Source organism: Hippopotamus amphibius, chromosome 8 (genome assembly GCF_030028045.1).
Source record: "Hippopotamus amphibius kiboko isolate mHipAmp2 chromosome 8, mHipAmp2.hap2, whole genome shotgun sequence".
NCBI lineage: Eukaryota > Metazoa > Chordata > Mammalia > Artiodactyla > Hippopotamidae > Hippopotamus > Hippopotamus amphibius.
Window position 1 is genome coordinate 129,757,250 of NC_080193.1, and position 280,664 is coordinate 130,037,913.

Here is a 280,664-nt window from a genome sequence, read left to right on the forward strand (position 1 = left end):
AGAAAGCCCGTGTGCAGCAACGAAGACACAACACAGCCAATAAACAAACAAATAAATAAATAAATTTTAAAAAAGTGATTAAACAGAGGCACAGAATATTTGAATAGTTTACCACTTTCAAAAATTACTTTTTCTCCACTATCATGGGACAAAAGCACCTCCTGCTTGTAGAAAGAAGAGATGGTCAGTGTTCTAGGTCCTTGCTACTCAAAATGTGGTCCTTGGACCAGCTTCTTAGAAATGTTGAACTTCACAAAATCAACACACAGAAATCTCTTGCATTCCTATACACTAACAATGAAAGATCAGAAAGAGAAATTAAGGAAACAATCCCATTCACTATTGCAACAAAAAGAATAAAATACCTAGGAATAAACCTAACTAAGGAGGTAAAAGACCAGTACTCAGAAAACTATAAGACACTGATTTAAAAAATAAAAGATGACACAAACAGATGGAGAGATATACCATGTTCTTGGACTGGAAGAATCAACATTGTGAAAATGTCTATACTACTCAAAGCAATGTACAGATTCAATGCAATCCCTATCAAATTACCAATGGTATTTTTTACAGAACTAGAATAAAAAATCCTAAAATTTGTATGGAGACACAAAAGACCCTGAATAGCCAAAGCAATCTTGAAGAAAAAAAACGGAGCTGGAGGAATCAGACACCCTGACTTCAGACTATACTACAAAGCAACAGTAATCAAGACAATACGGTACTGGCACAAAAACAGAAATATAGATCAATGGTACAGGATAGAAAGCCCAGAGATAAACTATGGTCAACTAATCTATGACAAAGGAGGCAAGGATATACAATGGAGAAAAGAAAACCTCTTCAATAAGTGGTTCTGGGAAAACTGGACAGCTACATGTAAAAGAATGAAATTAGAACACTCCCTAACACTATACACAAAAATAAATTCAAAATGGACTAAAGACCTAAATGTAAGGCCAGACACTATAAAACTCTTAGAGGAAAACATAGGAAGAACACTCTTTGACATAAATCACAGCAAGATCTTTTTTGACCCACCTCCTAGAGTAATGAAAAAAAAAAAAAAAAAAAGCATGTGGGACCTAATGAAACAAAAGCTTTTGCACAGCCAAAGAAAACTATAAACAAGAGGAAAAGACAACCCACAGAATGGGAGAAAACATTTGCAAACAAATCAACAAAGGATTAATTTCCAAAATATGTAAACAGTTCATGCAGCTCAATATCAAAAAAACAAACAACCAAATCAAAAAATGGGCAGAAGATCTAAATAGACATTCCTCCAAAGAAGACATACAGGGGCTTCCTAGGTGGTGCAGTGGTTAAGAATCCGCCTGCCAATGCAGGGTACACGGGTTTGATTCCTGCTCCAGGAAGATCCCACATGCCGCAGAGCAACTAAGCCTGTGTGCCAAAAAAAAAAAAAAAAAAGAAGAAGACATACAGACGGCCAAGAGGCACAGGAAAAGCTATGCAACATCACTAATTATTAGAGAAAAGCAAATCAAAACTACAATGAGGTATCACTTCACACCAGTTAGAATGGGCATCATCAGAAAATCTACAAATAATAAATGCTGGAGAGGGTGTGGAGAAAAGAGAACCCTCTTGCACTGTTGGTGGGAATATAAATTGATATAGCCACTATGGAGAACAATATGGAGGTTCCTTGAAAAACTAAAAATGGAATTACCATATGACCCAGCAATCCCACTACTGAGCATATACTCATAGAAAACCATAATGAAAAAAAAACATGTACACCAATGTTCATTGCAGCACTATTTACAATAGCCAGGTCATAGAAGCAACCTAAATGTCCATCAACAGATGAATGGATAAAGAAGATGTGGCACATATATACAATGGAATATTACTCAACCATAAAAAGGCACAAAATTGGGACGTTTGTAAAGACGTGGTAGGACCTAGAGACCTGTCATACAGAGTGAAGTAAGTCAGAAAGAGAAAAACAAATATCATATATTAACGCATATATGTGGAATCTAGAAAAGTGGTACAGATCAACCAGTTTGCAAGGCAGAAATAGAGACACAGATGTAGAGAACAAACATATGGACACCAAGGTGGGAAGGTGGGGGCGGGTTGGGTTGGGATGAATTGGGAGATTGGGATTGCCATATACATTACTAATAAGAAAAAAATATCAAATTGTACACTTTATATGCAGTTTATTGTATGTCAACTGTATCACAAAAAAAGTCCTTAGAAAGAAAAAAAAAATGCAGAACTACAGGCTCCTCTGCAGTCTTCCAGAATCATAATCTGCATTTTAATTAGCTTCTCAGGTGGTTAGCAAGAAATTTAAGTTTGAGAAGTGCTATGCTAGGAGAAAAGCACCACCTCAGGAGCTTAACACCTGACAATCACAACCTAATGACCACAGTCTGGCCAGCTGTGACCCTCCCAGATGCTTACCTAGTGCCAGGGACAGGGGTCTGTGTTTTTCCAAGGATCTGTGTCTCAAATCAGTGAGATTTTTGGCAGGATAGAAGCTATCCTGATAGGCTTCTAGAAGCTATCCTGATAGGCTTCCTTTAAGAAGTCTGACAGCATTTCTTGTATAAATGCTATGGCTTTTTAAAATAATTGACTCATGTTGGAAAATGGGGTGAGATTTGGGGTCCTTAAATGGTTTTTTCATCAGATAACCTGGTAAAACTTTGAAGTTCTTAATGAAAACGTACGCACAGGACAACAACCATCACATAGAAGGTAAAGTGGCATTTTACAAGCTGATTATGACCTGACACCTCAAAGCAGAAATCTGGTATGCTGAGCTAAAATCTTGTGAAAGTCTCCTTTTTCCTAAATTAGCCAAAGTATGCTTTGAGCTCTATCTTTCCACATTCATTCAATCAAAACAACCTCTCTCTATAGAAAGATTTAGAGATTCTCTCTCTGTATATCTCTATCTGTATCTATGCATCTATATTTATCTGTCTCTATCTATCTATCTATCTATCTATCTATCTATCTATCTATCTATCTATCTATCTATCTATCTATCATCTATCTATCAAGAAAGAGATGCCAGACACTATGGTAGGTGCTGAGAATATAACAGAGAAAAATTGACAAAGGTCTCTGCCCTTATGGAACTCACAGATGTCTCCAAATACTAAACTTGAATCCTGGACCTGAAATCAGTTCAGATATGAGGAAAAGTAGATCCAGTGCCTGCTTCTAGCAATAGGGGAAAGAAGCCACAGGGTGAGAGAGAATGTGCAAGGGAGATGCTTGGTCATTTCCTCAAGAATTGACCTTTTGGGACTTCCCTGGTGACACAGCGGTTGAGAATCTGCCTGCCAAAGCAGGGTACACAGGTTCGATCCCTGCTCTGGGAAGATCCCACATGCCTCGGAGCAACTAAGCCCTTGTGCCACAACTACTGAGCCTGTGCTATAGAGCCTGCGAGCCACAACTATTGAGCCCATGTGCCACAACTACTGAAGCCTGCAAGCCTAGAGCCCGTGCACCACAACAAGAGAAGCCACCACAATACGAAGGCCACGCACAGTGACAAAGAGTAGTCCCCGCTCGCTGCAACTTAGAGAAAGCCCGCATGCAGCAAGGCAGCCAAACAAAAAAAAAAAAAAAAAAAAAGGAATTGACCTTTTACTGAGCTTTTAAAATCTGCAACCTCTATCCCTAGAAAACTCAGCCCAGTCATTGTCCAGGTTTCTGACTAATCAATCAGCAACTTCTCCTATGGGATGAGATAAAGATGAAGACAGGGAGAAAGCATAGGAGATGTCCTTGTCTAGAAGTGAAAAATAAGAGATTGCTGTGTTGTCTATAAAAGACCAAGCTATATGCTATACAGAAAAAAAATTCAATGTTCTAAGAGTCTATTATGTGCCAGAACCTTGGGACCACATCTGTGAACAACGACAAGAACAACAAAAAGACCAGTGCCCTCTTAAAGCTTACATCCTAGTGAATGGGACTGAGGGAGTGCAGGTTTCCCTTAAGGAGTGAAATATGTTATGTTAGTCTTCAGGTTCCTGCTAAATACATGGAGAGAGGTCAGTCTCTCAGGATGAAAGCCAGGGTTAGAGCTGTAAGGCAGTCCCAAGCAGACAATGTCATATTCAAAGATGCTATATTGGAGTCCAGCTCCCATTTGGCAGGTCACAAGATAGCACCGTCCATGTGGGCGCAGAGTAGAGGCTAGAGAGTGAGGAATGTGGGCTGTGTCCCTAGTGAGTTATACCCATTCTTTTAGGCTTAGGCCTTCTGACAGAATGTGATAGGGACAAGGTTCGTAAACCCAGATGGTACGATAGGTAGGAGCATTATTGTATAAACCTGGGTGATTTTTTTCTTGACTGCTTTCCACAATTTTTTTAAGTTGCACAAGTAATATTTGTTTATTTTGGAAAAAAGAAAAAACCTGGGAAGACAGACTGATTCCAATACAACAGCAGCTCTTCATCCTCTGAATACAAAGCAGATCACCAGCTCACCTCTCTTGCCCTTTAGGTTTCCTGAGCAGCAGTTAGACTCAGTCCTTTGTGGCCTCAAACTCAAGGGGACACAAATCAAGCTCTTTAAGCCCCTCTAATTAGCCTTGAAGTAAAGGGGCAGTTACCCTCCACCTCTACTCCCTGGAAAAGGAAAGAGCAAACTGCACAGCTCTGCCTCACAACTCACTTCCTCACAAAATAGTCTATCTCCACTTTCACAATTGCCGAGATCAGCTTGGCGACTCTGGGAGAATGACGGGTGCCACAAGCTTAAAGAAACACAGACACAGATTTGAGAGAAAGATGGGACCGAGGGACTCAAGACCTCCAGGATCAAGAGCCCCACTGATTCATCCCACGTTGCTTTTATTGAGCTCTCGGCATTCCAGAAGCAAGATAGCCTAAGGTTCTCACACTCCCAGTTCCGTCCCACAATCAAGGTTTTCTTTCAAGTAACCAAATTTCTTTTTGTATATCTTTTTGCACAAAGGGCCTCATGTGATTGGGGGCAGTGGTCTTTTGCAAGAACAGCAGAAGAACCATCAGTGCGTGCACTTGCACAGATCCTTGCTGTGGTGAGAGGGCAGCTGCTATTGGCCAGGTCTCTGTTTGCCTCCTGGGTCCCGATCTGAGCTGCGCGTGGGGAGCAAAGCAGCCATGGGGACAGGAGACCTCCCTCAGAAGGGGTGAGGGTCTGTGCCCCACCTCTGTTGGCCCCTTTGTGACTGTGCCTGTCTTAGGTTGTTCCTTCCCTGAGGAATCTTACCCGTCTCTGGCTAACCAGCCATCCTCTGGGGCCAAACAGGGTGATGTGAAGTGTGCAAGTGAGGGAGGGGCAACGCCCCCAGAGAAGGTCAGTTCTCTGTCTCCTCGGTAGCCTATGCCCCCATGGCCTCCATGCCCAGCACCCTTAGCTCCTCCGCTGCTCAAGCAGGCCATCCTGCACCCAGTTGCTCTGTCCACACACTTTAATTACTTTCAGCCATATTTTCTGTAACATTTTCAAGGCTTCAGAAAGACTTCTGAATGTTTTCCCACATTTCCCCCTTTTTGTTTTTGTAGGAGGAGATAAGCCGTTCGAGCTACTTCTTTTTTCATCAATCCTTGGAGTGTTTTTCTTGAGCATCTGAGAACTAAACATAAGATAATTAAAAAGCAACAAAAGAATATCAAAATGCCTAGGAGACTGCTATTCATGCCTTTTATCCAGTCCAGTGGATGGAATACTTTTAATCCATCGGCTATACTTTGTAAAGTAGCAGTTTGGTGTAGAGATTGCAAAGATGCATGTTGCGTGCCAGTTATTTTAGCTTGTAATTGTTGTATTTCCAGTGTGAGGTTATCTGCTTTATATCCCAGTAGATGTCGCTTTACTTTATCCCAAGATGTGTCACTGGCATTATATTCTTGTGGCATTATGCAAAATGAGGTAACATTCCAGTCGCATTTCAAATGTATTTGTAGCTTTAAATTTTGCATTTCATCCCCTAAAAGAAGTATAGTATTCTCTAAATCTACATGGCGACTGTTTATTTCCTCGTCAATGTGACTTTGACTTCCCCACACTGAACTGGTGTTTCTATGCCATTCTTGCGCAAAAGTAGTTGTCTGTATAGTCTGGTGTAATGCCAATCCAGCAATAGAAGCTGTAGTAGCTATAGCAATGATGCCCATAATGGCTGCTATAAGCAACCCTATAAATAGTTTAGATCTTTTTAAGATAGTGTTTAATACTGAGAACAGGGCATGCATATCTGGAGAAATCTCCCAAGGTCTGGCTTGGTTAACAGGAAGCCAGATTCCCAACCGTCTCCTCAGAATTACATAGGAGTGGTTTTGGTTAAAAATTGTAGAGTTTAAACAGGTATATAACTTACAGTTCATACATGTCAAATTTTTCTCCATATCATTAATAATTATAGTGCCAGCCATCAATACATAAGGATCTCGTACACATGCTTGAATGTAAAATGTCCAATTAGTGGAAGTATTAAAGGATAAATTATAATTAGTTTTATGAGTATAATGGCCATCCCAGATTCGTAATGTTTTTAAACTTAAGGGAAGTTTCCATATTTCTGTTTGAGCTTTGCCATTCTCTAATTGAGGCCAAGGAGGTACCAATCCGGCCCGGTGCCATAAGATGGGATAGGGCTAGTGTGTGGCAATCTTGGTTTAATTATGTCTAGATACATGCCATTGCAATCTTTTATAGGGATTGCAGGAGGAGTTTTGGTGTGAACAATTAGAGACTGCATACCCCTTAGGGGACCAGTCCCATACTGTTCCATAGGAACCATTAAGTAGTATCACACCCTCCGTCCCACGGCAAACATCCCAAAGAATTCGATCTTATCTGTCAGCCCTTATCCGTTTTATTTCATACAAAGGTCTATCAGGGATGGTATAATTAGTAAACTTAGTTTCTTGATATCCAAAGCTCAAACCTGAAAACAAATGTAATTGTGCTTTGGTATGGTTTCTATTTTGAGAATTGACAGACAGCCATGCCTGCATTGTCAAATTCAGACATCCTTTGTCAGCACCTATACGTGTAGGCCGTGTTTCAAAACCCATAGAGCTATTAAATTGGGTTCCTTCTTCGCCTTTGTGTTTAGGCAATCTTTTATCCTCTGGTCCAGGAATCCAAGAGGAATCATTAACATAAACTGGTATAGATCTTTCTCCCTAATTAACAGGTCTTAATAATGGGGGATTAGGCACATAAGCCCAATAGGCATAATTCTTTTCATTTGCTGTGACAAGGGGCATACTCACTGCAATAGTAATCAGAGCAAACATCACCCGTGTTTGTGATAAAGGGCCTGTGATTCTGGTTGTCTTTAAAGTCAGACCCTCAAAGCTCATCACTGGAGGTTCCACGTCCCATTCAAGACGGCGTCTCTTTGGGGCACTCGTGATATGATTTGACTCTCCGAGATGGACTCCACACAGGTTCCAGGCCTGGTCCTGGTGACATACAAGCAAACCCTCTTCCCCATGTAATTAACTTTCCTGATGACCAGATGTTAGTCAATGGGTCCTGCCACTGTATCAGCGGTCGTACATCATTAAAATGAGTCACATTGCTAGACGAGGCTCGAAAATGCCTCTTAGCTGCTGTATCTGCAGCCTGTGCAGATATATTCAAAAAATTAATAGTGAATAAGGCTTTATTTAAAGTTTTTGTTTCCCTTGGGTGATTCCCCCTTTTTGTTTTAGGAGCATATTTTTAAGCAGTTGGTTTGCTCTTTCAACTATTGCTTGCCCTTGGGGGTTGTAAGGAAGTCCTGTAGAATGTGATATGGAACACATATCAAGAAATTGTTGAAATGCTTTACTAAGATATGCAGGACCATTATCTCTTTTAATAGCTTGTGGCAACCGCATGACTGCGAAGCATGCATATAAATGCTTTTGCACATGCTTTGCAGTTTCACCAGACTGGGCAGTAGCCCATATGAATTGAGAAAATGTATCAATGGTTACATGGATATAGGAGAGCTTATCAAAGGATGAGATGTGAGTAACATCTATTTGCCATAAAGAATTAGGGTGCAAGCCCCGTGGGTTTACACCAGGTTCAGGTTGCTGAGGATTATTAATAATTTGGCATGATGGACATGTTCTTAATTTATCTTTGGCTTGATTCCAGGTAATATCAAACTTCATTTTTAAGCCTTTAGCATTTACATGAGTTAATTGGTGGAAATGTTTAGCCTCATCCAATATGGGTGCAACAAGCCGATCAGCAGCTCTGTTACCTGTTGCCAGAGGCCCAGGCAAAGTAGTATGGGCCCGAATGTGGGTAATATAAAAAGGAGCGTTTCTAGAATGAACAACTCGTTGAAGTAATAGAAAAAGATCATAAAGAGGCTGTGGAATAGACTGATTGATAGTAGCAGTTTCTATCATGTTAGTGGCTTGAACCACAGGCAGAATCAGATAAAATATTAATGGCCTGAGATATGTCTTGCAAGACGCAGATAACTGCATATAATTCTGCTTGCTGAGCTGAAAAGTGAGGGACAGGGATTCGTCGTGTTTTAAATCCTATATCTCGCTCGGCCCTTATTAGAGCCATCAGTAAATATTATAGGAGTATCTGGTATAGGATCAGATTTTACTATTAGAAGTAGAATCCATTGAGTTCTTTTAAGAAACTGCAAATTGGGATTTTTTGGATAGTGATTATCAATTTTCCCAATATAATCAGCAAAGGCAATTTGCCAATTTACATAATTTTGGAAACAAGCCTGAATTTCTTTAGTAGTTAAATTAATAATTATATGTGAAGGGTCAGTTCCAATCAAATGCTTACTTCAAGCTCTTCCCTTCAGAACCAATTGAGTTATTAATTCCAAATAAGGTGACAAGGATTTTACCATAGTATTTGCTAAAAACAACCATTCCACAATTCCTTCATTTTGTATTAATATTCCCATAGGTGAATGAGGAGAAGGTAATATGATTAATTGTAATGGCTGATTAATGGTTACTCTCTGTAATTGAGAAGAATGAATTTTATTTTCTACAAGTTTTAGTTCTTTTAAAGCAGCTGACCTTAAAGTCCTTGGGCTATTTAATTTTGAATCCCCTTTCAATGGTGCAAATAGGTTAGACAATGCGTATGTGGGAACCCCTTTGCATGGGTGAAGCCAATTCGTATCTCCTAGGAGTTTTTGCACATCATTAAGAGTTTGGATTTGATCTGTATTTGCATTTTCAAAAGCCATTAATTGTAAAATAGTATCAGCCGCCTCAGCATTAGTAATCTGCCACTTGATAGCCTCCTGTAATCTGGCAATAAATTCAGTATAAGGCTCTTTTGCCCCTTGCATGATTTTTTGAAAAGAGACAGAAGCTTGCCCTTTAGTTTCTATTTTTCCCCAGGCTCTTAGGCAACAACGTCTCACCTGTCCTATGGCCTGATCTTCCATCAGAATCTGATCTTGAACTCTGCCACAATTTCCACTACCTATCAATTGACCCAAGGAGATAGGAATCTGCCTTGCTTGATTATGGTTTGCCATAGTTTCAGCATGATCACACCACCAGGTTTTGAATTGTAAAAATTCTCCTGGGGGTAATACTGCACGAGCCAACATTGCCCAATCAGCTGGAATCAAACGAGAGCCTTCGGCTACTCCTTGTATGATACCTGTGGTGAATGGAGAATTGACTCCATAATTTTGTACTGCTTGCTTTAATTCTTTCAATAATTTGAAAGGTATTGGCCTCATGTACTGCCTCATACATTCCATTGGGATTATTAGGATCCACTCCAGGTACCACCCTTTCATGAAGAGTCACCAGAAACGCCATTTGCATAGCTTCCAGATCTCCCTCTTGTCTAGCCTGCAAAATGCAGGGTGATAAAACTGAGTGTCCTTTAGACACAGGAAAGGCATGAGCTCCCCCAGGTGGCATTAAAGAGGGTGGAGGAGGGGGCAGTATAGGAAGTTCACCCTCCTCCACAAGGGAGGGAGCTGAGGGTCTTAACCCCTCAGCCATTTGCATTCCCTTTTGTCTTCCAGTTCCCTCTGGCAACGCATATGCCCGTCGGTCCTCTGATGGACCGGACCGGCATCTTCATCAAGGCTATCATCTGAGCCTTCAGGAGTCTGTAGAGGCTCTAGTCCTGATTTAATTAGAGACCATGTTGACCAAATGGAAGCAGGTATGGGATCCCCTTTAGAGTGCAGCTTTTTAAGTTCGCGCCCAACCTTATCCCAAGCATGTAAATCCAGTGTTCCCGAAGAAGGAAACCATGTACACTGTTTCTCAATTGTTTGCAGAAGTTCTAATAATCGACCTTCACTTGTTTTTGCTCCACCTGCCCTTAGGAGCTGCCATAACAGGCATACATATGGTCGATATTGATCTGAACTTTCTGTATTTCCCATATTTTACCCCGAAAACAAAATACCCGAGAGATTTACTCACCGGCAGGATTTTTCAGAGGCCTCTTCTTCTCCTTTCGGGGCTTCACGGCACTTCCCAATTTTTTATTTTTATTAATTTCACTTTTTGTGAACCTTCGTCACTCAAGCCCCTCGAGCCCCACGCTGGGCGCCACTTGCCAAGACCAGCTGGGCGACTCGGGGTGAATGATGGGTGCTGCAAGCTTAAAGAAACACAGACACAGATTTGAGAGAAAGATGGGACCGAGGGACTCAAGACCTCCAGGATCAAGAGCCCCACTGATTCATCCCACGTTGCTTTTATTGAGCTCTCGGCATTCCAGAAGCAAGATAGCCTAAGGTTCTCACACTCCCAGTTCCGTCCCACAATCAAGGTTTTCTTTCAAGTAACCAAATTTCTTTTTGTATATCTTTTTGCACAAAGGGCCTCATGTGATTGGGGGCAGTGGTCTTTTGCAAGAACAGCAGAAGAACCATCAGTGCGTGCACTTGCACAGATCCTTGCTGTGGTGAGAGGGCAGCTGCTATTGGCCAGGTCTCTGTTTGCCTCCTGGGTCCCGATCTGAGCTGCGCGTGGGGAGCAAAGCAGCCATGGGGACAGGAGACCTCCCTCAGAAGGGGTGAGGGTCTGTGCCCCACCTCTGTTGGCCCCTTTGTGACTGTGCCTGTCTTAGGTTGTTCCTTCCCTGAGGAATCTTACCCGTCTCTGGCTAACCAGCCATCCTCTGGGGCCAAACAGGGTGATGTGAGGTGTACAAGTGAGGGAGGGGCAACGCCCCCAGAGAAGGTCAGTTCTCTGTCTCCTCGGTAGCCTATGCCCCCATGGCCTCCATGCCCAGCACCCTTAGCTCCTCTGCTGCTCAAGCAGGCCATCCTGCACCCAGTTGCTCTGTCCACACACTTTAATTACTTTTAGCCATATTTTCTGTAACATTTTCAAGGCTTCAGAAAGACTTCTGAATGTTTTCCCACACACAATCCTCCTATATCTTCCTTATGGGCTTTAGAGCTACATTACATGTCCTAGGTCACCTACTTTGATGTTTCTGGCATCACACTTTGGATTTTTCACATTTACTATTTTATGGAGCTGGTATTCATTTCCTACAGCTGCTGCAACAAATTACCACACACTTAGCAGCTTAACCAACACAAATTTATTATATTACAGTTCTGTGGGATAGAAGGCTGACATTGGTCTTGCTAGCCTAAAATCAAAGGGTCACAGGGCTGCATTTCTTTCTGGAGACTCTAAGGGAAGCTCCATTTCCCTGCCGTTTCTAGCTTCTATACGCTTCCCGCATTCCTTGGCTCATGGCCCCTCCTCCATCTTCAAAGCAAGCAATGCATGCATCTCTCTGTGCCTTTCTTCCACCATCACGTCTCTTTCTCTGACCCTCTCCTTCTGCCTCCCTCTTCCACTTTTAAATACCCTTAAATGTCCTACCTGGATAATCCAGAATAATCTCCCAGTTTTAAGGTCAGATGATTATCAACCCTAACTCTATTGGCAACCTCAATTCTCCTTTGCTGTGTTAACATATTCACAGGTTCAGAATATTAGGATGTGAACCACTTTGGGAGGTTGTTAGTCTGCCTACCATAGTGTTTCGATCAAAACTTTGTATTTATACAACCAGATACAATAATAATTGTGTTGTGAACGTGGATTTATGGACATATTCTTTTACATCCTTTGTAACATATTCTAATGTGTGGATATACTATAAATTTTTAACCATTTATGTACTGTTAGGTCATATTCTATTCTTTATCATTATAAATAACACTGCAGTGAAAATCTCTGTAGTTAATTTTTGGCACACATTCTACGGTGACACATTACTGTGTCAAGTAATGTGGACTTCCCAGAACCCCCTTTTCTGCATGGTTCTGAGTTAATGAGAGCCGTACATTTTTTTTTGCATGAAATTTAGATTGTGGAAATGAAGCAGCAGCCACACTTATCCCTGGAAGACTGGTGTAGGGTCAGGCCCTGTCACAGCTCACGCACATTGTTGTGGATCATCTTGTTAGAGGGGCCAGCAGCCTGGCCTGTGGCGACTCCAGCTAGTTCTTCACGGGATAGTACCTGGGCCTAACAGATCCAGCTCCCACCGGGTCTCCTCTTTCAACTTCTCCAGATCTTGGCCCAGGTGCACGTGCAGCCCTGTGGTGACGTGCACTCGATCTTCTAGAAGTATTTCACATCACCGAAGTTGGATGTTTGGAAGCCGTGAGAGGCAGATGCAAGTTCTGGTTCCATCCTTTTGGTTCTAGCTCATCCTGTGGGTTCCAGTTTGACCCCACTCTCTCCCACTTCACATGCATCTTCCCGTCCTAACTGCTGCCCTTCTAACTTCGGGCCTGGCACTGGAAGAAGAGCTGCAGTCTTACACAGACTGCACAACCAGCTCCCATAACTGTGTAAGGTCTAATCCCTATACAAATCCCTCTGTATCAGTCAGAAGTGGTTCTGCTTCTCTGATAAACCCTAATTGACACTCATTCATAACTATTTCTTTAGGCTAAATTCCTAGAAGTGCAAAAGCTGGGTGGAGATAGTTCCTTTTATGTTTCCAAACTATTTCTTTTTTGTTCATGTTTTTTATTTAGTGAAATCTTTTTTGGAAAAACTCTAGCTTCTTTCTACTCTATTAGGAAGACTCAAAATAAGGTATTTTTGTCCATGCTTGCACCTGAACTTTAATGGCAGAATATTGGACCAGTGGGCCACAGTGCCCATGGCAGCAGCAAGAATAAGGAGGAGAAAGGAGGTGGTCAGACCCACTTGCTGAATTACCCCCTGATGACACCCCAAGGTGACAAAACCTTTAAGGCTCTTTTTTCTGTTAAAGACCTGAATATTTCCTTTATGATCTATCTTTTTAGGCTGGAGCCCTGTCTATGAATCCTTAACTGTTGGTAGACTTTGCCTGTTCCACCTGTCTCCATATACCTATTTGGACAACCATTTACTTATTATTCCTCTGCATTCCCAATATCTATGTTTGGTCCACCTGCTAGGACCTACCATTGACATAAATGGCATCATCTCTGTTTGTTCAGTGCACAATCTGAACTACTATATTCACGAGTTTTAAGTTACCCCAGGTTGCATCTTCCTGTTGCTGACTTGATCTTTCTGTTGTTTGTGGCCATAGCTTTCGGATACCATGTTCTTCTGTCTGCTGGCTGGACATCCACCCATGGCCATCATCAGTTAGGTCCATTCACTCAGTGTCTTCCCCAACCAAGAAGGCAGATTAACTCTAGGAATCAGCAACTATAAAAATCAGTGCACCCCAGACCATTGTGGACCAGGCCACTCCATGTCCAACTGCGTTCCAAGCTACAACAAGCTTAGCTTCTAGAAACTCCTCCAAACCCATTTTTAGGTAATACATTTGCATTTGAAGTGTGTCAAGATGATTACTTAAGTCTAAAGTGCTAAAACAAGATTCTAGTTGCCTCCCAGCTCCTCTCCTGTGACATCATAAAGGCTTTCCTTGCTTTTGTACAGAGTCATAAAATCCACTGGTTTGAGGACTTTGATTTGGTTGGCAATCTCCACAATAATAGCAATTTCTGGCAAAGATAATATCTGCCAACTATGAAATGAGTCATGGACTTCTTTTTCATGTTTCTCATGTTTGCTCTGATTCAAATCTTGCCCTTATCTGTCTGTGTGGGAATAGTCTTTATTTGGGGGCATTTAGGTACTAATGATTTTTTTTTAATTTGCATAATTCACCCAGGCTAAATTCATGAGAAGGAATTTTATGGAAATGTATAATGATCTGGAAGTCCAGCCTTAGCTCTCTAGTTTGACATAGACATTAAAACTGAGAAGAGTAACTCCAGGTGCTCTGTCCCTGAATAGTTTTCCAGGATTAAACTTAGACCACTATACATTGATTCTAGACCAGAATTGGGGGGGGTGGGGGGAGAGGCAATTTGTCATCAACCTTAAATTTTTGGTGGGAGCCTTTTAAGTGATGCTTCTCTGTGAGCACTAGAATGATTATTTTAGTTGTTCAGGATGTCCTCTTTACTACTAAAATCCAGCACCAAAGAATGAGGGGTTATTTTCTTTGGATGGTCTCCATCACTGGCATCTTTCATACATTAAAAGTGAGACTTAGAACAGAATGATAACTTTATTAACATCCTAGAAGCAGACTTAGAAAGTTTCGTACATTTGAGCTGCTTTTATCTGTTGGGCAAGCCACAATCTTTCTGTGCCTCACTTTTTATCTAGCATGAAGTAAAGGAATAAACCAGGTATTCTTTGCAATTCCTCCAATCCTAAAATAACTTAATCTTTAAAAAATGGTATTTACCTGTGGCCCAAATGTTTTCTGTTAGTGTTTACAAGGACAAATGCTAAAGAGTACATATGTTGCAAAGTCAATAACTTTAGATTAACTGTCAGATTTTTAAAAATAAATAAATAAATAAATAAATAAATTTATTTATTTATTTATTTATTTATTTAATTGGCTGTGTTGGATCTTTTTTGCTGTGTGCGGGGTTTCTTTTTAGTTGCGGTGAGTGGGGGCTACTCTTCATTGTGGTGCGCAGGCTCCTCTTCGTTGTGGTGTGTAGGCTTTTCATTGCCATGGCTTCTCTTGTTGCAGAAAACAGGCTTTAGGCGCATGGGCTTCAGTAGTTGCAGCACATGGGCTCAATAGTTGTGGCACATGGGCTTAGTTGCTCCAAGGCATGTGGGATCAGGGATCGAACCCGTGTTCCCTGCATTGGCAGGCAGATTCTCAACCACTGCGCCACCTAGGAAGCCCCAAGTTTTCTTACTATAGTGTTAAGACTATATGCTTAGTTTGGATATATTCTACAGGAGAATTGTCAAATGCTTGTGCAATTTAATTAAATATAATTTAATCAGTGGCTCAAACTTATAGGAAGTATAAGAATATATTCTGCTGGTCAAATACACATAAATTATTGAGTCCCCAAAGACACTAAAAGTAATCTTTACTTTGAAGATATTCTGCATTAGATATGCTAGTGTCCTAAATCACAAAACCTGGATGACATGAAAATCCTTTTCCCCTTGTTGGTTTCCAAAGGAATTTACTACCATAATTCTAAAACAAGAACAGAGTTCAGTTTCAATTAACAATGTACTAAGTTAATGATTAGTGTTTATATTCTTAAGGTTCAGCTATATTAAAGTTTATGAATGCTGAAGAAGCTGGGCTAATTTTCTATCATAAAAATGTCATAGGAAAGTGCTATTAGCTTTAAGTGCAGGGGAAATAAGATAATGGAACCTGTTGCCCATTTTAGCTGTGTACCTTCAATTCCATGAAATCTAATCTATTAAAGGACTTCAGATTTGCATACTTATTTGAATTAATTTACAATAAATGATTCAAAAATTAATCGAGTAAATTAAAATTTTGGCAGTAATAAATGTTTGTAAGGCTTGGTTCTTTATAGAGAAAGAAAGACAAGATAGTCTTCCATATGTAAAGAATAACACTTGGGACAGTTGAGACTTGCTTTATGGTACAGCATTGGACCAGTTTTGCTTAATGTTCCAAACCCCACAAAATCTTCTTTTTAATGAGTTCAGTAAAATATCTAAATTGCAACACTGCATCTACACTTTGTCAAAAAACATTGTGGTGTATTTCCTTAAAGTTGCATAAAGCAAATAGTCTATGTACATTTCAGTATTTATAAACAATATTCTTTTGAATAGAAATACAGCAGTAAAGCAACAAGAGCTTGCAAACTTTAGAATTCTTAAAAGCTACCTGGAAAATCCAAAAGAAAAAAACAGCAAAGACTAGGAACATAAGAGTTCCAAGAAAAGGAAACACAAATTTCTTTTAGATGTATAAAAAGACACTCAATCTCACCCACAGTAAAAGACGCAAATTGAAATTATGAGATATTATTTTCAACTATCAGATGGATAAGTATAAAAGTTTTATAATACATTTGGTGAGAATGTGGAAATATAGGCATGCTGGAGTTTAAATTGATACATACTCTATGCTGGGGGTGAGGGGAGGGCACATGGTCTAATAGTTTTATCTCTAGGAATTTATAATGCAGATATACTCAGGTGTGAAATGACGCTGCAATATTGTAATAATAAATAATTGGATAGAACCTAAAGGTCCACCATTGGGGACTGGTTAAATAAATTTCATACAATAGATCATTATGTGGCCTTTTAAAAGAATGAAAATGCTCTATAGGTACTAATCTGGAACAATATGCAGCATATATTATTGAGGACTTCTAAATAGTGTTATGACTGATTAGGTGCACAGAGACAACCTTTTGCTAAGGAATAACTAGAACTTGATTCCATCTAGAGTATTTTTAATTTCAGTTATTTTGTTGTTCATTACTCTTTGTTTGCTCTTTAGTTCTTCTAGGTCTTTGTTAAATTTTTCTTGTATTTTCTCTATTTTGTTTTCGAAATTTTGGATCATCTTTACTATCATTACCCTGAATTCTTTTTCAGGCAATTTGCCTATTTCCTCTTCATTTATTTGGTCTTGTGGGGGCTTATCTTGCTCCTTTGCCTGCAAGATGTTTCTCTGTTTTCTCTTTTTCTCTGATTTACAGTATTTGAGGTCTCCTTTCCCTAGGCTGCCTAATCATAATTCCTCTTGCTTCTGTTCTCTGCCTGCTGTGGTGGGGTTGGTCCAGTGTCTTAAGTAGGCTTCCTGATGGGAGGGGCTGGTGCCTGCATTCTGGTGGGTGGATCTGAGTCTTTTCCTTCTGATGAGAGGGCCGTGTCAGGGGTATCTGTGAGCTTAGTAGGACTTAGCTAGTCTGTGTGCTGATGGATGGGTTTGTGTTCCTGTCTTGTCTGTAGTTTGGTGTGAGGCATCCAGCACTGGCAGCTGCAGGCAGTTGGACAGAGCCGGGTCCTACACTCTGATAGAGGCCTCCATGAGAGCTCTCTGTGATTAATATTCCCTGTGGCCAGGGATACTCTACTGCTCCAGTGTCCTGGACTCAGTGCTCCCACTCCAGAGCCTCAGGCCCATCTTCTGGTCAAGGAATCAAGACCCTGCAGATCACTAGTCCTGGTAATAAAGGGGATTAAAAAAGACTAACCAAACCCCAGACTAATGGTAAAAAGTTAAATCAAACAAATACTGAAACAAGGAAACACACACTCAAGAGAAACAAAAACAGAACTCAATAAAATATAAAGCACTAGAACAACCAGACAAACGAACCCCAGAAAGAAATCAGACAATTAAAAAGAAAACTGACAAAAACTCAAAACCAAAAAAACAAAACCAAAGCAGAGTGCCAACTAAAGACTGATGCAAGGAAACAAAACAAACCAACAAGAATAATTTAAAAAAAAGAAAAGCAAAACAAAGCAAACAAACAAAAGAAACAAAACAAAAAAACCAAAGAGAGAGAGAAAGGGGAAAGAAGACAGAACAATACAGAAATGGAAATATATTTTAAAAAAATTAAAAAGGAAGAGAAAAGAAAAAGGAAAGAAAGGGTGTTGAGGGAAAGAGTAACAAAACCCCAGAGAAATGGTGAAAACAAGGACCAAATAGAAGCAAGGACCAAATATAACAAAGAGCAAGAGAACAACCAGATAGACTGAAAATCCCCAAAACAAAATTGAACAGTTAGAATTAGAACTAAGATAAAGACAAAACCTAAAAACAAAACCCAAAACATGTGTCAACTGAAGAATAAAGCAAGGAAACAGAACAGATGGATAATAATAATTAAAATAAAATAAGATAAAATAAAATAAAATAAAAAGGGATAAAACACAGAACAACAGAAAAGCAAAGTATAAATGGAAATATAAAAAGAAAAAATGTATTAAAGAAAAAGAAAAAAGATAGGGGAAAAGAACTTAGCACAACCAAAAAGCCAACTAGAAATAGAAATATATAAAAAAAATAAAAATAAAAGTAAAAGTAAAAAATAGAATAAAAAATGTTATACAATACTAAGATCACTGCAACTACTGAAGGCCACACGCTTCTCCTGTGCTCCACAACAGGAGAAGCCACCACACTGAGAAGCCCACTCACCACACCAAAGAGTAGCCCCATCTTGCCACAACTAGAGAAAGCCCACACACACCAATGAAGACCCAATGCAGCCAAAAGAAAAACAAAAAACAAAACAAAAAATAAAAAAACCCACAAAGACCCCATAAGAATAAAATGTCAATTAAAAAAAAAAAGTCAGAACCAACAACAGAATGAATCAAAACAACTTAGAATTAATAATAATAATTCTGTTTCTTCGGGGTCTCAGCCTTGTGTCCTTGTACATGCCTTGAACCACAGGCCACTTTCACCTCCCCAAGAGGCCCTCCTCTGCCTCTGGGTTGGACTCTGGACCTGCTGTGAGCCCTGTGGGGCTCACTTAGGTTCTGATCTGGCCCAATTCCTACGTGTGCTTGCTCCCAAAGTCCACAGCTGCCAGAGCTAGACCTTTTTCATTTGTGGGAACATTCATTGTCTATGCAGATATTCCAAAGACACAGGGTCTACCTAGCTGACCATGGGGATTTAATCTGCAGCTTGTACAGCTGATGGAAAGATTTTAGATCCTCTTCCTTAGTCTCCCTGTCCCTGGTGTTCAGCTTTGGTTTTATCCCCACCTCTACATGTGGTCCAACCACAGGAGTCTGGCCCCAAGGCTGCCTTGGAGCTCTTGGGTCTGCCTCAGTGAGGGCTTCCTTTATTGTTCATCTGCAGGCGCTGGCCTGTGGGGATAGAGAGGCTATGATAATGTCTCCTCTCCTTGCGGGTGACTCAGCAGTAGCACCCTGCATGGGTCGCAAGAGCCCTGGTGATGATGCCAAATGCGCAGGGATGCCGGTGGTCATGGGTGTAGGAAATCTGGCCCTAGTGAGGATCTTTACTGGAGTCCGGCGTAAGGCCAGCCCTCAGGGGGCTTTTTGTATTACACTGCAACCAACAGGTGACAGCCAGTCCTAGAGATGGCTTCCTTTATTGTTTGTCATGGGCACCGAGAGAGAGAGGCTACAATAGTTTCTCCTCCCCCTGCATATGACTCAGCAGTAGTGCCCTGCTTCCATGGCAGCGCAGTCTTCCCTGGTAGGCATTCCCCGCTGTGGATTTTTTCCCTCCCATCCCCTCAGTCCACCTCCCTGCAGCCAACAGCGGTTCTCATCCTGGGCCTGTTCTCTGGTCCCCATGCTCCAGCTCCCAGACCCCTTGCACTCCTGTGAACACACGTCTCAGTCCAGGGCATGCAGGGCTGTGGTGTGGAATGTCTGTGTGTTTCTCACTCTTTCCCGTCTGCCACAGATCAGCCGCTTCACCCTCTTTGGACAGCTCCAAATGCCTCCCTTCTGTCCCAGTCGAATTCCCCATCAGAGAAGGGGTTTGTTTCCCCATCAGATAGGAGGGTTTCCCTGAAATCGAGAATCTCTCCTCTGCTTCAGCTCCCCTGCCCTGGGGTGCAGATCCTGTCCCTTTTTTTCTCCTCCTCTTTCTCCTTTCTTTTTTTTGTCCTACCCAGTTATGCAGGGATCTTTATAGTCCTTTCCAGTGTCCAAGTTCTTCTGCTAGTGTTCAGGTAGCAGTTCAATTTTCTGTGACAATTGTTGCATCTATTGATGCCTTCCTGATGCATCCGTGGAGAGAGATGAACTCCACTTCCTTCTACTCCACTGCCATCTTTCTCTCACCCCAGAACAACTAGACCTTGGATAGGACCCATCTTTTTGATGCACTGCTGGTCTCTCAAGAGATAAGGGAGGTCTCTGAAGGCCCTCTCACTCTAAAAATCAAAATAAAACCAGAGTTGTTCTGAGGTAAAAGATGATAGTGGTAACACTGCTATCAGGATACTGAGGCTTTAGTCAATACAAGGTTGGGAAGAATGAATTGAGCCAAGACCCTGAAGTGATCCCAGAATGATGGCTTCTTTGGCTATACAAAATCAATTCCAGGTAGATTAAAGCCTAGATAAGAAAGGCAAAACTATAATGTTCTTAGAAAAGAATGGAGGAGAGTATTTCATAGCCCCAGGGCAGTAAAGAATTTATAAAATAAGATGCAAACAATAACAACTACAAAGACTGATCTATTTAACCACATTAAAATTAAAAACTTCTGTTCCTCAAAAGACTCCATTATTGTTAGGTGTTATTAGAGTGAAAAAAAAAGAAAGAGAGAGAAAAGATAGGAGAAGGTACTTGCAATGCATATAATCAGCAAAGCCTACCTAGTACACATTACTATTACAAACTGATAGCACAGTCAAATAGAAAAATGAGGTAAGACTTTAACAGGAACTATACAAAAGGTGATATCCAAATGATCAATAAACAGCCATTCTGCTTAGTAATTAGGAAAGTACACATTAAAACCACAATGGAATACATATCTATTAGATTGGGAAAAAATTAAAAAGTCAGAGAATATTAAGTGTTGGAGAGAAAAATGGAACAACAGAAACATCCAAACAATGCTGATGAGATTGTAAACTGGTATAATCTTTCTGAAAATATCATGTGGCATCCAATAGAGTTGAACATATATGTACCCCCACCCAAAAATTTAAATCCAAGATCTATACCTTAGAGAAATACATGCGGATATGTATCTGGACGTATGTACAAGAATGTTTACAGTAGTATTGTTACTAATTTGCGCAAACTGGAAATAACCCAAAAGTGTACCAACAGTAGAATGGATAAATAAATTTGGATACAACTGACTATTACACAGTAATAAAAATTGACTGAAATGCAACCAAGTGAACAAACTGGAGATACATAAATGCATCTTATACACCTAATGATGAGTAAAAATCAGGACACAAAACAGTATATACAATGTGATTATATACTTAAAGTTCAAAAAGAGGCAAAAGTAAGCCCTTTAGTTTCAAAATGCACACAGAGATAGTAAATTTATAAAGCGAAATTACTCAAAGTCAGAATAATGGTTACATCCTGGGGGAGAGAGAGAACTGTGATCAGAAAGGCACGCACATGTGGCTTCTTGAGCACTGATAATATTCTATTTCTTGACCTGGATGATGGGTTATGTGGTTGTTTTGTGGTAATTTTTTTGACTTATGTTTTTTTCCATGATGCATGTTATACTTCACAGTTTAATTTTTCAAAAAAGGAAATAAAGGAAATCACCACTAAGATAAACAAGCCACAAGAGAATGCCAGGAATGAACAGGCAAATCCAGGAGAAAGTAGAACTTTTCAAGTATACATGGAAAATTAAGCAAAACTGAGCAAATGCTGGACAACAAAGCAAGTCTCAACAAATTTCAAAGAACTGAAATGATACTGAGCATATTCTCTGACCACAGGGGAATTAAGATATAAATAAATAAAATTATAAGTAGAAAATTCACACATTTGTAAATTAAGAAATACATTTCTAAATAGTCCATCGTTCAAACAAGAAATCACTGAGGATATTAGAAAGTATTTTAAATGGATAAACAAACACTGAAAATACAACCTGTCACAAGTTGTGGGATGCAGTAAAAGCCGTGCTGAGAGGGAAATTTACAGCATATAAAATGTACATGTTAGGAAAAAAGGAAGACGGAAAAACTTATGATCTAAAAATCTGTCTCATGAAATTAGAAAAACAACAGGGGCAGGTGCAGAGCACTGGGTAGTAGGCACACAGTTCTGGTGGGCCAATGGCGGTCAGGTGAGGCCAGGATGCCCCCCGGGTGGTCTTAGCATCGGGTTGCTCCGTGACAGTCCCGCTGATCGGTTCCTTGAGGAGACTTCAACTTGTTTGAAACCTGATGGCCAAAAGAGAGGGAGAAAGTTTCTTCTCTTCTAAAAATGCCAAAAGACTGAGACAAGAGTTGGAGGATTTTGATAAAGTGAGGAAGATGAATGTACAGCTTCTTTCACTAATGATACTTCTACTTTGCAGCAGAAATTGGGATAATTGAGAGTATTCAGCTAAGAAACTTCATGTGTCATTCAATGCTTAGATCCTTTAAATTTGGTTCTAATATCAGCTTTGTTGTTGGCAACAATGGAACTCAGCAGCTATCTCAATAACATTAAGGAACAACGGAGGTGATGCCTATAAAACACATGTATGGTGACTCTATAGCTGTGCGACATCCCATCAACATGGACGGAAGTCGATCTTATAAATTAAAAAGTGAAATGGAAACTGTGGCTTCTACTAGGAAAGAAGAGCTGGTTGCAGTTCCTGGTCATTTTAACACATTGTACAGGTGGATAATCCAGTTTCTGTTTTAATACAAGAGATGAACAACTGTCTAAAATTGAGGGAGACAAATACAAATTCTTCATGAAAGCAACCCAACCTGAACAGATGAAGGAAGATTATTTATACATTATGGAAACAAAAGAAAGAACATAGGAGTAGATAAATCAAGGAAGAGTAATTTATTGAACTAAAGCGCCAGTGTTTAGAGAAAGAAGAACGTTTTCAAAGTATTACTGGTTTAAGTACAATGAAGGCTAATTTAAGATACTTGATATGTGAAATGGCTTGGGCAGTGGTCAGTGAAACTGAAAAAACAACTGAATGCTATCAGAGATAATATAAAAATTAGAGAAAACTGTGCTACTAGACTTGACAGGAAGAACAGTAGGTCAGACTTAATGAAGCAGAAAAAATACAAGGATATTCAAGATAAAATAGAAAAGATTAGTCAAGAGACAAATGCATGAACACCAGAATGCATGGTATTGAAAGCAAATGTTACTCCTAAGAAAAGGGCCTATAATGAAGCTGAAGTTTTATATAACCATTCCCTAAATGTGCATAGAACATTAAAGAAAGATGATGAGAAGCTTTGCAAAAGCACTGAAGAACTAAAAAAAAAAAAAAAAAAAAAAGAGAGAGAGTGCTAATCCATTTTTGGAACTTGAGCAGCTGAAAAGGCAAAAAAATTCTCTTGGTTAAAAAAGAGTGTAACCTAGAGACTGTCATACTGAGTGAAGTAAGTCAGATAGAGAAAGACAAATATCATATGATATCACTTATATGTGAAATCTAAAAAAAAATGGTACAAGTGAACTTATTTACAAAACAGAAACAGAGTCACAGATGTAGAAAACAAACTTATGGTTACTGGGGGGAAAGTGGGGGAGGGATAAATTGGGAGATTGGGATTGGCACAATAAGGACATACTGTATACCACGGGGAACTCTTTCCAATACTCTGTAATGATCTATATGGAAAAATAATCTAAAAAAAAGAGTGGATATATGTATATGTATAACTGAGTCACTTTGCTGTACAGCAGAATGCTAACACATTTTAAATCAACTATACTCAAAAATTATATGTATTAAAAAAGAGAGAGTGTAAAGGCCCTACAGGATCAAGAAAAGTTCAGTTAATCAAGAGATGGAACAATTTTAGCAAGCCATAGAAAAGGACAAAGAATAACATACCAGCATTAAGAGAGAAGAATTAGATGTGAAGCATATGATCAGAGGCAACTGAAGAACTGAAAGACAGTAATACCTATCTACTTAAAGAACTTGGCCCTCATGTTCCAACTCTTCTTGAAGCCAGAGATGATGCTTATAGATGTAGACATTTTACCTATAAACCTATAGGCTCTTCAAGAGCTTGTATTCATCTTTGGGACACTGAGCTTGCTCTGGCTATTGAATCTTGCTTAAAAGGACTTCTGCAAACCTATTGTTGCATAATTATGCTGACGAAAGAATGCTTCAGGCACAGATGAAAAGGTTTTATTCACCAGGGAACTCATAGCCACAGATAATAGTTTCTGAGTTTTGGAATAAGATGTATGATGTTAGACACAGAGCTGCTTATCATTCAGTATGCAACAGTTTTGACAGCTTTAGAAATAAAATGTAGTTGTTGCAAACAGCCTAATTGACATGAGAGGCATAGAGACAGTGCTACTAATCAAAAATAATTGTGTAGTTCGTGCTGTAATGCAGTCCTAAAGCTACCCAAGAATTGTAGCTTTTACTGCTGATGCTGATCAAGCTTTTGCAGGATGTTACTATTTATCTTAAAATACAAGACCTAAGTTTCTAAGCAGAGATGTGGATTTATTTCAAAGTGACCTGGAGAAGGAGCCTGAAAACATGTAAACACAGATATTAAATCTTCAGCAACATTTGTCTATCCTTGAAAAGGATATTAAACACAACAAAAATTTTCTTCGAAGGTGCCAACTACGTTATAAAGAATTAAGATGAAAATTTAAAAAAAAAAGTATTTCTAGAATGTGGGAACTTGAGAATATAGAAGAATCCCAGTCTGTAGATGTTACAACCTTGGAAGACGAAGCTCAAGAAAATAAAATAAAAATGAAAATAGTTGAGAAGAATGTGGAATAATGAAAAGACAACATGGAACATCTTAAAAGTCTGAAAATACAAGCAGAAAACAAATATGAAGCAATTAAACTGAAAATTAATCAGCTCGCAGATCTGCTCCAGGCTGAATCAAACCTGGTTCCGAAGTGGATAACCAGAAATGAGAGAAATGGCATTATGAAGAAAAACAAAAAGAACACTTGGATACTTTAAATAAAAAGAAATAAGAACTACATATGAAAGAAAAAGAACTAGAGGAAAAAAAGTCACAAAAAAGGAAGATAAATCTGCCCAGAGTAGATAGAAGAAAAAATTCTGCATCGATTCTAGACAAAGAAATTAATAGATTAAGACAAAAGAAACAGGCAGAACATGCTAGTTATGGAGATCAAGAGGAAATAATGAGGCAGTACTAAGAAGCAAGAGAAACATCTTGATAATAAACTTTTGAAAGATTTATTAAATTACTGGAAGAAATAGGAGCCCACAGATACAAAACATATCAATAATTTATAAGGTCTTTGACTTTACAATTCAAATTGTACTTTGACAACTTATTATCTCAGCGAGCCTATTTGTGGAAAAATGAATTTTGACCATAGGAATGAAACTGTTACTATATCAGTTCAGTCTGGAGAGGGAAACAAAGGATATCAGAATTTTCGATTAACATCAGCAGACACACAAAGTCTTATTTCATTAATCTGCACGTAACTTCAGTATTCACTGACATGGACATTTCATCACCAGCTGCACTTCCTTGCCTAACACACGTTTCTTCTAGCAGGTATCAATAGCTGTTAACATGCATCTTGTTTTAGTCCTATGTTGTTAAAAGCACAATTAACAATGTTGTTCTTTAAAGACAGGGCACCTAATGAGTTCAATGATCAAACTCATGAGGTAGCCACAAGAGGTTGCTGGGTCCAAATGTTTTAGTCCTTATTAGCAGGCATGTCCCTGCAATGACTTAAAAGCATTCTTAGACATTTCTGTGTAGTCTACTAAATTTGAAATGGGTAACAGGTATTTATCATAGCACATTATCAAAACTCTAAGATATATCCTGGGACATAAAAAGTTAATAATTGCTCAGAAAGTCTACAAGCTTATATCACAGGCACTATTTTGCTGTCACCTATTAGAGCTAATATTTAGAAAACGACAGATATTAATCTCACTGATCACAGCATGTGTATTCACTAACTGTAGGAGCATGTGAAAACCACAGCCACTGCAACTTTGGATAAGTCACTGTACTTAAGATAACCCCTGTCAGTGGGCCTGAACTGACATGTTGGCAGTACCTTTGTGTTTCCCCCACACTTCCTCCAGCTCTGAGTGAGGCTAGTGGCTGGGGCCTGTTTCTCTCACCAGCTCCTCCTGGGAATGGACTCCCAGCAACTTCCCTTCCAGCCTTCATGCTCACCCCTCCCAGAGCAGTCCCCAGTCTTGCATTTGTGAATAAACTTAGAATCAAACTGCCATATGTTTTCCAGGTAATAGAAGGAGGGCTAAAAAAGTAAGTAGGTAGTATTCATATTAAATTCCATGAATTCCAAGATGATAGATTAAACAATCAACTTAAATGTAAGCGCTAACGAAAAACTCTTGGAAGAAAACACGGGAGTAAATTTTCATGACCTTAGATTAGGCAACTGTTTCTTATGACACCAAGAGCACAAGCAACAAAAGAAAAAAATAGATAAATTGGACTTCATCAAAATTAAAAACTTTTATACTTCAAAGGACACCATTAAGAAAGAGAAAAAAACAGAATGAGAGAAAATATTTGCAAGTCACACATCTGATAAGGGACTTATATCCAGAATATATAAAGAACTCTTACAACTCAACTATAAAAAAACAATCCCGGACTTCCCAGGTGGCGCAGTGGTAAAGAATCCGCCTACCAATGCAGGGGACACTGGTTTGAGCCCTGCTCTGGGAAGATTCCACATGCCATGGAGCAACTAAGCCTGTGCGCCACAACTAAAAAAACAAACAAACAAACAAACAAAAAACAATCCCATTAAAATGGGTAAAGGATTTGAGTAGATATGTCTCCAAAGAAGATATAATCAGCACATGAAAAGATGCTCAACGTCATTAGTCATTAGGGAAATAAAAATCAAAGCCACAATGAAACACCAATTCATACCTCCTAGTATTGCTATAATAAAAAATGGAAAATAACAAGGATGTGGAGGAATTGAACCTCTTGTATTCTGCTGTTGAGAATATAAAATGGCTCAGCTGCGGTGGAAAATAGTTTGGCAGTTCCTCAAAAAGTTAAACATAGAGCTACCATATGACCCAGTAATTCTGCTCCTAGGTATTTATCGGGAGAACTGAAAACATATAGCTGTACAAAAACGTGTACATAAATGTGTATAGCAACATTATGGAAAACAGCTAAAAACTGGAATCAACTCATCCACCAACAGATGAATGGATGAACAAAATGTGTTACATTTACACAGTGAAATGTTATTTGGCCAGAAACAGTGATGGAGCGCTGATACATGATACAACATGGATGAAAATTTGAAAACACTATACTGAGTGAAAGAAGCCATATACAAAAGGCCACATTTTGCATGATTCCATTTATATGAAATGTTCAGAACAGGCAAATGCATAGAGACAGAAAGTAGAGTAGTAGTTGCCAGGGACTAGGGGAAAGGGAGAACAGGAATCACTGCAAATGTGTACGTGGCCTCTCTTTGGGGTGATGAAAACATTCTAGAATTACATAGTGATGATGGTTGCACAACTTTGTAAATACACTAAAAATCACTGAATTGCACACTTTCAAAGAATAAATTTTTGGTATGTGAATTACAGCACAATTAATCTGTTATTAAAAGATCAAGGGGAAGAGATTGAAAAAGATGGCGCCGAAGTAGAGAGACGTGGAGTGCATCCCTCTCCACAGATGCATTGGGAATGCACAGAAGGACGCAGTAATTCCCACAGAGAACCAGCAGAACACCAGCAGACGGCCTCCGACACCAGAAAGGACCGCGGGGAGCCCGACATAGCCGGTAGGGAGGCATCTACGACGGCTCAAAGAGGGTGAAGCGGCGGAGCTGTGGCAGACGGGAGGGAGTGTGAAACACACGGAGGGTCCGCAGCGCAGCTCAGCGTTCCCGGACCGAGACATCCATCCGTGGCTGAACGGAGAGTCCAGGAGCGGGAGTGTGGGAACCAGAGAGCTGGTTCAGGGTGAGAAACATTGTTGCCCATAGGGTGACGGACCGAGAGGACAGGAGGGAGGAGGTCCGCGGAGAGGAGCGCCCATCCCTGAGAGCTGCCCGGCCATGATGGCGACTGGAGGCTGCAGGCTCAAGGGCGGGGGGGGGGGGGGAGGAGCCACGCGCATAGCCTCTCTCTCTCTTTCGGCCTCCCTGCGGGCCAACTAAGGCGCTCAGGGATAACAAGCACCCTCAGGCGCTCGGGCGGGGCTAGATTAAAACCCTTTGCAACGCCAGCAGCAGGGAGGCTGCCGAGAGAAAAAAAAAAACAACAACAACAGCAACAACAACAACAAAAAACCCAAGAGAGGCCCAACTCTAAGACTTTCTGTTTACGCCTGAGCCACCAGCGTCCCTCTGCATCAAGCACCTCCAAGCCCGACTGAAACAACAGTGCACCACTGCTCACTCACTCCCAGGAGAAGGAGCCACTATTGTACCCTCTCCCTCCCCACACACCAATGCTTACAGACGAACAATAAAGGAACCTCTGCTGGTCACAGAATAATGCAAAAAAACCCAAGGCAAGGAGAAGGACACTTACAGCTGAGACGCTAAGGAAACAGAAATAGTAGTATCAATACCTATTGAACTGGTCCAGTCTGGGATCAGTTCTGGAGTTTTTTTTTTTTTTTTTCTTTTTCTTTTTCTTTTTCTCTTTCTCTCTCTCTCTCTCTCTTTTTTTTTTTTCATTATTAAATACGATCTTAGCCCTAAGGGATCTACAAGTTTTATAACATAATTTTTTAATGATATTTTTTATTCTTTTTTTTTTTTTTTCCTTTTTATATACTTCTATATCTAGCTAAGTTTTCGGTAGTACGGACAATATATCTCTCATACTTTCCTTTCATCCCTATTTTTTATACATTTCTATTCCTTTCTTTTTATTTGCATATTTCCAACCACATTACGCTCTTCTGTTCCCCTTTCTTCCAGCCATTTTAAGTTTATTTTATCTTAACATACTTATAAGCAACACTATCGGTCTGCTCAGACACCTTGCTCTACTCTCCAGATGACGTACTGCCGTGGTATTTAATATTAGGCTTTTGTCTTTATCTTAGTTCTTAGTACAGCTGTCTAATTACATTCTGAGAATCTCCATTCTCTCTGGTGGTACTCTGGCTCTTTTCTATATTTGATCCTAGCTTACAAAATCTCCCTGGATTAATGTTTGTATGTGTAAGGTGTTATTTGTTTGTTTGTTTGCTTTTGCTTTTGTCTCTGATTTGCTCTGTTTCAGTTGTCAATTTCTGTTGGGTTTCTCTTTGAATATCTGATAGTACACTGGGGTTCTGTCAGGTTTTTCTAGAGCCTTTGTCCTAAAGGATTCAGTAATTGTGTGTCTTATACATGTATGTGTTTCCTAGACTTAATATTCGTTTAATCCAATACTTGGACATTAGTCTGAGGCTTGGACAGTCTTCTATAAACACCTCTATCGCCAGGACAAGCAACCCCAAAAGTTTGGACAACCATGAGGAAACAAAGAAACACCATGCAGGCAAAGGAGCAGGAAGAAAACCCACAAGACCAAATCAATGAGGAGGAAATAGGAAAAATGCCTGAAAAAGAATTTAGAGTAATGATAGTAAAAATGATACAAAATCGCTATAACAAAATAGAGAAAGTACAAGAAACAGTTCATAGGAACTCAGAAAAACAAACAGCAATGGATAACAAAATAACTGAAATTAAAAATACTCTAGATGCTATAACCAGCAGAATGACTGAAGCAGAAGAACGAATAAGTGAGTTGGAAGATAGAATGGGGGAAATAAATGCCACAGAGCAGGAAAAAGAAAAAAGAATAAAAAGATTAGAAGACAGTCTCAGAGACCTCAGTGATAACATTAAGCGTACCAACATTTGAATCATAGGCATCCCAGAAGAAGAAGAAAACAAGAAAAGGTCTGAGAAAATATTTGAAGAGGTTCAAGTGGAAAACTTCCCCAACATGGGAAAGGAAATAATTAACCAAGTCCAAGAAGCACAGAGAGTCCCATACAGAATAAACCCAAGGAGAAATACACCAAGACACATATTAATCAAACTAATGACAATTAAACACAAAGAAAAAATATTAAAAGCAGCAAGAGAAAAGCAACAAACAACATATAAGGGAAAACCCATAAGGATAACAGCTGACCTTTCTACAGAAACTCTGCAGGCCAGAAGGGAATGGCAGGATATACTGAAAGTCCTGAAAGAGAGAAACCTACAGCCAAGAATACTCTACCCAGCAAGAATCTCATTCAGATCCTATGGAGAAATCAAAAGCTTTCCAGACAAGCAAAAGTGAAGAGAATTCAGCACCACCAAACCAGCCTTACAACAAGTGCTAAAGGAACTTCTCTAAGTAGGAAACACAAGAAAAGGAAAACACCTACAAATACAAACCCCAAACAACTAAGAAAATGGTAATTGGAACACACATGTCAATAATCACTTTAAATGTCAATGGATTAAATGCTCCAACCAAAAGACACAGACTGGCTGAATGGATCCAAAAACAAGACCCTTCTATATGCTGCCTACAAGAAACCCACTTCAGACCAAGGGATACATATAGACTGAAAGTAAAGGGATGGAAAAAGATATTCCATGCAAATGGAAGTCAAAAGAAAGCTGGAGTAGCAATACTCATATCAGACAAATTAGACTTTAAAGTAAAGACTATTACAAGAGACAAGGAAGGACACTACATAATGATCAAGGGATCCATTCAAGAAGAACATATCACAATGGTAAATATCTATGCCCCCAATATAGGAGCACCTCAATACATAAGGCAAATGCTAACAGCTATAAAAGGGGACATCGACAGTAACACAATAATAGTGGGAGACTTGAACACCCCACTTACATCAATGGACAGATCATCCAAACAGAAAATAAATAAAGACACACAAGCTTTAAAGGACACATTAGACCATCTCGACTTAATTGATATTTATAGGACATACCATCCAAAAACGATAGACTACACTTTCTTCTCAAGTGCACACGGAACATTTTCCAGGATAGATCACATCTTGCGTCACAAATCAAACCTCGGCAAATTTAAGAAAATTGAAATCATATCAAGCATCTTCTCAGACCACAACGCCAAGAGACTAGATATCAATTACAGGAAAAAAACTGCAAAAAATACAAACACATGGAGGCTAAACAATTCACTCCTAAACAACCAAGGAATCACTAAAGAAATCAAAGAGGAAATCAAAAAATATCTAGAAACAAATGACAATGAAAACACAACAACCCAAAACCTATGGGACGCAGCAAAAGCAGTTCTAAGAGGGAAGTTTATAGCAATACAGTCCTACCTTAAGAAACAAGAAAATGATCGAATAAACAACCTAACCTTACACCTAAAACAACTAGAGAAAGAAGAACAAAGAAACCCCAAAGTGAGCAGAAGGAAAGAAATCATAAAGATCAGAGCAGAAATAAATGAAAAAGAAAGGAAAGAAACCATAAGAAAAATAAATAAAACTAAAAGCTGGTTCTTTGAGAAGATTAACAAAATTGATAAACCATTAGCCAGACTCATCAAGAAAAAAAGGGAGAAGATGCAAATCAACAGAATTAGAAATGAAAAAGGAGAAGTAACAATGGACACCTCAGAAATACAAAACATCATGAGAGACTACTACAAGCAACTATATGCCAATCAACTGGATAACCTGGAAGAAATGGATACATTCTTAGAAAAATACAATCTTCCAAGACTGAACCAGGAAGAAATAGAAACCATGAACAGACCAATCACAAGTACGGAAATTGAGGCAGTGATTAAAAATCTCCCAACACACAAAAGCCCAGGACCAGATGGGTTCATGGGCGAATTCTATCAAACATTTCGAGAAGAGTTAACACCTATCCTTCTCAAACTCTTCCAAAATATTGCAGAAGGCGAAACACTCCCAAACTCATTCTACGAGGCTACCATCACCCTGATACCAAAACCAGGCAAAGATGTCACAAAAAAAGAAAACTACAGACCAATATCACTGATGAATATAGATGCAAAAATCCTCAACAAAATACTAGCTAACAGACTCCAACAGCACATTAAAAAAATCATACACCATGATCGAGTGGGGTTTATCCCTGGGATGCAAGGATTCTTCACTATATACGAATCAATCAACATGATACATCATATCAACAAACTGAAGGATAAAAACCATATGATCATCTCAATAGATGCAGAAAAAGCTTTTGACAAAGTTCAATATCCATTAATGATAAAAGCTCTCCAGAAAATGGGCACAGAAGGAAATTATCTCAACATAATAAAAGCCATATATGAAAAACCAAAAGCCAACATCATTCTCAATGGGGAAAAACTGGAAGAATTCCCTCTAAGAACAGGAACAAGACAAGGGTGTCCACTCTCACCACTATTATTCAACATAGTTTTAGAAGTTTTAGCCACAGCAATCAGAGAAGAAAAAGAAATAAAAGGAATCCAAATTGGAAAAGAAGTAAAATTGTCACTCTTTGCAGATGACATGATATTATATATAGAAAACCCTAAAGACTCTACCAGAAAACTGCTAGCACTCATTGATGAGTTTAGTAAAGTAGCAGAATACAAAATGAATGCACAGAAATCTCTTGCATTCCTATACACTAACAACGGAAGAGCAGAAAGAGAAATTAAAGAAACTCTCCCATTCACCATTGCAACCAAAAGAATAAAATACCTAGGAATAAACCTGCCTAAGGAGGCAAAAGATCTGTATGCAGAAAACTTTAAGACATTGATGAAAGAAATCAAAGACGACACAAACAGATGGAGAGACATACCATGTTCCTGGATTGGAAGAATCAACATTGTGAAAATGACTACCCTACCCAAAGCAATTAACAGATTCAATGCAATCCCGATCAAATTACCAATGGCATTTTTCACAGAACTAGAGCAAGAAATCTTACGATTTGTATGGAAACGCAAAAGACCCCGAATAGCCAAAGCCATCTTGAGAAGGAAAAATGGAGTTGGTGGAATCAGGCTTCCTGACTTCAAACTATACTACAAGGCCATAGTGATCAAGACAGTATGGTACTGGCACAAAAATAGAAAGGAAGATCAATGGAATAGAATAGAGAACTCAGAAGTAAGCCCAAACACATATGGGCAGCTTATCTTTGACAAAGGAGGCATGAGTATACAATGGAAAAAAGACAGCCTCTTCAATAAGTGGTGCTGGGAAAATTGGACAGCAACATGTAAAAGAATGAAATTAGAACACTTCCTAACACCATACACAAAAATAAACTCCAAATGGATTAAAGACCTACATGTAAGGCCAGACACTATAAAACTCCTAGAGGAAAACATAGGCAGAACACTCTATGACATCCATCAAAGCAAGATCCTTTTTGACCCACCTCCTAGAATCAGGGAAATAAAATCAAGAATAAACAAATGGGACCTCATGAAACTTAAAAGCTTTTGCACAGTGAAAGAAACCATAAACAAGACTAAAAGGCAACCCTCAGAATGGGAGAAAATAATTGCCTATGAAACAACGGACAAAGGATTAACCTCCAAAATATACAAGCAGCTCATGCAGCTTCATACCAAAAAAGCAAATAACCCAATCCACAAATGGGCGGAAGACCTAAATAGACATTTCTCCAAAGAAGACATACAGATGGCCAACACACACATGAAAAGATGCTCAACATCACTAATTATCAGAGAAATGCAAGTCAAAGCCACAATGAGGTATCACCTGACACCAGTCAGAAAGGCCATCATCACAAAATCTAGAAACAACAAATGTTGGAGAGGGTGTGGAGAAAAGGGAACTCTCCTGCACTGTTGGTGGGAATGTAAGTTGGTACAGCCACTATGGAAAACAATTTGGAGGTTCCTTAAAAAACTACAAATAGAACTACCATATGATCCAGTCATCCCACTCCTGGGCATATACCCAAAGAAAACCATAATCCCAAAAGAAACTTGTACCATAATGTTTATTGCAGCACTATTTACAATAGCCAGGACATGGAAGCAACCGAAATGCCCATCAACAAATGAATGGATACAGAAGATGTGGCATATATATACAATGGAATATTACTCAGCTATAAAAAGGGATGAGATGGAGCTATATGTAATGAGGTGGATAGAACTACAGTCTGTCATACATAGTGAAGTAAGTCAGAAAGAGAAGGACAAATATTGTATGCTAACTCACATATACGGAATCTAAAAATGGTACTGATGAACTCAGTGACAAGAACAAGGATGCAGATACAGAGAATGGACTGGAGAACTCGAGGTATGGGAGGGGGCAGGGGGTGAAGGGGAAACTGAGATGAAGCGAGAGAGTAGCACAGACATATATATACTACCAACTGTAAAATAGTCAGTGGGAAGTTGTTGTATAACAAAGGGAGTCCAGCTCTAGGATGGAAGATGCCTTGGAGGACTGGGGCAGGGAGGGTGGGGGGGGACTCGAGGGGGGGGGTCGGGGAAGGGAGGGAGTACGGGGATGTGTGTATGGAAACAGATGATTGAACCTGGTGTACCCCCCCAAAAAAAAATTAAAAAATTAAAAAAACAAACAACAACAACAAAAAACAGATGATTGAACCTGGTGTACCCCCAAAAAAATAATAAAAAAAAATAAAATATAATGCCAAGAAAAAATAAATAAATAAATAAATAAAAAATAAAGGAAATGAAAACCAAAAAAAAAAAAAAGATCAAGGGGCTTCCCTGGTGGCGCAGTGGTTAAGAATCCACCTACCAATGCAGGGGACAAGGGTTCGAGCCCTGGGCCAGGAAGATCCCACTTGCTGCGGAGCAACTAAGCCCATGTGCCACAACTACTGAGCTCACACATTGCAACTACTGAAGCCTGTGCGCCTAGAGCCTGTACTTCACAAGAGAAGCCACTGTCACGAGAAACCCGTGCACTGCAATGAAGAGTAGCCTCGACTCGCCACAACTAGAGAAAGCCCGTGTGCAGCAACAAAGACCCAACGCAGCCAAACATTAAATAAATAAATAATAAAATAAATCTTGAAAGAAATCAATATCCCACTGTATAGCATATGGAACTATCTTCAATATCTTGTAATAACCTACAATGGAAAAGAATCTGAAAAAGAATATATATATGTAACTGAATCACTTTGCTGTACACCTGAAACTAACACAACAAAGTTAATCAACTATACTTCAATTTAAAAAAATCAGTATCACCCAACTATTAAAATCAAAGAATTATCCAAAAACTCAATAAGACTTAATCTTTTAGGAAGAATAAATAAGTTCTATCATCTGACATTATTGAGGATGGCTGGTCAGATAATTAAAAAAGTTAATTGAAAATGAAATCATTGTATAAAGATATATACACAACTTGTAAACATTTTAATTCCAACTTAAAACATAAAAGGGTACATTCATGTAACTATCTTTGATATAAGGCTAAGAAGTTTTCCTTAGGTTTGATTTTACTGATTGGTGTTGTCTGCCATCTTTCTGGCACAAACAAACCACACTCACTGGATATCATTTCCAGAACTGGTATTTTTAAAGCAGACCAGAACCCAGAGACACAAGTGAAGACATGAAGAAATCTGAGTCCAGATCCTTCCATTTTTTTCAATTCCCCCTTAAATCAGACACCCTGTACAATATCAGATTCTCTTGGCCTCACCTCCCTTGTTCCAGCCACTGCTACCAACACCATTCTGTGTGGACTCTGAAAATTTCATGCTGGCACAGCCTTCCTAACTACCTCATTCATATCACGTTGCTCTGAGTTCCCCCTTGCTTCCTGCCCATTGATGTCAAGGTGAACTCAGCCTCGTGCGGTCTGGAAATTCAGGGGAATGATGTTCTGGGGGTGAGCTTTGAAGAGTGGCAGATGATAAGAACTGGGGGATAAATTATTCTACATTTTTCCCCATCTTGTCCCTCATATACTGCCCAGGGGCAGTTTATGTGGCTTCTCAGAGGTTGATCCATGAGATTAAGCATTTAGTTGCCCTGAGCCAGCTTGATATTGGGTTTCCTTCTGTATCTGCTTCATGCCTCCTGCCCCTCATTCCTGCAGGGATTTTACTCCTCCTCACAGAAGTGGCACATAAGCTTCGCTTCAGTATCTGTTTTTGAGGGAACCCAAGGCTAAGACATCTTTCAATCTTTCACAGCTATTTTGTCCACTCCTTATTTAACAGCAATTTTTAGTGACCTGATTATAGCAAGTCTTTCTAAAGCATTTAATCTTTTTAATAGTAAAAGCAAACTTTTCAATACTCACATTTCATGGATTAATGCAATAAATTATACGACAGTAACACACATAACTGGCAAAAAGAGGTTTAGAAACACAGTTGGCCCTTGGTAGGCATACCCTTGGGTATGCTGGAAAGCAGTCACGAGTCCGCAGATTAATTTTTTTGGTGTTTGTCCATAGCAATTTACATTTTTAAAAATTGAAGTATAGTTGATTTATGATAGTGTTAGTTTCACATATACAGCAATGTGATTCAGTTATATATACGTATTCTTTTCAGATTATTTTCCATTATAGGTTATTACAAGATTTTGAATATAGTTCCCTGTGTTATACAGTAAATCCTTGTTGTTTATCTATCTTATTTATAGTAGTCTGTATCTGTTAATCCCATACTCCTAATTCCTCCTCCCCTTCCCCTTTCGTAATCTTAAATTTGTTTGTGAGTCTGTATCTGTTTTGTATATAGATTCATTTGTATTATTTTTTAGATTCCACATATTAGCAGTATCACCTAATACTTGTCTTTCTCTTTCGGACTTACTTCACTTAGTCTGATACGCTCTGGGTCCATCCATGCTGCTACAAAAGTTAGTATTTCATTCTTTTCTATGGCTGAATAATATTCCATTGTATATATACTACATTTTCTTAAATCAGTTGTCTGCTGATGGGCATTTAGATTGTTTGCAAGTCTTGGTTATTGTAAATAGTGCTGCTATGAACATTGGGATGCATGTATCTTCTTAAGAGTTTTTGTCTTTTCCAGATACATGCCCAGGAGTGGGATTGCTGGATCATATGGTAGTTCTATTTTTAGATTTTAAGGAACCTCCATATGGTTTTCCAGTGGCTGCACCAATTTACATTCTCTCCAACAGTGTAGAAGGGTTCACTTTTCTTCACACCCTCTCCAGCATTTATTATTGTAGACTTTTGATGATAGCCATTCTGACTGGTGTGAGGTGATACCTCATTGCAGTTTTGATTTGCATTTCTCCAAAGATGTTGAGCATCTTTTCATGTGTTTGTTGGCTATGTGCACGTCTTCTTTGGAGAAATGTCTATTTAGGCCTTCCATCCATTTTTGGATTGGGTTGTTTTTCTGATATTGAGCTGCATGAGCTGCTTATATATTTTGGAAATGAACCCCTTCTCAGTTGTATTGTTTACAAATATTTTCTCCATTCCATAGGTTGTCTTTTCATTTTGTTGATGGTTTCCTTTGCTGTGCAAAAACTTTTTAACTTGATTAGGCTCCATTTAATTTTTTGCTTTTATTTCTAACGCCTTGGGAAACTGATCTAAGAAAATATTGCTATGATTTATGTCCGAGAATGTTTTGCCTACATTCTCTTCTAGGAGTTTTATAGTGTCATGTCTTATATTTAGGTCTCAAAACCATTTTGAGTTTATTTTTGTATATGGTGTGAGGGAGTTTTCTAATTTCACTGATTTACATGTAGCTGTCCAACTTTCCCCACACAACTTGAAGAGACTGTTTTTTCTCCATTGTATAGTCTTGTCTCCTTTGTTGTAGATTAGTTGGCCATAGGTGTGTGGGTTTATTTCTGGGCTCTTATTTTGTCCCATTGATACATGTGTCTGTTTTTGTGTCAATACCATGCTGTTTTGATTACTGTAGCTTTGTAGTATATTCTGAAGTTTAGGAGAATTAGGCCTCCAGCTTTGTTCTTTTTCCTCAGGATCGCTTTCACAATTCTGAGGCTTTTGTGGTTCCACATAAATTTTAGGATTATTTGTTCTATGTGGAAAATGTCCAGGGTATTTTGATAGCAATCACATTAAATCTGTAGAGTGCTCTGAGTAGTATGGCCATTTTAACAATATTAATTCTCCCACGCCAAAAGCATGAGATATCCTTCTATTTCTTTGAATCATCTTAAATTTCTTTTATCAATATTTTATAGTTTTCAGTGTATAGGTCTTTCACCTCCTTGGTTAAGTTTATTCTTACATATTTTTTGATTCAATTTTAAACAGGATTTCTTTTTTAACTTTCTCTTTCTGGTATTTCATTGTTAGTATAAAGAAATGCAACAGATTTCTGTATATTAATCTTGTATCCTGCTACTACCTTCATTTATTAGTTCATTTATTAGTTCTAATAGTTTTTGTGTGGAGTCTTTAGGGTTCTCTATGTAGAGTATCACCATCATGCAGATTAATTTTGTTTGGCCATTTTGGAAAAACAGTTTGGAAGCTTCTTAAAAAGTTAAGCACATACCTAAACATATGACTCAGTCATTCCCTCCTTGGTATTTACCAAACAGAAATAACACATATGCCCATAAAAATCTGCAACTGTTCAAGGTAGCTTTATTTGTAGTAGCCAAAAAATGGAAATAACTCAAATGTACATTAACAGGTAAATGTATTAACAAATTGTGATTATATACATATAATGGAGTGCTACTCAGCAATAAAAATAAATGAACTATTGATACATGCAACACAGATGGATCTCAAAGTAACAATACTGAGTGAAAGAAGCCAGAAAAAAAGTACTTACCATGTGACTTCATTTATCTAAAATGTTAGAAAATTCAAACTAATCTAAAGTGACAGAAACAGATTAGTGGTTGCCTTGGGAAAGGGGAGGGGGAGAGAGAGGCAAGAGGAAGGGATTACAAAGGAGCAAGAGGAAACTTTTTGGGATGATGGATGTATTCATTATCTTGGTTGTGGAGATGGTTTCATGGATGCATACATGTCAAAATTATCAAATTGTACAATTTAAATATGCATAGTTTGTTGTATGTACATTATACCTAAATACATTTGTTAAAAAAATTAAAAATTTACACATGGCAAACAACCACATGAAAATGTGGTTACTATCATTAGTTAATAAGGAAATATAAATTAAAACCACACAGATCTAATATAGTTACTGGGGAAAGGATAAGTTTGTTTAATATGATTTCACATTAGCATCAAAAATTCACCTGATTTAGAAATAACACGAACTCATAATTGTTATAAGGAAAGGTCATATTCTGTTTTATTACAATGTTTTGGTGCCATCCTGTCCAGCTCCAGCAGTGATGTGGAACAGTCTAACATGTTCCTTTAGGAACCCAGGTTTTTTCTCAGATGTTGGTCTCCATTAAAGGCAAAAGGGCTCCTTAGTGAGCAATGTATTCTGTGTTTGAGAAAGAATAACTCAAGCTGAGTTTTGGGTTACCTTAACTATTATCACAAAGAAAGAATGTTTTCAGCAGTTCCTGGTCAGAGGGTGGTGTTAAAAAGGATAAAGGGGTAGATCTGACAAGAGGGCTATTAGGCACAAGTATTGGGTTGGCCAAAAAGGTCGTTCAGGTTTTTCCATACAATCTTATGGAATGAACTTTTTGGCCAACCCAATAGCAACAATCTGAGTATCAACTGGAAATCATTACACACCCATCACAAAAACTAGGCTAAAAAAGACTAACAATCACAAATGTTGGAGAAAACATGGAGTAACTGGAAGTCCCCATTGTTGAAGGCATGTAAAATGGTGCAATCCTTTGGGAAAAAGGTCTGGCAGTATCTTTTTTTATGAAACTAAACGTACACCTACCTTAGAACCCAATGATTCCACGCTTAGATGTTTACTCAAGAGGAATAAAGACGTGTTCACAAAAAAGTTTGTATAAGAATGTTTACAGCAGCTTTATTCATAATAGCAAAAAAAAGAAAAGAAAAAAACAAAAAAAAACCCACCAAACAGCCCAGGTGTCCATCAACAGGAAAATGGAAAAAACAAATTTACATATTCATACAAGAGAATACTCAGAAATACAAAAGAATGAACCACTGATACAGGCAACATGAATTAATCTCAAAAACGTGCTGAGTGAAAGAAGCATTATGCTTTGTATGATTTTAGTTATATAAAGTTTTAGAATAGAAAAGTTTAATCTCTGAGGCAAAATAATTAGAACAGTAATTACATTTGAGATGTGGAGTAGGGAATGACTGGCAAGGGACATGAGGAAACCTTCTGGCACTACTGCAATGTTCTAAATTGTGAAAAGGGTTTGGGTTACACAGGTGTATGGATTTGTGAAAAAACAGCAAATTTATACTTAACATTTATGCATTACATTGCATGTGAATGTACGTTAAAAATTTAAAAAACTAAACCATACTAAACTCTACTTAATGATATGCCTTTTTAAGTATTAGGGGGATATATACTGATGTCTGCAATTTATTTTGAAATGCATCATAAAAATAACATGGATGGGTAAGTAATAAAACATGTAGAATAAAATGTAGAATCCATGTGGTTGGTATTTGGGGATTTACTGTAAAATTCTGCCAATTGTTTGAAAATTTTTACAATAAAATGATTAGGAAAAGCCAGTTGGTCTTATCTTTCTATTATATATCCTTGGCCTGAAATAAATTATTCTTTCTATAGGACAGAGACTCCATAGAAACACAGGGACCAGAAATTAGCCCTGCATAATCCCTGCGATTCTAAAAGGTAAGTCATACATGTAAACATTGTAAGAAAGGTAAGAAAATATAATAATTATTTAAAAGAAAGCCAAGTTCCCTGGTGGCGCAGTGGTTGGGAATCTGCCTGCCAACGCAGGGGACACAGGTTCGAACCCTGGTTGGGGAAGATCCCACATGCCACGCAGCAACTAAGCTCGTGTGCCACGTGTTCCACAACGAGAAGTCACTGCAATGAGAAGCCCACATAGCACAATGAAGACCCAATGCAGCCAATAAATAAATTAATTAAAAAAAATAGAAAGCCAAGTTAATTAAGAGTAATTACTAACACTGGTGTTTATTATCACCACAAACAAGATGAGAGTACCATTTTTTTATACCTTTCTAAAAACTGACTTTTTTCAACCAAGAAGAGCCATCTTTTACGTCAACTTATATACACGAATCGGCCAACTGTGTGTCATCCAAACTTGTCCAAAATTTGGATATATAATCATCATTTAAAAAAAAGACTTTTAAGCATTTTCCTATATACCCAATGCTACTGTTAATATGCTATATATGGGATAAAATAACAAACTTTGCCTTTGGAGAGCTTTAGAGAAAATTTAGCATAAGTTTGTGTCAAACAAATCTGAATGTGTTTCCCATCTCTGCACTTATTAGTTGTAGGCTGTGGGAAGACATTCAGGAACCTTTTTGAAACCTTGAAAATGTTAAAGTATGTGGGCCGAGCGATGGGATTCAGAATGTCCTGCTTGAGCAGTGGAGGAGCTGAGGGTGCAGGGCGTGGAGACTAATATCACCCTGTTTGGCCCTGAAGGATGGCTGGTTAGCCAAAGACAGGTAAGATTCCTCAGAGGAGGAACAACCTAAGACAGGCACAGTCGCAGAGGGGCCAACAGGGGTGGGACACAGACCCCCAATATCTGAGAGAGGTCTCCTGCCCCCAGGGCTGTTTTGCTCTCCAGGCCCAGCTCAAATCCACACCTGCTCAAACCGGACCCAGGAGGCAAACAAAGATAATTGCCTCAGTCATGTGAGGCCTTTGATTGTTTATGAGTGTAACCTGAGAATATTAGCTGAAAAACTCAATAAAAGCAACCTGGGATGAGTCAGCAGGGCTCTTGATCCCAGAGGTCTTGAGCCCCCCGGTCCCACTTTTCTCTTCAGTCTGTGTCTGTGTCTTCTTCAAGCTTGCGGCACCCGTCACTCACCTCGAGTCGCCGAGCTGGTCTCGGCAGTAGGCTCTTGGTAAAATTAACTTCTGAAAGCCTCACTTTCCTCATTTGTAAAATGAGTTAGAAAAATGATAGTTCATACCTCATATGGTTACTTTGAATGCTAAGCGAGACAATTCATTTCATGTGTATCATAGTGATTGGCAGATAGAAAGCACTCAATAAATATGTTATTAAGAAAAAAGTATGTACAGGAAACAAAATATTCAATTGATGGAAGAATGTGGAACAAAACCTTAGTTTTGTTTAAACAGAACAGTATCATCTCCTCACAAAGTAGTTCAAATAGCAGCTACGATAGGATTTGTTTTGTTTTCTCTCTGAGTTGTGAGAAACGTTTAGAAAATCAAAGAACAATCATCTTGCTGCACTGATACCGTGAGAATTCAGACTCTTAGATCAAAGAATGAAATGCAGAAATATATCTCTCATCAGCTTAATATCTGGACCTGCTACAAGATGCTACCCTGCTTCACCCAATCTTGCATTAAACACTCAGAAATGTCACCCATAATGTTTTAGGCCTGTCACTAGCACCTGTTAAGAAGGTGGGCACACAGTTAAAGTCTCTAAAATAGCCAGGCAGAGAGGGGGTTAAGGAGGGGCAGGAGGATATTAACGACCACTTCCCTCTACCCTCAAGGGAACAGCAGTCTCCTGTCTGGCAGGCAGGCAGCGGAATGAGCAGCTGCATACCACTGTGGGGAGCTGGGAAACCACTAATTTCAGGGGAAGCATGCTCTATTGTTTCCTGCTTAGTGTGTTATCTGTGCATTTCCCACATTCTTTGCTATCTTCTTTATCTTTTGACACACTTTTATTAACCTTCCTGTTAACAATCATGCAGTCCACATTCCCACATAGTGTTACAAATGGCTGAAACAAAGCAGTAGCCGCGTGTCCCTTTAGTTGGGGCAAAGCTCTCTTATTTGTTACACGGTCCACAACTCCCTATGGTCTTTCACATTAGGTGCATTTCCTGCCTGGCCCATACAGCATGTGGATCCAGGCCTACTTGGATTTGGACAGCAGTGAGACATTAAGAGTTTCTCAATGGTCAGTTCCCATATCAACTAGAAATATTCCGTCCAGCCCTGCCCTCACCAAAAAAGCAGTCAGGAATATCAGATAGTTCTCAGATGCCTTTTTGAATAGATAAGTTCCCTTCTATCACTTCATCAAAAGAAGGCAATAACTTAGAGAAAGGTAAACTCAACAAACCTGTTTTTTTTAAAAAATCTGATACAACTGAAATCTTAAGACATCCTTTTCTAAAACACTTTTGGAAATGGAGAGCAGGCTTTCTGCTTTTACATAGCACCGCATCTGCTTTGAAACCTACACATACTGGTTTCTTTTCTTTTTCTATTTATCTATTTCCTCTTATTGAACTTGTTTTTCAGGATATAAACTCACTGGGCAGGACTGTGTTGATACAGCTCATGTCTAGTTGGAAATTTGGGGCAATGTCAAGCACATCATAACTACTCAACTATTCATAACCGTGCTTCACAATCACAATCATGTCTCCAAAATACTCTGAAAGCTTCAAATATTATATTAAATAGTACTACTAAATATGCATAAAAGGAGAATGGATTTTTCAACTAGTAGATATAAAAGTATTAGAATTTCACATATGATGGTAGTTTTATCATCTTGCTCATGAGGTAATAACTTTTACTTTCCCAAGTGGTTATTATACGTAAGTGTAGATTCAGAAATATTTATTTTTAGCTAACATATAAATATTTTCCCTTATTCTAAAATGTTAGCAGTCTTCTTTTCTATTGCACAAAAGAGAGTTTTAGGTTTGTTCCCTTTATTTTTTTTTAATTTATGGACTCTGCTACTAATTTCTTGACTTTTGGAATAGCTAACATCTTTCTCTCATCAGCTCTGCTGATCATAATAAGCTTGAAATTTATCTGCAAACTTCAAGGGCAGAACAGGGCAGAATTCACATTGTTCTTAACATGGGATCAAGCCAAAACTGAAGGGAAAACTGGAGGATTTTGATGTAAATCATCCAAGCTAAAATCCCATGTTTTAACTTTAAATATGAATCAGCAATGATTTTTACTGCTGTCTCCTCACCTTATATTTTCACTAGTGATTCTTTTGAGCCCGAATCAGAGAAATGTGCTAAATATGTGGATTGCAAGCAACTGGATTTTTCAAACAGGAAACACAAAGAAACATTTTCTCCCTTTACTTGGTTTGCTTTTATTTAACATTCTGAGGAATGATTATCTGAGTTCAAGGATCATATTCTGATCAGCTCTAATAAAGAATAAAAAAAAAAAATACTCATTTCACAGCTAAGATAGAGCCAAAGCCTTTTTCTAGCTGCCAGTCAGTTTCCAAGCTAGTAAAAACTCCTGGGACTAGATATAGTCTTCCACAAGGAGCAAAGCTGGTACAACCCAGGATACCTTTATCTTATTGCCTAGGTATGAAAACATTGCCTAAGCAGAATTGGAAGACTCACCAAATAAACAGAATAGTGAAATGAATACAACAATCTTAGATCTATGAACAGCTAAAACAGGCTACATATGAGAAAAAAAATTCCACTTAAAGTTTGCTTGAAATCTTTTACATTAGTCTAACAGAAACATAAAAAACCAACAGGAACATGAAACTAAGAGAATAAAACCATGGAAGAAAAGATAATTTGGAATATAGCCAATTCCTGATATTATATACAAATACAAAACATATATAGGTATATCTTTTTTTAAATTGTGATGACACATTTTTGGCTCAAAGTATGTTTTCATATAATAGATCTCATTTTCCATCCTTAAAAAAAGTTTGGGTGAGAGGATACAGGGTTTCTTTCTGTAACTTCTGTATCTTTCTGTCTCTCCCTCCTAGTTTTACCAATCAAAATCCCATGCCACCCTTTAACAACCACTTTAAACACCTCCTCATCAATGACCCTCTCCCAATAATCAGAATTAACCTGTCCTTCTCTGCTCTTCAATATTTTATATTTGTATCACCACCCACCTAAAAACAGAAAAATGCTAGACTTCTTGGGATGTCACTGTAAAAAATCTTTACATAAAATGAAGTCCTTTCCACCTTGGCAAGGGTTTAAAAAAGAAGTCACAGTTATCTGAAGTCAACACAAGACCTTTCCTGGAAAATACTGGAGAATATGCTATGCAGATAATATAAAGGAGGACTGGACATGGCTGGGGTCTTTGGCTAGAAGTCTCATAAGTTACCTCTCAAAATTTAAAATTACTGCAATCTTTTTTACAACTTCTGTTTGTGGTTTCTTCTTCTTCCCCAGGGTCACATACCATCTGGTAAACATAGCAGCTGAAGACCCTGCTGGGTTTCTGTTCTATGTGTAGTACCAAGTCTCTGTCAAAGTAGACTTCATGGCTATACGTCTGTAATGAAAACAAAGGCAAATGGAATCTCTTCTTCACATAACCATATTCACTATTGGGTCATTAAAATGTCACAGTGTCTAAGCTAGGGATTTTCAAATATACACTTGGAGGCAAAATAGTTTATTTTTCATTATTTGTGGATATGCAGACAACTTATGAGAAAAGCATTACACAAAATATTGAGAATGAAAACAGCCCTGGACTTGGGAGTCTGAACACCCTGACTCTATTGTGACCATTGCCACTGTTTTATTTGTGACCATGGGCAAGTTGCTAAATCCGTCAGGTTCTCCATTGATAAAACTATGATTGGATAAAGTAACATCTACTGTTCCTTTTAACTTTTTATAGTCTGTAGTACTTAGAAGAGTAGACAAATGCTTCTCAGAGTGCTTGAAAACCCTACATGCTTAGATTTGTCTCTATTAAGTAACTGTGGGGATTCAATACAGTATATTTTTATTTTTAAAAACATTACCAAAACTTATAAAATGGGAGAAAATCAGACTATGGTAAGGAAACAGACAGCATGTCTCATGAAAAAAGCATAAAGCTTTATCTTTAAAGCCATTGGTAAGAAGGCATCCTCTATTCCCTACAGGAGAAAGGCTAAGGAAGTACTCATTGTGTCCTGCATGTAGGATGATAACCTCTTTCACATGGTCATTGGTATAGGCGAACCTGGACTGACATGAACACAGTAACATCTGTTCCAATAAATGTCACCTATAAAGAAAACTCTTATAACTTTGCATTCCATGGACTCTACTCACCACATCCCATGACTCCACGAGTGGAATGCTTTTAAGTAAAGTTCCAAATTCATTACAGTGGAAATCTAGGTGAGCTTTTCCTTCGGCATCTATTTGAGTAACAGCTACCACAGAAAGCAAATCCAACTCATCTTCATAGTCCACAATTTTGAAAGTCTTGGGGAATAGGTGATCAGGCAAAAGAAAAGGGGACAAAATCCAGTTAGGATTATTTCTACACCATAGAAATAACTATTTATTTCTTAACTATTCTATTACTTATAAAAATAAGTTGAAAGAAAAATGAATGGGTGGGATCATAGATAGAAATGTCTCCACTTATCTGCCTAGTAAAACATCAGTCCCAAGACTTTTAAGACTCAAGCAGTATCCTACAGATTTCGATGAACAGAATCAAGTCTATGTAGATCTCTGCCAAAGCATAACTGAAATTCTCTATTATGACAGCAAGCCAGAGCTTCTCCAAATTCGAAAGAGGGATTCAACTGCTGCTACTGATATGTGTGTTCACTGGTTTCCAGATAGGACTAAACACATGAAGCTCAGTTCTGAAACCTGAAAACTGCCCACTGTGCTCAGAAGGTTCTCATACCAGAAAAACACAAGTCATTTCAAGAAGAACTGATAGCCCATCATATACTATTTATAACCATATTTGCCATCCTTTAAAAAAAAAAAAAAAATCTTTTTTAGGGAATTCCCTGGGGGTTCAGTGGTTAGGACTCCACGCTTTCACTGCTGAAGGTAGCAGTTTGATCTCTGGTCAGGGAACCAAGATCCTGCAAGCCATGCAGCATGGCAAAACAAACATGCTAAAGGAAACAAAATGGTTCCCTAAAGAAAACAAAAATGGCTGCTTATACTCGAGGGAGAATATTAGGAACTGAAATCCAACCCACAGAACAGGACTGGGATAGGAGATGTTAGAAATGATTAATGATGGTAAAGACATTAAGAGAAAAAAATCTAACCCTAGAACTCTGTCTCAAGGAAGAAAACCTGGGACTCCAACAGCCTCATGGAGAAGCAGATCGGTGCCCACCCAGTCCAGGGACAGCCATCCTAACAGGCACAGCAAGTTTCTATTAATCACCAAATACTAACCCTTCACTCACATTTGGTCAAACTGCTTTTTAATCCATTTATATTTTCTGTCTTGTACCACCTATGACATAAAAATTTACATAGATTTATTACCAGTGATTCCTTTTTATTTACTTTTTTGCCTTGATCGTACCTCGGTCAAACTTCAAATGGTGACTTCTTGGCTGATGTCAGTGATTTTATAGATTTTAGTCACAAGCCCTTTCAACTTTTCCTTTACAGGTGAAAAGTTTTTGTTTTCTAGTTTCACAATGTAGAGTATCTTTCTCTTTGCTACTACCTTCTCCCTTAATTATTCTTGCTACCTTTTGGTAATTTGGGTATGTTTTTCTTGAATAGTTTTACACACAGGTTAGGAGGCTTTCTGCTTTGTTCTCAATGGTTCAAAAGAATAAATATATATTTGGCTCAAAATATATATTTTTCTTTTTTGAGAGCAGTCACATATTGTGCCAACTCCAACCTATTTTAAAAGATGTTCAAAAATTATCCTTAGAGGGACACTCAATGTTTCTACCTAGAAATGGTCATACAAACAATATAGTTATAGAGTCTAAATGGATTTAGTATTTATGCAATGGCTATATATTTGAAATATGATCACTTTGAGTTGATTTCATAAGTATTTCCAGTTTTTTTTTTTTTTTTTTTTTAAGAAAAGGATAAAAATGTATTAGGTCAGTGACTGGCAATGTCAAGTTGAGGCCAAAGGCTGAACTGATTTACCACAAACTCACACCCTCCTCCTCTAGCTCATAAACATTAACAAATACATCTATGTCTAGTAAGTGAAAAATAAGGCAAAAGCCATAATCATCAGGATATAACTCAGTACTTTTCTATTAAGAGATTTCCCTAGGAACTATGCACATCAACAAAACAATAAGCTAATAAACGTGTTTTCAAATTATTTCGGTCCTATGAACGCTTCTGCAAACAAAATCTTATGAATAATTCCAACATGAAAAGAGGGGATGCATTGGTTCAAACAGCACACACAATCCTACAGACTAAGGTTGCATGGAGCTCCCCAACCTCTAACGCAGGGCAAGTTCATACTAGTTTGGTTTATTATTTTTGGCTAAAGTAATACCTCTTGTTCTGGGTCGTCATCCAGAAGGTTAAAACTTTTTTTTATCACCCGTCCAGAAGCTGTAACAGTGGGTAAGTTTTCATTCTATCACACAGAGAGAAATAAAAAGACATGACAAGTCCTAATGTGTAGTCAATGGCAAAACTGTGTTAACAAATTTGTTAAAATTAACCAACCCTTCTCTAACATTCACAATTCCTTCCTCAATTGAGAAAATTCTGAATCAGATTTTGGATCCTCCAAATTAATTAAAACACTTTATTAATAAAAATACTTTAATAAATAAGATTAATAAAAATATTTTATCACTTTTAATAAAAATAAAAATTAATAAAAATACTTTATTACAGTAAAGTTTTTAATGGATAAAATACCAAAATAGGCAAAAGGAAATACAAAGGTTTGCTATTTCACTTGCCCTTCTGATTTTTTGCCTTAGTATAGTTCGGCAAATAAAGAGTCCATCTGCTTTTGGAAATTTCCCTCTGTATGATTTTCTTCATGCTCTTAATTTGTATGCTAAAGGAAAAGAACCATTTGGAGTTAAAGAATGGTGTGGAACTTTTTAAAGTTTATATCTAACCCAACTTACCCTAAATTTGCACAATTAATTAAACCCAAAGGTTGATAATTCATCAATAAAAACGTAAAGAGAAACCCAGAAAGCAAATAGAAATAAGCAAAAGATAAAGTCAATATAATCAACTCTCTTTAAATCTCATAGGTATATACATGGGGCTAAGATTAGCTACCCATGCAGACAAAATGAACAGACTTTTATAGGATTGCGCTATTCTTTGCAGCCACATAAAAAGATAAACAATTTGCATATTATATTCTTATACAGAAAGACAGTGACATACAAAGGATTTTAAAGTACTCCTGACTTACTTTGTTCTTCTCCCTGTTGGCCAATATGACAAAATCCTCAGAGATCTGATGCTGGGCAGTATTATTTTCTACTTCACTTAGCTTTAAAACTCTGAAAAGGTAAAGAGGATTCCAAGAAACTAAGACCTCAACACACCATCAAAGTGTCAAAGTTGAACTACTGACAAGAAACTCAACAAATGAAAATTATAGTAACAACACTGAGTTAGTTCTCTTCTCCCCCCGATTAGTCCAAAATATTAATGTCTGATAACTTAGTGGCCATAAATTTCTTCAAATTTAGAGATTTTGTTAAATAGAAAACAGGACATGTGACAACAGGTGCTACTGAAGCAGGTAATGCAGCAGCTTGCTGAGGCTTACACTATCTTCCAAACTGGCTTAATGAAAGTTACTCTAGAGAACCTCCTCTCTGCCATCCTGCAGTGGATCTTCAATGTTTCAGCTTTAACAATGGCATTAGAGTAGATATTTACATTTTTATTTCTGAAGATAGAATAAGGTATCAATGAAGAAAAGTCAGAGTTAAACGCAGTATAGACTGGATTAGCAACTAAGTCTAAACTAAGAGTTTTCATGATAGAGTAATATTTTAAAACTGCAAATGACTTAATACTTTTCTTTTTTCTTAGGATTAAAGATTTGGGTTTTCTGAGCGCAAATGGCCTCACGGATCAAGTTTACTAAGCAAGCAAAAACAAAATAATTTTCTCACCACCCACAAAAATCTGTTCACAGCATTAACAAAGCATCAAAAGCACAATGTCCTCAAAGCTTAAAGTCTTAAATGCAGGCAAAAAGAACAGCAGAGAGAAGCAGCCACTGTGGCCAGAGAGAGCTGGAGGCCTTAGAGTTTGCCAGAGACAAATCAGATTATATTTTAAATTCCTTAATTAGTTACCTTAATTAGTGCCAATATTTAAGAGTGCCTATCTTTTAAAACCTAGCAAAAGGGCACACACTCTTTGTGGATCTTATTTGCTGAAACTCAAACGAATATAAAAGATGTGTGGTAACAAAGGTTAAGAGTGAGATTTACTAAAGCTGAATCATAGTTTTTATGACTTTTTATAAACATTCATAATCTTTTCTCATTAAGCCCATTCATCCTCCTTATAACTGATCCAGATTAGACTAATTATCATGAAGCATACGAAATAGAGAATGCAGACACTGCCCTTCTTATTCAACAAATACTTACTGAGCAGCTACTCTGTACTAAGACCTGTGCTCAGTGCCAGGTGTCAGCAAGACAGACTCTTTACCTGTCACGGAACTCATGATTCCAAAGCTAGATATTTAAACAGATAATCACACAAATAATTAATTTAAATGGCTGTAAGTGCTACAGAAGAAGATTACAGAGTGGATGCAGATATGAAGGGGGAGCTCATCTAATGAAGGGTCTCAGGGAAGGACTCTTTGAAAAGGGGACATTTTAAGGGGACATAAAATATAAACAGAAATTAGGCAGAACAGGTAGGGGAAACAGACTCCGCAGCTTTCTGAAAAGACAGCATGACTTAAGTAAACTGAGTGGGAGGAATCTTTTCCTCCAGCTAAGTATGTTGGTCTTTATCTTAAGTGCAACAGGAAGCCATAAAAAGGTTAAAACAGAATTCACTTGGTTAGGTTTTTGTGTTAATGTTTCTAAAAATCCCTCTAGCTGCTGAGAAGAAAACAGACAAAGAATAAAATGTAGATTCTTGGAGTCCTGTAAGAAGGCATTTATTATAGTCTGGTGATGACAATGGGCTGACCAAGATGGTGACGGTGGCCAAGGGCAGAAAGAGGCAGATTTAAGAAAGGTTTAGTAGCAAAATAAACTGGATTGATGGGATATATGGTGTGTGCATATGCATGTGTGCGTGTGTGTGTGTGAGAGAGAGAGAGACAGAGAGAGAGAGAGAGAGGGAGAGAGAGGGAATGCACGTGGGTGCTTAGGTACATGTATACTGATGAAAGACAAAAAGGTAAGCAAGTGTCAAGAATGATCCCAGATTTATGATATAAGCTTAGATGAGAGAAATTTTAGAGTTTTGGTGTGTACATGGTCTTCAAAGTCAAGGGAGTAAACAGAAGAATCAAGCAGAAAGGGAATGAAGAGTGAGAAGAGAGGGTCTAAGTCCTGAGGACATCTAATAATTAAAGTCTGGGTAGGAGAAGAACGTGAAAGGATACTAAGAAAGACAGATCAGAGAGGGAGGAAGACATTCAGCTGCGCTGCGGTGTCAGGGAAGCCAAATGAAGAGTGTTTCAAGGAAGGAGAGATCAACTGTGTGGAAGATGTGGGTAAACTAAATAAAACAAGATTTACTTCAAACAACCTGCTGCTTCTCCGGCAGTAAAGCTGTCTTTTAGAACAAAGATAAATCGTCTCTCTCATTAATCCTGGAGGATGAATTAAGACCTGATAAGGACGAACCAATCTGTAATCTCCTTTCTCTCACACATCATCTATCATCCATCAAAGAACTTACTCAAATGTAATATTTACAAACAGTAATGATGAAGCTGAAAGAATAAAGTCAGGTTTTCTAGATGCCATTCTCAGAGGAAGCACCCTACAACAAGCTAATTATTTCCACAATAGGCTCAGCAGTTAGCTGGCAAAAAAAAAGAGGCCAATAAACAGCACCAAAAGCTACTTCTAACTTTAAAGTAAGGAAAATACTCACTTGACCTGATTTGGGCCAACATGTATTATTCTACCAGAAGCATCAGGATGGAAATAGATCCAGTCAGATTCTAGAGAACAACACTCCATTTCTTGGATCCCGTTTTTTGCCTGAAGTTGGGGCAAAATATTGAAAATAAAAATTAAGGAAAAATAAAATAATTTTTCAAATCCAGCATCAGTGATAGATCAGTAAGTTAAAGGTAAGGGAAGAGAAAATATTAACCAGCTGAACTGGGATGTGTATTAGGGCTGAATTAGGACACTCAAATGTGAGTGATCTAGAACATTTAAATTCAGAAATTTCATAGATGTACCATGCATCATATATTATATATACCTCACAAATAATAACAGTTACCATATCTCAGGTATCTAATTTGTGTCTGGCACTGCATTAGATGTTTTATACTCATTATTTCTTTTGATCTCTGCAGTACTTGAAGCATACGTTGCTATCCCCATCTTATGGATGAGGAAACTGACGCACAAAGAGGATAAATCATTTGCTTAATGTTCTGTACCTACTAAACTGCAGATCAGACTCCTAAGTCCATGGATTTTCCATTATTTACCTCTGCCATAATTATGTACATGCAGTCCCCCACAACTTCTTTCTCCCTTCCCTATCCTCAACAAATTGTCAATCAGAAGAGCAGACAGCACAAAAATAAACGTGCAACCAAACAGGCCATATAATCTCCTTGCATAAGTCAGATATTAAACTCTAATGCCGAGGAAATGGTCTAACACTGCTTAGCACTTAAGGTAAGTAGAGAGATTTATTTCATTGTAGTATATTTAGACAGTAAAATAAAGAAAAAGATACCTCCATATGTGATCACATATGTAATAAATGTTTTACCTTACACACAGGAGCACTGGGGAATAATACCAGAATGGATACATTAACTTCATTGGCTTTATCCAAGTCATTTAATTGAAGTTCTCCCACGTAAAATGAAATGATAGATTTTCTATTAGATACTCATAAAAGTTTCTGACATATAAAATTATTAATTCCATTCGCATATACTGACAGGACACTATGTTTAAGGTATCACACTAGGCGTTCATACCTGACACACATTAAACATACTCCTTGTCATCAAGAAGCTCATATTCAAGAAGGGAGATAAAAACAGAAACAGAATAAGACAGTGTAGAAAACAAAGTGGTCAAGCCATGCAGAGGCTATTATCAAGCATCCAAACCAGGTAAGCAGAATTTCAGGAGCTTGAACTACGCCTTGAAATGAGAAGAAAGTGGCTAGAAAGAAGAGACAGCAAAATCAAAAGCACAGAAGTGTCCATCCATTTAGCATATATGTGCACAAACACAAGTAGCAGACAAAATTACACTGAAAAGTAGTGTGTCCAGCCAAGAGACTGGAGAGGTAGGCTGGGGATACATCGCAAGTGCTTTGTATGCCATGCCTTTCAAAAAACTGGAATTTAACACATTTTATGTATCAAATTAGCACATGTATTTTAATTTTTCAAGAATAAGTATCCTAACAATTTCTAATAGAAATGGTGGTATTACTGCATTTTACATGTAAGAAAATCAACACAATTAAACATCTTGGTTGCAACCACTGAAACTAATGTATCCATTTTGGCATTAGCTCCAAATGCTCCTTTGCTTGATATAAAACTTTTCTTATGCTGTGTACACACACACAAACCATTTCTTTAGGAGACTATTCTCTTTATTATAATATCTAAATATAACGCACAAATGAAACATTCTCTCTCTTTGTATTAAATACTAGGCAGCATTATATCAGCCTCTGTAGTTTTTATTGTTTGCTCAAATGCCAGTTTAAAGTTCAGTTTAATAGAAAGCTATGAATCATTTTCTGAATTCTTCAGTTTGCCTACATATATGTTTTCGGGTTATCTACTTTTCTGACTGACAGGTGGGGAGGTAAGGCACACATGCATCACTAAGGCAGTATCACTGCAACAAAGTTACCCAGCAAAAGGACTGAAAACTTGCCTGGATTTAGCAATTATTTATGAATATATTGAAATACAGATCTGGCTAAATGTTATCATCAGTAATCCATACGAGGAGAGTACTTGATAGGCATGCTCGATGTGGATGTTGAAGAGCATCTTACACACACATAAAAGAATATGTATTATCAGTTCTCACATAATACGTACTAAATGTCCACAATGTGAACTGTGCAGGGTTTGACCGGATAGAAAAGTTCAGTGAAAAAGAGATGTGACAGGTCCTGGTAGCTGAAGGATGTCCACTACTTGGAGGCGAATAAACAAACCACAGCCTTGTGGGAAACAGTCCCCAGAGAATCCATTGTAAAAGAGGATGTCATTGGGCTGGGCCAAAAAGGAGCTGTCACATGTGATAGGTTAATGAGAAAATGGGAGGGAAGAATGCTCCTACAAACAAACAAACAAAAACAACTAGAGGACACTATACACAGGGTTCCCTGGTGGCCATGACCTCAAGGGAAACAGATAAGTGGACCCAAGAATGAGCAAATCTTCAGTGTAGTGAAAGGTGACCTGTGACTCTCAAAGCCACTGGGTCCAAGAGTGACTGATTGAGGAAGATTTTGGAAGAGGTGTGGAATAAGATGAGCCTGCCTCAGAAAAAGTTCATTTGATGTATCAAGAGGTTCCAGAAATAAAAATAAACTAAGTCAGTAATATAAAACCCCCCTCTTCTGTGCACTCACTCTTTTACACTTATCTCAATCACTGTACTTAATGGACTGCATCTTATTTATCTACACATTTGCTTTCTTTTGAGAGCGTAAGCAACTTGTGGGAAGGGAATGTGTTCCCAGCCATGTATGGCACACAGTAGGCCCTCAATGTCTGTTAAATGATAAATCAATGCCTAAATCATTTTTAAAAAGAAAATTTAAAAAACTAATTCAAGGGGTAAACATTTCTATTGTCTTGCCCTATACCCTTTCTTCCTATTTTGCCATATGTAACTTTAAAATATTCTTGAAAACTCAAAGTGTTTCAGTGCTTATACTGTGACCAACAGAGTTTTATCTGGTTTTAAGCAACAAACCATGAAGAAGCAGAACGAACAACACATCCCACCAGTAATTTCAGAGGCAGCCTGAACACACTCCATCGACGATTCCCACTATGGAGCTTCAGAGATGTTTTACATGGGATCAAGGAGATGGTACGGAAAAAAACTAACAAATTGTTGGTGCCCTAAGAATTTTAAAATGTTAATGTTTTAAATTCTGGGTAGTACACACAAGGTTTGCTATATTCTTTGTACTCTCCTGTACTTTACATTGTTCACAAATTATTAATACAGACAAAAAAGTAATTCTTGGGAATGTGGACCTATTAGAGAAGTAGGGAATAAAGAATTTCTGATATAAATTTACTACTCAAGTCTGCCCACCATGATTTACCAAGGAATTGTCCTTTAGGGCACAAATATGGAAAACGCCTTTCTGTTTCTTCTTATTAGGTGTGATGATGTAGTGCCAAGGATGGCCTCCAATTTGAAAAGCATTCTCCAGGGAGGACACCTCAAAGAGCAGTGGTGGTGTGTCTGCAGAGATGGGCAAAAGGAATTTATTAGCTCCTTTGTTCTGGTAGCCTTGGAACATTCATTAACGGAATTCAACCTTTCTTTGCATGCATTATCTATGAATTCCCACTAATGAAAAATTACTATGTTCAAGGAAATAAAATACAATCAGGAAAGAGGTTTATTGCAAAGAAAAGAAACCACTGGTAGGAAACAGCTGTTACATTATGAGTCAATTTTCTAGACATCCATTTTCAGGATATGTGTGACATGCAGCTGGATGGAGATAAAAAGTGGGCTGAAGGTGCTTATGATGGCAAAAAATGACACAGTACACCTAATAAAAACAGCTGCCATTTAATAAGCGCCTGCTATCTACAAGTCTCAGATATTATTTCCAACTCTCATAACAATCCAACAAGGTATCAGGTCTAATAATTCCTTCAAATGTGAGGAAGAGATCTTTCATATTCTAGACTAAGAGGTTATATCTAGCAAACTTTACAAGAGACGTGTTGCTTAAAGATTTCCACTTTAGACGTGATATTAGTCATAATGAAAGTAACCACTTAGGATGGGTCCTGTCACAGTGGAAGTTCTATCAAAGGACAGCCACCACTATTAGCATCACCATTAGACAAGTTAATTTTAAGGTAGTTTAGATACATCCAGTCAGTCACTGTCTTTTGAAGCTTGACACCAGAAAAGAACTGTTAGTGCTTCCAAGTTTTCTTCTTTGATGACAATTTTATATAGAGTATAACTGACTTACTTTTGGAGACATGCATAAATGGAAGGTACTGTTGCTTTTGAAGACCAAAATTCCTTTGGGGCAGCCCTTATGAAGGACCACGTGACCTATTTGGGAAGGTGGCTAACCTGAGTCCTTTGTTTACCCCTCTAACTTGAGAGTTTAATCTGGTTTATGAGGTCACCACTGTCAGTAAAGGGACTTGTCTGAGGGAGACCATTCACTCAAGAATCACATTTTACATATAGAAGTGTGTGCCTTATCAGGCCTCTCCATAAGGGCAACTTACTACTTAAAGCTACACAAAGGAGAAAAACAAACAAAGTGAGTTCATAAACTGACAATCTTGAGGAGAAAGAAGAGACAAGTATAAACATATCAAGTATATTTAAAATACCTTTTTTTTCAAAAAACCTTTTAAGAAAAGGGTAATATTCTTAATATATAAAGAGGTCTTTTTTTAAGTATTAAGAAAACTATGGAGCCAACAGAAAAATGAGCGAAGGACATCAGTCGGTACATTATGGAAGATACATAAACAACATGTGATAATACGGTGGCTACTAAATGATGGTGGATTAGGAAAAGAATTATAAGAAGAAAAAAATATAATTAGAGTTTGAACTGGGGGTTAAAAATTTAAGCAGGTATGTTGTAGAGAATATAAACTAGGAATTCAAAATGGAAAAAAAAATCAATGCAAAAGGATGTATTTAAAAAGAATTACTTTTCCTAGCAGTTGCTAAAAATGGCCCCAAAGCAGCAGCAGGACTTTGCTCACTACAACCCTGGTGGGTGCCTGTTAGCCCCAAGAGCCCAAATTTTGATCTCTAATACTACTCTCAATTGAAAGGGCCTAGGAGTTCTCAGAGAATGGCTGATTCCATGTATTGTGATTAGGAAATTTTAGGATCATTAATAATTACAGGAATATTCTTGTACTATTTATAATCACAGAAAATTAAAAACAAGCTAAATGTCCAAAGTAAACTAGTTATATAAACTTACAGTTCATGCATATAATGGTACATAAATCAAGTTCTTAAAACCTCAAGGAGTTTAGCGTGTACACAAATATACACAGGACCATTTGGGAAAGGCAACACAAGCACTGCATTCGAAAAATATCAGAAGAAATACAATGAAAACTAAGTTTTCCTTCCATCTGTATCCCTCAGAGGTAACTACTATTTATCAGTTTTGTGTGTATCCTTTCAGATATTTCAAGCAATCCGAAAGGATATGCTGATATATATACTTTTAATATATGCATATGAATACTTAACACAAATGAGGTTTTTTATATACATAGTTTTGCACTCTTTTTTTTTTTTTACTTACTAATATATATTGGAAATTTCTCTATACCAGTGCAAAAAGAATTCCTGTTTCTTTTTAACAATTAAGTTTATGACATAGCCAAATAAAGAATACTAATGTCACCTACTGATGTACACACTGTTTCCAATCTTTTGCTGTTAAAAACAATGTTGTAATTGTACATTTGTCACTTTGTACACACATACATTTGGGATAAACTTCCCCAAATGGAATTGCTCAAGGAATACATGCAATTAAGATTTTGAAACATATTGATAATTGTCCTCCACAAGGGATGCCTAACCATAAATGAAAGCACTTCTATCCTTTCACCAAACCTCTTACCTAACTGTTTGATATTTGAGAATTTGAAAAGAAGTATCTTATGATAGTGTTAACTTGCATTTCTCTTATCAGTGACATTTTGTCCTCCCCTGGTTAAAAATCATTTATATTTCCTCTTCTTTTGAACAATATCCTTTGCTCATTTTGTTGTTGTTATGTTGTCACTTTTTCTTATTGGTCTGTAGAACTCATATATAATGAGGAAATTACCACTTTATAGCATATGTTGCAAATATGTCCCATTTGGTTTTTGATTTTTAAGTTGGTTTGTGTGTGTGCTTTTATTTTTGTTTTTACCATGCAGCACTTTATGTAGCCAAATTTATCAATCCCTTCTTTAATGGCTCTGGGTTTGTGTCAGAAAGGTCTTCTCAATTCTGAGATAAAAAGATTCTCCAAGTTTTCTTAGAGAAAAGAAATACACTTTGTAATATACTAACATTTAAAAGTGGATTAGGCTACAGATATATGCAATAATATGCAATGAATCTCAAAAATAATATGATGAGTGAAACAAGCCAGACAAAACAGTACGTATCATATGCTTCCATTTATACGAAACCCGAGAAAACTAGAGTGAAAGAAAGCTGGTTCATTGATTGCCTAAGGCTGTGGGGATGGGGAGGAACTGACTGGAAAGGGCACAGGGAACATTTTGGAGTGAAGAAAAGATTCTAAATCTTGACTGTAGTAGTGGTTTCATGGATATAAACATTTGGTAAAATTCAAACTGTACAGCTAAAATAGGTGCATTTCACTGCTTATAAATTATACTTCAACAGAGTTGTTTTTTAAAAAATATTTTTTAATTTTAGAATTATTTATTTATTTATTTATTTATTTATTTGGCTGCACCGTTTAGCTTGTGGGATTTTAGTTCCCTGACCAAGGACTGAATCTGGCTCCCAGCAGTGGAAGCACAGAGTCCTAACCACTGGACTGCCAGGGAATTCCCTTTATTTTATTTTATTTATTTAGTATTATTTTTTCCTTAAAAAGCAAATTATGAAAGAATATTCACAGAATGATTGCTTTTTTCGTTTCAGACATATACACATTATAAGATTACCAGAAAAATACACTGAAGTGATAACAGTTAATTCCATGCAGGAGGACTGTGTTTTAAACTTTATTTTGTTTATCATTATTTCTTAATTCTTCTGCAATGAAAACGAATTACTTTTCATTAAAAAGAAGTTATTTAAAGTGAATATTATTTTGTGTAGACCTTAATGACCCCGAAAAACAAAACTGAAGAAATAAGATTTCAGTCAATACAGTTTGAAAAAATACTTAAAGTTTCCAATATAATATGCTACTTTTCTAAGCTAAATGCCCAACAATCGCTGTATTGTTTTACAATGCCATGTGATTTCACAGATAATATTTTCAAATGTTATTACTTTAAAGTTGATAAAAGTGAGGCTCAGAGAGATTAAGTAATCCGCTCACTATCATAACCACCAGTTAGTAGTGGAATTTCACTCTTACTATTAGGCAGACCAAGATTGTGACCCCAAATCCAGTCTTCTCTCTACAAACAGGGACCAAAATGACAGCACAATCAAAGGCTCTATAAGCTTTCTTTATCACCCTGTTATTTGTTTTACTTGCTTATCATCTGCATTTCAATGAGAACAATGCTACCATTTGGAGAAACTCTCTTCAAAATAATACATTGTAGTTACCACTGGAGCCTGCAGTTCTAAAATTCTTAATAGATTCCTGCTAGTGTATTTGTACCAAGTATAGGAGGTATTGCTGAGGCTGAGTTTTCACAAAACTGCCTAATTCAGCTTGTTCAAGGCATCTAAAAACTTGAGTAATTTTTAAAATATTTATTTTGAGTTTCTTGGATAATTGGCTATACTGGGCTCTCTCAGTTTTCAGTTTGTCATTTACTAATAAAAAGAACATCTCTTCCTTAAAAAACTACAAATAGAACTACCATATGATCCAGTAATCCCACTCCTGGGCATATACCCAAAGAAAACCATAATCCCCAAAGAAACTTGTACCATAATGTTTATTGCAGCACTCTTTACAATAGCCAGGACACGGAAGCAACCGAAATGCCCATCAACAAATGAATGGATACAGAAGATGTGTCATATATATACAATGGAATATTACTCAGCTATAAAAAGGGATGAGATGGAGCTATATGTAATGAGGTGGATAGAACTACAATCTGTCATACATAGTGAAGTAAGTCAGAAAGAGAAAGACAAATATTGTATGCTAACTCACATATACGGAATCTAAAAATGGTACTGATGAACTCAGTGACAAGAACAAGGAAGCAGATACAGAGAATGGACTGGAGAACTCGAGGTATGGGAGGGGACGGGGGGTGAAGGGGAAACTGAGAAGAAGCGAGAGAGTAGCACAGACATATATATACTACCAACTGTAAAATAGTCAGTGGGAAGTTGTTGTATAACAAAGGGAGTCCAACTCGAGGATGGAAGATGCCTTAGAGGACTGGGGCAGGGAGGGTGGGGGGGACTCGAGGGGGGGGCGTCAAGGAAGGGAGGGAATATGGGGATATGTGTATAAAAACAGTTGATTGAACCTGGTGTACCCTGCAAAAAAAAAAAAGAACATCTCCTTTCTCACAATTAAATCTTTCATTTGTTTCTTGACCTGTTGATGATGTAATGTTAAATAATGACAGAAAAAAATTAGTTTTATTTTGACCCATATTATTAGAAAAACCTTTGGAGTTTCACCTAAATATGTGATGTTTATTGGTTAGAAGTAAAAGGAAATGTCCTCAAATGACTGAATGCTTCTTAATGAACTAAGAATAAAGATAAATATTAGGATAAAATATATTTTCTTTTTAAATTTATTCATGATTTTTGCATCTATCTGCATTAAATAATCCTTGTATTGCTGAGATGAACTCTGGTCAGTCATGGTTTTTCTAACACACATTGCTCAATTTGAGTAGCAGTTGATTTCTTTTTAATAAACTAAAAGTAACTTGCCAAAGGTCACAGATTTCTGGCCAAGCAAGGTCCAGCATCCCCAGGCCTTTGTTTCAATGAATAACAGATTTTTGTGAATGCCTATTCAAAAGCAAGGAATACTCTGCATAAGAGTAAAATGAGCTGAATTTATAATTAAATTATGAAAAAACATTTGGATGATTACAATTAATAACTATAAATATGACCTCTTAATTTTTAAGGTGAAAAAAGTACTATATAGTAGCCATACCTGTGATTTTAATATTACAAGGAATGCCAAAAGGAGCCTCTCCTACAGTTCCAGTAGTCCCACCCCATCTGCATGCACACCCTAAGTCAAGTTTCTGTTGCATGAACTAAAAACAAAACAAAACAAAACAAAAATGGTGGCTTTAGCACCTACTTATTTGCTGTCTGGAGAGAGAAAAAAATCAAATTCACATGTATATGAGAGGAAATGTCTATTTACTTAAGGGCCTTTCTATTTCTCTTCCCACCCCTCTTTTAAAAGTTACTTTGTCTCTCTGTATTTATACAGTTTTGCAGAGTTGAAATCTACACAAGCACCTCACTTTAAAAACACCTCATTAAAGAAAATCATACCTGAGTCCAAATCTCAAGTTAATTTTAATATGACAAACTTCAGTTTTCTCTACCTGTTCAGTGATGGCTTGGAAGCTATAAAGTCTGACCAGTCCCGAGTTGTACATCACAATCAGTATTCCGTGAGACAAGGTGGCATCTGTAACATTCCCGAAAATCTGAGGGGAAAGGTAGATATCACCTGAGAAAAGACCAGAAGGCCAGTCCTCCAAGTTTTCACAGTGGCTTGTCCATCTGTTTAATATTCAGGTCACCACCACAACACTGCTGCCTAACATTATAACTTAATTATAATGTAGAAACTTGAAGCTAAAGTGTTATTGGGGTGGATGGTAACCCACCGGAGTCTCAGACTGAGGCACTAATGGGAGTATGACACACACCCCTCAAAATAATGCAGCAGCATTCATTTGCTTTGCAGTTTTGTCAACATCTTTTAATAACAAATCCTTTTCCTCACGGACATAGGTGTAAACTGAGTCCGCTTAATTCTACCACGCACGATATGCATGACTGAATAAATACAGGGACCTATTCTTTATAAAACATTATTTATAAAGGGACATTTTTAAGCTAGAGGTAAAATGATTGGGTCTAAGAAAGTAATTTTAATAAAAAATAGCCAACTTGAGAATTTTATCATTACCTTGTTCTTTAAATATCTAATACTGTTAAAACCCAACATGTTCAAGACCAAATACATACAGAGACATTTAGCCTAGTTGACCTTGAGTAAGGCTTTGGCTCACTGTTCCCACTCTGTCTCTGTTCTATGCACTGGACCCTGTCATGGTGCTCCACAGAGCTCTGATAAAGAACTTGATTCTGTGCCTATTTTCATATTTAACAAAAGCCAACCAAAATAGGCAAATACTCATAGCAATGAAAGAACAAGTAGAAATTAAGTGAAAATCTGTTTCTGTTCCTACTCAAGACAAATCACTTAGTGAAGATTTACTACCCCAACAAATAGCTCAAAGTACATTCTGAGCCTGGCCCCTGGGTAGCCTTATTACACATGGTAAGTGAAAGACATACTTCAATTTCAAATAACCATAATCAAAATCAAATCCTTCAAGTAATCATCTTGAACATGTAAGAATAAATAGAAACAATTTACGACTTTGCTAAGTGTTCATTCCTGTCGTAGACTGTAATAAGTATACACAATTACTTAATCCACAAGCACAAAGAGACAATTACATTCATGAGTTGTGCTTTTTTGTCATCTCTTAAAAGGACAATCATGGTTTGCTTTGTTCTTAACTAGCCTATGACTTTTTATTCCCTGATCCTCGTTCCCCATTTAGAAAGGAGGATTTGTGTAATTCAAATGTATTTTCAAATAATGAGTGCTATAATAAAGTAGCCACTCTATTTTAAAATTTGGTTTAATCTCTGGGGTCAAATCTAAGTTCAAGTTCCAGCTTCTCCATTTACTACCTCTAGGATTTTGGTAGCTGCTTAACCTCCTAGTTAAATACTTCATACGTTACACTATTATTATATGTTGTAAAATATTCAAAGTGCCCAGTACAAAACAAACAATTAATAAATAATTAACATCATTCTTTAGGTTTTATGCAGTTTAGTATATTATGCTTATATAAATTTTTAAAAATACATTCATCCTGTTTGCTTATGAGTATTAGTGGACCCTCAGGATCTGGCCTCGATAATACTTCAGGTGCTTAATTAAAGACTAGTAGAATAGAGCAATAAATAACTATTCACCCAGACTAAGTAACAACTTTTTTAAAGGAAACTAGAAAACTATAGATTCTTTTACTCAAAGGAAATATGTCCTTTCTTTCTTCCCATATAACCATCCCACAAATCAAGAATAATGGCAAAAGCAATAAAACCCAACACTGAATGAGCTGAAGAACTTACATATTTAATTATAAGACTTGTTTATATATCATAAAACACGTTTTAGATCTATACTTTGCAATTAAAATGAGGCACTTTGTTGCAGCTTTTCACCTTTCTTTAATGATCATTTTAACAAGCTTTGGAATATTCCCTCTGAAAAAAACCACTTTACTCATTTCATAATTTTATAAAACAGTGCTTTGTTAATGACCATGGGTACTCAACTCTATTCACTTGAGAAGCATAAAAACATGCAGAAAGATGAAGGGATGATTAGACCCTCTTCCCACAACAAATGTTCTCATGTATCTTGATATGAAATAAACTAAATCAGCAAGCTTTGTACAGTCAAGGGAACATTTCCAATCCAAACACCTAATCAACAAATAATTAAACAATGACATTACAGCTTACTGTCAAAAAATTAATATTATAATTAAATCAGAAACGAAGTCTTACCTTTTTGTTGATCTCCAGAATTCCTATGAGTGAAAAAGGTAGAACGTGGAACACTGCAAGGTACAGCAAAACAGGCTGTTGAATGCCTGCCTATAAGGAAAGACTAAAATCACAGGTGGCTCTCAAGAGCATTTTAAAACCACTGTTCTCTTACTGACCACCAGTGGGGCAAGGGAAGCAGGGAGGGACAATACAGCAGTAGGGGATTAAGAGGTACAAATTATTATGTATAAAACAAGCTACAAGAATATACTGTACAACATGGGGAATAAAGCCAATATTTTAATAACTATAAATGAAGTATAACCTTTAAAAATCATGCATCACTATATTGTACACCTATGACATAATATTGTACATCAACTACACTTCTATAAAATTTTTTTAATTAAAAAAATAAAAACATTCTGTTTTCATGAATTGAAAACATCCCTCTATCTACACTGCAGAGTTACTTAAACAGGAAGGCCTGTTTATGTCTGCTAAACCTTTAGCCCTTCAGACGTTACAAAATGCACATACACACAAAAGTATATAAAAGTAACCATAACAGTAAACATTTCTTAACAACAAAATATATTTTACAAAAACATACTTTATATACTGTATAACAAAATATATTTATACACTATATAATAGATTATGTTACAATATAAATATATTATATTATATTATTATACAATATAGTTTATATTATAAATTGGAATTCTAATAATCAAGAGTCTAATCAAAAGACACAGAGTTAGCATGGTCATATCCTTTAGAATAACAAAACAGCATTACACTGACACGTGTAAATGAAATAGAAAAATATCAATGATTAAAACTTGAGTGATTTCCCTGCTTGAAGAAGATGGCTCCTTTACTTTGAAGAATAAAGGTTCAGCCAATTCCTTTCTGCTATGGAATATAAAACAATTTGTTGTACTTCCCCTGGGTGGCTTGAAGGGAATTTCTTAAATTTGTGGTAAACAACTTTTATAGCATGCTTCAGCAATCAAAGATCATTAGTTCTTTCACAACAAATTTTCAGACAAATTCCCCTGGAAACAAATTATTTTACTGAATGTTTAAAGATGTCTACCTGCCGGGCCACTGCTGAGCCTTTGTTCTGGGCTGACTTGACTGCAATGACTTCTTGAGGAGTGTCCCAGCTCAAGTATCTTTTAAAAAAATAAAGAGAAGTTTATTCATTTGGCTCAGTTTACTTATACTTAAGATAAAAATATAATAGATATTTTATAAATGAACAGTTTTCAGTTACTTAAATTATAGAAGTGAAGTAATTTATTTTAGAAACAAATAAATAACTAAAAGAATTCCCTTTAGATCCTTATTCCTATTTTTAAATATACATATATATAATTTTAATCCTTCTAGATTCTCAGTGAATAAAAATTGTGTTTGATCTGTCAGTATTCAAAACTTAGAAAACAAAAAACCATTCCTGATTTAAAATGAAAGTTACAAAAAGCATTGAAAATCTTACATTCACATTTTGCATGCACATATTCATTCCAAAAATTTATATAAAATTTATAAAACCATTAAAAATTAACAGTTCTTAGGTTATATTAGGTAGGTAACTTAACTGCAACAGGCTAGCCTTCAGAAAAATCTACCATAAAATACATCCTACATATAAAATACTATTTGTAAAAAGTAAATTTTTTTTAAAAGGGTATCTGCCAACACCAGAGGTTAGTTACTTATGAGGAATACAAAGATAAATGATTAAGGGTCTCCATCCTCAGATCTTCAAAAGTAGTCATGAGGAGAGAAAAACAGAATAGGTTTATAAACTGAGATCTATGCATATAATGGAAAACTTAAAAAAAAAATCTTGACATATCCTGGGACACAAGTCTCAATTTTTCATAACAAAATTTTAAATAATAGACTCACAGTTAATACCTGAATTTGCAATATGAAGCAAGATATATTTTCTCAAGGACTTTTCCTGTAGTTGCTGATATACGAAGTAGCCAATTATGAGCAGTCAGTGCTATGAGTGAGGATTTATAATCTGATGGATTGGGAAGCATTTCTCCCTTAAAAAAGAAAAGGTGTAAAACTGAAACTGCTTGGTCATAATCAATCTGCAGTAACCCATATCCAAAGAAAATAGCTAAAACACTTAAACAGTCAAATAAGTAAATTAAAAAAGAAAAATTAACGTACAAATAAAGAATCAAGACAAGGAAAGATTAAAATTGTAATTGTTTTCATCATTAATTTATTGAGTTTATTCACATAGAGTGCTTAAATAGTACCTGAAATAATTGATTATTACTGATTATTAATCATTAAGTATTCAACAAATGTTAGCCAATCATCATCATAATAACAACACTAATAGGAGCACCACTAAGGATGCTGCTGTGACAGCAACGATAACAATAACAGTTCTTAAAACCATGTATAATAGCATGAGCGATTACGAGTCATCTGCTAGAATAGATGTTTCTTTATTCCAAGACTTGTTTTCCTTTTGATAGAAGTCAAAATGGCAAAAGAGCAAATTATCCCATTAGTCATTATGGCTCTACTCTAACCTCAAATGCAAGGCTAAAATCCAGAATCAAGACAGCCAAAGAAGAACAGAAACGGAGCTAATTTTAAAGATAACCTGTCTTCAAAGAATTACCCCCAACAAAGGGAGAGAGGATAACTGCTTTGGTGTACCTGCCACTGAGGAGCTGCCACAAGGTGGATGTCTAAGGCAGGAAGAGAAAGAGAAGTCAAGGGTTCTACTTTAATTTGTGGAATAAAAAGGAAATTCTAAGAGGTTAAGTTAAGAACAGGGAAGTTGAAATTAATCTAATATTGCTTAGGCTGAAAAGTGAATAGAAAAGAATGTAGGCGTAGTTATTTTATTTATACTCCTAAGATTTGTCTCCCCTTTCAAATGTTAGGGAAAGAAACAAGGTTTTTTTGTTTGTTTGTTTCTTGGTTGTGTGTGTGTGTGTGTGTGCACACGTTTAAGCTTATTAGCTACTGAAGTCTTACATTAAAATCACAGGCAACGATGTAAATATTTTTATTCTTTGGTGTCTTATGTAAGTATCATCTCATGGAGATTTTAAAGTTTTTAAAAATGTACCACTTACCACTTATTAAAAGTAGCACATATAATAGGTTTGAACTATTTTCCTAAACTAAAGTTGTATTTCACACGTTGTCTCAGAGAAGAAGGATGCTAGTTTAAACGTAGTTTCACAACAGCATGTTAACAACAACATAATACGCTTTGTAGTTCTTCTTAATGGAAAATCTTGCTTCACTTCAGATAAGAAGAACAAAATGTTCAAAGAGAAGTGAGATTAGGAATTAGGTTACTAGAAAGTTTATTTTTGCAGGACTGATGTAAATTTTTGGTGTTCTGCACTGGTGTCTTCAAAATTTTTCTCAATTAAGAAATCTGTCATCCTCTTCCCCTCACCAATGAAAATAGATTAAAAGGCTTTAGATGTTAAGGACACAATAGTTATTTTTAACTTTCAACAAAGAGTTAGAGAAGAAAATGTAGATTAAAGCTTTCTGATTTTTAAAAACAAGACTTCTCTGAAAGAGAGTAACTGTCCAGGGAAAAAGAAAGCAGCAGTTTTAGGAAACTACAATTTTATGTAAAAACAAGTCTTAAAAAAAAAAAAGAATTTTAATAATAAATGTGAAGCACAGTCTCTTAACATTTAAACATAATTTTTGGTCACATATTCTATTTTTCCTAAAAAACAAACATCCAGATTCAGAGACCTGACTAATTTGTTGCAGTATTTCTTAAGTGTATTTCTTAGAATACCGATCCCATAGAAAACTAATATTTAGAAATATATCTCAAAGTAGGAAGTTCTATGATCAAATGAGTTGGGAAAATGGTTTGACAATCACCATACACATTAGTATTATTATAAGTATTAATAGTATTAAAGGCTCTGAGAAGTAACTCTAAATAAATTTGTTTAACCCTTTAAACAACCTAATTCTCCCAACTCCTCTAGCAAGTATAAATGTTAACATATTATGACAACAGTGTTCTCACACACTGGGGCAATGCTGATCTGATGGAATGAGCTTATCTATTATTTTATTTTTTATTTTTATCTTATCTCTTTCCTCAAAAAATTCAGAGGAAACCCATAGGAATCCACTTTTGAAGAGCCATGCAACATAGCTTTTGCCCTAAATAAATATAAATATTTTATTGTCTCAATATATTAAGTAGAATAATCTCTTAAACACTAAGAATAACTATAAACTAGCTTATATTGCTTATAAAACTTTTAATCAGTTCATAACTTTTTCTAGTTTTCAAGATTTACAAATGGTATCAAAAGTTAAAAATATATTAATAGTATCAACATATAATTTAACATAGAAATTACTTCATGAGGAAAAATGATAATCAAAAGATATGCGCTCTTGATTCCTTTCAAGGTTTAAGAATCACTATGATACTTAAGTTTTATTTCTTTACACAATATACAGTATTAACAATAATCAGTTCTTCTAGGCTAAAACTGCTTCAGAAACAAATGCTCTAAAAACAAATCTTACCACTGGACATTCCCATAATAAAGCATCCTCTATTTTTTCTGATTTGGAACATTTTGGCATTTCATAAAGTTTTCTTGGCTCTGATGCAACACTGGGGAAAAAAAAAGATTATTCTTCTTCATAAATGAGATAGTGCTTGCTCAGATTTGAGTGATTTTTTTTTAATTCAGAGATTTGGAATACCCAAAATACAATTTGCTACTCTGCTTTCCTCTTCTTAACTAAATATTAATATTTTTTTCTGATCACAAAATTCATAATACGCATTCATAGAAAAAATCTTATATAATAAATTAAAATAAATTACAATAGTATAAAACTACCTAATATTAATATTTTGGTTCAGTTATTAATATTTTGGTTCATTTCCCTCTAGTTTTTCTTTATATTAATATGCTAAGGGCTCTAATGGAAAAAGTGGACACATGGAGGAACAGATGACTAATTAAGCAGAGATAAAAATCCTAAGAAAAATCAAAAGGAAATGCTAGAATCAAAAACACCATAATACAAATGAAGAATGTCTTTGATGGGCTTATCAGCAGACTGGACACAGTCAAGGAAAGAATCAGTGATCCTGAACACATGTCAAGAGAAACTTCCCAAACTAGCAAGAAAAAAAGAATGAAAAAAGCAGAACAGAACAGCTAAGAACTGTGGGATAATTAGAAAATGTGTAATGTACACATAATAGGAATACCAGAAGGAGACAAAAGGGAACCAAAACAGAAGAAATACTGAAATAATAATGGCTGAGAATTTTCCAAAATTAATGACAGACACTAAACCCCACATATACGAAGCTTACAGAACACCAAGAGTGATAAATACCAAAAAAATCGATACCTAGGCATATCATATTCCAACTGTAGGAAACCAAAAACAAAGAGAACATTTTTTTAAATTAATTAATTTATTTACTGGCTGTATTGGGTCTTTGTTGCTGCACACAGGCTTTCCCTAGCTGTGGTGAGCAGGGGTTACTCTTCATTGTGGTGCACAGCTTCTCACTGTGCTAGCTTCTCCTGATACAGAGCACGGGCTCTAAGTACGTGGGCTTCAGTAGCTGTGGCACGTGGGCTCAACAGCTGTGGCTTGCAGGCTCTAGAGCACAGGCTCAGTAGTTGTGGTGCACAGGCTTAGTTGCTCTGCGGCAGGTGGGATCTTCCCCCACCAGGGCTCAAATCCGTGTCCCCTGCATTGGCAGGCGGATTCTTAACCACTGCGCCACCAGGGAAGTCCCCAAAGAGAACATCTTGAAAGAAGTCAGAGGGGAAAAGAACAACTTACCTATAGAGGAACAGGTTAAGAGTTACACAGGACTTCTCTTTAGAAACCATGCACAAGTAGAGTGGAATGAAATATTTAAAGTGATGAAAAAACACAAATTCCCATCAACCTAGAATTCTGTATCCTGAGAGGTTATCCTTCAAAAGTTGAGAAGAAATAAGACTTTTTCAGACAAACAAAAATTGAGGTAATGTGTTGCCAGTGAACCTGCCTTATGAGAAAGTTCTGTCTTAAGAATGCAAAGAAGTTCTCCAGAGAGAATAAAAATGATATAGGTCTGAAACTCAGATCTACATAAAGAAAAGAAGAACGTTAAAGAAGGAATAAATAAAGATAAAATAAAATCCTTTATTTGTCTTATACTTAATTGACTTAACAGATAAAAATGTGTGTATAATAATAACGGTATTCAGCAACAAGATATTCAGTGATTATAGCCTATGGATAAGTAAAATGACTAACAACAACACTACAAAAGGCACGAGGGAGGAATCAGACACACTCAACAAAGGCAGCTGTACTACCCATGACGAGAGTAGCAGAAAGTGACTCAATGTGACTTATATTAGTTGTAAATGTATACTTCAAGTTCTAAGGCAACCACTAAAAAACTTTAAAAAGAAATATAATTGATATGCTAAAGTGGAGAGAAAATAGAATCATACAGAATGCTCAATTAAAACCAGAGAAGGCAGAAAAAGAATAAAAGACAAAGAAACAAAGAACAAACAAAACGAATAGAAAACAGTTACAAATACAGGAGGTATCAAAACAACTAAATCAATAATCACTTTAAATGTGAATGGTCTGAATCCACTTATGAAAAGACAGTCAGAGTGGATAAAAACAAGGCCCGAATATATGTTATATGCAAGAAATGCACTTTAAATGTAAAGACAGAGATAGATTAAAAGTAAAGGGATGGAGAAAGATACACCATGCAAATGCTAACCAAAAGAAAGCTGGAGTAGCCATATTAATTTAGACAAAGCAGACTTCGACAAGGAAAACCGTTAGGGATAAAGAGTAGCATTACTTAATGTGTATGCATCTAACAAAAGAATGTCAAAATATGTGAGACGAAAACTGATGGAACACAAGGAGAAATAGACAAATCCACTAATATAGTTAGAGACTCCAAAACAACCTCTATCAGTAACTGACAGATCCAACAAGCAGAGTACAGTTGAACTGAACGGTACCATCAATCAACTCGGTTTAACTGACATCTTTAGACTACTTCATCCAACAGCAGAATACACATTCTTCTCAAGCCCACATGAAACATTCACCAAGACAGACCACACTGTGGGCCATAAAATACACTTAAACAAATTTAAAAGACTAGAAACAATACAAAATATGCTCTCAGACCACAATGGAATTAGATTCGAAATCAATAACAGAAAGATAGGTGGAAAATCTCAAATATTTGGAGATTTAAATGACACATTTCTAATTAACACAGGGTTAAAAAGGCTCAAGGGAAATTTTAAAATGAATATACAATGTATCAACATTTGTGGGATGCAGCAAAAACAGGACTTAGAGAAATGTATGGTGTTAAATATACATATATTAGAAAAGGAGAAGTGCTTCCAGGTTGGTGAGCACATGGAGATTCGGGAAGAGTGGCATGCTCAGAGAGCACAGAAGCTCTAGGCTCCTTCCCACATACCTTGTCCTATGCATCTGGCTGTTCCTGAGTTATAAACTTTTATAACAAACCTGCAATCTATTAAGAAGCCGGTCACACAAAAAAAATCACGTATTATGTGATTCGATTTTTTTTAAATGTCCACAATAGGTGAATCTATAGAGACAGAAAGTAGACTAGCAGTTGCATAAGGCTGAGGGTTATGAGGTATCCTGGTGATAGCTAAAGGGTACAGTGTTTCTTTCTGAGGCAATGCAAATGTTCTAAATTAACTGTAGTGATGGTTGCCTGTATGAACCATCAATGGTTCATCAAATTCATTTTCACTGAATATGAATTTCAAGGCAGTAAAAATCACTGAATGGTACACTTTAAATGGGTGAATTATAAAGCTGTTATAAAAGCAAAAGAAAATAACCATTTTTTTTTAGAGAAAAAAACTTAAGTATGGCATGATGTTTGGAATATGCTTTAAAATACTTAGCAAAGGAATAAAGGAAAGGGGGTGGGATAGATAAGGAAGTGTGACAAAATCTTGACCCTTTTTGAATGTAGATAATGAATAGATGGGGTTTCACTGTACTATTCTATACTTGAGCAAGTTTGAAAATTTTCTTTTAAAACAAAGGCAAGTACTTCCAAAACAGAACACAGAAATTCTTCTCTAAAACAGCATCTAATTAGTAGGTACCTGGATCTCCTGACTCTGGTATCTTTTAAGCATAATAAAATACTACATTGTACTCAGCAATCTATCATTCTGCCTGCAATATACATTCGCTTTAAATTGGTATTTACAAAGATGAAAACTCAAACTTTAGATTTAACAGGATTTTAAAATTACATGCATTTTACCCTCTACCCTTATTTTGTACCTATTTTCCTATTCTCCCATTCCACTAAGCACTAATGTAGGTATTTGTTTCTACAAAAATCAGAGTTAAGATCAACAGTCAAATGAATTACAGCAAAAATTTTCGCCAAAAAGATACCTGCTGACACAGCACCGATAATTGTCAAAATATATCCTTCCTCTCTCATAGGCTATAGGTGACTTGGAATGAGTTGTCCAAACATTCCTAAATTTAGTACTTTCCTGAAAGACACAAGGAATTTCGGTTTAGGAAATAACTCATAAGTTTCTACTGTGCACCAACTTTAAGTTGGATAGTTAAATTTACAGTTTTCAAAGTAATTTCACATACGTTCTTAAAAAAAATTATGTTCAACTCTTCCTCACACTGCCCTCACGTTTTGGCTTAAGCGGGGTAACCAATTTTTATAAAAATTGTTTGCAAGAAGATATACGAAGGTTAAAACTAAAAGCACGTGGAGGTTCCGTTCATGGCTATTTATTAACCCCCCCCCCCCCTTCAAGTCCTTGATGACCCGGCCCATCACGTGTGATCTTCTTAAAAGCGGGCAGTATTGCATAAAAACTGCACCCCAGAGGAAGCCCGACACGCCGCTCCCCTCGTCGCCCCGCTGCCCTTGGTCCCGCTCCCGGCCGGCGGCCGGTCACCTGGCACACCAGCGCCCGCAGGATTTCCAGGTTCGTCCTCTGCACCATGCCCGCGTCGCGCGAAAAGAAGCCCAGCGCCCGGAGACTCAGCCGGCGGCACACGTTGGACTTCTTGCTTGGGCCCATGGAGGTGCGGGCCGGGCGCGGAGTTGGCAGGGCGGAAGAGGGACGCGCCGCTCACTCCCGCGCCGGGCAGCGACCGCTACCTCCGAACCTCCCGGCCCCAACCCCCCGCGGGGCCTGGGGAAAGCTGACACCGGGAGCCGGGCCGGGGGCGCACGGCAGTGGGGCGAGAGAGGGCAGAGCCGGCACCGCCCGAGAGTGGAGAATTGGGAAGGGGAAAAAAAAAAACCCTTCCTGGCTGGCCCCTCAAACGCTCTCCGGATCCAGACCCGTCTGCGGACACTCTAACGCCCGTAAAGTGCGGTCTGCCGGAGCCGTTCCCGCACCGGGAAATGCAGCTCCCCGCGCCCTCAGAAACAGCCTGCCGCGTTCCCAGAACTACAATCCCCATCAGGCAGCGGGCAGCGAACACTTGCCCCGGCCCCGCCTCCAACTCGCCGCGGCCCCGCCCTGCCCTGCGCCCTGTGGCCCCACGGAGGCTGCGCCGTAGGACTGGCGCGCCTTTCCGGCTCTGCGCGCGGCGCCGAGGGAGGGCCTCGGGGGCGCTGTGCTGCCGCCTCTCGGTGTGCGTGCCCTGTGCATGCACGCCCTGCTCTCAGGGGTCTGTCCTTTGCCGATCTGGTACCCCACGCCTCTCAGCTCCTGACTTTCGCTCTGGGAGGCCCTGGCCGGGCGCTGTGTCCGGTACAGCTGCCCCTCCCTCCCAGGGCAGCGTCCTGTGCTAAAGAAAGGTACGCCCTCGGCTTTCCCTTCAGTCACACGTTGGACACTGTGGATGAGGTGGACGGTTAAACATTTTGGGTCCGTAAACACTGTGCTTTTGTTATTATGAGTTAGTGGTGAAGATGGCTGGCATTCCCACCACACTAGAGTTGAATGACTGTTTCCCGGAGGCCCGCCCTTCTGAGGCCCGCGGAGACGCAGGCTGGTTTTGCGATAATTGCTGCATTTTCCTTCCTCTCGCCTCCCCCCCCCCCCCCCCAATTAGGAATGAAATATGAAATAGTTACATTGTTATTGGACTGCCCAAGATAGTCCAGGTTGATTTCTCTACGTAAAAGATAACTTTGTGACCAGCGCTGCCTGTAGGGTCAAGTTTTCTGTCATGTTCTCAAGGGCTGGGGCACCGAGGATATGATATTACCACCACACTGAGTTTTCAGTAGTCATGCGCCAGGCGAGTCCCATTGCTTTGCTTGTAAGTCCCTTGAGGGCGGTGCCTTTGCATCTCCCACGTGGCCTCTTGTTCACACGTGGGCTAGGGGGTGATTGCATCTGACTGACAGAGCAAAAAGTACAATACTGGGTGAGTGTGTTCTTTTTAAGTGTTCAGGAAAAATTTGTCGTATCTCTTTTCAACCTTGCTGAATTTCCTTGAGGGCCTGGGCTTTTGCTGATTTTTCATGACTTATTTACAGCATACTGTGGAGTGCTTTGTGTATTTTTAGAGCGCTATAATAGTTAATTTGGTAATTCATGAATGCAGCTGTCACTGAGAAAACTGGGACCCAGAAAAGATAACGGGATCTTCTTTGTCTGAAATGAAATTCAAATCATTGCTGAATTGAATTCATCACCTCTTTTTTCTCCTTCCCCTTCACCCCCACTTGTTTGTCTTCCAGTGGTTTTTATCTCACCACCAAGTCACCCAAGGGACAGTCATCCTACAGCCCTCTTTTCTGTCACCCCCAGCCAAGTACTTTTGATTCCGTTATCCATCTCCACTTCATATCCTCCCTGGAGTAATTTAGGGCCTCACCATTTTATCACATTATTATGTTAAGTAGCCTCATTTCTGCCTTACTTAAATACTTTCAATTCTTACCCTCCACACTGCTGCCAGAGTGATTTTTCTAAAGCAAAATCTGTCATTTTCCTATTAAATCTTTCAGTGGCTCCCGATTACCCAGAGCAGAATTTCTCAAACCTAAGTAGATACCTAGGATTCTCTATTTTGAACTTAAAATATATTCACTATGCAAATATAATACCATATATAAACTGATATATCTTTTGAACAACTATAATGCTCAAACAGTTGTACATTAAATGAAGCAAGACTATAAAACAAATAAATTCTGATGAATGCTTATTCATTGTTACCAATGAGACTGTTTTTGCTGGACCTATCAAGCTCTAAAGTGAACCTTCACTGTCCTCCAGGGCATAAATTCCTTATAGAAAAGCCTGTCTTTTTTGTCCTTGTGTTGAGAGATTACTCAATGACTTCACCTCTTTTCTTTCTTTAAACCACTGTAAAAACCTTCCTTTGTTCAATGTTTCATGATTTCATTTGACCTTCACTTGACAAACATCATTTACATAAAATAGTCTCCATGTCTCTCATTAACCTGTGCCAGTGACAAATGTTACCACTTGTTTGCCAGTGCAGTCCTAAACACAAATGTGTGAACTGGAATCTTGTGACAGTAATCAATTAAAAGGTGGTCATCTAGATGATCCAGAGTATCCTTTGGTTCAAAAAAGATTTTTTTGTTAGATTTTTATCAAATTGAAAATAAAAAGTTTCTTTAGAGAAATCTCATTGCCTTGAGGCTATGTATACGAATCCCTTGAGGTCTGTATTGCTGCCTTATAGGACAAAATCTGAATGCCTTAGTGTAGTATACAGGGCCCTCTGTTATCTGTATCTTCCCCACATTTTCAGCCTCATCTTTGCCCATCCTTCACATTTGCTCTTGTGGTCCTGACATGTTGCCTACTTGCTCAAGCCAGGGTGCCTTTACATTTTAAATTTTCTTTGTCTGGAGCTCCCTTCCTCTCCTCTCATCTGTTTATCTCAACTCATCCCACAGCTCCACTCAGAAACTTTTCCTGACCCCTCTATCTTAGTTATAGCCTTGCCTCTTCTAACATGCTACTCTGTAAACATTGGTTGTGGCACTATATTAGAATTGTTGCTTGCCTATCTTCCCAATGTTTGTGTTTAGAGAAGTCCATTCATTCATTCATTCAACATACATCTGCATTAACCATATTTTAGGCAGTGTACTAAGGATGCACATGTATGTTGAATGAATGGACTATTCTAAAAACAATGTTTGTATAGATTCTACTATCAGCAATTAAGTACTTTTAACACAGAATCAGATTTAGTCTTTATTCTTTAAGTAAGTAGGAAAACACAAGAAGAAACAACTTTTTAAAAACTTTAATCCCTACCAGTTCTACCTATAAAGTAGATATTTTCTTGTTGAAGATAAAATGGCATGAACAGATACCCCCAGCTTCAGATTTGGAAATGACTTCTCTTAATTTGGGGCATTGAACAAACATAGGTGTTTTTGTTTTTGTTTTTTTCATTCTGTGTCTATGTGATGTTTAGAGAATACTTAACCATCCTTGCCATCATATTTTGAAGACAAAGAAGAGGAGATTTGAGTTCAGAAGTTAATAAAATACTTTTTGTCCATATACTTTGTTTAAAGAGGCATAATGTAATAAATATATAAAACACTCCGGTTATTAAACCTGAGCATTTGTTCAGAGATGAAGAAATTTGAACCAAGGCCATAAGAGGTCATTCATTTGACAGGTAATTATTTTCATCTACAGTGTGCTGGGAACTATTTTGGCATAGGGTATAACAGTGAACAGGGAACAAGGTCCTCACATGTGGAAGGAGATAGACAATAAATAGATTTTAAAAATAAGATTTTCAGCTAGTGATAAAGTGCTGTGAAGAAGGTAAAACAGGATGATGTGCTCAACAGTGAGTGGTTGGGAGCCCTGCTGTACCCAGAATGGTCAGCAAAGGCCTCTCTGAAGAGTGGAGTTTTGAACTGAGCTCTGAATGATGAGGATGAGCCACTCTGCACAGAACTAAGGTTAGAGTAGTCCAGGCAGAGGGATGCTCCATTGCAGGGTCCCCAAGGCAATAACAACGTTGGAGTATTCTAAAACTATCAGAAGGCTAGTGTGATTCTTTAGTGTGCGTGAGGGAGGTGAACTTGCAGAGGTAGGCTGGGAACAAGTCACATCAGGTGTAAGGAATCTTGGATTTTTTCTTTTGTGATGGGACGCCATAGGACACTTTGAAGAAGGAGAGTAACATGATCTAATTTGTTATAAGATCATTGTGGCTATAGTGTGGAGAATGTACTGCAGTGGCGCAAGAATGGAAACAAGGAGATGGTGGCTGTTGCATTGGTCCAGATAAGAAATGATAGATGGACTCGAGTGGTAGCAGGAGAGATGGAAAGAAGGAAACAGATTCAGGATATATTTATTTTGAAAGTAGAATTGACAGGGTTCTGATGTAGTGGATATTAAAGATGAAGAAAAGGGTCAAGTGAAATCATAATAAAGCAGAACCACAATTAAACATCCCCAGACTCCCCAGAACAAACGGAAAGCAGGGAAATATCCATGATGTGCTGTCAAGGAAAGATGCCAAGATTTTATTAAATGTACACATTAGCGTTATAGACATTCATGCTGGAGAATGTTAGGATCTATTCTATGGCTGGGGCATGTGGGAAGAGAGGAATAAAATCAAATCCCAGAAGTAGGTAGGGGTCAGATCACGTGGGCCCATGGCAATGTGATGGAAAAATCTCTAGAGTCATATGACGTTCCCTTTAAGAGATAGTTGGGTACAGAATCACGGCAGGAGTGAAGTAGAGAGACCAGTTAACAGGTAATTGTAGTAGTTCAGGTGAGAGTAAGTCACTTTTGGAAATTTATTTTGAAGTTATTGAGACTTTTAAACATAAATTTGGTTTTTTTTAAAATTTTTTCTCTGTATATTTTAATGGTATATTTCTGAACATGTAGTACATTCATTCATATACAAAATCCAGAAAGATTTAGGTTTAAAGGATTGATAGTAAAGTTTGCAAACTATTCCTCTTATTTAAAAATGTATTTTATTTATTCAAAAGAATATGTATAGGTAACATAGCATAATGTATACATAATTATAAAATGAGTACCCAGATAGCTATCATCAACTTTGAAAAAACAGAACATTACCTAAAACTTTGACGTCTCCTCTGTGCCCATCCTGGTTCCTGGATCCCTCTTTCTTCTTTATATAAATAAAACATTAAGTTTTGAATGTTTTTGAACATCATATAAATTGAATCATACCGCATATATGCACTCTTCTACAAGTTGTCTGTTTTTTCTTCAGCATTACACTTGATAAAATACCTGTAGTTCGTTTCGTTTATTTTTACCAATATGTAGTATTTCATTGTGTGAATTTACTACGATTTATTTATCCATTTTCTACTGGCTGGGCTTTTGTTTTTTTGGGGGTTTTTTATTCCTAGAAAAGTACTGCTATAGACCTTCAACTTGTCTTTGGGTACACACATTAAAGGGAGTGTTCATTTTCTATTGCTGTGTAACAAATTACCCCAAACTAAGCACCTTAAACTAACACCCATTTATTGTCCCTCTCTTTTTTTTAATACACCAATAACTATTTGTCCCAGAACCATTTACTGAAGGGGCCCTCATTTCTCCACAGATCTGGAGTGCTAACTCTGCTGTATATCAGGTTTACATTCATAGTCTATTTCTAGGCTCTATTTTCTGGTCTGTTGTTTTATTTTTATATCCTTGGGTTAATGAACACCTGACCACTTTTATAATAAGGCTTTCGAGCTGGTAGAGCAAGTCCTCTACCTTATTCCTTTTCTTCAGAAGGGTCTTATTTCTTTTTGCCATTTGCACTTTCATATACATTTTTAAATCTGCTTAAGTTCTACAGAAACCTTATTGTAATTTTGATTGGGATGACATTAAATCTACCTATCAATATGAAGAGAATAGACATCTTTACCTTATCAGATTACCCTATCTCTAAAGAGAATATCTCTCCATTTATTTAGATCTTTTTAATGAAATTTTATAATCTTTTTTCTCAATGGATTACATATTTTGCAGCTTTCTAAGTACATTATATTTTTGGTCAATGTTGTAAATCGTATATTTTTAAATTAGGTTTTCTAACTATATTTTTGCTAGGATATAAACATGCAATTGTCTTTTTGTATACAGATCTTATATTTAGCAACATTGCTTTTGTATATTGATCTTTTGTTTGCCAGCGTTTATCTTTAATAGCAATAATTGTCATTTGTAAGGTTTGGGTGATTTTCCTACATAAACAGTCATGTCCTCTGGAAACTGACAGTTTTGTTACTTCCTTCTCAATTGTTTTACCTTTTTTCCTCTTTCTTTCCTTACTTTGTTGGCCGAGACCTCCAATGCAGTGTTGAGTAGAACCAGTGATAGTGGACATCCTTGTCTTATTCATGTTTATAAATGGAATACTTCTAATATTTCACCATTAAGGATGACATTGTAGGTTTTTGGTAGCTACCTTTTATCAGGTTAATGAAATTCTCATCCATTCCATATTTGCTGAAAGTCTTGTTTATTTTTAATCATGAATGGGTGTTGAATTTTATCAAAAACTTTCTCTGTAACTGCTGAGGTGATGATATAATTTTTTCTTTTAATCTGATAATGTGGTAATTACATAAATATATTTTCTAATGTTAAACCAAACTTGAGTTTAGATAAGTTTTTGTGATGTGTTTTGTTTTTTAAACACTGTGGAATTTGGGCAACTGCTGGCTTCATTGCTCTCTCAACTCTTCGGACTTTTGCTAGCTTTTGGTCTCCAAGGGTTTCTCTTTCTTGCTGGCTCACTCATGTATTTAACAAGATATATTTTTTAATGTATTTGTCCAGGCTTTTGGGAATATTTTATAGCAGAAGGTTTTGGGGGTATCAGGTTCACCAAATTACCAGTAGAATTCTACTTCCTCATATTTTTAGTGTAAATGCTTCCATTAACGTAAGATATAATCACTTAGCACCATTTCTGTCTTTTCTTCTTCTTGTCTCTGTGCACAACCATGCCCCTCTCTGCTGAAAAGAAGGAAGTAGAGTTGTGTGGTAGCAAGAGCATCACATCAGGAGTCATGAGGCACGAGTTGTAGCACCAGCAGTATCACTTAGTGAAATCTTGACCAAGCCACTTGCTCTCTCTGAATTTCCTTTAGTCATCTGCTAAGTAGAAACAGGATTGAAGTGAGAATCACATTAATTTATAAACATTAACACGTTGTAGAGAGTTTGGGGAGGAGAGGGTTAAGTAGCACAGAGGATTTTTTTTTTTAAGGTAGAGAAATGATTTCATATGATACTGTAATGGTGGATACATAACACTATGTATTTTTTTTTCTTTTCTTTTTTTCCCAGTCGTGCCAGATGACTCACGATGTGGGATCTTAGTTCCTTGACCAGGGATCAAACCTGTGCTGCCTGCAATGGAAGCATGGGGTCTTAACCACTGGACTGCCAGGGAAGTCCCACATTATGTGTTTATTAAAATCCATATAGTTTTACAGCACAAAGAGTAAAACTTAACGTATGCAAAATTTAAAAAACAAGGAGAAGAGGGTGTTCCAGGATGTAATGCAGACGGTGACAAAAGAATCTACCTGTATTACAAATGTGTGCAATAACCTCACTGAAAAGGGGTCAGGGAAAAGGTGCTGACCTAAGTAACTTTGAAAATGAGACTGTAAGACTAAAAGCAGTAGGAACTATACATAAGCACTGCCCTCTAGCTGATAAAAGTTTCCCACTGAGGTATGGGTTAATAATTCTGAAACTACTGCACTTGTATACTGGAATTGAACAGTTAATAGCTACATGGTGGATGATGGCAACCAGGTTTCTTACTGTTGGAGTGGGAGGTTATAGACAACCAAGAGGGGAAGGCTAGAATGATCCCTGTGGTAAAGGATTAGAGTTGGAGACATTAGTATAAACTCTAGTTTACTAGAGATACAGATGGTTACATATGGAAACATTTATAGATATGTGTATATATATACCGTTTAGTATACACACATGTATTTCCTTGCTTTGCCAGTTGAGAGGGCCTGGAATCAAGGACAACCTCATAGCAAAGAGCAAACCCAGCACCCAGACAATACCCCAATGAAAGGAACAAACACTCTAGAAAGAGAAAATTAGAGAAATAGCTGATCCTAGGACTGGGTCAAGGAATACATGAGTCTGCAACATTGTGTAGTGCCAGAAAGTAAGAAAGCGTTCAAAAACACAATGACGGAATGTGTCAAAAGGATATAGGAGCCAGCTGAAAGAGCTCTTAATGACCAAAGCAGGAGTAGTTTGAATAACAAAATAAAATAATACTGGGTTATAACCCAAAGTTTAAAATAAACATCAGTGTCCATACTGATATAAACAAGTGATTGAATAAATAAATGAGGGAGAAAAAAGAAATCTCCCTTACAAAAGAATTCCAAATAATTTATGTAGACACTCCACCCTTAAGAAAGGTGGAGCATAGGAACTTCCCTGGTGGTCCAGTGATTAAGAGTCCGGGCTTCCACTGCAGGGGGCATGGTGGGTTCATCCCTGGTCAGGGAACTAAGATCACGTATGCTGTGGGTCTCAGGCCAAAAAAAAAAAAAAAAGGTGGAGCATAACTCCCCCCTCCTTAAGCCTTGGCTGTGCATAGTGACTTCCTGCCAAAGAATATGGTATGGAAAGGGGGAAGGTACCTTTACAGTAGAAACCTGTCAGTCGCTACCTTAGCCAGTTTATCACGGTTTACATCAGTAGTGGTAAGTCATGTTCATATCATGTACCCTTGATATGATGTGATAAGAATGGCACTTTACCCCTGTGGTTTTCCTCCCTAAAACTCATAACCCCAGTCTAATCATGAGAAAAAACATCTGATGAGTATTTACTGAGAGGCATTCTAAAGATAACGGATCGGTACTCCTCAAAACTGTCAAGGTCTTTAAAAACAAAGTTTGAGAAACTGTTAGAGCCAAAAAGGAGCCTAAGGAGACCTGATGACAAAATGTAATATGGTATCCTGGATGCAATCCTGGAAGAGAGAAAGGACATTAGGGAAAAAGGAAATCTGAATAAAGTATGGGTTTAAGTTTATAATAATGTATTAATATTGGCTTATTAATTATAACATATCCACTATACTAATGTAAGACTTTAATAATAGAGGAAACTGACAGATACATGGGAATTCTTTGTACTATCTGCAACTTTTCTGTAAATCTAAAACCCTTCTAAAATTAAAGTTTACTTTAAAAGTGCAACAGGAATATGGTAGATACCGCTGGATAGAGGCAGCATAGCTTTAGTGGTTAAGAAGTTGAACTCAGGTACCAGCCTGCCTGGGTTCAGATCTCAGCCTCACTACTTACTAGCTGTGTGAACCTGCTGGTTACTGGAATTATTTAACCTCTATGTCTCTATTTACTTATCTGTTAAATGGGTTCTTGGGAGGACTAAATGAGCTAATGCATGTAGAGCACTTAGCGTAATGCCTGGCACATAGCCAGCACTATATAATTGTTTGAGTGTATTTATCATTACTGCTTTGCTTTGCTCTTTAGCTATGGGGAATCTCTGTGATTATAGCTGAATTTCAGTGACTCTTTCTCCTTTAGCATGCTGATATTTAGCTTGGCATTCTGACAACAGTGTTCATAATGTTTTGTTTGTAAGGGGAAAATCATCAAGATTGTAAAGATTCAAGAGAAAGCAGGACCAGAGCTTGAGGATTCCCATCCCTAGTTTCCTGCTGCATATATATAGCCTTGACTGAGTGAATGCAGAAGCCAAGAAACCTGACCGGATCTACTTTTTATGGGCCTAGGACATGCCACACATAGAAATTCTGAAGTTAACTTTATTTGGTTTTCACTAGATTCCTTATTAAAATATCCATTTCATTCATTAAATTGATGTTCTTTTAGGACAAAGCACTGCCTACAGTGCAAACCCCTCAGATTTAGGGTTCAGCACCCAAAATTTTGGTGATACTTGAAACAAAAATGGAGTGAATGTATTATAGATACATGCTTTAGGCCTTTTACTTCTCTGCCTAGAATACATACCAGCTCTTCAGAAAACCGCTTAGAGATCAGTAGCTCAGGTAGAATTTTGTTCTCAGGAGAATGTAGAATTTGGAGTCAGGAGAACTGCTTGGAGTGTGGGTTCTTTGTTTTTTTTTTTTTGTTTTTTTTTAAGAACTTTTATTGAGATACAGTTAACAGACAATAAACAGCATATATTTAGAGTGTGCAATTTGGTATCCCAATCTCCCAATTCATTCCCCCACAACCCTCCCCGCTTTCCCCACTTGGTGTCCATATGTTTGTTCTCTACATCTGTGTCTCTATTTCTGCCTTGCATTTCCTCTTTCATAGTTGTAAGCATTTGCCTTATGTATTGAGGTGCTCTTATATTGGGTGCATATATATTTATAATTGTTATCTCTTCTTGGATTGATCCCTTGATCTTTATGTAATGTCCTTTCTTGTCTCTTGTAACATTTTTTATTTTAAAGTCTATTTTATCTGATATGACTATTGCTACTCCAGCTTTCTTCTGATTTCCATTTGCATGGAATATCTTTTTCCATCCCCTCACTTTCTGTCTGTATGTGTGCCTAGGTCTGAAGTGGGTCTCTTGTAGACAGCATATATACGGGTCTTGTTGTTGTATCCATTCAGCCAGTCTGTGTCTTCTGGTTGGTGCATTTAGTCCATTTACATTCAAGGTCATTATCAATATATATGTTCCTATTACCATTTTCTTAATTGTTTTGTTGTTGTTTTTGTAGGTCCTTTTCTTCTCTTATGTTTCCTGCTTAGAGAAGTTCCTTTAGCATTTGTTGTAGGGCTGGTTTTGTGGTGCTGAATTCTCTTAGCTGTTGCTTGTCTGTAAAGCTTTTGATTTCTCCTTCAAATCTGAATGAGATCCTTGCTGGGTAGAGTATTCTTGGCTGTAGGTTCTTCCCTTTCATCACTTGAAATATATCATGCCATTTGCTTCTGGCTTGCAGAGTTTCTGCTGAGAAATCAGCTGTTAACCTGATGGGTTCCCTTGTATGTTATTTGTTGTTTTTCCCTTGTTGCTTTTAATAACTTTTCTCTGTCTTCAGTTTTTATCAGTTTGACTACTATATGTCTTGGTGTGTTTCTCCTTGGTTTATCCTGCCTGGGACTCTCTGCACTTCCTGGACTTGGGTAGCTATTTCCTTTCCCATGTTAGGGAAGTTTTCAACTAGAATCTCTTCCAATATTTTCTCGGGTCCTTTCTCTCTTCTCCTTCTGGGACCCCTATAATGCGAATGTTGGTGTGTTTAACATTGTCCTAGAGGTCTCTTAGGCTGTCTTCAGTTCTTTTCATTCTTTTTTCCTTATTCTTTTCTGTATCAGTGATTATCACCATTCTGTCTTCCAGGTCACTTATTCACCCTTCTGCCTCTGTTAATCTGCTGTTGGTTCCTTCTGGTGTATGTTTCATTTCAGTTATTGTGTTGCATATCTCTGTTTGTTTGCTCTTTAATTCTTCTAGGTCTTTGGTAAACTTTTCGATCTTTGCATCTAGTCTTTTTTCAAAGTCCTGGATCATCTTCACCATCATTATTCTGAATTCTTTTTCTGTAAGGGTGCCTATCTCCTCTTCATTTAGTTGTTTTTCTGGGGTTTTATCCTGTCCCTTCATCTGGTACAGTCCTCTGCTTTTTCATTTTCTCTATCTTTGTGTGGCTGTGGTTTTCAGTTCCACAAGACGAAATACTGCTGATACTGCTTGATACTGCTATCTACCCTCTTGTGGAGGAAGCTATCTAGGAGGCTCCTGGGTGCTTCCTGATGGGAGGGACTGATGGTGGGTAGGGCTGGGTGGGTGGAGCTCAGTAAGACTTTAATCTGATTTGGTGGGCGGACCTCAGTAAAACTTTAATCTGCTTGTCTGCCAGTGGGTGGGGCTGTGTTCCCACCCAGGTGGTTGTTTGGCCTGAGGCTACCTAGCACTGGAGCCCACAGGCTCTTTAGTGGGGCTAATGGCAGACTCTGGGAGGGCTCATGCCAATGAGCACTTCCCAGAACCCCTGCCCCCAGTGCCCCTGTCTCCTCCATGAGACACAGCTGCCCCCCACCTCTGCAGGCAACCCTCCCAACACCAGCAGGTAGGCTGGTTCAGTCTCCTATGGGGTCACTGCTCCTTCCCCCTGGGTCCTGGTGAGCACCCTTTTTTGTGTGCCCTCCAAGAGTGGAGTCTCTGTTTCCCCCAGTCCTGTGGAGGTCCTGCAATCAAATGCCGCTGGCTTTCAAAGTCTGATTCTCTGGGGATTCCTCCTCCTGTTGCTGGACTCCCAGGTTGGGAAGCCTGACATGGGGCTCAGAACCCTCACTTTAGTGGGTGGACTTTTGTGGTATAACTGTTTTCCAGTTTGTGAGTCACCCACCTAGCATTTATGCGATTTGATTTTAATGTGATTGCGCCCCTCCTGCCATCTCATTGTGGCTTCTCCTTTGTCTCTGGATGTGGGGTGTCTTTTTTGGTGAGTTCCAGTGTCTTTCTGTCGATGATTATTCAGCAGTTGGTTGTAATTCCGGTGCTCTTGCAAGAGGGAGTGAGCGCACGTCCTCCTACTTTGCCATCTTGATCCTATCTGGAGTGTGGGTTCTTGAAGCTGTGTGATCAAGGCAATTCATTAACCCCTTTGAGGTTTAGCTCCCATCTGTAAAATGGTGATAACAGAAATGCTTGTCCTGCCTTCCTCTCTTGCTTATAGAATGTTGTAAGGATTAGGTATGAAAATGAATGTGAGAGCTCTTTGTAAGTCGTAAAACCTACACAAGTATTATCTGTTATAATCCCAGGTTTTCAACCAGAGTAAAATTCTAATGGAGCTTTATAGTCATATCAAGTGTTGCAGTCATCTGCACACTTTATTTATTATGTAATGAACTGAAATAATTTGAATTTAAAATGCTTTAGATGGTATATTTTCTCACAGGACTTTAGTTTTTATGATGTTTTTCTTTGGTGTAACAAAGGAAGGCATTGTTTTAATCTGGAATTGTCTCTTTGAGGCGGTAGTTTGAAGAAATGGTTTCCAAACTCTTCACTGAAATTGGCTATACAAAGAACACAGAGTGTATCCCTGTGATTTAGGAAGTTGTTTCCTACAGACACAGACCCTCTTGTCCTGGTGTGGAGCTGACCAGCAGAGGGTGCACAAGCTTTCCCAGGAGCTGAGCTGGGCAGACCTGACTGGTGCCATCTGTGTTTGCTGCCTGATGATTAACAAGTACTATAAATGAAAAGGTTCTAGCACATCAGAAACACAGTTACCAAATGGAGAGAGCAGCCATAATGTCACACAGCAATGTAGACAGTACCTGTGCTAGTTGGTGAATAGGAAGTTTCTGGATAACTGGAATTTGGCATTCTACTGTGGCTTGTCTGTTTGCCACCTTCTGCTACTTTTTGCCTTTTCCAATTTCTTTCTCTTTCTGGGTTCTTTGCCCCACCTTCTCAGCATCTGCAGTTGTCTGCCTCACCTTGTCTAACAGATTGCAGTCTTTTAAAAGTAGCCTTTCCCTGGACTTCTTTGACCATAAGGTATTTTGGGTCCTGAATCCAGCCAACCTCAGCATCTTGTCTGAGTCCCACTGACCAGGCTCTTATAGACTCCATGGCATCTTTTCTTCCATGGAAATGGGTGACCATCAGAAAATTTTGTAACCTTTAGTGTTATTATCACTACTGCCCATATCAACTTTTTTCCCCTTCCTTCCCAAGCATGGATCCTCTACCCATGAGTAGTATATAGAATGTATATACTGAGTGGTTTTAAAAATATTTTTATGTTTTCTGATTATAAAGGTAATTTGAGTTTTCTTGAAAAGAACATTTTGAGATACATTAAGAAGAAAATGTAAAGATCTCCTTGAGCCTTTCAGTCAGAGGGAACTACTGTAAATGCCTCCAAATTTTTTTCTATGCGTACACATATATGTTGGTATATATATTAATTTTTTAAAATGGGATCTTACCATAGGTACTCTTTCTTACCTTTTTTCCCCTACCTAATAAATCACAGGCTTCTTTCCATATCAACAAATTTAGGTTTCTAGCAACATTTCAAGTAGCTGCATAATTTTCTTTTATATAGGTGTAAAATAATTTAGTCAGTCCTCTAAAGATGAGTATTTGGATTGTTTACAGTTTTTCAGTATAATGCTGTGACAAATCCTTAATATATTCTCCTGATTATATTCTTAGAATATATTTCTAGAAATGGAATTCTCCATCAGATTTCTTCTTTAAAAATGTTCATGTGTGTTGCCAAAGTTCCCTCAGGAAAGGTCTCTTGGTGCAAGTATCCCTGACAGTGTGTGTGGATGCTTGTTCCTGCACACCACTGATCACAACATTTCACCTTTGCTAAAATGACAGAAAGCCATTACACCATTTTTTTTAATTGGTGGACTTCCCACTCTCCATGTTGCCCAGGAAAATTCATCTAAGGCAGTGGTTCTCAAGTTTTTTGGTCTCAGGACCCCTTGACACTCTGAAAAAATTATAGAGGAGCCCCAAGAGCTTTTGTTTATGTGGATTATAGTTATCATTATCTATTGTATTAGAAGTTAAACCTTAGAAAAATTTAAATATTTAAGTCATTTTTAAAAAACAATAAAAAACCTATTGCATATTAGCATGGATACTCTTTTTATTAAAAGTGTTTTCCAAAAGAAAAAATTAGAAGAGTAGCATGGTTTTACATTTTTTGCAGATCTCCTTATTTTATGGCCTAAAAGATGATGACTAGATTCTTATATTTGCTTTTGCATTGTGTGTTATGATATGTTGTTCTGGTTGATATAAAGAAAATCTGATCCCACACAAATCTGTAAGTAGTTAGAAAGGGGAGGAGTACGTTAATAGTTTATTCAGACGAGTGTGAAGAATCTCCTTTGATACTACACTAAATCCCAGTAAGTGGTAATTTCTTAAAGGTTAATTGCAATATAATATTTGAAATCATATTCATGAATTTTTTATACTCGGTTACATTAAAATCCATTGGTCTGCCTTGCACTTGGAGTGGATCTTTTACCCATGCGTCATTTTGTGATATCATATGTTGGCCATCTGGAAGATATTGGTTCACTGAGTTGTGCATGTCTTCCAAATGTTGACACATTTCATTATACAATGTCAAAAACACTTTATTCTCATCAGAACAGTGTTTAAGTGTCAGTAAGCTGTTAAGCTCACAGTGGTGGACACAGGGTTTCCAAAATTCTAATTTTTGCTTGAAAGCTTAAATTTTATCAATGGCAACAAATGCAGTCAGTTATTTTCTTGACAGGTTTATTTTGTTTTTGAGAAAATGCCAAAGTAAAAGTGGTGTTCCATGAAAACAGTCTTTATTGCTTCATCAAAAATATGCTTAAGTGAAATAGGTTTTTTTCTTCAAATGCATGGTTGGTGAAGAAGGCATGACCTCCATTATAGTTTGGTGCCACTGCCTTGATTCAGACCAAGGTGCCAGCAGTTTTATCCACCATTGCCTGTGCATCATCAGTGCAAATGCCACCACAGTAGAAAAGGCAAATAACATGTTGATGGTATTATGAAAATAATCCTGACCTTTTGCCCACACCCTTAAAGTATCATGGGGCCTCTAGGGATCTGTGGACCACACTCCAAGACCCTCTGGTCTAAGATAATCATGGGAACTCGTTCTTTTACCAGAGACTGATTTAGGAATAGTTTGTGACCCAGTTCTGGCCAGTGAAATCTGAGAGCAAGTCTTTTGAGGAGCTTGTGAAAGTTTCCTTAAAACTAAAATGAGACATAAGAAAGAGACGGTCCCTTTCTTCCTCTGGATATTGCCATGTCAGTGCGATGCCTGGAACTGCTGCAGCTATTTTGTAATTGGCAAAGCACATCAGCCTTAGAATGAAGGTGACGCTGTTTAGAGCAAGATGAAGAAATGACATGAACCTGGGTCCTTGATGACATTATAGAACTGAAACCATACCTGGAACTTGCCCAGCCTCTGGACTTACAGTTATGAGAGATAATATTCTCTTATTTGAGCCAGTTTGAATGGTGTCTTCTGTTACTTCCAGTCAAAAGCATCCCCCAGAGGTATTTATTATTAGTGTGATGAACATTTTTAAGTGTTTAGTGGCCATTTGCATTTCTTTTGTGAAAGCTTATTGATGGTATTAGCACATTTTTTACCGAGATCATTTCTAATTATTTTCTAAACATTCCTTATATATTAATCATATTAACCACATTATAATATTTTGCATTTATTTCCATGAGTGTCTTTTTAGTACTCGTATATCATCCTGTACATTCTTGTAAGCAGTCTATGAGTCTTTTTCTTTTTTCTTTTATACTTTATGGCTTTGGTATCTTTTTTTTTTTTTTTAAAGAATAGTAGTTTATTTATTTATTTATTTATTGGCTGCATTGGGTCTTCGTTGCTGTGCGTTGGCTTTCTCTAGTTGTGGCAAGCAGGGGCTACTCTTTGTTGAAATGCGTGGGCTTCTCATTGCTGTGGCTTCTCTTGTTGTGGGCTCTAGGCTTATGGGCTTCAGTAGTTGTGGCACACAGGCTTAGGTGCTCTGTGGCATGTGGGATCTTCCCCGACCAGGGATTGAACCCATGTCCCCTGAATTGGCAGGTGGATTCTTAACCTCTGCGCCACTGTGGAAGTGCCAGTATCATATTTAAAACAGTCTTTTCTACCCCACTTTTTAGTAAGTATTTGCCCATATTTTTTATAGGCCTATTAAAAAGTATTTTTACATTAAAAACTTTAATTCATCTCAAATTTATTTTGGTGTTAAAGTAGGGATATAACTTTAATTTTGCTAAATAGGTAGCCCCTTTTCTTAATACACTTCTTTGAATAGGCCAGCCTTAACCTACTGATTTGAAATACTAACTTTATTACAGATGGAATTCTTATATATATTTTGACTAATTTCTGGACTTTCCATTCTGTTCTAGTTATATTCTGGCACTATAGACATGGCCAGGATGTACTTGCTTTATAGAGTATTATAATGTCTGGAACAGCAGGCACCACCCCCACCCTCCTTAATCCTACCCCACCACAATCAACAACACTCATTTCCCCTCCAGTATATTCCTGGTACTTCCTGCATGTTTATTCTTCCAGATGAACTTTAAAATTATTTGTTCAAGTTCCCCCAAAACATTTTTGGAACTTTGATTGGAATTACTTTAATTTTGATGAGAATTTACATTTTTTACAATACTGAATCTTCAGCTCCAGAAACTGTGTACTGTATTCCTATTTATTAAATTATCTTCTGTGCTCCTCTGTAGAGTTGTATAGTTCTTTATATCAGTCCTGTGCATTTCTGGCTAAATTTATCCCTAGGTATTTAATATAATTTTTTTGTTGCAATCGTAAGAATATATATATTTCCTGTATATTTTCTGTTTTTGTTATCAATATTGAAAAAAAAAACTTAAAAAAATCTAGCTCATATTTCCAGATAGTTTTGGATTCTCGCAACAGAATAAGCACAAAGGATACTATCATTTGTGGTAGTACAGTGTGTACTACATGGACTTGATTTATGAGGTATGACTAAGACCGTTTAAGGAAATAGAACACACCAGAAGCTATATCTCAATGAATATGATCCTTCCAAGCTGGTTATGTTGGGAATCTATACATTTATGGCAACAAGAACAACGTACTCTGAAAACAACAAAGGGTATATATCCTAAAGCAAAAAATTTGGCACCACTAAGGATATGAAAAAGAATCAATTAGCTTGCTATGAGGACATTATGTGAAAATAATGTTTTCAAAGATGCTTTACTGTTATTGGAATCAACAGTAATATCTTAAGGCAGTTTATTTGAAAGGACAACACTTATTTTGATGTAAAGTTGTAATTTTTAGTTAAACAACATAACTTTATAGACACATCTTGTGTTATCAGGTGGCAAAGAGATGGCTGACAGGTTTTATGTGTTTGCTGTTGTTGTTTTAAAAGAATCATTTAATCAGATTGTTTTTATATTAAATAAGATTCAGTTGCCCCAGGCATTATGGATTGGCAGTGTTTCAGCTGTTTGGGAGAATGGAATTTGCCAGTTTTCTAAGATCATTTAAAATAAACAAACAAATTTCCTTTCATCTACATTATGGATTTCAAAAGCATGTGTAGTCTAGCCTGGTATCTTAATCACAAATTAAAATGCTCCTGTAGAAAATGTGGTTCTGAGCTCTTAACAGCAGACTTACAAATGGTCTTAGAAATAAGACCTTGTATAGATTGAAGGTTACTAAGGTTTCTGTACATGTTGTGGTCCTTGGAAGATAAGACTATAATTAACATTCTCAATTACTCTTAAGTAACTTGTTGTGGCATTATTCATGGGCTATTTGTTTTAATCATTCTTAAATGTATTGATTTTTTAGTTTATATAATTTCTTGGAATAAGTTTATTACACGTTAAGTAAAGAATGCTTGTATTTTTTTTTCCTTTGGGCGAGGCCTCTAGCTCTAGGTCAGAATCGTATGTGTGATTTTTCAGGCCTGACTATGAGCAATTATAAGACTTTTCCTGCAAGGCTTCATTGGGAGAAGCTTGCCACCCACACACCAGTACTGGTATACACAACCAATGCACTGCAGTTTTCTGGAGGGATTACAGTCAAGCCTTCCCCCTCGCCCCACTTCTCCCCACTCTGTGTGGCCATGCTTTTTTTTTTTTTTTTTGTGGCCGTGCTTTTATGTATATCTGCATTCTGATAAAGTTAATTCACATGTAAGGACCCAAAAAGTGGATGTTGCCGCAGTGGCCTAGTCAAGGTCATATTTTTAAACCTTAGTCACCCTGCATTATGGGAAACATTTGTCAAGGAAACCTAGCATACTCCAATTGCAATCCTCCAACCTAATTTTTGGTAGTTCACCTTACCCTAGAAAACAGGACCTGCTAGCCTTATAGGGAAACCCCTGACCTCCTAGGCTATCATGCTTTGTTTCCACATTGCCTCTTCTAATGTACTGTAAAACTCTCTCTTGCCAGAATCCCTCTGGAAGAGTGTTCCACAGCTTGTGAGGCGCTGTACTCCCCCAATCCATGGATTATTTTCCCTTGAATAAAAGACATCAAGCTCATTACTAAATTGTTTTAGTTTTTTCATTTGACAATTCCTAGATCAAATACCTGCGTTCAGAGCACTCCTTACAGGGGGCCTCTGCGGAGACACTTTCTTCACTTTGGCTCAGTACCATTCCACTCTTAGCTCTTTCCCTCTTCCTAACCTACCCCCCCCCCACCCCCGCTACTGTCCCCAGGCCCACAAAAAGGCATTAGCCTCTTTTTCAGGGGTCCAGGGCAGTGAGACACTTTCCCCCATCTGTGTTGCATCCACTTGATCCTTGCCTGGTGTCATTCTACAGGGGAAAATGAAACAGTGGGGAGCTGGTGCCTCTTTTTGCCTCTTGCTTTCACTGTTGCAGTAAGTAAAAGGCTTGATTTTTACTTTCAGTTTGCCTTTTTGTCCTAATGGGCCACCTCAATACTTGATTGCTCAATAGTGGGAAGTGGGAATGGTGTTCCTAATTATTTGTTTTGTGATTTTTTTTTTTTTTCTTTTCAAGCTTTAAGGGATGTCCTTTAGAAATCTTTCTGGAATTCGCTGAATAATAATTTGACTTTACATTTGTGAAACACTGTGTCCTTTATAATGTTCTTTGTAAAAACTTTGTGACTTAGGAATTATCTCCATTTTACAAATGAGCCTTAGGCAAAGTAAGTGACTTTCCCAAAAATCATGATTAATGGGTTGGCTGGACCATGACTTAAACTTGAGGCTTATTCTGTTCTCAGTTCAGCACTTTCTGCCAGTTTACCCCTTCATTGGTAAATCAGTCTTTCACTTTCCTGGGCAGTTGGGGCTACTTTAGGGCTGTATAATAAGCATAGTAGAAAGCTTGATGCTGTGGTATTCATGAAGCTTTGTGGAAACTGTAAAGAGAGCCAGGCTAATGGTAACAACAGTAATATCAAGTAAGGTTTATTGAGCACTTGCCATGCACCAGCACTGTGCTACATTATGCTGGATAGATGCTAGATAGATCGTCTCCTATAACCTTCACATGTTTTGCAGTACTCGTATTAGTCACATTTTATTGAGGAAATTTAACAAAGTAAAGCATCATGTCAGAAGTTCTGTAGTAGTGAGTGGCAGAGCCAGGATTCCACTTAATCCAGACTCTTTGCCTCTTCACCTGAAATTGCTTTCCAGGGAGAGTTGAGGTGATTCTGCTCTACTTGGGGTATTTCTCCTGTTGAGGAGGAGTGGGAGGAGAATTCTCTGGGACAGAATCTTCTAATACTGTATGTCTCAATGTTGAAAAATATATAAACCTCCATTTAAAGGGAAAAAATTCTCAGACCCCGGAGCTGATATTTTACTATATTATTAACACAAATCTGGGTATAAACTCCTCACACATAGAGCTCTTATTCAACTATAAAATCAAGCACAAATACAACCACAAAGCCAGTAAAATTAAAATTAACAACATTATAATGTGACTGCTGATGTTTTACCAAAACTAAATTGCAGCTCTCATTGTAAACAAGGTACTGACCACCGCTACACAGGTTCCTTTGACTTCATCCCATCTGTACTGTGTGTGCTATGTGCCTTCTCAATTCCCTCACCACTTTTCTCAATTCAAAATACTGCAGAATCTTTTTACAGTGTGTTGTATACTCAGAGGCATCATTTCTATCTTATATCTGTACTGCTTGTTGCAACAAGATCATAAATGCATATAAAGGCACTGAAATCAAGCAGTAGTTATACATTTGCTCCTATTGATTTTATTTTTAGATTATCATAATAAATACACAATTTAAAAAGTTGTCGTAGGATGTTAGAGGTGTCCATTGGGGGATTGTTCCTGAAGAGCAAAGGATGAAAACCTATTATAATGACCTGCTAAAGATTAAAATGAGATAGTGGATGGGAGTCCATATTTCAGCTTTTTGTCCATGCTAAAAAGTTTCTTTCTCCTAGGTGTTCATGGCCTTGTGATTCTCCCACACTGTCAGAGCCTTTGATTCAAATAAGATTTCCTTCTCCTTGTTATAGTGTTAGTGTTTTTGTTACTAGGTAGCATGGGTTAAACTCAGAAGGCCTAATTACTAACCAGTACCTTCCTGTCTGTCTTTCCTTCCCTTTGTTTCTGTTAAACCCAGACTTCAACCACATCAAGTCCATCAACCTTCCCCCACCCCCAATCTCTCCTTCTCTCTCCTCTTTATGTTTAAATTTCTGGTCATTTGGGGCCTTTATGGTCATCAGTTATATTCTCCCTCAGTTCCACATCCTAAATCACCACTACTTTCTGTACTGCCAGCCTAGACAGGCCTAATCTAGATAAAACCAAATATTTTCTCTCAGGCTGCCTGGTGGTAGAGGAAATCACATAACTGCTGTATTATTTAAGTTACTTTTGGTTGGAGGTAACAGAAAACTCAGACTGGCTTAAACAATTAAGGGAATATATTGGCTTAATAACTGAAAAAGCCAGATGTGGGACTGGCTTCAAATGAAACTTTAACTAATTAACAGTGGGACCTAACTTTATTTTCCCAGTTTTCCTTCAGAGTTGGCTTCATCCTAAACATGTACCATGCCATCATCCTTAGGCCAGATAGCTTCAAGATAGCTTTTGTCATGGACTGAATTGTGTCCCTTCTCCCCAAATTCATATGTTGAAGCCCCAAGCCCCCCATGTGACTGTATTTGGAAACAGGGCCTTTATGCAGGAAATAAAAGTTAAGTGAGGTCATAAGGGGGGAGCCCTAACCCAATAGAACTGTGTCCTTATAGGAAGAGAAAGAGATACCAGAGATCTCTCTCTCCACAAGCATACAAGCTGGAAAGCCACGTGAGGACATAACAAGAAAGCAGTTAGAAGGGCCTCACCAGAAACCAACCCTGGTGCCACCTTGATCTTGGACTTCTAGCTTCCAGAATTGTGAGAAAAAAATTTTCTATTGTTTAAGCCACCTAGTCTATGGTATTTTGTTAAGACTGCCTGGGCTAATACAGCTTTCAACAGCTCCAGGGTTTCATGCTTCCTCTTTCATGTGTAACAGGTATGAGAAATCATCTTTGTCCTAAAATCTCTAGCACTAGACCTAAGAGATGTACTCTGCTGACCAGATTTAGTTTTATGCTCACCTCTGAACCAGTCACGATGCCCACAATGCCCATGTAAAGAATATATGCTATCAACCTGACTTACCATTGTTGGTGTTAACCTTGATCACCTGACTGAGGTGTTTGTCAAGTTTCTCCACTGCAGAGTTACTCCCCCACATCCCATACTGTACTCTTTAGAAGGAAGTAATTATCCGTAGCCCACATTTAAGGAACGAGGAGTTATGTTCCACCTCCTTGAGGGTGGAGTGTCTCCATAAGTTATTTGGAAGTCTTCTGCATGGGAGATTTGTCTCTTCTCCCCCATTCATTCATTCATTTATTTATTCAATCAACCATTTGTATCAGTATAAACACATGGATATTTATTTTATATTTTGGATTATAAGCCAAAATTATTTTGTTGCTCAAAGTATCAGTATTTCAGCTTTGGCCATTGGGAGCACTTTCAGTTGGCCTATGTGTCCCTTTGACATGTCCTTATCATTGTGGGTTGTGTTTTTGTTTTTGTTTGAGCAGTTCTTTACTTTCTGGCCATTTTATATATTCCCTGTCCTAATCCTATCATCAGCTATTTTTCCAAGGAGCCCTGATTCCTTTTGTTAGAAAATAGTATTAGGAAACCAAGATCTGGGTCCCTGGTGTGCTTGTTGCTACAGTGGTATGTTTGCCTCTCAGCTAGCAGAATAAGGAAGTATATGTGTATATGCTAACCCATATATATACACACATCTACAAATAGGTCTGTATGTAATGTCTATATTTATATTAGGCTAAATATTAGTTCATACTGATGACTCCAATTCTAATTCATCACCATATGAATTATTCTAGCCTTCTCCGCTCAGTTTTCTGTAACCTTCCATTCCTGGTGAGAAACCTGGTTCCTACCATCTGTTTATTAATTGTTCAGTTCTAGTATATTTGTACAGTGGCTTCAGAATTGTTAACCCATTATCTATTAAAGTACAGTACTCATTACAATTCTTATTGCCCTTAGTCTTATAGACTACTCATTTCCAAAATTATTTAGCATCTTACTTCAAATTACTTTTGATTCCCTGAATATACCATATGTTTTCACACTTGTTTGTCTTTATTTGTGCTAGTTCCTCTGTCTCAGGTGCCCTGGCTTTTACCCTTATCTCCTGGGAATATTGCCAGTCACTCTTCTAGACCCAGCACAGATGTTGCCTCCACCAGGAAGCTTTCCCTAGCCACAACCAAGAGACTTAATCACTCATTCCTCTGTACTCTAATAGCACTTTATGCCCACCTCTATTACACATGTATCAGGGCTCTGTTTGCATCTCATTCTTCTTCACTTGATGGTAAGGTTCTTGAGGGCAGGAACCAAATAGATTTGTCCCTGGATTCCTAGGACTCAACAGTAGTGGATGTCAGGTTAGAATTCTGTTGGGTGAAAATTACAGGAAACCTAATAGTGGCTAAAATATATAAGGATTTATTTTTCTCATCTAGCAGGAACCAGAGGAAAGTGATAACTATCATTGGTTTACCTGGTCAATGATACCATCAAGAACCAGGGCCTTTCTTTCCTCTGTACACAGCATCACTTTCCTTTGTTCAGGAAGGAGGCAGAAGGAGGGTGCCAGCCAGCTATTCTCCAACCCCTTTCTCTTCTGTATGGAAGCAAAGATTTTTGCCCTTTGACAGACTTCTGTCGTCTATAACATGGTCACACGGCTCCTCCAACTGCAAGAGATGAGATGGTAAATTTTTAGGAAGGCTTATCTTTTTAATAAGAACAAGATGTTGGATTTAAGCTCCAGGTAATCACAAGACCACAGGGAAATCAGGGATCTGTTTCCTATTGGATAAAAGGCCTGAGGGTAGACAGAAGACCAGGCCAAGAAGACTCTTCAAGACAAGAGGAGAAAAGGGTGAGCCCAGTGGGAGCAACAAGTGCACCTAATGAGGAATCTAGTATACTCTGTCCACCCACTCTATAATCCTAGCATTCTGTATTGCTTCCTGGAAACTTTCAACATGTCTGTTTTCATATAGAAATTGTATCATTCTTGTGAATTCCAGAGAATTTTCCATTCTCTGGTGCCTTTTCTGACTGTGTCATGCCTCTTGTGATGTGACAGTAAAAATTTTACCTGATAGGCCATGGTGCAGTTTGCCTTGATTTTTTCAAGTTATAACTAATTGTAGATCTTTAAAATAGAATTTACACAGTGGTATAATCTCTGCTTACCTAAATCCCACATTCTTTTGAAATTATGGAAATACATTCATTTGGACACTTTTATTCACTAATGTTATATTTCAGACTTTTTATATATAATATTCATTTATGACGAGTTCTTTATAATATTCCATTTTGTGCCAGAACAGCCTTATTGATACATTAGTCCAAATCTGACTGGGTAAATCCTGCATACAGGTACAAGCATCTCCTGCCATCTAGTGTACCTAGGTTAGAGACATTTGCAGTGAATTAGAAAGCAGAAATCTCATTAAGTGTAGAACTCCATTAACTTCATCCATGTGAGTTTTTTACAAAAACTTGTAAGGACTGGTAACACATAAAGTATGCATGTAACTTAGTACCTTTTCTCAGCCCACCAAATCTGATTACCAGTTCTAGAAGTTACTATAGTGCACACAAATGTGAAATGCCAGGAGGAGTTAAATAGATTTCATTCTGGTCCAGCATGTTTTTGGAGACAACTTCCAGAGCAATTAGAATAATACACCCTTCAGATATTTAGGATTAAGGCAGCTTTGAGATGGGTTTACATGAAATCCCTCATATAACATGTGAGTCACATTAACCTCTTCGTGTGTGAATGCATGGTGACACCTCTAAGTGGTTGTGGAGAGCAAACACAGCATGAGATTCCCATTTTGAATCTGCAGAGTGACTGACGTCATAGTGTGATCAAAGTGTGCTGCAAATACTTACTGTAATAATTGTTGTTGTTCTGTTCTTGCTAATAACCTTATTTATACTCTGAAATTATAATCATCCATAGGAAGATTAAAACAAGATGTATGAGTTGCCTGAGCTCTTTGCCTCACAGATGGTCACCCTTGGAGTTCTCTGAAGTTGCCAGGGTTAATTGAAGCTTCAGTTTTCACCGTGGTGTAGTTGATAATTAAGTGTTTCTTACCTGTCCGCTTTCGCTATCCAGAACAGTACAACAATAGCACTTTAATTTGCTCTCATTAATGGTAGCCTCTCAGGTAATGTTAGTGCAGCTTTATCTAGATGATGTTTGTTCCTCTGAATGAAACCTTTGTACTAGCTTCCCAGCTAGGAAGAAAAGCTAAACAGTTACAGAGGTAAAAACATGAATGTCTCACTAATTCATTCATTTAAAGGCTGCTCAGAACCCAGGAAACATCGAAAGGAAGTTAAATTTTAAACAAAGGGCAGGCATTTAGTGTATGATTAATGGCAGTTTCTTTCCCTGAGATTTCAGTGAGCTGAGACAACTGGGAATCATTCTTAGGGAGGCAGCTCAGAGCCAGTGAAATGCTCCAAGGATAATCATTACAGATTCACACAAACAGCAGTACTATTTGCTCTAGTTCTTTGGTGCTCTTCCAATAGTATTGAGATGTGAGAAAGCAATCTTGGGCTCAAGCTTAAATAGCAAGGGAAGTAAGTCCTTCTTTGCCTCTACTCCTCAGCTGTAATAAAAATAGAAGACCAGTGAAAAGAACTGGGTGTTAAAATGTTATGTTATGTTATTTGGGTGATGCAAGAGCACTTTGCCTGTATCTTGAGATTCGAGTACTGAAAAGAGAATGACTGTGTTGTTCTACATCAGGGTACTGGTGTCTCCCAGTGGCATTGCTTGCTATTTGATTAAGGCCCAAGAGAAAAAACAGAATTGAGAAAGATGAAGGGACAGAAGAAATTCTAGGCTTCCTTAAATCGAGTACAACAAGTTTGCAACCCTAGTAAAGACAGGAGAATCAGTACTGTGATCCTTTTGGTATGTGTGGTGTATAAAACTAGGACATAAATTGTATGTATATGCATGACAAAGATTTTTTTTTTTTCTTAAAAAAAGGTAGAGCATAGGCTCTCCCATTCAACTGCTTGGGTTCAAATTGAAGCCCCGTTAGGTATTGGTTGGGTAACTTTAAGCTTGTTACTTTACTTCATTCTGTGTGAGGTTTTCCTCTGTAATATGGGTATAAAACCAGGACCCCTAGATAGGGAAATATAGGTTAAATAAGATAATACATGTAAAGTGTTTAGAACAGGGCCTCAAACATGGTAAATACTTAACTTTTTAAAATTAATATTTATATGAAAGATAAATTGGGATTTGTGATTTACTTCCTTAAAGATTTTTTCAAATTGCAAAGTATAGTATGGAGTATCTTTTTACTAAAATTATCTTTTTTATTTAAAAAGTACTTCAAACAATTACTGTATACAAAAATAACATTTGCAACACTTTTTCATGTTTGTAACATGAAACATCCTATATGCATCTTGGCTATTCCAGAAGAATATGATATCGTTTGTTGGTATGGTGGGTTGTGAGTCATTGTGAAAAGGGCTCCATTTTAGTGGAAAGCAAAGCATTTAACCACAATCTGGAGATAAGACAGAGATGTCTTTCCTACAAGTCATCCTTCTACACCAAGGGTGCTGCTTTTGCTGCAAGCATAATGTGGTGTTAATGGTGAGCTCAGAAAACTTGTAAGTATTTAAACCACCTTCTCCTTGGCTTGTCATACGACATATATGGGAACCCCAAGTCATTTTATGCATTCTGAAATGGGTACACACTTACCTATATCTAAGAGGTGGCAGGAAGTCTGTCAGCAGAAAACTTGTAAGTATTTAAACCACCTTCTCCTTGGCTTGTCATACGACATATATGGGAACCCCAAGTCATTTTATGCATTCTGAAATGGGTACACACTTACCTATATCTAAGAGCTGGCAGGAAGTCTGTCAGCTCTTCATGGCGTACGAATGTGGTTAGAGCATAATAAATGCTATTGATAATGAAATTCTGTCACTCTGATACCCATATGAGCTTCAGTTCCTTTCTGGATCTGTTCCTTAGTGATTGCTTCAGCCAATTGGCTATTCATGACTGAGGCTTAGTGTTGAGATCTCAGAGAGCCATGGCCCTAGAGCCATCTCCTTCTTCACTCTGTTTCATTTTGATCTTGACAGGACTTGAGAGGAAGAACCACCATAGGATGGTGAGCTGAAAGTGAGAATCTATAGGCAAAGTAAGTAAAAGAAATACCATTTAATTACATGGACTAGAATTTGATATGGCAGAATTAATTCGAGCTAAGTTAAGTGAAAGGTCAAGACCTTTCAGGTGCTTCCAACAGTAAATAAAAACTCAAACACCTAAGGAGTGTTTGTGGAGATACTTGTTGCCTTTGTATTTTCTCAGCTCTAGACTGTTTTAACTCAAACTAAATATAATTGGTGTGCCTAGCAATTAAAGCACACCAAGACATGCCTAGAAAACTCTTACCAAGCTTCCCCTTTTTGGATATCTGCAAGTTTTATTCCTGACAAACACTTGATAACTTGGAACTATAATGAGAAGCGCTATGTCTGTGGGAAAACTGCATTGTAACAATGTGGCCAATATTCAAACCTTTTTTCATGCAAGTGTACTACTTTTCCACATTATGCTGGCCTCATAAAACAAATTAAGAAGTGTTCTTTTTTGAAAGAGTGTGTAAGATTGGTGTTATTTCTTCCTTAAACGTTTGAAATTCATTAGTGAAGCCATCAGGGCCTCCAGTTTTCTTTGCAGGAAGGTTTTCTTTTTTTTTTTATTGTAGTAAAATATATATAAAATTTACCATTTTAACCATTTTTAGGTGTGCAGTTCAGTGACATTAAATTTATTCACATTGTTGTGCAAATATCACAACTAACCATCTCCAGAACTTTTCATCTTCCCCAACTGAAGCTCTATACCCATTAAACACTTAACTCCCCTTTTTTACCTCTCCCCAGCCGCTGACAACACCATTCTACTTTCTGTCTCTGTGAACTTTTTTGATCACTCTTGGAACTTCATATAAAAGGAATGACGTAAATCTGTCTTTTTTGCAGCTAGTTTATTTCACTTGGCATAATACCTTCAAGGCTTATCCATGTTGTAGCATTTTCCAAAATCCCCTTCATTATAAAGTCTGAATAATATTCTATTTTATGTGTATATCACATTTTGTTTACCCATTCATTTTTGATGGACGTTTGGATTGTTTCCACCTTTTGTATATTGTGAATAATGCTGCTATAAACATGGTGTGCAAATATATCTTTGAGCCCCTGCTTTCACTGCGTTTGGGTATATATCCAGAAGTGAAATTGCTGGATTGTATGCTAATTCCATGCTTAATAATCTGAGGAATCGCCATACTATTTTTCACAGCAGCTGTATCATTTTACATTCCCACCAGCAATGCATAAAGACTCCAATTTCTTCATTGCCTTACCAACACTTATTTTCTGCTTTTTAAAAAAATTATACCCATCCTAATGGATGTGAGGTTTGTTTGCTTTTAAATATAAATTTAATTTACTTAATAAATTTAGGGCTATTTAGATTTTTTTCTGCTGTTTTAGTAAGTTATTATTGGTAAACTGTATTTTTCAAGGCATTTATCCCATCTAATAAATGAAATAAAATTGTTCATAATATCTCCCTATTAGTGTTTTCGAGGTCTGTAGAGTCTATGGTGATGTCTCCTCTTTCATTCCTATTATTAGAAATTTGTAAAAAAAAAAAAAAAAAAAATTTGTATTTTCTAAAACACAAATGTTTGGTATCAGTCTTGCCAGAGGTTTATCAATTTTATTAATATTTTCAAATAACCAGCCTTTGACCTTGTTCTTCCCTATTTTGTACATTTTCTGTTTCATTGATTTCTGCTTTTATTTTTTATTATTTCCTTCTTTCTACTTACTTTACATCAAATTTACTATTTTTCTAGCTTCTTGAGATTGAAGCTGGGATCATTGATTTGAGATCTTTCTTCCTTTCTAATTGAAGCATTTAAAACTATAAATTTTTCTCTCAACATTGCTTTAGCTACATCCCATAAAATTTGATATTTTAAAATTTGATTATTATCCAGTTCAACATACTTTCTAATTTACCTTAAGATTTACTAACTCATGTAAATCTTAGACCTGTAGGTTATTTAGAAGTACATAGCTTAATTTCAGAATATTTGGGAATTTTTCTAGATATCTTGTTATTTTATGTTTGCATAAAAAAACAAGAATCAACAATGTGCTCTTTCTTTTTTAAACGTAAACACAGAAATATGTTTTTTAAAGCTATATACAATACTGCATAAGACAGCTGGTGGGGTTATGTTAATGTTAAACAAAGTAGACCTTAAGAAAATGACTATTACTACAAATAAGAAGGGATATTTATTAATGAGTCAATTCATCAAAAATATTAACATTTAATATTGCTGTTGTGGTCAGGAAACATACTCTGTATGATTTTAATACTTTGGAATTTATTAAGACTTGTCTTATAGCCTAGCATATATGGTCAGCCTTGGCAAATATTCCATGTTCACTTGAAAAGAATGTGTATTCTGCTGTTATTAGGTATATTGCTCTTTCTATAAATGTCATTCAGGTCAAGTTGATAATGTTCAAATCTTCTGTGTCCTTTTTGATTTTTTGATAGTTTGTTTCTGAGTGTGGTTCTGTTTATTACTGAGAGAGAGGTATTAAAATCTCCAATATTGCTGTGAATTTATTAATTTTTCTTTTTAAAAAATTCTATTTTTGCTTCCTGTATTTTAAAGCTCTGTTGTTAGGTACATGCACATTTAGGATTTTTATGTCTTGATGAATTAGCTCATCATTATTAACTGTAATAGTCTTTTTTAAAGTCTACTTTATTATTATACCTCCACCAGTTTTTTTCATTCAGTGTTTGCATGGTATCTCTTTTTTAATTGTAATCTATTTATATCCTTAAAGTGCTTCTCTTATAGACAATACAGGTTTGCCCCGCTTTTTGAAAATTTGCTTTGCCTACGTCACTTTGATGAAAGACCTACATTGATACTTGTTTTCGCTAAATGAAAGAAATCTAAAGAAGATTTTCACTTTTACGAAAAAAGGTGAAAAGCAAAAATAGCTTTCAGTGTTTGTTTTGCAGCTAGCTGTTATAGAGGCAGTGCAAACCCTGAGCATCAAGAGTGGCACCTCCAAGCTCCTCCTCTGGGAACTACATTCAGCATCTCAGCATCAAGCCGCCATAGCTTTGAGCATCTGTTCTTTATCTTGATTTATGTTGTGCATCTATTAGCAAGATGTGTCCTAAGGTAAATGCTTTTTTGCTTTACGCCATTTTGGCTTACAAAAGGTTTCACAGGAGCGCTCCTTTGGATAGTGGGGGAAACCTGTATATGGTTGAGTCTTGCTTTTTCATACAAACTAACAATCTGTGTCTTTTAGCTGGAGTCCATTTACACTTAATGTAATTACTAATATGGTTGGGTTTAAATATGCCATCTTGGTGTTTGTTTTCTAGTTGTCCCATCTGATCTTTAGTTCCTCCTTCTTCCTTTCCTGCCTTCTTTTGGGTGAATGGCATATTTTTAGCTATGCTTCTTTGTGTTATTTCAAATGAAAATACTACTTATCCATACAGTTTCATTATGTGAATAATATCTTAGTTAAACTTGTATTCAAATTAGGATATGCCAAAAGAGAGTTAATAGAGGGTATATAAAGAAAGTGGGACTATCTGGTGGCAGAAACCAACTTTCTCTGTCAGAATTCTTTTGGGAGCTGACTCTGCCCTTCTCTTTTTTCCCATTGCAAAATGGAACCATGACCTAGTAAACATTAAGCTAACATAACATAAAGTCATAACATACAGTCATAACATATCGTCATAACTATATGTTATAACTAAAGCACATATTTATTAATCATTGCAGTGACTATAATTGGATAGCCGCCTGTATAGTGTCACACTCTTCGATCACTTCCTTCTTCCACACTGCAAGGATCTAAGGAGCCTTCTTGGTAAATGTGAAGTAACTTCCTTCCAATTAAGTTTATGTCAGACAAGTACATAATAAGTCAAACAATTCACTAACAGCTTGGTACTGCCCTTAGAAGTTTGCAGTTTAGTTGAGAAAGCATTTATGTAACATTATTATATATTTGTCTATGTTTATTATATACATTACTATATATTTATATAATAAAAAAGATAAAGAGCAATGCAAGGCTGTGTGTGGCTGTTGGAGATAATACATAAATGAAATAGATAAAGATGTTTGTGTGGTTAATGAAATAAACAGCTGCCTAAGCAGGACAAATTGCCACATGTTTAGGCCCTGGCTACATGACGTTTTTACTATGGGTTAGCAGTCTGCAAGGCACACACTTCTCTGACATTTTCCTGAATTGCCTAATATCCAGTCTGGTTACGGCTTTTCGTTTCCAGCTGTCTGTAGAGGTTCTTGGTTATTTATAGTGAGAGAAACTCATATCTTTTTTTCCCCCTCTCTTCCTCTTCTATATATATAGATAGCTATAGATAAGTATTACGTGATTATCTGAAGGATTGAAATTTCATTTTGATTTCACTTTCCTGGGTGGAAAACATTTACATCATTTTATATTTTTGAGCATGAATTGCCTCTTTTTCTAGGTGTAATCCATTTCTACTCTTCAGCATACAGAAGATTTTATGAATAATATTCAGTGCGGAAAGAGAGCTCTGAGAATAATTGTGCTGGTAGGGTTTTGTTAGTCTTATGTGGAACAGTGGCAGGAGAAAAGAACAAAGGCACATCAGAGGAAAAGTAGTGGTAGGCAGAGCACTTGATTTCATTTGCCTCCACCAAAGAGCTTGTATTTAGTGGAGAAGGAAAAACAAATAAGAAACAGGAGATCTGTACTAGCTATTGAATGTTTCATTTCTCATCACTGTTAGTCACATTTGAATGGAATCATTGCAGTCTTTTTGGTGTTTATAACTAAGCCTTTTTTTTTCCCAAAAGGAAAATCTTGAATTTTATGTTTAAAAGCACAATGGAATATTTTTGACATTCCGCAGTTTGTTTTGGAATTCATTGTCTTAAAACCCATTGACTTTCAGTAAGGTGGTAAAGGGTGTACAATACAGGTCATTTTTATGCCTAATAGCATCTTGGATAGTCTCTAATGCATATTATATATACACACCTTTTACCATCTGTTTCTCTCTGACAGCTTACTACAGCGTTAGGCTGAATGTTGTGATGAACAACTGAATGGGGATGAAATGCCAAGCAGTATTACAATGGATTCTTACTGGAAAAAATAAGCTCTTTAGAGCTTATTTTTGATGCTTTTCCATAAAGATTTTAAGCCAACATATACCCCAGAAATAACACACTCTTTAAATGTTTAAGTTATTCTCCAGAAATGGAGATAGATTTGGCTAATCAAATGATGATTCTCCTCTTGAGCTGGGATTTAAGCATGCATTTTGTACAGGGAAATCTATTTTGCAAATGCATTACTATTTTTTAAAATGTATGTATACAGGGTTGTTATAATTAAGGATTAATGGGATCATATCTTAATATAGTATTTACTTATTTATTGTACCAGTATTCATTATTATTCAGCTCAGCCCAGGAAATGAGATTTAATAAGTTTGTTTTCTTATTCTGCTCCTATACTTGGGTTTTTGGTCTAGTGGTCATCAAAAATTCCCTAGAAATATATTTGCATAGAATTCCCAAAACAAAATAATAAAATCACTTAAAAAACTTTTAATATAAAAAAATCCAGATTCTGGGCTTACATGCTTTGGCCATGTGCTAAAAATTATATAAGCAAATACCAAACAAAGCAAAGTTGGTCAAGGTTGTGACTTATAAAGAATGCCAAGTGACGCTGCACACTCCAAATATTCTTTTCCCTTCTCTTGGCCTAAAAATTTCTTCAGGAGAGAAGCTGCCATGCCTATCTTTCATTTAAAAATTTTTAGTTTTCATGTCCTTTCTCAGCTTGTAAACCTTTTAGACCAGTTTTTGGCTCTTAGATAAATAATACCTTATTTAATCCAAAGTAACTAATTAATTGTTTGTAACTTTCCAGGTACTGATTAGGGTGAATGTGATTTGGAGAAATTATATTTTCTATCTAAGGATAAGAAAGGCACCTCACAGATACCAAAGCAGTTATCACCCAGTGGCCCCTCTGGGATCAAGGATTTTAACTGACCCAACTAAAGTTTTTGAACACAACATGTGGTGAGTTATCTTTTTAGGTGTGATATAATGTATGTACATTAAGCATCATCAGTGTTATTATTTTCATTTAGTGCCAGAAAAAGATATTTAAAACTGAACACTTACACTGTTGAAATCTAAAAGCCAGGGTATCTGATCCTAACCTAAGTGTTGCCAATTCTGAATTTCTTTTCAAATAGAATTAGAAAAGGAAAGTTTCCCAAGCACTTTCCACAGCTTTGGGGTCTTGCAAGCCCTCCCTGCTTAGCTCTGATCCTGATTTGGCAGCATGTCACTGAGGGGCTTCTTTTCTAGGTAGAGCCCTCCACTTGCCTCTTTTACAAGTACTCATGAAAGCAAATGTGTGCTTAGTACCTGCTGCTTACTGAGCACCAGGGAGAACACATTCATTTGACTTTAATTCGTGCCTTTAGGAAATCCATCCTCTATTTGTGATGATAGATGGGTATTTACGAGGGTAAGTCCAAAATTATCCACACTCTGGTTATATTAAAACTTCTGTAAATTCTACAGCCAGAGTGCAGATAATTTTTGACTTACCCTCGTGTAAGAAAAACTGATAATTAGGAATACAAGGCAGCAAATTGTAAGGGCTCAGTGTGTTCTTATAAGGCATAGGTCTATGTAAGAACAACTCAGCAATACAAAATCACTTCTGTTTTGGCATAGTCAGAAAGTTGGGTTTTTTTGTTTTTGTTTTTGTCTTTTTTTTTAGTTTCAGCTATATTGAGGTATAATTGACATATAAAGGAGGGAGGTTTAAGTGGGGAACCTAAGATATTTATTCTTTCTCCAGTACCCAGTACAGTGCCTGACACATAAGTGTTTGTGGAATAATGACTTAAATAGGTAAAGCTGGAGTAAGGGCATTCTAGGTGGGTAGAAAGTCATACCCACCTAGGTGACGAAGTATAAGGCATATTTAGGAGAATAGGATAGTTTGCTTAAAATAAAGGCTTTTCTAGGAGATAGGTAAACAATAAGGTTGGAATGATATTAGGCCAGGTGTGGGGGTGGGAGCAAGATTGTGTGTGGTCTTAAATTCACACCTGAAGTGAAAGGTATTACAGAGCCACTGAAGAGAAATGGCATTCATTATACATAATATATTAAGTATAAGTATTTGGACAACAGTATACTGAAGAGATCAGCAGGTAGAACTAGAAGCAGGAAAAGGCCAATGAGAGAGAGATTGTAAGGGAAGAAAAAAAATAGAACTTGGTGCTTTTGTAGAATGAAGGAAAAGGAAACATTTGACTCTAAAGGTTTGATCCTAGATGACTAATAGAAATAGGAAAATCAGGAGATAAGTTGATGTTTAAAAAAATGTAATAGAATAAAAACAGGTGGTTTCTTTTCTTTTTTTAATTTGAGATATAGTTGATGTACAATTTTATATGTTACAGGCGTAAAATATAGTGATTCACAATTTTTAAAGGTTATATTCCATTTATAGTTATAAAATATTGGCTATATTCTCTGTGTTATACAATATATGCTTGTAGCTTATTTTATACATAATAGTTGCACCTCTTAATCCTCTGTCCCTATATTGTCCCTCTCCCTTCTCTCTCTCCTCCTGATAACCACTAGTTTGTCCTCTATATCAAACTGGTGGTTTCTTATAAAGTTAAATATGCACTTGCCATGTGACACAGCAATTCCATCCGCTCCTAGGTATTTAACAGAATAAATGAAAACATGTCCATATAAAGACTTGTATATGAATGCTTATAATAGATATAGGAATTTGTCAGAATAATTCTATACTTAATTCAAAAGCATAAATTTAAAGATAGTAAGGTTTTCCATCAGGATAAATGAAAACATATGTCCATGTAAAGACTAGTATATGGCAGAAATACAGATGACTGAACTTGGTGTACCTCAAAAAAATAAATAAATAAATAAATAAAATGGGGGAAAAAAGACTAGTATATCAATGCTTGTAACAGATGTAGGAATTTGATAAAATAAGAGGTAAATTGATTTTTTATTTTGGAATAAAGATGGTACATTTAGTTTTAGATATTTTGAATAGGTTTTGGAAGTGGGTCATCCTGAGGAAAATGTCCAGAACATAGCCTCCACTGCTAGGAAGAGAGAGATGGGTCAGGTCTGAAGATGTGAGGCTGGGTATAATATATGCAGACAAATTTGTTATTTGACTAGCCTTGAGTGCAGGACCCCTAGGGCTGGGAAAGTAATTCATGGACTTTCTGTGTTTATGTTGCAACAGAGTATCAATTTTAAAAGGAAATAGATTGACTTTTTATTAATTAGTCCTGCACTATACAATATGGTGGCCACTACCTACATATGGTTGCTGAGCATTTGAAATCTGGTTAGCCTGATGTGCTGTAACATTTTGAAGACTTAGTACAAATAAAAGGTAAAATATATCATTAATAATTTTTGTACTTAAATGTTAAAATGGTAATTTTGGATATATTGAATTAAAGTATATTATTAAAATTAATTTCATTTCTTTTTGCTTTTTTTAACATGGCTACTAGAATATTTTAAATTACTTATGTGGTTGACGTTATACTTTCTTGGACAGTTGCTAAATTAAGCCATTTTGACTATTATCACCAATTGGGACAGTTACAATAGGCGATGAGATAATTGCCAAGCAATTAAACCTCTTGAGGAACTTCTGGTCCTAGGCAAGCTCCTCATTTGCCAGGTTTTTTGTTTTGTTTTGTTTTTTTGTCAGTAGACTCTAGTGATTTAGTTGTCTACGTCTCTTTTTCCATTTGCTGTCACCAGCTCTTTTGCCCAAGATTCCTGCCTGCCCATTTAAGTTCTGTTTTGTCATAGGCTCTCAGGGAAGCAAGGGTCCTCTGGTTCCGTGCCTCTCAAACACTGTGGGCTAGCTTAGGGCTGCTGCATAAGAATCCCTTGGGGAGTTATTATTTCACTAGGTCTGGAGGTATGGCCCAGGAATTTGTAATTTGAAAAAGCTGTTTTAGTAATTCTGTTGAGCTACCAGGTTTAGGAATCCTTGATCCAGTCCAGTGGTTTTCAAACTTTTCTTTAGCAGCAGAATATTTTTCCAAGTGAAGTCTTAACATAGAATCCCAATATTTAAAAGGTAAAAACAAACCTACTCTGAGTGAAGTGAAGTGGGCATAGAGGCTTGGGGCATCAACAGCTCCACGTCCCTTTTCCTCTCCTACCCCTCCCTCACTCTAGCAGCCTAGAGGACCTTTAGGGTTCAGTTGACCAAAGTTTGAAAAACCTTGATCTGGTCTCTACAGCCATCCTCCTCCATAGCACGCCCCCAAAGAGGTTATCCTGCCTGTGCCAGGATACCTCTAGTGGACTCTCTCCAAAGGCAGGTACATCCTGTGATAATAAAAAATAATGATAATTTCCTCCAAGGGAAGAGGGAAATGGTTGCTTCACCTCACCTCCCCACCTCCCCCTCCTAACCACCCCCTTTTTTTTGCTTGAAGAGAAAATATGTAAATTAAACTGAAAACCAGAAGACTGGTTTACTTTCTCCTTACTATAAGTTCAAGGTTCTGTCTAAAAGTTCTCACTTCCTTCCTTATTTCCTCCTTTATAGTTAAGAATAATGTTTCCTCATGCTGAATTTTGATTTTTTAAGAAGGTGCTTAACATGTCAGTGTTCTCTCACAGATGTTGATCATAATTGTGTATAGTTCATTTTTCCCTTTAGCCTCGGGTTTAGTCAGTAAGAACTGCTTACTCTATATATAAACCTCTTGTTAAAAGTTTTTTGAGAAAAAATAAAATGCCCTTTTTCTTCAGTTTCTATATCCTGAGTAATATTTGCCCTCCAGACTCTGGATATTTGTATAACTAGTATTTACATCTGCCTATAGGCTCTTAATTCTTAATAATTTAGTTAAGTGACTTTCACATAACATAAAATTAACCATTTTAAGGTGAACAGTTCAGTGGCATTAATTAGATTCACGATTTTGTGCAACCAGCATCTCTATCTAGTTCCAAAACATTTCCATCACTCTGAAGTAAAATCCCTTATCCATTAAGCAGCTTGTACTCATGCCACAGTTCCCAGCACCTGGCAGCCACCAATCTATGTTTTGTCTCTACAGAATTACCTCTTCCAGATATTTCATATAAATAAAATTATACAATATGTGATCTTTGTGTCTGGCTTCTTTCCCTTAGCATAAAGTCTGGGAGGTCCATCCATATTGTAGCATGTATCAGTACTTCATTCCTTTTTATGACAGCGTAATATTCTGTTGTAAGTATATACCACAATTGGCTTATCCATTCATTCACTGAGGGACACTTAAGCTGTTTCCACCTTTCTGCTCTTGTGAATAGAGCTGTGTGAACATGTGTGTACATGTACTTGTTTGAGTCCTTGTTTTCAACTCTTTGAGGTAAATACCTAGGAGTGGAATTGTGGGGTCATGTGGTAATTCTATATTTAATTTTTTGAGGAACTACCGAACATTTCCACAGTGACTTAACCATTTTGTATTCTGCTTACAGTCTTTTAATTACACTTAGTACATTCATCAGTCGGGGGCGGCGGGGAGGGCTCTGACATGAAACTATATTCAGAATGCTTGTGAGACACGGCCCAGACATCTGTCTGTATTGAGCAACTCACACACTTACTTGGAAAAATCATTCCTTATTCCACGCTGTTCCTGGTTTAAGTGCATAGGAACTTTTCAGGGGATCCCTGGAATTTATAAGGAAGCAGTAAGCACTTGTATTATCATATAACTAAATCAGCTAGGCCAGCAACTTTCAAGCTTTCTGGCATGACCCACAGGAAGGAGAACAGTTTACATCATGGTCCAGTACATGTATGTGTAACACACGCACACATATGAAACAGGAACAGAAGTTTCCTCTACAGTTTTACAGTGTAAGACATGCACACATAGTTTCCATTTATTCTTTTCTGCTCCATTTCTGTTTATTTCTCTTTTTAAATGTAGGTACACTAACTAAATTGATTTCATGACTCACTAAAAGTGTCATGACCTTTAGTTTAAAAACACTGAACTAAGCGATTCTCTGTAGATCCAAGGTAGGACATATATCCTGCAACATGACTTTCTATTGTGTAACCCATTTAAATAATTGACTGTTTCTAGAATCCCAGTAGAGTTCAGATATCAAGAATTCTTTCTTTTTATATATTCTGAATTTTCCTTACACAGTAATTTGTCATGAGAGGCAATCTGGATGTTGAAAGAGGCAGTCTACATGTCTAACTTTATGAAGTTAATCTCCCTGTGCCTCAATTTCCTCATCTCTAAAATGGGATAATAATAGTAATATTTACCTCATAGAGTTGTTGTGAAGATTGAGTTAGTATATATGTGTGTATGTATATATGTGTATGTATGTATAAATTGTATATACATGATAAATAAGCAACACATAAGAACTATATTATTATTACCATTTCCTAACATGTACTTTAGTTACTTATATATCTGTTTTATCTTCATCATTAGGTTGTATGACTCTTTAGAGAAGAGCTTAGCTTATGCCTGTTTCATTGCTATAGTCTCTATATTATAGGCACCCAATATGTATGTTTGAATAAGTGAATTGATGTAGAGAAATAGGAGATCCAGTTCATGTCTACTTGAAGTTTACAGCTAGACTCAGTGTTAATACTCTAGCTAAACAAGGGCTTCAGAATCCAAAAAATCTGAATTTAAGTCCTGACTCTACCCCTTCCAGCTATAGGAATTTGAGCGAGTTTTTATAATGAGGTGTTGTGAATATTAAAGGAAATAAATATGTAAAACACTTAGTAGTAGTAAGTGCTTACTAAAAGGCATCGTTCTTGTTACTATTATAAGATGGAGAATTGAGATATATTCCAATGAATAAATAAACAATATAGAGGACTATGCAAGGTCATACAGTGAAGACCATAGGAATAGTCTTCAGAATAGGAAGAGGTTTTTGAGGTGGGGATATAAGAAAAGTCAATAAAACTTCATAGAGTAGGTAGGATTTAACCTGGGCTCTGAAGGATGACGAAGATTTAAATATTGAAAATCCTTTTGTCCTAGACATGAACATGAGCAAAGATCTGCATTGTACACAGGTATATTTCAAAGCAAGCAAATAGACCAGCTCACTTGAAAGAGAGGTTTCACAAATCGGGTAAATCATGTGACCAAAAGAAGTGCTTTGGGAGAATTAATCAGGCTCTGCTGTTCAGAATGTTTAGAGTTGGCCATTATAGAACATGAAGTGATATCTTTTTTTTCCCCAGTATTTTTTTATATTAACATGTACCCATCACTAGGCTAGGTTCTGAGGAGTACTCAAGAGAGGAATAGGAGATGATCACTGCTCTAAAGGAGCTCTAGTCTGTTTCACTAATAAGCCTGAGTCCTCCAGGTAAAGAAGATGGCATGAATCTGAAAAATAAAGTATTCCTCCTCCAACAAAAGGAATAAGGAAAAGTAAAAGCAAGCAAAAATCATACCAACAGCAACAACAAGAGTTCATACTGTTCATAGGTGGACAATTAGTGACCAAGGAAAGAAACTGTAGATTCACGTGTGGCTCAGATTGGCTCCTAACCCTACCTCTGTCCCTCAGAAGCAATACTAGGGAAAGTTCAGCTGACAAATCATTACTAATACTCACAAGGCAGCCCTGGCAAAGGTTGAGAAAGAACCCTTCAAAATAAACATTCTTGCCTATCACAGAAGAATTTGAGGTCTCAGCAGAGTAGGGAAAATCATGGGGCTTACCATTTTCCAGAGTTCCATGCTGAATTTAGGGAACTAGCCAAAGCCCAAGGGAAACCCCCTTAGGAATAGGACACATCCTGACTAGGTAAGTGAAACCTAGCATAGAACTTAATGCATCTTTACAAAAAAAAAAAAAAAAAAAAGGAGACCCAGACCATCATAAAGGCTGCCCCCTACCAGTGGAGTTACCCCTTCTTCCCCAACTCTGACACCCTCAGATTACAGAAAAGTGCAGAAAATACATAATATCCAGCCTTCAGACTGGAGGTTACAGAGAAAGATAAACAGGTCTGAGTAAGGTTGGGTGTCAAGAGAATTTATCTGCTGACAAAACAGAAGGGAAAGAAGGAATGAGGGAGAAAGAACATAGCATGCCTTATGAATTAGTTTGCATTTTCCAATATTTTATGTAAAGGGAATCACAATATATACTCTTTTTTGTCTGGTCTCTTATACTAAGGATAATTATTTTTAGATTTATGCATGTTATTGCGTATTACAATAGTTTGTTCGTTTTTGTGGCTGATAAAAGAGTAAAATCAGAATATATAAAAAGCTCTCAAAATTCAATAAACAACCCCAAAAAATGGGCAAAATATTGGACACTTCACCTAAGAAGATACACAGGTAGCAAACATATGAAAAGATGCTCAAACATCATTAGTCATTAGGGAAGTGCAAATTAAAGTCACAATGAAATACTACCATACATTTATTAGAATATCTAAAATTCAAAATACTGTACCAATACTGTTGGTGAAGATGTAGAATAACTAGAATTTTCATACTCTGCTAGTGGGAGTATAAAATGGTGTAACCACTTTGGAAAACAGCTTGGCAGTTTCTTAAAAAATTAAACATATACCATCTATATGATTCAGCCATTCCATTCCTAGATATTTATCCAAGAGAAAAGAAAGTGTATGTCCATACAAATACTTTTGCATGATTGTTTATAGCAGCTTTACTTGTAATAGCCAAATTTGGAAACAATCCAAGTGTCCGTCAACAAGTAAATGGATAAACAAATTGTGGTATATCTATGAATACTACTAATAAAAAAGGAATGAAAGTATTGATACACACAACAGCATGAATGAATTTCAAGATAATTATGCTGGGTGGAAGAAGCTAGAAATAAAGAATATGTACTTTACTTTTATTGTACTGGAAAATGCAAACTAATCTATAGAGGCAGACGACAGGTTGTTAGTAAAGCAGGAGCGGGGTATGGTGAGAAGGCGAGGTGTGGAAGGGAGGAATTATAAAGGTGCACAAGGAGAATTTTGAGGGTGATAGATATATTCATTGTCTTGCTTGTGATGGTTTCATGACTATTACATTTGCCAAACCTTATCAAATCATACACTTTATGTGCTATAAGTCAATTACACCTCAATAAAGCCATTAAAAAATATGGTTACATCCATACATTGGAATGTAATGTAGCAGTTAATAAAAATAAGAGAGATCCATGTGTATTGATATCACGAGTTGGCTATGATGTGTCATTAAACAAAAAGGGCAAGTTGCAGAAAAGTATCTCTAGTATAGCCTCATTTTTATTAAGGAATTTCTATATGTGTGCTACATGTATATACATATCTTTGTTTTTATATACACAAAAACATCTGAAAAGGTCCACATCATACTGATAATGGTGTTTATCTCGAGGATGGGCATTGGGAAAATAGGGTGGAGATGAAATTTTATATTTTATAAGCATTAGTATTATTTGAATTTTGATTTTTGATTTTTTTAAAAGAATGCCCCCCATATACCTATTCCCATCTTACTGTCTATCTGACAGTCTTTGTTCTTTAATAACCAATTACAGCTCCTCATCTTCTTAACAATTTTTAGTTCTACCAAATCTTCTTCATTTTCCTGTCCCCAATTCACAGCCCAGTGCCTGATAGATATAGGTTGTCAATAAATGTCTAACGAGGGAAGTGAATATTGTTTTTTTTCCAGCAGCTGTGACCTCTATTCTATTGTATGCAGAAGTGAGAAGGCATTGGTTCTTTCTGTGTGTCTTTTGTAAATCATTCATTCCTAAGTAAGAAACTGATTTACTAATAAAAATAATCAACTGAAATATTTATTACAGCCAAAAAGAAAAGTGGAAAGCTGGGAGTCAGAAATATATATTACTGTCAGTAGTAGAAGAGATTTAATAACAACTATGTTTTATCCATCTGAGACATTTTTTTCACTGATTAACATCTCTAAAATCATGGTATTTGTCAAAATTGATGCCATCTTACAATTGTAATTGGAAGTGTTTTTTGCTTTCTTACTGGTACAGAAAATAATGGTATCTTAGGTTTGATGAAATAGGTTGATTGTAATTTCAAAGTCCATAATCTTAATTGTACTCTGTTTTGAGAACTGTTACACTTATTTTACCAACACAAAAACTGAGAGACACAGAAAATGTAAATTGCTTTCCACTGCCATATATCAAGGTTAGCATTTGAGTATTTGTTATATTGTTAGAGAAGCATGAAAACCTTTTGTTATATGGTTAAATAGGCAACAGACATAGAAAACTGACCCAGAAGGAAGAACAGGTGAACATATGGGAAAATATACAACAGTAGAAGAAATAGAAATCAAAACAATTTCGTACCTTTTCAGAGCTACTAAAATGGCACCAAAAAAGAAAGAAAAAGAAAGAGAGAAAGAAATTTAAGATAACATGCAATCCTTGTAGCATTGTAAGTTAATACAGTCTAGTTATACTTCTATTTTTTGTCTCATCTGTTCTTTTATTTTTCTCTACTGGCTTTTTGGCTATACATGTTTTGATTATTTTTTATATGTTATTTTAGAGCAATAGTTTCAAATATTTTGGTCTTAGGACCCCTATACACTGTTAAACCATTCAGAAGCCCAAAGACCTTTTATTTTTGTGGATTATATCTATTGATATGTTCCATATTAGAGATTGAAACTGAGCGTTAAAAATATTTATTAATTCATTTTAAAACAACAATAATAAACTCATTGCACATTAACATAAATTACATATTTTTATGAAAATATCTATTTGCTTCCAAAAAAACGGTGCAAGGAATGGCATTGTTTTAAATGTTTATAAATCGCTTTAATGTCTAGTTTAATGGAAAAAGCTGGATTCTCATATCTGCTTCTTCACTCAATCTATTGTGTTGTATTGTTTAGGTTGAATTATATGAAGAAAATTTGGCCTCACACAGGTATGTAATTGTAAAGGAGAGGAGTTTTACAACAGCCTTTTAAGATAATTTCAGATATTTTTCTTTTTTTTTTTTTTGGCCACGCCCCACATTTTGTGGGATCTTAGTTTCCCAACCCGGGCTTGAACGCAGCCCCAGGCAGTGAAAGTGCGGAGTCCTAGCCACTGGACCATCAAGGAATTCCCAGTATTTTTCTTCATACTACACTAAATCTCAGCAGCAGCAATTTCTTAGTTGCAATATGGAATATGAAACCACATCAATGAACTTCTGGTATTTTGCTATATTATAATCCATCATTACACCTTATACTTTTTTTTAAATAAATTTATTTATTTATTTATTTATTTATTTATTGTCTACGTTAGGTCTTTGTTGCTGTGTGCAGGCTTTCTCTAGTTGTGGTGAGCGGGGGCTACTCTTCATTGCGGTGCGTGGGTTTCTCAGTGTGGCAACTTCTCTTGTTACAGAGCATAGATTCTAGGCACATGGACTTCAGTAGTTGTGGCACGTAGGCTCAGTGGTTGTGGCCTGCATGCTGTAGAGCACAGGCTCAGTAGTTGTGGCTCGCAGACTCTAGAGTACAAGCTCAGTAGTTGTGGCACATGGGTTCAGTTGGTCCTCGACACGTGGATCTTCCTGGACCATGGATTGAACCCGTCCCCTCCATTGGCAGGTGGATTCTCAACCATTGCACCACCAGGGAAGTCCTACAGTTGCTCTTTCAAGTAAAAATAGCTTTCCATGAAAAAAGCACATAATTTAGTTCACAATGCAAATAATCATACAAGTGCTTTTCTACAACTCATTCATCAGACATCGTATGCAGCTTTTTGCATGCCTCCCATTTTGTCACATAGAATATTAAAAATGTGTTTACTCAAGGGTCAGTATTTTATAAAATAATTTTTACTGCTTCATCAGGCACATTCTTCAGTGAATCAAATTTTTTTAAACAAAAATATGCATATTCTTTATTGTCCTCTGGCTGGTGGTGTAGAATTGATGACTGCTAGTACAGAGCTTCCTCTATTTACAGTGGGGTTATGTCCCAATAAACCCATTGTAAGTTGAAAATATTATAAGTCAAAAATGCATTTAGTACACCTAACCTACCAAACATAACTTAGCCTAGCCTACCTCAAACATGCTCCGAACACTTACATTAGCCTACAGTTGGGCAAAATCATCTAATACCATACCTATCTTATAACAGAGGGTTGAATATCTCATGTAATTTATTGAAGACTGTACTGAGAGTGAAAAACAGAAGGTTGTATGCATACAGAATGGTTGTAAGTATATTGGTTGTTTATCCTGTGATCATGTGGCTAACTGGGAGCTGCAGCTCACTGCCAATGCCCAGCATCGTGAGAGAGTATCATACCACATATAACTAGCCCGGGAAAAGATCACCATTCAAATACAGTTGCTGCTCAATGCATATCGCTTTTGCACCATCGTAAAGTCGAAAAATCATTAATTGAACCATCATAAGTCAGAGATCATGTATACATTTTTGTGCCATTGCCTTGTTTCATACTAGGGCAGCTGCAGTTTACCCACCATTGTTCTTACACCATCAGTGCAAATGTCACACAGTGAAAATGGCAAATAACAGTATTATTATGAAAATAGTTTTGACTTAGTGAACCACTTGAAAGGGTGGATGGATCACACTTTGAGAACCACAGTTCTAGAGATTACAATGTGCTTCCTCAACTAATTACAGTCGACTTAGAATTAATATTGTACAACATTATATAAAATGTAAGAACCTTACAACGATGTGATTCCACTTACTCATCCAGTGTTTGCTGTATTGTTGTCATATAGTTTACTTCTATACATATTATAAGCTCTACAATTCATTATTACTTTTGCTGTATATAATTAGTAATTTTTTTAAAGAAATTAAGAAAGAATTTTTAAAAAGGTCTTGTATAGTTAGCCACATATTTATCACTTCTTGTCTCTTTATTCCACCCTGTAGGTCTCAGTCTCTATCTGGTACCATTTTCCTTTAGCCTAAAGAAATTTCTTTAACATTTCTTATAGTGTAGATTCTGATGGTAACAAATTCTCTCAAGTTTTGTTTACCTGAAAATGTCTTCTGTTTTTAGGTTTTGAAAGATATCTTCACTGTATATAGAAATCAAGGTTGACAGATTTTTTTTCTTTCAGCATTTTATTTTATTTCATTTTTCTTTACTTTTTTTTTAAATTTTCATTGGAGTATAGTTGATTTACAATGTTATTAGTTTCAGGTGTACAACAAAGTGAATCAGTTATAGATTATACATATATCCACTCTTTTTTAGATTCTTTTCCCATATAGGTCATTATAGAACATTGAGTAGAGTTCCCTGTGCTATACAGTAGGTCCTTATCAGTTATCTACTTTATATATAGTAGTGTGTATATGTTAATCTAAATCTCCCAATTTATCCCTCCCCTCCCCTTTCCCCTCTGATAACCATAACTTTGTTTTCTACATCTGTGACTCTATTTTGTAAATAAGTTCATTTGTCCCATTTCTTTTAGATTCCACATGTAAGTGATATCATATGATATTTGTCTTTCTCTTTCTGACATACTTCACTCACGGTGACAATCTCTAGGTGCATCCATGTTGCTGCAAATAGCATTATTTTACTCTTTTTTATGGCTAATATTCCACTGTATATATGTACTACATCTTCTTTATCTCTTCATCTGTCGGTGGACATTTAGGTTCCTTCCATGTCTTGGCTATTGTAAATAGTGCTGCAATGAACATTGAGTGCATGTATGTTTTTGAAGTATGGTTTTCTCTAGATATATGCCCAGGAGTAGGATTGCTGGATCATATGGTAGTTTTATATTTAGTTTTTTAAGGAACTTCCATACTGTTCTCTATAATGGTTGTGCCAATTTACATTCCCACCAACAGTGGGAATGTAAATCCCCCTTTTCTCCACACCCTCTCCAAAATTTTTTTTATTGAAGCATAGTTGATTTACAATGTTGTGCCAATCTCGGCTGTACAGCAGAATGACTCAGTTATACACATGTATAAATATACACATTCTTTTAAAAAATATTCTTTTCCATTATGGTTTATCACAGGATATTGAATATAGTTCCCTGTGCTATACAGTAGGACCTTGTTGTTTACCCATTCTAAGTGTAATAGTTTGCATCTACCAACCCCAAACTCCCAGTCATCCCTCTCTCCCTCCCCCCACCCTTGGCAACCACAAGTCTGTTCTCTATGTCTATGAGTCTGTTTCTGTTTTGTAAATAGGTTCATTTGTGTCATATTTTAGATTCCACATATAAGTGATATCACATGGTATTTGTCTTTCTCTTTCTGACTTACTTCACTTAGTATGATCATCTCTAATTGCATCCAAGCATTTATTGTTTGTAGATTTTTTGATGATGGCCATTCTGACCAGTGTGAGGTGATACCTCATTGTAGTTTTGATTTGCATTTCTCTAGTAATTAATGATGTTGAGCGTCTTTTCATGTGCTTTTTGGCCATCTGCATGTCTTCTTTGGCAAAATGTCTATTTAGATCTTCTGCCCAATTTTTGATTGGGTTGTTTGGTTTTGATTTGGTTTTTTTAGATATTGAGCTGCATCAGCTGTTTGTATATTTTGGAGATTAATCCCTCGTCTCTCACCTCATTTGCAAATATTTTCTCCCATTCTGTGGGTTGTCTTTTTGTTTTGTTTGTGGTTTCCTTTGCTGTGCTCTTTCAGCATTTTAAAGATGTCATTTCTTTGTGTTCTTGCCTCCATTTTTTCTAAGTTAGCTGTCATTTGCATTGCTTTTCCCCTGTAAATAATGCTCTTTTAAGATTTCCCTTTATCTTTGGTTTTTAGCAGTTTTCTGTGTATTTACCTTGCCTCATGTTTGCTGTGCTTCCTGGATTTGTTGGTTGTACTTTTTTAAAAACCAAATTTGGAAAATCTTTGGCCAGTATTTCTTCAGTTTTTTTCTCACTCTTTCTCTCTCCTCTATTTTTGGAATTTCAATTTATGTGTTTCTTAAACTAATTTGTATTAGCCCATTGGTTACCAAGACTAGTACTTTTTTTTTTCACTCTTCTTTTTCTCTGTTCTTCAGTTTGTATACACTGTACACCTTTGAGTTCACTGACCCTTTCTTTCTGCAGTGTCTATCAGTTTTTAAGCTGACACAATGAATTTTTATTTCAGATATTATATGTGGGTTAGTTCTAGGATTTCCTTTTAATAGTTTCCATTTCTTTGCTGAGGTGTCCCCATTTATTCATTTATTCTGTCCAACTTTTCCTTTAAATCTTTAAACATATTTTTAAAAACTGTTTTAAAGTCCTTATATACTAATTTCAACATTTGGACTTTCTCACAGTGTATATTTACTGACTGCCTTTTCTCTTGATCAGGGATCACATTTTCCTGCTCCTTCAGATGCTGATAGTTTTGATTATATGGTGGACATTATGGATGATATCTTATGTGGAATCTGGATTATATTGTCTTCCTTTAAAGGTGTTGAGTTTCTTTTTCCTGGCAAGTGGTTAAATCATTGCCAAATCTTCTTGGTCAGGTCAGATTTAATTTTAGGTGCTGTAGGGTGAAATTATTTTGATATTTTTCTGAATCTAGTGTGGTTCTTGTTCCTATAGAGTGGCATTTCTGGGGTCTTAACTGAATACCTGAAATGTTCAGAGAGGTCTCTCCACTCTGGCTTAGCCAAAACTCTAGTCATCTGCAAGCACTGCACTGCACTGCCTATGCAGATTGCACAGGCCCTCCCCTTTGTCCAACCTCCTCTTCTTCAGTATTCTGCTACACAAAGTCTCAGAATCATCTAGGCAGCTGTGACGCCTGATTTCTGCCTTCTTAACTCACAAAACTGCTGCTCAGTGAGATAGCCAGGCTCTGCTTGGCTTCCACCTCTGCACCACAGTCTAGAACAAGTCCCAGACAGAAAGCCAGGGTAAATGTGGGGACTGACCTTTTGTGTTTCTCTTCTTTTAAGGATTACAGTCTGAAGTGCCTAAAAACAGCTGCTTCATATACTATTTTATCCAGTTTTATTGTTGTTTATGGCAGGAGGATAAGCCTATTCCTACATACTCTGTCATGGCCCAAATCACAAGTCCTATACAGCAGTTTTAAGTCATAATTATGAAGATTTTGTAGCTATGTAGAATAGTGTGTGTGTGTGTGTGTGTGTGTGTGTGTGTGTGTGTATCTACAAATACAGGAAGGGAACTTGAAAAATTAAGAACTGTTAATTGATTAGGATATTTAAACAAAAGGTAAGACTTTTTCTCTTTAAATTTTTCTGTTATTATAATTGTAACTAAGTAATAAAAATGACTTTGTTATGGAAAAGGTTATTGAAGTAGCTTTAAGGTGAAAATAATAAACTTTATTTCTTCCTTTTACCTAAGAATATATTTTTAATTCACTAGGCACCTAATACATTTGTTAAATTTGTCTTTACATTTTGTTCTATAATGACACTTTTACATACACGGTAAATGACAAAGACAGAAAAACATTTTATCCATATAGCTTACACTGGATACTTTGCTTTATATCTAATTATTTAAAATTATAATAGAAAGTAGCACCACATTTGGCAGAGTTTTCTGTAAGTAGGACCCTTAAAAACATTAGTACCAGACTTCCTAGGTGGCACAGTGGTTAAGAATCTGCCTGCCAATGCAGGGCGCACGGGTTCGAGCCCTGCTCTGGGAGCATCCCACATGCCACGGAGCAACTAAGCCCGTGCGCCACAACTATTGAGCCTGTGCTCTAGAGCCCGTGAGCCACAGCAACTGAGCCTGTGTGCCGCAACTATTGAAGCCCATGCGCCTAGAGCCCGTGCTCCACAACAGGAGAAGCCACTGCAATGAGGAGCCCATGCACCACAATGAAGAGTAGACCCCGCTCACAGCAACTCGAGAAAGCCCGTGCGCAGCAACGAAGATCCAATGCAGCCATAAATAAATTAAATAAATAAATAAATAAATTTATAAAACAAACAAACAAAACATTAGTACCCAAGCTAAATGATTGGCGAGAGCGTGTATGTGTTTTAACTTTTCGAAACCAAAGCAAATGCATGATTATTTAAACTGTTATTGACATTAACTTAAAGCTAAAGCAAGGAATCATCATTCAATTGCACTATACATATAGAAGGAATACGAAATCACACACACATACACACACATGTGAACTGAAGTCATAGGACTTATGGCCACTCCAAAATTATGACTTAATTCTACTAGCCATGTTATGAAAATTTCTTACTAAAACTATTTTTTTATTTTTAAGATGTTTTTCTTCTCAAATTCAAGTTTTCAGGAAAAATACTCAGTATATGTTATATTTTCTTCTCAGTTCTCTTTTTAAAGAAAACAGATCTTCTTTTTTATTATAAAGATTGATGGGTTTTCTCCCAAGAAGGATAACATAAAGTTTTTGTTGTTGTTGTTTAAAATTTATTTCTGTATTTATTGGCTGCATTGGGTCTTCGCTGACTGCTTGCAGTGGCTTCTCTTGTTGTGGAGCACAGGATCTTGGCACGTGGGTTCAGTAGTTGCAGCTCTCAGGCTCTAGAGCGCAGTCTCAGTAGTTGTGGCGCACAGGCTTAGATGCTTGGTGGCATGTGGGATCTTCTCGGCCCAGGGATCAAACCCATGTCCCCTGCATTGGCAGGCTGATTCTTAACTACTGCGCCACAAGGGAAGTCCCTGGAGGGTAACATAAAATTTTAGTGACCATTGTTAAATGTCTTAAACATACAGTATATATATATTTTATAAATATGGTTTAAAAAAATTATCTAAGTTGAAGCAGCTTAACAATATTAAGGAAATTTTAAGGTAGTTACTTTTTTAATGTTTATTTATTTATTTGGCTGTGCTGGGTCTTAGTTGCAGCACGCGGGATCTTTGTTGCTGCATGCGGCATCTTTTAGTTGTGGCATGCAGAATCTTTAGTTGTGGCATGCAAACTCTTAGTTGTGGCACGTGGGATCTAGTTCCCTGACCAGGGATTGAACCCAGGCCCCCTGCATTGGGAGCACAGAGTCTTAGCCACTGGATCACCAGGGAAGTCCCAAGGCAGTTACTCTTGATTCCACTATTCTACTATAATTGTTTTTATTTCACCCAGTGTGTATATAGTTTTATATAGTTGTGATTATAATTCACATACAGTTTGGGGATCTGCTGTTTTAACCTCATGCTATTTCATATACACTTTTTCCATGTTGTTACATAACCTTCATATCTATCATTTCAAATGTCTGCATAATATTCCTTTGAGTTACCATAATTTTTCCATTATCCTGTCACTGAGGTTGTTTCCAATTTTTTGCTATTATATTTGGTATTTCAGTGAATACTGTTTATGGATACTTCTCTGTACAGAACTTGTCTGTTTTCTTTTCTTTCTTTTTTTTTTTTTTAGTGACTTCGTTACAATAAATTTCCATAAGTATAATTTGCAAGTCAAACAGTATGAACCATTTTCTTCCTTCAGCAGTGGTAGTAGTGGTGGTGGTGGTGGTGGTGGTTGTTAAATACCTGATTATTTTCAGTTTGTTTGTTAGTTAGTTGTCTCTATGCTTAAATTCTATTATAGTTGTATTTATTACTTATGAACCTGAATGATTCTTATTGCTGTCTGTTGGGTTTGGGTATACATGAATCAGACTTTCCTAGTATAAGAACCACCATAAAGCAGCGGGTCTGAAGGAAGTCCCCATAAATACAGTAGAAACATTTTATAGGTTTCTATGGGGATTCTGTAACTATATACCAGAAAATCTGTTCTGTTGGGGCTTAGGGTATAATATTCCCCTCACTTAGGAGTTAAGAAAATGAAGCAACATAAAAAACAGTGTAAGGAAGTTAGAGGAATTTAAGAAATAACTAAATCTATTAAATACTCAGGAAGAAGCAAGTTAAACTAACAGTTTAAAACAAATGCATAAAGATAAAAACCACATACACTGTCTTTGTCTCAGAGCTTGATTTTTTTTACAGGGAAATGGACTGTTCTATTTTCCTTCTTATATTTTTTAGAAATTCATAGATGAGAAACTTGTCCCCAGCCTTAGTAATACTACTTTTTCAATAAATGATTTATTGCCTTTAATGTCATAACTGTCATGTAATAATATTCTCTGTATTTTTAAAGTACAGAATATAAAATGTAGTCACCAGCTCCAAGTTATGTATGTGATTGCTCACATATATTAAAATAAGTCAAAGCAAAAATTTGTTCTAATCTCATTCGTTAAAGCAAGTGATAAAAGCTGTTTAGTGATTATTTGGGTTGTAAATGATTGGATTTTATTTGAAATAACAGTGGTTAAATTTTTATCATATACTTTTCCTGGGAACTTCAATATGCCAGTTTTGATCCTTTTTAAAAGTAATTTCTCACCTTTCAGTGGTGTATTTATAGCCAGGTCACTGGAATATACCCTCTCATATCTGATTGCATAAACATGACTTAAAATAGTACCAAGCTTATCATCATTCCACCCAAAGCAATTCCTTATTCTGTCATTGTTGCCCCTACTTTCCTCAGTACTCAGTTTTAATACCTTGGAATCATTCCTGACTCTTATTCTTCTCCCTTCAGTATCTAGTTAATCTCTAGATCGTAACTATAGTTTTCTTTCGCAGTGTCTCCCCCTCCACTCTGCCTTTCTGTTTTCCATTGCCACCACCTTAGTCTTGGGACTCATTACTCCTAGACCACTGCAACAGACTTGAATTTTGGGTATGTGATTTCTTTATTGTTTAGAAAAATGGTTTATTCCAGGAAACTACATTACTTACTTATAGCCTTACCTATTGCAAAAAAAGAAACAGATTTTGTAAAAACAAAACAAAACAAAATCACTTTTTTTTGTATAAAGATGTTGCTTCTATTCCAAGAAAGGTATTTTGGTGGCAGAAAATAATATTCTCTCATGTAGAGTAAATTCTGAAACTGAAAATACTTATAGAAAGCGCCAGATCTTGGAACGATAACCTTCTCACATGCTATATCAAGTAGTCTATCATTTAAACGTAAATGAATCCATATACAGAAATTAAGGCAGCTAATAAGGAAAGTGTAAAAGGAGTATGAAAAAACTATTAAAGAATGCCCTGTTCATAAATTAACAAAAAGGCAAATAAATTTAGCTTCAGAATGAAACACAGCAAACCATATGAGCACGCAGGTCAACATGCACCATAGTGCTCCTGGGACGGTACTTCAGCAGTCATTTCCAAAAGGTGGCTGGGGCTTGCAACACAACCAAATTTAAACAGAAGAACCATAGGAGTTCCAGGGTTGTGTCAGCATTATCAGAAGGAACATCTGACACAAAATATATTCATTGGACATGGAATTGGTTTGTATCATTTGTCTTTGACTAATCTAGAATGAAAGATATATCCCTTGTCACTCTTTTTCTGCCTTTTTCAATTATAAAGCATGTTTTATAATCTTCATTTTTTGAAAGGGATCACATGCAGTGGTCAAAAGAAGAAGAAGAAACGGCCAGAAAAAAAGTAGAGGAAAACTCAGCTGTGCGAGTCCTTTTGGAAGAGCAAGGTAAGCAGCTACATGTTGTAGCTCCTGGAGCCTGGCTTTTCTGTTTGATCTTCCACTGATTCAGTTCACACCTTAGTCTCTTTTCCTTCTAATGGTGTCACCACTTTAGAGAGTTCTTAGCTTCTGCCTATGCTAATCTACTTGTTCCTTTGGGAGAATTCCCAGTTATTCCAGTGTAGTGGAACCAGAGTTAAAGAAATAAATTATGTATTCACCATGTAAGCACAGTCTCTTTCAATAGTCACGTTATTGCTCTCTCTGGAAGATACATAAGGGCGACATTTCAAGCAAGATATGAAAACATAATTTCAAAATTTTCTTCTTGTTATGCATCTTTTAGTATGCTGTTGTGCATTTCACCTGCTAGGAATATTCAACAAATTCACAAACTTTGAGCAAAGAAGGTAAAGTTATATCAAAATGTTGCCGGTCTTTTAAAATGAACATAAATTTCAATAAGGATTTGAGGTACTTTTCTTGGAGGCCTTTGATATTTAGAGTTTAATTTAGGTAAGGCCTTGCCAACCTTCAAAAATGGCTTCTAAAATATTGGCCTATGCTACAGTCACAAAACCAGAAAATAACAAGTGTGGGTGAAGATGTGTAGAAATGAAATCTTTATGTACTTTTGGTGTAATTATACAGTGGTACAGCCTCTACTGAAAACAGTATGGAAGTTCGTCCAAAAATTAAAAATGGAACTACCATATGATCTAGCAGTCCTACCCCTCTGGATATATGGCCAAAAGAACTGAAAGGGTCTTGAAGAAATACTTGCACACCCATGTTCATAGCAACACAATTCACCATAGGCAAATGCAGAAGCAACCCAGACGCCCAACAGACAAGTTGATAAACAAAATGTGGTCTATTTATATGGAATATTACTCAACCATAAAAAGAAATGGAATCCCTGTCTATGCTATAATCTGGATGAACCTTGAGGACATTATGTTGAGTGAAATAAGCCAGTCACGAAAAAGACAAATACTATATGATTCCACTTATATGAGGTACCTAAAGTAGTCAGATTCATAGAAACAGAAAGTAGAATGGTGGTTAGCAAGGGCCGAGGGGAGGGGGGGAACATGGAGTTGTTGTTTAGTGGGTATAGGGTTTCAGATTTGCATAATGAAAAAATTCTGGACATCTGTTTCACAACAATGTAAATATACTTAACACTGCTATACTGTTCACTTAAAATGGCTAAGATGGTAAATGTTATGTGTTTTTTACCACAAATTTTTTTTTTTAAAGCACACTAAAAATTTTTCTCTCAAAATGGATAAAAGACCTAAATGTAAGGCCAAACACTATAAAACTCCTGGAGGAAAACATAGGAAGAACACTCTTCGACTTAAATAACAGCAAGATCTTTTTTAATCCACCCCCTAGAATAATGGAAATAAAAACAAAAATAAATAAGCGGGACCTAATGAAACTTCAAAGCTTCTGCACAGCAAAGGAAACTATAAGCAAGATGAAAAGACAACCCTCAGAATGGGAAAAAATATTTGCAAATGAATCAACAGACAAAGGATTAATCTCCAAAATATATAAACAGTTCATCCAGCTCAATATCAAAAAAATAAACAACCCAATAAAAAAATGGGCAGAAGACCTAAATAGACATTTCTCCAAAGAAGACATACGGATGGCCAAGAAGCACATGAAAAGCTGCTCAACATCACTAATTATTAGAGAAATGCAAATCAAAACTACAGTGAGGTATCACCTCACACCGGTTAGAATGCGCATCATCAGAAAATCTACAAACAGTAAATGCTGGAGAGGGTGTGGAGAAAAAGGAACGCTCTTGCATTGCTGGTGGGAATGTAAATCGATACAGCCACTATGGAAAACAGTATGGAGGTTCCTTGCAAAACTGAAAATAGAACTACCATATGACCCAGCAATTGCTGGGCATATACCCAGAGAACACCATAATTCAAAAAGACACATGCACGCCAATGTTCATTGCAGCACTATTTACAATAGCCAGGACATGGAAGCAACCTAAATGTCCATCAACAGATGAATGGATAAAGAAGATGTGGTACATACATACAATGGAATATTACTCAGCTGTAAAAAGCAATGAAACTGGGACATTTTTAGAGACATGGATGGACCTAGAGACTGTCATACAGAGTGAAGTGAATCAGAAAGAGAAAAACAAATATTGTATATTAACACATATATGTGGACTATAGAAAAATGGTACAAATCAGCCGGTTTGCAAGGCAGAAACAGGGACACAGATGTAGAGAACAAACATATGGACACCAAAGGGGAAAGCGGGGAGGGTTGGGGGGGGAACGAATTGGGAGACTGGGGTACCAAATTGTACACTCTAAATATATGCAGTTTATTGTAAAAAATAAACAAATAAAAGTTAAAAAAAAAAAAAGCACACTAAAAAAAATTTGAATTCTCTCCTTCTCACAGCTGGGAACCCACAGACAGTTGGCCCAACCCTTACACTCTCTAGAGAGGATTTTCTACCTTATTTTTCTTAAATAATTTCTTTAAAACAGGTTGATTTTTTTTTCTTTAAAAAAAAAACAGTTTATTGAAGTACCAGATACCCACAGAAATTAACACAATTCATAAATGTTTTCATAAAACTCAATGAATTTTCCCAACACCCACATTAAGAAACAGAATATTGGACTTCCTAGGTGGTGCAGTGGGTAAGAATCTGCCTGCCAATGCAGGGGACACGGGTTTGATTCCTGCCCCAGGAAGATACCACATGCTGTGGAACAGCTAAGCCCGTGAGCCACAACTATTGATCCCATGTGCTGCAACTACTGAAACCCACGTGCCTAGAGCCCATGCTCTGCAACAAGAGAGAGCACTGCAATGAGAAGCCCACGCACCACAACAAAGAGTAGCCCCCGCTCGCCACAACTAGAGAAAGACTGTGTGCAGCAATGAAGACCCAACACAGCCAATAAGATAATTAATTAATTAATTAATTAATTAAAAAAAGAAAAAAGAAACAGAATATTACCAGAAATCCAGAAACTTCCTCATTCTCTGTCCCAATTACTTTCCCAAACCCCTAAGACTGCACAAAGAGCAAGCACTATTCTGGCTTCTAATACCATAGATTAGTTTTACCAGAACAGCTTGGTTCTGGCCATCATCATTTCTCAGTCACTCATGTAGCAATATCAGTGTACCTGTTAGATAGAACAAGAGGCAGCAAACTATGGCCGGGGCCAAGTCCAGGCCACTGCCTGTTTTATAAATAAAGTTTTATTGGAACACATACTCATTTGTTAACATTGACCATGGCTGCTTTTAAGCTATATCTACAGAGTTGAATAGTTGCAACAGAGACCTTATGCAGCCCACAGAGACTACTTACTGTCTGGCCCTTTACAGAAAATGTTTGCCAACCCCTGAGATAGAATTTTGCTTCCAGATTGATCAGCTGTTCCTGAAACTCCTCAGGGAAAGATGTTTGCATTCCTCTGTGCAAGCCAAGCATAGTGAAAATCACTAATCCCACTGGTAGTTAACTATTGTTCTGGTGACTTTAGTCTACACTTGAGGCTAAAGTTTGAAGCAAAGGTAGCTGTTGAAACTGAGCTAATGAGACAGCCCTCATTAGGGGCCTTTTACCAGCGAAGGGGGCAGTGTGGCCCTATCTTATCCTCTGGCATCATTTGCTATCCTTCAGAGCTAGTTTTCCTTCCTTACTGTAAGCGTGAGTGTGTCCTGGAGGATGGACAGGATAGAGGAGCACCTGATCCGCAGTGGAAGCATTCTATTTTTATGAACTTCAGCCATGCAGTCCCAGAGTGGGATGCGGCCAGGGAGTGTTGGGGTTGGAATTGAGAGTGCATACCAGTGGCAGTTCTGCTTACAAATCAGCCAACATTGCATTCCTTTGCAGGAACTCTGTCACACTGTTTCTGAGGAAGTATAATTTTGCTCCTTTGCCAGCAGCTGCACAGACATATTTTCCACATTACTCAAGCTTCTGCTAGTGGCCACCTGGATGTGACAGAGAGAGTCAAGTCTAAACAGAATTAAAAGATATCAGTCATCTTAATTCTTTTCCAGGAAGCTAAAAACGATCCACCGTATATTTCCTGAGAATATGAAAAACCAAGGATTTTTTTTTTCATGTGCTTTTAAGTATTTCTGTTGAGAACATAAATAGATGAGCAGTGCTGATAATGTTCCCTTAAAGTGCTCTGTACATGGCTGCCTATTTTGGCCTATTTATGTTAACAATGAACTTGAGTGAAACTAATGAGAAGGTTATTTTCGGGCCTTGGAAACCGCAGTAAAGGAAAATGACAGTTCCCACAGAACCATAATGTGACTGAAATAGAAAGGTGGTGACTGGCCTCTCTCTATAGAAGCAGGAAAAGCAGGCTGAAGAGCACTGATGATACTGCTTTGAAGCATTTGGTTTGCTTATTAGCATGTCCAGTCTCTTTCTGAGCAAGTTTTCTGGCTGCTGTGGAGACACAGAACAAAAGAGTTCATTTTAAAATGACTCAAATTGATCGAGGCTTCTGCTGGGTCCTGTCTGTGTCCCCCCTGTAACACGCTCAGTGCAGTGGTCTTACATGTCAGAGAAATGCTGCAAGGAGAGGAACACACAATGAGGGCGACCGTTACATCCCACTTAAGCTAGGTTGCCCAGAGCAACAACTGAGGTAGCTGTTGAGGGTGACAAAGAAAGAAAACTTATGCCCTGAGGAACTGTGTTGAGTGACAGGACATTACAGTGAGGGTAAATACCTACCCAGCCACCCAGTCCAGTCTCCACCAGGGAGCATTGACCTGCTAGACTGCAGAAGCCCTAGGTGAGCCTTCTAATTGGATATTTAATGTCTCTGGTGAGTATGGGTCAAGGTGAATAGATCCGTTTAAAAACTCTATTCCTAGACGTTGTGAAAACCCAAAGGAAGCTGTGATCCGGTTCTTTTCCCACTTCTGTTAACCACCATCTCTTCTTATCCAGGAGGGTCCTAAGCCTTTGAAAGAGCCATTTTTCTCCCATCACAAAGTATTCCATTTGCAGAATAGTATACAGCATGAGCACTGTTTATGGATTTTATCTTACTTATTTTAATAGCACCGGGAGGAAATACTGGTGGATCTCACACGCTGGCCAGCTCTCTGGCACGTTTCTTTTGGTCTGTGTGTATGTCAGTCTCTCCTGTCACTCCCATTTCCCATTTCTCACCTATTGTCTCAGCTGTTGGTGAGAACTGAAGTCCGGAAACACCCTCACAATTCTGAAAATAAGAACTTATCAATCACAAATAAGAGAGCCTTTTGCTGTACAGTGGTTGACATTTTCATTCCTGTGATTAAAACGTAAAGCATCCAGGCTCTCATTAGCAATATTTCTTTCAATTAGGTGCCCAGATTAATGGTTTTTAATTCTACATTTCATTTGTTAATTTATTTTAAATTTTATAATAGCTCATATTTGTTTTTTAAAGCAGGTTAATTCAGAGAAATGAGAAAGATACGTTTGGCAGTTTTTGAGTTAACATTATTATATTTTATAATTTCCCAAATACATCTCCAGTGTGTTATATCTTAGCTAGTAATTTACCAAATGTAATGGGTTTTTAAAACTTAAAAACAAATGCAGCTGCTATTTTTACTTTAAAATACCCTTGTAAATAACTGTCTACCTAGGAGGAGTTATCTATGTCAAGGAAAATAGTAAGAGAATTCCACTATACCTTCTTTTCTGAATATCTTACCACTTGAGAGCATCCTATGTGAGAAAAAAAATAGAGTAGCTAAAAGTTTTGTGTGCTGATAAATTTAGGGTACTTGTTTGTAGGTCAGCTTTGGTTGTTAATTTCATACAGTGCTCTTAGAAATATACTTTAAATTTCATAACTTTAAGTTTTCTTTTATTAGACAAGTAAGTTTATCAGTGACGTGTGGAAATTTCCAACTTTGAGAGCTCAGGTGTTCGTGTAATTGATGTGCAAAAATAGCTTTAAATTGCCTTTTGTTACATTGCAAAAGAATACATTTTCATAATTCATATTAATCATATATATGTCAGATACGTGAATGGTTTAATTAAATTTCTTAGTGTGATATTCAGTGTGATTTTGGGGTGAATTCTGAATATTTAAGTATGGTTAGTGTATCATATTCCTTCTTCCCCTCAGCAGTATTGAATTTAATAAATGAATAATTGAGACATTGTTTCATCTGGCTGTGGTTAAACAGATCACTACATCCCTTTTACTGCCATTGGCATAGAGCAATTAACTCCGAATTGGCAGCCTAGGAGAGTAAAGGGAAAATTTTCTCCTCTAAGAAAAACTGATCATTAATAGACCTGTTTAGAAAGTCAGTTGGACAAGATGAAGACAGGGCAGATTTCTCCACACTATATTCTTTTATCATTATTGGCCTGAACTTGAGATGAGTGAACAGCAGGTTTAAACAAAATTTTTCACTCAGGGTCAGAAAAGTCTCTCTTCCATTTCCCATGTTATCACAGATACTCTTGCAGTTCAGGAAATTAAATTATTTGCTGGAGGTGTTTACCTTGTCTCATAACCATAATTGTGAGTTTGATTGAGCTTCTGTGAGGTCTCAGAAGCTGCTATACATTACCGGGAACTGTGGAGTTGCCAGCATTGATTGAAGGTACTGCTGAAAGCACAACTTTAAAAGCAAAAAAAAAAGTTCCAGCCCATTAGCCTTTATCCCAGCCCATCCTGTTTTGTTTCAGTTTTGTTGCTGTCCCACAAACCCATCTATTCTCATAGAGCATTTTATGTTCCCATTGCTCATCATAATTTCATCATACAACCTTGCATAGTTTATTTTTTATGTAATTCAAATGGGGTTTAATTAATTCTGTATTTCTGATCTGTCTTTATGTAGGTTCACTCCAATCAGCATTAGTTTTACTCTTCAGTTATACTGATTATAAGTCATACTGAGGTTTTAATTTCAACTTGATGCTTCATAATGAGAGGAAAGTGCAAAATTAGAAAAACAGATTATTTTCAGAGATATTTTGGAGGGAGTTGATCTTGATTTTGTGTTAGGAAGGCAATGTAATATAATGGTTAAGAGCATAAAGTCTGATAGACTTGGCTCAGGTCCTGGCTCTGCTGGCTGACCGTGGGCTATTTTTTTTTATCCCCTCTGACCTTGAACTTCTTTGTCTGTAAATCAGAATAATAATATGTCTACCTGAGAGATATTGTTAGGATTAAATGAGAAAAGAAATCCAAGTAAAGCATTTGACATAGTGCCTGGCACAAAATAAGTACTTGGTATGTACTATTGTTATTTTTAATGCTGCTGTTATTGGTACAATGATTTATGTGATTGTTTGGTTTTTTTCCTCCTAATTCCTGAGTGGGAAATACTTGAAAAGGCTTGACAGTGTATATATTAGCAGACCTTGACCATCTCTTTTAATAGTAATCAGATCCTTTTTAAAGATTGGATAAGCTAGGGTTGAATTTAGGTGCTTAATATATTTGGTATCTGAACTAGATTCTAGTCACCTCACTGCAGATTCATTTTCTTTATAAACTGTAGAAATTAAACAGTAGTACAGGCTCATATTAATGACAGCAATCTGATCCTAGATTTTGCAGTTTGTAAAACTGATAATATTTAATGTTCTCCATAAATTTATGGGATTCAGTAGGAAAGTACATAAACTTTTTAGAGCTTGAACAGAGATACTCTAATTCAACCCCTCATCAAATGATGAAACTCTAGGCAAGTAGAATGAAGAATTCAACCAAGATTCTTTACCTTTGTGTAAGATGTAGACAAAACTTTGCAAAAGAAAGAACTAATGATCGTTAAATTGTTACCATCACTCCAAATTTCCATCTGATGGATATAAATGAATATAAAATAAGTTTTAGAGCTGCAGTCAGTGTGTAGGCCATTTTGTATGAATGTTTTCTCTTAATATTATCATCCTTTAAATTTTAATTGCTACATAAGATTACTTTGTTTTGACATTCATGGTTTGCTTGGTCCTTCCTATGTTGTTGGCTGTTTGATTTATTTCCCACTTTTTCTTATTATAAATAGAACTGCTATGAACATCTTTTCTTTCAAGTTACTCCCCTGCTGTCTATCTCTTCCCCTGCCAGTTAATTCTGAGGAGGATATTCCCACAAATTAATCATTTATAGTATTACATTCTAGTTACTGATAGGTTCAAACTCCCTTCACAAGTAGCTTGGTATTAGAAACTCAGATACTAGAGACCTGACTAAATATAGATCTTCTTAGGTGGGTCACTTTTTATTAAGCAGAAAAATCTTTTACCAGCACAAAGTGAGTTACAAAGAGAGTTTTTAAGATAAAAGGAAGAAGAGAACGTATGAGAAGATCCTGCGGAAATTTGACAGTTTCCTAATTCCTCCTGAGTCTGATTTTCAGAATGTTGTTTTGTTTTCTTACACGGTTTATCAGGTACACTCCAGTTTTTAAAAGTAGAGATAGAACTATTTTAAAGATATACACATTTTTAGATTAACCATAAATAGGCTTCCTCCCATTAGTGCAGATGTGAGCATGTTTTGGACTTCAACATCACATAATTCTTTTGTTACAGAAATCTACTTTCATTTCTCAAACCTTAAATACAGATGGGAGTTTCTGTCTTCCTAGCAGTCCTGCTGCCAGATACAGTTCAGCCCTGATGGGAAAGAAGTCTTGTGGCCAGATGGGTGGAGATCCATGGTACAAGGCCATAAAGATAAAAGTGGAAAGAAAAGGAAAACTATAAGGGCTTCAGGACAGGGTTTGGTAACAAAGACGAACATGGCTATAGGCAATTGCTTGTTCTGAGGGTAGGCTTCTTTAAAATTTTGAAAGAAATTAGTCTGTTGTTGTTAGTCTTAGTTTAAATTTTTTTGGAATAGATAGTCATTTCACATGGATCGAAATTCAAATGAAAATTCTTCCTCAAACCCTGGTCCCCAGCCACTCAGTTCCACTCTTTAGAGGCAACCAACCAGTACTACTAATTATGTGATTATCCTTCCAGACTATTTTGTCCATCTAGCAGTAAATATGTGTATACACATACATGACTGTTTTTCTGTGTATGTATACACATTTTTTTCCTTTTTTTTCTAACAAACAATTGCGTCATATACATACTGTTCTACATTTTGCTTTCTTACCTAGCAGTAAGTCTTGGAAGTTATTGTATATCAATGGAAGGGTTTTGTTTGTTTGTTTTTAAAGGCACTTTAAAAATGTCATGTGTCTACGCTGGGTGAAAGTAATTCTTAACCCAGGGATTAGGTCTGGTAGGTAATAGTATCCAAATGTTTCTTGAATGAGTGAGAAAGTGAGTGAATTAATGATTATATTCATTTAAGCTCCAGATAGAAAGAGGCAGAAAGCTAAAGAATTGCCTGAAGGTCTGAGACTGTTGACCTAACCCTGATGCTGGGACCCAGAGTAATCTAAGGGATGACATCACAAAATGCATATCTCTTTTTAAATTGCATCAGAGGGACTTCCCTGGTGGCACAGTGGTTAAGAATCCACCTGCCAATGCAGGGGACAAGGGTTCGATCCCTGGTCTGGGAAGATCCCACATGCCGAGGAGCAACTAAGCCCGTGTGCCACAGCTACTGAGCCTGTGCTCTAGAGTCTGCGAGCTGAACTATTGAGCCCATGCGCCTAGAGCCCGCAAGCCACAACTGTTGAGCCCATGCGTCTAGAGCCCGTGCTCCAACAAGAGAAGCCACCACAATGAGAAGCCTGCACACCACAATGAAGAGTAGCCCACACTTACTGCAACTAGAGAAAGCCCATGCAGCAACGAAGACCCAATTCAGCCAATAAATAAATAATTTTTAAGAAATAAATAAATTGTATCAGAAATTCTCTTTAAGGCTTCATATTAGGAGATGTCAATAAGAAGAGATAACTCTGGAGGTGGGTGAAGAATGGAGTTGTGGGATGGCCCCTAGACTCCAGGAGTCAGGACATGTGGTCCTGGTTCTGCTGTGACAGGGCTCTGGGACCTGAACAAGTGGGTTCATCTCTCTGTGTGTCCTTTCTTCAAACATAAAACAAGGGGGTTGGAGTTGATTATTTCAATGGGCCATTCTAGCTCTAAGATTATGTCATTTATTACTCCACAGTTTCTTGTTTGATTACCAGTTTGCACAGACATTTGTCAGATTGAAACTGCATTTACAGAGACATAAAAAATGAGGTATCATTTCTCTTAGGTAATAAAGAGCCTTATGGGTTATTGGTAAAAATGTGATTATTAAGATTTTAAGATTAGACTGTAGAAAGTAGTTTGCAATGATTATATTCCTCACAAAAATGTATTGGCTAAACTATTGAGACAAAAGCAGATTTACCAGGGTAAGCACAAATACCGCACACATTGACACATTTGAGAGGATTAATAGTCTATAGTTTTAACCTCTAAGAGGTTAAAAAAAAATCAGATAAATAAAAATTATTATAATGTTAAAGTTATTCAATAGTAAATATAATTTGTAAATGGAGTGTGTAATGTATTTAACAGTATTTATTAAATATATTTAGTTATTAAAATAGTAACTAATCATAAATATAATTCATAGTAAAATAAATCTTTTCTTTTCTCTTTATTTTAGTTAAGTATGAGAGTGAAGCTAGTAAATATTGGGACACATTTTACAAGATTCATAAGGATAAGTTTTTCAAAGATCGTAATTGGCTCTTGAGGGAATTTCCTGAAATTCTTCCAGTTGGTCAAAAAACTGGAGAGAAGGTAGAAGAATTATCATGGAATCACATAAAAATTAATGCTGCAAATTGTTTCTCAAGAATGTACTGCCCTACTATGCCTGAAGAAAAAAATCATTATAAAGAAAGTTCTGGCTCATCAGATGGTCAAAGCAAAGTAGGACCTGATTTTTCCAATGTAGACTGTAAAGAACACAGAAAAGAATCTCTGAAGACTGAATCATTTCCTGGTAGCAATGCTACTTTCAGAATCCTAGAGGTACGCTACTGTGGGGCAAAAAATTTTTAATGTACATTCCATATTACTTTATTAATGATCCAGAATTTTTTAGGGGAAAATGATCAAATCTAGCTAAATAAGTGTTCGTATACTTTTGTGCATAAAAATTATTTAAGGGACTCATATCTTTAATCAGTCAGGTTTTAAGTTTGTGATTAAAGATTTTTTTTTAATTTGTCTGCTTTAATTTCTAACTTGAAGGCAGTTTTAAATACCAATAAAGTTTTAGCCTGAATTTCTATCTCTTTCTGTTATTACCCACTTTAGGTGAAATAGAAGTAAGTAAAGTATGTATGTAATTTGCTATAATCTGGTGTAGACCTTGATTTTCTATTTAAAAAAAATAAAACTTTTCCTTTTGATTATAAAGATAGTATATACTGATTACATAGAATTTGCTAAAGAGAAAGAATAATCTACAATCCCATACACAAGGGATTTAACCACTGTTAACATTTAACTGACTTCTTTCTCCTTTTGTTTATACTGTTTTATATAGTTGAGATATACTGTACCTGCATTTTGGGGTTTTGCTTTGTTTGTATTTAACATTACAACATAAGCAGCTTTCCCTATCTTTAAAAATTCTCTATAAACGTTTTCTTGGCTGCAAAATACTATGTGGAATACTATGATTCTACTTATCTGTTTTCACTTGACTGGGCATTTTAATTGTTTTCAGGTTTTTCTACAGCAAGCATCCTGGGGTATAGACTTTTCTGCATTTTCTTTTATTATTTGGGTTCAATTTACTAGTTCATAATTTATCAAAATTTTTAATATTGTTAAAATATATTGTCAAATTGCGTTCTAAGAAGTTGTGCTAATACCAATTCATAGCAGTGTAGGTCTGTTTCATCACACCCTCATTGATTGGAATATTATTTTAGTGCTTCTGCTTTGTTAGACAAAAATTATACCATATTTTCATTTGCATTCCTTAGATTGTTAAATAGGTGATATGGTTCTTCAAACGTTTAAAAGCCATTTGTACTTCTTTTGTCTTCTATTTATTTCCTTTATCCGTTGTTTTTTTTTTTTAAATGAGCTCTGCCCTTTATCATATTTAATGCAAATTTTTTTTCACAGTGTATTTTTCACCTTTTAATTTGGTTTATTTGGGGATTTGGTATGTAAAAGTTTTAAATGTTTCCATGATCAAATTTCTCAGTACATATTATTATTATGATTTATTTCATTGCTTTTGAGTTTAGAAAATTCTCCTATACCCAGAGATCCAGTAAATTTCTTTTAGTTTAGTTTTTTTTTTTAATAAAAAAATCTGACATTGGTGAGGAAAATTTAACTTTATTTTCACGATATTTGTTTATTCTTTAATTTTAGGTTGGCTGTGGTGCTGGGAATAGTGTTTTTCCAATTCTGAACACTTTGCAGTAAGTTTCTTAGAGTTTTTTCCTACAAAATTCTACATATGTATGGGATGTTGAGAAATTCTGGAAAAATGTTGTCATATATATGCCAGTACTGTTCTTGTTCCCATATAAACAAAGACTAAAGCAAATTTCAAAAGAAGTGTCTTGGTCTTAGTGTCTAATTTCATGTGAACTGAGAATTACTCTGAAAATAATGTTTCACAGGCATGGGTTGTCCACCATGAGTTGAAGTAATTTTTTAAGCTTGTGTTTATGTGGATGAGGAAATAAGAGCAAGAGATTTGATCCTTCTGCTAAGCTGGGAATTGCTGAACTTCAGATTTATTTGCTTCTCCAGGATACTTAGGTGTCATTTTACACATAGAGAATTGAGTTTAAAGCTTACACAAAATAAAGTGTAAGCTTTAAACTCACTTTATTTTGTCATCACTTCTGGAGCCACACCCAGTATAAAACCTACCTATATCAAACGACTGTCTCTAGACTTAAGTGTTTGGAGTTATAGCACCTAATCCTAAGATTCAAAAGGGCAGAAGTAGGCAATAGGAGCAGAGATGTTGTCCTGACCTTCCCTTCCTGTTCACCACCTCACCTGTGCATCTTAGTAGGTGATGAAGAAGAGAAGCCTTACAAAACTTTAACATTTTTTACCTGTGGCTGGTCTTTCAAGTCTCTATTTTTTTTTAAGTTTACACAATAGCCTTCCCATTGTTTTCCATTGTAAAATCAACATAAGCACACTGTAGAACGTTCCCATTAAAGGAAAAGGGGATGGGGGGAGGCGGGGAATAACCCATTATTCCCACCGTCATGACACAGCTGCTGACAGAATTTTTGTTATAATTCCTTTCAGTCTTTTCACTATGAATATTTTTAAATTTAAGAACGTCTTTTTTTTTTTTTAACTTTCCATTGTGAAAATGTAAAAGCATTCAGAAAAACTGAGTAATACAATGAATTCTCATATACCCACCACCTTGTTTCAACATTTACTGACATAAGGCCAACATCATGACACTTTATTTTTAAGTACTTATGATGGATTTGCAAAAAGCAGGACATTCTTCATTACTATTATAAACCTAACATAATAAAAAGTAAGTAATTCCCTAATATCATCAAATTACCCATTAGTGTCCAGCCAGAAGTGATGCTGGCCAACTTGCAGTTCTGAATGGCCTTTCTCTTTCAGGATTTATTTTCTTTGTTTTCCCTCTTCCAATATCTGGGCCAGAATCTCCTGTTCTTTTATACCACATAGCCAGATTCCTTCACCCCAGTGATCTCTGAACTTGTAGTACACATAACTCTACTACACTGGCAGTTGATTATGTGTTACTTTATGACTCATCTCAAGTTATTATTTAGCATATTGTTTCTTTATTTCTTCTTTCTTCAACTACTATTTATTTATTCCTTGAGGTAGAGAGCATATTTTACTCTAATCTGATTTTCCCAGTAGCCTAACAATACAATATAGATAGTTAGAGCTCGGTACATACTGACTGATTAATATCTCTGATTTCCCACTTTTTAGTTGTATTTTTCCCTCTTTTACTTCTTTCCAGCTAATAACTGCAAGCTCTTGCCTCCTCACTCCTTGACTCTTTCTTTGTGGCTGTGTCTTTTTTTGCCTCATATTCATATTTTAGAAATCACCGTAGCTCAATAACCTGAGATAATTAATTCATCTTTAAAAGGCAACCAGTGATTAGCCTTCCAAAAGGAGTATTAGACTTTTTTTTCCCCACCAAAGAAATTATGTTTTTTTGCTTTTGGAGGGTATAGGATTAATGTTTTACATTTTCAGAATATTTTACCATAATTAGACCTCTGGAGTTGAGAGGTCATGTCATTCTCTAAGGATCATTTAATTCTTAAACCCCCTGCCAAGAGAGTGCTTGGTGTTGTGGTGGTAGTAGTGATATTTACACCTGTTTGCTGGGAGAAGGGCCAAGAGAGTCAGCTGATTTTACAGAAAAGCTCTGGAAAGTCACTGAGTGGTCACAAGACCAACTTGGGTGGCTGATGCAGTGGGAATTCCGTCTCAGAGGTCATGCTGCTGTCTGGTAGGACACATGGCAAATGGCACATGCTTTCCTTTAGCTGCTAGACTGTTCTGTAGTTTGTAGGTGTTTAATAACTACTGCCCAAAGGTGGACTGCATACCTTTCATAACGAGCTAGATTTGCCAGTGTCCAGAGAAGTATTTTGAGCTATATGGAAGTTTTCACAGAACGATATTAAGTTCTTAAGTTTTTAAGTTCCTGGAAGGCAGAGGCAGATCTTCGTTTGATGATGATGATGATGGTGGTGATGATAGCAACATTTACTAGGTGCTTACTCTGTCAGGCACCTTTCTAGAAGCTTTACCAAATGAGTCCATTCAACCCTCACATACCACCTTAGATGCCATATTTATCTCTATTAGGAATTTGGGATTGATATATATACACTACTATATTTAAAATATAACTAACAAGGACCTACCTACTGTACAGCACAAGGAATTCTGCTCAATACTCTGTAACAACCTAAATGGGAAAAGAATTTGAAAAAGAATAGATACGTGTATATGTAAAACTGAATCACCTTGCACTACACCTAAAACTAACACAACATTGTTAATCAACTATACTCCAATTATAAAATAAAATTTTTTAAATTAATTAATTAATGAAAAAAATAAAGATGAGGTAACCAATTACAGATTAGTTAACTCTTCCATGGTCACCCAACTAAGTGGTAGAGCCAGGATTCAACCCTAGGCAGTCTGGTTTCAGAGCGCTTACCCTTAGCCATCATACCACATAGTACTATATGTATCTGAGTGTTTATTGAGACATGTCAAACATGTGTGACCACCCAACAAATTATGAGTCACAGATAGATATATGGATTTCATAGGAAACAATAAGGGTATATGCTGCAATAAAGCGCTGTTTTTATATGGGATGGATGAGAAAAGACAAGCAGCACAAAGTTTTAACTTCGATTCAGTACCAGTTAACTTTTCATAACTAAATCCTATTCATCACACATTAATTTGTTTGGACAGATCTTAATTTGAATGCAAATCCCTAGTGCCACAGAATGGCACTATATATGAATACTCTATATGAATGTAAATAGTGTTCATCAGTGAGTAGCATTTAAGAGGGTAATGTGAGCCTGGGTGAGATTTTGCTAAATGCCTATTTGTGCTTGTATTCCATATTTATTTAGGAGTCCTCCTTGCTTGAAATGCCTCCTGAATCAAATTAGAAGGTCTAATTATGTACTTCAAAGCCCATATATCCTGCCGCATACTGGGCTCTCGGGATCAACTCTGCTTCTCATCCCTGGCATGTGACTCCCACCTCTAAACCCTTTCCCCTTCTTCACACTTAGCAATGCCATCCCCCCCCTTCAAAATTCTTAAGATTTTCACCTGAGGGCACCTGCCTTATCCACACTTCTATAGAAATTGTATATGTCCCCAACTAGGCTATAAAATCTACAAGGACCATACCTATAATTACTGTTTAAGGACATACTGATCTCTTTCTGTGATTCAGATACAGTACTCAGCAAGATGATGCAAGGATTCTTTGATAATAGCATACAAGATATGATCAGGAAGGGTACTGAACCACAAAATTAAATGTACAGTTTACCCTTGAACAATGTGGGGGGTTAATCCACGAATAATTTATAGTCGACCCTTAGTATTTGTGGTTCCTCCCTACCTGCAGATTCCACCAACCATGAAACATATAGTACTTAGTATTTACTATTGAAAAATATCCATGTGTAAGTGAACATGCAAAGTTCAAACCTGTGTTGTTCAAGGAACAGCAGAATGTGCTTGCCCATTAGAAACCGTGGCTCAGCCACTGTTACTGAATTTCAGGTAGAGGCCAAATAGAACTTGTCTGAGTTCAGTGGAGGCCAATTAAAATTAGTTAAGATTTTCATATGGGTAAACTCCACCTCCCGCCCCCCCAAAAAACCCCTAAATTTATATATTATACATAAAGCAACTGAGTCTCTGAGAAGTTAAGTCAAATTCAATGTTAATAAGTGGCAAATCCAGGATTTAAATATAGGTGTAATTGGCTCCCAAATTCCATACTCCTACTATTTTATTAGACAGTTTCATTTACTACTTTGTATTCTAATGCTTGGTCCATATATGAGGCTCAATAAAAGTTTCAAAATCACTTGAAAAGATAAGCATTAATATATTGGTGTTTTATTATTTTTTAGAAGTTGTATTTACATGCTGTTTATATAAACATATTAATATATTTAATAGCACATAAATACAACTTATAAAATATATATATATGTTTTTTATATACATATACACCATCATCATTGCATCAGAGCCTCTGTGAGAGGCCCGGGAGCCAATGAGTTGTACACACAGGAAGAGGAATGAAGCATCAAAGAACACAGTGGGTTGAGGTCCTTAGAGAAGGTAGAACTTAGCTACGCTAAGAGGAGCTACAGGCTATGCTGGCTGGAGGCAGACAAGAAGGAGTGCCGGTGGGGGGTAGGAGGAAGATTGAGCAATGCTGATGGATGACTTTGGAGGTTTCCCATGTGAGAGAATGATGGGATATAGGACAGGTAGGCCCAAGTAATGGAGAGCCTTAAAACCAGGGCAGGAATTTGAAAATTTGAAAATTACTCCGTAATTGACAAGTGTTTGAGATAATGTTGGTTCTGAAACAAATTGAAGGTACCCACATACCACTGCAGAGAACAGTATCTACAAAGAAGAAACAACAAGCTAAATGTCATCCAAAATTCTTTTAAAGAAATACTTAATAACAAGTTCAAACCTACAATTTCCTTTCTTCTATAGCTTCAGCATATCTGGACTCCAGATTTAAATATTTCTTCCATTTTCATAGGAATGCTCCAGAATCCTTTCTTTATTGTTGTGATTTTGCTTCTGGAGCTGTGGAACTAGTAAAGGTATGCCTTATATTTGCTTTAAAATAGCATCTTTATTAAGCTATATAAAAAATCTAATTTATTTGCTGTTGAAGTGATTTTTTTAATGTAACTGCATCAAACATAACCTGTGACCATTTTTAACTGAGCTTTTACTATTTTGTGACTCATATCATCAACTGATGCCTGAGAAATTACCCTAAAACAATGGAAGTTGTTTGGGATTTTAACATAGAATTCAAGGGAGTGTTTCCTACAAGGTGATATTTATATTTATGTCCCTAGAGCTTTACACACAGCTTGGCACATAGTAGGCACTCATTAAATTAAAAATTTTGAAGGAAAAAAAAAAGATCTGAGAAAGCATACATTGCAAATCTAAAATGTCATTGATTGTGAGGAAAACAGTGGTGGGAATCTGTCCTTATTTGACAAATTCCCAAATGCTAGTAAGCATTATCATAGCAAAAAGGAGTAATTTTAGAAAATGGAAAGGGAATGGAAATTCTATTAATAAAAATATATAGTAAACACATGGAGCATAATTTCTGCTAATAACAGTTAATAGCTTTTCATTGTAGACATTTTCTAAAATACTGAAGAGTCTAAAGGGGAAAATAAAATTTACCTGTAATCATGCTTTCTAGAGTTCTAGAGTGAATCAGTGTTAGTATTTTGGTATATATCCTTCTAGTGTTGTTTTTATAGGCAAATTGTGTGTGTGTGTACTCTAATGCAGTTAAAATAGCCTCTTTATTGAGATATAGTTCACATACTATAAATTTCACCATTTTAAAGTATACAATCCTATGATTTTTAGTATATTTAGAGTTGTATAACCATCACCATTACCTAATGTCGATTATGTACTATAGGATATTTATGTATTAAGCCCAAGCAGTGAGAGAGAGAGCTGAGGACCATCTCAGTGCCTCTGAAGTAACACAAGGTGGGCTTCCAATAATGCTGCCTACTGACTCAGAAAGACTGCCCTGCTCCGCTTTTAAAGCTAAACAGGGATTGCAAAAGAATGTTATCAAGTCCAAGTGCTAGACTTAATTTTTTATGACAGCTCGAAATAAGCTCACAGAATACCTAATCAAAAAATCAAATTTATACAAGAAAGGCACTTGGGAGAAGTTAAGTTGACCTTTTTAATTTGAGAAAAATACTAGAAGTCTGCTGACAACTTTTTTTGTCTTTTCATCCCTTTATCATGACAGTCGCACACATCATACAGAGCAGCCCAGTGCTGTGCCTTTGTTCATGACGTTTGTGACGATGGCTTACCCTACCCTTTTCCAGATGGGATCCTGGATGTCATTCTCCTTGTCTTTGTGCTCTCTTCTATTCATCCCGACAGGTAAATGACGACGAAAGGGCAGAGTAAATGTGTACAGCCCCTTTATCAGGAGTGGCTTTCAGAACTATCAAAGCAAAAATGACAATTCTTGAATTTATTATTTAGCGAACTACATTATGTATAATGTGCAGCCTTTTAAATGCAGTTTTTCCTTTCTTCAGACTTTTAGAAAGAAACTGGTCAAACTACTTCATTAGTGAGCTTACTGTCACTGTCAGAATGACGTGAGCATCTTCTGGCAAGACACATACCTATTAAAGGTGACAGTGCTTCAAGGAAATTACAAATTCAGAACAGCCTAATAGACTCCCAAGAGGAATAGTACTTGGTGATCAGAAACAAACATCTTTGATTTAGCATCTTGCTGAATGTTTGTGAAGAGGTGAGCTGTGAGTCTCTTTGGCTTCACACAGATCTGTTGATGGGCTTTAAAATATTTGTTTTAAAGAAGCCCACTAGGGAATTAGGGGTTATCAAGATTTGCCAGATTAACCTCGGGCCTTTATAATCTAAGGTTGGCCTAGTGCCATCATTTAAATATTCATGACTTAAATATTTTTGTTCACATAATGTTTTGAAATAATAAATACAGCTTTTCTCCAAAGAGGAAGCACAAAGAGATATTACCAGCAATTAAAATGATCACTTTTCTTAAAATTTTGCCACCCTGTGTGTAAGACACATGTGTGGTAAATGTCAGAGGTTGTGCCTTCATAAGGTTTCTTAAAATTGGGTTTTTGTGATCTTCTGGTAGTAGATACAGACTTGGTCTCAACCACTTTTTGTTTGGTGAGTGTGACTCTTCCCCAAAGCAATCAAATACTGTGTGCTTCTTTCTCTGCTATTATAAGATCACTAGGATGCTTTACAGTCCTTTCCCTTCTCATTCAGAGATGTACACTTTGATTACTTGTGGAAAAACAAATTAGATTTCCAAATAATGAATGAAATATATAATTGCACCTGGTGAGATATATCAAGTTCCATGAAGTTACTTCCTCCCAGTTTCTATAACCTGTTTCTTTCTGCTAATCTGGTACTGTTACTGGTAGAAAGATGTCATTCATTTATGTATTTTGTTTCACAGTTAAAAGGATGAATAGTTAAAAGGATAGAATAGGTGGATAGTGAACAAGATTTTCTATCTGACACCTAAAATAGGAAATGTTTAAATTCAAAAAAAGACTATTTGAGTTAGTTTAGGTAATGTATTTTTTCATGGTTTGAATTGAATGTTAAAGAGAAGGGGAAGCAGATGCCTTGGGAAGATTATTTTTATGGTATATGTCTTCACTTATTTATTTATCATAAAATAAGTTCAGATGTATCATGTCAGTAGCCACTTTCCTACCTATGTGGAAATGATCTAAAAATGAGGTGACTGAGTAGAAATTCGGTAGTAGTAAGTAAAAAGTAAGGCAGTATATTTAGGGTCATCTAGGACTGTGGTAGCAGATTCAGCCCCAGGAAAATTCTAGAAAAGTGACTTCTTGCCAGCTTGAAAAAGCAATGCAGCTAGACCTTGAGTCTGGGAGTCCCAGCTTAAATGGGAATAAACCATAGAAGGCTACAAAAGAAGAGGTAACTGTCCTTCTTGTTATTGAAATAAAAGTATAGTATGTTTTTCTAAAGATCTAAGCATAGGATAGTCAATAAACACATTTTTTTTTTAATCTCTTCTTTTCCTTCTCCTCTCCCTCCATCCAGAGTTAGGTGAGGATAGCAGGGTTGGCCCAAGTCAGATAAAAAAAGAAAAGGGGCTTTCCCCCATTCTTGTCTTGTCCATCTCACCCCCAGACCACACCCACCTGCATGTCTCAGGAACTGGCTCTGGAACTGCATTATGAGCCAAGATGGGCTGATACGAGAGGCAGCTCCCCGCCCCTTGCCTTTACCTACAGTGCAGACTTTAAAGGATAGTTGGGAGGAAAGGATTTGCAGAAGGAGGCTACATTTTGACGTATTTGGCTCTTTGTTTTTCTGTGTTTTTCATTTCATGCTTGTTTTGCTAATAATTGCAGAAAGATTTTTTTTTCTCTGTACAAAAAATGTTTATCCTGAAAGTGAATATTTTAAGGTTTAGGTATGGTTTTCTTTAATTGCCAAATCCTAAGGATATAAGCACAGTATGAGAATAACCTGTAACAAAATAAACAAGGAAAAATACTTTTTTCTCTTTCATGTATTTATGTTCCATTTTTTTTTTAAAGAGCTCTTTTTCTAATCATGGCATCTTTTTCTGTCATTTCTCTCTTGTTTTCATAGTTACTTTCATTTTCTCACTACTTCCTTCCTTCATAACCTGACATACTCTTTATTCAACTTGAATTGTGTTTTAATTGGAAGAAAGTTACAGATTATCTGATCCAAACCCCTCATTTTCAAAATAAGAAATGCTCAGAAGCTTTAAGTAGCTTGGATAAAGCAGAGACAGCAACACCTTAGTACATAGGCTGCCATTTACCATTCTCTGCCCAGGATAGACATTGATAACTGATTTTGTAGATTGTCATTCCCTGTGAGTCTTAAGAGTCCTTCTCAATAGAGCTCTGTTGGCAGCCAATGTCAGTCACTTGGCTTGATATAAGATCTGAAATGTTTGCCATCTCTGTACAGTAATCACATATAAGGGCTTGAATGCTTAACCAAAAACATTAAATCAAGAGCAGTCACAAGGGGTCATGTTTGATTTGGAGTCAGATGAGTAGAATAAACAGTAAAAGAAAGTAAAGGCTTCCCAGTATTGAGCTGGAGCTTAGAATATGAATAGAATTTAAATAAAGAGTAAGGAGGAGAGAATTCTTTGAGGGGAACTACGTGAGCAAAGGCATGGACTGCTCAGAGCCAAGCACATAACAGTTTGGCTAAAGATGCTTCAGGTTAGGAAGTAGTGGGAATGATGTTGGAAAGATTAATTGAGGCCAGCTGTAAGTGATCTTAAGGGCTCAAATAAGAAATTAAGATTTTATCCTATGGATTAAAGTCATGAAAATTTGAGCAAAGGGATGATTTAACAAAACCATCATTTTAAGCAGACTAATTCATCAATAATATACAAGAAGAATTGGCAGGGAGAATAATAACGCCTGTTAGGAAGCAATTCTGTTTCCAGCCTGAGGATGTTGGAGTTTGTATACTAAGAGAGTACCACTGGGAAACAAGAGAGAGAGCGAAAATATCAAATATGTAATTTAAAAAAAAAAGACATACAATTTGATGACCAAATGGTTGTGGAGAGGATAGTGGAAGAAGAGCAAAATAAAAGCAGTCAAAGATTTCTCTGAGGTGTTACATTTTGGTAAATTTAGTAGCTTTGAACTAAATAAAGAAGGCAGGAGGAAAAGCAGCTAGTTTTGAAGGAAAGGCAGTCCCTGTTTAGGTATGTCCGAATTTGGGACAGCTCTGGCATATTTTTTATCTTGCAAGGAAAATGAAACAACTTCAGTTTTTTCTGCCTTGGAACTACCTTAATTTGCTATAAATATCAGGAATGTCTATATGGTTTTGCAGTTCAGCTTTAACATCACACATCAAGCTCTGTGAAGTTACCACTATGGTCATTTGGGTGATTTCTTCATATTCTATGCTTTTGTAATCTGATTACTTAGCAAGTTGGTGTCCTTTTTTCTTTCTATACAAAATATTTTTGTTTTTGTTGCCCTTATACTTGTGGCTTACATTTCTTTGGCCTTATTGAGCTGCACTTATTTTATCATTAAGAAGGTTAAATGTGGCATATAAAACAAGACTTCCACAAACAGAGTCTCTTGCTTTATTTTCAAAGGATGCAAGGTGTTGTAAACCGACTGTCCCAGTTACTGAAACCTGGGGGGATGCTGTTATTTCGGGACTATGGAAGATATGATAAGACTCAGCTTCGTTTTAAAAGGGGTAATGGTATATTCAGTTTGGAGTTATTTTCATCTGTTTTAAAGAATGCCATGTTTACATTTCATGTCAATTTTATTGGTGGTGGTGGTGGTGGTTTTTTTAAGGAATACTAAGTTTTTCTTGTCACTTTTTTTTTTTAGGGCATTGTTTATCTGAAAACTTTTATGTTCGAGGAGATGGTACCAGAGCATATTTCTTTACAAAAGGTATGCTTCTCTATAAGAGGAAATAATTATCTGTAAAAACTTTCCTTGGATATTATTTGCAGGGAGAAACTCAAAAGCTCTAAAACTGGGGCTTCAAGAGTTGATTAAACATTAGATGTCTTTACACTTTAGTGATTGTAACTGTTCTGTATAAAAGCTTGAAAATGGCCTTTTTGCCTTTTAATCTTTTTCCAATTGAAAATGCTGTAAAGAATCACTTATTCCATCCTCATACCCTAATGCTAATGAAGTTTCCGTTTTGGAGGTACCGTTAGCCCGGGTATGAAAAAATTGATAACATGCCACAGCCAAAAGAGGGAATTTGATTTTAAGAGTCCATAAAAAATTACTTATCTCTTGTCAATTTCTCATTTTAAAAAAGCATTTAAAATGAATCCTGCATTCAAGGACTTACCCCAAACTTATGTGAGTACTTTTATAATTTGGGGTCGCTGCAAACCAACAAAGACTCAGACCTGGGGCACCTTTCAAAATATTAAAAGCTGCAACCAATAGTTATATATCTGTTTACACCTACTGTGTTCAACTGTTTATACTTGGTGTTTGTGTGGAGTAGAAGAAACCCACTTAGTGTCACAGGTTTCCTTCACCAATCTGTACTAGAGAATGTTTCTTGGTATAAATGAAATTCAGATGGTCAGTCATTCCATTAATGTTCCGTTGTTCCTGACTGCCCCTCCCCCCAAGTCACATATCATACATTTGATTGCCATTTTTGTCTCACAGGGGAAGTCCACGATATGTTCTGCAAGGCTGGGTTAGATGAGAAGCAAAATCTGGTTGATCGTCGCTTACAAGTTAATAGGAAAAAAAAAGTGAAAATGCACCGAGTGTGGGTTCAAGGCAAATTCCAGAAACCATTACACGACTCAAAAAAACTCCACATTGGTATTTTCACTCCTGTCTCATGGCTGAACCATGTATCATGTTAAGGTACAAACCAGAGGATTACACTATTCAAAGTCTTCTGTAAATCTTTCATTTTTGAAAAGACGGTCAGAAGAAGAGAATTTGTATATCCTCCTGTTTACCATGAGTAGGCTCTTTTGTGCATTTTAAGCACATGTAAATGATTTGGAAGAGAGCACAATATTCTGTGTTTTCAAAACTTAATATGCTCAAGCTTGTTTGGATTTATTACGTCTTAACCATTTTGTTTGTTCTTTGAGTTTTATAAGCATTCGATTAAATTACTGATATAAGTCAGATGATTCTGAGAAACTAAAACCTGCCATTTTTTAGAAGTGAAAAAAAACCACCTACTTTATTTATATATCACTTGAACACTGTTGAACTCTCCTGCATTGTTAACTGATAGCCGAGAGGCAGCTTGCCTTGTTTCCAAGGAAGGTCACAAGACCAAGACAAAGGTATATATTTGTTTTGTTTTGTCATTGTCTGTTGTCTGTCCCAAAACTTTTTTTTTTCATTCAGAGACTAATGTCTGAAACAGAATTTTAGTTTCTCTTTCCTTTTCTAAAATTGGGGAAGTATGACCAATGCTAACGTTATTTTCAGGCTTTTCTTAGGTGTACATATTGGAAACCTTCTTTAAGACAATTGTTATACCCAAGAAAATTCTTAAATTGTAGCAATTAAAAATTTATTTACCATCTTGCCTCAAAAAAGACATAAGTTGGCTTGGTAAAAATGGAGTTTCTAAGACTGTTCTTTCATTCATTATACAACATATACTGAGTACTTACATTGTGCTGAATTATATGGAATGATACAAGAAGTAAAGACCCGGCCCTGTCTTTTGAGAGCATACATAGGCTCTTGCTGGCAAAGCAAAATTTGTGCATCCCAAGCCTCTAAATCCTGAGCTAAGATAATATGTGAGCAAGTAATCAAATAGGGAACTTATCAACCAACAGACTTTGATAGCCACAGGAATCTGGAAGACATGGACAATCTCTTGAAAGGACCACCATCAGAATGATCAGTTCCAACTATTTTTCCTTTTTGTACTTACTTTAAATTCAGCTTCTTGGAAGAAAGTGATTTGTCTGATTTGGATCATGGATTCATCTCTTGACAGACTAGGGCGGGGCAGGTTACTTGGTGGTACCACCAGACTATATGGAATGGAGGAAAGTTCCTCAAAGGAAAATCAAGACACTGTTATCAAAAAGAGGGGAGAGAGATGCTTCTCAGTCACAGACATTGTGTAGTGGTAGCAGTAATAATAATAGTTCTGAAGGGAGAGAAAGATCAGCTGTGGGATGTAAGGGAAAGAATCAGGGTTCTGGGAGGAGATAGGTCTCAGGCCAGTCCTAGAACATATCTCAGAAGATGGGGAGAAGACATATGTTTGGTGGGGATATTCATGATTCAGAATAGTGGAGAAAAGATGAGGAGGGCGTCAGCTTATAGATGGCCTTGAATAGAGGGTGCATTGGGTTCTAGTCTCTGGACTGGAGCCATCTGAGGTTAGTTTCTGTTTTATCCTAGCCATGGCGTGTTATAAATATGTTCAGAGAGATTGACTGGGGAGTCATCAGTAGAATGGAATGCAGAGAGGTCAGAGATCGGGGCAAGGAAAACCACAGAAGGTTTTTGCATCCATTTGTCTTGGTAGCAAGTCCTCAGAAGTACAGTATCAAGGTTTGTGTTTAAACATGCAGTAAATGTAAAAGTCAAAATTTGTCTGAGACTCTTAGCTCAGTTGTTTTTCCTAATTAAAGCGTATATTTAAAAGCCAAACTAGTAGAGAAAGTATTACATACAACAAGGGCAGTTAGATAAGTGAATGTTGCTATGGGAACCCCAGCAGATCTTCTTGTGTCTCAATTTAAAAATCATGGCCCAAGGTGGTTTTAAAAACAACAGAAGGTAAAATTATTCCCTCATTCTCACACATGTAAATTGTACTGTCTCTCTCAGTCCTAAATAGCAGATTCAAGCCAGCTTCTTGACTGGCACAGTAAAATTCTACTTCGTGTCTTTCTATAATGTATTACAGAATGTAGTTAACCTTTAGAAACTTCAAAAATACATCAACCAAATTTGGACTGTGAGACACAAACTGGGCTCTCTTGCGCTCTGTCTAGCATAGACCTCCTATTCCACATGGCTGCTCATCGGGCCATTGCTATCAGTGTCTTCTGCGTGTCTGATCAGTCTTTCTCTCCCTTAGCCTACCTGAATTAATCCCCAACTTAGAGTTTGCTGCCAGACAAAATGTAGATTTTTGGCAGATGAAAAAAAAAAAGAGAGAGAAAGACTTGATTTGGAATATTTCCTATAGATATTAAGAAGTCATGAAATGTTGCAAGTGTATCAGTTTGGGTATTAGTTTAAAATATTTGATAACTGCATGAAGTTCTCATTTTTTCCTCATATCTGTGGAGCTAGGAATAGTTAGTCAGGCAGAGTTTGGTATTTAAAAATTCACCTGAGGGAGCTGAATTTCAGAAGGACCATTTTCTTTCTAACAGAAAAAGATGTGTTCCTTCATTTTATAATACAGAAACAATGAAATGTGCTGTATTAAAAATGCACCCTCCATTTTCCTCCATTTCTAAAAATTCACTTTTGAGCATTTTCCAAAAGTAAAAATTCTCACACACATGAGGTACTGTTTCAGAAGGTTGTGAGAAAGCCAAGGTAACAGTTTCTATTATTAAAAGTTTTGCATTTCGGTATGACACATTTGTCGTATTGAAACACCCAGTTAATGTTGACTTCTGAGAACTTATTTGCTTTGCTTGTCTCAGTTCCATATGCTTTGACTCTAAATTATGAACACAGCGAGGTTTCTACCATCATGCAGTCTAAATTGTTGTTATACTCATGTGTACGTGAAAATTATTCACCCATATGCAAAGAGCTGCCCTCCTGGGCATCTGAACCATTTAAACCGTTAAACTTCAGGTAACGTAAATTCTTGCCCTGAAACTTCTGTGCCATATTCTTCTGGTTTTCCAACTCATCAAAGCCAAGTTCTGAAGCCAGAATATATCACGCCTTGTTACTTCTAATTGGTTTTAATGTTTATTATGCTCCTCACAAGTGCAGATAACTTCACTTGTGCATTAATAGACCTCTTTCTGAGCCTCTGCTCCTTCTGCTTCCTGCCTCTATTAGTCATCAGTAGACATGTTGGCGTGGGTATTCACCTCCCCTCCTTGTGAAAGTGCATTGTAAAATCTAAAGCACTGAATATACGAGATATTGTTATTAATAACAGCATTTACAGTCTACAAGGCAGCATATAGAGCACTCCAGCAACAGAAACTTTTTCAATGGCTTTATGAGACCTTGTGAGAAAGACAGTAAAATGCGTGGAAAAGTATTGCCTGCGAGTCAGACAGGAAGCATGGGTCCTAGTTCCTATTGAACCACTTAGCTGCTCTTAATTTAGCTCTCAGTGCTAAGTCTTTTATATACTACACTTTTATATACCACATTATTCCTGCATTTAATCCTCAGACTCCTACAAATTAATTTTCATTGTAACCATTTAACAGATGAGACTGGGGCTCTGAGGTATTGGGTAATTTGCCTAGGATATCACCGTGAGTCCGTGGCAGAAACACAGTTTGGACCCAGAACTGTCTGATTCCAAAGCCTCTACTCTCATCATTACACTTTTAATTGATAGACTCAAAAGCTGTTTGGGAAAGCTGCTGGAGAAGAAAAAGAGCTCCTAAATCAAGCAGAGAATTATAGCAATGGGCTGGGGGGGCGGGGGGGGGTTGGATCAAATGCTCTTCAAGGAGACAGCTCATTCTAGATCCAGTGATTCTATGAAATAGGTAGGTAGCATTTATCCACAGTTACAAACTGGGAAGGAAGAGAAGGAAAGGAAGGGAGAGGAATGACAAAGCAAAAGCTTGCAGTCAGCTCTTTTCAGCATTCTGCATGTGTTTACTTCTGCTCTTGCTCCACCCCCTTCGGGCTTCAGCCTTCCACTTGGCTCCCCTCTGAGCACGCTGAGCACCCATCACTTGCATACGCCTCGCTTAAGAAAAAAAATCAGTCTGTACTGCAAGGGGGGGGGAACCCCTTAAAGTGTCCTCAAAGGGATCAGCTCCAGCCGAATCTAAAATATGTGATCAGGGAGTGTCAATAATAAAATATGAGTGAAAACATCTTTATTTAAGACATTGTATGTACATTAATGCCACATTAATGCCAATTCAAGCATGAAATGTTGAGCATTTCTTGGAATATGGTTTGGGATTTGAGAAGCACAAAGGTACCTGCAAGATGGCTTTGGTGTAATTATAAATATAAATAGAGGTAAAATAACAGTTGCATCTTCATTTATAATGAATATATACTGTGGCCTCAAAGCTGCAGAGGAGAGTGGATGCCAAAATCTGTCTTTCATTAACATATGCCTTAAATGACAGGGAAGAGGTGTTAAGACAAAATTACTTTTTCCTCTGCGTATGAATCAGCAACATGCAGTAACAAGCAAGTAATAATAGTTCTGTGTGTGAGTGCCTACAGAGGGTAAGAAAAACAACATCAAATTCAAAATGCAAGTTCACCTGCCGGAGGGGCCCAGGTGGCGGTGGAGCACAGCTCCCTTGAGCACCATCCGGAAGTGTCTCAGGGCACAATGACCCCAACTCTGGCACACCAGGTTGGCATGAGCTGCATGGAGCACATTAAAACCTCCAGATGGTCAAAGACAGCACACCCTCAGCTGATCTCAGAGCTCATCAAAAGCAAGCTACAAGGCACCACCCCTGTCCAAGAGTATAAAACAGCTGCTTTGGATTCTATGGTGCACATGGTTTCACAACCGCTAAACCTTTAGCCAGGAACAGCTAGAGGCAGGTGAGTGGATAAATACATGTTAACATTACATGAGGGAAAAACAATAACATTTAGGAGCACATAGACTTCAGATAGTCACAAATATTGTTTACTTAGCTGTGTCCTTGGCATCCCAGTGATTTGTGTCTTTATCTTTGATTTTCTCTAGCAGATAGGCGCAAGCAGAGCCCAGATTCCAGAAAATATATGCTTTTCTATCAGGTGTTACCTGTCAAATTAGGTGAGCTGTTGATTGCTACCAAAAAAGCCCCAAACATCACTCCTACTTGGGCTGGTGGGGTTTAGTCCAGGAAAACTATGAGTTTTGTTATCCTTACACAGATTCTTTGGCAGCGTTTTCAACCCGTTGCTCCTTTATGTGACACTTCCTAGTTCATTGCGGAAAAAGCAGAAATCAGTTTTTTTCTTACTTAATCTCTATATATCAATTGTTGGTTGTTTAAAAAAATTTTAGGGAAAGGCAGTCAGCCTTCAAGTCTTTAAGCCTTTCTCATTGGGAAAGAGCTCTAAAACTAGGTAACTTCCTAAAATTAATGATGCGATGCTGTTGAGTCTCTTGCATTAGTTTGTTGTTGGGTTTTGGGTTTTGTTTTTTTAATGCTGTGTGCTGAACACAAGCAAGACTATGGAACTGCTGCCTCATTTCTCTCAGCTCCTGCCTGGCGAGAGTAACTTGGCTTCCTCCTGAGGCTGTCCTGCTGAGCAGACCATGATAGCGCTCCACACATCTTCAGTTACCCCCACCCCCACCCCCAAAACTCAGGTGAGCTGAGACTGTCCCCTTAAGCAGCATTTGAAACCTGCACTGAAAATCGCCTGAAAGAGAATGGCTGAAATTGCCAGTGTCACATGCTGCACTGAAGCAAAGAAATGTCTGCCTCCACCGATAATAGCTTTTCTCCTTGCTCATATGTCTTCCTTCACAGCCCTCATTTATTTTAATGTATATATTCCACTTTGACTCTCTGGAAGATATTTTTAAAGGTTTTTTAAAACTCCAAATGAAAGATGAAATTCAGGATCCAGAAAAGCATTTATTCTATTTATCCTCTCCATGAATGTATTCTTAATCAACCAGTCTTTTTGAGCGTCTCTTCATTTGCTGCTTTGTTTCGTAATAGAACACTTGGGCTCTGGAGATTAGTGAGACAAAGCTTCATTATAACCATCCTTGTTGTACTTCCTTGTCTTATAGGCTTTCTCTTCCTAACTCACTCTCCAGGTGCTTCTTTCTCTTGCCAAATAGCTCAAGGAAATACTTTTGCAGATCTTTTGTTTACTTCAGAAAAAAAAACACTGATCCAGGCTTTCCCATTCCGGAGTGCTGCTCATTTCCTGACCGGCCTTTAAAGTTTGGCTCAGTAGCAACTTGGGGATTTGTTTTCTACCCAAAGTGAAAGGAGTTGGGTGCCCAGCAGCCCCATGCCGGAATAAGAATTAAATTCTACTCATTCCCTGGATAAGCAAGCTGATGCTTTCCTGATGGGTTTTTTTTTTTTTTTTCCATTCCTCAAAGTTTTAATGTTTAGTCATTTAGCTTTGGCTTTTTAAAAGACATTTTAATAGGGTTGCCTCTCCTCCAAGTGCATGCAGAGGCTGATCATGGGCACACGGAGACTCTCAAGAATAAAGAATTCCCTGTTTGCTGTTTTTTACCTACAATGAAAATGATGTACAACACATGCAGTGCCTACCCCTACGGCAGATCCGTTGCCAATTGCCTGGCCTAGGACAGGAGGAACTGTAACACCCGAGGAATTTGGCTTGAGCTACCTAACTTTCTAAGTCCTCAAGGCTGCCGAGTTAATGAAGCTTTGGTTATTACTCAGTTGAACATTTTATTATTTCATGTAGGCTTTGTAAATCTTGTGCTTTCTTCTCTTTGGCACATTTACATTAAGTTTTATTCTAGTTATGTAACTTGCATCTATACTATAGTTATGTTATATATGAATATGTTACTCTTGGTTCATCCTACCTTGGGGAATTTATTCATAGTCTGTTATGAAGTGTCAGTAACTTTCCAAAGAGAGTGGCTTTCTAAATATGGAGTTTATGTTTTTATATATTAACGCCTTTTTACATTAAAAGATGTTTAAACTGGGATAGTTGAATGATAAAAGTAGAAAACCTTGGCTGTCAAAGGTCTTAACTACATCGGGGTAGGCGTTATCTTTGAGGACTTAATCTGTAATATAAAATAATATGGCAAATAAAATACCATATTGGGGGTGAGTTACACACAAAGTTATTGGCATAGACAAGGTCCAGTTGAGGAAGTGTACCATGTCAATATGATGACAAGGAATCTGGGGTCAGTCATTCCTCTAAAGCTCAGCCAGGCGCATACAGTCACCACTAGGAAAGGCTACCAGCAGGAGCAGCCGGCACTTTAGCCCAGAGAAAGTAGGCAGTGTTCACAGGCAGGATAGCCAAATACTGTTCCAGTGACCCAAAGAAAAATGCAAGGTCAGAGAAGATTGTAGCAAGAGTGACTTGTAACTGAACCTCAGAGAACTAGACTAAGCTTAAATGCTCTCTACCCTGGCTCAGGAAGAACCAAAGAAAGAGGCTCCACTGAGCCTTGGGAAGAGAAAGCCTGCAGAGGCCATGAGCTCTTTCTGTTTACCTGAATTATATCACAGAAATGGCCATTAAGACATTTTGTTCTTGGTACTTTTTTGTTTTGATACTTTTTAGAAGAGGAAAGACTTGCCTTTATCTGATTCTTACTTTTGATTCCAGAGCCTTTGTGTTTGTTTTCTACCATGACATGTCACAAAGTATGAGTTTATTGATGTTCATAAACCTGGCAAGATGGGGTGCAGCTTTGGGATAAACACACCCAGAGAGGTGCAGGCAGAAGGAGACATTGGCCAAGCCAGAAGATGGTCCTCATTCCCCAGTGTGACAGAGGAAGGTCTAGTTCCTGCTTTGCAAAAGGGAACAGATTAGGTATCAATATAATAGAGTCACCAAGTGATTAAGATCTGCTGACCCTCTGCAAGGAAATAAATGGAGGACAAGTGAAGAATACAGGCCAGAATAGCATATGAAACAATACCATGATATGCAGTCACCACCATCTGGTGAGGTTTGAGAGGCCCCCAAAGTATCCCTGTGTTCCCTGCCCACATTTGAAACCATCTGAGAGACTGAGGTGCCAGCAGATGAAGATTAAAACATGAACTTAACTGATAATGAAGCTGATACTGGGGAGAATGGCTCAGGGTGCATGGAAACAGTTGCCCCCCTAGTACTGAACCCCAGAATCAAGACCCACAGGTGGACAGCCAGGAGACTCTACCCATTGGGGTCTGCCCCCGCAGAGCCTTTTACAGAGTAGCTGGCTTCCAAGAGAGAGTGAAAAGGGACTAGGTTAAACATGCCTAATTCATTTCCCATATTAACTTTTTAGCTAAGTCACTTCACCTCTCCGAGGAATGAGGAAGACAGGACTGAAGAGACCAGTTGCTGTCCCTCCACATGGCGAGAAACAGCAGGAGTAGGAATTACCTGGTTTTGTAAGTGCTAGGTAAAGCATACCCCACATCTACTGAGACTAGAGCAATGTGGAGTGGACTCTACTTTGTCCTTTTGTCACTTGCTGAGGCATATGCTCAGCATTTACCTGTAAGCCTGTGGCAGCTTACCTGGTGTGTAAGCATCTGCCTTAGTGATGGGTGGAATCCCCAGGGTATGCACTGGCACTTGTACATAGTTAGAGTGCCAATGACTGCAAAGAAAACGAATTTCCAAAGTTATAACCAGTGACTTGTTCCGGGAACCCTACTACACTTAAACCTTTACTAGATTGCTAAATACATGGCCAGGAGGTCTGGCAACTCTGCCAAGCGCCACTTCTGCCTTGACTCACTGTACACCAGCACTTCACAAACTATACAAGTGAAGGACCAGTGGTTGCTTTTTGTTTTGTTTTGCCCATTTCCAACCTATCACACATCAATACTTTTGTAAAACACAGTGAAGATGAATTAGTAAGAAAACAAAGATATACTCCAGTTCCTGGCATTGCTCCCTGGTCTCTGCCCTCTCCCCACAATCTCTCCTTATTACCTCCTCCTCAGCCAGTGTGTACCAGCTACATGTCAGGCATTGCTCTAGGTCTGGGGAATGAAGGGATGAACAGGAAAAAGTAAGGATAGACAAGCCCAAGATTTTTACTAGATTTATCAGTTATAAACCTACTCAGTCTCTCTACTCACCCTGTCATAGGGTGGGAATGAAACAGTGCACAGACCAGCACCCAGTCACAACCCACCCCTTGAGCTGCTCTGCTGTAAACCACAGGAAGACTAGTGGACAGTACCAGGACCTGGGCTCTTGCCCCTGGAAATGTTTGGTCCCGGTGCACAGTGCTTTTCGCTGCTATCATTTTCACGCAACTCTCTGTGTTAAGCACACAGAACCACACCTCACCACCCAGCTCTCACCAGGGTTCCTGGTGGTTATTGTTCCTTTTATTTATTCACCTTTTAAAATTTTGACTTTTTGTGAATATGTGAATCGGTGCAAAATAGTTTCTATGCCGATGTAATATGGAAAGGGAGACGATTCAGTTCTTTAGTTGAAGTCAAAACTTGTGATTTTTCCCCCACTCAATAGTATTTAAATGCTGGATTGATGCCAAACTCAAAGAACATGGAGAACTTGGGCAAAAGCCAGAGACAGATAAAAGATTATTAATAGTTTGTTTATAAGGGCCATGATTAGAGGCTGAAGAAAATACGTTTATTAACCCTAGAGAAGAGCATGCTGAAGATGAGAAGGACAGCTCCCAGATAGAACCAGGTAAAAAGAGTTCTCAGAGAAGAAACATGGGGACCATTGGGATATAAATCCTAGCTTCACTCCTGCTGGTTGTATAACTTTAAACAAAACACTTAACTTCTCTGAGCGTCAGTAATTGGAGATGATACTGCATACCTGAAGATTGTTTCAAGGACTAAATAATAATGCACATGCAAGGCATGATGCCTGAAGATAATTGGTGCTTAGTAAGTGGTAATTAATAGATTTTTTTAACAAAGGATGGTGATCAAGTCTGTCTTTCTTGAAGGGAGAAGAAATGCACTCTTCCTATAATAAAAATAACTTAAATTAGCCATAAGAAACTTTTCCTAACTATGAAGAGTTAAGTTTTCTTATTTCAAATTATTGCTGTTTCCTTGACTGTCAATTCAGTTCAGACATATATTAAGCATCCGTCCGCTGTGTGCCAGAAATTGCCAGACACAGAATGCTGGAATGAATAAGACTTGGCCCTTGCTCTTTAGATGCCCACAACTTAGCATGGATGCCCATTTGTCTGAGATGTGGGAAGTATCTCCTACTTAAATCTCTTGGCTTCAGCTGGCCACCACCATTTGACCACCATAGTCTATCCAACCCCAGCATAGTAACTTGCATCCTAATTTTCAAGACCCTTTTCAAAGCTCTCCATGAATAAATCTAGTCATGTGCTACCCAGCAAAAGCCAAATAAATCATGTGAAACAAGTCCTCAAGGTATAGCCCCTGTGTCACATACCCTCTGGTGTCTAAGGTCGCTTTTAATAGTGTTGCCCATACCTCTATACATATCACCTCCTGCCACAGCTTTTAGGGCTTCCACTTACAACACCTCTCAGTAGCATTCTGCATTACCACAACCCATCCAACCTGTCACAACTGAGATGAGGTTTGGGATGCCTTCAAGGGAGCTGCAGAACCCCCTATTAGTGCTACAAAGCCCCACCCCACATACCATTCACCTGAGTTCATCATCCAAGCAAGAAGCCTGAGCTGGCTCATCTCTTGCCACAGTCATCACCTGATCACATGAATTCAAAGACTAGCCCCTGTGGAACCGAGAAATAGACCCTTACATACATGCTGAAATGATTTTTGCAAAGGGTGCCAAGACCATTCGATGGGGAAAGGACAGTCTTTCCAACAAATTGTGTTGGGAAAACTGAATTTCCACATGCAAAAGAATTAAGTTGGAACTTAACTTTATACCACATAGAAAAATTAATTCAAAATGGATAAAAACCCAAATGTAAGAGCTAAAACTATAAAATTCTTAGAAGAAAACATAAGGGAAAAGCTTCATGACATTGGATTTAGCAATGATTTCTTGAAATATGATACCAGAAGCACAGGCAAAAACGACAAAAAGATCAATTGGAGTACATCAAAATGTAAAACTTGTACACTAAAAGACAATCAGCAGGGGACTTCCCTGGTGGCACAGTGGTTACGAATCTGCCTGCCAATGCAGGGGACATGGGTTCGATCCCTGGTCCAGGAAGATCCCACATGCTGTGGAGCAACTAAGCCCATGCACCACAACTACCGAGCCCTTGTGCCGCAACTGCTGAAGCCCATGCACCTAGAGCCCACGCTCTACAACAAGGGAGGCCACCACAATGAGAACCCCGAGCACCACGATGAAGAGTAGCCCCTGCTCGCTGCAACTAGAGAAAACCCACGTGCAGCAATGAAGACCCAAGGCAGCCAAAAATAAAATAAATATTAAAACAAAAAATCAGAGTGAAAAGGCAACCCACAGAACAGGAGAAAATATCTGCAAATCATATATTTGATAAGGGGTTAATGTCCAGAATATATAAAGAACTCCTACAGCTCAACAACAACAAAAATCAATTAAAAAATGAGCCAAGGACTTAAATAGAATTTTCTCCAAAGAAGATATTACGAATGGCCAGTAAGCATAAGAAAAGATGTTCAGCATCACTAATCAAAACCACAATGGCATAGCACTTCACACCCATTAGAATGGCACTATCAAAAACCAGAAAATACACACTGGCAAGAATGTGGAGAAGTTGGAACCCTTGTGCCCCATTGGTGAGACTGTAAAATGGTGCAGCGCCTACGGAAAGCAGTATGGTAGTTCCTCAGAAAATTAAAAGTAGAATTACCATGTAATCCAACAATCCCCCTTCTTTCTATATATCCAAAAGAATTAAAAGCGGGGACCGGAACAGGTATTTATACATATACATTTATAGCAGTACTATTCATAATAACCAAAAGGTGGAAGCAACCCAAGTGTTCATCAGCAGTTGAATGGGTAAACAAAACATGGTACATACATACAAAGTGATATTCAGTCTTTAAAACGAAGGAAATTCTGACACATGCTATAACGTAGATGAACCTTGAGAACATTATGCTAGTTGAAACATGCCAGTCACAAAAGGACAAGGTATGATTCCACTTACAGGTACATGTAATTCATAGGGACATAAAAGCTTCATGACATTGAATTTAGCAGTGATTTCTTGGAATATGACGCCATATTCAAATTCAAGAGACAGAAAGTAGGGGTTGCCAAGGTTTTAGTTTTGCAAGATGAAAAGCGTTGTGTGGATGAATGGTGGTGATGGTAACACAGTGTGAATGTACTTAATGCCACTGAGCTGTACACTAAAAATGGTTAAGATGGTAAATTTTGTCATGTGTATTTTTACCACAGTTAAAAACAAACAAAAACTAGCTCTTGTGTTCAGCCCGGCCTTCCCAAATCGTGAACTTGCTGCCTTCTATCTCTAGCTGTCTGCCCTTTCATCCACTTTCCATACTCACCACCCTGTCTCCCACCAGTGTTCACTATGCCCAGCCCACTTGGACTCAGCCTGGCACTTTGCGTACACGCTCATCGCTCACTCCCAGGAGAGAGGGCTTAAGTACAAGAGATCCTGGGCTCCCACCACCACAGTACCTTCTCATAACACCCACCACTAAGAATGGATCATCAAACCCTTCATCAAGCAGACCTGGAAAAGTTTCAGACCTTCCACCAACCCTTGTGGTTGGGGGTGATGGGTAAATGCAGAGGCCCTAAAGCAAAGGTGGTACATTTGATTCTCCCAGCACAGCGTGCTGGAGCAACAGAAAAGAATCACCCTAGCATTTGTTGAGGATCTTAGTTGGAATTCTAGGCACTGCATTTACTCCAGCTCTCTACCTCCTGCCTTTGGACAAAAATGTTCATTTCCCTTTTTCTGATTTTACATCTCCCTTCAGAATACATGCTCATCTTCTTACCTATTACCCTGGTTTCCCTGCTATTTCAATCCAAATATCCCTTCCAACTGTACTCCCTGAAGCTTGGTCCCAAGGAGTGTCACAAATATGACACACTTGGCAAACCTGGGAGGTAGGAGGCAATATAGAAAGGTCCATGCCATCAATTTCAGTATTTCCTTGACTTTAAAGAATATCTAGATCAGGTGACCGAGTTAAAACTTTTGGTCATATAAAATGAGACCACACACACTTTCTGTTTTGCCCTTTTTTATTTAAAAAGTTTATTATTTTGTTATTGCTTATCTCTGCCCACTCTAGTCTGGAATTAACCACCTAGGATCCTTTCTGTACTCAAAGGTGGCTTGCAGCATCAGCGCCCCGGGGAGGTTGTTAGAAACTCAGAATCTCAGTCCGCACCCCAGATGTCTTTAATCAAGATCTGCAGTTCAGCAAGCTCCTCAAGTAATTCATATGCATATTAAAACTAGAATTGTTCTAGAAAGCTTCTAACTGCTCCCATTAGAGCAATGGATCACGACCTTGGCTGTTCATTAGAAGCACGTGGGAAGCTCTTAAAACGTACTGATGCTTCTGTCCCACCACCTAATTCTGATTTTATCTCTCCACGGGGGCCCTGGGAATTGGGTGTTTGTTTTTAATTCTCTCAGAGATTTTGATACTTAGCCAGGATGAGGAACCATTGAGAGTATGACAAACATTTCAAAGAGAATTCCATGGATTTTGAATTGATTTGGAGTTGTAAAAAAAAAGTAGAGTCAGATTGTTAAATCTAAATAGGTTTTGAATCTAAGTATATGAATATTAGCTTGAAACTACAGATTGCATACTCAGGAAGGGTTTTCTTAGTGTATCAGATCTCAACTTCCTGGGACAAAAAAGGAAATGTAGTGAGGGGAGAGAGATCCAAAGAGAGGGGGAGAGAGCGAGTGAGCAAGAAAGATTAGTAAAATCCTACATATCAGAAAAAGAACCCCAAAACCCCCTACAGAATGTATGTATAAGTGATTTCTACTTAAAAGTCTTCCTTTCTTATTCCTTATTTGTCTCTTATTGTCCTTTTCCTCAGTCTTTAGAGTGTCTCAGTGGCTCTCTTCTATTAAATGGCGCCCAGGGCTTTCCACCAAGTCCATGCTCCTGTCCCGTTGCCCAGAGCTGGTGCTGCTTCCTGCTGGGGCCCAGGGCTCAGGTACAGGGTACTGGTGGGAGCAGCCATTACTATCACTTTGGCTGCTGGTGCTATTTGGTTGATGGCCCCAGAAATTCACTGCACTGATGCACTTTGCCCAGACATGCTGGAATCCCAGAAAGTTATCCTTATACACACGTATCGCACATCAGCCATGGGGGCGTGACATAACAGCCCCAGCACACATACACTAGAACAACTTTAGTATCTCCACATCAATCTGCAACTTCCAAAATTTCTTTAGTCTCTTCCCATGTTTTTTATTTTTCATTTGTCCTTTCAGAGGAGCCCAGCCAGAATCGATCATAATCTAAATGGTTTTATGAGTAGAGAACGTCACCTGCCAGGTGAGTCTTACTTTTCCTGAAGACATGCTTTTCTTTTGTGGTCACGGGTGAGTAGATGGGGGCCTCTTTGCAAGGCCTGTGTAAATATTTATATATTCACCCATATTCTTCATTTCTATCCCAGTAATTAGTTTTGAAGAGGTTTAAATAGATGTTTTTAGTGTGTTAGAAAATAATTTTTAAATGCTTTAAAGTGAAATTCAATTTAATTGATTTATCAAATCTTAATTGAATTCCTGCTGTTACCATCAGAGGAAAATGACTAGCAGCTTCCCCATTGTTATTGAAATACTCATCTTCTTGATAAATATTTTGACATTCTTTGAAATGCCAAAAGTATGCATGATGTGTACCATACAGTCAAGAATTAGAGCTCTTGCTTTGGCATAAAGCTTATTTCAGGTGGGGAAAGGAGGCAGTTGCTAATACAGATAAGAAAGTAGAATTAGTTATTTTATATTTCAAGATAGGATCCTAACAACTTAATTTCTCTGCAACAAATGTACCCTAAATGATTGTGAGTAATTTTGGGGCTGTAATTTCTAGCTTCTAATTAAATATGAGCAATTGAGCAAGTCAATCTCTTTTTGCCTCAGAATATTCATTTGTAAGATCAGGAGTTGAAAGAAGAGTCGGATAAGGTCTCTTTCAGCTCTAAAAGTCAATGATTCTATAAATTCTCAGCTAAATTATATATTATCAAAAGTCAAAGACAGCATCTTCTGTTCTTTCTCAACTCCTGGTTTTGCCATCATATGGGAAATGACAGAAATAAAGGCAATTAAAAATAGGGGAAAAAAATTCTGCCATCCTAACATTTTCAAGTATTTTCATTTTATGTTCCATTCTGGTCCCTGAGCATTTGTTTGCATAATTTTATTTAATTGCAAGCAGGTAAAATTTTATATTTGACTTACCTTGCTTGACATTATCTAACATTTTTATATTATCATTATCACTCATAATTATTTAGTTTAAATGGCCACATAATATTCCATTTCATTGATGTACCATAGTTTACTTAAGTATTTCTATAATTATAAATTTAGATTGCTTTTATATAAAAATGCTGCAGCAAATTTTATTCATGTGAGTCTTCTTTTGAATAACTTTCTAAGAATAAATTCTAGGGATGTGATTACTGAGTTCAAGAGAGTCCCTTTACAGTTGTTTATAAGTACTGACAAATGGTTTTCCTAAAAACTTACAGTGATTTATGTTGTTTTCACCATATCTGAGAGTGACAGTTTAACCACAGCCTCACCAAAGTTATGGTATGAAGTGATACTTAATGTCTATGTACATTCTTTGATCACTGGCGATCTTGAACGTTTTTCCATTTGTGATTGCATTTTATCTTCTGTGAATTGTCTCGTGCCTTTTTCCATTTATCTGGCTGTGCATCTGCGGGTGAGTCACTTAACCTCTCTGTGGCTCTGTTTTCTCATTTGTAAACAGACCTGTCTATAGTTATTGTTGGATTAAATGAATTTCTAAATGTAAAGCATATAGAATAGTACCTGAAAAATGGAGGACCTTCAAAAAAAAAAAGTTAGAATTAGAGCTAGTAGTAGCATTGGTATTAGTTATCTAATAAGATATTAGTGATTTTCTTTATAATTTATATGATTTCTTCTAGTCCTTGTATAAATGCATACCAATCTTTGATTAACTTATAGGAGACCTCTTTTTTTTTTAAGCTCTTTATTGGAATATAACTGCTTTACACTGTTGTGCCAGTTTTTGCTGTACAACAAAATGAATCAGCTGTATTTATACATATATCCCCATATCCCCTCCCTCCCATGACTCCCTCGCACCCTCCCTATCCCAGCCCTCTAAGTCATCACCCATCATCAAGTTGATTTCCCTGTGTTATGCAGCAGCTTCCCACTAGCTATCTATTTTACAGTTGGTAGTGTATATATGTCAATGCTACTCTCTCACTTCGTCCCAGCCTCCCCTTTGCCCCCCACCCCCATGTCCTCAAGTCTGTTCTCTACAGCTGCATTTTTATTCTTCCCCTGTCACTGGGTTCATCAGTACCATTTTTTTAGATTCCATATATGTGTTAGCATATGGCGTTTGTTTTTCTCTTTCTGGCTTACTTTACTCTGTATGACAGACTCTAGGTCCATCCACCTCACTACAAATAACTCAGTTTCAGTCCTTTTTATGGCTGGGTAACATTCCATTGTATATATGTGCCACATCTTCTTTATCCATTCATCTGTTGACGGGCATTTAGGTTGCTTCCATGTCCTGACTATTGTACACAGTGCTGCAATGAACATTGTGGTACATGTTTCTTTTTGGATTATGGTTTTTTCAGGGTATAAGCTCAGGAGTGGGATTGCTGGGTCATATGGTAGTTCTATTTTTAGTTTTTTAAGGAAACTCCATACTGTTTTCCACAGTGGCTGTACCAATTTACATTCCCACCAGCAGTGCAGGAGGGTTCCCTTTTCTCCACACCCTCTCTAGCATTTATTATTTTTAGATTTTCTGATGATGGCCATTCTGACTGGTGTGAGGTGATACCTCATTGTGGCTTTGACTTGCATTTCTCTGATGATTAGTGATGTGGAGCATCTTTTCATGTGTTTGTTAGCCATCTGCGTGTCTTCTTTGGAGAAATGTCTATTTAGGTCTTCCCCCCATTTTTGGATTGGGTTATTTGCTTTTTTGATATTGAGCTGCATGAGCTGCTTGTATATTTTGGAGATTAATCCTATGTCAGTTGCTTCATAGGCAAATATTTTCTCCCATTCTGAGGGTTGTCTTCTTGTCTTGTTTATGGTTTCTTTTGCTGTGCAAAAGCTTTTAAGTTTCATTAGGTCCCATTTGTTTATTTTTTATTTTATCCATTATTCTAGGAAGTGGGTCAAAATGATCTTGCTTTGATGTATGTCCTAGAGTGTTCTGCCTATGTTTTCCTCTAGGAGTTTTATAGTGTCTGGCCTTACATTTAGCTCTTTAATCCATTTTGAGTTTATTTTTCTGTATGGTGTTAGGAGTTGTTCTAATTTCATTCTTTTACATGTAGCTGTCCAATTTTCATAGCTCCACTTATTGAAGAGGCTTTTCTCCATTGTATATGGGCTCTCTATTCTGTTCCATTGATCTATATTTTTGTTTTTGTGCCAGTACCATACCGTCTTGATCACTGTAGCCTTGTAGTGTAGGTTGAAGTCAGGGAGCCTGATTCCTCCAGCTCCATCTTTCCTTCTCAAGATTGCTTTGGCTATTCGGGGTCTTTTGTGTTTCCATACAAATTGTAAAATTTCTTGTCCTAGTTCTGTGAAAAGGCCATTGGTAATTTGATAGGGATTGCGTTGCATCTGTAAATTGCTTTAGGTAGTAGTCATTTTCACAATGTTGATTCTTCCAATCCAAGAACATGGTATGTCACTCCATTTGTTTGTATCATCTTTGATTTCTTCATCAGTGTCTTATAGTTTTCTACATACAGGTCTTTTGCCTCCTTGGGCAGGTTTATGCCTACTTATTTTATTCTTTTTGTTGCAATGGTAAATGGGATTGTTTAGGAGACCTCTTTATATAATATAGATGTAAGTCCTTTGATCTGCTGGGTTTGGTAAAGTAGTTTTCTGTTTCTTGTTTTAAGTTCTGTATTAGTTTTGCATGTGTATGTCTACACACTTACACACAAGTGTATGAGTACATACTTTCTCACAAATCCAGAAACACAGTGTCTATGCAAAAGGGGCAGCTCATAAAAATGTTGATTGCAAACAGTGCTTAGAATGGCACGCCCAGCTCAGTTGAAGAACTGTTCAACCAAGTCATTTAGAAAAAAAACAAAACCAGAAGCAAAATCAAACCACATACATACACTCACTTATGAAACCAAAACCAAAAACAAACCATGTAAATACATGCACATTACAAATAAATAAGTGTGGAGGTTTTAAGCCAGAGAGATTAAAGATGGCCAGGTGTAAGCCATGGAAATTTCTCTTTAAGAGTTATTGATTCTTTGTGTGCAATCATTACCTGATTCCTTAGCACACTGAGATCTGACTTAGACCACTCAGAGGAAAAACAAAAAGGTGGCATCAATAAATAAATTGCCTCTGGGAGTAAGAGAACTCAGAGTCCACAACAGTATGGGTGGAAGAAATCTTTAGGGAGGGAATTCAGAAGGGATGTAGGGGCAAGGGATGTACAAGAGCAAAGTTAGCTATATTCAAGACCCAAGTTAATTATCTATACAGTGAATGAATTGAAAGAAAAAGATAAAGAGAAATTAAAAAATAGTAATATGAGTAGTGGGAGGAACTGAAAAAGCCCACTGCTCAGATGAGGATTGGAAACTATTTAAACTGGATAATACAGTATGTGTTTTGGCTCTGAGAAAACAGAAGTTGAACTTTTAAGCAGTAATCAAGGACTTGGTCTCAAAGTATTTGCAAATAGTGCTAGTATGAAGAACAGATGCTGACATTATTGCCAATGGAAATCGCAACGTGATAGTTTGAGTGTGAGACCGAAAGAAACCACAGGGAATTTTTGTGGAAAGCTCGGCATTGAAAATTATTTATGGTCGATTTAAGAAGGAGACAAGGAAAATAAGGCTACAGTGTATATGCCATCTGACTGCTGCAGACAAAGGATGTAAACAGCCATAGCTCTCCAACCTCTTGGAAATCGGAGCTCTGCTCATACAGAAAGGCGCCAGAATGTTTGTCTGAGTTAAGTGCATACTTCTTTTTTAGTATCTAAGAATAGTTATCCTCCTTTCCTCTCTCATTAGTGTTTGGGTATCCTTAAAAATCCTCACCAGCCATTAAGCACTGTGAAATTACCCAAAGAGATCTGCAGGGTACTTTATTACTTCCTAAACAGGATCAGAGGAACCTCACATGAGGCCCTAGGCTTGAGAAGTGAACAGCTCTATTTTGTTATTGTTATATGTGTTAAGTAGTTTTATGCTGGAAAGTAAGTTGGGGATTCAGGAGAGTCAAGTGAGTCTTCCAGAAATATCTGATGAAGTATGCTGAGAAGGTAAGTTGAGGCAGGAAAGATGTAACCACTCCTTACTGTCACGTAAGTTGAATATCCTCTCTTCAAAGGGCGGAGGACCAGTAGCACCACTCAGAATAGGAAATAAGAACTTTTTGAGCCATATAGGGAGTCTGTGTTTTGAACTGGGAAAAGAGGTTTATTTGGCTAAAGGCAGTACGATTTTCATGTGAGACACAGACTTTGGGGATGGTGATGTTGGGCCTGAAGTCCTCAGAACCACTGAAGAAATGAGGCTCATATAAAGACAATAAATGAACAACAACAAAAGAAGTATCTCCAAAAGATAGGAACAATGAGTTTTAATATCTGTCCAGTAACAAGTTATAAAATAGCAAAGGAAACAGATAAGAAAAGGAAAATAAAACTGGGCTCTGTGCCCAGGAACCTGAACCAACTAAGCCAAGCAGTGGCCAGATTTACGTTACCTTGGGAAATGGATCCAGATTCTCTCAATGTGTCTGTTTATAGGCATTCTCTTCACACACATATCTCACCAGCACCCTCCCCATCATTGCCTAGTTGAGTTTCCTTTGAAAGCTTTTCATCCCAGAGCCTAAGACTGCAGAGATCCATCCAAATCTGTACCAGAATAACTAGAGAGATTCAAGTGTACCCTAGGTGGTCAGGATGTCCATTTCAGGTGTAGTCCAAAAAGACCTGATATAGCTAGGGCAGATGGAAACGTGAGAACTCTATGTGCTTGCATTGCTCTCTCCACTCTCCTTTCCTTGGCGGAATCTTAATCAGCGTTCAGGATCCACTCAAGTGTTCCCTATTATCTTTTCTCTCTAAACCCCACTGTAGAGAGAGCTGTGCTTTCATAGCATCTTATGCATAGCACTGATTATGCATTTACTACATTGTTTTGTAATACTTTGCTTGTTCATCTTTCTTACTGGACCATCCACGCTGTGATGGGAGGGATAAGATCTTTCCTGTCTGTATCTCCACCCCCAACACAGTATCTAGAACTGCACTATCCAGTACGGTAGGCACATGTGGCTACTGAGCATTAGAGATGTGGCTAGTTCAAGCTGAGACATGTAAAATACACATCAGGTTTTGACATATGAATGAGAGAGTGTAAAATATCTCATAAGTTTTTATTTTGATTACACATTAAAATGATAATATTTTAGCTATGAGTTAAAATATATTAAAATTAATTTTTTCTGTTTCTTTTTACTATTAAAATTTTTTAAATTATATTTCAATTGGACAGGACTGCTCTAGAACATAGCAGAGGCTTGTTCACGTCAGAGTCTTAGCAGGAAAAAGAAGATATATTCAGTCTGGATTCTGAAAAGATGTTAATGAAGGGACGATTTACAGACGTGTGGGCAGGTTAAAGTCCACAAAGGAGGCTGAAGCACCAAGAGACCCGCACCAGAGGGGAGCAGTTAACAGCCTGAAGAAGAAGGGGAGGAAATGAGCACTAGAGGTGCTGTAGAGGATCACCTAGCAGCAGCTCTAGTTACAGAAGGACCCAGTCACTGCCAGAACCAGGAACCAAGCAGGGAGAGAACTCACCTTTGATCTCCTGCTCCGCTCCCAGCAGCTGTAGGGAACCAAAAAGCCTAAGGACAAGGGACCCTGAGTGATGCACCTCCCAGGGCCTTGAGCAGTACAGAGAAAAGTAGAGAATAAATAGATTAGAGCAGGAAGGGGGCAGAGGTTGAAGAATACCCAGCACAGAGCTCAATAGATGTGTTAAATGAATGAATGACATAAAAGTAGCCAATGGGGCGAGACTGGAAGACAGTGGTAAATTAATTTTTTCCCACCTGGGATATTTTTGCAACAGTAGTTTTCAAACGATTCTGTGACCCTAAGAGTTTAGTGAAATTAGGGGTTCCACAGACATTTCTTCCTTTGTTTTAAATATATATGAAATATAAATATATATTTCCTAACTATTTAAAAGTGCTAAAACACAACAGGTACACACACATGTTACATATCAAAATTGTGAACACACTGGAAGCAAGTCATCATCAGCTTCTGCTGCCCAGTAAATTTGTTTTTGCGCAAGCCTGGAAATGAGACTCCTCCTGCCTCTTCTGTAGTTTTATTTGAATGTCTTAAATGATCATTAAGTAGGAAGGCTTAAGTCTGCATCAGTCTTTTATAAAAATTCACATCTACACATGTTCTCTTATATAAAATGGTGCACTTTGGTAGACCACTGTCACACACATGGGTAGCTCAAGGAAGTACCCAGCAAGGTTCAGGCATGTGTATTTGACACATGTTCTCACATCTTATCATATTATATCATTTTATATAATGCTTCTGATGTAAACATGATATATTTATGTTCAGGAATGTTACGATTGCAAATATTCTTAGGAATTCTATTTGAAATGTACTTCTGGCCATTGCTTCTTCTGTTCCCTGTCCCTAAGAGGTTTTCCTTTAGTTCTTGGCAAGGCTGAGATTGGAATGTCCCTTAATTCTTTTCTCCTTTAACTCTCAGCTCAAATGTTTACTCCTCAGGAAAGGCTTTCCTGACCATCTGATGCCTTAATTAGGTGTCCCTCCCCATTCTCTATTTCAGCCTTATTTTATTGCCTTCATAGCGCTTATCACGATTTGTGACTTATGTTTGTCTCTTTATTGGTTTTTGTCTGTTTCCTTAACAAAAGTTTAAATCTCATCATTGCAGGGACTGGCTATGTAGTATGGGAAGGGCACTATTGTAAGAGCTTTGCCTATATTCATCTACTCAGCATAACCTTGTGAGGGTCTTTCTGACCCCATTTTTAGAAATGAGGACACTGAGACACCGGTTAAGTAATCTAATAAAGGTCACATAGCTATGACACGGGAGAGCAGGGATTCAAACTCAGGAAGGTTGGCTCCAGTTTTTTTTTTACTGGGGGCCCAGGAGTACAGCAGCATACTTGATTTTAAAAGCTTCAGACTCCAGGCCCCAAAGTGCTAACAATAATACTAACATTTATTGAAAGCTTCCTGTGGTGCTGTGTTTTATGTGATTATTATTATTATTACAATAACCTTATGGGATAGTTACTATTATTATCCCCATTTTACAAAGGAAGAAATGGAAACCTAGAGAAATTAGCACCTTTCCCAGATCATACAGCCAGAAACATGGTAAAATAGGAATTTGAACCTAAGCTCCCAACCGTGATGCTCAATGGCCTGCCCAGAATCCTGATTCTGCTATGTGCCATGCCTTTCCGTGTCTGGGATCATGTGTGATTGGACATATATTTCATCTGTATTTTGGAAGAATATGCGCTTGCATAGAACATCTGTGTTCTCTGGGTGGAGAGCTGGAGGGCAGGTTTATGTAGATGAGTTCATCCTGAGCAGAGGTTACCAGGAAACCTTGTGCTTATTCTAATCTGTACACTCATGTTCTCTCCAAATGGTGTTCTCCTTGGGCCTCCCAAACTGAGGCAGTTTACAGTATCATTTTCCTGTGGTAAATCTGAGATTTCTCACACATATGTGGAAATTAAACAATATGCACCTGTGTAATTAGTGGGTCAAAGAAGAAATCAGAAACTACTTTGAGATGGATGAAAATGAAGATAAAACATTCTAAAACTTATGGGATGCAGCAAAAGCCTCCTGTGCACAGAATTTATATGCATGTTGTACTTGACTCTCTTTTTCACTTGATTCATTTTCTTACCTATTTGACCAGCACTTACTGAAGGCCAACTCTGGGCCAGGCACTGTGCTGAGGTTTGGAGATAGGATGACCAGCACGTGGTCACAGGCCCCTGTGGATTAGCTAGGCAGATGGAGCACAGAAACTGATTACACCAATTGGTTAAGTGCTTACACCAGGATTCTAGTCAGCAAGGCTGGAAGAAGGGTGCTATTCTTTTGGTCTGTTAATATCTGACTTTATCTTTTATTTTACTCTCCTCCAGCTTGCCTTTTCTCTTGAGGACTTCCTTTCCTGGCTACCTCACATCCCCTTTCTTTGCCTACTTTTAATTATTTGTACAGCCAATTCCAGATGATATCTTTTGTGGGTTTTGTACAATTGATGTTTGAAACCCGACTACTGGAGTCTGGATTTAATCTTCACCACCAACCACCCCCCAACTTGGCCCCCAGCTGATGAATGCTCAGGGAACGGGGACTAGTTACAACATTAGCCTAAGGAAAGTTGAATTAGACAGTCATTAGTTCTTCACCACTCCCTGTTTCCCTGCTTTCCACAAAATGTAGGATCTCTTCCAAAGCCACATAGGAATGATTTTTTTTTTTTAATAGTCTGAATTCTCTGCTCCACCTCCATTGGCACCGTATTACAAATAGATGTCTTCTGACTTCTTGTCTGCTGTCCCTAGAATTGTGGAATGTTGTTTTGAAATTCTTCTTTGGATTTTTGTATCCAAATTTGTATCCCCAATTCCTAGCATACTGCCTGCCACGTAATAGGTGTCCAATAAATACATATGAAAATAAATCCAAAACGAAGAGAGGAAAAAATCAGTAGATCATTTTTGCATGCACAATGTTGCTATATTTATATTTAGGAAGTTATGTGTCAGTTTCATCCCTGAATTATGTGGTCCTCAAGGTCAGGGGCTACTCTTCAGTCTTCTTCATCCTCCCCTACCCTGTGCCTAACATAGTACCTAGTGCAGAACAGAATCTTAATCCATATTTGTTGAATAAAAAATGAATAAATACCATTAAATAAATATCAGTAAATATCAGTGGTTGATTTGGGTGAGGATTTATATCAATAATGTTACCTTAAATATTTTCTGAAAGAAGGTAGAAATAACTTAGGTACATAAACTATAAATAGCGTTAGAAGAATGTCTATGGAGAAGAAGGGACTACACTGGTGTAAGTCCTGCTCTGGGAACCCACCCCTTAAAATGGGTGTGTCTACTTTTGTCTCATTCCCCTCGAGAAAAACTGGAGCCAGATTTTGGAGATGGCTTTGCACATGAAATGGAAGTACAAGAGTGTGAACATGTGGCTGTGGGATTTTTGTTAATGTGGTCATTTCTTTCCAAACACTTGAAAAATATTTTTCTTTTATATTTTCCATTCTATTGCCGTTGCCTCTCTGCTTTCTCCTCATTTCACATTTAAATTCTATAAACCGTCCAGTTAATGTGGACATGCATAATAAGTGGGCCCAGATCTTATTCTAAACGGAAGCCAAAGCCAATGTCCAGACACTAGGAAAGCATAATTACCCCGAGAACAGAGTTGTGTTTCTGCAAGGGCTTTTATCAGCGTCTGTGAAGCCCCAGATGTATGTTTCTGCGTTAGACAAGGAAAAAGATTTATGAAACACATATCTCCTCTTTCCTGGGGAAAAAAAATCTTTTCTTTTGCAAAAAGACTTAGTGTGTGAGTACATCCCAGCCCTTAAGGGAAAGAAAGAAAACTATATCAGAAATCTATGCATGCTAAAATAATATTCACCCAAAATGGGGAATGATTGATTCTTTCCATATGTTCTTATCCTATTTCAAATTAAATTAATTTTGCAGGAGTCATTAACCATCTCCACAAAATTTGTTGGGTTTGCTCCTAACGCTGGCTTTGGCACACCTGCAGTCAATGCATGTCTTTATAGTTAATCTGTAGGAACCAAAATTAATTTCAGTAAAACAGCCAAATGGTCCTCAGGAGCCCTTACTCATATGTCTGGTTATCTTTCACCAGGGGCAGAAAACACAGTCTGAGAAGGGTGATAGAAACATTTCAAAGGATCTTTTCTAAGTTCTCTCACTATCTTTTTTTTTTTAATTTGCAGGTGCAAAAATTCCATTTGTAATTCTTTAATTCCATGGGCAATGGGTGTCTTGGGGGTCTCAGAATTCAGGACAGGTGGCCATCAGGGACGTGATATTATGCTTGCGAGTCATGGAAGGTGCAGAAGGATGGCAAACAGTTAAAAGTTTGGCCCGCACCCCTTTCCTCGCTTTTTGTGCTTCCTTTTGCTCTTCTAGACAAGTGTACGATTACGCGAGCTGAATTAGTTATCTCCCAAAGCTGTGCTGTTGTACATCCAGGAAAAGGAGTTGATTACTCAACGCATGTTTCCAGGAGCCCTATTTGGGTTCTTTTGTGCCGCAGAAGCAAAAGTGCTGAGTGCATCCTCTATTTGTTTTGCAATCTGCCTGCTGGGCGCATTACTTGCTATCACTCTGGTTTCAAGAGATGATCTTTCCACTGAGGTTCTATATTTAGAAAAGAATAAAAGATGTATAAGATGGAAAAATGAGGGGAGGGCAAAAGTGCACTGAGGAGGAGAGAGAAGAGCAAGAGACAATCACGGACACCTTCCTGTGACAGCAGTCGTTCCTGGCTTCCAGGCTTGATTTCCTTGTTACCTTGCCAAGGATTTCACTGTACAATGTGGAGTTACTAAGTGCGGAGATGAGGGAAGGGACAATAGCCAAGGAAAACATGGCTCCAGTGCTCCACGGTGTCCTCAGAGTGAGCTTTGCCAGGGCGTACAGCAGACACAGTGTGAGAATCCAGGGACTGATGTGTCAGCTGCAAAGGGCATATCTATGTGGCCATTATGACCCGTGTGTAATCTCCTTTGTTGGGGCTTTGTCAGCACATGAGCTGCTAGTAGGTCGATGACTTCTTTCCCCACTGGGAGTAGTTTGTGTGGCTATTCTGCAAGCTGGTGCCAGATACTTAGGTTTGGGGATTCCTGAGGTGGATGTAACCAGAAGAGGCTCTGGCTTGTTTCCACTGATTTTGATGCTTTGAAAAGAATAACAGACAAAATCCTCTGAAGGTTTTTTTTTAATGAAAAAGAAAGAGGAAGGATAGCCTGAAAGCAAAAAAGGAATGACAGTTGAGATGGGCTAGTCCCTTGACCTATATAGCTATAAATAGGTCATTGTCCATTACATCAGATAATAATAGGTTTATTTGATTGTCTGTGGGTTTGGTATAAGTTTACCTATTTTTACATGGCCTCTTTAATGCTGTATAGAGTATTGTAAACTTTTACCTATTTATGTATATATTTACTTACTTTTCTTACACTATACCTAGCATAGAGACATACCCAGTTGGGTATTTAACAAATCGATATAGGAGTTGCCATAGCTACTGACTTATAACTGTAGGATATACATAGACATTTTCTTTGGTATTAAAAATAAAATGAAAAAAGAAGAAAAAAGTCTTTGGCAAAAAAAAAAACCCATATATGTATATATATATATAAAACATATGTATATATATAAAATGTCTGTATAACTTTAAGGTGTTTAATTGAATACATATCTCTTCCTTGAAAAATTAAAGGCCCATGACCACATTTGAAGTAATATGATTAGGACTCAAAAACAATTGTGTGATGAAGTTGCTTGTGTCAGGTTCCCGCTGCCTGGTTAGACATCACCACAAGACTAGCCCTATCTCAAAACATCAAATTCTGGTGTAATAAGAAAGTAATACCCAGGACTTCCCTGGTGGTCCACTGGTTAAGACTCTGTGCTTACAGTGCAGGGGGCACAGGTTCGATCCCTGATTGGGGAACTAAGATCCTGCATCCCACATGCCACATGGCGTGGCCAAAACAAAACGAAACAGAAAGTAACACCCAAATGTCCACTAATCTATTAGGGGATATAATTTTCTTCCAGCATCAGGTTGCCTTTTGGTTTCTAGGCAGAAAGTCTTGAATGTAACTTTTTTTTTTTTAAATTGAAGTATAGTTGATTTACAAGATTGTGTTAGTTTCAGGTGTACAGCAAAGTAATATATATGATATATAGATAGATACACACACATATATATTTCCAATTCTTTTCCATTATAAATTATTACAAGACATTGAATATAATTCCCTGTGCCATGCAGTAAATCCTTGTTGTTTATTTTATATATGTTAGTGTGTATCTGTTAATCCCATACTCCTAATTTATCCTTCCCCCACCTTAACTCTTTCTTAACTGTTTCTCTTCAGGCCAGGCTCTGTGGATTTTCTTGGGGAAAGAAAGTGGGCTATAGCTTGTCTCTGCCTCCTGGCCTCCATGCAGACTAGCTAACAAAAAATACTGCTAGGAGTCTAGAACCTTGAGTTCCAATCCTGGCCCAGCTATCCTTGTTAGCTATAGGCAAATTAACTTCATTCCCAAGAACCTCAGTTCCTCATGGGTGTAAAGAGGGTACTACTTCTGGATGCTTCAAAAGACCATTTTACAGAGTAGCAGGTGACATTACAGAAAGAGCTAAGGCTTTGGAGTCAGCCAACAAGGTTAATTCTTCAGCAAATATTTATTTAGCATCTACTGTATGCCAGGTACTATTCTAGGTGCTAGAGATGCTGCCCTCATGAACCTCACGTTTTAATGGTGGTGGGGAGAAGGTAATCAATATTGGTCTGTGGCCTTGGGCAAATCATTTAACCTGTCTAAGCTTGTTTTTTCCAACTATAAAATGAGCACGGTCATAACATTCAAGACTCGTTGTCAGGATTAGATACAATAGTATTTAAATCACCTATTATACAGTAAGGGTTCAATTAATGCTATGTAACTAATACTATATAACATGTGGGGGAAATACTTTTACAATTGTGTAATGCTATCCAGATATGTGAATTATTATTTTTTCATCTCTCCTCTGTGCTGTTTGCCTTTAAAGCCACAGACCATCACAAAATTACACTGTAGAGTTCATCACTTTCCTTCTCTTTATCTCCTTAAAGGGGACTTTATTAAAGAAACACTTTTTGAGTACCTATGAGGCTGGCATGGGGATATGGAAATAAATGAGGTTTTTCAGACCTTATTCACGATCAAAGCAGTTAACACTTGGATTTCATCAGGGTTCTCAATTTGGAGGGCTTATCCTTCCATAGTTTATATTGGTTGTTAACTGTTTAGAAAGAAAGAAAGAAAAACTGCCCTCTCCTTGGCAAGTGGGTTAAGTTAAGTTGAGTTTTACCAGCAAGAAAGATTGAAAGCTTTGTCTGTAAGACCCATGGCAATCTCACTTATTCAAGATGAAACAGACAATAGAAAATATATTTCCTATAGCTGCCCCAGAAGTAAATATTCAGTCTATCAATATCCTTTGCGAGAAGAGAAAGTCAGTCATGTCCTGTGCCCAGTGTTGTGATCACTATTGTTGCAGATGTTTCAGAGGATATAAATAAAAAGAAGATATTCCAGGAGATATAGATCAGTATAAGATGTGATGCCTGCCCTCGGGGCAGGAGGTGGAATGCACTTGTTAATTTACTTATTCATTTATTCAAGAAAACTATGTTTAATAACCATGGCCTTAAAGGAATTGCTCTAAGTACTGGGTTTACAAGTGAGAGAACCAACAAAGTGGGAGAACATTATTGAACACCTACTATCTACTAGGCACTGTCTATCACTTTACTTACATCATCTCAATTTATTCTCCCATCAACCTTAAAAAAAAAGTTATAGTCTTTGACCTCAAAATGTTAATTGGAGTTGTGACAGGACGGAGAACAACAATATACAGTGTGAGAAGCACTGTTGTGAAGGAACAGGCCCAGAACTGGTGAGCTCAGTAGGGAGGAAATGATTAGCTGTCCCCAGAGAGTAGGGGCAGGCCTCACGGAAGTGATGGCATTCTATTTTTTAAGCAGGAACAAAACATGTGAAAGAGATCTCTACTAGGTAGGCAGAGATACAGACAACAGACAACAGACAGGGATTGATCGCACAGACTGTAAGCACTGCAGGAGCCAGGGAAACTCCAGGCACTCAGAGCACCAAGCTACCCCTCCCTTCCTGAGCAGTCACCTAGAGTTGTTGCCTCAACTGAGATTGATTTCCCTGAGATAATGACACTGGGACACAGATTTCTAGCCCAATTCATGGTGCACATGGGGCCTCTTTTATAACTCACTCTCTGTTTTATGAAGAAAGTAGGTCCCTTCTGCCCTATGCTCTATTTTAGAGTCAGGAGCTGATCTTTGCACGAATGTCATGCTAGATCTTGACTGGTTTTATGTTGATGACATTTAAGAATGAGAAGTGGGAAACAACCTGATCCTCTCCATGTCCCACTGTTGGGTCGTGGATAAAGTGGCCTTGGCCTTCCTGAAGCTGTTCGTCTTGCAGTTGGATGGTACTATAGGATATAAATTAAACAGTAACACATGGAGCCAGATAGACATAAGTCCAGATCCCAAATCTGCCCCTTATTAGCTGGGTAATCTTGGGCATGGAATCTCTTCACTCAAATTTGGGTCATGGGAGTGAACCAAACTCTGAGAGGTGGAGATACAGCTCTAAATTTAGAGCCCACCAAAGAAAAATTCAGAGAGGGCTCCTTTATCCTTCTGCTCTTTGAATAAACAGATATAACTCGGTGATCCCACCTGGAGCATTAAAGCCATAGAGAAAGAGGAAAAGCAGCCACAGCTGCTCTCTAGCGAGTTTGCTCTCTGTTGCCTAATTCAACAGCTAAATACCTGATCCTCAAGGAAATTGTTACTTTTTTTTTGCAGTAAATATTGTATGCAGTCCCTTTGGTCTTGGAGGTCTGTGATTATATGCATAAAATAGCCTTGATTGAAATAGCTAAACTTGTAAATAGGTAACAGCCTGGAACTTTCAACCTACAATAATAATAATAGTAATAACAGATTAATTGGGGAGTGCTTACTGCCAGGCATTATGTTAAGTACTTTATCATGAATTAACTCATTTAATCTTACAGCCACCCGATTATGTAGGTGCTATCATTATCTATTTTAAGATAAGGAAACTGAGACACAGAAAGGGACAGTGGCTTGCTGGCCTGGCCACACCTGAATTTACACCGAGGCTGTCTGCTTCAGTGCCACAAACCACTCTCTATTCTATAATCCAACTTCTTTAAAAATAATCGTAATAATAATATTGTGTGTGTTCTAATTATAAAAGTAAGTCATGGTAGGAATTTTTGAAAATAGCAAAAGGGGCCCAAATTATTCATATTTTTATCACCCAGGGATAATGTTTATTAATATTTGGGTCTATTTCCTTTTGGAAATTAAATTACACATATAATTCTCTTTTGAAATAGCATAACACTACATATAACTTTTTAGATTTAAAGTTAAAATTTGAGCATTTCCCCATGTTATTAAATATTCTTATAAACCATAGATTTTAATGGCTGCAAATATTCCAATTATCTGGAGGTACCATAATTTACTTTTAAAATCTCATTATGTTTGGACCATGAGGTTGTTTGCAATATCCCTGAGGTTTCTGTGTGGGTTTCTTGAGCCCTGTTCTTTTAAGACCTGCCAGAGCTGTTGGAAGAGCAGCTTATCTCCCATTGAAGGGAATGTGCCCACATCCCTCTCCACAGGTAAAAACACCTCTGAGCCATTGAAGTCAGGTGAGAATTTTGAAAAGTCTCCCGAGTGTCCAGATTCTTAATGAGAATACAGAATTCATTCAATCTAAAAAATACTTGTATAATTTTCTCCTACTTTTGTAAAAAGAAAATATATATGCCTCTTGTAAAGAAAGTAGAACATACAAATGAGCAAACAAGAAAAAAAAAAGATCACACCACTCAGCTTGGTAAATATCTTGCCACACACTATACACCATCTTATTACCTACTTGTTTTACTCAGTGTCCTTTTACAATGCACACACATTTCAAATCATCACAATGTACATTTTGCTTACCATTTTACTTGTCAATTATACCTCAACAAAGCTGAAAAATACCCAAACAGGTACCAAATGGTAACTGATTTCTTCCCAACCCCCCTCCAACCTACAGGCCTGATCCCTACAATCAATTTTTTTTTTTTTTGGCCACGCCTCACAGCTGTGGGATCTTAAATTCCCAGCCAGGGATCAAACCCAGGTTCCGGCAGCGAAAGTGGCAAGTCCCGGCAACTGGACTGCCAGGGAATTCCCCTCATTCACTTTGTAACTCATTTGTGTTTACATAAATATAAAGCATTTTTCCTCCTTATTAATTTTGCCACACCTACTGTGCACTAGTTGCTATACTTTCAGAGGCCAAAGTGGGGTCCTTACCATCAAAGAATCTGCTCTTTATATGGGGAAGCAAGACCCATATTCTTGGGAAAAATGACAAAGAGCATAAGGCTGTAAAAAAGTGACCCAGCATGGTGCTTCCAACAAGGGCATATGTGAGAATAAGGAAATATCCAGACCATTTTACTAACCCAAACCCTCTATCCCATCTTCAGCCCAGCCTACTGTGTCAACTTTTTTCCTCTGTCTCTTCCTCTATTTTGTTGAGAAAGGGCATAGAGTTAACTATGCCATGCATGATCAAATGTCTGCTTCTAACTTTTAAGCAGATACTTCTACCTTACCAAAAGGAGTGTCCCATCAAGTTGTAACAGAAGCTAAGCCTAAGTCTATTTTAAATGACTATGTTTGAAATCAGTAAAGACAGGACTCTGAGCCCCTCAGTCCTCCATCCAGACTTTATTAAAAATGGAGTCTTACTCCCAGAGGAATTGTGAGCCTAGGTATCACTATACTAAGGTTACAACAGGTGGTAAAAAGATCAGATGAAGCATAATCATTTTGCTTGGTGATCAAACTAATGCTAAAGGGGTGAAACAAAAATGGTTTATAAGCTCTCTGAGGAAATAAGCAGTTTTAGTTAAAGTTCCTGCAGCTCTCCCTACTTTATAGCTGTAGTTTATTCCCATAGCATCACTCTGAACTTATTATAGTTACTAACTGTAACCCCACAACCACAATATATTATTATTTTTACTTTAAAAAATCAATTACATTTTATTTACTTTTTTATTGAAGTATAATTGATTTATAATACCATATTAGTTTAAGGTGTACAACATAACGATTCAATATTTTTATAGATTATACTCCATTTAAAGTTATTACAAAACAATGGCTGTATTTCCCTGTGCTATACAATGTATCCTTGTTGCTTCTCTGTTTTACACATAGTAGTTTGTATCTCTTAATCCCAACAATCAATTATATTTTAAAGAGATGTTTAAAAATAACAACCAAAAAAAAAGTCTTTTATCTGCCCTCATAGTTACCATTTCTGGTGCTCTTCTTTACTTTGTGTAATCCAGATTTCCATCTAGCATCAATTTCCTTGTGCCTGAAGGATTTTTTTAAAAACATTTCTTGTAGTGCAGATCTGTCAGCAAAAAGCTTTCCAATGTTTCTGTGTCTGAAGAAGTCTTTATTTGGACATTCACCTTGAAAGATGCTTTGGCTGGGGTATGAAATTCTAGGATGACAGGGTTTTTTGGGTTTTTTTGTGTGTTAGCACGCTAAAGGTGTTGCTTCACTGGCATCTGGCTTGCATTTTTTCTGATAAGAGTTTGCTGGTTTATTGTCATTCTTATTTTTGTTTACTCTGTACGTATCTTTTTTTTTTTCCTGAATGATTCTAAGATTTTTCTCTTTTCACTGGTTTTGAACAATTTGATTATGACATGTTTTGGTGTAGTTCTCTTCTTGTTTCTTGTGCTTGGGTTTGTTGAGCTTCTTGGATCTGTAGGTTTAGAGTTTTCATCAAGTTTGGAAAGTTTTCAGCCATTATTTCTACAAAAAAATTTTTTGGTCCTCCTATCTCTTTCTTCTCTTTTATGGGCTGAATTGTGTCTCCTTCCTCCCCCAAAATTTATATGTTGACGCTCTAACCCTCTAAGTGACTGTATTTGGAGATACGGTCTTTAGGATGGTAATTAAGGTTAAATGAGGTCATATGGTTGGGGCTCTGATCCAACCGCATGGTGTCCTTATAAGAAGAGCAAGAGACACCAGAGATCAGTCTCTTTCCACGCCCCACACAGAGGAAAAGCCAAGTGAGGACACAGAGAGAAGGCAGCTGTCTACAAGCCAGGAAGAGCGATCGCACAAGAAACCAGCCCTGACGGCACCTTGATCTTGGACTTCTCACCTTCAGAACTGTGAGAAAATTAATCTCTATGGTTTAAGCCACCAGATCTGTGGTATTTTGTTAGGACAGCTGTAGAAGAGTAATACAGTGGTAGAGAGAGTTCCTTTATTACCCACCCCACTCACCCCCTACTCCACATCCCGTTTCCTCTATTATATAAACATCTTACATTAGTATGGTATATTTATTACAATTAATGAATCAATATTGCTATTTATTATTAGCTAAGGTTTTTCATTTATTCAGATTTCTTTAGTTTTTTTTTTTTCCCCTGGTATCACTTTTCTGTTTCAGGATCCCATCCAGTACACTAAATTACATTTAGTTGTCATGTCAGCCTCCTCTTGGCTGTGAGCGTCTCTCAGATTTTCCTTGTTTTTGATGATCCTGAAAGTTTTCAAGAGTATTGATTAGGTATATTGTAGGATGTTCCTCTGTTGGATTTTATCTGATGTCTTTTCATGATTAGACCAGGGAGATGGGTTTGGCTATACCAAAACAATACATTTCTGAGCACTCTTCCTTTAATTTTTTTTTTAATGTGGACTGTTTTTAAAGTCTTTATTGAATTTGTTACAATATTGCTTCTGTTTTATGTTTTGGTTTTTTGGCTGTGAGGTATGTGAGATCTTAGCTCCCCAACCAGTGATCGATCCCGCACCCCCTGCATTGGAAGGCGAAGTCTTAACCACTGGACCACCAGGGAAGTCCCATGAGTACTCTTCCTGATGATCAGTGTAGCACAAAATTTTCCACTCTGGTTTCTGGGAACATGAATTATTCCTGGCCCTGGACGAGGTCTGAAGATTGTATATCTGCCCCTTTCCTGTGGGTCTTTGCCCCTATTGGATAGGTTCCTCATGCACATATCTGGTTAGTTCTCAACTGAAGACTCAAAAGGAGCCCTCACTTTGTCTCTGTGTAGCTCTGTCCTCTCTGACACGCTACCCTGTGAGTTCTCTCAACCATATATCCTCCTCATTCTCAACTCTGGCTATGTAACTCAGGGAAACTGCTAGGCCCCGATTGGGTTTTTCCACCCTGTGCTGTAGCCTGGAACTCTCTAGGCAATAAACTAGGGCAATCAAAAGGCTCACCTCATTTATTTCTTTTCTCTGAAGGATTACTGTCCTAGGTGTTATGTTGCCAATGTTTGAAAACCATTGCTTCATATATGATCTTGTTTTTCAATTTAAAGTGGGCAGGGGAGGGGGTAATAACAGTTTCTCAGTATCATAGCTGCATACTGAAGCCAAAATTACTTTCGTTTTATTGTGATAAAATAAAGGTAATGTAAAACTTTTAACCATTTCAAGTGTACAGTTCAGTGACATTAAGTATATTCACATGGTTGTGCAACCATCACCACCATCTATCTCCACAACTTTTTCATCATTCCAAACTGAAACCCTTAACCCATTAAATAATAACTCCCCATTTCCCCTTCCTCCCAGCCTCTGAAAACCACCATTCTACTTTCTGTCCCCATGAATTTGACTATTTTAGATATCTTAAATAAGGGATCACATACAATTTGTCCTTCTGTATCTAGCTCATTTCATTTTATTTAGCATAATATCCTCAAAGCTCACTTATGTTGTCGCATGGGTCACAATTTCCTTCCTTTTTAAGGCTAATATTCCATTGTGGGTATATATCACATTTTGATTTTCCATTCATCTGTCTATGGACATTAAGGTTTTTTCCATCTTTTGGCTATTGTGACTAATGCAGTTATGAACATTGGTGTATGTTATGGACTGAATTCTGTCCCCCTCAAATTCATATGTTAAAGTCCTAGCCCCCAGGACTTCCTTGGCAGTCTAGTGGCTAAGACTCGTATGCTTCCACTGCAGGGCACATGGGTTCAGTCCCTGGTCAGGGAGCTAAGATCATGCATGCCACGGGGCATGGCCAAAAAAAAGAAAAAAGAAAAAAAAAGTCCTAGCTCCCATGTGACTATATTTGGAGATTGGGCCTTTAGGGAGGTAATTAAGATTACATGAAGTCATAAGGGTGGGACCCTAATCCAGTAAGACTAGTGTCATTAAAAAAAGAGGAAGAGACACCAGAGATTACTCTGCACATACAGAAAAGAGTCCATTTTAGGACAGAGCAGGAAGGGTATATTGTAGGATACCCCTCTACTGGATTTTATCTGATGTTTTTTCATGATTAGACTATGGTCATGGGTTTGTGCATACCAGAGCAATACCTCTATGAGCACTCTTCCTGATGATCAGTGTACAAGCCAGGAAGAGAGATCTCACTAACCCAAATGGCACCTTGATCTTGGACTTCTCACCTCCAGAACTGTGACAAAAAAAATTTCTGTTTAAGTCATTCAGTCTGCAGCATTTTGTTATGGCAGCCCAAGCTGACAAATACAATGTACAAATATCTGTTCAAATTCCTGCTTTCAATCCCAGAAGTAAAATTGCTGGTGGTTCTATGTTAAATTTTTTGAGGAACCACAATACTATTTTCCACCATGTATAATTACTTTTTAATCATCTATTTCTCTGCTAGAAAGTAAGCTTTGGGGGTAAGGGGACAGGGAATTTTCTCTTGTACAACATAGTGCATCATAAATGTGCAATAAATATAGGTTAACTCAAAGAACAAATACATGAACTTTTACATCTGAGAATTAATTATTAGTAGTAATAAAATTTGAGGCAGCAGTATATTGTAGGAAAAAAGCATGAAACGAGAATTTTAGTCATATGTTTCCTACCAACTCACTGTGTGACCTTGGGTAAAATATTAAATCTCCTGGGGCCTCAGTGTCCTCATCTGAAGATGAGCAAGTTGTACTGAATGATCTCAAAGTCCTTTCAGCACTAATATGTCTTGGTTCTCTAATTGTAGATGTTGGGATACCTGGTATCACTAGCTATGAAGGCTTGAAAATACTACTGCTTGTCAAGTTGCCTGCTGATAGAACTGAGGCAAAGCAGGGTACCAAGTTAAGGTCCCTTAACTTGTTTCCCAGAATGACCAAAGGTAGAGGACACATCAAAGATCAGAATAATAAGAACAATATCAGTTATCAAAACAAAGGGCAAGCGCTTTAGGTATGAGCCAAGGGTACCAGGAAGAGGTCAGAAAGTGGGCTGCAAAGCTAGACTGCAAAGCTGAATGGTGATGGGCTGCATTATGATGGCCACAGGCAGTACTGGGTCCCCAGAGTTCTGTGACAGGATTCTCTGTGTGTCGGTCTCCCAGGCTATAAAATGGGAGTGTTGAGTGCTGCTTTTTTCTGCCACTTAGGCTAGAGATAAGTGGGAATAAAAACTTCACAAAGAACCGGGCCTTTTAGTTTTTATCTGAAATAAAAAAATTAGATGTAAAATTTATTTAAGTTGAAGCAAAATGAAAAATTGGTGAATTTCGGTAAGAGTATTTGGGAATTCTTTGTGTTATTGCAGTTTTTCTTTGTAAGTTTGAGATTATATCAGAATAAAAAGTTACCAAGAAGAAAGGGAAAAACTGATTTTAAGAAGAGTAAGACAGAAACCAGTAGAGGACACACAGGACCTTGCCTACATAAATGTCCCTTATCTACTCCTATTCCTAGAGAACACTCTACTCCTCTAAGCCTTAGAATTGCCATAATTTAAATTCATCCCCATTGTGAGGGAGAGGGATATTTACTTCACTCTGGAAGCAGTTTATATGAGAAATTTACCCATAGCTCCTTTAGAATAGCTTTTGTATGCATAGATGAACTGCTCCTAGGGCAAAACATCCAAACCATCTTATTATAGAGGTCTTTTGACATTGTCCTTGAGGCTACATCAAAGCATCAATGTATTAATATCAATAACTCTAATTTGACATTAGAAAATCAAGCAGTCACACTTTTGGATTTGTCAGCTCATCAGAAGTCCTATGATTTTTAGTTAAATTAAGTCATTGTTTTGAAAGAAAATATTTTCAAAACGCATATCTGATAAAGGCTTATATTCAGAATAAAGAACTCAAACCTCAATAATAAGAAGATAACCTAATTTTTTCAGTCTAACGCTCTCCTAAGTGAGCTATTTCTGTAGCCTATAACCTGATTTTTAAAAATAGGCAAAAGATTGGAATAGACATCTCACCAAAGAAGAATATAGCAAATAAGTGCATGAAAAAATGTTGATACCATTAATCATTAGGGAAACACAAATTAAAATGGCAATGAAATACCACTACACCAGCACTAAAATGGCTAAAATAAAAAAGACTGACAATACCAAGTGTTGATAAGGATGTGGAATAACCACAATCTTTGTACACTGCTGGTGAGAATGCAAAATGGTACATCTACTTTGGAAAACTGGCCATTTCTTATGAAATTAAACATGCACTTACTATCGGACCCAGCAATCCCACTCCTAGATATTCACCCAAGAGAAATGAAAACATATTTCACCCAGACTTGTACTTGAATATTCCTAACAACTTTATTCATAATCAAAAACTGGAAACACCCAAATGTTCATAACTCATGAATGAGTTGGCAATGTGTGCTACATCTAAATGATGGAGTACTACTCAGCAATAAAAAACAACATACTGTTGATACACACAACAACATGGGTGAGTCCCAAAAGCATTATGCTAAGCAAAAGGAGACAGACATGAAGGACCACATGCTGTGTGATTCCATTTATGTAATATTCTAGAAAAGTCAAAACTAGAGTTACTGAAAGCAGGTCAGTATCTGCCAAAGATAGGAAAAGAGTTACAGAGGGGCAAAAGGTAACCTTTTGGGTTGATGGAAATGTTCTATGCCATAATTGTGAGGGCAGTTAAACAAATATAAGCACTTAAGAGAATTCATTGATTATTCGCTTAAATTTTGTAAATTTTATTGATGTCAATTAAACCTCAATAATATCATTTTTTAAAAACCTTTAAAATTAAGTCATTCTTTTTTCTGCCCCAGTATTTTTCTCCCAGTGGATATCTAGTGTTAGAACCACAGTAACTGCTATTGGACATTAATAATAAATAGCATCAATTGATAAATGTTTAACATGGGGCACTTAGAATGACCTAAACTGCCAACTTCACTTTTCTCAGGATAAATTAAAAATAAGAGAGAGGATTTTGCTTTGACAGAAGGCTGCTTCGGTGTTTTATTTGGTCTGAAATGGAAAGGTGACAAATATGGGGATCATTTTAGTTCAGATGTATCAAATCTCCTTATTATTCTAGAGCACATATTAGTGGGTTGAATGAATCTCAAGCTGTAGACATTTCTCAGGTCTATTTTTAAACTCAAACTGGCTCTTTCCCAGAAAGAAGAGAAACAAAAATTTACTGGCAGTAAAGCCTTTACCTTTTTTCATTGAATTTTCTGAGGAGATTAAAAAAAAAAAAAGCCTCTGAAAAATCAGAACAGATGGAACATTATGAAAAGCATTGCAGAAACAGAATACTTTTCTGAGTACTTAGAAGAAAATAAAGTGCTCAAAGAGACCTTGTCTTTTTAAAACATCAGTTGACCAGAGACAAAGTATCAGATGTAGTAAATATTTGCCCTTCTTTGAAGGAACTAAAAACAATAAAAGCCCAGTACCATTAAATTGTTCTCAAGGTTGGTCTGGTAAGACACCAGGCCAAAGGATTTCCATCTGAAAGGAGTTTGTAGAATTCTTCTTAATAATAAGGTAGTTGAGTGGTTTGGGTAAAGCTTGAGACAATTGATTAAAATGTTGCTCATTAACATTCACTCTTTCTTTTTCCTAACCAGAAAACTGTCCTTTAGATATCAGAAAAGTTAAATTTTAATTTTATTTATTTATTTATTTATTATTTATTTTTATTTTTTTATTGGCTGTGTTGGGTCTTCATTGCTGCGAATGGGCATCCTGTAGTTGAGGGGAGTGGGGGCTATTCTTCACTGCAGTGCACAGGCTTCTTAATGCAGTGGCTTCTTTTTTTGTGGAGCACAGGCTCTAGGTGCACGGCGTCAGTAGTTGTGGCTCTCGGGCTCTAGAGTGTAGGCTCAGTAGTTGTGACACACAGGCTTAGTTGCTCCACGGCATGTGGAATCTTCCCGGCCCAGGGATCGCACCTGCGTCCCCTGCATTGGCAGGTGGATTTTTAACCACTGAGCCACCAGGAAAGCCCCCAAAAGTTAAATTTTAAACAGTGCAAACTCTCCACGGAGAAACGGATAGCTGAGAAAATCCCAGATACGGCAGCCATGTTTTGCACTCACCAAGATTTCACAATTTCTCACTGAGATTTCTACAGTCTCATCTTGTAGACAGATGAATAGGTATTAGAGTAAGCTACCTGGCTCTTGGCAACAGGGAAAGGATGTGAGGTGGCCTGTACAGGGTTGAGGGAGAGTGTGGAGGGCTCCAAGTGTTAGCTCTGGTTTCCAGTTCACCATGACTCATTCGTCACACAGACTTGCTACCAAGCCGTTGGGGATGAGACAGTGGAAGGAAACAGCAGCCAGTGAAATGGACCAAAAACCTGTCAGTCCCGGGAAAAGTACTGGAGGGAAGCGTCACAAATGCAGCAGTGAATCTTTGCCAAACAGATACAGTTGGTTTGTTGGTTTTTTTTTTCTTTTAAACGTCACACTTGACAAATCCTTCCTGAGTTTCAAAGGGAAGAGACAAATAAGCTTCCATTTTGTTATCAATAAAGGTAGCAGGTATCAAAGGGCTTACATATCATCTTAAGAATAAAATATAGAGGGAATATGGCAAGCTATCATAAGAAAAAAAAATGAAGAAAAATAAGCGCAGTAAAAACAACAAAAGCAAAATCTTCCTTGAAGGGAAGCTGGGAGTACATTTTCTTGGCTGAAGATCTAGTGTGAATAAAAGGGAAAAAAATAACATCTCGAAAAGGCCAAATGAAATGGTAAACCAACCTTCAGTACTAATGAGATTGTCAAGAGGCCTTTAGATGCATGATTTGGAGTGCTGGTCTTTTGACACCTGAGGCTGTTTACTAAGCTTAGAGAAATTGGCAAAAGTCTCAAACATGCTTTCAAAAATCACTTCATTGTGATTCTTTTTAATTCAGGAAAATCAAATAGATACCTATAGCTCTTAGGGGGCTAAAAGCATAAATGTAGTGTTGTAACAAATCCAAAGTGTTTGGAAACCATTGTGTCTGTGTCTTTGAATGTTTGGAATTGCACAATGTTTCCAGAGATGATCTAAAAGTGGATGGGCAAGCCTGGCTGCAGATGGCTGCCTGGATAAAAATGGGGATCCTAGGAAACCCAACACAGACCTCTCTGAGCTCCAGAAACAAGTGTGGTTTAATGAGTTCACCTCCTCTAAGAGATACAGGTGATGTATTGTTTTGATCATTTGAAAGGCATGACTTCTCCAGGAACAGAGTGATCCAAGAAGCCAGGTCCATTCCAGGATCTGGATCTAATATCCAGAACCTCCAGAAGTCTGGGAATTGGACCTTGGCTCTCATGGGGGAGGACTTCTTAAGGGAATTATTTTTTCTTCCTGGCTAAAGAGGCACCGAGGAAGAAAAATCTCTTCTTTTGTGCCACTGGATTAATACATCTATCTATCTATCTATCTATCTATCTATCTATCTATCATCATCATCATCATCATCATCATCATCATCATTATTATTATTATTATCTATCTATCTTCTATCTATCATCTATTAGAGTAAGTTACCTGGCTCTTTGCAACAGGGAAAGGATGTGTGGTGGCCTATACAGGGTTGAGGGAAAGTGTGGAGAGCTCCAAGTGTTAGCTCTGGTTTCCAGTTCACCATGACTCATGTATCAGATTCCTGGCCTATTAAGAGCTGAAGTGAGCCATAGAAAAGAATGAAATGATGCCATTTGCAGCAACATGAGGGACCTAGAGATTATCATACTAAGTAACGTAAATCAGGCAGAGAAAGACAAATATGATATCACTCCTGTGTGGAATCTAAAAAAAATGATACAAATGAACTTATTTACAAAACAGAAATAGAGTCACAGACATTGCAGACAAACTTATGGTTACCAAACAGGAAGGGGGGGAGGATAAATTAGGCGCATGGGATTAACAGATACACACTAATAAATGTAAAATAGATAAACAACAAGGACCTACTGTATAGCACAGGGAACTATATTCAATATTTTGTAATAACCTGTAATGGAGAAGAATCTGAGAAAGAATATATATACATATATATGTATATTCTATATATGTATGTATCATATATATAATACATATATAATTGAATCACTTTGCTGTACACCTGAAATTAACACAGCATTATAAATCAACTATACTTCAATTTAAAAAAAAAAGATTTGAAGTGGTTTGTCCCATAGCTATAGTAACTGGATCACTGGGAGAGGGGAGAAATTAAGAGAAGCCAATGAAAATTGAGGGCATTCCAGTGAATCACACAGAGATAGCAAGTAGTTAGTTGGATGTATGAATGTGAGCAGACAACTGGGCTGGAGATATGCCATTGGCAAACAGCATGTGGGTCCTGTTTAATTTCACGGGACCAGGTGAGTTCACCTAGGGCAGGAGATTGGATAAAGAAGAGAAGCTAGTTCAAGACCTCACTCTGAGGAAGTCCAGTGTTTAGAGGAGGAAGAGCCAGAAAGGGAACTGAGACAGAGTGCCCAGTGAGGCAAGGAAAAACCTGAGAGAATGGTTTGTCACAAAAGCTGAGAGAAAAAAGTATTCCCAGAGCAAAGGGAGCGGTCAACCTGGTAGAAAACTATCCAGAGTCTGAAAAAGATAAGAGAAAAAATGGTCGTTAGATTCAGCAGCAGAGAGATCACTTGTGATCTTGAGAAAGAGCAATTTCAGTGGGAGTGGATGGGGCAGAAACATAATGGGGGTTTTGATCTCTGAGAGAATGAAAAACAGTATATTATTTCAGAAAAAGTTGGATCAGTTATGCTGTATGCAGCTAGCTTAAGTGCTACTGACATGGCACAATTTACCTGCTTCAAGGAACAGGATAATGTAGTAAACAGCATAGATTTTTGGCATTAGAACTGGGTTGAAAGAGCTGTGGGCAAACTAAACTCACTGAACTTCAGTTTCTTCATCTGTAACATAAGGATGAGACTACTTCTTCATAGGGTTGTTATAAGCACAAGATAACATTTTAGTATGGTACTAGGCATATAGAAGTCTGCTCAATGCTCATTCATTGAAAACACACTTATTGAGTACCTACTGTGTGCCAGGCCCTGTGCTGGGTACCTAGGATCCGAGGATGGGAAGTTTCAGCCTGTGATCTCCAGAAAGTTATAGGCTAGTGAGGAGATAAGCCTACAAGCAGTTGCATTAGTGTGAGATCATTGCATCAATGGGACTGTGACAAAGGAGAAGAAAACCTGAAGTGTGTCTGAGGGAGTGAAAGAAAGCTTTGTAGGAGGACCAGCATTTCATCTGTGACTTGAAGGCACAGGCTGGGTTTGCCAGGTGGACAAGCTGGGGAGAGTATTCCAAGCAGAGAGAACATCATGTGGAAAGGCTCAGGAATCGGACTGAGCATAGGATGCTCTGTAACTGTAGGTGGCTGAGTGTTCCTGGAGTATAACCTGTATGGAACAGGCAGAGGTAGTTGAAGGAAGGTACTGCCATGAGGCCAGGCGAGAAGGTATAGGAGGATGAAGAGCCTCATTTGTCACGAGGAGAAGTTGAGACTTTGTCCTGAAGGGATAAGGAGCCATGGAAGTGCTTGGCATAGACAGTGACAAAACCATTCTTATGCATGGAAGAGTTTCCTTAGCTTTGTAAAATGCCCTGACATTTACTCTTAAAAAATGGTACCTCCGACCAATGCTCAGTAGGACAAGTGCTATCACTTGTTTTTGTAGCTGTGATGCTGGACTATTCTCATTCTCTTGTAGGGAGGAACTCATGGGCCAGTTGGACAGAATAGGGAACCCAGAAAGAGACTATGCTAGGGGAAAGACTGAATTAGCTTTCTGTGCTTTCTGTGGAGGATGATGTCAATGTCATGTGAAGATCAAAGAGTAAGTAGCAAAAAAAAAAAAAAAGAGGTAGGGGAAAGTATAAGAGATATAAAGTTAATAGTGATATGATGATGATATTTGTGGTATTTGTAGTTTTATCAATTTGTGATTTGATGTTTTCTTTCTCATTCTAAATTCATTTTTGTACCTACTTCTATATCAATGATTTTGCATCCTTTTTCTTAAAGAAGGTTTTAAAAATTGGATATGCTTTAGAACACCACAAAACCTGGGTGAACCACTGAGTATTGCATTATCCTTATTGTTCCCCTAAACCTGCCTGCAACTTTTTTTTTTTTTATAAATTTATTTATTTATTTTATTGGCTGTGTTGGGTCTTTTTTGCTGTGCGCGGGCTTTCTTTTTAGTTACGGTGAGTGGGGGCTACTCTTCGTTGTGGTGCACGGGCTTCTCATTGCCGTGGCTTCTCTTGTTGCAGAGCACAGGCTCTAGGCGCGTGGGCTTCAGTAGGTGCAGCACATGGGCTCAATAGTTGTGGCTCACGGGCTCTAAAGCGCAGGCTCAGTAGTTGTGGCACACGGGCTTAGTTGCTCCGCGGCATGTGGGATCTTCCTGGAGCAGGGATCGAACCTGTGTCCCCTGCATTGGCAGGTGGATTCTCAACCACTGCGCCACCTAGGAAGCCCAACTTTTTTTTAAATTTTTTAATATTTTTTTTTTACAATAAACTGCATATGTTTAGAGTGTACAACTTGGTATCCCAATCTCCCAATCTGCCTGCAACTTTGAAAATAATTTATTCAACTCTTCTCAATTTCCCAGTATGAGCATGCCATCTGTTTCTAGGACCATGACTGATACAATAATGTTCTGTTAGTCATAATTTTTGTCCATCACTTATACATTATAGTCTTTTGTATATATGCAGAAATCACAACCTAAAAAAGAATACATGAGATATTTATATCTGTCTACTTATCAATCCATCTATTCTGCATGTATGTGTTTTAATATATATAACGTAGGCATGTATGTCAATACCATGTATAAATTACATATAGATTAATTCTTAACAGTGCTCCTTGGAGGAGAACAAGGGGCAGAGATTAGATGAGGAATTACTTTCATTGTATTCCCCTTTTTTGTTGTTGAATTTTTTCGTGTTTATGTATTTATTTTTCAAATTAAATTTTGGTTTCATTTTTGTTCAAACTAATTCACTAGGCACTTTTTGAGAGGGGACAAAGCATAGAGTTGGGTTTCATTCAAGGTTAGTCAATATGGTTTATTGTAATGTTCTATCTCCACACAAAATTTTCCTAAACTCAGAAGATTTCTGGGACTGGTGACCGGTCCCTAAAGGATAGGGTAGCCTAACATTGCCCATCAAGTAATGGGGATAAAAGTAACACTTTTCATTTTATTCAGATCATACCTTTGTTAGAAAATATTCTCTGAGGTCCTATGAGGAGAGATTACATTACCAGATTACATTACCAATTGTAAAAAATTACAATTTTTATGCATTTTTGAGTCTCTCCCTAGAGTTCCATAGTAATTTTCAGGCGTAAGGTGAAATGCCCACACTATTTTTCACACATCTCCCCAGCCATACAGCTGACCCCCAGTTTCATACTCTCATGAAGCAGGAAGGCATATCCCAGGAACCTGGATATGCAAAATACATTTCAGCCCCATCCAGCTGATTGAGGCCAAAGCACCATTCCTTGGCAGTGAAATTTGCCAGAAGTAGGGAAGTATTGACCTTAAACTAAAATAGCCAGTTATTTTACCAGCAGAATGGGTTCATTCAGGAATGGCAGAAAACTGCAGTTCAGGTAAGCACACTGCAGCAAAATCTATGGGCAAGTCTGGAGAAACAGAGAGGAACATTCTTTTATAGAGAAAAAGGGGAAGTTGGGCTGTTATAAAGAAGGAGTCCATTGGAAGAAACTGGGAGTTCAAAGTATAGTGGCTTTTCATTGGCTGAGTTGTGACAGTCTTTCATTGGCTGGGCTGTTGCCTTCCTCCTGCTGCAGCAGTAAGGTAGTAACCGTCTTCCTGTTGGAGATGTAAGCTAGTCTAGTTCTATTTGGGGTCTGCAGATACCACGGACTGGTAGGGCATAGGGGCTCCCCCTTCTGGCCTTCCTGACTCCAATTTAAATGAAGTTTCCTTTTCCATTTTCGCTTAAGTAATTCCCCTGTGAGGATTCCCCTCACACACTCCAAGTATGCTGAAAACTAGAAAGATGTCTAGAATCATGCTAAAGGAAGGGAAGTTTGTTGAGTGGAAGCCCTTTGGACACCCATGCATCACACTGCAGAGCAGCCTGCCTCTTGGCCTGCTGAGTTAGAAGCCCTGGAGCCAGGGAGGCACATGAGGTCAGGAAGTTCTGCTGGGGAAGGGAGCCTCTTGCTATGCAAACATATCCCCACAAACCCAGAAAAGAAAGAATGGAGAACTGTGGACTTCAAAGTTGAGTTTGTTTGCTTTTTATTTTAGTCTTTACTTTCTTTTGCCATCAGTTTGTGTGCTCCAGTCACTGAATGCCTTGGGGAAGCTACCGATTTCTGGAATATGGTAGCTGACAGTACTTTACTTTGGATGTTTCTTCCCTACACAATTGATTTCATCATGGCTAGAGAAGTATGCAACCATGTGACTTCACCCGGCACCAACCAAAAACTTTCCATCCTCCTCATGCCTCAAATTCTTTTAATAAAACAAAGCCTTTTATTCCACCATTAGAGATAAGGCATATTACCCTAGGAGGTGGAGCATGTTGGCTTAAATACATGGCAAGGTTGTGAAGGGATCCCCTCAGGAAGATCCCCTTCATGGGGCCTGAAGACCCTCTGACACCTCATTATACAAATTCTTTCTTCCCACGGGAAGCAATTGGAATTAACAGGCTGTGATTTTAGTCTGTTGTTCTTGAGCAAGGCACATATGAATCTCTTTGTCCTTTCTCAGAAGATAGGACATCTGAGGGAAAAATGTCCTATATCTGCATTAAGGGACAAGAACATCTGCAAATCCTACTTTGTTTAGGAATCATGCTCACTCTTTATGTTTCTATAAAATAAAACAAAAAAACCTACCTACCGGTGACTCAAATGAGATAAAAGCATTGTGATTAGAAGACCACAAAGGCCTTTGATTTCTACCTTGAAGAAAGAAATATTTACAAAAGCTTAACACTATGGCTCCCTCCCCTTCCTGTCACCTTGGATGGCTTGCAAAGACTTGGCTGTAAGAGCACACACCAAACCCCACAAAAGAACTACCTGTTTCTGGGCCAGAACCATTACAGTGGCTGAAGAAACACAGAATGGATAATGCCCAAACTTGATTTTTTAAAATAACTGACTTTTTTTTTTAAGGTAAAATTGACATATGACAACGTATGGTTGAAATGTACAATTTGATAAGTTTTGATGTATGTATACACCCATGAAATCATCACCACCATCGAAAATATCCATTACCTCTAAAAGTTTCCCTCTGCCTTTTATGACCCCTTCCTCTGTACCTCTCCATTTCCTCATCCACCGGGATACTGCTAATCTGTTTTTTATCGCTATACATTAGTTTAAATTTTCTAGAAAGTTATATAAATAAATTCATACAATACATACTCTTTTTCTTCTGGCTTCTTTTGCTCAGTATAATGATTTAGAGATTCATCCGAGTTGTTGGGTGTGTCAATAGTTCATTCCTTTTTATTGCTGGGTAGTATTCCTTTGGATGCATATACCACAGTTTGTTACCCATTCACCCATAGATGGCCATTTGGGTTGTTTCCAGTTTGGGGCTATTACAGATGAAGGTGCTATGAACATTGAAGCACAAGTCTGTGTAGATGTATGCTTTCTTTCTTTTCTCTTGGGTAAATACCTAAGAATGAATGTATGGATCATACAGTAGGTGTATATTTAACTTTCTAAGGAACCCACAAACTGTTTTCAAAAGTGGTTGTGCCATTCTATGTTCCCACAGCAGTATATATGGATTCAAGTTCCTCTTCCTTCTTGCCAACACATGGTATGGTCAGTTATTTTAATTTTAGCCCTCAGTGGGTATATAGTGGTATTTCATTGTGGTGTTAATTTGCATTTTCCTAATGACTAATGATGCTGAGCATCTTTTCAGATGCTTCATATGCTTATTTGCCATCCATGTCTGTTCAAATCTCTTGCATATTTTTTTTAATCGGGGCGCTTGTTTTCTTATTGTTGAGTTTTGAGAGTTTTTTTGATATATTCTGGGTGCAAGTCCTTTATCAGATATAAGCTTTGGAAATCCCATTTGCAAGTAGGGATAATCAACTATCTTTTGGTGTCATCAATTTCTTCTGTTGACTTTGTTTACTATTACATTGATTTCCACTCTGATCTTTATTATTTCTTTTTTTCTGCCTACTTTGAGTTTTATTGCTCTTCTTTTCCTAGTTCCTTAAGGTGGAAAATAGAGTCACTAATTTGGGTCCTTTCTTCTCTTCTATATAGGCAATTAGAGCCATAAATGATCTTCTAAGTACTTCTTTTGCAGCATTATACAAATTTTGATGTGTTGTATTTTCCTTTAAGTCAAAATGCTTTCTATTTCTTTTGACTCCTTTCTCTTTTTTTTTTTCTGATCCATGGGTTATGTAGAAGTATGTTATTTAATAGCCAAATATTTGGGGACTTTTTGATATCTAATATAATTCCATTGTAGTCAGAGAAAATATATTTATTAAATCTATTGAGATGTTATATAGACCTTTATACCAAGGTCTTTCTTGGTATAAAGGTAAATATTTCTTGGTAAATATTCTGTATACAATTAAAAAGCATATTATTTTGCTGATGTTTATTGATGCCAATTAAGTCAACTTGGCTGCTAGTATTGTTCAGGTCTTCTATATTTGCTATCAGTTGTCATACCAATTACTGAAAGAGTAGGATTGAACTCTTTGGGTATAATTGCAGATTTGTCTATTCTCCTTGCAGCTCATCATTTTGTCCTATTGATGAATAGACACCTTTATCATTATGAAATGATTTGCTTTTCCTTGGTAATATTCTTTGTTCTGAAATATAATTTTTCTTTTATTTATATAACCACTCTAGCTTTCTTTGACTAGTGCTAATGTGATTTATATTATATATGTACATATATATATTCTTTTTCATATTCTTTTCCATTATGGTTTATCACAGGATATTGAATATATCAACAGTTCCCTGTGCTATACAGTAGGACCTTGTTTTTTATCTGTTCTATATATAATAGTTTGCATCTGTTAATCCCAAACTCCCAATCCCTCCCTCCCCCACCCACCTCCCCCTTGGCAACCACAAGTCTGTTCTCTATGTCTGTGAATCTGTTTCTGTTTCATAGATAAGTTTGTGTTGTATTTTAGGTTCCACATATAAGTGATATCATATAGTATTTGTCTTTTTCTGACTTACTTCACTTAGTATGGTAATCTCTAGGTCCATCCATGTTGCTGCAGATGGCATTATTTCACTCTTTTTTATGGCTGAGTAGTATTCCATTGCATATATGTACCACATCTTCTTTATCCATTCATCTGTCTGGACATTTACATTGTTTCCATGTCTTGGCTATTGTAAATAGTGCTGCAGTGAACACAGGGGTGCATGTATCTTTTTGAATTAGAGTTTCGTCTGGATATATGTACAGAAATGGGATTGCTGGATCATATGGCAACTCCATTTTTAGTTTTTTGAGGACCCTCCATACTGTTTTCCATGGTGGCTACACCAATTAAAATTCCCATCAACAGTGTAGGAGGGTTCCCTTTTCTCTACAACGCAGTATATATTTTTCCATGCTTTCTCTTTTAACATATTTGTGTCTATTATACTTAAAATGAATTTCTTTTAGGCAGTGTAATGTAGCCTCTTGCTTTTTTATTCAATCTGACAATCTCTGCCTCTTAATTGGGTATTTAGTCTATTTACATTTAATGTGATTATTGCCATGGTTAGGTTTAAATCGATCATCTCACTATTTGTTTTCTATTCAACTTATATATTCTTAATTATCCTATTATTCTTTTTTGGTCTTCTTTTGAACTGAGTATTTTTTATGATTCCCTTTTATCTCCTTTGTTGATTTATTAGCTATAACTTTTCATCTTGTTATTTTAGTGGCTGTTTTAAGGTTGTTACTATATGTTTAATTTATTACAGTGTATGTTCACATGATATTATACTACTTCACATATACTATACAGATTTTATAATGGTATGCCTCCATGTCTCCCTCCCAACACTTAGGCTATTGCTTTCCTATGTTTTACTTATGCATATATTATAATCCCCACAATACATTGTTATTATTTTTGTTTAAACCATCAATTATCTTTTAAAAGATGTTCAAATATTATTTTATGTATTTGGTCATGTAGTTACCATCTTTGTTGCTGTCTATTCTTGTGTATACCCATAAAGGTATACCTCCCTTTATTGTGCTTCACTTTATTGTGCTTCATAGATATTTCAGTTTTGAACAAATTGAAGGTTTGTGGTTACCCTGCATCTGGCACATCTGTTGGCACTGTTTTTCTTTTTTAATTTTTTTCATTTTTATTTTTATTTTTTAAATTTTTTTTAGATTTTTTAAAGATTTTATTTTTGTTGAAGTTTTACTTTCACAGCAATACTAAGAGGAAGGTACAGATATTTCTCACATACATTCTGCCCCAGCACGTGCACAGCCTGCCGGGTTGTCAACACCTCCCACCACAGTGGTACATTTGTTACATTTTGTTACAATTGATGAACCTACACTGACAAGTTGTAATCACCCAAAGTCCATATTTTACCTTGGTGTTTTCTCTTGGTGTTTTACATTCTATGGGCTTTGACAAATGTATAACATCATTTATCCATTATTGGCACCGTTTTTCTGAATGCATTTCCTCACTTCATGTCTCTGTGTCATGTTTTGGTAAATCTCACAATATTTCACACCTTTTCATTATTATATTTATTATGATGATCTGTGATCAGTGATCTTTGATGTTACTACTACAACTCACTGAAGGCTCAGATGATGGTTATTATTTTTTTAGCAATAGAGTATTTTTTAATTAAGGCATGTACATCGTTTTTTAGACATAATACTATCACACACTTACTAAACTACATTATAGTGTAACATAACTTTTATATGCACTGGGAAATCAAAAAATTTGTGTGACTGGCTTTATTGTGATATTCACTCTCTTGCAGTGTTCTGAAACTGGATCTACAATATCTCTAAGATATGCCTGGTGTTGGGCATTTTCACCTGGTGTTATTTTCCTTCTGCCTGAAAGATTTCCTTGGACATTTCTTATAGTGCAGGTCCGTTAGTGATGAATTCTTTCAGCTTTTGTATGTCTAAAATAGCCTTTGTTCTAACCTCTTATTTGAAAGATATTTCACTAGGTATAAATTTCCAGGTGATACTTTGTCTTCTTTCAGTAATTTAAAGATGTTGCTCCAATGTCTTATCCTTGCATTGTTTCCTATGAGGAATTTTCTGTCATCCTTATTTTTTATTTTCTGTACATAATGTGTTTTTTTTTCCTATGGCTGCTTTCAAGACTTTCTCTTCATTGTTGATTTTGAACAATTTGGTTCTGATGTGCTTTAGTGTAGTTTTCTTCATGTTTCTTGTGTTTGGAATTCATTGAGCTTCTTGGATTTTTAAGTTTATAGTTTTCATAAAAATTGGAATGTTTTCAGCTATCATTTCTTCAAATAGTTTTTTGTCCCCCCCCCCCCCAGCTTGGAGATACAATTACATGTGTTTTAGAATGCTTGAAGTTGTCCTACAACTCACTGATGCTCTTTCCCTTCTTTTTTCTTTAAATTCTTTTTTCTCTCTTTCATTTTTGTGTCATTTCTATTGCTATGTATTCAAGTTCATTAATCTTTTCTTCTGTCATTGATCTCATCAGTATAATTTTCCTCTCAGATATGATAGTTTTTATCTTTACAAATTTGATTTTTCCCCATGTTTATGCTAATTTTTTGAATATCTAGAATACAATAATAACAACTGTCTCAATGTCCTTGCCACTAATTCCTATATCTGTGTCAGTTTCCTATCAGTTTCAATTGGTTAATTTTTCTCCTCATTTCCTACTTCTAGCATGCCTGGTAAGTTTTTGCTGGATGCAAATGTGAATTTTACTCTATTGGGTGATGGATATTTTTCTTTTCTTTTTTTCCCCTGTCCTATTTTTGTCTTCTTACAAATATTCTTGAGTTTTGTTCTGGGATGCAATTAAATTTTTGGAAACAGATTGAAAATTTTGCATCTTGCTTTTAAGATTTGTTAGGTGAGACCAGTTCCCCACTAAGGTCTTACTTAGCATTTTCCTAAATGAATTTTGAGGTTTATCAGTCCAGCTGGTGGGAACAGTATTCCAGCAGTATTCCTGGTCCTGTGTTACCAATGAACGCTATTCTTTCAAGCCCTAAGATTGCTTTTTCTCCAGCCTGGGACAGTTTCCTTGCTTACAGGGGTTGGTGAGTACTCCACTGAATTTTCAAGTGGGAACCTCTGCAGATTTCCAGAGTTCTCTCTCTGTGGAGCAGTTTCCTCCCTCTAACTCCAGCCTTCTTGATCTCTCAGGACTCAGCTTGTTCTCCTCAACTCAGAATCTGCCATACTTTCTGGGTTCCTCCTCCCTGCACTACTGTCTAGAATCTCTCTCAAGGTCAGTCATAGGGCTCATCTTGTATCTTTCAAGGCCTGATGTCCGGTATTAGCAACCCATTGTTTTATATATTTGGGGTTTTGGTGGGGTTTTTTTTAGGTTTGGGGTGGGGGCATTGGTGGAAAGGGGAAAATCTGGTTGTTCTGGAATGGAAGGCAAATCTGGTCCCGGTTACCACACCTTGGGTAAAAGCGGAGGTTCTCCTGACATGGTATTTTAAAGAAAGTAAGGAGAATGTGAAACTCTTTGAGGGTTTTTGTTTGTTTGTTTGTTTTGTTTTTGTTTTTGTTCTCCCAAAGCTCCCATGTTGCTGTAATCAGAAAGAATTAAAGTAAATTCTGACCCAGAAAGAGGAGGTAAATCCTAATTCCAAAGTGGGAAATGCTGATAGCAACTCATCTCTGGTGCAGAGAATTTAACAAGGGAAGAAGGGGAAGACACAGCATGTCATACCACTGCAGAGAGTTTCCTCATCACTGAGCCCCACTTTTTCCCAAAATGGGGATTTTGTTAGAAACACTCCAGATCCAGGAAGTCTTGTCAAATATTGGGATGCCATATGGGGATATTTCCCAAGGAGAAGAGGGGTTTATTCAAGAGGTAACAATTCTCAGGGGAAGTGGTGGAGGAGAAACAATGTAGGAAGAAGTCATTTTAACATTGTGACTTGCTGTTAGATAGTAGCTGTAGGGAATTTGCCACATTATGAGTTCCCCACCCCACCCCTGCAGAAGGTCATTGTCTCAGTATCCCCTGCAGCTGTAGGTAACACAGACATGTGATCTGGGATCCACCAGTCAGATTCGCCCATACCAGACTTTGAATCAAAAGCTTGTGTGCAAGTAGCAGACACTGGCTGAATGCATTTTGGTGAGGTACAAAGAGCAACACTCCAGTTTACAGAGGCAGCAATGCCAAGGCTCCTAGCAGTCCTGTCCAGTGCCTGGTGCTGGGAGTATTAGAAGCACCTTGGGGTGGTAGAGGTGAGTCTACCTGAACCAATTTGCAATGTGCTTTGTGAATTTCCTGGCTGTATTGCCTCCAACACTGTTTGTAGCATGGTTCTCTGATGCTCTTGGGAGAGTCTGTGTGTGTCCTAATATTCTTTAGTATAGAGATTGGCAAACCTTTTCAGTAAAGGAATTGTTAGTTACTATAGATTGAATTGTGTCCTCCCAAAATTCATATGTTGAAGTCCTAACCCACAATGTGATGCTATTTGAAGGTAGGGCTTTGGGAAGTAATTAGGCTTAGATGAGGTCACGAGAATAGGGCCATCATGGTGGGTGTAGCGTCCTATAAAAAGAGACACCAGAGAGCTTGCTATCTCTCTCTCTCTCTCCTCCATGTGAGGACACAGCAGAAAGGCAGCCGTCTGGAGCCCAAGGAAAGAGCTCTCTCCAGAAATCGACCAATGCTGGCAACTTGATCTTGGATTTCTAGTCTCCATGACTGTGAGAAAATAAATTTCTGTTAAGACACTCAGTCTATGGCGTTTCATTGTGTCAGCCTGAGCGAAGACTTTAGTAAATATTTTAGACTTTGTGAGCCATATAGTCTTTGTCACAATTACTCATTTCTGCCACTGTAGCATGAAAGCAGCTGTAAGACAATATGATAACAAATGAGTGTGAGTGGGCTCCAGTAACATTTTATTTATGGACACTGAAGTTTGAATTTCATATAATTTTTATGGGTCAGGAATTATCATTCTTTTAAAAAAATTTTTATTCAACTATTTTAAAATGTAACAATTATCCTTGGCTTTCAGGCCATACAGAAGTTAAGTGGCAGGTAACATTTGCTGACCTCTGCAAAAACATTCCTTTTGTGCTTAAAGGACGACTGTTCATGTCTGATTTGCAACTAGAAACCCTGACATACATTTAGCCTATGCCTGTTTCAAGAGAAGTTTATTCTTAAGCCGCTGAGATAGACAAACATCCATTCTGTTTTTCTTCAACTGCCAGAGAAGAATTTTCTACATAAACCTCCATGGGTCACCTGCAGCAATTTTTAGCAACCCATAGATTCCTTACACAGCCTAATATATTCCCAGCATCTCTTCATGAGGAAGCATTTGAAGTAGTTTTTTGTTTCCCCTCTCCTACAGATCACCCTGCTCTGGAGAGCCCTTGCTCGTCTGAGTGAGCTACTTGTTTTGTTGTCACCTGAACCACATGACTGTGGAGAGACACAGCTCAGCAGCTATGGCTGTAGCTCAGCCTCTCTGTAGCTGACGGGAAAGATATGTGAAATAAGACACACAGAGATGGCAATAAAATCAAGGAGGCTGCAAGATGAAAGCAGGTCATTCCCCCGACTCATTTGTAAGGTGAATTTAGGAAACTGTACCACACTCGTCTGGAAACTCAGACTGACCAAAGTCATTGACATTTAGAGTCTGTCATTTTTTTCCAGGCACTTCACTAGAAGACTCAGACTCTGAGTCTTCAAATAGAGCATCTCACCTAATAAAAATATGATGCTTAGCAACAGAAATGGATTACAACTATATTTAGCCAAATGAAAGCTGTATAAAAATACACTGGACAGTGTGATTGACACAATTGGCAATTCCTCTTGTCCTTCACTGACAGTATCACCTGGTTTATACGCTGAAATGGAAGAGCCTCCTCAGTCTGAGATGATTTGATTTGTCAGGGGAACAATGGGAAGGCGAGGCTTAGACAAGAAGGTTTCTCTCTGCCTTCTCTTCTGTTGCAGGTTTGGAATTTATAGAATTCCTGCCTACCTTATAGGGACAGTCTCTAGATTTGAATATTAGATCTTTGATTTTATTTTTGAAATTATAATAATTCAGTAATCAGAAAAGAAAGCAAGTCAGTGTTTTTTGGGGACCTGGGAGAAGGTACCTAAGAATGAGAGAAAAAGTGGACTCTCCAAACTTCAGCACTGACAGGTCGTGTTGATTGCATGATGCAATAAGAATAGGACTTTACCTCTGTGGTATTCCTCCCCAAAACCCATAACCCCAGTCTAATCATGACAAAAACAGTGGACAAATCTCATTTGAGGAACATTCTACAAAATGCCTGACCAGTCCTCCTTAGAAGGTCTTAAAAACTAGGAGAGACTGTGAAACTGTCAGAGCCAAGAAGAGCCTAAGGAGACACAGCAACTAAATATAATCTGGTGTCCTGGATGGGATCCTGGAACAGAAAAATATTAGAGGAAAACTGAGGAAAGTAGAATAAACTATGGACTTTGGTTTATACTAATGTATCAATATTGATTTATTAATTGTAACAAGTATACTGTGCTAATGTATGATGCTAACAATAGGGGAAATTGGATGTGGGGTATATAGGAACTCTGTACTCTCTTCACAATAATCCTGTAAATCTAAAACTGTTTTAAAATAAAAGCTTTATTAAAAAGAAAAAATCAGACTTTCCCTTTTGCTAGACTTACTCCCCAGCCTTCCACAGACAACCAGAGACAACAGTTGCTCTGTACATTGCACTCAATCCGCAGTTTATTATCTGCGGCTGGGTGATAGAGGATATAAAGGATCAGCCACACATTTTTAAACTAATTTAGACAAAAACCGAATTAAAGCAGTACACACAAAACAACTTCCCAAAGCATTTTGTTATTTGTCAGTGTGAATAGAACATAATCTGTGAGAAACTCCAAGATGGAATCCGACCTTTTATTTTTAACACAACAGCTGAACTCTCAGTGGTTGCCTGCAATAAATACAATCATTGCCTATAGACAGCACCTCTTCCAAATTAAGGAGCGTTCCTTGAAGTTCTCATTAAATGCATGTGACTGTTTAGGGTTGATATCCTGGGAGCTATGATTGTTCAAGTTACTCTTTACAGAGTTGAGTTTTATATAAAGCAGAAGCGTTAGAAGGAAAGAAATGTATTCTGCAAAGTAGGTTTGTTTTAAGTATGTTATTCAGTGCAAATATCTCCTTTGAGAATTGTATTAGAGAAAGCCTTTCTGATTACTACTTCATGACTGTATTTTTAGCAGTAATTGCTCCCCTTCAGATAACCTTACAGAGGTCATTCCTAAACACAGAGAGTTGATGATTGATTATCTTGTCATTGCCCTTCACAATTGGTCACAGTCTAAGCTGGCCATAGAAAAAGGAGGAATCTCTTGATATGTCTTTTTAGCAGCAAAACAAGTGAGGGACCTGAAAGCCCTTTCTGCTGCCTTCAGGTCCTGTTTTGAGTTGAGGGGCTGCCATGACAGAAACGGCTGCCTCAAGTCATTTTGAGGCCAGTCTTTACCTTTCTGCTCTTTATATGAATTGAGTTCTGATACTGGACCTTTGTCTCTGCTTTTCTTTTGCTTTCACAATAAAGATTTAGTAAAGAAAGAAGAGAAAGATCTAGGACAAGGTTTCAACATTCTCAGCTTTGCCATTAAGTGGACTTGTTACTCAGGCAGAGCACTCTGGGTCTCTGTGCCTCAGTTTCCTAAGCTGTAAAACTGGATTCATAGAATGTGCACCAATTATTTAAGTGTTGCAATGAGGGTCCGTGATCATACTAGATGTCAACATTCTTTTTAAGGTTTACAATGCAGGATAGACTCACATTTAAATCCTTAAGAGAACTACTCAAAATTTCCAAGTGCCCTTCAAGCCCCCTAACATAGCAGTTTACGTGTGACTGAGGTGTCAGAGCTACCACGTGGTCACAAGTTTCACAGAGCCAAAACTAATTCTGGCTGATTTAAGAGGAAAAAAAAAAAAATTAAGGGAGTGTGTGAGAAAGAAATTTTTTGAAACCATATTGAGGAACTCCCACAAATGAAAAAATGGGTGAGAACAAGGAGGACAGGAAGCCGCCAGGACCATGGCCAAAAGCGTGTCACCAAAGGCTGTCCTCCAACTCGATGATGGAAGATGCCTTAGAGGACTGGGGCAGGGAGGGTGGGGGGGACTTGAGGGGGGGGAGTCAAGGAAGGGAGGGAATGCGGGGATATGTGTATAAAAACAGTTGATTGAACCTGGTGTACCCCCCAAAAAAATACATTTAAAAAAAAAAAAAAAAGGCTGTCCTCCACTTGATGTTGCTGCTGATGCCACCACCCCCTGCACAGGAAAGGGTGGGGGACCCTTCACAGTATATATCCCTTTGGGTCACTGAGGCAGGTATTTCTCATTGGCTTTACCCATATTGCAGCACAACCTTCCAATAAGGAAGCTGGGAAATCAGCATCTGGCATTTTCTGCCTCTACAGTGAGACGCAGGCACTGTTTCATAACATAATGTTCATTCTCCAAATGCAGGCGCGTTTTGGATGCTGAGTATGAGCATCAGGGACAATAAATACCTCCTGTGTGAGATTTTTAAGGGGGATGATTGACTACCTGATGTTGGAGAAACTACAGATACACATCCAGCGGAACTGGCCCCTAACCTGGGTAGGTTCCCAGTGCTCCTATCTGTGGCCTCTTATCCTTTAAACAGCCGATTCTATTTTTTTTTTTTATTGAAGTATAGTTAATTTACAACGTTGTATTTGTTTCTGGTGTAGAGCAAGCTAACAGATTCAGTTATACATATATATATTCTTTTTCATGTTCTTTTCCATTACAGTTTATTACAAGATATTGCATATAGTTCTCTGTACAGTTGACAGCACTGTACAGTAGACAGTTCCCTATCCCTATACAGTAGGACCTTGTTGTTTATTTATTTTATACATGGTAGCTTGCATCTGCCAATCCCAAACTCCTAATTTATCCCTCCCTCCAACACACAACGTTCCACTGTGGTAAACATAAGTTTGTTTTCTATGTCTGTGAGTCTGTTTCTATTTTGTAAATAAGTTCATTTGTATCATATTTTAGGTTCCACATATGAGTGATATCACATCACTTAGTATGATAATCTCTAGATCCATCCATATTGCTGCAAATGGCATTATTTTATTCTTTTTTATGGCTGAGTAATATTCCATTGTGTATGTGGGAGTGGGTGTCACATCTTCTTTATCCATTTATCTGTTGGTGGACATTTAGGTTGCTTACGTGTCTTGGCTATTGTAAATAGTGCTGCTGTGAATATTGGGGTGATGTATCTTCTTAAATTAGACTTTTCTCTAGATATATTCCCAGGAGTGGGATTGCAGGATCACATGGTAACTCTATTTTTAGTTTTCGAGGAACCTCCATACTGCTTTCCATAGTGGCTACACCAGTTTACATTCTCACCAACAGTGTAGGACGGTTCCCTTTTCTCCACAGCCTCTCCAGCATTTATTATTTGCAGACTTTTTTAATGATGGCCATTCTGAGTAGTGTGAGGTGATACCTCACTGTAGTTTTGATTTGCATTTCTCTAATAATTAGTGAAGTTGAGCATCTGTTCATGTGCTTATTGGCCATCCAAATAGCCTATTTTTATTAGCTTTAGTTTTCTCAAACTTTGGACCTGTTCTTGCTAGTCAACCCCAAAACCCACTGCTGACTTCCAACTAGGTCACAACCATTTGCGCCCCTAAGTTGCAGCTTGGGGCACAACCTAGAACTGAGTCTATAAGAGGAAAAAATAAACACACAACAATGTATACCTCTACCATACTCCATAACATTAGCGAATAGCTCATTTTTCAGCTGGGATGTAAGTGGCCCAAATTATTGGGATGGGGTATGCTTTTATATGAACTCTTAAAGTTATTCTTTGAAGCTTTGGAAGCGTTGGTTATTTTCACGATCAGAAATGTTCCCTAAACAGTTTGTGAAGGCTTTCTCCTAATGGTGCCCATAAGTGTCAATTAAATTTTTTAAAGCTTCTTTTCATATTTTAACTTTATGAATATAAAACTTAAACCCTGATCTGAAGATGAGAAAGACCTTATCATATCAAAGTTTTTAAAGAATGCCCCATATTATGGAGATACTCACTGGAGTGATAAGGCTAAGTCACTAGTAGGTTATTCAGAATCAGGACAGCAGGGAATTGGAAGGCCTCCTTATCTCCCAGTGGATTTGCCAGCCCTCTCTTTGCTTTTACACAGCAAGATGAGACTATGAGGTATGTGCTGCAAAAGTTATTTTCAGAGCTGTTAGGATTTAATCACTTCACTGTTTTTAACTGGAGGAACCTTTTATTTCTTTTACTACCTTGAAACAAATGTTTAAAAGGAAAGATCAGACAATCCCTGACTTAGAATAATTAACTCAAAGCACTTACTCTTACTCCTTCCCTTCCTATGTAATCATTACTGCCCTTCAACAGGCTGCACACAGACGAGTTCTCTCATTCATTCATGCACTCTTTGGGTACTCGTTAGGTACTTATTTTGTGCCTGGAGCCATGCCAGAGAGTGGAGAATTTGATATGAAGCCAAAAAAGCTTAATCTTCAGGGACTCGCAATTTCATAGACCTCTTCCAGGGGTACACCTAGCAATATATTCTTTCGTCATATATTTTTGCAAAATTTGCAAAAGTAAAATATTTTAACCACAATTGGTTAAGACTATCATCTCTTTCCAATCTGACATCCCTTCTGTCATAAGTTTTCCTTGTGTCCGATGGCCTTGGAGACTCTGTGGTCATTTCAGGGATTCAACTGAGGGAAGTTAAGTTAGGAACCCAATTTGTTTGAGTTTAGTGGGATTAGTTCATGCAGTTGGCAGTCATTTCTGTGAATAGGTAAGTTATTGCTGGCTGCCCCAGCTTAGGAATGGCTGGTAGGAATACTCCTACCCTTCATTGTGCCAGCTCACCTTCTGTTGTGACCTGAAGGTGCAGAGGCATTGATGATACACTGGTTGATATGAGTATGGTCAATTCAAAGAATACTTAAGGTTATTCACTGCACAACACAACTTCAAATGCCCTGAAATATTACAGCCCACATATAAAAGAAGCTTGGTAGAGGTTTCCCCAAATTCAACAGCATTCCTATAAATGCACTTATAATTTACCAACAATGAGTTGAGAAACTGAAAGAAGCTTTTCTAAATGATCAATAATAGAAAACATGTTGTTCAACCACACTAGGGAAAAGCATGAACTATCTTTCTAATCACTATAGAAAATGAATTTATAATTTGTTGTCACAAGAAAGAGGTAATCAAAGAGTCAAAAATGTAGGAAAAAAATGTATCACAGAGATGTGTCAAGCAGTTAATAAATAAAATACTTCATTTTTATAAATTTGGTGGTATTTACCAGCTTTTATTTATGTATTTATGTATTTATTTATGTATTTATTTTATTGGCTGTGTTGGGTCTTCGTTGCTGTACATGGGCTTTCTTTAGTTGCGGCGAGCGGGGGCTACTCTTCGTTGTGCTGCGCAGCCTTCTCATTGCGGTGGCCTCTCTTGTTGCAGAGCATGGGCTCTAGGCACGTGGGCTTCAGTAGTTGTGGCACATGGGCTCAATAGTTGTGGCTCACGGGCTCTAGAGCTCAGGCTCAATCGTTGTGGTGCACGGGCTTAGTTGCTCCGCGGCATGTGGTATCTTCCTGGGGCAGGGCTTGAACCCTTGTCCCCTGCATTGGCAGGTGGATTCTTACCCACTGTGCCACCTAGGAAATCCTACCAGCTTTTTATATACGTAATTTGTTGTGATTTCTTCTCACCAAATTTTGTTTTCCTTTAAAGAATCCTCTCTTCTCCAATTGTATAAGCTTTAGGCCCACAGACCTTATATTTGCCTATGATATGTAGCTTTGGGAATGCAGATACATTAAAGCCCAATTCAGTCTTCCAAGTGCTCACAGTCTAGTGGATCAGATGGACAGGAAAACAAGCAGCTCATCATAGTGATACAAGGGCTACAAGGTGGCATCATCTGATCAGTTGGGAGGAAATGGATCCTATCTTAATTCTGTAATGAAGTACCATAAACTGGGTAGTTTATAAAGAACAGAAATTTATTTCTCACAGTTCTGATGGCTGCAAGTCTAAGATCACAGTGCCAGCATGGTCAGGTTCTGGTAAGAACCCTTTCCTGGGTTGCAGACTGGCAACTTCTCATTGTAATCTCACATGGTGGAAAGAGAAAGCTCTGGTCCTTTCATCTTCTTATAAGGTCACTAATCCTATTCATGAGGGCAGCATCCACATGACCTAATAATTTCCCAAAGACCTCATCTCCAAATGCCATCACATAGAGGGGCTAGAATTTCAGCATTTGAGTTTTGAGGGGACACAAACCTTGCATATATCCATGTGTTGTTGTTTTTTTTCTGACAACAGTTGTGTGGTTTCTTTTCAACAATAAATGTGTCATTCCAACACAGTTCTCCAATTCTCCCACACCAACCGAGTGTCCTGCAATTCCACTCAATTTTGACACTATCCAGAGTTAGTGCAGACACAAGTTAAGGGCTCAGTCCCACAAGACCATCCCCACTTCAGATGCCAGTCCCAAGTCCCTGGTCCCCAGACTACCTGCACGTACATCTGACTTGGCTACAAACTCAGGGGTTCCCATTACCCTCCCTTAGGTATGATAATTTGCTGGAGAGTTCACAGAATTTAGGAAAAATCTTTACTTTTGTTTACTGCTTTATTGTAAAGGATACAGCTCAGGAACAGCCAAATGTAAGGGATCCATAGGGGAAGGTATTAGAGGTTAGTGCAGACTTTTCATGCCTTCCTTCCTAACACATCAAGGTCACCAACCCGGAATTTCTGAATTTCAGTGTTCAAGGTTTTTCTTGAAGTTTCATTAAATAGGCAAGAGTAATTAAATCATTGGCCATTAGTGACTGAACTCAATTTTCAGGCCCCAGCCCCTCCCTGGAGGGGAGGGGTGGCTGAAAGTTCCAACTCTCAAATGCATGTTTGATCTTTCTGAAACTATCTAGGGGCCTCACCCTGAGTCATCTCATTAGTATAAACTCTGATATGTTTGAAAGGGGTGCCCTATTAATAATAAAAGACACTCCTATCACTGAGGAAATTTCCAAGCATTTTAGGAGCTCTGTGCCAGAAACTAGGGACAAAGTCTGAACGTATATTTTTATTATACCACAATCCAACACCATTAATTTAATTTATAAAGCTAGGAAGTTAGACAATGAAACAACCTTTCCTGATCCAGGTACCCAAAACTCTCCCAAAATATCCCTTCAAGTTGCTTTTCCAAAAAGCTTTCTCAAAATCTCCATTAGAAATTATTTATTTGGCTCAAGGTGTAATGATCCTTCAATCTTGGCTTTGCTACAGTAAAAATTGGGAACAAAGTATGAAGAATATTAAAAAAGACTGTACACTGTTTATATGTTGTTATGAAAACTGAAGTTGGGTGTGATGGATTACTATTTGCATTACATATAGTTTTGAAAACTATACACTATTGAGCAATAAATATATAATTTATTGACTCTGAAGTATGAGCTTGCTATTCCATATTTCTAAGATAGAAGGAATGCAACCTCTGGTTGATTTTTAAATTTTCTACTAGTTTCTCACTTGTTTCATTTTGATGAATTCCTAATGAAACAGGAGGGAAAGGAGCAGGGCAAACCTTTAAAAGAATGACACAGCTGTTGGGGTTACAGCGTAACTAGTTAGAACCCATTAGGCCCAATTTGGTGGAAGACTTGACTTCCAGTGGACCTTGAGCCTCATTATGCACTCATTGCAATACATTAGCATATGCAAAATAGACCCACAGGCACCATGACAGTTTTGAGGCTGATCATAAAAGGCAAAAAAGTGGGTGGTGGCTCAATTCCTGGAAATCCCTGCCCCTCCCCTGAAGTAGCTGGAATATTCCTCCTACTTGTTAGCCTATGAAATTACCCAGCCCATAAAAACTAACCAACCCATATTTTGAGGGCTCTTGCCTTCTGAGATGGCCCACACTTGGTGGAGTGTGTTTCTCCCAGGGCTGTTCTCACCTTTGAGACAGAACATATTCTGTCTATGGAAAGTATTCAATATATCTCTCTAGATAAATCCATTTTTTACCTATCACTTTATCTCTCACTGAATTCTTTCTGTGAGGAGACATAAAGAACCTGAGCGTCATTAGTCCTGAGACCAGGTGTGTGATACCAGTGACGAGACAGTGGTTTCAAGTCCCAATCTGAATTGTGTGGTTTCACTAACATTCATTAAATCATGGGCTTCAGACCCTTAGTCAGATGCTCCATCTCCTTCCTGTGGCTTTCAAGGGGAAAATCAGATTCAACTTACATCAGTTTTATTAATAGCACCACTTTTGAGAATATAAATCAAGTGAGGTGTATGGGCTAGCTATGCCTATAACTTCATCATAGACAAACTTAATTTTAAATGGTTCTGTTCTGTTAAGAAGTATTTTAAGTGTTTTGATTAAACTAAAAAGTCTCTTTGAAGATGCATGTTGGCCAGAGCAGATTGTAAAACGGCAGTGTTCAGCAAAGAAGTCACTTAAACCAATTGAGAAGTGATGAAGGAGGAAGTTAATTGAGTGAATTAGTAACTTGGTTACTAGCGAAAATGTTTCCTTGTTGAAAGGAAACAAAGTGGTTGGACACAGACTTTGGCCAGCCCAGGAGAGTGAAGGGGTTCAAAGCATGCCATCCCAAAATATGCTACTTTGGCATGAGGATTATTTTTAGCTGAAGACCCAGCAATTCCAGGAAAAGCTTTTTAACCGCCCCCGCAGCCCCCCCTGCCCCCCCCACCAACTACCTAAAAGTAGGTATAAATTTCCCCATTTGTGGGAAGAAAATCTACATCTATAAAGGGAATTTTCATTAGAAAGGGTAAGCAGACCACGAAGAGAGTTACTACCAGAAATGACTTTTTTCACCTGAGAGGCTTATCTGCATAACAGGACAGTCATTATTTACCATGTATTTCCTCCTCTCATCTTCCCAGAAATTGCCACCCACTGCCACCACCTAGAAGCCCCAAACCCCATCTCTTTCCTCAGCTCAGGACGGTATGTGTCTTAATTGTCTGGCTGCTTTTTTTAAAAATTGAAGTATAGTTGATTTACAATGTTGTGTTAGTTTCAGGTGTACAACACAGTGATTCAGTTATGTATATGTGTATGTGTATGTATGTGTATGTGTATGTATATGTGTATATGTGTGTGCACGTGTATGTATGTGTATATGTATATATATGTGTGTGTATGTGTATGTATATGTGTGTATATGTGTATGTGTATGCATGTATATGTGTGTATGTGTCTGTGTATGTGTATGTATGTGTCTGTATGTGTCTGTATGTGTGTATGTATATGCGTATGTGTATGTATATTGCATGCATGTGTGTATGTATGTGTATGTATATGTGTATGTGTGTATGTATATTGTGTGTGTGTGTGTGTATGTGTATGTATATGTGTATGTATGTATAGTCTTCTTCAGATTGTTTTGAAAGAAGTTGCCTTTTGAGCCTCATACTTCTGTGAGGCTCCTGTGCCTGTAATTTAAAAAAATGTTTTCCTCCTGTTAATCTGATTTATGTCAATTTAATTCTTAGACCATCCACAGAACCTAGAAGTGTAGAAAGGAAAATTTTCTTCTTCTATAAGAACATGATTTTTTTCTGAGCAGGAAGAAGAAAGAGCAAGGAAAGGAAATATTAGAGAAAGATTGATACAATTAAAGACATGGAAGTCATACTATTCAAAATTCTGAATTAGAATATGCAAAAGGAGAAACATTGTGATGTGTACTATGATTCTTAAAGAGTGATTTTTTTTTTTCATAGCATGCCATGGACCTGAAAGCTTTAAAACTGAGGGGAGAAAAAAGGTTTTTCTGAAGAGTAAATGAAAAAAAAAAGATTTTTTTAAAGGAATTGCTGTTAATGACATAGTAAAAAAAATTTGTATCTGAACTTATTTGACTACCTTCAAATTTTGCTTAATTTTGCATAGCATTTAAAATATGTTTACATATTTGGAATCAGTGTTTCCGTTTAGTAAAGTGTTTAAGAATGCAGTCTTCAAAGACAGATGAGACTGTATTGTAATTAAGACTGGCGACCTAAATTCTCTGAGCCTCAGTTTCTTCCTTTGGAATAATAGTTGATACTGGCTTGCCGAGAGGATTAAGTAATGAAAGCCTTGACAATGTCTGATGAGTCAGGATACCCAAATAAGAATTGCTTTATGCCTGAGCCTTTGAACAAGTAACCATTATCCAGTAGCTCTCTATAAGACTGATTGTCAGAACACAGCTTATCCCTTTGTCCCATCAAGTGTCATGGAATCATAGAAAGTCTAGAGGTCACCTCATCCATTCTCCCCACCAAGGCAGGAATGTGCTCTGCAATGTCCATCATTTGCACCTGAGTATGTCTACTTTGGAGAAGTCACTACTTAGTACAGCAGCCCGTCTTGTTTTAGAGTGACTCTATCAGGAAATATTACCTTTCAGTCAGCCAAAATCTGCCCCTCACTCCTCCTCTCGAGTCTTTGTTCTGCCACCTGGAATTCGCACAGTCAGCCACTTCCTTATTTCACGTGAGCAAATGACCCTGCCCCTGCCGCCACAGGCCTTCCCTTTCCCAGACTCTTTCCCCCCCAGTCCCACTGCTGCATTTTGTGGTCCATGAATAGAAGGAAAAGCTTCATGGGGAGGGTACTTCTAAGCACGGCAATTTGAAGAGAGGATCTTTTGCGGTTTTTTTGTTTTTGTTTTGGGTCAGAATAGAGGGCATAATTTAAACTGACACAATGGGTCTTCACTTTATCAGTCATATGCTACATAATAAAATCAGAACAGAACTGCTCTCTTCTCTGAGAAAGTGTCAACTGAAGAGGATAGAGACTCCTCTTGCCACTGACCTAGACTTCACTATAGAAATCAAAGAATGTTGGGTTCTTCAAGTCAAGTAGAGCCTAATCAGGAGCACGGGAAAATAGAGCAGAAACTGGTCACTTGGTTACTGAGGGACCGACAAAACTGTGGATGAATGGGGCCCACGGGTGTGTGTGTGTGTGTGTGTGTGTGTGTGTGTGTGTGTGTGTCCTCTCTCCTCTCTTTGTTTTACCCACTTAGAAGAGGTCCTTTGGTAGAGAAAAGCATCAAAAATTAGAGCACATGAGAGTGGGTTTGCAAATAATTTAACCTTGTCTTCTTTTATAGCCCTCTGGTGGTTGTATTTTCCAGAGTGTGATTTTAATAATAATAGCTACCATTTATCAACCACTTACTCTAAGGCATGGAATTGTTCTAAGCAATTGAGCATATTAACTCATTCAGTCCTCAAAGCAACTATTGGGGAAGAGACTATTGCTATAATCAGTTTATAGATGAAAGAAATAGAAAAGAGAACGGTTAAGTATCCTGCACAAGATTGCATAGCTAGTAAAGGGCCAAATGAAGCTTCAGATTCAGGCTGTCCAACTCTAGAACCTGCATCCTGTCCATTACATAGTATCTTCTTCCCTGCAAACAAGAATGTTTTTCTCTGAGCCCTAGACTAACAAAATAACCAAATGATTGTGACCAGCTATACTGCCTTTCATGGCAGGGAATAGGCTATCCAACAAAATCTATGCTATGACAGAATCTTCTATTGGAGTTCAGTTTGTTTATGAAACAACCATGAAGTAAGCTAAATGGCCCTGAGTCTCATTTTTTGATCACTGAAAGAAATTGTGTAAAGAGCAGTTATCCTGAAACACTCTTAAATTTGCGTGTTTCTTCAAGGTCAAGTAAGGTGATATTTATTACCCCAGACTCAGCACGTTATGAGGTTTTCAAGACATTCCGGTAAGATACCTTTACCACTTCTGAATTTATTGCCTCTCAACTCCAAATTCACTCGTCATTGCCTGCTTTGCAAAAATGGAGCTGAGCCCTTTAGATGTTTTTCCTTTGCCAGTTGACATAATGTTAAGCTTTGTTATTAGAGGCTGCTGGAGAGACATTTCAAGAAGAAGATGTTTTCCTTACTGGCTCCTGTGTGTCTTGCAGCAGGCTCCTGCAGTGTAGGTGGTTGCTCTGGCAACCAGCAATACATGAGTTTCCTCCAGAACTGGGCTACTGCAGTGGATGGTGATCAGCAGTCCCCAGGAGCCAGCAGTTTCCCTTGCACTCCACTCGACAATTTTGTAGTGGAATGCCTCCAGCGAGACACCTCCCCTTGAACAACTTTTCTGAGCAAGGTGTATTTCCAGCAAGTTGCACTAACATGGCACCACAGGGACTTTTCTGCCATAGAGTGGTTTTTTTGTAAGATGTCATGGAAAAACCTGTGTGAACTCTTTGGCCAACCCAATAGTTTAGATAACTAAAAGACTGTTCAGTCAGGACTTTTCTTATTGCAATTAAGAGTAATCTCATTCAAATTAACTTAAAAAAGAGTTTATTGGTTCAAAACACCAAACCTCAAAAAAAGGCAGGAATGAGGGTTTTAGGAAGTCAAACACTCATGTCTTCCTTCCTTTCTTTTTCTTCCTTTCTTTTTCTTTTTCTTTCTTTTTCTCTTTCTCTCTCTTTTTACTTGAAGTATAGTTAATTTACAATGTTGTATTAGTTTCAAATGTACAGAAAAGTGATTCAGTTATATATATATGTATATACACATACATATGTTCTTTTTCAAAGTCTTTTCCATTATGGGTTATTATTTAGATTCCACATATGTGATGTTGATACTGAGCAGGGCCCTGTAGGGTATCACAGGGCCCTTCTGTGTCCCCTATTTCTTTGATTATAGGAAATAGCCTTCATTCAGCCTCATGACCTTCCCTGAGTTCCAGTGGGCAGATTCAAGCCGTTGTTCATTAGGGAAGGGAGGGGATGCGCGAGACCTGGGAGAAACAGTCAAGAGCAGCCTTGGGGCAGGTCCTGTTTCCCCATCAACAATACACACAACAATATCTTTGAGCTGTTTTGCAGACGTTGAAACCCCCTCCAGGTGGGAGAAGTTAATGATGAACGATGGTACGCTGCCCACAAGCATGTAGACCGCACACCATTTGGACCTGAAGGCTGATGATGCTGACTCCTGCTTACCTCACCACCCGCCCATCAGCAGAATGCAGGACTGTTACTGCCTTGATCCTTATCACTTACCCCTGACCATGAGCCTGACTATAAGACCTCTCCCTATTCCCCAGGGAGCGGGGCACAGTTTTTGAGGCACTAGCCACTGTGTTCCCCCTTTGCCTGGCAAAGTAATAAAGCGATGCCTTTCCACTCCTCCAAAGCTCTGTCTCTGTATTTCTATTCAGCATCGGTGAACAGAGGCCAGTTTTCTCTCAGCAACAATATCATATGATATTTGTCTTTGTGTCTGACTTACTTCAATTAATATGATAATCTCTAGGTCCATCTGTGTTGCTGCAAATGGCATTATTTCATTCCTTTTGATGGCTGAGTAATATTCCATTGTATATATGTACCACATCTTCTTTATGCATTCATCTGTCAGTGGACATTTAGGTTGCTTCCACATCTTGGCTATTGTAAATAGTGCTGCTATGAACATTGGGGTGCAAGTATCTTTTTTTTTAATTTTTTTATTTTATATTAGAGTATGGTGGATTAACAATGTTTGGTAGTTTCAGGTGTACAGCAAAATGATTCAGATACATTTACTGTATCTATTCTTTTTTGAATTCTTTTCCCATTTAGGTTGTTACATAATATTGAGCAGAATTTGCTGTGCTATACAATAGGTCCTTGTTGGTCATCCATTTTATTTTTATTTTTTTAAATTAATTTTTATTGAAGTATAGTTGCTTTACAATATTGTGTTCATTTCTGCTGTAGAGCAAAATGAATCAGTTATATGTATACATATAATCACTCTTTTTTAGATTTCCTTCCCATTTAGTCACCACAGATCATTGAGTAGGGTTCTCTGTGTTAAACAATAGGTTCTCATTAGTTATCTATTTTATTTTGTTTACCCCACAGTTTTTATACATTTTTTCTTACTAGTTATCTATTGTATACATATTAGTGTATATATGTCAATCCCAAACTCCCAGTTCATCCCACAACTCTCTGCACCTCCCCCCCACCCACCGCTTTCCCCCATATGTTTGTTCTCTACATCTGTGTCTCTATTTCTGCCTTGCAAACTGGTTCATCTATACTGTTTTTCTAGATTCCACATATATGCATTAATATATGATATTGTTTTTCTCTTTCTGACTTACCTCATTCCATATGACAGCCTCTAGGTCCATCCACATCTCTACAAATGACCCAATTTCATTCCTTTTTATGGCTGAGTAATATTCCACTGTATATGTGTACCACATCTTCTTTGCCCATTCATCTATCAATGGACATTTAGGTTATTTCCATGTTTTGGCTGTTGTGAACAGTGCTACAATGAACACAGGGTGCATGTATCTTTTCGAATTAGAGTTTTCTCCAGATATATGCCCAGCAGTGGGGTTGCCAGATCAAACAATAACTCTATTTTTAGTTTTATAAGGAACCTCCATACTATTCTCCATAGTGACTGCACCAATTTGCATTCTCACCAACAGTGTAGGAGGGTTCCTTTTTCTGTCCTTCTTTCTTTCTCTCTCCCTCTTTCCACCCCATACCTTGCTTCTGTTTTTTTTCTGCATATGCCCTTATTGTTTCAGGACAGCTATAACTATCATCTAGAATCATGGCTGCATTTGTGTCCAGGCTTTATAATTCTGTAATGTGACTCCCACCCTAACCCTCAAAAAATTATTATTTTCTTTCATCTCCAGTTAGAAAAATCTTGAGGAAGACACTTGACTTAGCCTGAGCCGTGTGCCCATCATAGACCCATTACTATGGCCATCCTGGGTCACATGCTCAGCTCTGGGCCAGAGAAATAGATACAGTGATTAGCAATGGCCAAAAGATTCACTTGTTTGGAGTGATGAAAATTTTGATTTTTTTTTTTTTTAAAGAAAAAGGATGCTGTTTTGAGCAGACAAAACTGTAGGTTTTTTTTTTAAAGATATAGGCTCAAGCTTCATGAACTGAAAAAGAGAAAGTGTTTCTGGTTAAAAAACAAAATGTCATTCATAGCTCTTTGGTGGTTAAATCATAGTCGCCTTCTTCAACAAATTGACCAAGGTAATAATTGTTAGCACGTTTCCCCAGTCCAACAAGACTTAAGCATGGCAAGTATTGTTGGTTGCCTATCAAGAGTCAGTCCCTCCCATACTGCTTACAGTAGAACCCGGATTTGGTTGACCCTTATCTTGGCCATGTACTCAGTGAAGGAGGCCCTCTCCCGCCCCAAAGAATGAGTCTCTGTTAACAAAATCCATTGTGGAAATTCCATTTTTCTTGCCATTGATTGTTTAGGAATGGGTGTGTGAGGCACTTCCGGCAAATGACTTGTGAAAGAAACTTCTGGAGTGAGTGGTAGCTTCTGGGAGAGTCTTTCCTCTAACTGTGAGGAAAAACTGCCCTTTTTTGACATTGCTATATGAGGGGAAGATCCCTGAAAATGACGCAGACATCTTAGAACCAAGATGAGCCAAGCAAGAGGACAGAAGCCAAGACACTGGGGATGGAGCAGGAACACACGGAAAGAGCCAGTCTTTGATGGCACACTTGATCTCTTAAATTAACCAGCCTGGAAATCACTCTATCTCCAGAATTCCTGTGTGGAAAAATTAATTCCATAGTGTTTCAGCCACTTTCAGTTGGGTTTTCTGTTATATACAACCAAAAGTACTAGAATTAAAACCTGAGACATCACTTACCATCAGCTTTACATCAGGAAATAGCATACTTGCTTGGAAAATCAGATCCCTTTATCTTATGAAGAAATAAGAATGGGAATATTAAGGGTAATAAAATCAGCTAGAGTACCTCTAACCTCAGAATCACCCAATATCATTGGGTCAGCTCCCACATACAATCTGATGTCCATACAGATTTAGATCCAATCCGTATAAGGCAAATGTGCCTCTCTTTACAAATGGATACAGGCTTCAAAAGACAAAGAGAAAAAAATCCACCTTTTAAAGCAATGTCATTTGCCAGAAAGACAGACATAGACGTTTGAAATCCATTATAGCCTTCACAGCCCATGTGGGCATCTCTCATTCGGAATGCCATCTGCTGAGCCCTTCCAAAAGTGTTCTCGACAGGTAATTCTATCTGTGAGGAATGCATTCAACTGACATGCAGCTATTTGGTTTCTCTCAACAGGAATGAAGGATATATATATATATATATCCCACATTGATATCTTCCTTTTATAGTTTTTTTTGTACTGCACAGCTTAGCGCTTAAATATATTCTGATTCTTTAATTTTTACCTTTTTTAAATGTCTCTTCTTGTTATAAAGAATACAGTTTTCTAGGAGGCAACATAGTAGGGGAAATGTGTGCTTTGGTGTCAGAATCATAGCTCAAAATCTTGGTTCTCTCATTTACTGTCTTTGTAACTTCAGGCAAGTTACTTAGCTTCTGAGCCTCAGTTCCTTCCCTATAAAGTGTGAATAGTAACACGTCCTTTCACAATGGCATCACTCACTTTTACAAAACAGTTTACTCTATAAGTCATCACATTTTTAAAGTATACTGATCTTAGGTCAGACAGGGATTTTGGATGGAAGAATTTGGATGCAATAATAATACTCTATTATTCCTTGATTCTCAATGCTGGGCTCTCAGTGGAAAGCAGTTGACTCTATATTTTTTTCTCATGATCTCACAGAAGAGTAAAGAGGATTTCAGACCCTTCTGATTCATCAATATTGACAACAGAGCTGACAAAGAACATTTTCCCACTATAATCACATAAAAATGCTGGGTAAAAATTACTAAATCTTTTCTTTTTTTTTTTTTTTTAAACAACAGAAATGTATTTCTCACAGTTCTGGAGGCTGGGAAGTCCAAGATCAAGGTACTGTTGTGACTAACTCATTTTTTAACATGAAAAAATGAATAAAGAGAAAAGCAAAGAGAAATAAAACAACGCATTCTGGAAATAAAGCAAAAACTCAAATCCAGAATAATAAGAGCCAGAAGTTGCCGATAGCTCAGGGTGAGGTGAAATCAGGATATTGGCCCCAGGAAATGAGTGCTGAGTAGTAGCACCCTAGCCTGAGAACTCTGTAAGATTTCCAAGTAGAGTAATCTACCTAGAAACATCGTAGTGGAACAGCAGAACATTAGAGTCACAGGGAAAAATCTTAAAAACCAAATAGCAAGGAAAGACAAATTGCCTACACTGGATCGACTATTAGATGGACAACAAAATAGAGGTCAGAGGCAAAAGGAATTAATGTCTTAAAAGTACCAAGAGAAAATAACTGTCATCTTTGTATGTGCCTAATAGCCAAACCTTAAAATATAAAAAGCAAAAATGAACAGGATCACAACAAAAGTTTACAAATCTAGAATCATAGTAGATTTTAATACATCTATCCAAAACTGATAGATCAAAGACTCAAAAAAATATCAGTAAGCTTCCAGAAGACTTGAACTACATAATTATCAGCTTCGCATCAAAAGAGTACTTTACCATAAAATTATAACATACCCATTCTTTTCAAGCACACATGAACTCTTTCAAAAACAAATCATACGTTAGGCCATAAAAAAAGAGAAATACCAAAAAGTTGGTATGTTTTCTCTAAATAAATTTTAAATGAATTATTAAAAAGATGGTAAATAAATAAACAAAACCCTCATGTAGTGTAGATACTAAAAAATATACTTTTAAATAATTTACTTTTCAAAGAAAAAATTAAGATTGAAACAAAAAATATGCAGAACCAAATAATGGAAATACCTTTTATTAAAATTGGGATACATCTGGGAGGGTATTGCCTTAAATGTACATATATCAGATAGAAATGTTTAAAAGCCGTGAACTCGATGTTCGAGAATCTAGAAAAAGAGCAAAAGAGTAAACCCAAAGGTCACAAGATGGCGCAAGAAGAAGAAATAAAAACAAGACTAGAAATTCATGAAATAAAAAAATGAAGAAACAGCAGAGATAATCTTATATTTTGAAAGACTAATAAAATAGAGAGATGTACAGTAATAAACCAAAAATATGCAGGAGGTACAAATAATGATACTCGTAATGAAAGGGGCTCATAATTACAAATGAATAAAGAACATTTAAAGCCACAAGAAATTATGTTGTCACATGAAATTGCCAATATTCAACCTTTTGACCTTATAAAACCACAATTCTGTGTTATTATGAACAACCATAAACTCAAACATTTGAAAACACAAAGTGGATAACTTTCCAGACAAATATAAGAAACCAAAATTAAGTACAAAGGAAATTTTAAAGCTTTAATATACATATAGTCATTAAAGAAATTAAATTATAGTGAAAAAAAATCCATCCCTCAAACAGAGTAAGGCCCGGACAGTTTATAGCCTAGTGTTAGCAAACCTTCAAGAAACAACAGTTAACAGCTACACATTCTCTTCAAGAGAATAGAAAAACAGACGGGGCAAAAAAAAAAAACCTATTGGTTCACCTTCAAGGTATCCACCCTAGAGATAGTATCACACATATAAGGACAGGGAGATACATCCTGAGATGACCATGACCACAAAGTTTACAATACTCCAAATCATAAAAGACTAAATCTCTTTCAACAGAGGAATGGATAAATAAATTGTGGATATTCATGCCATAGTCAGAACAAGTAAATCAGAGCTATATGTATCTGCATAGGTACATCTTAAAATATCAATGTTCACATGAAAAAAACCAAGTTGCAAAAGAAAATGAACAGGGTGATATCATTTGTAGAAATCTTTTAGTCTTATAAAGTTAGTGTCTATATATAAGCAACTGCAAATTCTTTGCAAATACAAAGGTAGTAAAGGTATTAAAACATACATAGCAGCAATTTAGGATTACTGTTACAACTGGGGATGAAATGAAATAGAAGAAGGTCGAGGAGGGAATTTCAGTGGTATCTGTGCCATTTATTTGTAAGTTAAAGTAAATAGCTTTAGTGGGTTGAATAGTGCCCCTCTCCCCAAAATATGTGTTCCACCAAAATCTTGTGAATATGACCCTATTTGGAAAAAGGATCTTTGCAGATGAAATTAATTTAAAGAGCATGAGATGAGAACATCCTGAATTAGGATAGGCCCTAAATTCAATGACAAGTGTAGTCATTCTCTGGTGTCCACAGATGATTGGTTCCAGGACCAGGACCTGCTGCAGGTACCCATATTCAGGGATGCTCAAGTCCCTTATATAAAATGGTGTAGTATTTGCATATAACCTACACACATCCTCCTGTATACTCTAAATCATCTCTAGATTACTTATAATATTTAATACATTGTAAATTATATGTAAATAGTTGTAAATACAATATACATGTTATGTATATAGTTGTAGGTTTGTGGCAAGTTAAAGTTTTGCTTTTTGAAACTTTCTAGAAATTTTTTTTTTTTCTGAATATTTTCAATCTGCAGTTCTTTGAATCTGCAGATGCAGAACCCATGGATACCAAGGGCTGACTGTAACCTTAGAAGAGGAGAGAAGGGGAGAAGACACAGAGGAATGAATGCCAAGTATTGCTGGCAGCCACCAGTGATGGAATGGAAAAGATTCTCCCTCTGAGCCTCCAGAAGGAACCATCCCTACTGACATCTCGATTTTGGACTTCTGGAATCCAGAACCATGAGAGATAAATTTTTGTTTTAAGCCATGAAGTTTCTGGTAACTTGTTACGGCAGCCCTAGGGAACTAATATAATGGTGCAAAAAGTGAAAACATGGCAAATCTGGGAGATTTATGGGTACTAGTCTCTGCATTTTCTATGTATTTCAAATAGCTCATAATTTTAAAACATATATATATATTATATATGTGTATCATGAAGCCTATGAAAAAATGCTTCGTGTCTCCCAACTGCTTTTGGCTCCCAAGATACATGCAGTCTTGACAGTGGAGGGTAGTGACAGACCTCTGCCCCATTTCTCCTTTACATAACTGGCCATTTCACCAAAAAAAAAATTTGTAGTTCTTGCTTTTGGTGTTCTCCATAGAACATTCAGAAATTCTTGCATCAAGCCCAGCATTAACATTTTCGAGGATGGTTACACAGTTTTTTATTTATTATTTTTTTTTAAAGATTTATTTTATTATTTACTTATTTTTATTTGTGGCTGTATTGGGTCCTCATTGCTGTTCACGGGCTTTTCTCTAGTTGAGAGCGGGGGCTACTCTTTGTTGTGGTGCGTGGGCTTCTCATTGCAATGGCTTCTCTTGCTGCAGAGCACTGGCTCTAGGTGTGCAAGCTTCAGTAGTTGCAGCATGTGGGCTCAGCAGTTGTGGCTCGATGGCTCTAGAGTGCAAGCTCAGTAGTTGTGGCACACGGGCTTAGTTACTCCTCAGCATGTGGGATCTTCCTGGATTAGGGCTCAAACCCATGTCCTCTGCATTGGCAGGGGGATTCTTAACCACTGTGCCACCGGGGAATCCCTATTTCTTTATTATTTATGCAAGACAATGTAGTGTTATTTAATGTGTTTGTGGCAGTTAATGGATGAAGAATTGGAGGGTGGGTGTCTGGAAATGTATATTAATGTTTCATATACAATTAATGGAAATAATTACCTTTTATTAGTCTTTTATACTGTTGAGTTGCCTTCTCCTGGAATATAAACTTGACCTGCAATATGAACTCCTAAACAGAGGTGGCCACTTACTTACATGGGTGGAATTTAAGGAAGGGCAAGAAGAACAACAAGGTCTTATGCACGGGAAATGGAGCTTTATGCAAACTCAGAAAGTCTCTCTCTCTCTCTCTTTCTCTTTCTCTCTCACACATCAGTCAACTTCCTCTCCTAATTGATTCATCATGCCTCTGACTCAAGATGGCACAGAATGCATGATGAGCTACAATTTAGAAATTGTTTTAGCAGGTGTCTGTGTTCTTAGGTAGAGACAATCACTAAACCAGGAGGCAAGCTTCATTTTTAATGAAGGGATCCTTTGAATGCCCTCTCCTTAATCATGCAAATATAAGAGCCATTAGCACCTTTCACTTGAGGAAAGGACTTCTTGGGACAGAAGAACAGAGACCCTGTACCCATTTTTTCTTAAAATTGAAGTCCAATACCTATCAGGGTCAACCAAGGTGGGCCTGTCTTCTAGTAGAACAGGACAATACAGTTTTCAAAAAGGATGGCACCAAGAGGAAAGGGTGAGTTTAAACTGGTAACCTGGACTAAACACAGAATTCTGACAGCTGGATTCTCTGTGAGACCCAGCTCTCCTGGCATTGTGTGGAATAAGTGAATGCAAGTCAACCAAGGTCTGATCTTAGAGGCCAAGTATGAGACTCTGGGCTAACGAAGACAGTCAGGTATCCAGCAGCCAGCACAAGACCAGCATTGAAGCGTAATGCTGTGTGGCAGGGACAAGATTAATACTGCTAGTAAACTAATCACATTTCTAGTTCTTTCTTTTTGAGGTTTGACAGGGTGGATTCTTTTACATCAAGAAAGCCCCTGAGAGTCTTGGACTATTCAGGGGGAAGTCCTCATAGAAGCGATCCTGGAAAAGTACACGTGAGAACTTGAGAAAATTATTGGAAAAATGGAAGATATAGGACCATATTGTTCCTTAAACTTACAGTGTCTTTTATCCTTAAAGATACATCTTACAAGTAACATAAATGCCTTTTCAGCTCAAGAATCTACCACTGAGCTAACATACTACTGGGTTTCACGTTTAAATTCCCAAGTGAATGGGTCTAATTACCTTACCCAGGTAATGTGTCCATTTCTGGTTCATGCAGCTAGGACCTCAGGAGGAGGAAGGCCAGTTGTTAGTGGTGAGCAGGCAAGTATTGACACAAAGGTCAATATTGACATAATATTGACATAAGAAAAAAGATGAGCAGTGTTGTTTAGAAGAGCACAGACTTTGAGCCAGAAAGACATGAATTTAAGTACTGGAGGGGTCATTTATGAGCTGAATCACCTCAGGAAAATTAACTTCTCTGAGCCTCAACTTCCCTATCTGTAAAGTGGGCATAATAATACCAACCTAATTAAAAAGTTGTGAACATTAAATAAGGTAAAGCTACAAAACACCTTGTACAGTTCTTGGCATGTAGCCTATTCTCAGGAAAAGATCAATGTTATTTTCAATTCTACAAACAAGAGTTAGGGGCTCTTTCAAGGTGACTTATATTCCAGAGTATTGTTTTCTGAGGCTGTAAATGCTTTGAGACTCTTTGGGAAAATGTACTATATTGGGAAGAGATTTTATTTGTGTTGTGTTTCTGGTTCAGTGACTTGTCATAGAGATAAGACCAGGGAGGACTATAATATTTTTCTGTCTGTATGTCCTATAATTGTGAGTCCATTAGAATTCTTATGGTTGCAAATGAAAGAAATCCAATTGGTTTAAGTGAAAAAAGGGTATTTACTGACTCATGTAAGTGAAAAAAGTGCAGGGTGGTTGCTATGAAGTTATTTAGATCCAGGTACATAAAAGATCAAGCCTGAAATCTCTTAGCTCTGCTTTCCTCTGTATGGCTGCATTGTCTGACAGGCTTTCCTGAAGTGGTAGCAAAGATTCCAAAAAGCAACTCCAGACTTACATTCTATCAATTGGAAAGAGAGTATCTCTTTCTTAATTATTATAAGTTCGTTACAGAAAAGCCCGAGTGAACTTTTTGGCCAGCCCAATATATCTTCCTCATAGTGGCTACTAAAGTATATTTTCTAATCCTATTTGAAAGAAATTGTGTTAAGTCAGACCAATCATGTATTCTTGGATGACAAAAATGAGACCAATGACATGAAGACTGACTTACCAGAAGCTGCAAATAAATTTCATAAGAGTAGTTTTCACGCTCATCTGGATGATTTTTGTGTGCCTGACCACTACCCTGACCAGTTCATCCTGTAACAAGGGAAATTGCCTTCTGTCACTTTGCTTGTATGAAATATTTCTGGAGGTGGCTTGCCAACTTCAGCCAGAATTGTAGAACTAATGAGTTTTTAGCTACCATATGCACAGAGTGTAATAATAGCAGGTTCTAGGCAAATGTTGTCTACTTGCTTCTGGGAGTGCTTTCCCTCCATGGTATGAGCAGATGCCTGAGGCTCTATTAAGAATTCTGTTTTCTTCATAAATCTGTACGGTGACATGGAGTCCTCATATTCTAGTGAAGTAATTTCTATATGGAAAACATGGCCCTTGTTACCCTGTTTCTCCTGGGATTTTAACCTCTGTTATATGGAGACAGGCCTTTATTATGCCAGAATTGAGTACCAGATGCCTTTTAGGAAAATTGGCCGGTTTGAAATTTCTGATAGGTCTTTTGCTCTGTTGATGCCTTACTGATTTATGTGAAAGCAAACAAGATTTTAACTTCCTAATACTTCTTGCTGCTTATATTAAAATAATTATTTGTATCTAGCCCAGTGCTTTGTGCATAATTACTGTAACAGTCAGAATAGGCTAGATTAGGCTGATTGTAACAAATGACCCCAGATTTCAATGGCTTACAGTAACAAAAGCTTATTCTCATTGTTACTACATGTTCCATCATTTTTCATGGATTACCATGCAGTTTGTTTCCATGGGGCTCTGGTATGTGGGACTGCATCAAGGGAAACTCATAAATACTCAGAGGAGACTCCAAGAAGTGGGTGGATAGGCTATAAATTTATACATTAGGATGCTTTATTTTTTAAATTAATACCAGGGACTTCCCTGGTTGCACAGTGGTTAAGAATCTACCTGCCAATTCAGGGGACATGGGTTCGATCCCTGGTCTGGGAAGATCCCACATGCCAGAGAGCAACTAAGCCCATGTAGCACAACTACTGAAGCACACACACCCTAGGGCCCATGTGCCAGAACTACTGAGCCCACATGCTGCGACTACTGAAGCCCATGCACCTAGAGCCTGTGCTCTGCAACAAGAAGCCACTGCACTGAGAAGCCTGCGCACTGCAACAAAGAGTAGCCCTTGCTCACCACAGCTAGAGCAAGCCCACCTACAACAACAAAGACCCAACGCAGCCAAAAATAAATAAATAAATAAATAGCTTTAAATGAATAAATAAAACGAATACCAGAAAACCCAGCTCTGTCCATTGATAGTGCCTAGAAGCAACTAGCTCAATAGCAATGAGTACACTTAGTGCCCAGATCTTGGGTCCTAAACTCTATTCACTAAGGGTGAAAGAAACAGGACTCCTTGGGAAAATGGCTGACTCTAGGTTTGGGTCAGGTAAAGATTATTCCAGAAATTAAGCAGGCATTAAGAACAGATGTGGGTACTTCCCTGGTGGTGCTGTGGTCGGGAGTCCACCTGCCAGTGCAGGGGACACAGGTTTGAGCCCTGGTCCAGGAAGATCCCATATTCCCTGGAGCAACTAAGCCCATGTGCCACAACTACTGAGCCTGCACTCTAGAGCCTGCGAGCACAGCTACTGAGCCCACGTGCTGCAACTACTGAAGCCTGTGCACCTAGAGCCCATGCTCCACAACAAGAGAAAGCCCTGCAATGAGAAGCCCGCACACTGCAACGAAGAGTAGCCCTGCTCATTGCAACTAGAGAAAGCCTGCCTGCAGCAAAGAAGACCCAACTCAGCCAATAAATAAATAAATAAATAAATCTATTTAAATAAATTTATTTATTTATTTAAAAAAAAAAGAGAACAGATGTGTATTGTTGTGTCCACTCAACAATTGATGGACATTTGGATTGTTTCCACTTTTGGACTATTATAAATAATAATGTATGAACATCATGTACAAGTTTTTTGTTGATATGTTTTCAGTTTTCTTGGGTAAAAACCAAGAAGTGGAAAGCCTGGGTCATAGTAACTCTATGTTTGACTATTTAAGGAAATGCCAAACCATTTTCCAAAGCAGCTGCACCATTTTCCATTCCCACTAGCAAGGTACAAAGATTATAATTTCTCCACATCATCTCCAAAATTTTTTTCCTTTTTTTCTTGTAGCTAACCTAGTGGGTGTGAGGTGGTATCTTACTGTGGGTTTGATTTGCATTTCCGTGGTGACTAATGATGTTAAGCATCTTTAATGTGTTAATGGGCCATTTTTAGTTTTTTCTTTGAAAAAATCTCTGTTCAGATACTTTGCCCACTTTTAAATTGATTTTTTTCTTTTCACTATTGAGTTGTAAGAGTTCTTTATGTATTCTGCATACAAGACTCTTATTATATATATGATTTGTAAATATTTTCTCCCAATCTGTGAGTTGCTTCTCACGTTCTTAATGGTGTCCTTTGAAGCACAAAAGTTTTTAATTTTGATGATGTCGAATATATTTATGTTTTTCTTTTGTTGTTTGTGCTTCTGGTGTCATATTTAGCTCTTACATTTAGGCCTTTGATTCATTTTGAGTGATTTTTGTATGTTGTGTGAGGTAGGGATCCAAATTCATTCTTTTGCATGTGAATATTTAGTTGTCCCAGAATCATTTGTTGAAAAGACCATTCTTTCCTTACTTAATTGTTTGAATACCTTGTTGAAAATCAGTTGACTGTAAACGTTTATATATATATATATCTCCTTATGCCAGTACCACATGATCTTAATTACTGTAGCTTTGCAGGAAGTTTTAAAATTGAGAAATGTGAATCCTCCAGTTTTGTTCTTTTTTCAAGATTGTTTTGGCTATTCTGGGTCCCTTGCGTCTCCATACGAATTTTAGGATTACCTTGTCAAATTCTTTAAAAACAAAAAAAGTGAGATTTAATAGGGATTGTGTTAAATATGTAGATCAATTCAGGGAGTATTGCCATTTTAACAACAATAAGACTTCAAATCCGTCAACATGGACTATCTTTCCATTTATTTAGTAGTTTGAAGGATAAGGTTTAAGAAATAGTCAGGAAATGCAAGGTTTTGCTTAATTACAAATTTGCCCTTAAATCACAAAGGCTTAACACCACAAAGATTTGTTCCTAATTCATGATACACGTCCAGTGCAAACTGACAGGGGGTTTTGCTCCAGCATAGTCATTTCAAGACCCAGGCTAATGGAGGCCATGTCATCTTATATCTGCACCATCTGCAATATATGGCTTCTAGGCCATTAAGAGGAAAGTAGAGAGAACTGAAGGTCATGCACCACGCTTTTAAAAGCTTCAATCAGAAGTGTCTTTTGCTGTAGTCAATTGGCCACCACTAGTCACATGACCCTGAGTGACCGTAAGGAGCCTGGGAAAGGCTAAGGAGCACGTGGATATTTAGTGAGCAGTAAATATCTGTTCTGGACTGATTTGTGTTCTCCCCCAGTATTCATATGTTAAGCCCTAACCCCCAATGTGACTGTTTTTGGAGACAGAGCTTCTAAGGAGGTGATTAAGGTTAAATGAGGTCATGATGTGGGGCCCCAATTCAACAGGACTGGTATCCTTATAAGAAGAGGAAAAAACACCAAATCTCTCTCCCTTTCTCGCTCTACATGTGCATAGAGAAGAGGCCATGTGAGGACACAGGGAGAAGGTGGTTGTCTACAAGCCAGGAAGAGAGGTCTCACCAGACACCAGCCCTGCTGGCACCCAGATCTTGGACTTCTGTCTTCCAGACTGTGAGAAAATAAACATCTATTGTTTCAGCCACCCAGTCTACGGCATCTTGCTACAGCAGCCCTGAGCTGACTAATACAATGTTTTAGCGACATAGAGGGAGGGAAGACTGGAAAAAGAGGTTGGATCATATTGTAGAATGCTTTAAACTAATCTATACTTAATTGTGAAGCAGTGGAAAGCTTTGGATTTTTTAACAGCTTGTGCAGCAGTACATCATCTTTTTTTTATACAAGGAGTTTATGAGGTTTAGAAGAGGAGTGTATTGGCATCGCACATAACTAGGTGCTCCTTTAAATACATGACTCACACAGATCATTGAAGTTATAAGCAGAGCATCCAGAGGCTTCCTTTATTTATTTTTCAATCAATTCTGCCTTCAAATAGGCTCTTTTTTCGTTCTCTTGCTCCTTTATGTTCTTCCAGAGTAGTTCCCTAGAGGAAAAGTGGAGCCCTATTACTAGAAGGAAGGAGAATGGATACCGGGTAAGCAATAACAACAGATACTAATTATACTCCACAGTATAAGAAGATGCAAAGTAACTACAACAAAACTACGTGTGTTCCCCCCTCTGCTTCTGAGAATGTGGAATGCTATATGCTGCTCAAATCCATTTCTTATTCTCAGAGATTAATAGCATATGACCCCAAAATATTCTCTGTGGAATTTTTTTAATATATAATTTTACTTAAATGGAGGGGTGGAAAGAGGGATTTTTTTCAGTATAGTTTTGTTTATTTGGGTTTTGGGCTTGGTTTCTCTTTCTCCCCTATCACTATCTGTGCTACAAATTACCCCACAATTTAATGATTAAAACAACAATAAGTATTATTACCGCTCATATCTTTTTGTGGGTCAGGAAAAGCTTGGCTGGGTAGTTGGGCAGTTCTGAGAATGCTGTCATTATTCAAGACTTGTCTGGGGCTCAAGGATCTACTTCCAAGGTGGTACACTCACATGGTTGGCAACATGGCGCTCGTTGTTGATGGGAGACCTCAGCTCCTCTGTATGTGGGCCTCTCCACAGCACTGCTTGGATGTCTTCTCATGATGGCTGGTTTCCCTCAGAGCAGTCTGTCCAAGAGAGCAAAGGAGAAACCACAATGCCCTTGTGACTTAGCCTGGAAATCATACACTGTCACTTCTCCACCTGATGTCGGACACACAGATGGCCCTCATTCAGTGTGGGAAGAGACTACAAAAAGGCACAAATATCAAGAGAAAAGGATCATTGGGGCTCACCTGGAAGGCTGGCTACCATGCTGCTCCTCCCCAGGTATCTGTGGTGGGCTGAAGAATGGCCCTCAAAAGATAGCAGATTCTAATTTCTGGAACCTGTGTCATCTTATATGGAAAAAGGATCTTTGCAGATATGATTAAATTAAGATTATTGACATAGAAGATTATCCTGGATTATCCAGGAGTGCCCTAAATACAATCACAGGGATCTTATAAGAGAGAAGCAGAGGGAGATTTGACACACATGGAAGAGGAGAAGGCAATATGACCACAGAGGCAGAGACTGGCGTGATGCAGCCACAAGTCAGGGAACACCAGCAACCACCAGAATCTGGAAGAGGTAAGGAATAGATTCTCCCCTAAAGATTCCAGAGGGTGTGCAACCCTCCAAGTACCTTAATTTTGGCCCAGAGAAGCTGATGGCAGACTTCTGGCCTTCAGAACCATAAGAAAATAACTTTGTGGGGGTTTTTTTGGGGGGGGAGGAGGGTCTTTTTTCTTTTTTTTCTTTTTCCTTTAAGTAATTTGAGACTATTTATTTTATCTTTCATACATCACAGTGATTAGGAGGAAGGTCTTTGGAGTCAGATTGTCCTGGATTTGAAGCCCAACCCTGCCATTTGCTGTGACTGTGATTTGGGCAAGTTCTAGTGCTTCATTTCTTCCAGAATAGGTTTAAAAATAACACTTACCTGAAGAGTGTAAAATACACAGAACGTACAATTTATCATCTTAACTATTTTTAGATGTACATTTAACGTTAAGTACATTTACGCTGTTGTGCAACTAATCCCCAGAACTCTCTTCATCCTGCAAAACTGAAGATCTATACCCATTCGGTAAAAACTCCCCCTCCTCCTTTCTCTCTAACAACTGGAAACCACCATCCTACTTTCCATCTGCGTGAATTTAACTACTCTCTGTTGTTTTAGGGCACCAAGTTTGTGGCAATTTGTTATAGTGAGCATAGGAAACTAATACAATATATTTTCACCTTTCTCCATATTTATACAATTTCAAATATACGTAAATGTTGATAAACAGTTTTGCACACACATATGTACACAAGAATTATTGCCATTGTTTTATAAAAATGAGACTATATGACATATACTTTACTCTTTTTTTTTTTTTAATAAATTATTTTTGGCTGCGTTGGGTCTTCATTGCTGCGCGTGGGCTTTCTCTAGTTGTGGCAAGTGGGGGCTACTCTTTGTTGTGGTACACAGGCTTCTCAGTGCAGTGGCTTCTCTTGTTGCAGAGCATGGGCTCTAGGCATGCGGTCTTCAGTAGTTGTGGCTCACGGGCTCTAGAGCACAGGCTCAGTAGTGGCGCACAGGCTTAGTTGCTCCTTGGCATGTGGGATCTTCCTGGACCAGGGCTCGAACCCTTGTCTCCTGTATTGGCAGGGGGATTCTTAACCACTGCACCACCAGGGAAGTCCCTTCTTTACTCTTTTCACTCAACACGTTCAATAAATTTACTCTCAGAATAATCGTTTCATTCTTTGTCTTTGGGCAAACCTTTTTTAAAGTACCTTGATAAAACTTCATTAGATACTATGTCTGAAACATGTTCAGAGTACTTTTTCTACAGTTTGACAGTGGTGTGTAGGCTCTCACGATCAGCTTTGGGGGTTGTGCTTCTCCCTCCTGCCCTCTGCTTTTTGTGCCTTTCTCCATTCTTTAGCACCTCTGCCAGAGGAGGGCAAAGAACTGGAAAAGAAGTGAAGCATTATTTGAAAATTGACAGATTAATGGAGCAGCAAGGCCCAGAGCGCAAATCATAACCCAATCACATTTGTGTCAGGGATTCTGGAAGACACTTTCATGGCTAATATTTATCAAGTAATCCGTAAATTTGAGGTCTAGAATGTTATCCACTGTCTACTCTTGATTTTTAAGGCTCATTGTCCTCATTTTTAGATAATCCTGGCAAAGAGTAGTCCCTTAGTAAATGCTGGAAGAATTCACTCAATCCACAAGCATTTATTAAGCACCTACAATGTGCTAGGAATCATGCCAAGCTCTGAATGAATGAACAACTCAGGTTTTTGCTTCTTGTCCTACCAGTGGACCTGCTGCTGTTCTGTAGCACTGATGCTGGAAGTTAGGAGGGAGGAGGGAGGGAAATGTGGAATAAATGCATCAGTCCTATATTAGTTTCCTAGGGCTGCCACAACAAAATGCCACAAAGCGGGAGCTCAAAATAACAAAAGTTTACCATCTCCATAGTTTTGGAGGCCAGATGTCTGAAATCAAGGTGTTGGTTGGCAGAGTCACATTCTCTCTGAAACCTGAAGGGCTGGCACTCTTCCTTGGCTTGCAGCTGCCTGACTCCAATACCTACCTTTATACTCACATGATGTTATCTCTGTGTGTCTCTGTCTTCAAATGGCCATCTTGCAGAACACTCTATGACATACATCAAAGCAAGATCCTTTGTGACCCACCTCCTAGAATAATGGAAATAAAATCATGAATAAACAAATGGGATCTAATGAAACTTAAAAGCTTTTGCACAGTGAAAGAAACCATAAACGAGACAAGAAGACAACCCTCAGAATGGGAGAAAATATTTGCCAGTGAAGCAACCGACAAAGGTTAATCTCCAAAATATACAAGCAGCTCATGCAGCTTAATACTGAAAAAGCAAATAAGCCAGTCCACAAATGGGCGGAAGACCTAAATAGACATTTCTCCAAAGAAGACATGCAGATGGCCAACAAACACATGAAAAGTTGCTCAACATCACTAATCATTAGAGAATGCAAGTCAAAGCCACAATGAGGTATCACCTCACACCGGTCAGGATGGCCATCATAAAAAATCTATAAACAATAGATGCTGAAGAGGGTGCGGAGAAAAGGGAACTCTCCTGCACTGCTGATGGGAATGTAAGTTGGTGCAGCCACTATGGAAAACAGTATGGAGGTTCCTTGCAAAACTAAAAATGAAACTACCATATGACCCAGGAATCCCACTCCTGGGTATATACCCTGAGAAAACCATAATCCAAAAAGAAACATGTACCATAATGTTCATTGCAGCACTATTTACAATAGCCAGGACATGGAAGCAACCTAAATGCCCATCGACAGATGAATGGATAAAGAAGATGTGGCACATATATACAATGGAATATTACTCAGCCATAAAAAGGACTGAAATTGAGTTATTTGTAGTGAGGTGGATGGACCTAGAGACTGTCATGCAGAGCGAAGTAAGCCAGAAAGAGAAAAACAAATACTGTATGCAAACTCATATATGTGGAATCTAAAAAAAAGGTACTGATGAACCCAGTGACAGGGCAAGAATAAAGATGCAGATGTAGATTACAGACTTGAGGACACGGGATTGGGGGGGCAAAGGGGAAGCTGGGACAAAGTGAGAGCGTAGCACTGACATATATACACTACCAAATGTAAAACAGCTAGTGGGAAGTTGCCGCATAACATGGGGAGATCAACTCAATGATGGGTGATGTCTTAGAGGGCTGGAATAGGGAGGGTGCAAGCAAGTCACAGGAGGGAGGGGATATGGGGATATATGTATAAATACAGCTGATTCACTTTGGTGTCCCTCAAAAACTGGCACAACAGTGTAAAGCAATTATATTCCAATAAAGAGCTTTTTAAAAAATGGCCATCTTCTTTTTTTTAAATTGAAGTATACTTGATTTACAGTGTTGTACCAATCTCTGCTGTATAGCATAGCGACTCAGTTTTACACATATATACATTCTTTTTTAATATTCTTTTCCATCATGGTTTATCACAGGATACCGAATATAGTTTCCTGAACTATACATTAGGACCTTGTTGTTTATCCATTCTAAATGTAATAGTTTGCATCTACCAACCCCAAACTCCCAGTCCATCACTCCCCCACCCCCCTTCCCCTTTGGCAACCACAAATCTGTTCTCTATGTCCATGAGTCTGTTTCTGTTTTGCAGATAGGTTCATTTGTGCCGTATTTGAGATTCCACATATAAGTGATATCATATGGTGTTTGTCTTTCTCTTTCTGACTTACTTCACTTATTATGATAATCTCTAGCTGCATCCATGTTGCTGCAAATGACATTATTTCATTCTTTTTTATGGTTGAGTAATATTCCATTGCATATATGTACCATATCTTCTTTACTCATTCATGTGTCAGTGGATATTTAGGTTGTTTCTGTGTTTTGGCTATTGTGAACAGTGCTGCTGTGAACATACAGGTGCGTGTGTCTTTTTGAATTAGAATTTTATCCAGGTATATTCCCAGGAGTGGGATTGCTGGATCATATGGTAATTATATTTTTAGTTTTCTGAGGAACCTTCATACTGTTTTCCATAGTGGCTCTCCCAACTTACATTCCCACCAACAGTGTAGGAGGGTTCCCTTTTCTCCACACCCTCTCCAGTATTTTTTATTTGTAGACTTTTAAATAATGGCCATTCTGACCGGTTGGAGGTGGTAGTTCTGATTTGCAGTTCTCTAATAATTCGTGATGTTGAGCATCTTTTCATGTGCTTGCTAGCCATATGTATGTCTTCTTTGGAGAAATGTCTATTAAGGTCTTCTACAAATGGCCATCCTTCTTATAAGCACCTCAGTTATACTGGATTAGGGGCCCACCCTACTGCAGCATGACCTCATCTTAGCTAATTACATCTGCACCTACCCTATTTCGAAATGTGATATTCTGGGGTACTATGAGTTAGGACTTGGAGATATTCACAGCAAAGAGGGGGGAGATTGGACACAATTCAACCTGGGACAGTTCTTTTTTTTTTTTTTTTTTTTGGTTGGCTGCATCAGGTCTTAATTGCAGCACTTGGGATCTTCGTTGAGGCATGTGGGATCTTTTTTGTTGTGGCACGTAGGCTTCTCTCTAGTTGTGGCACACAGCTCCAAGGCATGTGGGCTCTGTAGTTTGCAGCATGCAGGCTCTCTGGTTGAGGCACGGGAGCTTAGCAGTTGTGGCACTCGGACTTAGTTGTCTCGAGGCACAAGGAATCTTAGTCCCCCAGTCAGGGATTGAACCCCTGTCCCCTGCATTGGAAGGCAGATTCCTTACCACTGGACCACCAGGGAGGTCCCAACCCAGGAGAGTTTCTGATTGTGAAGTGGTTCAATAAATGGATTTAATTAATCTGGAAGGTTGTCCTCTGTTTAAAAAAAGAAAAAAAAAAAAAAAGGCAGCATAAAATGTGACTCTGGGACCAGAGTTGATGTGAATCCTACATCTCTTCTTACTAAGTGGTGTGACCTTGGACAAAGCAATTAATTATTTGTGCCTCGGGTTCCTTGTCTATAACATAGTGATAATAATGTATTTATGAGACTGTTGTAAAGACTAAATGAATTAATACCAGGAAAGTCCTTAGAATAATGCCTGCCACATAGAGAACTCTCATAAATGTTAGCTTTTTTAATTAAAAATGAGTTACCATGAGTTGACTATGCTTTTTTCTTTTTTGGCTACATTGGGTCTTTATTGCTGCGTGAGGGCTTTCTCTAGTTGCAGCAAGCAGGGGCTGCTCTTTGTAGGGGTGTGCAGCCTTCTCATTGCAGTGGCTTCTTTTGTTGCGGAGCATGGGCTCTAGGTGTGCAGGGTTCTGTAGTTGTGGCACACGGGCTAAGTAATTGTGGCACAGGAGCTTAGTTGCTGTGCAGCATGTGGGATCTTCCCAGACCAGGGATCGAACCCGTGTCCCCTGCATTGGCAGGCGGATTCTTAACCACTGTGCCACCAATGAGGCCCCGAGTTGACTATTCTTGTAATCAGTTCTCATTAGAAAGGCATGGTGGACTTCCAAGGTGGCTCAGTGGGTAAGAATCCGCCTGCCAATGCAGGGGAAATGGGTTCAATCTGTGCCCCAGGAAGATACCACATGCTGCAGAGCAACTAAGCCTGTGTGCCACAACTATTGAGCCCGTGTGCCACAACTACTGAAGCCCACATGCCTAGAGCCCGTGCTGTGCAACAAGAGAGGCCACTGCAATGAGAAGCCCACTCACCACAAGGAAGAGTAGCCCCCACTCACCACAACTAGAGAAAGCCTGTGTGCTGCAAAGAAGGCCCAACACAGCCAATAAAATTAATTAATTAATTAACTAAAAAATAAAACAAAATAAAATTAAAAAAAAGAAAGGCCTGGTGGTGGTTTGCTGTAAAAAAGCCTGAGGGAATAGAGTGTTCCACTGTGTGAATGCACCTACCAGAGCCTCCTTCTAAGAGTCACTGGACCTGGAGTGAAGGGGCAGCTGCCCAGTGTACTTCTCACTCCCTGTAATGCTGAGCTGCCTTTCCTGGCTTCTGGCAGATCATAAAGCCAGCAGACTTCCAAAACTCCCAGAGAAATATTTCGTCTTTCTTTTAGACCATCAGCCTCTGAAGAACAATTGATTAAAATATTTTACAGACAATATGGGAATTTAACAGAAATGCAAATTTTCAAGCCCTGTCCCAGACCTACCGAATCAGAAACTCTAGGGTGGGACCGGGCAACCTGTGGTAAACCAGCACTAGAGGTTATTCTGATGCACACTCCAGTTTGAGAACCACTGGTTAAAATGGAATGAATTTAACGCACTTGGCATCCAGGTGTGCTTTATCAAGGGGAAGTGAGAGGGGTGACGTATACAAGCTGTGCCCAGGGAATGAGGCCTTGAGAGCTATGCAAATACACACGTCATTCTCAGGTGTCCCACGGTAAAGAAAAAGTTATTCACGATGCTTGTTAAAAGGAAGACTTTATTCAAGGGGACTACCACAATGGAGTGTGTTGGGGGGAAGAGAGATCTGGCTCAGCTCCTAACACAGCAAGGACAAGTAGAGATTTATAGCCAAGGAGCAGGATGGGGATCAGTGTATGGAAAATTACTAAGGTAAAACATCCAAGCCAATGGGATAGTTACTAGACTGACTCAACAGGATTCTTGCTGAAGGCAAGCCAGGGTGATAAGATATTGAGGGTGGGGGATGAGGAATTTCATCAGATATCAAGGGTGCAGGATTTTCCCGCTAAACTGACCCAGCAGGATTCTTGCTAAAACTGGACTAATGGCTCAAGGACAGAGCCTGAGGTCAGGGCCTTGAGAGTTTAGAGTTAGGTCAAGAAGAGAGTCTTTGTCACCCATTAGGATAAAAGGTGACCTCTCTCAACCCCATTTTACAGATGAGGAGCCTGAGGTGCAAAGGGGCTTAAAGGGCTTACCCATACCACATGGACACCAAAAGGTGGTATGTACACTAGGTCCCCACTCATCCAGAGACTACCTACTCAGACTGTTCTAAAACTACACGGCACAGAGTCTGACTAGCAGCCATCTGGCTGCTAGAGGTGGGATAGAAACCCTTTCTCAAGGGAGATATGACCCTGCCAGATCTCAGACTTGAAATTAACGCATTAGCAAAACATTTTGGAGATAAAATTTTTTTTAAAAGCAAGCATTTTTTTTTTTGAAATTTTGGTAAGGATAGTTTTAGAAAGTGACATTTACTATGACCATAATTTCATAAAAGAAATGATATTTTTCATAAAAGAGGTGACATTTTTTATGCCAAAAAGATATTAGCTTTAATCTTTAGATAAAGGACAAATTTTTAAAAATATTAAATACATTTAGCTTTAAAAAAACTTATTTTTACTGTGTGTTTTCCTATTTCCCCAAAGAGCAGTAAAATTGTGTGATCAAATGCTCATATGAGACTCAAACTCTCTGCTTTAGACCCCTGAGTAACAGGGGCACTGACTGCCTGCCTTACCCTGCAAGGTGCCATCACCAAGTAGGCATTTGATAAATGTTCTTTGATGATAAAAATTATGAGGACAGAATGGATTTATAATATTTATTGCAGTTGGGAAACTACATGCTAGAAGTACAGAGAACGTAAATTGCTTTTCCAAGGTCACATAACCAGTTATAAAAAGAGCCGGTGCTGGAATTGAAATCTTCTATCTCCTGGTTCAGAATCCTTCTCCCTTAGACCACACTGACGTTGATAAAGGAAGTGTAATAGGATGTCTCTTATTTGCTTGAGGGAACATATTAACTTACCCAGGCAAGAAAGATATGATGGAATCAAACATCAGGACTTATTATAAGATATAAAGATAATATCAACTCAAGAGATCTCAGGAAATTTAGGGAAGTTAGGTTCGAGCAGCAAAATGTCAGCATAAGGAGCAGTAGAGACTAGGGGAGGGATTCAGGAATGTTTTTCTGTAATAAAACACAACTGTTGGAGTGGCCAGGCTGCACTTATGCAGATGCTAGTCAATTTCTGGAGTTCCAAACTGGCATGGCTTGTTAGACAGGCTTTAAACTGAGAGGAAAGGGAGAAGGAGCCTCCACTTAACTCGGATATCACCAAACATATTTATGATGTAGAATATTAGACCACGAGTGGTCAGTAGAAAAGAGCACTGAAAAATTCAGCTTTGGTGTGCACGTCAGTGAAGTATTATAGTTCTATATCTGGTGTGTTAGAATGTGGGGTAACCACACTGTGGCACCTTAGCTGAGTTTATGCAAGAAAAGGAAGAGGAAGTGAATTTACCATGGCAAATGGTTTGAAATAACTCGTGGTGAAAACCAAAAGACTTCCTACCACCAAAATCTGTTATAGAAAGTGAATCAGGTAAGTAATAAAGCAATATTTTAAAATTTTATTGCATGAAAGTTTCTACAGCAATATGTACTGTGTTACAGATACTGACAGTCATGTAAGATTCAAGTTCTCTGAGTTGTTGAGCATCTGTCTTCAGAGCACTTTTCAGTTTCTAAGAATGGAACATGGGGCAGGAAGTAGAGAAATCAACCAGAAGTAAGGTTTTCATGTGCCCAAAGGAGGTCACCGCAGAGATCTTAGGAGATACGTAGACACATCTTTAGAACTGCCTTCTGAGCTGCCTGCTCAGAACTGCTCTCCCTGGTCCGCCCAGCTGTACACACCTGCTGGGTGAAGTTACTCTCAGCCTCTGGGATGTATTCAGGTTCAAATGCAGCTTCCATTCTCCTGCTGGGAACAGTCAGAGAAGCCTGTTTCCTATTGGCTCCTAGCTTCCTTCTTCACATTTCATGGCATTCTCAATGAATTAACCTTGCCCTAATTTAATTAGCTAGCAACTTCTCCCTTGTAAAGCATCCTCGTTTAGTCACTAGGTGGTTCAGATATAAGGATGTTGCAATACAATGCAAATAACTTCAGAGTCCAAAGTATCCCTAAGCTTTAAGACTGGGTTTGGGGTTTTGTTTGTTTGTTTTTTTGTTTTGTTTTGCTTCAGTTTCACACAGGAAAATTGTCTTTGTTTATTGTGGTGCTCAGCTCATTAGATGTGCTCATGATGGAGATTTTTTTGATTATTTCTGGGATTGATATACTTGCCTGTCCCACATACTTGCCTGGGTGTGGTTCCTGAGAGAACTGGTGTTAAAACTGAAAAAAGAGCAGTCACGGTGAGGCCTGAGGGGGTGGTAAGAGGAGGAATGGCCGGGAGCAGCCCCAGCCCGGGCTGTCACACACAGGGGGTGCGATATTGACAGCAAAGTTGTGGGTGGCATGATAGCTGATTCCTCCTTCAGAGGGGCTCAGTGAATACACACCTTGGTCACCAGCTCAGCTTTATTCATCTAAGAGTAATCAATTGGTTCACTGATCGTGGCAGTATAATGACATCCAAATTCAGAAGAGTCATACAACTGTTTAACATAAGGAAAATGCAAAGGAATGCAAATTAGGACATGATACTATATTTTGGCTGTCTAATTAACTAGTAGAAGGTATGAAACAGGTATTCTTATACATCGCTGGTGGTACAAGCTCCTGAAAATTTTGAGAAGGTGGATCAATAGTGTATTCATTTGCTAGGGCTGCCATAACAAGCTACCACAGACTGGGAAGCTTAAACAACAGAAATTTATTTTCTCACAATCCTGGAGTCTAGAACTCCAAGATCAAGGTATAGGCAGGGTTGGTTTCTTCTGAGGCCTCTCTCCTTGGCTTGTAGATGACCATCTTCTTTTTGTGTCTTCACATGATCTTCCTTTTTACGTATCTATATCCAAATTTCCTCTTCTTATAATGACACAGGTCATGTTGGATTAGGGCCCACTTTAATGACCTCATTTTAACTTAACGTTACCTCTTTAAAGACCCTTCAAATACAGTAATATTCTGAGATTACTGGGGATTAGGACTTAAACAAGTAGACTTTTAAAAAGGACACGTTACTGAGTTATTCTGCCTTTAGAAAGCTATACTAAAGTAGTAAATATAATTCCTCAAATTACAGGATCCTACATTACCTTTTTATAACCTGTTTTTCTTAGTCATTATATATTTTGAATATTTCTCTATGTGTTTATACACCTACATCACTTTTAATTACTATATAGTGTTCTGTCATACAGACATAATTTATTTTATAATTCTATTTTTAATTTAATTTTTGAATAAGAAATATATTCATACCATTGAAAAATCAAAACGGTATAAAAAGTAAACACCAAGAAGTCTCATTTTCATCCTACCCTCCTCTCCTCATAACTAACTCCTTTTATTAGTTTCTTGTGTTTCCTTCCCGTGTTTTCTTATGCAAATAAAAGAAAATGTAAACATACATTCTTATTTCCCCTGCTTTCTTACACAAAAGGGAACACACTATTTACACTGTCTGCATCTTATTTTTTTCTTTACTTAATATATTTCTAGAGCTTCTCCATTATCAGTACTGCAAAAGCACCCTCATTCTCTCCTCCAGCCACAAAATATACAATTGTGTGGACGAACCATAGTTTATTTAACCAATGTTCTCTATAGAAGGTTATTTCTCATCACTTAAAAATACAAACAGAAGGGCAAAGAATAAACTTATACCTATGTCATTTCCTACAAGAACAGGTGTATTGCTAAGATAAATTCCTAGGAGTGGGACTGCTGAGCCAAATTGCATTTGTAATTTTGATAGACTCTAGCAAGTAGCCCTTCCTAGGGGCTGCGCCATTTTGCAGTCATATCAGCAATGACTAATTCTTCAAAGCCTCCTGAATAGGATGAGCTGCAAAGTTCTGAATGTTTATCAATATCAAATGCCTCATTTTTTAACATTTGTTTCCACTTTTGCTACACTTAACAATACTAAGATTAATATCCTTATAGCTATACCTTTGCTCATATTTTAATTATTTCCTTAAAATAAATTTCTCAAAGTTGATTATGTTGTTCTAGGAGTATCTGCATTTTTAGGGCTTTTGATCTGTACAAACTATTTTGGGGATTCTTGAAGTCTCATGAGCTTTTAAGCATGGACAGGCACACTCTCCACTCCTGTAATGTAATTAATGCTCTAAGCTTATATAGCTTATAAACAAAACTTAGAAAATCAGTTTTTTTAAGCATTCAAAATTGATTCTAAACAATTAATTAAAATCCTTTCAACAATTTAAAATTTAATTATAAATTTAATATAATAGGAAGGATTATTTCATATATTTCACATGCCTTAAACAGCAGTGATAATAAAAATTATACTTACTATTTTAAAATGAGTTCAATTCATTGAAAAAAGTTGATCTCTATATTTGTTCTTATAGCTTCCTAAGATTGCAATAATACTAATTTCTATACTTTCCCAAGATTATACTTTTCTGGTAATTTTATGAGGCCCAAAAGTAAAAAAAAGAAAAAAGACTGCTTCAGACCAGGTTAGAGAGCCTAAGTTGTCAATTTAGTTAACTTGTAATTGTATCTTCCGAGATGATTCAAACCTAAATCATCTGCCATCAGAATACCTTCCCCCCTCCACTACTTTTTTTTTAATAGACTTTCTTTTTTGAGCAGCTTTAAGTGTACAACAAAATGGAGCGGAAAGTATATAGAATTCCCATCCCTGTCCCCACACACCCACAACCTCCCCCACCATCAACATCCCTCAGCAGAGTGGTAAACTTGTTACAACTGATGAACCTACATTGACACATCTTTCTCTCTCAAAGTCAAGAGTTTACCTTAGGGTTTACTCTTGGTGTTATACATTACATGGTTTTGGACAAATTGAAAATGGCATGTATCCACCCTTACAATATCATACAGAGTAGTTTTACTTCCCTAAAAATCCTCTACAATCTGTTTATTCATCTCTCTCTCTCACCTAATCCCTGGCAACCACAGATTTTTTTTTTAATTGTCTCCATAGTTTTGCCTTCCAAAATGTCATGTAGTTGGAATCATACAGATAGAGCATTTTCAGGCTGGCTTCATTCACTTAGTAATATGCTTTTAAACTTCCTTCACGTCTTTTATGGCTTGATAGCACTGAATAGTATTCCACTGTCTGGATGCACCACAGTTTATTTATCCATTCACTTACTGAAGGATATTTAGTTGCTTGCAAGTTTGAGCAATTATAAATAAAGCTGCTATAATACCTGTTCAGATTTTTGTATGGACATACGTTTTCAGCTCTTTTGAATAAATATCAAGGAGCATAATTGCTGCATCATATGATACAAGCATGTTTTATTTTGTAAGAAACCTACAATTTTCTTCTGAAGTGGCTGTACCACTTTGCATTCCCACCAGCAAAGAATGAGAGTTCCTATTGTTCTACATCCTTGCCAGAATTTGGTGTTATCAGTGTTTTGAATTTTGGCCATTCTAACAGGCTGTATATCTCATTGATGTTTTAATTTGCAATTCCCTAATGGCATAGATCTTGAACATCTTTTCACATGGATTACTTGTCATCTGAATGTCTTCTTGGGCAAGGTAGGTACCTTTGCATAGATAGGTTTTACTCATTTCAAGGGGATTTTTCATGTCTACATTTTCACATAGATTTTAGTTTCTTTCAAGACAATCTCTTTTCCTGAAGTAGACGGTCTCTTTTCCTGAAACAGCTGACCCTTGAACAATGAGGGGGTTAGGGACACTGACCCTCTGTGTAGTTGAAAATGTGTGTATAACTTACACATGGCCCTCTGTATCTGAGGTTCCTTTGTATCTGCAATTCCACATCCTGAGATTCAACCACCTGTGAATGGAGTAGTGCTATAGTATTTACTATTGAAAAAAAAAATCTGCATATAAGTGGACCCATGAAGCTCAAACCTGTGTTGCTCAAGGGTCAATTGTCTTCTTTTTGGTTAACTTGATCAGCATCATATAAACCAGTATCATGTCCCTATTAAGTATTAAGTCCTGATCTTGAGCACTATTAGGAAACCAGATGAGCCTTACTAGGTCTTTAAAGTAAAAGGTCCTTTAAAGGTTCATTTCTATGGAGACAATGGATAGAGATTGTACTGCCTGCCTGCCTCTTTGGAACATGTGGCTAATCCACCATCTTTCCATCCTGTCTTGGACTCTCTTTCCTTGTTCTTCATATCCTTGTAGAGTAGAGTTCCTCCTTTTTTTCCCATTATTATTTGGCTATCTCACAGTTCCATGACTTTTTCTTTCCCTTCTTAATCAAATAGAGAAAAAAATGCATACCATACTTTATCAAGCATAAGATGCTACTGTCAGCTGCTCCATTATTTTATATACATTTGTATACCTTCCTCTATATAAGGAGGAAGAAACTAATTAAACTATGACACAATGCCTTAACAATAGTCTTGCATGACTTAGGAATCAAACTAGCCTCTCATTGCTCTGAAATTATTACAAGGGATTTGGCAATTTTTCCTGCCTTCATTTGTATTTCTTGTTGAGTAATAAGAATCTTTTTATTATGTATCTTAGTAACAAAATATAACATAGCTTGATCTACTTGTGGGTATTTCTCTTTCTCAGTTTCTATAAAGTACTTGGTTGTTGCATTGAAAGAAAATATGGAAAATATGTTGACATTCCTCCGAAGATGAAGCCTTTGCTAATATCAAAGGCACATTCCACTGTGCTGTTTCACTGCCTCTCTGTGTGCACAATACCTCATTTCAATGCCAAAATTACATTAGAAACTTGTTAAAAGACATTTCAAATGGTGGTTAAATTCAACCTGTAAAATACCAACCATTCACATTACTCAACTGAAGTGAACACATTATAAACAGCTCTGACCAAGCATGAACATACAGCTCTTCACCAACAGCGATTGAAAAGGCCATCCACTATAGAAGCAAAATTTCAGACATGTTAGAATGCACACACACAAAAAAGCTACCTTAGAATCATAAATATCTATCTATCATTTATTACTTGTGATCTATTTAACAGAAAAAAATAGGGCATCCACAAATGTCAACATTTCCCTATTTATTAAAAATATATTTAAATACATTTACATATACTTAATTAAATACACTTAATTAAATACACTTAAATATATTTTTTAAATTAAGCATATTCCATTTTATTTGCCATATTTAGGTCACAATTTCCTTTTATACAATATATGTAGGTTTTTCTTTTTTGAGCACCATTATAGACTCATGGATTTTCACAGATGCAACTCATTTCAATTAACCATAATTATCTTTTTTTTTTTTTAAAGTTCAAATTGACATAAGTTAACCAGGACTAACTTTAAGTTAGCTCCATTGTCCTTTCAACATTGCAGTGACTGTTAAAAAAACATCCTTGCTTTCTGAAAACATTAAGATATATTAAGCCTATGTTGATTTTTCTCCCTATTGTAGGACATGAAATTAGCTACCTGTAATGACTGCTAGAATCAAAGACCAAAATCTGGGTACATGCGCAGGTTACAAATTATATCATTTCATGTTGTCCTGATGCAGCCAGGATGATAACACTGCTAGGCCACCTTAATGCAGAGCTGGAAAAGGTATTTCTCTAGAAAATCTTGAGTTTATATGAATTTATCTACTTTAACAGTAATATTCCAATTTAACTCTAAATCCTTCAAAATTCTGACCCAATACACAAATTTTTCATTTGTGTTCTATACAACATACCTACTTAAATGTTTAACCCCTCACTCAACCATAATTTTACCGTCCTCTCTTTTATAATCCTTATTTATCTCATCAATCACCAATCTATAGTAACTCTATTGACGTGGATAAATTTCCTCCAAGAAATTTTGTATAAACTTTTACTCTCCACACTCATGCTCACAGCAACATTATTCACGATAGCCAAAAGGAGGAAGCAACCCCAGCGTCCACTGACAGATGAGTGCTTAAACAAAATGTGATATATACATAAAATGGTATATTATTCAGCCTCTAAAAGGAGATTCTGACACATGTTACAACATGGATGAATCTTAAGGACGTTATGCTAAGTGAAATAAGCTAGTCTCAAAAGGACAAGTACTGTATGAATCCACTTATATGAGTTACCTAAGTTGGTCAAATTCATAGAACCAGACAGTAGAATGGTGGTTGCCAGGAGCTGGGGATGGGAGGAATGAAGAGCTGTTGTTTCATGGATATAGAGTTTTATTTTTGCAAGATAAAAATTATTCTGGAGATTGGTTACACAACAGTGTGAATTGTGCTTATTAAAACTTACACTTAAAAATAGATGAGGTAGTAAATTTTATGTTAAGTATATCTTACCACAATTAAGATGTTTTTAAAATTTACACTTTCAACAGTAGGGGTATGAGAGTACCTATTTCTCCTAAAATTACTTTTACAATGGACAAAGCACTAGCTTTATTTCTCAAAGTTTAGTGAAGTTAATTGGAAGATTAACAATCAAATTATATTGTTTTATGGGTTCTTAACCTGGAGGTCCCATGGATTTTTAGACCTATCAATCAAGCCTACCTTTATGGATCCCATTACATCAATACCAAGACTGTAAAATGTGGGCTAAGTCATCCCAATGGTATGCAGAGAGAAGAACCATTTCCTGATAGTCATATGATAAAGGTAAACCTGAATCATTATTGCTGCACAGACCAAAATTTAAAACTCCCGTGTGCAAAGATATCACTCAACAGAAATTTAACAGCCCAGGATATGGGCTGGCAAAAGAAACACCTGAAGGATGCACTGAAACACACTGAAAATAAGGTAATATAACTGTGGGATGCTGAGAAATAGCATCTTTGAGTGGAGGGGGAAATGAAAACCCCACAAATTCTATTTCTCTCATGTTTTTCAAAGAAGCAATATGCTTATTTGTATATTTCAATAGGGCTTTATTTTCTACTAGTATTGGTTCTGATTTAATTAGGGGAAAACACTCTTGCCATGTTGGCCTTTCTTTCCAGTCTCCCACTTTAATACTAGTGGTTCCCATATTTTCAAGGCAAAGGGAGTCCATGAGCCCTTATTGCAAGCTGTGTCAACGGTGTGCCATTTACGCAGTAAGTGCTAATTACCCATTGTGGGATAGCTTTTTTTTCCCCCTTAGGCTTGCTCTGTTTGAAATATTAACAGAATCTCAGATTATTGGTTCACTGGTATTCTGTATGATGAAGACATGAAAACACCAAGCCTCATATTCCATGATTTCTGCCTCATAGAACCTTTTCAAGAGATTAAGCTCTGAAACGTCCAGATTTTGAATTTGCAAGATGACCCTTCCCCACGATCAAAACTTTTTCCACAACAAAGACGATTGCTAGATCTACCGCTTTGACTGTGCCCCACCCCCAACACATACCTACAGGAAGGCCCACTGGCTGAGGGATCCTTCCAACTTCAGAGTGACTCTGGGTTTCAGATTTAAAGGCTCACTACTCCTGGCGACTTTTGAGTTCAGAGTGACCCTGGCACGATTTTGTGGGCTAGTGTAGAAAACTAATCTAAAAAAAGGCACATGACTAATATAACACTACTTCTAAGAGAAATAGTTTCAAGTAGCGAGCAACTTAGTTACAGATACCCTTTAAAAAAACAAACAGTTCTTCCATTGTTTTGAAAAATGAATGGGTACATGACCCTTTCATTGGAAACTTACTGGATGGACAGGACTTGATTTTTGTTTTTTGATAATTCACATTACATATGATTCTGGCACTGTCAGAGCCATGCTTTGTTCATTTTAATGTTAAATTCCTTAATGGAGAAATGTGCTATAAATTTACTTTAAAATTGATCAATAGGTAAATACATAGGAAATACTTTAAGTTGTAATCAGAAAAGAGCTAAAATAAGCAAACATTTTCTTTTGTAGATTGGATGCTAAATTTATTAGGGTCAGATTTTTCTGATCATGCAGGGTTTTAAAGGCCATTTGCAATCATTTCTCATTTCCACCGTTCAATCAATCAGACCTACTTCTGGTACATCTTTGGGTACTGGTCTGACTTCCCATTCTCATTACCGCCAACCCAGCCACCAAATCTCTCCAGCCCAGCTGTCTCACAACCTGCTAACTGAATAGTTTTAATGGCCCTTTTATATATCCTATCCAAACCCATTGCAGTCCTCTACTTTGGCACACTCATTCTAGGATCTTTCCATTAAAGTTTTAAATGTGTTAATTTTTATATTGAAAATTATCCTACTCATCATAAGATGCAGATATTTTACCTATTTTTTTGTAATTGAGATGTTGGGGCTATGTTGATCCATTTGCCATTTCTTAAATGGTGCCTCTGAGCAGAAAAGCTTCATGCTTTAATTAATTGAGCTGACAGCTTTATACCACATTAACTGAGCTTATGCATTTATATCACACCTTCAATATGCATGTCAAATACATTTATAATGTATTTTAAGTTGGCCAGCCCATGTCCTTCATATTTCACTTTTTTCTTCTGTACTTGTTTTCCCCAGGTAATTATAGGACAAAGATGAATCCTTTCTTAGGTAAACGCCAGGACTTAAGCTATGATTAAGAGGAGAAAGACCATCTCCTCTATACAAATTGCTCGTGTAAACGTTTATTCAACATCTGCTCTGGGCCAGGCAGGATCCTAGGTACTGAGGATACAAAAATGGGTACATCGTGTCTGTTCTACCCATAAGAAACTTTGGTGCTGTAGCTCTCATTGCTTAGTGTTCTCAGGAGTCATGTGAGGGTATTAGTTAATATGCAGATTTTGGAGTTCTCACCCCCAATTTTAAAATTATGGGGTGGGGCCCAGGAATATGCATTTTAGTAAACCCTCCTGGTGATTCTGATGCAGGTAGTCTCTTGATAAAACTTTGAAAACACCACATTAAAACCTATTGAATGTTTAATATTTGTGCCTGTAATTCTGGACTGTTATGAAGTTTTTTTTTAAATGTTAAAGGAAAATGTTATTTAATCAGTTTCCTTTTCCATAAATGTTTTTTCTGTTACTTTTAACTAAGAAATCTTTTCATATTCAGAGATTACCACTTAAGTATAAGAAGACTTGAAGTATGAGTTGTTTGCTAAAAACCTAAACATTTATCACCTATCTTCTCCTCCACTTCCCCCCATTAAACCATAAAATTAAACACTTTATAGCACTATTGCAACAATGTCATCACTTTGTAAAAGTTCAGGTTTCAAACTATACTACTTTGAGTCTGTTTTTTCTTCATAGATACTTTTCCTGAAAGTAGGGTCTCCTGCTTCTGGGAGGAAAGGAACATTTCATTTTTTCTAGTCCAACTAAAGACCCAAATTTACTTGAGATGCAGATTCTAGCCATATGTTCACTACTTTGAAAGAGACTATGAAAATAAGTTTTAACAAAGCAAAACATTAAATAATCTAACCAAGTAAGTTTTTGGAGCCCTATTCATACAGGTAGAATTTGGTTTTTTTTTCACTAATGCTTAGGTTTGGTTAGGCAGAGTCCCCTCCCGCCCACCCCAATTCCAGTCTTAAACTTTCCTTTTCAACTCATTGTGAAGTCTCAAAAGCAGGCTGATAATGACCTCCAGACTCTTTCCTTCCTTGCACATGTTTTTTTGTATTTCAACTGCCAGCTACTTAGTCTTTTGGAGCCAATTAAAGGGATGCCCTCACTCACCCTACAGAGAGGAAATTCATTCCTCACGCCTTACTTCTCTACAACTTCTGCCCATATATCTGAAGAGATACATATGCATATATACATATATATAAATTGACAGTTACTTGGCTGCCCTGTATTATATATATGATTGCATACGTGATACTGGCATATATATGTCAACTTTTGAGCTCATTAAAAAAATCCTCCTGGATTTGATGTTTTCTAACAAGGAGGAGACAACTGTTCACATTACATTTAAACAAAATGAAACAGTCCCACCACATCTCACTTAAAGCAGCTACGATGCCTTTGAGCCTATTGGGATCACAACAGAAAATCTTACAAGAGCAATCATTTTTAGGTGTTTATCCATATGCTCAACCAAAAAAGAGATCTAAGAAGATAATAGCTCACAAAATAAACAGTATTGATTATTTGGAGACGATCGTGTGTGATTTCAGGAGCAAAACATGAGGGTATATTTAATTATTGCCCCTTGGAAAATGATATATATTTAGCTATAGATCTTGCTCAGGTACTCTTCTCTTCTTAGCGTCTGACATTATCTTGTTGGGGCAAGGGTGTTTGGGGTTGTGCATAGTATTTCATGTCTTTAATGGTGAGGGCTGGAAGAATTTCACTAGTTCCATCTCTACTGACAGCAAATACATAAAAATGCATCTCAGAGAAATTTTGCTGCTGACTCCACTTGCCAGCCACAGACATTCTGCATTTTGAAACGATCTAGGAAAAGGGTGTGTTAGAAAAGGAGCAAAGAATGAGCAGAATAGTGATTCACATAGTGGTTGCCAAGAGCCTTGCACGCCAGTCTCCCCTCTTTTTTTCTAATATTAAACAAATGGAATTTTCCCCCTTAATAGATAATAAATACAATGGCTTTTGTGTCTAATTTTATTCAAATTTTATTTCAGTGAGCTTTTTTTCTCAACCACAAAAATTCAGTTTATTCCATAATGAAGAATGTGGAAACTAAAATTACATAATGAATGATCAACTTTGCTTGACATGTGGGGAAAAAAAGCACAGGATTTCTTAAGATTTCTTTACATACCGCTCTTCTTCCATCAGCTTATTTCTGCAAGTGTGGAAGATTGGAACACAGAGCCCCACTGAATATTGCAGCACAGAGCTGCCGTGTGTAGTTGTACAAGTTGTACAGTCCACAATCTGCACAACCATATATGGTAGCCCTAAGAGAAGAGGCTCATTTTCCTACATTTCCTGAGCATTGTGTTCGCAGATTGATATGAATAGAAATTAAAGAAATATGTTGCATCAGTGGAGAGCTCTAACTCCGTCCACCACACACTGGCGTGTAAACCATTTGCTTTTAGCACAAGAGGGAAAAAAGATCCAGACATGCCACGACCAGGGCAATTGCATTATTAAACCAATAAAGAAATAATAAAACCAAACCAAAAAAGTCACCATGGAGGTGAATTTTATGTCATTGAAGACATGAGGGTTTTGGTTAGGTTTATGAAGTCCTGGTAGTAGTGAGTCCATTCTCCCTAAGTTAAGCCTTTCATTCATTCCTCATATTGATATTTCTAAGCATGGCTACTGGCTTCACGTACTTGATTTATCTTAGCATATGGTTGAGCTCACAGATTTCCTTCTTTTACCGAATGTGTGGTTACCAATACTGTACAAATTTGTACCTGAGCAGAATGTGTTAAAGAGCAGATTTAAACAAGATTTCTCATAAAGATTTAAATTGGCTTTACTATTAACCAAGGAAAATTAGCAGGCTTTACATCTTAATCATTCTATACATCATATAGATTCTGTAACTAAAAACTAATAAGTTCATGTGTTAAGGTATTATTGATCTGTTAGGCAACTAACTCCAAATCTGTGTATAATATCATGGAAACATAATCAAGTAACAAATAACATCCTGCATCATAAATCCTCTGATTTGTGAACAGGCTCAAGACCAGTCTTATGAATGCCTAGAACAACAGCCTTCAAGATGTTGGAATTTGAAACGTGTCCCCTAATATTGTCTTAAACTATCTCTAACCTTGTGGCCATGACCCCTTAAAGTCCAGTGTTACAGACTGATTTCTTTTGTTAACAAAGAGCTCTTTAAAATCCAAATGCCCTTTGGAGGCTTGCCACTTACATTATGAAAATAATAATAATAGTAATAGTGTTTGTACATGTATTTAGAGCAAAAATTCTCAAGCTATATTCTGGGGTAAAAAGGATCCTATGGACAAATTAGATTAGAAAATTTGGAATCAAAATCCACTCACCTTTACACTTCTGAAAGCTTTGAAGATCCTAGTGTGCACTGGGAATCTTTAGAGACGATTCTAGTGTGTAGCATTCCCCCAATTTATTGATTATTTCTTTATTTTTTAATTGAAGTACAGTTGATTTGCAATGTTGTGTTAGTTTCAGGTGTACAGCAGAGTGATTCAGTTATATACATATATATACACACACACACACATATATACATATATATATATTCTTTTCCAGATTCTTTTCCCTTATAGGTTATTACAAAATATTGAGTAGAGATCCCTGTGCTATACAGTAGGTCCTTGTTGCTTATCCATTTTATATATAGTAGCGTATATATGTTAATCCCAAACTCCTAATTATCTCTCCCCCCAGCTTCCCCCTTTGGTTACTGTAAGTTCTTTTCTATGTTTGTGGGTCTATTTCTGTTTTGTATATAATACCAAAGGAGCAGAGATTTGATAGACTGATGTTTCACAAGACACCCTTGGGAAGTGTGTTGGCTATGCTTGGTGAACCCCTTTTTACATCCAGCTGGAAAGACTGCTAATATGTGTCAATGACAAAATGGAGCTCCTAAGTGGGACCAAGGGGTTTAGTTTTCAGTGGGAGGAGTAAGAATTTAAAACTTATTTCCCTTTTGCTTTTTCTTGTGGCTGTCTGCTGGCTGAAATGTGAATTGCCTGACAGTGGGCTTCATCTAAGAAGGCTACATGAATTCAGGGTGCAGCTCAGGGGAAAGGACACTTCAAATAGGCACCACTGACCAGCTCCAGCTCTGACTTAGAACAACAGCACTCTCCTTACACTTTCTTCCCAAAACGGATGTGGAGGTAAATTTGGAAGGTCTTAGGGAGTGCTTCTTGTTGGGGGACTCACTGGGGGCCCAAGGGCAGAACCAGGTTCTATGGAGCTTGAAAATTACCCAACTTGGAGTTTGGGGGAACTTGATAAGAGAAAGAATACACAGTTAGGAACAAAAGTGACTATTTAAAATGAGGACAGGAATCACAACAAATTAAAAATTGAAAACTGGCAAATACCATGACTATCACAAAACCCAGAAAACAACACACATTTATTAACTGCCTGACACACCTCTATTTTTTAAAAACATTTTTTTGCTGCATCCTTGTGGTTTTCCTCTTCATATGAAGGTTTCAAACTTTGAAATAACATTATATATAGAGTAGGAGGATAGTCTAGGCTTTCCTCTAGCAAGTTTGAATCTTGTTTTTTATGATTGATCATTCAGAAAAGTTTCAGCATTGAAACTTATTGGAAGTGGCGTGTAGAATTTTAGGATTTTTTTTCAAATTTTGTCAAGCTTTCACCTAGTGTCCTTCACATATGAGACTTCAGAGCATTTCAAGTTTTCTTGTCAGTGATTAATGCAACTACTCTTTGCGTTGAAGACATTTGTTGAATAGTCTGTCACCAATGTCCTATAGGAGTGGCTTACTAATGACCTTTACATGGAGCCCTTCCCTTCACATCGTAGTGCCAGGCGAGTTAGCACAGTGGGCAGCAGGAGTATTCCTGAAAATGATCCCTACACTTCGATGACTGGCAGTAACTCCACTATACACAGAAGCACCTGTGACCCTCCTTCATATAACACACTTAATTATTCAAACTGAATGTGTCCTCCATTTAGTTTCCTCTTAGCATGATCCTCCACACCAACACCACTAATCTTGTGTCCAGAGGGGTGGGAAACTCAGAGTAGAAAAGAACAGCAGTATTAATTAACTGCAATCTTAATTGTGCAAATTTTACGAAAATGTATGACCTTGTGAACATATTCCCAAAACTTCTCCCAGCGTCTTGGAAGGGTCTGTATAAGTGAGGGAAGCTGAAGTCTAAGCTTCGTTAGCATCGGGGTAAATTTGCCTCTGAGTCTCACACCCTTTCTTACTCGGGACCCCCCAATTGGATAGTCAATATTACATTAACTTGGAGCAGCTTACTACGCATAAATCCTATAGAAATGAAGAGTGTGGCAAAATGCCAGCCAAATAGTACATTTCACAGCTTTCCTTGAAGCTTGGGGTGGCCATGTGAGACAGGTTCTGGTCAATGAGACCTCAGGGAAACATCACTGAACAGACGCTTCTAATAAATCTCTTTCCAAGTCTTAGCTGGCATATGCCTTTTGCCCCTTGTCGTTTTCTTCCTGCTTGGAACTCAAGTGCAATGCTGGAGGTAGAGCAGCCATCTTGTGACCATAAAATAAAAACACAAGGGCAAAAACTATATGCTGAGATGGAGGTACAGAAAGGTAGAAGGTTCCTAGCCTGATGTCATTCTCTAACTTCAAACTTCTTGGTACATGAAAAAAACTTGTCATGCTTTCTATTATTTGCTGCTGATTGCAATCACAAATTAAAACGCTTCCCTTGGTATTGATTTTGAATTAAGGATCCAGGAGACAACTTCTTTTGCAAACCTCTGCAGGACTTGGAACATTTTAAAAATTGATTTCCTATGCAATGAAAATACATTGTTTTCACAAGTCTTTCCTATACTTCTCACTGACATTTTAAAGTCAGGAAATATTTGAAGTTTCAAAATTATACTATCAGTGTTTGAGTTGATTTTTCAATTCTATTTAAATTGCCTCAATATTATCTGGTTGTGTGGAAATTTCACTTACGATGTGGTATTGATTTAAGATGATTTTCATGGCTGACTTATATTTCATTTATCTTTATTTTGTCCTTTTGTAAAATGTAAATAATTGCTGGTTCCTACTAAACATAAATGAGGTACGTGAGTTTGTTGTAATTTCTTTGTATATCTTCAGTAAAGTATTAAACATTACTTCTAGGAGGTATTTTGATTTGGTCTTAATGTGCATATTAGGATCTGGAAAAGTAATACTTTAAGTGTGTCCAGAATTATTGCTTAAGCTAATAGACTTTAGACTTTTCAGGGTAATACATTAAAATTGATCTTATTTTTGCTGTGAGCCTACCAGACATTCTTCACCTAAATCAGACATAGGGATAGATGAGTTTCACTTGACCTTTGCACCATGCTTAAATGCTCCTTATGATTCAGTGATATCTGTTTTTATATTTCATGTTATGCATATGAATGGTTCCTGCTTCTTGCTCTCCCATGACTTTGCAATTCAGTACAAAGTTCACAATATGTTATATAATATCCTCTCAACAGAAGATTCCTTTTGTAGAATATCGCTGTATTCTTGTATTGGTAAATGATTAAATCTCTTCTTATAGTAAATTACTTTTTCATTCAACAAATATTTAATGAGTGCCTCCATAGAACAGATGTGGTTCTAGGTGCTGGGGATGCAGTACACACAAAGCTGACAATGTTCTTGCTCTCATTAAGCTGACGTTTTAGCAGAAGCAAGCAATAAACAATGTTGTTTTAAAACTAGGAATGGACCTAGGGAATGGTGGTGAGCTGGTTTCCTAAAAACTGTGATTAAAGGAACCCAAAATTCAGCAGTTCAAAAAATATCTCCCATTTGGCTGAAATGGTCTTGTGCCCTCTTCTCCTTAGAATTCACTCTTGCGCTTCAATTCATGGCACTGGCCCTGTTCTTGTAAAAACTGCTGACATTGATAAATAGCTTAGTGTCATGAGTAAGTTTATAAAGGACTTAGGAAAATATTGTAGACTTTTAATGGTATTGAATCATAGAATATTAAAACTGGAAGGGAATTTAGATCTAATATAGAAACTCTATTATCTGGGAGCTACCTGAATTATCATCTCAAACAATTAAGATCATGGACCCTGAAGGAATGATGTTATCTGGTGTACATATTCCAGGCCAATATATCTCTTTCCCAGAGTAGTACCAAATTGGGGAGGTTCTTGGAGGTGGATGCCAAAATATGAAGGAGACTCCTAGAGATGGGTGGATTGATGAAAGAAAGTACTGAAGATGAACTTTCTTTCTTTTTTTTTTTTTGCTATTTGGATTAGAATTAACGTTAAAAAAATTGATTGATGGATTGATTGGCTGTGTTGGGTCTTTGTTGCTGTGTGTGGGCTTTCTGGGCTTTCTCTAGTTGCGGCAAACCGGGGGATACTGGGCTACTCTTCATTGCGGTGCTCGGGCTTCTCATTGTGGTGGCTTCTCTTGTTGCCGAGCACAGGCTCTAGGCTCACAGGCTTCAGTAGTTGTGGCTCGCAGGCTCTAGAGAGCAGGTTCAGTAGTTGTGGTGCAAGGGCTTAGTTGTTCCCTGGTATGTGGGATCTTCCCAGACCAGGGATCAAACCAGTGTCCCCTACATTGGCAGGCAGATTCTTAACCACTGTACCACCAGGGAAGTCCCTAGAATTAACCTTAACTGAACCAAATAAAAAAAGAAAAAGAAATAGCTGAATTTAATGACTTTATTCTTGAATCATTCATGTTTCATCAGTTATATGAGAGAAATACAGAAGTAGCTATGAAAGGCAATCACAAAGTAACCTACAAACTATGGTTAAGTATTCCTGCCCACATCCCTTTGCAGTTTCAGTTCAGAGTGACTTTTATTGCTGGGCAAGCCAATGGAAAGTAAAAGATTTAAAAAAAAAAAAAAAGTCAGCTTCTTAATGGGGTCACTATGGGCAGTTTGGGTGGAATATTTTTTTCTTCCAGTTTTATTGAGATTTAACTGACATACAGCACTGTGTAAGTTTAAGGTGTAGAGTGTAATGATCTGACTTACATACATCATGAAATGATTAGCACAGTAAATTTAGTGAACACGGGCAGATAATCCTTTGTTGTGTAGGGCTGTCCTGCACAGTGTAGGCTATTTAGCATATCTGGCTCCTAGCCACTAAAAGACGTGGGCACCCCCCCCAACCCTGCATCATTAGGACAATCAAAAATTTCCCTAAACACCCCTATGGGGAGGGGAGGAGCTGTATTATCCTCCTGATTGAAAACCACTGGTAGTCAGAAAGAGATTCAAGGTTGAATCCACAAATGTGAAGCCTGGGATACCAAGGGCCGACTGTCCTATGCAATTTTATATGAGACTTGAGCATCTGCAGATTTGGGTATCCACAGGGTTGTGGAACCAATATCAAGGGTTCCAAGGTACCAAGGGATGACTGTACATTACTTCCATGTGATATGTACTAGGCCAGCTGTTTGTGTTCATCTCTATGGGAGCACAGAGGAGGGGTACCTAAATGAATCTGGTGGTTTTCGCAGGCGTTAAAGGGTTATTCCCATCAAAATAATCCAATAATACCATTCCTATTCAAAATATTTTAGAAATTCTCTTCTGGATTACTTTTAGAGCCTGAGTCATGTTCTTTTGAATTTGTTCAACATAGGAAACTTTCTTCCTTTGGAAACATCCCAAGGTCACGTGTGGCCAAGCCTTGTGAATAAGTGAACAAGCTGGATAATGTTACTTTTAGTTAAAAACTGTTTCACAAAATACAAAACTATTAGCTGACACTTCATAGTTATTGTATTAAGAAAAGCACTTAGCTCAGGTTTTAATAACAGGTACAACTTATTTCATAGTTTTTCATATTTGTTATTATTACAAGGTTGTTAGCACTCTGTTTTAAGTACTGTGGATACAGAAATGAAAGACGATTCCTGCTTTTAAGGAGTTCACTATCTAGTGAGGGAGGGATGCAAGTGAACCAACAATTGCAATACAGACATATGAGTGCATGCTGCAAGGGGTATACTTATGCAGCCATGGGAATGCAAAGGAAGGGGACTAGCTCAATTTCACACTGAGGAATGTGGAAAGTTTGCTGAGGGAATCTGATGTTTTATCTGAGTTTTGAATGTGCAGTGCTCATTGGCTTGGAGGAGGAATGGAAGATACTCTGGGCAGAAGCAGTAACATATCCAAGCTACAAAGGATTGAAAGTGTGGTGCATTCTGTGAGCTTCAAGTTCTTTGGTATCTGTTAGGGAGGGGCAGGAGATGACACTGGTGAGATAGGAAGCATCGTTTGTCCTAACACTTTTATGTACCATACTAAGGAATTTGGACTTTTAATTGGAGATGAAGGATGGCCATAAAGGACTTAAAGGATAGAAGTCTGATGATACTTGCATTTCAAATCATTCTAGCCATAGAGTGGAAAATGAACTGGAGAAGGAGAAACCAGAGACAGAGAGTGGTTAAGATGTCAGGAAAGAGGAGATAAATGAAGTGGTCCTAAATAGAGAGGTAGGAGTGGGGATTAAAAGGAAAGGATTTAAGACATTAAAAATAAAAAAATTAAGTGACTTCCCTGGTGGCGCAGTGGTTAAGAATCCGCCTGCCAATGCAGGAGACACGGGTTCGATCCCCTGGTCTGAGAACATCCCATATGCCAGGGAGCAACTAAGCCCGTGCGCCACAACTACTGAGCCCGTGCTCCACAACAACAGAAGCCACTGCAATAAGAAGTCCATGCACCACAGCAAAGAGTAGCCCCCGCTCGCCACTAGACAAAGCCCAACATAGCCAAAAATAAGTGAATAAATAATTACAAATAAAAATAAATCTTAAAAAATAAAAAAATTATAAAATAACAGTAATTAAACAATATGGTTATGGATCAGGAAAAGAGATCCATTCTGATCAGTGGATCAACAGAGAGTTCAGAAACCAGCATGTGTGCGGGAATTATATAAAGATGGTGTTTTAATTTAGTAGGAATAAAAAAGAAGTGTTGGTTAGAGGGGTATATTCATTTTCCAATTAAATTACCAAAAATCTGGTGACTTAAAAAATACAAATTCATAACCTTACAGTTCTGTAGGTCAGATGTCTGATATGGGGCTCATTAGGCTAAAATCAAGGTGTCAGCAAGATTGCATTCCTTCCTGGAGGCTATAGGTGAGAATTTATTTCCTTGTCTTTTTCATTTCTGGAAGCCATCCTCATTCCTTGGTTCTTGGCTTCCCTTCCATCTCCAAAGCCAGCAACAATGAATTTCTCTAACCATTCTTTTTCTTTTCTTCACCCCACCACCCCCACTTTTTTTTTTTTTTTTGCTGTGCTGCACAGCTTGTGGAATCTTAGTTCCCCGACCTGGGATTGAACCCAGGCCCCCGGCAGTGAAAGCATGGAGTCCTAACCACTGGACAACCAGGGAATTCCCTCTAACCATTCTCCTATAGTCACAGTTCCCTCTGACCACAGCCAGGAAAGGTTCTCCAATTGTATGGGCTCATACGATTAGATTGGGCTTACCTGGATGACGCAGGATAATCTCCTCATTTCAAATTCCATAACCTTAATCACACCTGCAAAATCTCTTTGGCCATATCAGGTTCTGAAGTTTAAGGTACAGACCTCTCTTATGGGCCATTATTCTGCCTATCACAGGTGAAAAATGTCAATTTAAATCTCTACCTCACACTATAAACAAAGTAAATTACTTATGGATTGAAGATCTAAACATAAAAATAAACAAAACTACCAAAGTATTAGAAGCAACCACAGGATGATATCTTTAAATTAGGAAGACCTTCCTGGATAGGATAAGAAATCCAGAGGTGGTAAATAAAGCTATCAACAGACTTGACCCAATAAATATTCAAAACATCTGTAAAGTGAAAAGCACCGCAAAAAATTTACAAAGTTAAAAGATAAGTATCAGGGACTTCCCTGGCGGTGCAGTGGTTGAGAATCTACCTGCCAGTGCAGAGCACATGGGTTCCATCCCTGGTCCAGGAGGATCCCACATGCTGGGGAGCAACTAAGCCCCTGTGCCACAACTACTGAAGCCTGTGTGCCTAGAGCCTGTGCTCTGCAACAAAAGAAGCCACCACAATGAGAAGCCCGCATACCACAATGAAGAGTAGCCCCTCATCACTGCAACTAGAGAAAGCCCCATGCAGCAACGATGACCCAATGCAGCCAACAAATAAATTTATTAAAAAACAAAAACAAGCATCAGACTAGGAAAAAATATTGGCCACATATATAACAAAGATAATACCTGTAGTCTATAAAGAGTATTTACAAACCAATAAGGGAAAAACCCAGTCAGATAGAAAAATGGGCAAAGGATAAAAAAAATAAAGATGAAATCAGAGTAACCAATAAAGAAAGGGGGGAAAGCGAAATGTCTTTAGTTATTTTTAAATATGTGGTATATCTTTAAAAAAAAGCGAGGGAATGATAAAACATATTCAGGATAATATTTCCTGGGGTGGGGGTGAGGTGGAGAGGCGCATACTGGAAATTTTAACATTATTGATAAACATTTAATTTCTCAAATTGAGTGGTAAATTCATAGGATTTCATTTTTATTTTTAAACGTCAAAGCTTACATATACATGACACTTATTTTCTATGTGTATGTATCCAATGATTCATGATTTTAAAAATGGAAAAGTAGGTTTTTTTTTACTTTTTGGAAACAACTTACAGTATTTGAAACAGTTTCAAACTTACAGAAAGTTGCAAGAATTGTGCAAAGAACTCCCATATATCCTTTGTCTAGAAGCCCTGTTCAAGTTTGGCAGTTGTCCCAATAATATTCTTTATAGCAAAAGGATTCACTCCAGGTTCATGTGTTTGTGAATTGTAATATATAATAAGAAATATATATTTGGTCTTCACCTCATTTTTTGGCAGAAAGGTCCTGAAACTCTTGGAATTTTCTAAGCCATAACGATGTCTTGATATTAGGAACAAACCCCTTTCAACCACACCTGAGTTTATGTTAATGAAGTGAGTTGGAAAGCCTGGAAGTGTGGGGGATGGTTGCCAGGTTAACCAACCATGACAGAAGGTTGGAAATTTCAGTCCCACCCCTTGACCTCCAGGAGGGAGAGGAGCTAGAGGTTGAATCAATTACCAATGACCAGCGATTTAATAAATAGTGCCTAGGTAATGAAGCCTACTTGAAAGCTCAAAAGGATGGAGTTTGGCTGGTGAACACATGGCGATGTGGGGAGAGTGGCACACCTGGAGCGCATGGAAGCTCTGCACCCCTTACCATATTCCTTACCCTAGGCATCTCTTCCATCTCGCTGTTACTGAATTATATTCTTTTATAACAAACTGGTATACATAAGTAAATGTTTCTCTGAGTTCTGTGAGCTGCTCTAGTGAGTTAATTGAACCCGAGGAGAGGGTTGTGAAAGCTTCCGATTTATAGCCAGTTGGTCAGAAGTATAAATAGCAACAGGATTTGTGATTGGCATCCTGAAGGAGGGGAGGCAGTGTTTTGGACTGAGCCCTCAACCTGTGGGATCTGATGCTATCTCCAGGTAGATGATGTCATAATTGAGTTAATTGCTTGGTGATGTTGCAAAACCACATATTTTGGTGCTGTACCCACTTGTCACATTTCTCTAGTCACCTACACCCCAAAACAGTTCTTCAGTCTTTCCTTGACTTCCATGATCTTGACACTTTTGAAGACTACAGGCCAAAAATTTTGTAGAATGCCTCTCAATATAGGTTTATTTGAAGTTTCCTTATGATTAGACCTGGATCTTCCTGGATTCTTCTTATTGAATCCCAGTGTGTAGCCAGTGACATCAATTTGTCCCAGTTCTGATGGCATTAATTTTATCCGTTGCTTAGGATGGTATCTGACAGGTTTCTTAACTAAAAAAATTACTCCTCCACCTTTTTGTAATTAATAGGTATTTGAAGGAAGTACTTAGAGACTGTATAAGACTCTCTTCCTCCTTCCTCTTTCAGACTTTAGTATGAGTATCCATTGATGCCTCTTGCCTGAGTTGTTACTGTGCTGATTGCCAAAAGGTGATTTTCTAATTCCATCATTCCTTCTACAGTTATTATTACAGAGAGTGAAATTTCCCTATATTCCTATATTCCCAGAAATATCCATTATAAACATTAATTTTTTTTTGTAATTGAAGTATAAATGGCCTACAACACTGTGTTACTTCTAGGTATACAACACAGCAATTTGATATTTCTATATATTACAAAATGATCTCCAGTACTAACATCAATTTTTGATGGCTTGATGATTCTTATTTCTCCAGACATTCAGGTATAAGAGGGAGAGGCCAGTGGTTGGATTGATTCAGAGTGAGTTCAGTGAATGACCTTTTAAAGGAGTAAGGAAGTTAATTGTTTTGGCAAGCGTGGGGTTGAAGAGATGGACTGTGGTGTCTCACTGGATAACAGAGGAAGTGAAGCCAGAGGGAGCTGACAGGTTAGGAAGAAATGGAGAGAGGTGAGGACCTAGAACCAGGTCTGGAGACATACAAGACATTAGAGCACTTGGGTTCGGGTGTTGGCATGGCTTTTTACTTTGGATTTCTCAGATGTTCACTAGAGCTTTAGAGTGTTTATATTTACACCTCACTGCTTGAGCACATGGAACAATCCATACTTATTCGAGCCAAGAAAAAAACTAACATTGCTTTCACTTGTGAGTCTGAAAATTTGGGGGTCTTGGTGATGTTAGAGTTTTACACCACCAACTTTGATGTTTTATTTCCATTTCCTAAAAGAAACACCATGTTTTGTTTCAGCTACTGTTTTCCTTAATGAGACATTAATTCTTCCGGCTCCTGTTGAAAGATGAGAACGAATGGCAGACCTTGTTGTTCTTGTTCATAATCCAAATAGAAACTTTCTTGTGCTCAAGGTTTCTTACAGAATTAATCTGTTCCTTCATCTACATACAACTCCTCAGTCATCATTATCAGAGTTAATCATCTCTGAACGTTTCAACATTTTCGTTAGGTCTGTAGTTTTGTATCTTATGAGTGGCATCTTCTCTAACTTTGAACTTCATGTTAAAGTAAAAAAATACTTCCTCTTACCATTGTTTTCATGCCCATATACTCCTTCTAACATGTCAAGTGACTCATCTGCAGAATTTACGTGACTGAAAATTTGATTTCTAATCTTTGTCTCAATAACAGTAACTCATTTTTAAGCCGATGTAGAAAAGCCTTGTGTTACAAGGCTACTGAAGCAAGTTACAGCATGTTGCAATCTTCTCTGCTCAGACAGTTCCTCCTCTGTTTCCAGGAATCATAGGAGAAAATAATTAGTCTCCTTAGTTTGCAGCACTACTATGTTGCTAACCTGTGATTTCGATTATCCATACTCCAGAAGAAAGAATAAATATGGATAAAACAACTAGGAGTATGCTGAGGCTTGCTTTCTCACCAGCTCAGCATCTGAATTCCTGTGACAAACACTACCTACTAACACACTGGGACCTGGAGGGCAGATGTGTTCCTCTGCCGTCTCAAATGACTTTTTAAAAAAAAATTTTATTTTATACTAGACATAGTTGATTAACAGTGTTGTGTTAGTTTCAGATGTACGGCAACGTGATTCAGTTATATGTATACATGTATCTATTATTTTTCAAATTCTTTTTCCCATTTAGCTTACTACAGAATATTGAGCAGCCTTCCCTGTGCTATACAGTAGGTCCTTGTTGGTTATCTATTTTAAGTACACTAGTATGTACATGTCAGTCCCAAACTCCCAATCTATCCCCCTCCCCAACCTTCCCCTGGCCTGGTAACCATAAGTTCCTTATCTAAGTCTGTGAGTCTATTTCTGTTGTGTAAATAATTTCGTTTGTTTTTTTTTTTTTTTTTAGATTCTACACATAAGTGATATTACATGATATTGCCTTTCTCTGTCTAAGTTACTTCACTTTGTGTGATCATCTCCAGGTCCATCCATGTTACTGCAAATGGCATTATTTCGTTCTTTTTAATGGCAGAGTAATATTATGTACCACATCTTCTTTATCCATTCATCTGTCGATGGACATTTAGGTTGCTTCCATGTCTTGGCTATTGTAAACAGCACTACAATGAACATTAGGGTGCATGTATCCTTTTGAACGATGTTTTTCTCCAGATATATGCCCAGGAGTTGGATTGCTGGATCACATGGTAGCTCTATTTTTAGTATTTTAAGGAACCTCCATGCTGTTCTCCATAGTGGCTGCACCAATTTACATTCCCACCAACAGTGTAGGAGGGTTCCCTTTTCTCCACACCCTCAGATGATTTCTTTAATGGCTCCTTTAAAAATTCTTTATTTGTGAATAATGAAATTGATGTATAGAGCAGATACTGTCTGCTTGATTGGCAAACCAAAAACTTAAACTACTTCCTCCTCTCTTCTTTCTCTTCCTCCTTCCTTTTTCATAAAAGGAACGGAAGGGGCTAGCTGCTTAAATGTCAGTCTCACAGCAACAAAGAGCCTGGCCATGTTTCAACGCCTCTGAAAGATGTCTAGAGGACCTGTTGCAGTCAGTGGAGGAATCCACACCTTCTCTCACCTTTTCTTCCTCTTAGCCAGGATTCCAATTTGTGTCTGTCTTATGCTCTTAACTGCAGATTATGAAAAATTAGGTCTTAGAAATGCAAGCAAGAAAGAAAAAATGTCATGTATATTCATTTGTTTTGGGAATAAAAGGGTGCCCTATAATTTAGAATAAGAGACAGGGATGACTCATTATGACTATGAAGGTTATTAAGGAAATGAATAAATCGGTCACACCACTACAACTGTGCTTGTCATCACAGTAGCATTGCCAATTTCCCTATACAGTTGGAAATTGCTATTCCATACTTTCTTATATGGAATATAAGACCTATTCTGGTGTAACAATAAATATTACAATAGTCTTCAAATCCATCATTAGATGAGGCTATAAAAAGCTGTAACTGGAGCAGGTGCAAGCTACCTCAGAACCTTGGAGAGAGTCATTCAAAATTACAGCACTGAAAATACACTGAATTATCCAATGCAATAAAAAGTATATATAAAATTTAATAGTAATCAGTGTAAAAGGCTGTAGTACTTGAAAATTAAGACTGTTTTGATAATGTTAAGTTAAATTGATACTCCAAACCAGAAAAGTGATACAAAGTCTAACTCACACTTATACTTCTTCATTTTAATAAGTCTACAAATGTTTAACAAAGTGTATAAAAGCAATATATTATAGTAGCTTTGTTTGAATCTGTTTAGGAAGTAAGATCTTAAGGTTCTCTGTAATTTTCCTTATAAGCTGACCAATCGTCCATTTCAGCTAATACTTTGCTTAACTATATCTTGGTTACTTTGATGTTAAGCTGGGAGTTATCTTTCCACTGTTGTTTTGCCTGTTTGATAGCTTTTGTTACTTCTGTTGTCAGAAAGTATGTCTACACCCGTCTGTTTATCTTATATTTCTTCTTCAAGGAAGAAGAAAGATGGTCAGGAAGTAGGAAAGGGTGAAAAGCTAAAAAGCACACTTCATTTTGGTTCAAGTCTGTAATTGAAAGCTCCATGACGTTTCATCCAGAAATTTAGAAGCATAGTCTTTGGGGATAGAAATATATAAAAGGCAGTATCCAGAACAGTTGAGAGCATGGACTTTGGCCTCAAACAAACCTGGGTTTCAATTCTGGTTTCCTCCCTTCATATCTGCATGACTTTGGACAAGCTCCCTAATTCCTCTAAGCCTCAGCTTTCCCATTTGTAAAATGAGGATAACAATAGTACCTGTCTCATAGAGTTTATTGTTAGAATCAAATTAGTTAATGCATATAAACACTCCATGTGGTACTTGGCATATGGTAAGCATTAAAAACTGCTAGCTAGGATTTCCTCAACAGTCCAGTGGTTAAGACTCCAGGCTCCCAATGCAGGGGGCACAGGTTCCATCCCTGAAAGGGGAACTAAGTAATAAGTGATGTGATAAAGGTTATATGGAGCATAGGATGAGAGCAAAGAAGACAGAGAACTTATTGCATGTTAAATGATAATTACGAAGAGCACCTTGGCAAACCAGAAAATTGCTCATGCTTTAACGTTGGTGATAGAAACAAGATGGAAAATTGAGTGTACCCCGTGATTACAACCTAGGAAAATATGTTCCCTGAAGTTTTCCCAGTCAAGGAAAATCTTGAACTGAGACTTGGATGATGGGCCAGGTAAATAAGGTCGGAAAAAGGTGGAAGAAAGAAGAGAATTCCGAGCTGGAAAAAGGCAAGAGAATTGAGACAGAGTGTACAACCTGTTTGGCCACTGTAATAACTTTGGTGTTGCTGGGGTGTGGGTTTCCCATGAGGGAGGAACCAGACGTAAAACTGGAAAGACAGGCAGGTGATAACAAGATAAAAAAGAATCACATAGGCTGTGCTATAGAGTTTGAACTTTATCCAGTCATTTATGAGTAGCCACAGAAGAATTTTAAAATGGAAAATCACGCTCAAATTTGGTATTACAACTATAACCACAGCAGCTGAACTGAAAGGGGCTAAAAGCAGGAAGACTAGTTAGAGAGATCTTGCAATAATTTAGGTGGGAAATGATAAAGGGAATGGCAAAAGAATGGATAGATGGGTGAATGGATGGATAGGGATGGATTCAAATGACTCTTCAGTAGACAGTGTGGACTTAGGGGATGGTAAGGCGTGGGGGTATTAGGAATGTGGAGTGAGGGAAAACAAGAATGACTCTTAGATCTCTGGTTCAGATAACTATCCCTGTTCTTATTCTTGGCTGAATTTCTACCCAAGATAAAAAACATAAGAGGAAAAAATTGAGGGACCTGTGGAACATCCAAGGGAAGATGTGTAGTGACGAGTTTGAATATCTTGGAGCTCAAAAGAGATGTGTGGGCCAGAGATACAGACTTAGGAGGCATCATTACCTATGTGATTTATGGAGGGGTTGAGACTGGCCAGGGATGTTGTATGATATATGTCATTTGTGTGTTTTCCTTTCTAGTCATTTTATTCTAAGTGATATCTTTATTATATTATAATAATTAGGTATATGCAACCTCCTTTTTCCTTTTTCACCTTACATTACTCCAAATATTTTTCTCAGGTTGCACTAGAGTTTTCAAAGCAGTCAAAACTGTGGCTGAATAAAAATATACAAGAGGATATGCTGTAGTTATAGTCGACTTTAGCTATAGTTATAGCTGACTTTAGCTCTGTGAGAAAAATTTTTGTTCATAGTTTTTCTCCCACATTTTGGATTTTTTCCTTAGGAAAATTTCTCAGAAATGGGGAATATATATGTGTTGTTACATAGTTAATGTATGTTGTACATACAAATTATTTTCCAAAATGCTTGTATCAGTTTGTCCTTGATACCAACAATGTATGAGAACACAAGTTTAATTAGGTACTTGCTATAATTTGGTATTATATATTTGCGGAATGTATGTGTTTTTATTGTATATGTTAAACACTTTATTAAAGTAAAATATACATGCACCAAAGTGTACAAATCTAAGTGTATAGCTTGATAGATTTTCAAAGTGGACACACTATATAATCTGAACCTAAATCAAGAAACAGAACATTACCAGCTTCTCAGAATTCTCCCTCATATACCCCACAAAGGTGTAACTACTGTCTTGATTTTGAACACTCTACAGGGTGGTTTTAACTGTTTTCAAACTTTATACAGATGGAATCACGTAGTAATCTTTTATGTCTACCTTCTTTGGTTTGACATTGTGTTTGTAAAATTCATCGTGTCACTGGGCATAGCTATGATTCGTTAATTCTCATTTCTGTATGGTATTCTACTGTGTGGATGTTCCACAATGTATTTATTCTGGTAGGCATTTGGGTAGTTTCTGGTTTGGGGCTATCATGAACTGTGTTGCTTTATGAACATTCTTGTATATGTCCTTTGATGAATACATGTATGCATTTCTATTGGGAATGTACTTAGGAATGAACTGATGGATCATTAATATATGTATATTTTCAGTTTTGATAGTTACTGCCCTGTTTTCCAAGGGCACCACTTTTCAATTCCACCAGTGTACGGGAGTTCCTGGTGTTCTACATGCTGTCTGACATTTTGTCTTTTTCATTTTAGTCTTCTGGTGAATGGTATCTTTTTTTTTTCTTTCAGAACTTTTATTGAGATATAATTGACATACAATAAACTGCATATATTTAAAGTGTACAATTTGATATTTATGAATGGTATCTTATTTGGCTTCAATTTGCATTTCTTTGCTACCAAGGATGTTTAGCATCCTTTTCATATGTTTTTTAACCAATTGGACATGCTTCTTTGTGAAGTAACTATTCAAGTTTTTTGTCTACTTTTCTACTGTATTATTTGTCTTTTCCTTATTAATTCATAGGAAGTTGTTGTTATTTTACATATTCTGAATGAGCCTTTTATCAGGTGTATGTATTGCAAATATCTTCCCGCTCAATGTTTGCTTTCACTATCTTAAAATCTTTCAATGATCAGAAGTTCTTACTATAGTTCAATCTGTCACATTTCTTCCTTATGGTTAGCACATTTTATGTTTTGTTTAAGAAATCTTTGCCCACCTGTAAGTCATGAAGACATTTCCCTATGTTTTCTTTTAAGTGCTTTATTTTTTATTTTCGTATTTAGGTCTGCAATCTATCTGGAATATATTTTTGTATTTGGTGTATGGTAGGGGTCGAGATGCATATTTTTCTATGTGGCTAACTACTTGACACAGCCTAATTTATTGAAAAGATTATCCTTTCCCCCACTGCAATTAATATTTTAAGGTTTTTTTTTCTCTTCAGTTTAACACATTGGAAGTGGAACCTCACTCAAATTTCTTGGTTGTGTAGGCAATTTGCCTGTTTCTCTATTGTGTTAATTAAGACAGGATAGACTCTGCTGCAGTAGCAAATAAAACACCAAATTTCAGAGGCTTAAAATAACATGGGTTTATTTTTCCTCTTGCAAAGTCCAGTGCCAGTAGGCCAGTTTATAAGGCAGCTGGTCTCCCTGCAGTGACTGCGAGATCCAGGTCACTTCCATTGTGTGACCTCACATTATTATGTGGTCTCTATAATCCCTGTTAAAAGAGAAAAATGGGATGGTGGCACATTGACTTTTTTTTTTTCTTTTTTCTTTTAATTTAAAATGTACAATTTGATATTTTTTCTTATTAGTAATGTATACATGGCAATCCCAATCTCTCAATTCATCCCATCCCAATCCCCTTGCTTTCCCCCCTTGGTGTCCATATGTTTGTTCTCTACATCTGTGTCTCTATTTCTGCCTTGCAAACCGGTTGATCTGTACCATTTTTCTAGATTCTGCATATATATGCATTAATATATGATATTTGTTTTTCTCTTTCTGACTTCACTCTGTATGATAGTCTCTAGTTCCATCCATGCCTCTACAAATGTCCCAATTTTGTGCCTTTTTATGGCTAATATTCCATTGTATGTATGTACCACATCTTCTTTATCCATTCATCTGTTGATGGACATTTAGATTGCTTCCATGACCTGGCTATTGTAAATAGTGTTACAATGAACATTGGTGTACATGTGTCTTTTTGCATTATGGTTTTCTATGGGTATATGCCCAGTAGTGGGATTGCTGTGTCATATGGCAATTTCATTTTTAGTTTTTAAAGGAATCTTCATACTGTTCTCTATAGTGGCTGTATCAATTCACATTCCCACCAACAGTGCAAGAGGGTTCCCTTTTCTACACACCCTCTACAGTGTTTATTGTTTGTAGATTTTCTGATGATGCCCATTCTAACCAGTGTGAGGTGATACCTCATAGTAGTTTTGATTTGCCTTTCTCTAATAATTAGTGATGTTGAGCAGATTTTTATGTGCCTCTTGGCCATCCGTATGTTTTCTTTGGAGAAATGTCTATTTAGGTCTTCTGCCCATTTTTTGATTGGGTCGTTTGCTTTTTTGATATTGAGCTGCATGAAAACTGTTTATATATTTTGGAGATTAATCCTTTGTCTGTTGATTCGTTTGCAAATATTTTCTCCCATTCTGTGGATTGTCTCTTCGTCTTGTTTATAGTTTCCTTTGCTGTGCAAAAACTTTTAAGTTTCACTAGGTCCAACTTGTTTACTATTGTTTTTATTTCCATTATTCTAGGAGGTGGGTCAAAAAAGATCTTGCTGTGATTTATGTCAAAGAGTGTTCTTCCTATGTTTCCCCTAAGAGTTTTATAGTGTCTGGCCTTACATTTAGGTCTTTAATCCATTTTGAGGGTTTTTTTGTGATGGTGTTAGGGAGTGTTCTAATTTCATTCTTTTACCATGTAAGCTGTCCAGTTTTCCCAGCACCACTCATTGAAGAGGCTATCTTTTCTCCATTGTATATCCTTGCCTCCTTTGTCATAGATTAGTTGACCATAGTTTATCTTTGGGCTTTCTATCCTGTTCCATTGATCTATATTTTTGTTTTTGTGCCAGTACCATTTTGTCTTAATTACTGTAGCTTTGTAGTATAGTCTGAGTTTAGGGAGTCTGATTCCTCCAGTGCCATTTTTTTTCTTCAAGATTGCTTTGGCTATTCGGGTCTTTTGTGTCTTTATACAAATTTTAGAATTTTTTGTTCTAGCTCTGTAAAAAATGTCATTGGTCATTTGATAGGGATTGCATTGAATCTATAGATTGCTTTAGGTAGTAGAGACCTTTTCACAATATTGATTCTTCCAATCCAAGAACATGGTATATCTCTCTTTTTGTTTGTGTCATCTTTGATTTCTTTCATCGGTATCTTATAGTTCTCTGAGTACAGGTCTTTTACCTCCTTAGTTAGGTTTATTGCTAGGTATTTTATTCTTTTTGTTGCAATGGGTGGCACATTGACTCTTAAATTCTTGGCCTGGATGGGACACATCCAATTTCAGCTCATGTTCTGTTATCTATATCTAGTAATACGGACCCACCTCACTGAAGGGAATCTGGGAAGTGTAGTTTTCCCATGTACCCAGGGTGGAGAGGAAAAACAGATACCAGAGAGACTGTGATTCCACCACATTCCCTTAATTAACTAATCATATTTTCCACTGTGTGAATTGTTTTTGTCTATTGCTGCTTATCTTTTTGGGTATCTATTGTTTATATTAAGTCAAAATAACCTTTAAGATTTCTTGCCTTGGGTTCTATTTTAACTTAATGATGCTTCTCTAATTTATTGCAAGCTTGCTTACTACATTTCACCCATCCTTTTCTCTAGTCTTTTTATGTTATTTTATTTAGATGCATTTTTTATAAGCAACAAAGTATTGGATTTTGATTTTTAACACAATCTGAGAGGCTTTTTCTATTAATAGGGAATCTAATATCAGTAAGTAAACTGATCATGCTTAGTCTCACTACTGCCATGTTTTTGTGCCTTTGTTTTCATATGTGCATGCTATTTCTTTTCAATTTTGTCATTTGCTCTGCAGACTTGATTTTGCTCTTTTCTTCTACTGTGATTTCTTGATGGTGGACATTCCTCTGATTCTGCTAGTGGGTTCCTGAGAGCTTCCCACAAATACTTTTAAAAGCTAAACTTGTTTAATTGTACCAATAAAAAGCCAAACAATAACATTTGGAAATTATGGAAAAGGAGACACAAAACATTTTTTCTTTCCCTATCCCCTGTTAATCCTTCCTTTGGTTGTCTTCATTAATCTAATCTGCAGTAGTAAACCCAGTCATTTGAAAAAATACAGTTTTTTTTTTCTCATAAAGTAATTGCTATCCCTATAAAACATTTGGACAATACCCAAAAGTACAAAAGCCAGCAACAAAAATCTGTCATTATTTTACCACATGAAGATAACCACTGTTAATATTTTAGTGCATTTCCCTTCAATCTTTTTACTGTATACATTTTATATGATTGAGATTGTATTGTATATATAATTTTTATATGCTGTTTTATTCACTGAAATGCTCTGATAAGCAAACCAGTTGTTTTTGGTTATATAAAATCTTCACAATCATTTTAATGACCTTATATTAGATGAGCCATGTTATTACTATATCTTTATTATTGTACATTTAGTTTATTTTCAACTTTTAATTATCGTAAATAATGTTGAATAGAATTATTTTTGCGCAAAAGGAGAAAAAGCACTTTTTTTTCTAATTCAGGATTATTTCCTTAGGTTAGATTTCGAGAATGAAATTAGTGGGTCAAAAGGAATACCTTTTTTTTTTTTTTTTTTTGCCACATGTGGTTTCTTAGCTCCCCAACCAGGGATTGAATCCATGCCCCCTGCACTGGGAGTGGGGAGTCCAAACCACTGGACTACCAGGGAAGTCCCAAAAGGAACACATTTTTTTTAAAGGAGTTTTGATCCATATTGCCAAATTGTTTCCCAAAAGAAATCCCATCATTATAAATAAAATCTCAATATAACTATATTGTTGCTATAGTTCTTTGAGCATTTCAGACATAGCATCAGTTCATCTCTCATTCCTGGTGTTTATATTAACTTATACTTATAGCTAAAGTCTGTTTTGGGCATCCCCACCAACTCTTTCCAACCCCTATCTTCCAAATCATGAGTTCTTTTTATGATTCAGTGACTCATTTTATGATTCATCAAATTGTGTCAAATTCATGGGAGAATGTTCGTGATATACTTTTTTGTTGATTACCAATAAAGTCAATGCTTTATGTGACTTAGTTTGGTTTCTTTTCTGCCTGTTGCATAGCAAGTGACTTAGTTTCACTGAGGAAAATTACTTTCTGATACTAGTGTCTGTGTCCTCTCCCAACCCATCCCAACCCATAAAGCAAGGAGAAGCCTATGGTGAATTAAAAGAAAAGTCTGTAGAGGCCTCTAAAAGGAGAAAAAAGAGAAATAAGCAAAGATTTAACTAGGTGCTCAAGACTATCTGAAACTGAAGGTATAATAAAAAATAGAATAGCATCTTACGTTGGTGTATGGAATAGATCGAGACTCTGATGGATAAGTTTTGACTCTTAAAAAGGCAATAATAATTTAGATCACTTTGATGCACTTCAAGGCCCAGCTAAATTTTCTCCTCATTTCGGAAGTCTCAAATCTGATCTCTCCTGCCTGCAAATTCTCCCATTTTTCTAGAGAATGCATCATTTTCTACTTTGGATAGTAGTCATTTGCCGGACTGTTCTGTGATCACTACCTCTAAGCTACATGTGTGACTCACCTCTGTACTTCCACAGCACCTGGTAAATTGCTGTATCCCAGACAGGCGCTCAACAAATCATTCCTGAAACCAATGCTTATCCGTTCGTAACTGTTTTTCAAAACCAATGGATATACAGCTTATAAACCATTCCCATACAACTTTATTAAGTGCTCAAAGTGAGCATTAGTTAAGTAGATACTTGCTTGAGGATTTTTTCATGGTGGCAGTTTTTGAAATTTATTGTGTGTTAATTGATTTTAAGGTATTGTTTTCTTCACTTCTTCCCATAAGAAACTGCCATTCATTTCCCCTCATATTAACAATATTTTCCTTTTTAAAAAAATACTCCTTTTTATTTTCTCATTAAACAACAAAGTTCCCTTTAGAGTACATGTATACACATGTGCGTGCACAAATACTTAGAATCACAAATGCCAGGTTATTTTTTCTAAAAACAATTTTCTAACTTTTTAAGTGTACAGTGTAATTTTCACCAACTAGACATTTACTTCTAACCAGCATCTGGATTAAGGAAAAGCATACTGCTTGAATCTCAGAAACCCTCCCCTTGCTTCATGGTGACTTTTTGACTTTTGGCAGGGAAGGGGGAGAAATTCTAAACAATATTTGAAGTTTCTGTATTGTTTCAAGGTTTCTAAGTATGTATGAGATTATATACATTTCACATTATTTTTGTTGTGTATCTAAGAAAGATTTAGCATTTTTTATTTGCTCAGAAAGCATTAAGTGATTTGTTTGTTTTTGCATTCAGTGATTTTGAAAGTTTTGAAAGCATACAGTTGGAAAGATATTGTCAAAAATCAAGGATATTTGATATTAATGTTTATGAAAAGGAACATCAATTTCTTTGCCTACAAGAGAAACTTGTACTGTAGAAACAAAGTCCAGTGTAAGTAAAGTTTTGGGAATCTTTGTTCTTCCCTCTAAAGTGATGAATTTATATTTTATTTTAATCAGTAAGACTTAGGATGAGTGAAGTGGAACACTAGATTACAATTGATTTTATATATGGTTTCTTTTCTTTTTTTGTAATTTACTCTTTTTTTTTAATAAATTTATTTATTTATTTATTTTATTGGCTGTGTTAGGTCTTTTTTGCTGTGCACAGGCTTTCTTTATAGTTGTGGTGAGTGGGGGTTACTCTTAGTTGTGGTGCATGGGCTCTTCATTGCCGTGGCTTCTCTCATTGCGGAGCACGGGCTCTAGGTGCATGGGCTTCAGTAGTTGCAGCACATGGACTCAATAGTTGTGGCTCACAGGCTCTAAAGCGCAGGCTCAATAGTTGTGGTGCATGGGCTTAGCTGCTCCGCGGCATGTGGGATCTTTCTGCAGCAGGAATCGAACCCGTGTCCCTTGCATTGGCAGGCGGATTCTTAACCACTGTGCCACCTAGGAAGCCCCTATATATTTTCTTAATCAGTTTTCTAAGTAGACTGCTTTGTTAAGAGGTACATTGTTGATTTAAATCTGCTATGAGCACTGTTTGCTTGCTGTACTTTGTTTTTGTAAACATTTCATAATAGTCATGCCCTTGCAAGACAGCCTTTAGTGCACTTTGGGGGAGGTAATATTGTTCTGAAGCTGATTATTATTTTTCAACCTTAGGTGAAATGAATCAGTTTTGAGAATCTAATAATTCCAGTTTTTGTTATGTATAGATCAAGCCCCCCTCCCCCAATGAGCTGACAAACCTGAAGGAAACAACTTCCACTGCTAGAGAGAGCAGAGGAAGTGTAACCTAGGCTTTTATGCACAAAACCCTGAAACTATCTCTGCAGGGATTTGGAAACCATAATCTCCAAGCAGTGGCCTTGTGAATTGTGCAGGGCAGGTAGAACAAACTCAGTGAAGTGAGAATTCTTCATCATCCAAAGCAATGAGTCATTTGTCTAAGCATCTACCAAAAAGAATACTACTAAGGTGGCATATCATGATGGTAGGGCAGGGATCTTGAGAGCTTCAATCTGTGTGCATACATTCAGACAAAGAAGGAAATCAAATCTGGGGGTGGGTCCAGGCAAGAGGAGACAGGCTGGGCATTTCAATTCACTCTAATAAAAAGGCCCAGCACACTCCATTTCCTAAACATTACCTTTGTAATGTAATAGTTCATACTTATGAGAGCAGATCTGATAGATGTGTGTGTGTGTGTGTGTGTGTGTAGCTTAACGAAAAAGAGTCTGACAAACATACCTCCACACTCCCACCGAACTTAATAGTAGTACATTTATTGATGCTTTTGAAGCCCCTGTGGGTCCTCCACGATCACATCCCTTCTTTTCCCTGATGGAAGTAGCTACTCTGATTTTGGCTTCTCATTCCTTTTTTTCTTTCTAGTTTTGCCACGTATATATTCCTGAACACTATATTATTTAGTTTTGAATGTTTTACAAATGAATCAAACTGACTTCATCCTTCTTTAATTTGTTTATATAAATCAGCATTATGTCTGTGAGCTTTTTAATTGTTGTATAGTATCCTATTGTGTGAATATACATAACTCTGTTTTCTTGTTGATGGACATTTGGGTGGTTTCCAGGTTTTGGCTGCTATTAACAGTAGTGCTATGGACATGCTCATTCTTTCTCCTGGTGCACATGAATAAGAATTACTCTAGGATATAGTCTTTGGAATGGAATTGCCAGGTCATGATATCTTTTTTTTTTAAATAAATTTATTTATTTTATTGGCTGTGTTGGGTCTTTTTTTGCTGTGTGCGGGCTTTCTTTTTAGTTGTTGTAAGTGGGGGCTACTCTTCGTTGTGGTGCACGGGCTCCTCATTGCCGTGGCTTCTCTTGTTGCGGAGCACTGGCTCTAGGCGTGTGGGCTTCAGTAGTTGCAGCACATGGGCTCAATAGTTGTAGCTCACGGGCTCTAAAGCACAGGCTCAATAGTTGTGGTGCACGGGCTTAGTTGCTCTGCGGCATGTGGGTTCTTCCCGGAGCAGGGATCAAACCCATGTCCCCTGCATTGGCAGGTGGATTCTTAACCACTGCGCCACCTAGGAAGCCCAGATCACAACATCTTCAACTTTACTAGGTAATACTTCATTATCTGTGTTTTGCTTAGTTCAAAAGGGCTAGGGTTGCCAGATGTAGCAAATAAAAATACAGCATGCTCAGTTACATTTGAATTTTACATAAACAACAAATAACTTTTTAGTATAAGTAAGGCCCGTGCAAAATTTCTATTTCATCTGGCAACCCTAACAAGGTCCTGAACTTTACCAGATCACAAACTTTGGCCAATGAAGTATAAGTGTGAGGGGGTGGGGGAGTCTTTGGCCTTTTCTTCCTCTGCTAGCATGGTCGAGTTGTTTACCCAGCAGATTAGCTCAGGGGGCTCAGGTGCTCGCTAACCAGCTATGTGGGTAATTGATCGACTCAACAAGTAGGTATCAGCACCAGCTGTATGCCAAGCAGGTGCTAGATGTTGGGACTATAACTGTAACCATGACAGACAAGGTCCTTGCCCCTCCTAGGCTTTTAGCTAAGGCAGGGAAACAGAGGATAGTAAGGCATGATCTATGTGCTGTGGGGGCAGTGGTATGCTGGTGAGGAAGTCTTGATTTGTAGATTTTGCTGACTTTGGAGTTGTAAATTCTCTTACCATGGCCAGTTTCAGGCTACCAATGTGACATCATTGAACTCTGAGTTGAGGGAGAGACTCGTATAATCTGCTCTCTGGGCAGTTATTTACTGGCTCCAGCAGCCCACTGTATGGGAGAGTACTTAGGACATTTCATCCAGTCTCTGGGCTCATTTCTGATTGGTTTGGGAGAAAGAGACAGGCATTAATTACTTCCTCAAATTTAGAAGGAATCAAATGTTAAGAGGTACAAAAAGCATTTATTATATCTATAATATTGGGTGCTTTGTAAATTTTTTTACTGTGGTATATAAATAGAAAAGAATAATAATAAACATAGTTGTAAATTATGACCGGCCTATAGATCAGGGCTTAGATCTCCCCTTTTGAATATGACCCACCCAGAAACCCTTGAAGACCTCTTCTCCTGCATTGCTTCCTCACCTGTATCCCAGCTCACTGATCCTCATTACCCATTCCATGAGCATTGACAGAGCCCTTGGTTCTATGCCAGGCATCGTACTAGGGGTTTGAGTCCCTGTCCTCACGGAGCTCTCAATTCACAGGGAGAACATTCTCCCCAGTTCTTTGTAGGCAGTTTTACTCCTGTGTTTTCATGCTGGCTTTTCCTTTGGGACTATTTCCCCAAGAATGCTTGCCATAAACCCCCTTCCAATGATCTTTTCTTGATATTTCTTCTTCCCCAGAGTGGCTGAATCTGGACTGTCCTGACTTTCCTCTATCTTTTCCTATTGAGCAAGCTATTGCTCTAGCCATCCCATCTATCTCTCTATCAAATATTGTTTGAATGCGTGTACTAGCTAATGTGCAAAGTGTGGGGGAGCCTCCAGTTACCATTTAAAAGTTTTCATTTAACATAATAATTTAATAAAATTATGTATTTGCACAATTTGTGTCTAAGCCCTTTTTATGCTTAAATTACTTAAGAAATACATGATTCATTGTACCAAATTTGGAGAAGCAGAAAGGAGAAAAGAATAATTATGTTATCTTACAACCCGAGGCTAGCCATGCACTTTTTGGGGTGCATCCTTGCAGTCATTTTTTTACAGACTTACAAGTCAGGATCATACCCACGTTTTCACTTACAAGGTACATGAAACTTTTATCATCCTTTTCAGTATTCTTCAAAGACATGATCTTAAGTGATGGCATAACATTCCATTTTCAGGCTAAGCCACCATTTATTTAAGTAGCTCCCTATTGCTGGCAGTAGCCTCTTTAAAGTAAGTCAGTGTTGACTATCATAATCTACAAGAAAGCAGGAATCAACCATTTTCTTTCGCAGGCAGTGCTCCTAACAAAAATAAATAAAAGTAATTGGATTATGTTTTTGCTGTGATCCTCTAGTTACCATTTAAAATAAAAGGAGTCAGTTTGCATAAAATGTAACCCGGGTTGTTGTAAAGGTAACCTGAGACTCTGGGGAGGGTTGGGAGGAAGATAACCTACTATCAAATCTCTTTGGTTGGATTTTGTTTACCACTCTCAAGAGGAGTTGAGCTCAGCATAAAGTCTTGGAATTTGTAGGAGCTTTAGAGATCACCTAGTGACTCTAACCTCTTTTTCACAGATGAGGAAATTGAGTTGAGGATTGTTACCTGCTGAGACTAGCACCCAGGTCTCTTGACTTCCTTCCTGTCCTGTGCTCTTCACCACAATCAGCTGACTAAGCTTACTCTTTCAAAAATACTGAAAGAGCATACAGTTACCAATTACCTATTGTACAGGAACTCTTGTTTTGCCTTAGGGTGTATGTGCTTTGGTATAAATATCTAATGGTAAAGTTCTAGATATGTATCCAAGAGAAAGGAAGGCATCTGTCCACACAAAGACTTGTATCCAAAAGTTCATACCAGCATTATTCATAATAGCCAAAAAGCAAAAACAACGCAAATATCCATCAACAGGTGAATGGATAAACAAAGTGTGGTATATTCCCACAATGGAATACTCAGCAATAAAAAGAAATGAACTACTGATAAATGCAACAATGTAGATGAATCTCGAAGTAATTATGTTGAGTAAAAGAAGCTAGACAAGAGTACAAACTGTACGATTCCATTTACCTAAAGTTCTGGAAAATGCAAACTAATCTAAGTGACAGAAAGCAGATCTGTGGTTACTTGGGGATGGGGGTGTAGGGGAAGAGGAACCACAAAGGGGTAAAGGAAATTTTGGAGGCTGACGGATATAGTCACTATCTTAATTGTAGAAATGGTTTCAGGGTGTATACACATCAAAACTTATCAAACTGTATGTACACTTTACATATGTGCAGTTTATGTTAATTATACCTCACTAAAGTTGTTTAATTTGTGAGATGTACCTCTTAAGTTTGAAAAGCAGAACATTACTAAAAACTCACTGAAGAATCTGAAGCATAAGAAAACTAAAATTACTTCTGGAGATAACTGACAACCAAAGTTCTATTCTAGTATGATAGTTTATCTGAACAAAACATTACTATGAGAAATGCAAAGTCATAAAAATAAAAAATAGAAATGACATTTTTGTCTCCC

At 37.6% G+C, this 280,664-nt stretch overlaps 2 protein-coding genes and 1 pseudogene across 22 annotated transcripts; 2 read left to right on the forward strand and 1 right to left on the reverse strand.

The window, feature by feature from the left end:
- Positions 1-22,216: 22,216 nt before the first annotated feature.
- Positions 22,217-25,476, forward strand: LOC130859249 (structural maintenance of chromosomes protein 6-like; annotated as a pseudogene).
- A 13,794-nt stretch (positions 25,477-39,270) lies between these two features.
- DCAF17 (DDB1 and CUL4 associated factor 17) lies at positions 39,271-74,097 on the reverse strand. 4 transcript variants are annotated; one of them, XR_009054995.1, is made up of 15 exons: positions 72,852-73,336; positions 72,322-72,425; positions 68,383-68,473; positions 65,740-65,876; positions 64,910-64,988; positions 63,826-63,915; positions 61,545-61,649; positions 61,139-61,244; positions 55,376-55,518; positions 51,959-52,068; positions 49,281-49,371; positions 48,390-48,473; positions 47,308-47,357; positions 46,193-46,348; positions 45,287-45,416 (listed from the first exon to the last, which is right to left on the reverse strand). XR_009054995.1 is itself a non-coding variant. In XM_057743914.1 (14 exons), exons 3-14 carry the CDS (start codon positions 68,440-68,442, stop codon positions 45,249-45,251), a joined length of 1,329 nt encoding a protein of 442 aa, XP_057599897.1. In that variant the 5' UTR covers positions 68,443-68,473; positions 72,322-72,425; positions 73,985-74,097; the 3' UTR covers positions 39,271-45,248. The 4 variants fall into 4 exon arrangements, 3 of the variants coding, with proteins under 3 accessions (XP_057599897.1, XP_057599896.1, XP_057599895.1); XM_057743914.1 differs by lacking the exons at positions 47,308-47,357; positions 72,852-73,336 and adding an exon at positions 73,985-74,097 and having other exon boundaries at positions 39,271-45,416; XM_057743913.1 differs by lacking the exon at positions 47,308-47,357 and having other exon boundaries at positions 39,271-45,416; positions 72,861-73,336.
- Positions 72,781-232,069, forward strand: METTL8 (methyltransferase 8, tRNA N3-cytidine). 18 transcript variants are annotated; one of them, XM_057743924.1, is made up of 18 exons: positions 73,570-73,705; positions 100,262-100,320; positions 106,199-106,353; positions 116,286-116,320; positions 125,012-125,108; positions 125,842-125,933; positions 136,577-136,947; positions 138,313-138,362; positions 143,264-143,327; positions 144,530-144,669; positions 148,454-148,560; positions 148,701-148,766; positions 149,514-151,394; positions 154,732-154,800; positions 155,233-155,343; positions 157,999-158,115; positions 164,128-164,191; positions 217,636-217,646. In XM_057743924.1, exons 6-13 carry the CDS (start codon positions 125,849-125,851, stop codon positions 149,717-149,719), a joined length of 1,089 nt encoding a protein of 362 aa, XP_057599907.1. In that variant the 5' UTR covers positions 73,570-73,705; positions 100,262-100,320; positions 106,199-106,353; positions 116,286-116,320; positions 125,012-125,108; positions 125,842-125,848; the 3' UTR covers positions 149,720-151,394; positions 154,732-154,800; positions 155,233-155,343; positions 157,999-158,115; positions 164,128-164,191; positions 217,636-217,646. The 18 variants fall into 18 exon arrangements, with proteins under 18 accessions (XP_057599901.1, XP_057599917.1, XP_057599907.1 ...); XM_057743918.1 differs by lacking the exons at positions 73,570-73,705; positions 116,286-116,320; positions 125,012-125,108 and adding exons at positions 72,781-72,881; positions 103,251-103,416; XM_057743925.1 differs by lacking the exon at positions 116,286-116,320.
- Positions 232,070-280,664: the final 48,595 nt, after the last annotated feature.

Coding starts and splice junctions, on each gene's coding strand:
- DCAF17 (XM_057743912.1), bottom strand. CDS start 72,977: ATGGGCCCAAGCAAGAAGTCCAACGTGTGCCGCCGGCTGAGTCTCCGG. Junction 68,474..72,321: donor TATCGGTGCTGTGTCAGCAG/GTATCTTTTTGG, acceptor TTTTTTCCCCAG/TGTTGCATCAGAGCCAAGAA. Junction 61,245..61,544: donor TCCAAGCCATCACTGAACAG/GTAGAGAAAACT, acceptor TTTTGTTTTTAG/TTCATGCAACAGAAACTTGA.
- METTL8 (XM_057743918.1), top strand. Junction 106,354..125,841: donor GTTTTTGAACACAACATGTG/GTGAGTTATCTT, acceptor ATTTTTTGAAAG/GGATCACATGCAGTGGTCAA. Junction 148,561..148,700: donor TCAGCTTCGTTTTAAAAGGG/GTAATGGTATAT, acceptor TTTTTTTTTTAG/GGCATTGTTTATCTGAAAAC.